This window comes from Lutjanus erythropterus, chromosome 2 (genome assembly GCF_056507025.1).
Source record: "Lutjanus erythropterus isolate fLutEry1 chromosome 2, fLutEry1.hap2, whole genome shotgun sequence".
Lineage (NCBI taxonomy): Eukaryota > Metazoa > Chordata > Actinopteri > Lutjaniformes > Lutjanidae > Lutjanus > Lutjanus erythropterus.
The window spans coordinates 34,440,134-34,693,892 of record NC_139318.1 but is presented as its reverse complement, the minus strand read 5'-3'; the positions used below and the strand labels follow the sequence as shown (position 1 = coordinate 34,693,892).

The 253,759-nt window shown below is 39.0% G+C and overlaps 1 protein-coding gene across 2 annotated transcripts; it reads right to left on the bottom strand.

Annotated features, from left to right (window-relative positions):
• Window positions 1-14,117: 14,117 nt before the first annotated feature.
• Window positions 14,118-247,761, bottom strand: asic1b (acid-sensing (proton-gated) ion channel 1b). 2 transcript variants are annotated; one of them, XM_084737987.1, is made up of 11 exons: window positions 246,364-247,761; window positions 235,110-235,305; window positions 53,186-53,336; window positions 42,947-43,074; window positions 32,300-32,450; window positions 29,156-29,212; window positions 28,453-28,606; window positions 23,523-23,614; window positions 20,801-20,880; window positions 16,579-16,680; window positions 14,118-14,685 (listed from the first exon to the last, which is right to left on the bottom strand). In XM_084737987.1, exons 1-11 carry the CDS (start codon window positions 246,723-246,725, stop codon window positions 14,590-14,592), a joined length of 1,569 nt encoding a protein of 522 aa, XP_084594113.1. In that variant the 5' UTR covers window positions 246,726-247,761; the 3' UTR covers window positions 14,118-14,589. The 2 variants fall into 2 exon arrangements, with proteins under 2 accessions (XP_084594113.1, XP_084594102.1); XM_084737976.1 differs by lacking the exons at window positions 235,110-235,305; window positions 246,364-247,761 and adding an exon at window positions 66,259-67,304.
• Window positions 247,762-253,759: the final 5,998 nt, after the last annotated feature.

Sequence of the window (253,759 nt, the reverse complement as noted above, 5' to 3'; positions counted from 1 at the left end):
TCTGAAATCAAAAACACACATTTTTCCTCTGGCCTGTAGTGCTCTTTATCCATGTACACTGTTCTGGTATGAATTGCAGACTTACAGAGGCAGTAGATATATCCTCCTTTTCTCCAATACAACTGGACTACATTAAACTTAGCTTGTGGTGCTCAAAGTGCCAAAAAAAAACTCAGCAGCAATGTCTCTTTCTAGAAACTATGACCCAGCTATGAAGAATTCATTGATCAGTGACGACTGCATCCCCACACAGAAGAAGGCATTCATTGACTCACGGACAAGAGGCTGTTGTTCTTCCTGCAACCAGTGATGTCACAATGATGTAGAGCGGGTGTTAGGGATGAACTACAGGCTGTTTGAGCTTAGAGTTCTATTCTCCATTGCTGGGCGGCAAGGGGCATGCTAAATTAGTATTTTTGTCATCTAATGCTATGTTCTGGCCAGCAAAGTAACAGCTAGAGGGTAGGTTGGTGATAACACTGCAGTGTAAGCATAGGAGTCTCAAGCTCGCCTGCAATGCATCCTGGCACATGTAGGCACTGCTGCACAGCTCTGTGAGCAGGAAAACAAAGTCAGAATAGCACACACTGAGGAATTTCTTGCTTCAATTAACCATTAATTTACCATCAACACTAACTGGACATCAGTAACAATGATGTAAACAAAAAGTGCTGAATTTTCCCTTTAACATATAGAATGGGGCTGAATGCAGAAAAAAACATGTCAAAAATCATATCAAAATTTATTTGACCTGCTGAGATATGACCCATAATTTTAGTGTGATTTTGATGAGGTTTAACAACCATCTCTGTGGACCACGATGCTTCATTCATAACAGCATGTTGTGATCAGTGTGTGAAATCACCACACTATAGAAGATTTGTGTGGCCATGATGTCGAAGCAGGAAAAAGTCTACTATTATTCAGACTGGACAGGGTAACGTTGGGTCTGCTGTTTGTTTTTTTGTTTCTGTCTTTAAATGGTGCAAAAACAAAACAAAACATTACAATAGGGGCTTACAGATACAAAAATAATTGAGACAGGGATAAAATACACAAGGACAGACAATTACAAAAAATAAAAAATAAAAATAAATAAATAAACTTTACATGACACACATAAGTGGCCATATAATTGTAATAATGATGACATTCTGCAATTACTTTCTGTTTTGTGTGTAATAAAAAGCATAATAATAAGAAGAATAAGAATACATAGAATTAACATAAAAATAAGAATAAAATGTTATAATTAATGCAAAGTAAGACGAAAAATAAAACCCACTAGAAATAAGATAACATGAGATTGGTCATGGATTTATTAGATTGCATCTTCACTTGGATAAAACACACCTGATATGGAAAATAGAGTGCGTCTTTCTGTGGTATAGGATCAACCACAACAACTTCTGCTAAAAGAAAGTAGTTCCTGAAACTGCTCACAACACGGTCTGTGGATTATCTTGAATAACTGGACATGATTTTTGGACAGAGACGCTGGCTTTGATTTTTTAAAATGTAATTTTTTTTGTGCTTTGAGCGCCACAAGTCGAGTGCCATTTAGTTCCATTGTACTGGAAAAAAGACAGACATCCCTACAGCTGATATCTCCAGAAGTCACACACACACACACACACACACACACACACACACACACACACACACACACACACGCACACACACACACACACACACACACACACACACACACACACACAAAAAAAAAAACTAGATGGTTAAATAGAATTACAAGCCCCCAGAAATTTTTGCCGTTGAGGCTTCCTGAGGTTCTCTAGTGTCAAACACAAGACTGTTCATATTTTGCACCTTTATCAAAAAGTTGGCAGTTTTTGATAATATTTAGATGAATTATTCAGCCCTAATTTGGAGATTTTATTTTATTTTTGGTTTCATAATAGCTGACTTGAATGCCAAGTCACATGTGCTCCTTAACATTTTCTTTCATCACAATAGGAGTTTATAAATGAGTAAATCAGCTCCGCTCTTGATTATTAGCCGATCTAAATCACGACTGCAGCACCTCCAAAGTGAAGTTTTAGATCACGACCTTCTTTGACTCCATCATTATTATCATTGTTTCATCTGCAGAGAGACTCAGACAGAGGGCTGTTGAACCTCTGAAGTGTTTTCTGTATTAGCAAGTAAACAAGTGAAGTGACTGGGGTCCTGCAAGTCAGCCACAGAATCAAACACTTTCTTGTTTCCTAACTTTGATGTCATTACACTTCCTCCCAATTAGTATGGAGCTACAACAGTACAAAACATGGCATCCCATCTGTTTGCATAGCCTGTTTGTGTTTGATCTGTAGATCTGTGTTAGTGCATGCGAGGGAGGGTGGGGGGGGGATATATTATGGCTTTTTGGAACAAGTTGTAGCACAATACTCATTTATGGAAAAAAAAAAAGAGATTGATTTGCTGCATTGTGCTTCAAATCTCTGGAGAGGATTTTATATCCTGTGGGTGTGCAAGATGGCACTTGATTAGGTTGATCCTCTGCAGGCCTCCTGACAGCAGCTGGCTTATGAAACAAATGAAAGGGTTCATACTTTAAACAAATTAAAGGACAAATCAGACGGACCAAAGTCTGAAATCTAATACAGCGTCAGTTCAGTGCTGAGAAACTTGACTTGCGCTGTAATTATTAATCCTCTTAACGAGCTGAATGTAAAGTGGAGCCCAGAGGAGCCGGCCGCAGCCTTATCTATGACAAACGGCTGAGCATCCTAATTGCACTGAGAGATGTGACAGGATAAATTTATAGCAGAAACGTGACTCATCTGACATGCTGGCAGGAAGGAGAGCACAGAGACAGGCTGGAGTGTCAGTTCTGCTTTAGAAATTAATAGTGTAATATTAATACAGTATAGAGCCAGCACATATATATATACAGGCTATGAGCCAGCAATATAAAGTAACACACATTAAATATCTCTGGGTCAATATATGGGTTAATTTTACTCAGTATTCATGAGCAGGAAATCACCCAAGACAAAGGTATTTCCTGACCCAGAGTTAGTGTTATTTTTGCTATATTACTGTTGTGCTGTGGTCGAGGACGTATATAGATCTTTCACCTAAATGTAATAATACCACGGTGTAGAATAGCGGTGCCAGGAAACTGACAGTAACCATGGTATTTTAAAAAATGAAATACTGACATCATGTTAATACAGTACTGAATCCATGATAATATCATGTAAATAATCCAGCGCCTCTTAAACCTGATAGCTCTACTTTTCACTAAACAAAATGCATAATGTTGCAGATTCTCGCTCCACCTTCCTACACTCATAATTTGAGTGTAATTCATTTGCCAAAAAAGAGATACAAAGATGATTAAAGATGAAATTTTCTATACATATCCCGATAATGTTGTTAATGTGCATTCTTTTACAACAATTGTGTAGCAAAAATCTGTTATCATGACAGCCCTAGTGTAGAACAACAAGTTAAAGTCCTGCAGTTAAAAATGTACTTAAGCAAAAGTGAAAATATATTTCTTTTTTTTTTCTTTTACTATTCTTTTTATTGTGGTTTTCAGAGTTAAATTTACAGCTGAAAATGGGGGAGAATGTATTTCTGGGGCAGATGTAAAGAAAACAAAACATTTGATAATAAATAAATTAAACAGATAGACATGAAAACTCAAATTAAGCAAATCAATTTTTTTTACAGGTTATTTGTTATACATATATAACGTATTATTAAGACATGATAAATAGACAATTAAACAGAAATAACATCAGTAGAAGGAGAGAACAAAAAGTAGGAATAAGGAAAGTTTTGATAGATGATGGAAAGTAATAAATGCACTGCTTTTGGCTTATTTTTGCCTTGTGAGGCAGCTGGATTTGCGCGATCATGAGATCATGAGATCATGAGATCATGAGATCATCAGATCATTGGATCACGTGGGAATCCATTTTGCCAGACTCCAAGCTATCCGTTTGTTTTTGCACCAGAGGTGGTAAGACCCTAACAACGTCCTCTTACAGACTACTGGCAGCCAGCGTGGTTTCATGTGTGCCAACAGCGAGAACTGTCCATGGAAACAACTTGTCTTGAACAAACAATGGTTACTGAGATACTGTGATAACATCATCTATATTAGAAATGGAGAGGATTTCTTCATTGAAAGAAGGATAAAGACTGGCACTTTAAACCGGCGATAAGAGATGGTCTTGCTCCAGATGAAACTGAGCTACAGTTTGGTTTGCTTCTAGTGTGAAAACATTTTCTGGATGGTTCAGACTTTAAGACCAGTTACAGGAAATTACAACAGGATATCATCAGAGCCAGAAGAAGAAGAAAGCACATGTGGACAAGAGACCAGATGTTTAATTGACATCTGGTCATTTGGTACTGCTGGTTGTAGTGCCATAATGTTATCATATATTAATAATATTATGGCGACAATATGAATTGGTTCATTAATCTCTCTCCATAAACGGCCACTGAAGTCTGGCTACCTGTTGAATTGTAAACACGCTGACATCAGACGCACGCTCGTCTACAAACCAATCACTGTCAAATATAGGGAGATGCAGCAAACATCAGTGATGACAACAGGATGAAGTTATGACATGTAAAGTTCTTTAGTGTGCCTGGAAAATTACAATGTGAAACTAAAACTAACCAGACCAAATGTAAACAGTGACTCAAAAAATGAACCTTGGTTCAGACTTCAGATGTGAAAGCACCCTTAATCTACTCCAGCTTTTTTTTTTTAAACTTTATGTAACCATTTGGGTCAAAATAACCCTATTTTTGTCAAATATAAAATCCAACAGTAAATAAATAACTTCTGTCGCTGGGTCAAAACAACTCTTTGGTACTGGGTCAAGTTAATCCAGTGTTGTATTAGTGACACAGTATATTAACACAAGACCAGTGATTTTCAGTGTGTGTGTGTGATCGTCTAGTCACTGGAAAATAACAAAACCCTGAGCAGCGCGTTAAGAAATTGTAAAACAAGAGTGTAATCTCCTTGTTGGTGTAGATGATAAGAAGTGATAATAGGATTAGGAGGAAATTACCTCTGATATATAAAAAGATGTTGAGCGTGAGTGCATGCTCAGTGGCAGCAGGATCCGGCATGATTAAACTGACAGATGTGGGAGAAAACATGCGCACAACAAGTCTCATTAAAATATTACAACTAGCATTACAAGTTCCCCGTGTGACAACAGCCCCCTCATCACATGCAGCTGCCCGAGGCGATTAGCTGAGGGTGTTGGAGCTATTTAAGAAGGGCACAGGCCTGGTTTTGGGATGGATTCCATTACTGGAGCATCTCTCTCTCTGATTTCGTCCACACAGATTGGCTGCATGTCAACCAACAAGGTGAAAGCAAGGAGGGAGCAGTCATCTCTGATCTTTTTTATCGAAGAGCTGAAAATGAGGGCACTTAATGATTTAACCTCGCACAGGGAGGAAAGACTTCTGGATATGCAGACAACATGGGAACAATTAAACTCTGCTCTAATAGGCAGTAGGGAACGGCCGCAGGGATGAATTATTGATAATCTCAACAACAAAGTGTCTCTGGCCTCTTTGTGATTTCACCCAAATCCTCTCGCAAGACTTGATAATCCAATTATAAATCCTCTTGTAGAATTGCTAAAACAATCCATTAAAAGGCTCAAAATTACAGGAACCTCTCTTCCATGTTGCCCACTTTGGCAGAATCCTCTGTTCTCTGCAGGAGGCAAACTGTTTGTTAATACCAGGCGGCAAAGTTCTGACATTAAGGCTGGGCTGCACAAACAGGGATTCATTCTGAAACGTGATTAAATCATGGCTTAATTTTAAATATGTTGCTTTAAACATAGCTTTTGCCTCTAAACCTGGATTACAGTTAATTCTGTGGCACCGAACGCCTGAACTCGAACTTAAAATGTGATCCAGTATTGGCTTAAAAACTTACTGTGAAGAGGTTTAACTTCTAAAAAAAACCTTCCTTTTTGAGATGGATTTAGCAAAATAATTAATTTCGTAAAGTTCAGAGACAAACTCAACTCAGCTGAGTTTTATGCTGCGTCTCTTCTTTCTTTCACTCCAGTTAATCCATTAAAACTGTCTGCCAGTTGCTGCCAGCCATCTTTCTTCCTTAACGTCCTAAAGTTTTGTTAACTTTTTAGCTAGCTAGCAAACAATGTAGTGAGAGCAATTGATTGATTAAATTTATTCTTATTCTTTTTCTTTTATACCAGGACAGAAACCAACAGCACACAAATAACAATAATACCAACAGTGCTCTACGATGGTCTTTTATGAAACCGCACTAAGGGTGTCAAATATTGAAGATTAGAATATTGATAGTTTTGGACAAGTCCAGAACATGTGCATATAATCAGCAGGAGATTGTTTGCATCTGTTGCAGTTATCAGTCCTGTCCGGCTAAATCTTAGCTAATCTTGTTTTGGTGAAATGCACTCTCTGTAGAATCTTACACTGCAATAGACTGTGTCTCGCACAAATAGAGGAGGTATGGACAAGATTTAATATTTCAAGTCTGGGAGGACAAAATACTCACATTTCAGTTATTTATTTGGCTCACGGAGTGTTTGTGATTTATCTAAGACAAACGCTCTGATGAAGGCTTTGTGCCGAAACACGTAAGCGTTTGTTTTTTGTGATGTGAGCCAAATCAATAACTGAAATGTAAATATTTTGTCCTCCCAGACTTGAGATGTGCTACCTTTTTTGATTTTTTGGAGTTGTTCACTGGATTTTCGGTTTAGCACTCCAATGAGAATCCCATTGTTGAAGCACAACCTCCTTCTCTGAAGATTTAATATTTGTCACCACTGCTTGTCGGACAGGGTAATCCCACGGTCCTGGTCCAACATGCCCCTTAGGAAATTTAGGTTTGATGGAATTTACTTTGCACACAGTGTTTCATGTGGAGAAACTGCAACAAGTGAGTATTTGCAAGATTAAATTTTGATGATAAGTCTGCAAACACATCTTTATAATACAGGTCGTAGATGGTCAGCAAACCCTTGTCTGACCTGGTCTGAAAAACTGGATCTGACCAGATGGTAAGAATAAATGGTTTTGAAAAACTGGGGTCTGACCAGGCCTGATGATGCAAGTAGACCAAAATGTCTCCTAAACTGACTCTAGATTTTTAAGGAGTTGGTTACAGTTGTGTTTTGTGCAAATTGTCCAATTGAAAGAGGGAGCTGGGAGCAGACCACCGACCAGAGGCAGAGGTTTTTAGGATGATGATTTCATCTGGGCCCACTGTGGTTGTTCGCCTGATGTCAAATTAGTATTCCAAAAGAGAAGTTTGTAAATATTACAAGCTCAGTAGTACTGGTGGAAGTTGGGTAATCCCAGGCCTCTTTTAGACTTGGGGAGTTGAATGACTGCTTTCCTGATATGAGCTTATTTATTGCACCACAAAAATGAATTTATCAACTGGTCCAGTGAAGAGAAAAAAAAAAAGAAATATTGGTACATGTTGAAAAACATATAGAACCTGGAGTTTGCATAATAAACTTGAATTTAAACAGATTAGTCTCTAATTGTGCAACAGAGCTCTGCTTAATTTTAAACCTAGATTCACTCATTTTACACCTAGTTTTGCAAAACTCTGATAAAAGCTAATCTTAGATTAAATCATTTTTTGTCTGTGTTATATAATCAGTGACAGGAAAATAGTTTCATACAGTAATCTAAAGGAACAGTACAACATGAATGATGCCTCTGTCTTGCTTTCGCAACAAATACATTCCATTATTAGATCTAAAATGCATTAAGGGATGCCTATAGCAACAGAGGAGGGTATAGATGATAAGTTACAGGATGTTGTTGCCAGGAAACGATGGGGTTCTTGCATAAACCTGTGAGCCTCTCTGCAGCTATGAGAAACCAATACAACTTTGCTGGGACATATGGAGGTCACCTTTCCGCAGCCAATTCGCAAAAAATGTGGAATTCTTCAGCTATATCAAAATGTGTCCGATATGGGATCATTCAAATGAAAATCTTGCGTAGGGATTATATTACACCAGTAAAATGTAATAAAATGAATGATATGCTCACAGATAAATGCTGGTTGATGTTCCTCAGTGTCCTATACTGTGCATACCAGGGGACAAAACAGATGGGTTATCTGTGAGGAAAATGAGATGTGTAACATTGTGTTGTCTTGCTGCTAAATGGAAAATTGTTATGAATGTGAAGACAAGAACTGCAACCTTTTTTAGCTTGAGCAGCTGGTTGAAAAACTGTAGAAATTTAATAGAGATGGATGAACTGCTGCCACATTAAGTCACTTTGATCTCGTCTAGAGAGTTAATTTATTTGAATTCCTTACCTGTGTGTATGAGGGTGTATGTTATGATGAGCAGAAACATGAATACTTTCACTTTAAGACTAGTTGCACGAACAAAAATGACTTAAACCTACGATTCGTTCTAGCAAAAAAAGGAGTTTAGTTTTAAAATTAAGCAAAGCTCTGTTGCACAATTTAATTTGAAACTGAATAATATTTAATCAGAATAGGGATGCATCCTTACCCAAATTAAAATTGGTGAAAAAATAAGACATTTAAGTGTGGTTGGAACCCATTATATATATTTTATAGTATAAAAGAGGTGGAAAGAAACCGTTAACTTAAGGCCGCTCTGTATTCCTTAATGTTAGACTATTTGCTAGCTAGCATTAAAGTAAAAATGTTATATTTGCTAGGTAGCCAAAAAGTTATTTAGCCTGATTAATCTACTCTTTGTTGCTCAGCAGAGAAACTCTAATTTCTCCCCTTCAGTTTATCCCTTATCTTTCTTCCAAGAACTTGATTATTTAATTTTAAGATAACTTAAGAGTTTGGTGCAACATACTTTAAAATTAAACAACAATTTAGTCTGGTTTATTAACCCCCCATCCACCGCATGTTGTTCTACATTTTTGTGTGTCAGTTTTGTATATATTGTGTGTATTTGCACGTAATGTAACGTGTAAAATGTCTGGTGTCAATTTTGGGAAATGAAAGGAAAATATGAATTTAAAAAAAAAACTGTCAGCAATTAAAGGCAGAAGACTGCAGGAAATCCTTCATAATGCAGAATTTTTGGAGAAATATTCAGGTTGTGTGAACTCCCGCTGGTATTACCACCTCCAACACCCCCCCCACCTGCTTTACCCCAGAGCCTGATCAGGATGCAGAAAGCATCTCCTGCAGGATTTCTGTCACCGGCAGGCAGCAGCTCTCCTCCTGTACTCTGACCCTCCGCCGCAATCTGCTGTCGCTCAGACAAAGACACAAATGCAAACAGGAAATGAACAGAATCGTCTTTTATTTCTTGATTAATTTGTCTTCTTGGCAGGTACAACAGAAAATAATAAAACCATCAGGGGGCAAAATCATGTGTCAGACATTCAGAACAGGAGAGAAAAAAAATAAAAACTCTTCATCAGATGTTGGGAGCCAGTTCCCGGGAGCTTTAACACTTGTATATTAATGTGTGGTTACCAGCTGAGGTTTCTCCTCTGAATAATAAAAAATAAATGCACACATGCTCACATTTGATGAACAATGTTGATGTTTGGTTTCCCGCTAAAAGAAACCATGAAAAAAAGATAAGGCAAAAGTAAACTTCCTGTCCTGAAGTGACCCTTAACGTCCGGTACACTCTTAGAAATAAAGGTGCTAACTAGAACCGTAAAGGGTACTTCAGCTTGTTCTCATAGGAGAACGCTTTTTGGTTCCTGTTAGAACACTTTATAAAAGTTCCACTCAGAACCCTCTCAGAGAGTTCTACCAAGGGCCCAACATAAACACCTGGAACCATTTGTGAAAGGTTTCCCCCAGAACTCTGTATGAGAGGTTCTACAGAGAACCCGTCTATGATGTAATGGATTTTTTCAAGGACATACTGAGGGGGTTCTACTGAGAACTCTTCAATATTTCAATGGTTTAATTTAGAACCCAAAAAAGAGGTTACCAAGAACCTTTTTATATTCTAAGGGTTTAATGTAGCACCCACCCAGGGGTTCTACTGAGAATGTTCTTATATTCCAAGGGTTTCATCTAGCGCACATGCAGGAGGTCCTATTAAGAACCTGTCCCTATTCCAAGGATTTAATCTAGAACCCACCAAGGGGTTTCTACCGAGGACAGTATCTATATTCTAAGGATTTTGTCAAGGGGGTTCTTCAAGCATTTCAACGATACTCGAAGAACTCCTTCTTCTAAAAAAGGGTTCTTTGGATGAAACTGATTCTTTATGGAACCCTTAGTCTTATAAAGAACGCGTGACAAACTTTTTCTTCATATAAAGTGTTCTTCAGAAGCAAATGGTTCTGGGTAGAACCTCAGCCCTTCAGGCAGAACTCTTATTTCTAAGAGTGTAGCAGTGGACTGCTGGTGCGCAGCTGAACATGATTTCCAGTCAGACCGTGTTTAAGGTTCATATAAGCAGCCTCCAATATTCACAGTCATGCATCACCAGGCTGCTTTTCTAATATAAGTGTGGCAGTTGGCAGCACCAGATGTACAGTAGAATAAGAGAGGAGCTGTCCACGATGTGCGGCTGCTGGCTGACTGACAATCTTGATAAAACTTGTGTTGGCTGCGCAGGATATTTCTCATCCATCCTTTTGTCATACAGCAGCTGAAACTGTAATTACATTTCAAGAGTACGGAGCTCCAAAAACACCAGTGTTGTGGCTGGCAGCTGTTAAAACTGCAGCTTAAATGAACGGCTGAAGTAGATAAGTAACATCTATTTTAACACCAGCCTTCCCCCGCCCCCGAGACCCTGCGTATAATGCTGATTTAATTCCAAGAAAGTGTCGTATGAAGCAAAACACAAGATAACACGTCGATTAGAGAAAATAGAGATAGCAAAAAACGGCTTAGATGAAGTGCAGAATTCTTAATGAGATTTTCTGAGAGCTACTCGTGATTACAAAATGAACATTTGCACAGTATCTGGAGTTGAAAAATACATTGCTTTGCCTCTGTTTACCTATTCAACCAAACAGACAAACAAATAAAGGCTTCATGAGAGGGATTTCACTGATAAGAATAAAACCTCAGAGGAATATCAATTTCCAAAAATGATATTTACATTTTATTTATGCTTTGATAACTAAATAGACCAGCCTTTTATCACCTGGGAGATGGAGACAGGATTATCAGGCAATATCGAGTTTGTTTTATATGAAAGAAAAAGAAAAAGAAAATTGAAAAACAGTCGGATCAACACGATATTAATAATATGACAATATATCAAGAAGAATAGTACGTTGTCTTTTACATCACCTCTACATACTGGCGGTATTGTGCTTTGATAAGACTTTTGCAACTAGAACACAGATACAGAAAGAATTAACAGCCCCACAAAACTCCAAGGATTTCAGCAATCAACTCTCCAGGAAAAAAAAAAAAAAGATTCACCCCACCTCCTCCTCCACCTCCCGCAGTTAAGATAAGACTAAATGAAGTCGAATGAAGTCTCCTTGACTCATCACACACAAGTAGTACAAAAAACAAACAAAAAAACAAAAACAAAAACAAACAAAAGGAACATATGAGAAATGAAATTAGGTGCAGCTCATTTGTACAATCAACAAACACACACTTTATCTGCTCGGGCACTAATGTTGACACCCATGAACACATGTGAGCCCACACACACACACACACACACACACACACACACACACACGCTGCATAGCTACACACATAAACAGAAGTATATGGGATGTATCATCTTCCTTTTCCTGTATATCATTGAGGCAAACTTGGTAATTATAATATTTATATATATACTGTATATATATAAAAAAACAAAATTGGTAACACTTAATATGAAGACCACAACTACGTGTGATATGGGGCATTCATAGTTAATTATAATGCATTCATAATGCTTTATGACTGCACTCATAAAGACACACATACACTCTGATGCACCACATCAACAGTCAAAAAATAAAGATGTGATTTATAATTAGGGCCGGGTTTTGGTACTCAATATCTTGAAGGTATCAACTGAATAACCCAGTTACACAAGTAGTATCGAAACTTCTCCAGTCAAACTTGCAGCCAATCACAGCAAGTGTTGTTTGATTCAGTCTGATGTGTGATTGGTCCACTACTACAGCGGCTACAATCTCTACAGTCGGTGGTGTGGTGAAGAGGAGCGCAGACAGAGTTGTCTGTTTTAATAAGACTGGTATCAAATGAAGTACTCTTTTGGTATTGGTATCACTTTAAGGGTATTGGCATTAGCACTAGTATTGTATTTCTTATACTGAACTTATAATGATAATAAATTATAAGTTCAAGTGTCTTCAAGGTGCTCTTGATTAGTTATAAACTAGAGGTTTATCAAAAGTTTTTTAAAACAAGTAGCTGTGTAAGCAGGTCATTATTGTGAAAACGCCTTCAAGAAGTTCTGCATTATCCTGTTGGAGTTTATTTCACAGTAACGACCTGTTCCCTGTACATTATTCCTTGCATGGCTACCTATAGTCACCTGTACACACCTTAACAATCAGCTATAGTAAGGACTCATAGTATGCTATAATAGTCCACGCAGTATCATGAGGTATCATTGTGTGTGTTCAGTGTAGTATATATTGATGCATCTATAATAACGCTTCATCATAACACCTGAGTATAACTATTACAGCTGTTGTTGATAGTTTGTTAGAGCACCTCAACTCATTTCTTTCATCCCATAGTGAAAATAAAGCTCGACAAAATCTACTTTAGCTGTTCAGGGTGGCTGGATTCCTGGTTCAATAAGGTGATAATGTGAAATGATCAGACTGTGGAATGGTTTGCTTAATGAGTCAGGGTCAATAAGAAGGTTTTTCTTTGGGGTAAACTGCACATTTGTCCATGAGCTAAAGAGACTCACACTATTTTAGAAGCTTCACTTACAATACATGTGTAACAATAATTTATTATGCAGCAAAAACGCAATTAGAAGAAAGTTACTTGTTCGATTTGCAAAATGGATAAAAAATATTCTGGTAAGACCAAACTTACGAACACATATTCAAAACAAGCCTGATTATGGCCTTGAATCTCAGGTTAAAGCAAACTTAACAAGAAGTCAAAGTTCTTGAGTTGCACAGCTGTGAACAGGAACCCTTCATCTGAACCTTGAATTTAGCAGATTTAAAAACATCCAGGAGGACAAGTTGTTGTTTTTTTCTGTATTGTTTTTATTATTTTGAGAATGAAATGGTTGCTTTGTTTAAATGCTTATAAATCGGCTACCTTAACATCGGGATGGTTTAGTTTTTTTTAGTGTTACTTGTAATTTATGTTGTTACTTTCTGGTCTGTTTTTCTACATAATGTCTTATAAGATTGTTTGGGCTGGGCTCATTATTTTTGCATGATGCAATAATAAACAATCAAATCAATGTACTTCACTTTAATTACACATATATGAGGATGATACTGGACTGTAATAGCATGCTTTAAGTCCTTACTACAGCAGTGCTTATAGGTGAGTTAAGGTCATCATAATGCATTATAAGCTCCATCAGTCAACCTCTAGTTAATAACTAGTCAAAAGCATCCATAAAACCTTTGACCTTTGATTTTAAATCACATCTATGATGTTTTATGATTGTTGATATAGTGCATCAGAAAGCTTTACGTGTGTTTATGAGTATAGTCATAAAGTATTATAAATGCATTACCGTACACTATGAATGTCCCCCTAATGCACCACAGATGTAGTCATCGTAGAAAGAGTCACCAAAAAAAAAAAAAAAAAAAAAAAAAAATCAAAATTAGAAATGAAATGAAAAACATGCACTGGACAAATACAAGCATGCATTTACATGATGAGACCTGAAATCATCACCAGTACATTTCAGATGGTAGACGATGCACCTCTACCACCACCACAACCCCCCGAAAACGTCCCTGCAAACCCAACTACACTCGAACATAGATACATTCTCATACAAACGACACAGAGTCCAGCTGTTGTTTTATGGAGCGCTGCAACAGTTACGGATGTTGCTACATGTACAGTGGAGTAAGCAGTATGTAGGATATCTGTCCCACTAGCTGTCCGATGTTTGTGTGAAACCCTTGTGTGTGTGTGTGTGTGTGTGTGTGTTGCTGTGTTATATAAAGGCATGGGGGCTTTTTTTCTGATCTGCTGTCTATGAGTGAGATAACTGTACATTTTCCCTTGTTTATTTTTACATTTTTTTTTGTCTTTTGAAAGAGAAAGAGGTCCATGTTGGCAAGGTTTCTCCATGAGCATCCGTTGCGGCAGTATTCCAGAGGAAAAACACAGAGATTGAAGAGTTTAGAGTGCTGCATGAAATGTTCTCCGGAAAAACTAACAGATATTTTTTTTATATTTGGGATTTCCTCTCCACTTTTCCTCGAGTGAAAGTTCTTTCACCGCATTTGTTGTATTTGATTTGTCTGCTTTGCTCCATTTCTATGTAAAAAGTGCCTCTGTTAAGACTTCATATCAGTTCCTCACACTCCCTCTGTTGGATAGTTCTTGTTGTATGGTTGGCTTTGGTTGCATAACACGCACTTCGATGCTTCTTCACCCGGGTCCGCTCAGCAAGTGAAGTCTTCAAAGTTGGCCTGGCCCGGGTGGTGAGGTAGCATGTTGCCGGGATATGTTGATGGTGTACGCAGGTTCTCACAAGGAGCCTGAGAGAGAAATGAGGACAGAAAGATAAACAGAGAAAGGAAGATAAAGACAGAGGAGAGGAATGATCAGCAGGAGAGGAAGTATTGTAAAGCCCAAACAAATATTCAGGACTGTCAAAATACCATAAAATTATGTTATGTTATTCTTATTATTATGTTAAAGGAGAAATCTGTAACCTTTTCGCTTCTAGCCTCTTGGAGCCATAGATGATACACTGTGTTAAATAGGCTGAAATCCTATTTAATACTCAATCTATGGTTGATCTATGGCTCCCTCCTCTGCAGACACAAAGAGATTTGGGAAGATTTTCCTGCAGGAGTGCAGGATGAACACAACGTTGTAATCTAACAATAACAAGTGACGACGAGTCCTACACTGTAAGGTGATCAGCTGTTTACAACTGTCAGTTGTCTGTTGAGGTAAAGCGAAGCCCGTTATCCTGAAAACAAAAGCTCACTGCTCTGAAGATACATACTCAGTATGAGTTCAGTGACTGCCTGACTTCTGCCTGGATTCAGCCTGGAAAAGTTAACTTTTTTTCCTTTTTTATGTATGCATGTATTTATAAGTATGTACGCATAAGAGATAATAGGGATGAGGGATTATCCTGTTTATTACATGGTTACTTATCCCTCCAAAATCAATGATTTGATACAAATGTTAATTTAAACATTATTTTATGGATTTAAAAATGTTTTTATTGTTCCTCCAGAGTCTGTGATCAGAACTGTGTCCATAGCAACAGTCTGTTCTTCATAGCAACGGTGTGCTATACAGAAATAACAGGATTTCGAACGCTGTAACTGACCAATTAGGATTGAGTATTTAACAAAGCCATGTAATAAATATGTATATGTATATGCAACTGTGTATATACATATGTACATCAAGTGTATGTACATCATCCCTGTGATATGACTTCCTTTTTTCTCACTAAATTCTTTCTTTTTTAATTTTCTATTATTATGATAATTACTATTATTATATTGTCATAATTATTATTATCATTATTATACTATGAAACATTGTGAATTACATCAGCCTTTATGAAAGGTTGTTTATACAAATAAATTTTGAGTGATTGCAGATGTAAATGGATGTAATTTTTTTTTTTATAAAACTCAAATTTTAAACTATTACTTATATTTTAAAGTTGAATCTGCTCAAAATGATATGCATGTTTTAATGGTATGCATATGTTTTGTGTGCAAGCGGTTTATAATAAACTTTTATGTCGAATGAGCAAATTGTGATTTAGCACCCAGAGTAAAACAGAAAATACAACACATGTGAGAAAACCTTCAAGTCATAATCATACTCTCAGAAAAAACATGACATGAGCAACAAGCTGGGCCAGGAGGCGAGAGGAAATCGTTTCCTAAGAAAAAAAAAATGCTGAAAATAATAAAGGCGGATGGGAAAGACTGCAGAGTAAGTCAGGAGAGCAGATCAGGGGAGGAGCACATCTTTCTCTTTTTCTCTGCCTGGGCGCAGACTTACAATTAAAGTGAACTGGCTTCATTTACACTTGGAAATAAGTGAGCTGTCACACCTTCCAAAGCTCTAATTCCAGCCTGTCCCTGCTGGTCCTGTCCCCCAGCTTTGATTAAATTCCAGCCACTTTCCACTCTCCTACTCTCTCAATTTTCTCTCCCTCTCATCCCGATCACTCTCTTCGCTCCCTTTCATGTCTCTCAAGTCTTTCCCTCCCTGGCTTCCTCCATCTTTATCTCTTCACCCTCTTGTTTACTCTTCACCACTGCTGCCGCTGCTGTGTCGTCCTCCTTCACTCCGGCTGCAGTTGAGACAGTGAAGACAAAGAAGCAGAGTGTCCTCCCTGTCAAAGAAATGCCATGTGACACAATGAAAGTACTTAGCAGCAGCCTACTGACATGGCGTTTCACATCATCCAGGCTCAGCACAGCTCCCCGGTCATTGTTGTTGCGGCCTTTGTGTTTCTTCTTCACGCATCGGCATAGCTTGTACTTGATCACCTGAAAGCAGACGAGGACACCCATTAATGACCTTTTGGGATCAAAACACAATGGGCCTCATGCAAGAACCACTCACACTAACAGATTTGTTCTTAAGTGATTTGTGCAAGTGATTTAGGAAAATGTCGCGTTGACCAATTTTCTTGTATTTTTAGTTTTCTTCCAGACACAAACAATTTATGAGTAGTCCAAACCCGTTGTACAGTCATGTGCAGTTACTCTGCTGCTGTCAGGTTATGCAAACCAAAAAAAATCCACTAATGTCAGCAAATTTCATCACTTTGAAGAAATCTTTAGCTTGAAAGCTCTAAATTACGCTTTTTACAGACTGAAAAAGCAAAACACACAAGACATCAAGGATTGTTACGAGCAAATCGCAGACCATGGAGGTATTTCATTAATGTGGATACAGGAAAAGCCTGGCTTATTTTGATAAGTCTGGTTAATTTAAGTGAGAGATCCGTTCCATGACTGTGGCCTATAGGAATCGCTGTTCAGTAACCATGGTAACTGATACCATTGAACTAGGCTGTTCTGTGGCAGGTGGCAACTATCAAGCTTAATTCAGCCATGTGTCGAAGAATTTCCACTGGGTGGAAACAGAACCGCACACTTATGTCCGTGTGGAAATACAAATTCAGACCCTTTTCTATTTGATCAAACATCAGTTTCAATGTTTACTTTAGTTCCAAAGAGTGTATTCATTAAAAAAACAAAAAAAAAAAAAAAAAAAAACAGCGGGTTATAAGCTTAAAAAAAACTTAACTTTAACTTAACTTTAAAAGCTTAGCATTTATAGTTTAAGAAAAAAATCATTTTGCTCAAGCAATGAAGACAAAAAAACCCCCCATTAAAGTAGTCTAAACCACAGCCGTCTGCTGTGTTTAAACTTATACCTCTCAGTTTCCTCTTAATTTCACCAATCCAGAGTCTGACTTTCAATGCCAGTGAGCAGATGACACTTGTAAATTGAGCAAACATAAGAGATTATGGAGTTGCTAATATCAATATGAAGTTACTGACTCATATTCTGCAGCAAGATATATATTTACATAACCTTTGCAGAATGCAGACATTTATTAACAAATGCCTATAAAATATGAGTAGACTTGTGTAACTTTTTTAAAAAAAATTTTGCCACAGAAGTGCAGCTAAAAGATGCAGAGGAAGAGGAGGAATGAGAGAGTGAGGATGACATTAAGGTCGAGCCTCAAGTTGGAATCAACCCCATGCTGCTGCTGAGGTTTCAGGATATGGGGCAGATGGTCTGGAACAAGGTGGGGCAAACCTGGATCATATTACCTTGGCATTCAGTTTGTGTGAGTTTTTTTTGCCAACCTCTCTCCCTCGCTTTGTTAACTGCAGCAGTATTGACATTTTTTCATGATGAACCCCTCATATTGTTCATTTAGCATAATCTGCAGAGTTTGGTTCACTGCTGAGAAAACAACTCTCTTTTTTCCCATCTTTCTGTGACACAGTATCCTCTTTCTGACGTTCGACTTTGCACGCTCACAGTACAAGCTTGTTCAAGTCTGGCTTGAGTTAGCTTTGACAAGGTCAGACTAAATTATGTTAGTGGAATGGCTTAAGCCTTGAGTGGAAGTTGCAGTTAATTCAAACTGGGCTTTTTCACTTTCATTATTAGCCTTGGAAGAATACTTGTATGTGATAAAGAAAAAACAAAGAAACAACAACAACATGGTGTACAGACATACATGTTACATCACTACATCACTTCATACAGATCTGTGCTTAGATAGGTCACATGGATCAGGGAGGACACAGCTAAGGCAGAGCAACAAAATACCAGGAGAGAGTGACAGGAATTCACAGCGGTACAGGAGGGACACTAGTCCACACTGCAGCGCCCCCTGCATACTAGATCTGCTGTGCGATCTGGGAGTCGGTTTAGAAAAGGCACCGAACGAAACATGAAGAGGCAGCATTCAATTTTTATGCACCACATAAAAACACAGTGGAACAAACTCCCAGGGAAGTGCAGGTCTGCTACGGCTCTCAGTTCTTTTAAATCAAGGCTGAAGACTCCTCTGTTTGCTTCTGCATTCCATTAAACCAAATCTGAGGCTTTTGATGAGTGTCTTAAACTGCACTGTAACTTTTACTTTCCCTCTTTCATCTATTTAACTCTTTTAATTGTGTTGAAGTGTCTTTTTATATTGCTTTTATGTTCCTGTTACACTTTGTCTTGATGTCTTATGTTTATTGTAAAGAACTCTGAATTGCCTGGTTGTTAAAATGTGCTTTCCCACAATTTACCCGAAACCCTCTCATTCTCCTTCAGAACTGAGCTCATGTGCTGCATCATCAAAGCTTTAAATATTTCACCATACCCCTGATCAACAGCTGGAAGTCTGATTGTATGAAGGGACTGGGGTGTCCACTGCAATCTGTGAGGGATCCTGCACTGACTGACTGAACTCTGGATTCTTCCTACTGACTCCACTGTATTGGACCATGCCTCCTCTGCAGATCCAGTTCCCAGGTCCCTCTCCTATACGCTTTAAATTCTGTTCATGTTGAATGTATTGAGGGACTGTAATTTTCCACAGAAGTGGGATATAAAATTTTTACTGCAGTAAAACTGTAACAAAAATGAATCAATAGCTGAAGGTATTGGCTGAGTTTCAGGAAAATTCAGATTGTTAATGAGGTGTCTAACCCGAAGAAAGACATATAAATGTTTAGTCGGTTTGCCATATTTAGCTTTGAGTTGTTCATATGATAATTTTTCAGCTTCAATCAAATCACAACAATCCTAACACTGTGACATTCTTACCCAATCCAGGGGGAAAGGCTTTGTTTTGTACACACTTCATAATTATGTTGACATTATCCTTTTTCACTCTTCATTTTGAATTAAAACATAACTCTGAATTTATCCACACAGCTTAATGATAATGATATGGTTTATCAAGTCCAGATAAATGTCCTCTGTTGCAACATTACCTATAACTATTATGGCATGTATTTTTCGTCCCCTCCTTCCGTTGCAGTCATTGATTAGTTTGCCGTGGCAAGGCGTTTTTTTGTTTTCATTCATTTTCATATTGAACCATTTCTTCTTAATTTCAGTGGCAGTAAAAGCCTTAACAGCAATAACAGCACTCGTTTTTTTCCCGTTCCTCGGCTTCATCAGGTCCCTTAATTTCACTGCTAACACTGTTAAAATTGCAGACTTTCATTTATGGATCTCTGAGAGCAGAACTTCAACCTCTGAACTCATAAAGTTCTTCTTTTTACTTGTTGGTGCCATTTTCATGAATGAACACTTCCTGACAGAGGGGGCAGGAAGCGCTGCTTTAAATGGTACAATTGGTGCATTAATTTAGCTAATTTACAAGTCTAACGCACATGCACTCAAATACGCACATGCAGATCATTTACACAGTTATCTGAGGTTATGGGTGATTGCTGAATCTGGTGTGGCATGTTCGCACAAACCCACCGAACAAAAACATGTACAAGAAATTTAAGATAAGATTACGTAAATGTTCTTGAATGAGGACAAATACTCAGAAAAAAAATCTCTTCTTGTTTTGCCTTTTGTCAAGCCCACACACTTTGGACTTTGAAGGATCAGGCGAATTGAAATTCAAATGAGATTGATTTTATGTATCTATAAATGTTTCTCCATCGATCTTGCATATGAGCAGGTGCTGCTTTTCATTCTCACACACATACATCTAAAATGAAGGACTAAACAGACACACAAAGAGCCTTTCCACGCTGCTGTTAGGAGGGGACACATAGAGGAAGCATGCAACCCAGAGTTACTCTAATGAGAACGGACAGAGACATCCTGACTAATCTAAAATATAATACATCCAAAATGTTAATGTATTCAGCGTCGCTGCTGCTGAAACGCTTGTGAGAGAAGAAGCTGCAGGACCGCTAGGGACAGAGCATTCGTCATGCTCGCTAAAACACGTCCTCATGTGGATGGTAACATTGTGTAAAAAACTCCATTTTGTCATCAAGTAATTCCATAATACTGGAGCAGTACACATTTGCATAAACAATACATTAAATGGGGTGTTTTATCTAAGTGAGAGGCTCCCGATAATGATGGGAGTCGTTTTAAAAAGAGATATTTTACCTCATATAGATAGTCGAAGAGTTCCAGAATAGTGAGGATGCTGGCGCCGATGAAGAGACCCATCTGACCTCCAATATCACCTACGAAGACAAATAAAGGAAATTGAAGGAAGGATCTACAACTCTAATTTCATTGTATAACCTTGTGTTGTATAATGATAATAAATCCCTGAAAAATTACCTTGAAGGGATAGTTGAGATTTTTTGAAGTATGAGGGTTGTATGAGGTTTTAATCTGTAGTCAGTGTGTTTCCTACAGTACCTGTTGGTCAGCACAACCCCAGTTTGGAGAAGCAGCAGATTAGGGCTGTTGCAGTAATCACAGTTTTGAATTGTGACATGCCAACCACAGGGGATGGTAAGCAACTACTGTGAACCAAACCACTATGTTCATGTTTTTTGCACTTCAATACGTGTTAAATGAATTAATGCTTCACCTGTCTGTCACTAAACGTCAAACTCAAAAGCTCTAAGTTTTGCCATGTTTTATGTTCTTTTACATCGTGGATTCCCCTGTTGAACTCCATGTTAGCATGATGCTTACTACCACAGGCCATGGCCATGTTGGACAAATGTTGTAATATTGAAGGACAAAGTCAAGAGAAACTGTGTGAACTTTAAGCCTGATTTGAAGTCAACTAAATAACTAGAGCAGGTGGTCAGACTGTTTTTCCAAGTTTACAATGTGACCTGAGCTGCATTAGTTTTGTTTTAGTACAGAAGCTGGCTGATTCTGCTCTGTGATCCTCCCGCCTGTGTGTATGCGGTGTGTTTGTGTCGCTGCTGTATGTAAATTCACTTGATAGACAGGCCCTGAAGGTAACAATACAGCTATGTGTGAATAAGAAATGGTCGAACTGCAGGAATTTATTTGCAACATTATGTAACTATGATGAGCACCCAGCAGCTAGCGTACACAGATGCTGGGCAATAAAGTGAGATCCACAGATCATGGTACACTTAACATTACTGCACCAAATTACTTCATTTATCATAAATGACAGGGACAGGGTCAGCAGCAAAATGTATTTTAGCCAAACAGCCAAACAGCCTAACAAAAATCTATTTTAGTTTAAGTGTACGCTATATTTAGAATATTTTCACCCCTTTACCTTCAGACCATCTTTTCTGAAAACTGCTGTTATACACTATAGGCCTAATATCACTCTCTCCAAAGCCACCAAACTTTTTTTTGGCAAAACAGTAATTTGTTGCAGTTAAACGGCTGCCTTGGTGGGTTTGTTAGTTTGAGTTATTGTGTGACTTTGGAGTTTTAAAGGGATAGTTGCGTTCAGGCATCGAAAATGACTGGGAGAACACATTTTCTCTCTTTTTTTTTTTCTAACTTAAAAAATAAAAAATAAAAAAGACAACATTTATTAGGCTACTATGTATGACCTATCACAACAGGCCATTTTATGTTTTCAATAAATTTTGAGTCCAACAACGTAAAGACTAATGCAACCAGTTCATCCAAACAAGATGTATCTCCTTAAACAGAATTAAAATGTCAGGACTCTGAATGAATCTATGTGGCTACACAACTCACTGTAAAAAGAAATATGACTGTATATTTCATTTTCCCATGATTTCAGCAATACACCTGTGTGCTGCTTGTAATAAATACAAACTGTAGCAAATAAATAATAAGATATCTTGGTACTGAAAATGTTTTTGAAGAACATTTAAAACATGTCAGTCAACTAGAGAGCAAGATATCAGTACTATTAAGGCTCTGCCAAAATGTCTTTGGCCCATTCAAAATTGAAATCCTGGCACCATGCCTGGCTCAGCGAAGGTTAGTTTGGATTCACCAAAGTCACACGAGAACACAAACAAACTAACAGACTGAGGCGGCGGTAGACCTTAAACTCCCGTGTTCTACGTGTGTGTGTGTGTGTGTGTGTGTGTTTTTGTGTACATGAAATCATCAGCACCCACTGAGGAAAGCCCAGGGCTGAAATGGGTCTGTTGTTTTGCTGCTGTGCTACAATGAAAGAATTAAATGTTATGAGTGAGCGCTGATGATTTCATGACTTTTTTTTTGGATCGTCAACCGTCATATCTTAGAGACACTGGAGTTGAGCCTGCCAGTTGTTTTCTTTTGTTACTGTAAAATGATTGTTTTTACCAAAGGAGTTTGGCTGGTTGGGAAACAAAGATAGTCGCCTTATATAACAGTGGTTTCCCAAAGAAAAAGGCTGTGACAGTAAGGTAAAGTAGTGAAAATATTCTAAATGTAGTGTACGCTAAAAGCGATTTGTTTAGGAGGCTGAAATACACAATATGTTTTGCTGCTGACCCTGTCCACAGCAGCACGTTACTTATCTTCCTACATGATACTCCAGCTGCAGGTAGTACACTGACTCTAGATAAGTACCTCATGCAACCCCACTTGGATAATTTAAAACTGTCCTTTTAATGCAAAACAGAGAGGGATGTCATATCTGTGCATTCACACGAGACAGTTTTGACATATACTTTTCATCTTTATTACGGTCTGAAAGGTGAAAAATGTAACAGAAAACGTAGATGCTTGCAACAAACTGTAGTTGAGAAGTCACGATGGATTAAAGAGACAGGTTTGTGTCTTCTGGGATCAGAGCACCTATTATAAAAATGCAAGCCCCTGCGTTACTGTCACTTTGGATAAAAAGCATCTGTCATGTTGAATTCTGCATATTATCTATTCCCAAGCAAACACTTGACAGCCACTTCCTTACCCAGAAGGCCTGCCAATTCGTAGGCTTTCTTTTGTTCAATGGTTTCGTAGTTCAGCGCCTCAAAGTAGATATCCAGCACCAGAATGTTATCACTGTAAACAGAGAGAGAAGCACGCAGTCTTAAGGCACATATTCAAATGTCTTGGTCTATATTTCAGTCAATTTTTTTTTTTTTTTTTTTATCAGAGTGTCCTCAGGCGAGAGAAGATGACTGGTGAGCGTACCACTTCCTGCAGATAACAGAGCACATGTGTCAAGTTGAGCAAATAACCTGCCATCACTAACTAAATTCCCCTAGGTGGCTGTGGTCATTGAGGAAAACAAGGGAAGTGATGACAGCTGTTTGATTTCATACTGTGTTAATGTCGAAAACTCTTGACTTCAGCAGAAAGAAAAAAGAATGGGGATTAGTTTAAAGGCCCAGGGCGAGGCAGACTATTATTTTGATTCCTGAATATCCTCTCTGTGGGACGAATCAGACTTCACACCCCGCTGGAGTTGAGATCAAAACCGCTACTTGACTTTGTAGTTTCTTTTTCTCTGGACTTGGTGCACTGTTTTATTACTGAAATTTAAGTCCAGACAAGTGATGATCTGTCAGTCTTAAAAGGAACTCTGGTGAAGCCGAGGGCTGAGTTCAAACAGCTAAATGCAAATTACATCTGATAATGCAGAGACGGAGATGTACTAATGCAAAATGAACACACAACATCTGCTCGTTGCTGTGGGAGACATACTTCCAGCTCCTGCAGTTTGACTGCACTAACTTTATTAAAAGCACATAATACACTCCTTGTAAACACCATGAAGAACAATCATAATGCACTTAATTCCTCGCCTGGTGAGATAATCTCGTTCCAAACCTTTTTTGTCAGATGCACATCCGCAGCCCTGCCAGATGAGCTTTAGCACAGCTTCACAGAACCTGTTTCACAGCAGAAATTTTAGCTTATCATTTTGGATATCGTTAAAATATCCAATACTATTACCTATAAAATAAAAAAGGGTGACAATTCTGACTTTGTGTATTCTGACCGTGGTACCCGTAACTGCACTGGGTAATATTGTAAACCCTGTCAGAAAGTTATAGTTTACAGTACCATGGTGACTTAAATATCTATTTGTAAAAGACAAAGACTTTGCAAAAATGTTTATTTTTCCTTATAGCCGATTTCCATAATTCTGAAGAGAACCACAGTTTTCTAGCAACCTCAGCTGGGAAAACAAAGGAAAGAATTTATTAAATGAAGAGTTGAGCATTTGTCAACCTGACAGGTATGATTCAGCATCACACTGAATATGGATATTATCCCCTGGAACGTCCTCAATCATGGAATTTAATATTCCCTTCACTAGACTCATGATAGCTTGCTTTATCTTGAGACAACCCACCAGTTGCTACTGTTAATTTAAATATGGGGAAGTGGCCCGAGAAATATTGTCAAGTTTTATTTGTCACTCTGGCTGGTTTGTAAATACATGAGTAGAAGTAGGATGAGTGCAATACATTTTTAAAAATAGGTTGAGAGAGACAGTCAGCTGGTAGGCTCTGCTGCCTCGTCTTTCTCGCCACTTAAAATACTATTTCACTTTGCACTTTCTGTCTGTCTGCTTAGTGCCTTCAGCAGTTTGTTTATTCATCACTTTTAGCTAACCACATCTACTATTTATTGGTTACTATAAGCTTAATATTTCTGCTATATATCAATTACTTTCAGCTAAGTAGCTCAGTATGTTTAGCTATGAATTTCAAGGTATTACAGTTAACTCAGTATGTGGAGACTTTGTATATATTGTTTTATTTTGTTTTGTTTTCTTTTCTTTCTTACTTTTTTTTTTATAATCAATTGAGCTTCTCTGCAGTCTTTCCACGTACACCCCCTGGCAGCTGCAGAAGTAGTTGCCCCCAGGGGCACTAGTACCCCTGGTTGGGAATCACCGATCGAGGTGTTTTTTTTTTTTTTTATCTTGTTATTACTGACATTCCTCAGTGTTTTCTCCTGATTTGTAGGCACACCTGTGCAAGGTGTCAGCCTGCAGCTTGAATTATGCTTCCTTGCTGTCAGGTGTTCTCATTGCTCAGTGAATAACCTGCAGTACATGTGATCGGAGCTGCTGTCTCTCCCTCTGTCTGTGTTTGTGGCTTCCAGTTGAAAGACAGTCCACTGTAACAGACTTCAGTTTCACACCAGTAAGCCCTGCACAGAGAACACTCCCAGCTAATGCTCATCACACTGCTTGGAAATATGGCCAGTCACAAAAAGAACAAGATGGGCTCACATTTATCCACAGGGAATTAAAGAAAAATTCGGAAGGGAGAAGTGAAAGGTTTTTGTACCACTCTGACTACATATGGTGTAATTATCTTGTCCTCAACAGCTCCGCCGGGAATGATAGATAAAAGATTCAACTATTATTGCACCCTCTCCTCATTTCCTTGAACTACTTTTGATCTATTCAGTAGTTTTGGCAAAGAAACACTTAATATTGGCCGATTAATCAAGTTAAGCTCTGACTGGAAGCTCCTTATTCTATTTCCTCACCTCAATAAAAAAAAAAAAACAGGTGAAATTGTTACAGCAGCTATTGTGCTGCCTTGTATTACAAGATTTCTTGTGCAGCTATAACAATGTTAATTGTGCATGTAAGTGCTTTTATCCATAATGGAAAACACAAGGTTTTACTCTACAAGACCGCAAGATACATTTGAAACTTATCAGCATCAACTGTAAGACAGTGCAGTGCAGCATTAGTCCATTACATGATGGAGCCACAACATGTTACACTTTGTAGCCTGGGGAGATTTGCTGTAGCTATTTTTTTTTCTCTAATTTCAACTACCAAGACAAAGCTGGAAGAAACAAAACATTCCCATTCTCTGGGAGTTGCTCAAACACGTAGGAAATAATGAACAAACGCAAAAGACAAAAGAAACTAAACTAAACCTGTGAGACATGATGAAGGTCAAGGTCATAATGTTATTTTTTTTTCCTGATATTTCTTTGTATAAACCATAACATGGAGAATGTATTCAAAATCAAATACAAAATGATAAAAATTATGTTCAGTACACTGAGACGTGTTCCACTATTGTGCATTTTTATCTTTCTCTGAGACAGACAGGGGTCAGTTTGACATCAGGAAACAGTACCAAGGTGACTTTCTTGGAAAACTGGAGCTGCTGCTGTATGGCTAACCGAGCTAACTTGCTAACGCCAGCTACAGTGAAAAATAGATAGTGGTTAGCCTACTTTAGCAGTAAGTAATCTCGCTACCTGGCCATCAGGTAAATCTGTAAACAACCTTGGTACTGTACTCTGTCATCAAACTGATACTACTTACTTAACCTTTGACAAATCCTAAATGTATCACTGTACTTGAGATCAAGGAAAATATTCATGACATAATTATAAGGCAAGTTTTAACAGCCAGTGTCAAAACCAACCACATGACAGAATAATGTAATGTAAAAACATAAAACCGTTAATCATTATTTTAAGTTTGATAATGTCAAATTGTCAAGATATTTTTGTCTTGGTTAATGTTTAGTTGCCATAACAAAGCAGTTTGCTATGACAAATAAAGAGCAGTTTCATGGTAGAACTATTTTTTCTGCAGTAAAATCTGCCAGAAGTACTTTCTTCCTACATGAAACTACTCACAAGAAGGTCTGTGGATTATCTTGAGTAAATGGGTCATGATTTCTGGAAAGAGACACTGGTTTTGAATTTTTGGCACGTTAAGCACCACGAGCCGAGTGCCATCTAGTTCCATTATATTGGTGAGAAGGCAGACATCTCGACGGCTGATATCTACAAAACTCAGTCACTCACACCAAAACCATCTAGATGGGTAAATAACTCTGCAGATAAGAGGAAAATATGTGTTTTTGATTTTGGGATGAACTGTAAGATTAAAAAAAAAACCAAAAAAACAAAAAAAACCCCCACAAAAATCTATTATTGTTCCCAGGATATGATGTAGGTCCATCTTGAAAATTACAGGGTGGAAATACTTCTTCCTTTTTCACTGGAGTTGGCAAACCTTAATGTAAATGTTCATGTTAACACACATATGTTTTATAGTGTCCATGTAAACAGTCAAGTTGGAATTTCTAATAATCAAATCGAAAAAATATTGTCCACATAAACATGGTTAATGTCATCTCTTGTGCACACTCCTTCAAATAAAGTGTTATTTTAATATCTAATTACAGTTTGCTTGGAATCATCAAGTTGGACATGACAGTATCATATCATCACAATACATTTCCACAGAAAGGTGATTAATAATGACTGATTTCCTGAATTATCCTCCAGACCTAGAAAAGGTTATATGTGTCTTGTTTATTATTGCATCACTTGAGCTTCATTGTGCACAACGATGCATGTGCTGAGTTTGACAGTAGAAGGCTGTTTTCACATTCATCTGCTGAACAGGGAAAGTTTCTCTCTCCTCACCTTGAATCAGAGTTTAGGAAAAGTACAGATGACTGTGATTTTGTAGTATCACAACTGCAGCTTACACAGGTGTGATGTGAAACTTGCAACTTCCAGGTGAGATACACAGAGAATGTTACTTTTTCCATGAATAAAACTAAAATATATTTGCATATTCATGGTTTCTGGAGTTTTAAACAAAGGAGATGGAGTAGATATGCTTTTAAGAATATTTAACAAGGCACAAATTATTATTCAAATCAGAGCAAAGAGTATTTTCTTCTTACAACATGTCCACAGGGCTCTTTAATCACAACTCCTGAACGACAGGTATAATTTTCATTTATGTGTAGCAGCTTAGCAGCCAGCAGCACAAGGCTGGTTACACTGAACATCACCAAGGTGATAATGTGTGAAACTGAATAAACTGACGCAGTGCTGAAAAATCCATGCTCATCCTTGGACAAATAGAACATCAGAATGAGACTTACGCTATGTACTGCTCTGTCTTGTTGAATTTCTTGGCGAGGTACTTTGCTGACGCTTTGCTGGGTATCTTGACAAAGGACATCTCTTTGCCGTAGCGCGTCAGATTGCACGGCGTCTCGCACACACAGTAGTCATTGTCTCTCTCGACAAGGAAGTCTGAAAAATAAAGTAGACAGACAGGGAGACAGAGAGGGGTGATGGGGAGATTGAAAGAGAGAAGACACAGGGATAGACAGATGCATCATCACCCCAGGATGACAAACAAAATGCCAGCGGAGTGAAAACCGTCAAAGCAGTCTTGTGAAAAGAAGCCGCTGGGAGACACCCCAGAGACCCTTATGAGAAATACAAAAGATATAAGACGCACAGCGACAGAGTCAGAGAGACAGCAGCAGCCAGAGGCCGACACGTGAGCCTGCGCCATCAAAGAACCAGAGATTGCAAGTCAATAAGGAAACAAGCAGCAGACATGAAAGACCTGAAAGGTATCAGTTGATGGAGAAACAGGGGAGTGTGAAAAGGAGAGCCTTGGTGCCGGGCATGAGGTTTACTATTTGAGAACGGCTACCATCAGGCTGAAGGAACACTATTATCTGTTATCAGCTTGGATCAGGAGCTTTGAACGGCGGGATATACACAGAGAACAGTGTGTACACGCATGCACACACATGCACACGCACACAGCATGCTGGGTTATCTCCTTACCCAAGGCAGGATCTGCACACTCCTTGTACTGCTCCGGGGTGCAGTATGGGGCATCTCCTAAGGACAGACAGGCAGAGGAAACACAATGTTCTCAGGCGCAACAAAAAGAAGGAGATGGTTCCTAGGAAGCACAAAGGATGACGAGATCGATGCCTATCATTAATTTTTTCTTACTGTCATTACACTTCTAGAGATAAAGGTGCTAACTAGAACGATAAAGGGTTCTTCAGGTCGCCCCTGGAGAACCCTACATGGTTCGTAGTAGAGCCTTTCAGTAAGGTTCCAACTGAAACCCTTTCAGGGTTTTACCTAGAACCCAAAGTAAAGGGATTCACCTAGAGTACTCTGAAAAGGTTCACTCAGAACCCCCATGAGAGGTTCTAACGAGACCCCTTTTATGGCGTAATGGTTCCACCCAGAACCATCTCTGGGGATCTTTTTTATATTCCAATGGTTTTATCTAGAACACATTCAGGGGGTTCTACCAAGAACCCTTTTATATCCTGAGGGTTTTATTTAGAAAACGCTCACAGGAGTCTACCGAGAACTTTTTATATTTATGCAGGTTTTATCTAGAACCCACCCAGTGAACTCTACTGATAACCTTTTAATATTTCAAGGATTTTATCTAAAAGACACTTGGGGCTTTTACAGATAACCTTTTTGTGTTATTGTATGAAGAACACGCTCTTCTAAGATTAAGGACACTTGAACTCTTTCTTCCAAAAAAAAGGTTCTTTGGATGATAAGGGTTCTTAATGGAACCTTCAATCTTACAATGAACCCTTAACAAACCCTTTCCTCAAAACAGGGTTCTTCAGAAGACAATGGTTCTGGGTAGAACCCTTCTGAAAACATTATTTTCCAAGAGTGTGCCGTCCTTACCACGGCACGCAAAATTTGATCTCATCTCATAATTGATATCATCAACTTTTGTGCATTCGCTGCCTCTCAGCACCACTCTCAGTCTCTGTCACACTTGTCTCTGTCACCCTCTCCATCTTTCTCTTCATGGCAGTAGAGCCACCCCTCTCCGTCTCTCTTGGGGAAAAAAGACATGTCCTAGATGTAGTGGAAATTATTTCCCAGCTGCAATTATTCACTGCATTTCAGTTCATACTCTTTAAAAAAATCACTCTAATGACAGAGAGATAGGAGAGATGAATAGCAGCTGAGCAAATTCTACAGGGCAGAGGTTTTTAACTGGGGAGTTCTCTGTAGACTCACATTAATCAACTGAACAATCACTATAAGATAGCAGCTAATCCTGATTATCACAAAGACAGATTGGCTGGATCTCTTAATATGCAAACACAGAGCTGAAAGTGACCCTGATTGAAGAGAGAGACATTAATTATTATTGGGCAGGTGAGTGTGGGTTAACGGAGGCCAAATCCAAATGTTTTCTTTGTGCCAAACTCCTTTTCAATTTGCCGTCTGAGATGCCACACAGTGATTAAATGTAGGAGGTAGACAGCAAATGCCAGCTGTAATCACTGCACAAACAAAGTGAAAATAGTTGAGTTTTCCAATTCACTGGAGTGTGAAAGTATCTGATTTTCTGCAATCGCTGGCAAAAAGCAGTTTGTTCCTTCAGGATTGTTTTTGTCACCACTATTTCCAATCGGAGCACTTCCAACCAAAACTGACACTGGAACATCTATATCTTCATAAGTAATTGTGTGTAGGTATTTGCTTCTAGCAATGAGATACACCTCTGGGGCTGTGATACAGAAACTTAAATCTTACATGCACAATATGTAGATGCTGCCGCTAGCTGTCTCTCTCACATTAAAACAATAACAAAAGATGCAGTTTGATGACGTTAAGTGATCATGGGAGTTGCTAACCCTAACCCTTTGCATTTGAACATTACTGGAAATATTTGGGATTATGTAAGAACACAACACAAAAAAATCTAACAGAGACATTTTAATTTTTCATTTTAAGACCAGATTTTCCCAATTTGGTATTACAGAAGCAAATTCTGTCTAATCTTATTTTGTCCTGTCTTATCTCAGGAAATCCTAAATACTCAATCCAACATCACTTATCAACTTTCATGTCTGTTACCTAGCGACCAACACTGCATTTCTCATTTCTCATCCTGCCGAATTAAACAACTTTGAAACCACTGTTTTTTTTTAACATTTAAACATACTGACACACACACTGAAACATAATAAAATGGAGCAAAAACAATGACAGGCATGTAACTTCAAGACAGACGAGTTAGAAGTTTTGGTAACATCTGTAAATAAGCCCAATGCTATTTTAACACAGTGGGCTAAGTCTTCACTGCATCCAGCATCCATTGAGTGAAAACAATAAAAGAGCAGGCATATGGATTAAACACTACAGTTAGCTACTGTTAACGAACACTATTGTTAGCTACTATTAGCAATATTATCAACTAATATTAGTTACTGTTAGCTAACACCACTGTTAGCTAGTTAATAAGTTAGCTACTACCCCAGTTGTAAAAGTGACAGACAGGACAGCTACTGTTTATCCTAAAGTTGGTAGAGTAATAAGAAAGAAATAAGGATGCTTGTGTAATACACATTTCTTATCTTAAGTTAGGATACAAACATTGTCTTAGGAACACTGCATCTGTAATGGCTATCCTCCGTCAAGGTTTGGGGTTTTAGTTAAGTTTCCTTTTTTTTTATTTGACATTCCTGCCTTCCCTCCTGTTTCTGTTGCTTTATTTTTTTCTCTGCTTTTTTAGATTACTGATTAGTTTCACCTGTTCCTCTTTAGTCTCCCTGTGTATTTACTCTGCATGTTTCCCTCCTTTCTTTGCCAGTTCTTTTTTATCCTTTGTGTCAAGCATCCTAGTGTTTCCTTTTGGTCTTAGACTTTCTTAGGGATTTTTGTGGAGTATCTTGTCTGCCTGTTGTGACCTGTGCCTGCCCGACCATCTGTAAGCCTTTTTGTATTTTTAGCATGTTTATTAAAACTTTTGAACTTTACCAGCTCTGCCTCCAGTTTGTATTTCAAGTCCATTCTCTTGTATCTACTCCACTTGACATTTGTGACATTTTCCTAAATCAGGTACTAACCTAATTGCCATGGTTACCAAACAGTTAAGATAGGATCTCTGTGTTAGGAAGTTTCTGTAATGCAGATCCTGGTTCCTACCAGGCATGTGGACCATCCTGCAGTTGCAGTTCTCCACCAGGTATCGTGTCTCACAGTCGATCCGGCAGGCTGTGATGCTGTAAGTGCTGAAGAAGTCTGAGTCCATCGGCGTGGCCTTGCAGTCCCCCCACGGCGGAGGCAAATACGTCAGCTGAGAGGGAGAAACAACAGCGCAGAACCACTTTAACTACAGGGAACACTGTCGGCTGAACATCCTCTGGTAATGCAGTCATCTGACCTTGTCCTTTCTTGTCAATATGGTGATAAACTTGTTACTCTGTCTATATGAGAAGACTTTGCACATTTATTGAATTTGGCACAGAAGATGAATCTTTTTCTTACTCCATGGTGAATACATGCTCATGGCGGTACTTACTGTGGGAGCTTCTCTCCTACGCTTCTCCTATTCCTATTCTCCCTCTGTGCTTTCATTGTACTGCCTACTCTTCATGCTGGAACTGAATAGTATCAGCTGTGTAGTACAGCTGTGATGCTGTAAGTTACACTCTAAACAGCTCTGCTGCAGGACAAACTGTGGTCCCTCCTGTTCCACTTGTTTTGATCCACTCTTGTGCAACCTGTGCTATAAAATATCCACTTTATGCAGACATTATACAATGCTGGCCTTTGTTTTGACGACCAAGTAAAGAAGGTTGTTCAGGAATGATTTTTTTTTTCAACTTTTAAAAATTGGATCCCTGTTATCCTTTGAGGATTTACACAACGTTGTCCATGCTTTTATTTTTTTTTTCCCTTATAGATTTTTGTAATTCCATCCACACAGGTATTACTCAGATTCTGCTGCTAGGATTATTACTGGTGCAAGAAAACAAGATCATATAACTCCAATTCTTTCCTTCCTGCACAGGCTTCTTCTTCATTTTTGCATTAATTTTACATTTTTTATTGTTGGTCTTCAAAGCCTTAGCGTCAACCTCCAGTCATGTTTTAAACAATATAAAATGCTCTGCAATACGTAATAAATCGTGTGGTTTTTTTTGTCACCATTCTTCCCTGGCCTCCATCATCAGGGCTTCTGAGCATTATATGAATCACAAAGGAAAGAAAATAAATGCTTAAGGTACTTTATTTATATCAATATATATATATATATATCAATATATATATATATATATATATATATATATATATATATATATATATATATATATATATATATATATATATATATATATGTATATATATATATATATATATAATTTATTATCATTATACAACACAGGGTTGTATAATGAAAAGAAAGTTTTAGTCCCTGTATGTGACTCACACACACAACAAAGAATTAATACAACAATTATATTTAAAAGAATATATGCAGTGTGATGGCTGAACAATCTGTCCATAAAGTAACATCACAATCCTTTTCATTACAATCACAATCTATAATCTAAATTGTACGTCATGTCACAGTTGGCAGAGTCACTGTGGTTACTCCCAGTGAGTGGCAAAAAGACTTCTGAGTGGCAGTGGCAGCTTTCATCTTGAATGCCATTAAAACACACACACACGTACAAATATTCTTCAGCAAGATGTTAAAAAAAGAGAAGCAAATGGGCCGCTGCAATTCCACTCAGAGAATTGTGTTGGCAGTATACAATGCAAGAGGGATTATTAAATAAATAGGGTCAATGGATTTTGTTGAACTGGATATTTACAAACATACGTGACTGTAATTTTAAAAGCTGTACAGTGTTTAATTCACAGAAACAACTAGAACGGGAAACCCGATTCCTGGCAAAATGTCAAGTCCAGCTCATGACTCAGTTGCATTATTCACAACATGCCAAGAAAGAGCCATATTAAGTAATACGTCCGATCAGCCAAGCCATGTCCTTGGCTACATCACTTGATTGTTTTGTTCATGTAGTGCAGATCAGTTTGTCAGTGAGGTCACACTCGTCAGGTGAATGTCTTATCTTGGCACTAATTTATCGTGCTCACTAACAGAGATTTCAACAAATTTGTGAACAAAGATGAAATAAACCTTTTTCTGTCTTAGATGTTTTACTTCAATTCATGAAAAATACAAAAGTGCTGCATTTATGTTTTTGTTGAGTGTAGGTTGCAGAAGCCTTCGATCTAAAATAGTCAGATTTCCCACCCCTAAGTGGGACAGATAGAAATATATATTACCTCCTGCTCCAAAACAACCCCCAATTAATCTTGCTTATACTTGAGGTTACATCATACTGTTGCAGAAAAAGTAAACTTAAATCACTCCAGCAGAGAGCTACAGTTCTGCAATCTGCATATCATATTAAAATATTATCAGTATTCATTTACATTTCAGCTGCCTTTGAAAAGAAGGGCAGAACTTTGATAAATTAAATGAAGTAGCAAATAAAACAGCCCCTGTGTGTTTCCGTCTCATCAGTTCAAACAGTGCATCACTGAGTGCTCACACAGCAATAAATTAAAGGCCACTGTTACGATTTAGGGACTTGCATTTTACAATTTGTACCGGCGTGCAAGAGGCAGCCACCTGTGTTGCATAGTGGATTTGGTTACTAATAACCCACGGCAATGTTCAACATGCACATACAGTATTCACACACATACAGTCCAGCACAGTGAAGAAAACCAGATAGCTGTGATTAAAGACTTGACCTGCAGACTAGAATGATTTCATGTCAAGGACATTTCACAAAGTCAAACCGAGCATAAAGACCATTACAGCTAGACAAAATGTCAATCAGTGATAGGTGATTGTGTATTAATTCACACCATCACAAGAGCTAAAACCTACATGAATGGATAATGGTTCTCTTATGTTCTTTCAATTTCTCTGCATTTTCAAAAGCTCTATTCATGGCAACAAACCTCTGAAAAACCTTCATTCTGCAAGTGTGGACAAAAGTGAATCATGGCGTGAGAAAGAGATTTCAGGACACGTTAGTGATGCTGTTAATAGATTTTGGGGGGCCAACACAGACACCAATATCAGGGAGTTTTATTTATATAGTATATATATGTGTGTGTGTGTGTGTGTGTGTGTCGATGTATCAACCAGTATTAATTATTTATATTAGGGCTGGGCAATGTGGCTTATAAATAATAATACATACCACACATTCTCAAATACTGCAAATATGTGATGATCTTATAGAATTAGGGCCAGCAAATATAGATAAAATCAAATACACAATATTTTTGAATGACTCGGTATTGATATTGCGACAAAATTACACACAATGCGATCAGTAATGTGGATATAATGACTAAGTGGGTAACAGTAAATAATAGAACAGCTAGAACAGTCTGGTAAGACCAGAAAAAATGACATCATTTTACTGTGATGAAGAAAAGACACCATTTATGCCATATATATGTATTTATACATGTATGTATGTCTGTATATATAAAGTCCATTTTTGTGACTAAACCTAACTGCTGACACTCTTCATTGGTAATGTTGTTTTTAGAGTAATTGAAGATCAACCTGTAGGTATGAGGATGTGTTGGATATAATGGACATGTGCCAAATGGGTGAGGGCGGAGAAAAAAATACTGCTTTTGATTTTGATTATTGAAATTGAATGCTCATTTTGATCGATTTTTCATGTAATATTGAAGTCCTTACAGCCCTGTAAGACTGTGATCTCAGTTCCATGTTTATTAAATAATTGAGCGAGAGAGAGCAAACAAAAAGGGTAGAAAAAAAAGAGGAAAGGGGAGAATCAGAAAGACTCAGTGGACAGCAAAAGAGGAGGATGAACACAAGCTGGGAGAAGAAACATTTTGAGGTTTCTGCTATTCATGTTAAGTAGGGCAAAATTGCAGATTTTCTTTTGTGGGATCATGGTGAGTGACAGCTTGGCCAGCTGAAAAGACCCCAACCATTTTACACTACAGGACTGCTGAAGCAGGGAGTTGAATGACTGTGAGCAAACTGCATTAGATTAATGAAGAGTGAGCCTGCCAGCCAATGAAATAAATAAATAAATGGAGGGAGAAAGAGTGAGAGAGAGAGAGAGGGGAATCATATTAAAAAGACAGGAACTGTATTAGATGAATTGTAATGACTGTTGGAGAGGAAAAAAGTCAGGGAGCTAGTGAGAAATGGAGAAAAACAAAGAGGGACAGTTTCCTGCAGACGCGACATTGGCAGCATGCAAAATCCTGCTGCAGCCCGCCGACACTGGAACGCCCTCACTAGTGGGGTTGGACGTGGAAGGACTGAGATCACCCTAAAATCCATCCCTTTCTCTCCTCCATTCATTATGCATGGTTCTGTAGCATATTAGGGCTCAGAGTATATGATTTGTCTGGCTGTATGCTCGCCATCACACCCGCAGAATTATTCACACTTCACTGGAATAACTTACACACACTTCATTTCACTGAGAAAGACAGACTTCCACAGAACAGACTGGGGAAAGTTCATGTTTTTATAAAAATGTTAAAGGGATTGTTCAGATCATTTTAAGCAGGGCTGTATGAGGTATCGATAGTCAGTGTATTACCTACAAAAGATGGTGCACCCTGTTTGGACAAGCAGAGAGAAGTATCAGCATGGAAGCTAATCAATAAACTGCAGTGGACAGGGTCAGAAGCAAAATGTATTTTCAAAAAAATCTATATCAGTTTAAATGTACACTACACTTAGAATATTTTAACCACTTTAACTTGCTGTCAGACCGCCTTTAACAGTGGGAAACCACCATTACAAAAGTTAAACATTACTCTCTCGTGCTCAACCAGACTCCATTGGCAAAAAAAGTAATTTTACCTTGCAGTACTCAGGAATTGCTGGTTTACCTCTGCCTCGATCTGTTTGTGATTATGTTACTGTGCGACTTTTAACCTTTTAAAACACCAAGGTCACACAATAAAACAAAGTAACAGATCAAGGCAGCAGTAGACAAGGATCTCCTGTGTTCTGTGTGCGTTCTGCGAAGTAAAATTATCAATTTTGCCAATGGAGTCGGGGCGGCTTGGAAAGAGGAACATTTGGCTCATCAGAAAAGCCTGTCTGACAGCAAGGTAAATCATTGAAAAATATTCTAAATTTAGCACACACTTGTCACAGTCTTGAGGTCTTGGTTATTTACTTCCTGTTTTATTCTGGTAAAGTCTCCCCTCAAGTATTTTTGTTGTCTATACGTCCTGTCTTTGTCCGTTTTCCCGATCTTTTGATATCTGACTGTTTGCATCTGTCCTTGATTGTTTCCACTTGCCGCTGGTCAGCCCTCCAGTGTATTTAGTTGTGTGTATCTTCCCTCCAAAGTTGTCAGTTCATCTTCCTTTGTACGCTGAGCATCCTAGTGTTCACTTGTACACCTTTTTGGATCTGTTCCTAATGTTTTTCCCTCTGTGTTTTATGGCTTGTTACCTGTTTTTGACTTTTGGATTTGTAACTTTTGGACTTTTCTCTGGCTTGATGCCTCCTGCTATATCTAAGTGTAAACCCATTTTGTTTATTAAGTGTAATAATAATTAATAATAATTAATTTTAAATTATAAGCAGCTACAGCTCTGCCTCTCTACCGCTACTGCTTGGCAAACTCTGATAACACTTAAACTAAGAACAGGTACCTCATACAACCCCACTTCAAATAAAATGAACAATTGCTTTCAGGCCCCAATTATCAGACCTGAACAAGGTCTCCAAGGTCTCCAAGGGACCCACAATCATGAACAGTATCCTCGATTGCACTGTGGGTTTGGTAAATATAAAGGGAATGTCTTCACACTTAAGGCTCAGCTGTCAATTGTCAGCAGACCAAACAGCTTCAGCAAGCAGCATCTTTACAACTATTACATTATTGATGTGACAGACTTTTTGCCTTCTGTGTGAAATTCAGGATTGATTCGCAGCCAAAATTATGTTTTTAACCTCCTTTGTGTGAAATCAGAAAAGCATTCGTCCTTCAAAACACAGCATCATGCTGATAGTGCAGTGCTTACAGTGTGGGACGCCTCATTTCAACAAAGGCCTTGAACAGAGCCAGTGACAAATATGTTACTCTGCTGCGTGGCTCAATCACTGAGGCGTAGTGTGACCTGACCACTGTGAATACTCAGATTCAGGAAACATTTTGCAAGTATAAGACGGATTTTTCCTTTACTTGAGTAGAAGTACAAATACAACAATAGTAAAATACCCCCTTACAAGTCAGAAAATAGACTGATTATTACATATTACATTATTAGATTGTCTGCACTGATGCAGCTGTGAAAGTTACAATTTACTGTTGTAGCTCTTCGAGGTGGAACTAATTTTGGCTAATTTATACACCATTCATACACCATAATTTAGTCCAGTGCTGTCCAACTCATGGCTTTGGCACCTTCCAAAGGGTCCCAATATAATTCTCAGGGGTCACGGGATTACTTTTGAGGACAGGAGGCATAAAGAAAGAAAGTTCTTCTGCATGAATTGAGATTGAGGAACCTTGTGACTGCTGGCATGTGGTCTTACCCTTTAATGATTTCTTGTGATCATAATTCACTCGCAGATATTTCCTAAGACTGGTCCAATGCTCTAACTCAATGTGTTGTTTGAAATTGGTTACTGATGTGACATTCAAACTTGTTTTTTTTTTTTTTTTCAGATCTGGCTGCAGATCTACATAAAAATGTGACATTTTGTCTGTTGGAATCTGGACGGATTTGATCATAAAGCTCTTTCAAATATTAATATGAACTGGCTTCAGCAGTCCTGGAAGCTGGATCTGATTTGCAGGTGCCAAAAACACAACGCAAGTTGCAAATGGATATGTTCATTCAACAAAATTCACCAAAAGCATAAGTTTGTTAAATGAACACACTCACGCACAACACTGATTAAACTAGGGCTGCAACTTTTATGAAATTAATTAAATTTGATTAATAGTTGTTTGAATGTGTTTGTGAAAAATCAGTGTTTCCCAAAGCCCAAGATGAAATCCTCAAATGTCTTGTTTTTATCACAGCCCAAAGATATTCAGTTTACTGTCTGAGAAGAGTAAACAAACCAAAAATATTCACATTTAACAAGCTGAAATCAGATAATTTTGACCTTTGCCTTAAAAAAATTACTCAAACCAATGAATCCATTATCAAAATAGTTGGTGATAATTTAATATTCAATTAACTGATTAATTGTTGCAGCTCTAGATTAAGCCTTTCTTTAATCATTGCTTTTTGTGAAATATCAGATCATTTTATCTCTTTAGACCTCAAACAGTTCAGAGAGGATATCACCTTTGGTGGAACTGCTAACAAGTTGTAGACACAGTGTTTTTTTGTGAGGGGTCACAAGCCAACAATGCATTGTGTTTTATAAATTCATCATCTTAGTCTTACAGGTAACCAGTACCTACATCTATGAGACAAACATGGAGTAGAAAGTACAACATTTGACTTTGTAAAGTAGTAAAATAGGTATAAACAAGCAAATGTTCGGTTCATGGATAAATTCTTAAACCTGCAGTGCAGAACGTTTGTCTCCCCCCCTCTGGCAGTGAGAGTGTTTACACAAACACTACTAACACGTGCTCATGATATGACGTATGGCTACAGGTGAGCTCGCTGTCATCTCCCCAGCTCCCCGCAGTGCTCTTGTCAAACGTTCCCATGCAAACATTGGCAGATAATTATATTAATCCATTATTTTGTAAATGTAATAGCTACATAGCCAACATAGTCCGTCTGTCAGTCCATCCTCTACAAAATTTTTAGCCATCTTTGTCCTCTGTGTGGAACACTCTCTTTTTTTAAAAAAAAAAAAAAAAAAATGTAATCCTTCCTTTGAATGCTGAGTTTTCTTTTTTATCCAGGGTCACAGATTTTTCTTGGACATTTCTCAGGTTATCTGGCCATGCTCCTTGTTGCTGTAGCCTACTCGGTTGCTACAGTTGCTCCGTCCCTCAGCTTTGGCAAACCAATCATTGCTGGTTGGTGCAATACACATCACTGTGTGACAGAATGTGAATGTCACCAAAGACACCAGACTTTAAAAACTCTGGCAGTCTGAAAAGAGATTTGCATGGCTGTGATAGCCTTAATCGGCATTGTGTAAACTCGTTTGGCAAGGGCTTGGATGTAACAAATGTTCATTTATATGTAAAAGTTCTGCACTCCAGCTTTAAATGATAACTGGTTTGCAGTCAGCACCATTTTGCTGTTTGTGTACAGTAAATCCACTGTGTGTTCAGTTCACTCTGTGACCTCTGTGACAACCATGCAGCCTGGGTGACTGGACCTGAATGTTAAAATCCATGTAGAGCAGGGAATTGGGTGACATTTCTCATTGGTTTCAGCATTAGCCTCCTTTTCAGATTACAGGAAGTCATTAGATTCAATATTCATATAAAATATAACTTAATGGAGCTTTAAATACATTCAGAGTGTGTCCCATTTCCCCTGACATCATTAAACCCACAGAGGGTTTCTGATAAGCTCGCTAAGTGAACAGCTTGTGCTCACTGTTTAAATTTCACATGATTGAAATAGTGACTGGCCAGTGAAAGTTCAGCAAAGCTCCCAGTCTGTTGCGGAGTGATGGGGGGCAGGTGAGGGCAGAGCCATCAGGAGTGCCTCAGAGGGACCAGAGAGATCTTCCAGATGGTTGTGGATCAAGGGGAGTGAGAAGTAGAGAGTGAGTGCTGCTGGGAAACAGGCCAAGGTTTGATCACCCCTTGCAGGGTCACCTGGGTCACGCAGGATGTCTGAGGCTGAAAGCCCTAAAACACTCCCAGTAATCCCAGTATGAAGTACATCATTAATGACAGCCAGTCTAAGAGTTTTTGTACAGTTGTATGTTCACACTATAAACCAATAGCAAAGCCAGATGGTCTAAAGCAGGCTGTATTAACTCAGCAATGACAATGAAACAAAAATAAAACAACAAAAGAGCAAAATCACATTGGTATCTGGTATCACACTGGAAACCTCAGCATGAATCCAGTAAGTCCATGAGTTCACACCTGGAATTACAAGCGTCTGAGAGTGACCACTTGTAATTGGATCTCAATTTCCCACTATTTGTGTAAGAAAAACATATAGCTACATCATTCCATTTGCAAAGAGATCAAGAGATAATTTAATGTATAACATTTGCCGAATTTACAAGAAGACCTCTTTAACAAAGTTTATAAAGTTTCTCGTAACTCAACAACTCACAATTGGGATACTTTATAGGAAGTCTGGGGACTTTCTCCACGAGCAACAAAGAAGGAGCTTTTATTGGTTAACATAAGACATAAGACATAAGACAAACTGACCCAATGTTTATTTTACACGGAAAGAAAAAACTTAATATATTAAATTGAATGACGAGTTGAAAAGAAGGCACAAATGATTTAGAATTTGCTGTAGCTGTTTCACCCCCCACACATTGCCACATAAACAACAAAATACTCAAAATGACGTCAAAATCTCTAGGTGGACTAAGACCTAACTCAAAGGCTATGAGAAAGTTTTGCTGAATAATACATAATATAATCTATATTTATTATTATGCAGATGAGACACAACTTTATGTAACCATAAAATCAGGAACCACCAGCGGTCTGACATTATCAAAGAAGAGAAATCAGAAATAAGTTTGGGTCATTAAACACATTATACATCTAATAACTTGGATCCCTCCATTAAGCCAGAAATTTAAGCGTTGTCTTTAATTCAAAGTTTTGATTATCATGTTAATGAGGTAGTTCAGTTCAGTTTTTACCACTCAGGGTTGTTTCAAAAATTGGATCATTTTTACCATTCTCTGAAGTACGGTTGTCAAACATATTGATACTTCAATACCTTTTGCGATATCACATGATTAAAATGTTACAGTCTTCTTTAATTTTAATATGGGAAGTCCCAAAGCTATAAAAAATGAATTAAGTGCTAATTCAAGAACTCAGTTCAGTTCAGTCTTTATTATCCTGCCTGAAACTAGGCTTGGAGCAAAACCGGTGTTCAGTGACTTTTTCTGCAGGTTGTTAAGAAAAATGCCTATATCCTATTTTGTGTATGTCGGGGACATTTTTCTTTTTGTCTTGGTATTGAAAGAGGTATTGAGTATCTGTTTTTAACATTAGCATTCTATCAGCGTTTAAAACTACTGTGACAACTACTCTGAAGTTTTATTCATTACTTTTAAATCGTACCATGCTCCAGCATACATTTATGGGCTTTTGTGCTCTTGAACTCAGATCTTACAACAAAACTCTGCGAGCAGTCCCCCGACCCAGACTTACAACTAAAGAAGACTGTGTATCTGCCGGCAGGGCACCAAAACTCTGAAACACCATTCTTGTTGAAATTCATCTTGCTACCTCAGTAACTTCCTTCAAATCCCTTCCAAAAACATTGGATTTCACATTCAACTTTTTACTTTGCATTGTATCAATCATCTTTTCTATATTAATGGCTGTGTTTTTTGTTTGTGTGTGTGTGTTTTTATGAAGCACTTTGTGACATTGTTTTGGAAAAAGCATTACAAATAAAGGTTATTCTCATTATCATAATGGAGTGGCTCATTATATGTCTGCATCCTTTTGACAGTGCAAGAAAAAAAATTGATTTACTGACAACCACAAAACTGAATTAAAAGACCAATATTAAGTTGCAATTTCTCTCCTGATAAAGTGCTGAGATATATTTTTGTGTTTTCTGTGTTTGATTTCTGTTAGCTTTCCCAAGACGTACCCGTTGTTCCTGACAGGAGACAAAGGTCTGAAACCCCGGCGCCACTCCAAAGCCCAGCTGGTCTATGAACGGCGGCTCATCCTGGGTGTGGATCTGAACTTTGATCCCTGCTTCAAACGACGTCTCGTCTGTTGACGACAAGAGGTTAGGACATTTACAACAGGGATGATGATTTGTATGCAAACATTGGTCTGCATGATACATCCAGCAGCAGCAGTTGTTGTTACTAATGAAATGTAGAAAAGGCCTTGCAGCAGTGGACTTTTCAGACAGTGAGTGAAAAACAAGCCAAAGACAAAATCTAAAAACCAAAATATACACATGAGAAATAGCTTGCAGTCGTATTTGAGCTTGAAAGAAGAAGTCGTGGGGAGTAGTTGCTTATTCATTAGGTTTACTGATAGGTTGACAAACACACTGTGATCTGTGAGGAGTTAACAATAGCCGGATGAGGAGTGAAAGGATAGAGAAGATGGACTTCCTAAGTAGGGCAGCTGATGACAATACGTGCCCCACAGGAGTCTTATTTACTGCAGGGGGGTGACTGAAAGTGAATGGATAAATTAATAAATAAATGATGAGGAGGATAAAAGGAAAATCGATACAGCTGACAGCTTCCTATTCTATAGCACTCTGCTGTATAGATTTTAAATGAAGCAGATGGCCTCTTTTGATTCTGGGATCGGAGGAACATCATGATGACATGGTGACTCAAACACACACTTGTGCAAACACAGTTCTATCACACATGCAGAGACCTGGTGCTGCTTATCATGGTGATGGCAGGCTGGATTCAAGAGATTTAGGTCCTTTGAGCGCTGGCTCGGGGATAAAGTAGGATGTCTGTTTCCTGCCGCTTTTCCTCCCTGCTTGTCACTCGGCATCGCCTTCTAAGTGCTGGGCCTTCTCACTATTTTCAATTAAAGAGCTCAGGGATGCGGCTGGAATTTACCAAGAAAGCTTCGACAAAGAGCGACAGACTTTAACTGTTACACATTGCTCTTCTGAGACGGGATACAAAGCCATTTCCTGCTGCTGCCAAGACAAACGCTCGCGGCTTAGTGCATCACATATACATAAGCAGCGCCCAAGCTCCTGCTCGCAAACGCGCGTGTCATCTTTAAGTCATGGCCATCTGTCATCCAATTGGAACAATGATACGTGGACTGAACCTTGGAATGAAAGGGAAAGTTGATCATACTTGAAACTGTACAAGGATGCTCAGCTGGCCTCAGAGTTATTGCATTATCAGTGCTTTGTTGTGAAAGAAGTTCAAGTATGTAACAATTACTTAGTAAATTTCTTTACAAAAATAGTTGCTGTAACCCGGAGATGCTATGGTTTAAAGATTATCAAGACTGTGGAGAATCTCGTATTATACCTTATAAAAATATATCATCACACCTGCCCACTCACATTTTCTTTGATTTCTCTTTTTTAATTTCATGATCATGCTGAGCTCTCTCAGTATTATTATGTGACGACAGTGACTCACTGGTTGCCACTGCTGCTTCATGGCATGAAGGGTAGGAAGCACCCAGCAGAGTTGTTCCTGTGAGGAACTGGTATGGGTATTGAGAACTAATAACCAGTACTAAATTGGCACAAATTCCTGATTGGTCAGTGCCAAAATATCGATAAGCTCCTACAATGCTTATTGTTATTTATGTAATGTTACATAAACAGCTGACAGGGCAAAATGTTCAATGTTGAAGTGCGAACTTCACTAAATTGGATGAAAATGGAACTAACTGCAATAACTCACAAACTCATCTACAATTTAAAGCTACTACAAGGGACTTTCATCTTGTGTTGATTTTGGAGGCTCCTGTGGACAAAAGAGGTAGTTTTTCCCACCATAATAACCACAAAATATATAGTCAAAAATAAAATGAAATGAAAGAAAAATCTGGTTAAACTGTTTAATGTACTACTCGCTGTAACTTTGACAGGGAAAATGTAATCACATAGTCATCTAATTTCACTGAGAATCCAACCTTGTGGCAGCCATTATGAATAATTGAATAGAAATGGCCAATCTTTTCACTGCTGATCTCCTTTGCTCGTCTAGGTTTTACAGAGGCATCAGTATTAAATTGAGACTGTTTCATAATCAGTTAAAATCTCCTTGTAGTAGCTTTAACTTTTCAGTTTGTACTGCAAAAAAAGATAAATAAATAACTGCTGAATCTTTTCACATCTTTTCAAGACATGTCTTTTTTCACAGCAGCTCCGTCGGTCAGTCATCGTTCCTCAAAAATTCCCCAACCTTTGGCAGCCACAATTTTCACCCTAGATGACTGAAATCTGGCATTGAGGTCAGGTGTGTGTGTGTGTATCTGTGAAGGTGTGTGTCTTCACGCCAATTAGCCAAAAACGGGGCGTGGCAATGGGAGTGGCCTATCACAAAAAGGAGTTCCAAATGGATTTACAAACTACCACAAGATTTTGTGGAAACGTTCATGAGCTAAAAGACAGCTGATTAGCTGTTTATGGCAGCTGGCTAAAGTTGGGCATGCCAGTGGGCATGGTCAATAATAAAAAGGCCTACAACTTCTAAATAGAGTTACGTATGACCACTCTTATAAAAGTTAGTTATTTAGTTGTACACTCTTGTGGGAGGCATCAGTGCATTCAGCAGAATACTGTTTTTGACTTGTGACTTATGCCCCACATCTTTACTTTAACCATGCCCCCTTGCTAACTCAAACTGATTGTTTCAGACACTTGTGTCACTCATCATTGGACTAAGCAGAGTTCATTTTTCATTGGTGATTCATTGGTGGTCTGTCATAGAGCCTTATGGGAGGCATCACTGGATTTTTTATGAGTTTAGTTTATGTTTCAGCTGGAGCGACACAATGCCACCCCTTATACAGAGGTCAAGTGTGTGTATCTGTATTAATATCTCTATCAATGAATTTGTAATGATACCCATCCCCGTGTGGATTTCATGTTCTCTGTGTGTCTGCCTGGTTTGCTCCTGTTTCCTCCCACAGTCCAGAGACATGCAGATCAGGTGAGGTAAAAACTCTAAACTGGCTGTTAGACTGACACGTTCATGGACTGGCATCCCAGGAGATACCTTATCAGCTGTGCATACTCCCTGTTCTTTGCTCAAACCATGTTAAAACTAATTTCTATGCATAGAATGTGATTTATCAACGTCTTCTTGCGCTTCGTAATGTGAATGTAGAAACTCTACTGACCAAGAATAACAACAATCCCTTAATGGCACACAGGTGTAATCTTAGACGCACAAACCCAAACTCTGGTGTCAATCAGCAACATGGTGGCAGATTAACCCCAGTAGACTCAGTTTCTCTCTTTATCTTTGAAATGAGCCTGAGCGTTTAATGAACTATTTTCAGATCAACTGTATCAATCAATGAGGAAAAAGTTAGGTAAACTACAGTTCTTGTAGATATTTTTGCATGTATTTACTTCGTACTGTATTTTGTTTGTATTTAGAAAACAAAGTAAAAAGAGAAATTATGTCTTTACGTCTACATTCCATCTACTTTCTCTACTACTGCTACCTATAACGTGACATAAGAGACACAGAAGGTCTGCTAAAAATAAAAAATCTGCAGTAATAACTAACAATTTGGGTACCATTGACTTTCATATGTTTTATCCAAAGCCTCATTCACACAGGAGTAGTATTACTGCAGACCTCTAGAAACGTGTAATAATTGTGGATCTGTGATCTTAATCCTGTGAAAATCTGCCACGTCTGTAACTTGTAAAGTATTAGCATCTCTGTGGTTTAGGGCTGTATTTATTCTTCTTAACATCTGTTTTCTGCTGTCAGACAACTGGACAAGCAGAGAATCGGCTATACTGACATTTAAAATGAGTGACGATGACAGAGAAGGTTAGGAGCGACACAAGGCTGTCACATTCAAGAACAGCCACAAAGCATCTGTTACATGATCTAAACGAGCTGCAAATGTGTATTTATGCAGAAAGTCGGCAAAACAACTCTAAACTATATTATTAATGTGGCAGCTGAAGAACAGATGCTCCGCTTTTGAAACATCGATGTTACACAGAGCCTTGACATCATATTAGGGGAATAATGTCAGTAAATTACAGTCTGTTAAAAACAGACTCTGCATATCCCTTGCAAATGTACCATGCAGCACACAGATGTGGGGGAGTAATTTCTAAATCTTGTGAGGTCCCATGGTAATATTAGTCCTGTGCGAGTAGGACGTACGCCAGGTATATTTCCTGTCATGCTGAAACTGTGAAAAACATTTAAAAGCAAACTGAGATCAAAATGCCTATTTTGCATGCTGCAAGTCTTTGTCTGTCACCTGTTTAAATACTGTATGTTTACTTATTTATCTGTGGGTAAACCACTTGTGTAGGTGTCAAATAAATATCAGGTAAGCATACTTTTCATATACAGCTGTGATAATCTCAGGGTCTCAGCCACGAGATGTTAACCGAGAGAAAGTTAGATGTTTACAGCGTAACAAAACAGGCACATCATTTTGTTTTCACTTTGGTGGTAGGCAGACCTTGACGAATTGTGCACGCCATGTCACTCGTGGCCTTACCACTTTCACTCATAAAAACCACCTGTAAAGCAACCAATTCAGTGCGTAAATAATGTAAACCTTGTAGCACGCAATGTAACATTAATAATCCATAGAAAAACACAGAAAAAGTGACATATGTCCAAAAATCCTTTGTAGCAGCAGCTACGTGAAGTCTGTTAGGACCTTCCGAGGGAAGCGTTGACCATATATGGCATTCCCAGCGTGTTTCTGCATGTAAATGAGCCTGTACGTGCAGAAGGAGATGGATGAATAGGTGTGTCTGATCATTGTTCACTGTGTGCAGTTGTGCGTGTACATGTTTGATAAATACCAATGTTCTTGTTCTTACAGACAGTTCCACTGCACACATTTGAACTTGCACGCTTTGATAAATGAGGCCCCAGGTGTTTGAACTGGCACATTATGCATTGCAGGCATCGAGCCAGATTAAACAAGTAGGGAATAAAGGCTGTTATAATAGGGCTAATCAATGGCCAATCTGCATCATTTCGGTATTAATACGTTTGGAAAAACAATCAAAGGCTGATATTCAAGGAATCTGAGATTGATATTATTCCTGACTTTAAAACAGTAGTGTCTCGTTTCATTAACTCCCACTGCTTTGTATCAGTTTCACTATAAGGCTTTCAACAGGTGATATTGAGCGTGGCCAGCATAATAAATTGAAAACTGCGAACCAATCACCTTGATAAAACAAAAACAAAACACACATTTGTTACGCCAACAAAGTTCAGTACAAAAAGTGACTCCTGACAACAATATAAACCATCATGAAATAATACAAAAATAATTTGAATACAGGTTTCCTACACATTTTCTGTTTCAGAATTCAATACGTTATTAGACTTCTCATTAGACTTTTCAGACCACATTTGACATCTGAGTACAAAGAGCTAGATGTTTATTATGTGATTTACTGCTTTTAAAATCCAGCTGTTGTTAACATATGTGTTACATTCTGATTATCTATGCAATTATGTTACCAAACACGGCAGCGTAATGGCATACATAATGACAACATAATGGCACACATAATGGTAACATAATAGACTGAGTGGCATAATGAGTGTTCAGTCCACACTTTTATGCAGAAACTTGGGTTATGTGTCACTGTCAAACATCAAAACAGGAAGTAAACTAGCCAGTGCTAGCCATATTCATATTATTTATACATGTTTTATTTCCCCTTAAAGGTACAGTGCATAAGATTTAGGTGGATTTATTGACAGAATGAAGCACAAAAAAGGAACAAAATATTCATAACTATGTTTTCATTAATGTATATTCACCTATAAATGAGGACTGTTGGGTTGTGTTACCTCAGAAAGAGCTGTTTATATCTACATCCACAGTTGTTTCTAGAGTAGCCCACAGCAGACAATGGATATGGACTTTCACCTTTTCTAGCCACAGGGCTTGGAAAGGGAGGGTGAGACAAGATGTTTGCAATCTTAAAGCTCACTGCTGTATGCCACTAAATCCTACAGACTGAATTGAAAGTATGCTTAAAGGACCAGTCTGGAGGATTTAGTGGCACCTAGTGGTAAGCTTGCAGATTGCATTGTCACCTTATTTACTCCCTCCTAAGGCAGCTGCAAAACTCACAAAAAAACGCGACAGGTCGTAACTAAAGTCAGTGTTTGGTTTGTCCGTCCTGGGTTACTGTAGAAACATTGCTGTGCAAGATGGCTGCCTCCATGGAAGAAGCAGATCTAAATGGCTCATTCAAACATACTTATGAAATTTACACTAAATCTCTGCTATATTCTGCAAATAAATTCCTCCAAATCCTTAATATTAAATGTTAAATCTTTTAATATTTGGTTATTTGTGATGTTATGTAAAGATTTAATTAATTAATAAAATTAATTTGGTTACAGATGTCTGGTTTTGGGCACTGGGGCAGAGCTGTATTGCAGGCCGTAACATACAGGTATAGAGGTGGCTCTGCATAGGAGTGAGTGTTCAGTTGCACGCCATACTTTGTGTGCTGCTTTCAATGACATCAAGCTTGCTCTGGCCTGTGCTCTTTCACACAGTGGTACACTGGTGGTACTTGGCTGTGCTGGCTACCTGCTCCAAATGCAGTGAAAAACACTCTACTTCAGGGCTGCACAATTAATCAAACTATTATTAAAATCGCAAAATGGCCAAACGCAATGTCCAAATTGCAAAAGCTGCAATTTTTTGATAACGGTAAAAATGTGTGAGAAAACAGCATTATAATGAAGTACTGCAGTGCTGCAGAGAGGGTCTGGCCTACAAATCTTGTTTTCCAGATGTAAGAAAATAAGTTTGGTGAATACAGACCTAAACCAAATGTCACATCATCATGATTTTAATAGCTTTTTGCAGTGAAAATGAAAATTGTGAAGCAAAAGTGATAATCCCACTAATTATGAATCATATCACAGTCACAATATCCGTCAAAACAATTGTAATGTGATTTTTCTTTCCAGCATTGTGCAGCCCTACTCCGCTTGTATGACAACTTATTTTTAGAAATTCTGAATTTTATATTTTACATAGTCTGGATTTTTTTTTCCATTCTCTCTTTTCTTTTTCCAGACCTGAAAAATGACTTTATTCAACGTCCATACTTTTCTATACTCTGTAGGAACCTGGTGAATAATGAAAAGTGTTTGAATAAAGTTTTTGACTGTGTATGTAGTTACTGTATCCTTATGTCTCCACTACATTCCCTCCTGTAAAAGTCTTTAATCATTTAATAATCTTACATAAAGAGAACATTATATATTAATATTATTAAATCATTTAGGCCTTGAGTAGATGGAGCTTTATATTTAAATATTACAGTCACATCACACAGCGTTCTGCTCCATGTTTAATGATGATGGTGAACACACTGTTTCTGTGACCATAGTGAACTGTCTTTTTGCATTCATTGCCTGGTGCATATCAAATATTGATGCAAACACACAGCAACATATGCAGCTGCATTAAAATTAGAGTTTCAGGGTCTCCCGGAGCAGCACAGAGACTCAACTGTGCTGACGAGGGGTCGACGCCGAATGAAAGAGCCCGTAGCCTCCATTGATTTTATATCTGGCGAATGGTCGTGCTCTCGTTTGATTTATGCAGACGTGAAGCCTAACTGACAAGTGATACGATTATATTACAATGAAATCAAATTTTCCCAATCAATATCCATCTGTCTTTATTCACATTCGTCGATAATATTCCTTTTACACGGCGGGTGCTTTTCATATGATCACAGGGTGCATTTTTCAGGATGATCACTCATAATTAATGAAAGTGCAGAGTACAGTTCAGAGGATTTCATATTTCAGGTGCATAACTGAGCATAAATCTTCTGCAGATAAAACTAATTTTAAGCTATTTGGTCTAAAGCAGGGGTGTCAAACCTATTTATTTATTTACTTTTTTATTTTTTTATTTAGTTCTTGGGCCAAATACAGCCCATTCTGATCTGAAGTAGGCAGGACCATTAAAACCATTACATACTAGCATAAATATGAACACCTCCAAGTATTTTCCCTTCTTTTTGTGTAAATAAGTACAAATATATTGTGAGGAAGTTGACAATTAATGAACTATTTATTTATTGGGGCACATCAATTCTGCAGCCTTCAGCTTGTCTTCATAAACTCACCCTACAAGTAAGCTATTGCTTTGATGCTGACGCTGTTTCATAGGACTACAACTAATAATTATTTTCATTGTCGATTAATCTGTTGATTAGCGTCTCGATTAATTAATTAATCCTGTCCTGTATGTCTGTGTCCCCCACATGTTTGCAACAATTTTTCAAGTATCTCCTGTAATGATTATTTTCATTAGTGATCAATCTGGCAGTCATTTTCTCCAACAATCAATTAGTTGATTGGTCCATAAAATGTCAGAAAATGTTGATCAGTGTTTTCAAAAGCCCACAGCGTCCTCAAATGTCTCATTTTGTCCTCAACTCTAATATGTTCAGTTTACTGTCAAAGAGGACGAGAAAAATGACTCAAACTGATTAATCTGTTATCAAAATAGTTTCTGATTAAATTAATAATCAATTAATAGTCAATAAAATTTATGACTTAATGGCTTTTTTGTGGGCAGAGCTTAAGTGGACGCAAAACTTTTCCAAACACATTAACTAACACTAGCTAGCAAGTTTTGTTGGCTTGTTTCCTTGAATATATACGGTCACTGACACTCCAGGGACCGTGAGAATTACTTGGAAAGGTTAACTTTAACCAGCGGGAGCAGGCTGGCTGACCCTTACACACTCACTCAATGGATGGACTTTCTTCAATTGCCAAAGGACTGGGGACTGGCTGAGTCCATCACTGGTTGTACTTTTAGGCAATTTTTGTTAAATTTAATGGTCTGCACAGTGACAGGCGCTGCTCCACGCTGCTCTGTCCCAGGACACTGCTGTTGGCTGGACGATGGTACACTGTGACAGGAGGACGAGAGCGAGGAAAACAGCCTGTAGAGCCAGACTATTTTCACATCTAACACAGAGAATTAAAGATTTATTTCAACCAACCCAGAGTTGGTGATTGTTAGAGCGTGAAAAGACTGACTAAGAAAGTTTTGGTGAGTTTTATTTTGTTTCTGTTTGTTGAATTTAAATGACATTTGTTCTCCAGAGTTAACAAGGCAATTGAAGCCCATTTGGTAAAAGAGAAAAACTTGAATTCAGAAAGTGATTGATGGTATTTTTCTGTTTAATAATGAAAATATGTGTGAGAATATTTCCTTTCTTCACATTTCCTAAGTTCAGTTTGTTTATTTTTGTTTGTTTTTCTTTTTTTTTTTTTTGACTGGCAGCGGCAGCTTGTATGAAATTAACTTTGAGCCATTTCTACTTCGATTCTGACACGCATCAACACAGCAAGATGACATTTTAGCTTAATTAAGTGGCCTATTACTCTGTGTTTGCCTTCAGTTTTTTTCTTTGTTTTGCCTCCAGCTAACACGATGACATAATCATGATATCAGCCCAAAAAGGATCTATAAGGGAGCGACTGTAGGTTACACAGCTGCATCGCTAATCTTGAACAGTGAGATGCTGTGTGAAGAAACAGGAACTTGATCATTTTTCTTAGAAAAACTGACACTCTGTGTCCACTTTTCTCCTTCATGACAGACATTTTCCACTGGTGCTCATGCATGACCAGTGGCCTTTGATTAATAATAGCATATCCAGTGTAAGTCCTGTTACTCATATTACGAGAGCACAAACCCAGAATAGTACTGCATTTTATTGAAAAAATCTTAATGATTCTTAATTAATGATTCTATGCATTTTTCACACAATGCAAACCCATCCAGTGGGCCAGATTGGACCCTTTTAGAAGGCTCAGTTTGGCTCACAGGCCATTTGACACCCCTGGTCTTAAGTCTGCACATGTGCATACACTAAATAGATGTATAGATTTCACAATTACACCAAAGTGCTTGCAATGAGTGGAATACAGCTTAGACAAGTCTCCATCTGAGGTAAGGAAATTACGTAAAGGGGAATCCCTGAGATAGATTTCTTAGACAAGTGGCTGCTTTGGTGTTTAGTTGATTAAAAAAAAGTCTGTGCTTAAGGGCAAACATACACACACAATCTTGTTGTTTTAGCTGAGGTCTTCAGAACAGGTAATGGGATGTTTGCTGTGATGTATCCTCCAGGGAAGCTTACCAGTCTCTCCCCATACAGGCAAGTATTCATCCTGCTGGATATCCAGCATCAGCTCCAGGCCGTTGCCCATCCCACCCTTCATCGTCACCAGGAGGGGTCGTCCATCTTGGCCCGAGTTAAAGGTGTAGCACTTCCCATAGCGTGTGAATATCTGCAATGCACAAAGTGACAACCACGGGGGATTTAGTGAAACGTGGACAGAACAAGATGACAGCAAAGAGTCTGTCCTGACCCAAAAGTAACATCCCAGTTTGCAGCTCTGTGTGTTTAATCCTTGCGGTGCCGAGCGGGAGATTGTTTCAAAAGCGGCTGAGAAGCACCTACAGTAACCTGTTCTTGTTACGCTGTCAGTCACAGACCTCAGAGGTCTTTGTGTTGAGATGCTGTTGACAAACGGAGCTCTCACCCCTCTCAGTGCTGCATGATACAGTATGTGCTTGAGTGAATATGACATTTTATTTCAGAGTGGGATACCCTGTGACTGAGAAATCTCACACACACCGACAATGACTGCGGGCATCAAAGCAAATAAGGTACTGAAGTTCTTTTCAATCAGATAAAACCTGCAGAGAATATAATGATTTTAAATATTGTAGGAAGTGATGACTGCCATTAGAGCTGAAACAATTATTCAAATAATCAATGAGGCAGTTGACAGAAAATTAAACAGCTACGATTTTGATAAGTGATTAAAAATGTAATTTACTGGTTCCAGCTTCTTAAATGTGAGGATTTTCTTGGGTCAGAAAAAACAAACAATATGGATACATCGCCTTTGGCTACAGGAAATTAAAAATTGTTTTACTATTTTGTGACATTTTTATGGAACAAATATTGATCAGTGAATCAAGAAAATAATTAATTATAAAAAATCTATTGATCATGAACATAATGTTTTGTTGCAGGCCTAATTATCAAATCTAGGGATGCAAATAAAATTGCATTACACTTCATGATTAAATCTGCCAAATTTTCAAAATTATTGTCTGGTCTTAAGAAAGTGTTGTGTACGCCCACCACACACCAAAATTGACATGTATGAATTAGGGCTTCAACTGACAGTTATTTTCATTATTGATTAATCTGCCAGTTATCTTCACAATTAATTGGATAATTGTTTAGTTTAATTTTAAATGTGAAAAATGCTCGTCATGATTTCTCAGAGCCCAAAGTCCATTCATACCATCTTTTGTCCAAAACTAAAAGACCTTATATTAACCATCATACACGACAAAGAAAAGCAGCAAATTCTTATATTTTAGAAGCTGAAAGCAGTAAATGTTTGGTATTTTTGCTTGAAAAATGACTGAAACAATCAGTTATCAGTTATCAAAATAGTTGGCAATTAATTTTCTTTTGATTGACTAGACCTAATTGATTAATCGATTAATCTTTGCAGCTCTGATGTAAATGAGTTGGTTTGTTCATGTTCATGGGGATTACATGTTTTCAGTCTGTCGTTACTTTCACACACAGGCCAAAACACAACAGGACCTAGTGAGGTGGCACCTCTCCGTGCTACCAGTCCACAATTCGAACTGACTGGTTCATGCTGAACATGAACCAGCCACCCAACAGTTCCCAAACCAGGTCCTTACAGTCTGAGCTCCTGACAGTGCAAAGAAACTGGAATTTTTGCCTTTTTTTTTTTTTTTTTTGCATAAAATTGACTAATTGTTCAAATATCAAATGACAACTAAGTGCACTACAGCCAAATATATTGATATTATGACAGCTATATTGTTTCTTTTTTCTTTTTTAGCTTTGTAGGGATGTTTGTCGAAAGTGTTTGATAACCAAATTTGAGCGATCATTGCTATATTAGCTGATATACTGATATCGGAATTTTTTTGCTCTCTAATATCGCTATTGGCCCCAAAAATCCAGTAGCGGTCAGGCTCAAGAGTGCACTCTCCCAACTGGATTTGAGAAAAAAGAGGGCAGATCAAGTGAGCTCAACATGCTGCAGCTCCACTTTTATCTCCACAGTATGACACAAATGTGAAAATGCAACTTGGCATTCGACACTAAACATGGCGCAGTCTCTTCAAATCCAAACTATACCTGCCCTCAGATTACGCTTCTGGAGAAATGTGTTCTGTCTTATTAGGTCGTCAGCCATAAACTGTACAGTGGCATCTTCTGGAAATCTACTACAGAGCGCAGCATGGAACGGTGACCTATTGGCAAAGACTTGACTGGCAGTGAACTAATGGATGTGTAATCGAATCATAGACATTAGGAAATGGAAAGCCATGGCCGGGATCCAAAATAAAACGTTCTTCTACTTTGTTGTCGAGCCCCATGATTGCGAGGCCTGTATCAAAGCATCCTTGCTCACAATTAACTTATTATTAACCTTCCAACATTTTGACATTCGTGTAGGAAATGGCAAAAGGAAGTGGAGGAGTCATTGTGGAGAAGAAATTATAAAAAAGGAGCAGAAAAGTAATGACAGAATTAAGTCTGCTTCTCTCTTTGTCTAAATTCTTTCTTTGCAACATATAATAGAGATTGTAAGAAAACAGGACAAATAAGTACAACACAACACAGATATGTTGTACAAAAGCCTTTTTTTGCTGAGGCTGCCTAATAATGTTGGAGCTGTATTTCTTTTGAATGCACTGTGAGGACCTTGGGAACACAGAGGGAGGCGGTTATTACACGGGTGACTTCTGAGTCAGACATTAGCACTTTATGACAAATTACTCAAATGTCACAAACACCAGATGCACAGAGCTGAAAATACTGCAGCCATGTTTCAGTCTCACAAAGGAAAAGTTAGCTTAATGTGAATCCTGTTCAGTGAAGTGTGTGAGAGAAGGAGAAGAAGAATGGAGCGCAGATCACGATGGATTGCCTCCCACAGGGCGCGGCCATGGAGGAGCTTTTAAGGCACAAAGTGGTGAAATGTAATAAAAAGCCTTCCGATATTTGGAGACAATAAGAGATGTGACCTTTCAAGTGCATAAGTGGCCAAACTGAGTCAAAAGCAGTTCCGGCAACCAGCCCCCTCCTGTGTGCCGTGACTCCGGAGCAGGATACAGACATCAATAAAATGCCCCTGAAATCCATCTCAGTCGAGGAGTCACCGCTTTCCATAATCAGATCAATGTTTATCATTACTCTTTGGAATATAAGGCACAGAAATCTAATTATATCTTGGCACCACCTGCATCAGAAGCACCAACTCGAATGGGTAAAACCACAGAGGAAAAAGGTGAGAACCAATGTTGATTTCAAGTTGAAAGCTGGTTAATATGTTATATAACATCTACCTTTTCAACCATCTAAAATAAGGTTACAACATCAACATGTCACAAAATTAACATGTGTCTAAACATTTTAATAGTTTTTTTGATTCCAGGTTGAAGCAGAGACGGTGTTGGCTTATTTGAAGCCATGTCTCCAAAGACATATTTCACTAGGAAGTGAAATCTGGTCTATCTGGTTTAACTTTTCATATAAAATGTCATAAAAACAAACTATGTGCTGCCAACAAGAAGCTTCCAGGACATCCTAATGGGAGAAGTTCTTAATGTGTGGCCTCCTGAAAAGAGATTTTTAATCTTAGTGCGACTCTCCCTGGTCAAATAAAGGTTAAACAAAATGTAAAATAAAGAAATTGTGCTTCTTGCTGTAGCCAATTTGCAAGTACTTTGACATACTGGTTACAGCTTTTACCACTCTTTGTATTCATGGTGCTCTTAAATTGTATTATGCATGACTTATTTAACAGTTTGTGTGCTTGATTTTATACTTATTGCAGATTTGTGTGTCTGATTTTATGCTTCTGCGTCTGATGTTATTGCTGTTATGTTCGACACATTTCAGGATTCACTGCTTAAACTATGTTTTGTGCTGTTGTACCGTGCCTTGTCGAACTTAATTAAATGATAATGAAACTGAATTTCAGGCTGAGAATGGATGTAATTGGGGACAGGGGAGTGGGAGTGTCATTTCAGGAGGATTAAAATGTATGGAATAATTAATACTCTAACCCTGATTATTTATTATGAATATTATGAAAATCAGTTACAGATTCTGAGAGTGACATGTAGCACAGTCTCCTCTTTGTGTTAACAAGATGCAGTAGCTGTTATGCACAGGTGACAGGTGTGTTACAGTCATTCTAAATGTCCTTTCAGAAGATAAGATTGTCAGTAAGCTGCAGAAGCTTACAAACACATTTTCAGACATTTGTATTACAAATTCCTGTCACGGTGGAGGCTGAACTCTTTGTCATCTGGGTTAAAACAGGTCGAATGACATCAATAATCTGTTAGTTATGATAACTCAATCAGTGAACGAGATAAGTGAAAACACATCAGAAATACTACACAGGTCATTTTTTAGTAACAAAAAGCAGGAATTATAGCCTACATAAGAAATTTGGCCAGAATATTTTTTCAGATTCATATGTTGCTCATATTGTCTATGAGGGTTGGAAAGAATGAAAAGACTAATACATAGCTTTACATGTTTTTCTGCTGAGTTTGAATGAACTGTACTCTTGTAATGTAAATGAATTTTTCAGGATGTCTGGTCACAAAAGAAGTGTAATGAACAGGGAGATTTGGTAGATGAGTGGGTTAAAAAAAGGTTAAAAGCAGATCTTTGATCCAGGCAGCTGGACTTTGTGGGTGGCATTTTTTCTGGCTTTCAACTGAGAAATATAGTGAGGCTCCACACTGATGATGGGCTACTATTGGCATGCTTTAGTGAATTGAAAATATTATTGTTGCAAATCTGGTTAAATATGGCCTAACTGTGAATGTTCATTCAACATCTTCAAATAGTGCATGAAAAAAACACATTTCTTCACTTTTGAACCAATTCTGAATGTCTTTTTTTTTTATGGAAAATGCTCAATGGGTCCAGACAAGCGAGCCACATTTTACTTACAAATCTAAAACTGACCAATTTATGAGGACAATTTCTGTCTAAGGCTTTATCCATTTACAGCTTACCAGGACTGATTCCACAGGAGACACGTTTCAACATTCAGAAGCAAAGCTGCTCACAATGAAAAGCGTTTGGCAGATACACATCAAGAAAACAGTGATAAGATTGTTCATGTCTGTGTGGCAGCGTGCGCGCCTGTTTCTCAGCGTGCACGCACACATTCGTACGAGAGTATGAATGAGCATGCTTACATGGGAGAGTGCGTATACTGTATGTGTGCATGTGTGCAGCCACCCTTGCTTGCCATCTGTGTGTGTGTGTGTTGATAATGTGGTGATTGACTACAGGAGGGCCTGTAGTCAGAGTTGCTGTGGTAACCAGGAGATTGTGCTGGCTGCATTGAGTGAAGAGCAGCAGCAGCAGTGGGTGCTTGCGTGGTGACCTTGGGGAGTCAGGATCTTCATTGTGTTCTGTACCTTTGAGGTTTGTGCTCAGTCTCAACACACATCTTCACGTCTGTCTATCCAACAGCCTGTCTGTCTTCAATTCAATGCTGTTTGCAGTGTTTGTGCGGCGTAAAATTTCCCAAATATATCCAAACAACTCAGCAGGAGCGCTGAGTTATTTCTGAAAAATGCAACCTTTTACCAGAGGCAGAAATCCCCCCTCAAAAACAAAACATTAAAGAAAAACTCTAAACTCATTAATTCTAAATGAAGTGGAGCGATCAGGGCAGTATTAAAGAGTGACAGCAAACATGTGACTTGTTGCTGATGTCCTTGTTACACAAACACACTCTTAGAAAAAAAAAAGATGCCAACTAGAACCATAACAGGTTCTTCAGCTTGTCCCCTGAGAAAAAACATTTTTGGTTCCAAGTGGAAACTTTCATAACCCTCTCTCTGGGGGTTCTATCCAAAACATTTCCACATTCAGGCTGATAACAAGAACCCACCCAGGGGTCTATCAAGAACCTTTTCATATTCCAAGGGCATTATCTAGAACACATTCAGGGGGTTCTACTGAGAACCTTTTTATATTCTAAGGGTTTTGTCTAGATCCCACCCAGGGGGTTTTATCTAGAACCCACTCAGGGGTTCTACCGAGAACCTTTTTATATTCCATGGGTTTTATCTAGAGCCCTAAAACCCACCCAGGATGTTCTACTGGCCATCCCTTTATATTATGGTACAAAGAACCCTTGATAAAAGAGTTCTTCGAATATTTCAACAATAATTTACAAACTCTTTCTTCCAAAAATCGATGGAACCCTAAATCGTTTTTTCAAAAAAAGAGTTTTTCAGAAGTAGATGTTCTAGGTAGAACCGCAGCCCTTTTGGAACCCATATATCTAAGATTGTACATTAAGCACTGGGATGCTTTTCTGAAGAGATAAATGTCCTGCTCAACACTGAGCTCTATTCGGAACACTGCATTTAAAATGAGAACCTGCATCTTCTGAACTCGTAAACACAGAAATTAAATATTCAAATCGACCCCACCTATGGAGAGAAGCACTGAGACATCACCCTCTGCCGTTCTTGCAGGGTGTAGAAATGTCACCATCTCTCTCTTGGATAAATAATTCACAGACAGACAGCCCAAGACTGTTGAGATGGCCCTCGGCTATCCTTCACATGACAATGTGACAAGGATGCACAAGCTGTTCCCTAAAGTTGCCAGGGAACCACTTTCCCCCCCTCTCCATCAGAGCTGAGCACAGAGGTGCAATGTGTTATGACAGTTACAAAAAACACACACCTATGAAAGATTGTCTTGGTGTGTACTTGGCACTGAATCGACTCAGATGAAAATGGGATTTGCTGGTATTCTCACTGTGTTAAATGTAATTTATGGTCAACAAATGCAACAATTAATGAGTGGATAATGAAGTGTGGCAGTTTACCTTTCCGATGTAAGCACTCTCAGTTATTGTACTTCATCTGTATGTGGAGGGAGCGCTGCACAATGCACAACATCAGAAGAAAAAATATACCAGAGATTTGAATCAAAACCAGCCTCAATAAAAACTGAACATTGCTGTGAGCTTATCAAATCCCATCTCATCTCGAGGAACATTTAGTTGTCGTTTTGTGGCTTTCAGGCATATCACACATTTCTAATCAGCAGATGAGAATCCAGAAAAGCTACAAAATACCTTTTGAGTACCGTTTGAAATGTTTTTTCAACCTCAGTTTTCAAGGTCAAGAATGAACTCTGAACTTAAATTTTTAAATATCTGGAAATCTGCCTTGAAATAGTAGAAAGGAATATATGGTATCAAAGTTTTGTTTTCTCATTAAGCATCCACAAAACTATGATTGAAAATAAACATTCATAACTATTTTAAAACCTGGTTTAAAAATAGCTAATTTTGCTGTTTAGACCATTTATCGAGTCTGTGCAGGCATGGTAGATCATTTTTTGATTGACACCTCCCTCAGAAGTACCAGCATGGAAGCTAAGTAATATACTGCTGTGGACCGCTGTGGACAGAAGCAGCAGAAAATCACATTTTCTTAAAAAAGGCCCACCTGAAAAAATCAATATCAGGTTAAGTGTATGCTATATTTAGAATATTTTCACAGCTTTACTTGGCTGTCAGCCTTCTCGGATGGGGAACTGAGGCTGCCATGTGTGCTCCCATCGAAGCCACCAAACTTCTTTGACAAAATCAGTCATTTTATTTCACAGAACACCGGAGTTGCTGGTTAGTTTGTTTGCGTCATTGTGACTTTGGTGTTTTAACACATTCCTCCAGATGCTGCTGTTATTTCCTGCAGATTGCAGCAGCAGTAGATCGGAAAATGTTGTGTTCTTCAAGGTGAGACTACAGTTTCTGTCAAAGCAGTCTGGACAGATATCACGGCTTCAGTTCCCACATTGTTGCACTGGTTCAGATTCAAGTGGCAGATTAAACTGGAGCAGAGAAATCTTCTTGCTGGGTAGGACAACTGTCTCAACATTTGCCGTGTCACGCAAATACATCTGGCAACTCACTTGCCTGATTGTGGTAAATGTGGAAATTTTCCTGCTTTTCTTCATTTATTACCAAATATCTTTGGATTTTAGAATGACAAAACAAGACATTTAAAGACATCACCTTGGGTTTTGAAACAGTGACGAATATTTTTCACTATTTTCTGACATTTTGTAGACATTGCAGCCCAAGATTAAACATGACAATTAATTTTAGTCTTTGTTGCTATTTGATAACTGGTGATAAAGGAAACAGAACAGGGGCAAACCCAATGTCAGGAAAGTGTACAAAAACTTAACAGACAGTACTTCATATTTGGATTTAATAAATTTAATATTAATAAAAAATGTTAGTTTACTTTTTTGATACTTTTTAGGTGCTTACTGCACACAAGACCAGACATCGCATGGTTGGAAGACTACTGTGGATTTGGGTTTCCAGTGGCTTTAATGTAATGAGGATAAGAAGTCCTAGAGGTGCTCAGAATCATGAAATCATTATCATGTTGGCAGCTGAGCAAACTCATTCTGCTGATGAGGACCGTGTGATACTGCCAAAAGCCAGAAAAACTACTAAATGGACCTTGAAGTGAATGTGTTTTGAAACCACTACAAATGTAATGTTTATCACAGGGCATTACATTGCAGAGGATTACTCTGTCCATCCAGGGACCAAAACAGGCGCCAGCCACCAGCCAAATGTAAAACATTCAAGTGGAGGGTAGATTTGCTTCACTCACCAGCCAAAAAAAAACAATGGTTCTTTGTTGAATAGTAAAATTTGAACGTTCACTTGCGATTTGGCTGGTGGACAAAAACGTTATTACACGCTGTGTCCACCTGTTGTACTGCACAGGCATCCAAAATGCCTCTGACAAGTTGTCGTAAAGCAGGTGTGAGTTAAACGGGTAGGTAGAGAGAGCTGAAAGGATACTTTTCCAGTCAGAGAGAATCAAATGCATCATACCTGTTGAATAAAATGTGTATGGACTAATGATGCTACTGCTGGTAGATAAAAAAGTATAGTGTATTTTTGCATTTAAGATTGTTCAATCTGCACTGATCAATATGTGTAATGTGAAAGCCGTCACTTATGGTTATGACCTCTGCAGTTCTCCTCGGCTCTGCTGAGGTTTTAGTGTCTTTCAGCTCATAATTTTGGTTTTGCGGCTGGCAACTTTACTGTTTTAGGTTTTAGTTCCATCACAGAGCTCTCATCAGAATCACTTTCAGACAAAGCAGACAGCTGTCGCTCTGATAAATTTACTATATACTTCCTGCCCAGCACCAAGACTAGCTGGTGAACATCTAGCATTTAGCAGCTAAAGAGTCACATATTTACCTTAAATGGATAGTCTGGATTATTTCAAGTGGGGTTAGATGAGGTAGTTATCGATAGTCATTACCTACAGTAGATGGTGGTCAGAACGCCCCGTTTAGAGAAGCAGCAGGAGTATTGTGTAGGAGGATAAGCAAAGTACTGCAATGGACAGGGTCATATAGCTACCTAAAAATCAAAATCAGCTCAAGTGTACGCTGTATTTAGAATATTTTCACTGTTCTACCTTGTTGACAGATGGTGGAAAACTGCTATTATATAAGCCAAATATTACGCTCACCAAACAAAGCAGACTCCATTAGCAAAATCAGTAATGTTGCCTTACAGAATGTGGGAGTTGCTGATCTACCGTTGCCTCAATCGGTTTGTTTGTTTGTGTTATTGTGTGACATCCACAATAACAGTAACACAATAACACAAACAAACTGACAGATTGAGGCAGCCGTAGACCAGAAAGTCCTGTGTTCTGCCAGGTAAAATGACTGCTTTTGCCAGTGGAGTCTGGTTGAGCAAGAGGGAGTGATATTCAGCTTGTATAACGGTGGTTTCCTGTCAGAAAAGGCTGGCATGGTAAAGCAGTGGAAATATTCTAAATATAGCGTACACTAAAACTGATACAGATTTTTTTTAGCTGGGTCTTCTTTTAATGAGGCTAAAATATGTTTTACTTCTGACTCTGTCTAACGTAGTAAATTGCTTAGCTTCAGTGCTTTTACTTTTCTCTGCTTCTCCAAACTGTTGGCGTCTCAACCTCCATCTACTGTACGTAATAAACTGACTATGGATAAGTATGTCATGTAACCCCACTCTGAATAATTTTCCCTTGAAGAGCTAGAGGAGAGAGCTAGAGTAACATTAGCAGGCAATAAAATGTTAATGTACAGCTTGTAGTGCCGCCCCCAAAAGGACAAAACAATTATTCAATTAAATCAATTATTATAGGTCGAAGCAAATTGGCAAATTCACAAGTCTAGATGAAGGTTGCAATACTTCACGCTCACTGTTCATGTTCTATATGATTAAAACTTAATCTGTTATTACACAATATTGTAGCCATTCTGTAAAAATTAAAACTGCTGCAGTTTTGAATGCCTGGTCAATTTCTTTTATCAGATAAAACAAAAGCACAACTAAATACCGAGCCCACAAACCCACAGTTGTTTGTAGAGGCTTTACCAAAGCTTAAGAGTTTTGAAGTGGACTTTTGTCCAAACATTTCACCCACGACTCTACAAAAAAAAGCACCCTTTACATTGATTATCCAGACAGGAAATATGGAGAGTAAATACACCATCAGTTTGATTTCCCAGTAAGATTTAGGCAAATTGGTTGGAAAGCTGTCAATCAATACGGTTCACAGGAGGGAAAGGGGTTGTCTGCATGTTCTCGGATGGATTTTGTAACTGAAATCAATGTCTGGGACCCACGAGTGAGGAAAGGCCTGCCTGATGAAAATTAAGCATGTGTGTTGTTAAAGCACGGATGAAGAAGGTTGGAGCGGCTGCATGGAGGGAAGGATGAATTGATTAGCCCAGTGGACCAAATTTATGGAGCTGCGAGAGAGACCCAGCAACATGGGGGGGCTCCTGGACACAAAAGTCAATAACATCCTGAAACCTATTGTATGTAGACAAGCTCGTCTTCCTCCTCCACACCTCACTTCTCAAGTGTGACTGATTCTATTGGTCTGACTCATGCCCACGGCTCGTCTTGCCTGTCCTGAGGCCAAACCGGGCAACATCGATTATCTATGCACTAGCACATATCCCCAAAACTCAGACCTCGGCATTATGTTTATCTCTGAAATAGGTTGCTGTTGCCTGGTCACCCTTTAAAAGACATGAAACGCTCCTAAAGATACTGGTAGGAGGAAATGTGTTTGACTGTGATAACTTGTTCTGTGGTTCCAGATTTAAATTTGTGAAGAAATAAAAGCATCTGTTTGATGCATTATTTGGGGGATACGGTTTGATGACACAGAGACTGAGGGCTGCCACCGAGGCAAGCAGTTTCAAATGATAAATTTCCCTCAAAACATGAAAAATAACCCTCAGTCATGCCTGCTACAAACAGCAAAAAAACTCCTGATTCCTCAGCATCAAACTGTGTTTCAAACACCAGAAGAAATCCACTTAACTGAAAACAAATTTGGGTAATGAGGTGGGAGAGAGAGGAGCGTTTGGCTTTCACATTGTTCTCCAGGCGATGATGGAGTGCAATCAATGGGGCTACAGTTTACCAATGAGGCCAACGCTAACTGTTTTCCATCACAGTGTCAGTGACTCTGTGTTGTAAAGCGTTGCTAAATGAATCAAAAGTCTTCATTAGGTGCATATGGGTCTCCTGTGAGCATAAGATTGCACACACATTGATCCAGCAGTGACTGACGGCAGAGGAGGGACCCCTTCAGACCAGATGGTGAACGTGGAAGACTGCTCAGTTTTTGCAAATCATCTCAGACGACATTATTCAACTTTTGATATTGTTTGGTGTGAAATTTACAACCATAATTTTCTATGTCTGTGGGTGAAATAGTGTGACAGAAAGAGAGAGGGACTAAATGTGATGGAGTGAGAAGAACAGATGCCATGTTGTAATAAATTTTAAATGCAAATATCACACCGACACCAGCGTTGTAAAGCCAGACAATTTAGGAAAACTGCAAGAATATTTCAGCAATATTATGGGGAGAAGCTCCAACTGACAGTTTTTTTTCATTACTGATTAATCTGTCGATCGTTTTCTCAATTGATCAGTTAGTTCTTGCCCAAAAAATAATGAAAATGTTGTTCACTGTTTTCCAAATCCCAAGACTAAGTCCTCAAATGTCTTGTTTTGCACACAAACCAAACATATTCAGTCTACCGTCACAGAGGACCAAAGAAACAAGAACACATGTGAGAAGCTGAAGCCTTTGTCATGTGTCTAAAAAAATTCTTAAAACAATGAATTGATTATCAAAATCAATGGCAATTATTTTAATAGTTGACAACTAATTGATTATCGACTAATCGATGCAGTTCTACGAAACACTTAGTCTTGTTAATGAATCTGTGATCTATATCACTGTTGTACAGTCAGTCAGTTTAGGAAAACTACCAGAATAATATGGCAATACTATGGAGCAGGGCTGCAGCTAATGATTATTTGCATTACTGATTAATCTGTTGATCATTTTATCGATTAAGTGATTGGTGGTTTGGCCCATAAAATGTCAAAAAAATTGTGCAGTGTTCAATTCCACAGATTAAGGTGACACTTGTCTTGCTTTTCCCACAACCTAAAGACATTCAGTTCACTTAAGAAGAAGGTGAAATGAATGTGGACATTTTGTCTTGAAAAACGACTTTATCAAAACAGTTGGCCGTTAATCTAATAGCTGACAACTAATCAATCGATCAACTAATTGTTGCAGATCTGTTACGGAGATATACTGTGATCTGAAATCCAGTTTCGCGAGATAATCCACCGTAAACTCAGTCTGAAGTGGAACACAACATCAGTCCATATAGAAATATCATAGCGATATTTATATGGTGAGAAGCTGCGAGCAGAGAGAGCGAGTTAATTGAACTAGTGAGGCGCATTACGGGGCACCAGTGCAGAGGAATTCTCCTTATGTATAGCCTGATGACTGCATGTGTTCAAAGCAAATTAATTACAAAGCGAGTTTATATCCATCCGCGCAACACACAGAAGATGCTGACAGGTAATTACTAACACTTCACCTCCTGACTCAGACTAATAATTGAAAAAGCTGGATCCGTCCAGCTCTAACAGCTGCACCAACCTGTTGGGAGGGGGTGTGGGGGAGTTAAAACAAAGACCTGAACTTTAGTGACACACTCACGGTGCTGAAATTGCGCGGGCCGCACAGCTCTCCCTGGTAGCGGCAGTACAGCAGCATCTCCTCCAGCTGGTGTCCCAGCCGGTCAAGCAGCTGCCTCATGGACGGCTGGGACTCCCGCGGAGGAGGGAGAAAGTGGTTAAAGTCCAAAATCCGAGACAGCGGGGACCAGGGCGGCTCTCCTCCTGCGCTCCCTCCTGCACCGTCCACCCTCAGAGGGGTGAGCGCCTCCCTGGCAGCGGGAGACACCTGCCAGTTCCTCCCAAAAAGTCCCAGCCACCTCCCCGCGCTGAATATGTCCGTCTTCTTCATGCGCCGCGGCAGCAGCAGGTTCTGGTTGCAGATGGTGACGGCGGGGAAGACGAGCCGCTTGGCGTACACCATGTGCGCCTTGGTGTAGACGGGCGAGGAGAGCAGGTAGCGCACTCTGTTAGAGGACCAGGTGAAGAGCAGAGCCAGAGCCGCCAGGAAAGCCAGCAGCCACGCAACTCTCCGCGGGTACGAGCCGCTGATGAAGATGTGCCTCAAGCCATGCAGGGTGGTGTGTTTCAAGAAGAGCCTCCCGGCTTCGGCGAGGGAGCCCGGTCTCTGTTTAGATCCAGAGGAGTCGCACTGGCACATTTTGGAGGAAGGCTGCCTGTGCGCGCTTTCAACATCGGTCCCGTTGTGGTCCCAGCGCCTGAGCCTGAAGTCGCCTCTGCCTCTGCGCTCTCAGATGGCTGCTGCTCGTCTGAGACTTTGGAGAGGAAGAAAGAGAGGGAGGGAGTGAAGCGCACACAGCTCCTCTCAGGCTCTGAGCAGCAGCTTGTGGCGGTGATGGGGGAGTATTTTGTCAGGCGCACAGCGCTCCCTGAGCCTGTCCGGGGGGGAAGAGAAGTTACTCGGAATGATTTAATGCGCCGCTGTGCAGCAACAGGAGTCCAGGGGATTATTTCATCAAAATTACAAGCAGTTAGTCTCTGAAAATCTGTGGACATACTCCAGAGACACTGGATTTAGTTACGCGGTCATATTGTAATTACATGTTCCTTCTGTTTGCCTCTCTATCTTCATCCTCACTTTTTCCATCTCTCTTCACCCCTCATACACTCAGAATATCCCCTGCGCTGCTTGCTGAATGAAATCAGAAGCTACAGCAACATTTTTAATTCCTTTTCAGGGACGTTTCTAGAGAGGTCAGGGCTGGGGGCGGGGGGGGGGATCGTAGCATAATGGTGCACACCATTGTCAACGTGCCCCAACTGTTTGACAAGTATGGTTAAATATGTATTATTTTCTTTTGTTTGGAGCCTATTTTAAAATTTTAAAAGTTTAATTTACTTAATGGACCATTTTACTACACAGGAATGTATGATGAGATGCTAGTTGTAGTTCCCTTAATGCTACTCATGTAAAACAATAACCATACAAAACAATATGTACAGCAAATGGATGAATAAATAATAAATCGTGGAAATAAAACTGTTTTTCATGGGGGAATTTAGGAGTCTTGCAGCCTGGGGAAAGAAGTACCAGTATTATTTCTTTTGGAAGACCTCAAGGGACAGTCCACCCCCAAATCAAAAATATATATTTTGATCCCTGGCCTGTAGGGCTATTTATCCATGTTATCAGCCTTCTCTCAGATATGATGGGAATAAATGGCACTGCACTTATGGTACTCAAAACACAAAGACAAACAAAAAACATTTTTTTAAAAAAGGAATAAATAGCACTGCAGGCCAGGTGAAAAATATGTATTTTTGATTTTTGGGGTGATTTGTACATCTATTTTCTATTATCAAATAAAAGCTTCAAACACAGGAATGCTATTCCAAGATGCCACACCTGCATAATTCAGTGCCTCACTTGGGCGACCCCAGTCAAGAAAGTCTGGAGATGCCTCTGCTCCACACACACACACACACACACACACACACACACACACACACACACACACACACACAGAAGAAAGAGAGAAAAAAATATGAAGGATAGTCAATGGCGAGAGACAAATATTTTATTTTTATATATGTTCCTTGTCATGTTATCTGGCCTGAAATGTTTTATACAGATACTCCTGGTGCTTTTATCAGCTGGAAAGAGAAAGACCAAGCAAGAATTGTTTTTTGTGTGACTACATCCTGGGATGAAAACACACAGGCGTTGTAGCTTCAGCAGCTAATGTTAGCTTTTGGAGTGAGAAAGTCATAACTTACGCAACCATTGGGTGTGTAGTCTTTTCTAATTTTGGATCTTCACAGTCTGATACTTCAACAGTTAAATAAACTGCAGCTTTCTTTGCTTGTAAAATTATCTTTTAAATTGACAAACGTGTAATTTGTGACACAGTTCAAACAGGAGGAAAAAAATACTTTACTATGTTTTTTATTTTTTTCCGAAGCAGGTTCCCATGGTGGTCCATCACAAGGGGAGGGACTTTGCCTTTGCTTCAAGTCAGGAAAGTCAGCCTTTGTTATAAAACTGGTGAAATACAAGACTGAGAAGATATGAAATTAGAAAGACTACATACTCAGAAGTTGTGATGTCACAGAACAGTGGGTTTTGCTCATTCTTTCAGTTCCTGGCTGATAAAGGGACAAGGAGTTGCTGGAGAAAACACTTCAGGTGCGTTAAAAGGGGCAGCGATGTTGGTGTTGACGACTTATTTTGTGCAAGACGAGAGATGTAGTTCACACAAAATCAGCCTAAACTATGACAAACCCATGACAGATTGCAACTTTCTTGTCTTGTAAAATTATCTTTTAACTAACAAACATGTTTGTAATTTGGGACACAACTCAAATAATGATGATCAAAAAAATGATTTGTCTCTCGCCATTGACTACAGTTCATATTTTTTTCTAAAGTTAGGTCCCACGCGGCAGACAGGAAGGGGCATGACTTCGCGTCTCTATATCGTCAGTGCTGCTTGCTGAATGAAATCATTGGCCTCAGAAGCTACAGAACATTTGTCTTCCTTTTCAAGCTTGTCACGCACACACACACCTATAGGCTCACACACACCAAACACCACACACATGCTCGGTAATCCCTCCTGGTTTACAATTTGTATTCTTCCTCAAAATTGAGGACTACACCATAGAAGGTAATGCTGTAGAGAGTGTAGCCTCTTTCATTACTGTTTCACCAGCTGAATTCTAAATATTGCTGGAGAAAAATGCTCACGTTTTGAGTGCTTAACATTTTGGTGACACTCAGGTGTGAGCAAACTGGTTGACATTCCCGACTGTCAATCCTCTGATGTGTTTCAGAGGAAGATGTGAAATGTTAGGGAGAAAACAAAAAGGTCAAGATGCCGGTGCTTAATTAATGCAAATCGTGTTGCACGTCTTTAAAGCTTCTCCCGAAGTCTTGAGGAGCCCAACTCAGATTTAATGGGTTTTTTGACCCTGTGGTGCCCCAGTTTGGCTGTGATGAGGAGTAACCTGTTTCAGGCAGGCAACAGAGGGCTTGAATGCACCATTGACAAAGCGTTTTGCGAACACCATCTCTCTCTCGGGGGTGGGGGGGGGGGGGGGCTGGTTAAGTGGTGGTTCATGCTTGGTTGATCATCATCACACAGTGTTCCAATCCAGAGTGAAAGCTGGATACCATGCAGGCCTGATTCTCACTCTCTGCTCCTACTTTTGGGCACTGTGTGTATGTGTGTTTCTGTAGTTTATTGCGTGACTGAGGTAAAAGAGGTGAGAAGGTAATGGTGTGAATGAGAGGAGAAAGAGAGCACGAATGAGGTTCACTTAGCGAATCAATTTTTCTTGTCTTGTCTCTCTCCCCTTTAAAGGAACAATCTGGTTTCTTGAGAATCGCTGAGATCTTGAAACAGTGACATCGCAAAAACATCACACAGGTTGAAAAAAAGCCAACAGTTTAGCAAGATTATATAAACCACTTTGTACGCAAAATGTTGGTAATAATCTCTCACGGCACCTTGAAAACTGTGCATGCACAGTCTGTAAAGTGCTTAGATGGTAAAATGTGATGGACTTCTCGTCCTTCTCTTCTCTTTTAAATGAATTGGGCGAACGAGAAGATGAGGCTGGATTACCAACCAGGCAAACAGGGAAAATCTGGGCAAATATCTGCAGCTGAGCAGTAGCAAGCCTTCTTAAGTGCTGACCTTGTATATAACCTCCTCTGCCAGCATAAAAACTGTTTCTATTATGAGACAATGGGAGTCGAAGGTATAAAGAGACCAATAGAATAAACTGTGCAAATTAATTGTCCAGTTAGCCATGGCGCTAATGAGCTTGCTAACGGTCAGGAGAGCTTTATATTCCCTCCTCAATAATTTTTTATTGAACTGAACTCAAATGATGTACAGTGGTCAACAAAATGCTATGTTAACACAAACGGGAAGAAACAGAGAGAATCTCAGGGAGCTACTGTTAGCTCACTGGTGGTTCACCAACTGGCCCTCTAAGTATAGTCACTATGTCACCGAGCTGATCTTGAGGTCACTGCTTTGTCCCAATGTTTTAAACTGTTCTCAGTTTTGTGCTTTTATACAGTAAATTGCATATTCCTAAGGTGATTTATGTTCAATCAAATTACCACACACTGGGGCCAGTTAGTATTCCAGCATAGAAAAACTGCAAATATTGCCCTGAGAGGTAAGTCATTAGTTTAATTATGCACTGGGGCACACCGGTTGGTTAATCCAGCCGTGCCTGGAGATTCATTTAAAACCTGTCTGAACGTCTGACTGCTTGTGTTTCTTGCTCTGTCAGACTTCTTGCTGCAAATACAAGAAAAAAACATGACAACCCCCCTCCTAAAAAATAAGATCCAAGATGTCATAAAATTCTACTTTAATATCTATGTATATATTTATAAGTGTCTATCAGTTATGTAAACTAGAACATACTGTCTGCACATGGCAACTAGGGCTGACAACATCTGATCGGTTGGTCAGTTGGTTGGTCGATATGCCCTCCAAATTCAGACCTGAGGTACTTTATTTTTGAGTTTCAATTCGGCTGCAGATCACTACATCTGCCCCTCGGACTCACAGCACAGAAGAGCTGAGTGGATTAAGTTTATTTTTGATGACAATGCATGTGTGGATTTTACTCCACCGACTGCTTTCTTAACGAGGGCTAGAAAGGGTTTAAGCTCAATGTTCGATCGATACTGACTGGCTGTGATCTGACTTCAAACTTGAAAGTTTTGCCATGTTTTATGTTGTTTTAGTGTTTGTTTTGTAAGGTATCCTGTTGTACTGAAGTTGTAATATTGAGGGGAGGTCAAGAGAAACTGTGTGAACACACGCCTCATTTGAAGCCAACTAAATAACAAGAGTAGTCAGTTGGATGCAGGTAGCTCTTTATTATGTTGCTTTTTGTGGAAGTCTATACTGTAAAACTACCTTAGCCCAGCTAATGTTAACTTTATTATCATACGGAAACTAGATCTGCTCTGTGATCCGTGTTGTTACGTGTGCATTGGTGTTGCCCCTGTATGTAAATTCACTTGATAGACATGCCATGAAGGCAATAATCTAGCTACGAGTAATAAAAAAATGGTCAAACTGCAGGAATTTGTGTGCTTGACAGTGTTGTCTAACTTTGATTAGTGCCCATTTAGGCTACCAGGTCGAGTGCGGTCAGAGAACTGTGGCTAATTTAGTTAATCAAAAGATAATATGCAGATTAGTTTCCCTGACTGACCAACTATTTGTTGTGGAGTAGGTAAAGTCTCAGCTGATCAAGATTTTCTTTCTTTAGTTAACTCTAGCCTTAATGGCTTTGCTTGGTGTGACTAAGGTTGAGAAAAAAAATGTGGTTATAGCAAATAAATTATGGCTAAAATCAGTCAACTTTACTTGATTATAGTTGGGGACGGATTGTGGGAGCAAACATTAATTACAGGTCTGTAATGGGACGCTAACTCTGTTCTCCTGCAGGACTATCGTATGCTCATCCACCAGCCTGATCTCCACACTCCTACTTTTCTGTCTCGGTACATAAAGGTCACACTACTTCCTACATGGGTGCAGTTCTGGGATACTGTGCTGCCTTTTTGTCCAGCTGATACCTCTCCCACCCACAGACTACGTGATAGCACACACAGGGTGTATGTGATAGGACAGTCAAGCACTACTAGGAGCAGAATGAGATCAGGCAACCATCAGCAGTTTAATCTCTCTCCCCATGTTTCTAGGCTGATGGAGGATGCAACCTCCTTACTCACGCTTTACACTCTCATCCTCTCACCGATGATGTACTGTAACACACGTCATAATGTCCCTTCTGAGGACAATCAAGTCTCCTACTCGGGTGATTACTCATGTTTTAATGAGTGAGGGTGTCATGGGGAATGGCTGCTCAACTGTGGGCCCATGATGGCTTCACACTGAGAAACCATAATCACACATAGCAATTGTGTTTCATGTACAGAACGCAGCATACCTGTGAACATCACAGTAAGAAAGTGAGAGAACATGTGACACAAAGAAAAGTTTCATCTTTTTTTTCTGATCCATTACAAAAAGGAGACCAAAACTGGGTTCACAGGGTTAAAGATCTGGTTCCTGAATCGAACCAATGTGAGGATGATACATTGGTTCAGTTTTCTAGAACCAAATTTCCTAGAAACTGTAAACACAAGCTCTGTGGTGAAAATCGTTCGCTTACTGGTCTTACAGTCGCTGTGTTAAGACACAACAATCGGCCCAATTTTTACCTGGATACTGTACATCATGAAGCACTGTCAGGTAGGGCTGAGGCGATTCTGAAGCATAATCAACATCATCAGTTACGTAAATAAGCCAATTTGCACAGCCTGCGTCATGCCTTACAAAGAACTGCTGCTGCTTTTTACCCAGAGAAAAAGTTGCAGCTAACAAACCTCATCCCCGATGCAACAGTAAGCTCAACAAATTGGAAATGGGTTATAACACAGTAGATCTTCTCTGCATGAACCCTTGCAGTGAAAGCAACGGAGAACTTCGTCAAGCAGCAGCAGCAGTGAGACAGCAGTGTCCTGCTTACTTCTTGTCTCCACCCAAGCCTGATATATTAGGATTATCAACAGATGGAACATATTTCTGTTAGTAGAAGTCACTTAAAATTTTCTTAATGTTTCTTCATTTACCCCCATGCATAATTTATGCACCACAGCTGTTAATATAACACTACCCCATGTGTCATCTAATGTTGATATTTGGCTGTTTTATATTTTTTTCTGTTTACTTAAATGGCCATATATGAGTGAGAAAGTGGCCACAACTAAAGTTACAGACTGTTGTTACATTCTGAATTTAAGGTCCAGTGTTTTTCTCTTTAGGCATCTGATAAATAGGGTGCATTAAATTAAATTTATCTGTCTATTTTTCAGGATTACGATGGAATAAAATTTTGAAAAAATGAGACAAGTTTTCAGTATTTATTTTGGCTAACTTAACTGTTGTATTAATCAAGTCATGAAAATATTTTTAGAATAATCAATAAAAATAAGTCATTAGATTAGTCAGCTACTAGAAAGATAATTGTTAGATTCATTGTTTATAAAATAAATGTTAGGTGCTGCCCAACTGTCAGATTTTGTTCAGTGATTTGAAACATATATCAGCAGGCTTTAGAGGACAACATCTCCTAAGACGGTGGTTATTGAATTATTTAATAATGCAGACATTTCTCACTTTGCTGTGAGTCCAGGTTTGTTCTCTGCCAGTCAAGATTTTAGTTGCAAATGCATTACTAGTTCACCAGTCACCAAAACAAGAAGAGAAAAAATATTTTAACCAATGAAATGACACATACAATGCTACACATACAGTGTTCACACCAACGCAAACGCTCTGCGGATCAGTTCAACCAAACCAAACAAGGCATAAACATTTGTTGTGGGTGTCCATTATTTTTAATTTATTACAATAAATTAAAAAAGTTGGTGGATGATGCATCAAAATTCACCACAGATCGATGTTGACACTTTTGGCATTTAGCAGCATTTGTTCCAGCCCGTTTCCCGTTCAGTCAGCTCATCAAGAGTTAGACATATCGGAGGAGTGGCCCTGTGCAACAAGCTAATCCGTCTGGGTGAAGGGATAATGATATACTGCCTTGACAGAGAAACACAATCCCATAGCAAGTGTAACAACAACAGAATAACAAATGCATGCTGCTCTGAAAACTCCGGTAAAAGAGTGTCACTAATGAACACATTATGAAAGCAAACCGGGATATTCGTGAGGGGACCTTGGGCATCTATCTTCAGTCTGCTAATACCTAAGCATCTGAGGCGTAAATAAAGATTGTGTTTGACTGACCGGCCCCTAAAATAAACTGTGAATCTACTAATGGATAGAGGGGACACACTGTTTCAAACACACCTTTGACTGATTCGTTCAAGAGTGAATAAAGGGCAATAAAAAAGAAATCCCATAAAAAAAGTTGTTTCCTTGATTACTACTTGGCAGAAAAATGCAGACTTTGGGTAAAAGACTATTGATTTTTCAATGTTGTGTATACTCCCACAGCAGAACTTTTGAGTCTATAAAATGCTGCTTACTTATTTCTTCAAAGATGAAACAGTTCAGGCATCTCAAGAACCGGTGCCTTGAAAGGAAATATAGATACATATGGCGCTACTATAATCATAGAATCACAGCCCAATCTTCATTTTAGAATGTGAATCTGTCTCTTGCAAAGTCATTCCAATAATGTTATTGAGACAAATCTTTGAGCCGTTAAACATAAAGCTGATGGCCTCTTTCATTAACACACTGTCAGTGTGCAGGGTAAATTCATGGACACATTTTGGCGTTCAGACCTGTCAGCAGCATCACAAGGAAACAAAAAGGGATGTAATTACGGAAACATTCTCAGTCCACAAATGTCAGTATCCATTGCAAACTGATGTCATGAATTTCCATCGCAGGCTATTAAACACCACAGAGTATTAGTTGCTTGATGGGTGGGAACTCATGTGAATAAGAGTAATCAGTTGATAGCTGTTTTTTCAGTGGATTTTGGCTTTGACAGTTCCTCTAAATGAGAAAAAGACTTCCATTTCAATCAGTGGAGCCAGTCAGGCAGTGAATGCTTAAGAGCCGACTGAGGGTGAATGAAAAAGCACCGACAAGCACCGAAATTTAATGGCTGCCACTTGACGTCATATCTTATCAGTCATTTGAGAAAGCCAACGAGGATTACACCTTTTGGCATGCTGTGCGTGCCATGCTCAGGGCAGAATTACATGCTGTATTTGATCTTTTTCAACTGTCAAATTCAGTATTCAAACGCGTGGAAATTTGAAGTTGACACATATCACAGACCTACCTGCTGGATAGATCTGACCTTTGATTTATTTGTATATATACAGTAGCTACACACATATCTCCTATACATGTTCTTTTTTGTGTTTTTGCTTATTTATTTCCTTTTCTGTTTTTTCACAAGACTATTTTCCCCCCTTTCAAAGGTCTTCAGGTATACATGTACACATGCACAATCGAGTAGATGTGTTGGGAATAATATATTGATAAATAATATATATAGTCATGTACTTGTAGTCCTCATACAGAGGCTTTCTGTTTTGCACATGCATGTACGCCCACATATGTAAAAAGGTTACTTTGGAGTGTTTGTTTTTCTGCAGAGACTGTATTTTAATACTGTTGGTGTAGTACGTGTGTGTCCATATGTATATTACTGGCGGTGCCTTGATGCATCTATGTATCTATGTATATTTGTATTCAAATAACTCTGCATGTGAATAAATCTGTGTATTCTGGGATAGTATATATATATCTATATATAAGCTATTTTTTACTATTCTTGGGTTTTGGAAATTGGGTTGTGGAGTTGGACGATTTGGGAAATGGATAAGGGAAAGAATGTGCAGTTGAGGATATATCATGATGTAATACAGTCCATCAATGAGCTTATGTGGTATATTCAAGTTAACTGTACTCATGTTAAAACCCAATAAAGAAATAACTGCATAAAACTAGAATTATCACCTTGTACTTGTGTGCTTATGATCTTTGACCTTTTAGATATAAAATATCATCGTCTGGTCATTTTATCCTGTTAGACGTTTGTGTGAAATTTTGTCATAGCTATCCTTGCCCATGTATGTGTGTATGTGGGAGTGTGAGTTAGTGTGTGCGTGTATGCATGATGACTGGACCTACACCTTGTCCGCAGTGAGTCTCTATTACCACTGGACTATTTTTTTAAAAGACATGTATGCGTTTATGTTTTTAATGGCCAGCCATCCCAGTCTTGTGAACATGATATCTAAGGAACGCCTTGAAGGAATTTCTTCAAAGTTCGCACACATGTCCACTAGGACCAAAATAGGAGCTGAGTACATTCTGGTGGTCAGAGGTCAAAGGTCAAGGTCACTGTGACCTCGTGTCCATTCCATTCTTATGAAAGCAATATCTCACAAATGATTTGAGGGAATTTTTTCAAGCTTGACACAAATGTTCACTTGAGACCAAAATGCACTAAAAGTGATAATGAAGCTCCTATGGTGCACTGCAGGCTGCAATTCCAACAGCACAGAACCAGGAGTATTTTAGGAAAAGGTCACTATGTATATAAATCTATTTAAAAAATTAAATATTGTCCTCTAAGGGGAAAAATCACCTGTTTTTCAGGTCAGTCTATGAAAACTAGATAGTGTGCGATATTCACATTTTTGTATTATGACAGCCAGGATAATTTACATCAGTGTCACTGAGGCGGTTTATGATGTGATGTGTTTTTTAATTCCAAGTCAGATTTGTGTACTTTGACATACTTACAGACTCCACGCTGACTAATCATAATTGCAAGGGAAGAGAGAAAGGCAGCAGAGAAGAGGGAGGAGGAGCATGTATGTGAAGTATCAATATGGTATAAAAACTTTTTTGATGATGAATCCTGATGTTACTGTACAGTTCTGTGGTTTGTACACTGCAGACTGGAGTCTCTCAGTGACAGACAGACACTCGTCTCCTCCACGAAACATCTGTCACTGCACCACATTATTGTAAACCAGATGTTGTCTCTCCCTCTTCATCTCCTCGGTGTATGTTGATGTTAAAGTTTGCTATCTGCTGTAGTGCAAAACACACACATCCTCACACACCACAGAACTGTACAGTTACATTATGATTCATGATCATAAAACGTTTTCATATCATGCTGACACATCTATCACATGCTTTCTCCCTGTCCCTCACTAGAACCATACATGTACAGTATTAACTTCCATTTTGGCTAAAAATACACTTAATTCTTATTAAAGTCCTTGTTTCAGCTCGGGACAACTTATGTAGGGGTCATATTAATGTTGGCAGAACATTTGCAAATCTCTGCTGGCAGTCGTGTTGGCATTGCAGTAGGTGCATCACCATCTGTTGCCTGACAGTTCTGCACTCTAGTGCTCTTTTCTAGTTAGTGTTCGAATTGTTGAGTTATAGCCAAAAAACACGTTTTGTGAGGTCACAGTGACCTTTGACCTCCAAATTCTAATCATTGAGCCCAAGTGGACATTTGGGTCAGATGTAATGAAATTCCGTCACAGCCTTACTGAGATATCGAGTTCACATGAGGTCACAGTGACCTTTGACCAGCAAAATTGAACCTGCTCATCCAGTCCAAGTTGACGTCAAAACGCTCTCAAGATATTGCGTTCCTGTGACTGGGATGGAAGGGCGGGTGGAAGGCTGTTGCAGAGGCATAAAGAGCTGCTAGATGAGTCTGTGGAACGGGATTACAGCTACTGAGATCATAAATCAGTGGATTTCATTAATAATTTACCTGAAAAGGGTGTGACATGAATCTCCTCTCTGTTGTACGAGGATGCTGAGGGGTAAATACGGTCCTCATTGCTGTGTGTGTCTGACTGCATGCGCTGATGGTAGGGGTTTGTTTGTGAGAGCTCTGGGATGTCGAGGCACTCTGCAGTTAATCAAACTGTCATTCTGGGTCCGGATCGGGTGGGGCTGGCTAGGCTGGACCTTGACATGTGTAGAGTCAAACTACATGACACCAGGCGAACACTCAACACTCTCCTAACTTCTCTCCTCACCACTATCTCATAAATCCTACAAACTCTACCCCTATCATTACCTCCTTTCGCTGTGTTTACCCTCAATACTTACAGTACAGTCCCCCTGTCTGTCTCTCTGGCTGGGCAAAAACACAATACACCTCCCCTCTTTCTGCCAATTCTCTGCTGTGTGTCTGTTTTTTAAGTCAGCCCTCCTCTCACACACACACACACACCTTTGTTCTCTACTCTGCCTCCCTCTTTCCTTCTCTCTCTCTCTCTCTCTGTGATCTCCGTATTCTCTCTGCTTCTCTTGGTTGCTGCTGTCTCTTCCCTGTCACCCGCTGGGAATGTTTGGCGCCAAAGCATCCACAAGGGAACAGGCAAAGAGAGATGGAGGGAGGGAGGGAGGTGGCGAAGGACCGAGCACAGGAAGAGAAACGAGGTGGAGGCACGGGGAGCAGCAGCAGCAGACAGGGTCCTGTAGCTGCGGGGGCTCACAGAGGAGCAGGTGGTGATTTACACCGACAATTTTGAGGATAATTGTGAACATGATCTGCTGCGAGGGACGCAAGTGTCACAAAGGCCACTTTCCCAAACGCCTCTTAATCTCCTGGCCTATAAAGTCGAATTAAATACTGCGTCAGGTAAGTGCTGCTCTACTGTAAAAACAATGTGAGCGGGGAGAGTCAGTGAAAAAAAGCTTGTGAGCACAGAGAGTTTCAGGTGGTGGCACTGAAAGAAAGCTGAATACTGTGTCACGTTGTCAGCAGCAAAGTTATTAAGAGCTACACTGTATAAATGCTGTGAATACATGTCCTTGTTATTTTTTTTAAACTATAATAATTCACTCCAACTGCTCTGTATACATAATAGTCCAAATGTATGAACAACTACAACTTGCTTAACTGTTGCAATTAACATACGGCCTTTTAATAATTAAATATTTGCAATGCAGTATTCTTATTTTATGCTACTGAATTGGCAAAACTCTAAGAATTTTTATTTTATACCAGCCCGTTTTTTGGTGAAAGCAGCCCCTCTTTTCACCAAAAAACGGGTCTGGAACATGGGCAAAGTACCTGGATGTGCTGCTTTCATCTATACCACAGAATAAAATTCAGGATATCTCGGCCTCTGGTACTATTTTGACCATTAAAAAAAAATAAACGGAAGTGCAAAATGTGTGGAGCACCCCAAAACTTTATAGCTTATACAATAAAATAATAAACAGAGTTTGATTTATTGTTATTATTCCTAAAGTTGTTATCAATCCCTCACATTTTATTAGATATGTAATATGATATTCAATGAAGTTTTTTAAATATTAATGTTTATTCTTAAGGCCTGATGCTAGAAATGCAGTTGCAGAGACTTTTCCTCCCTGACTAGAGTGAAACAAAAACAGACCAGCATATTTTTGGCTCAAAAAATGGTCATATTCGACTACAAAACCTATTGGACATGGGTGCGCTCAGCATAAAAATACTAAAATTAGTACAAGTCTTAAAAAGCCCATGTTGACCCATTTTACAGTGATTGTGTATTAGAGGAGCTATAGGGTGGTTTTAGGCACAGTGTGAAGCCTTTGAGCTTTTTGAAAACTAGCGTGTAAAGCACTGCCATGGGAATCATATTGCTGCGTTGCAGACCCCTCAGAAAATAAACTACAGTAGAACAGATGTTTAAGATCTGTGAATAGCTGGCATGAATTCAGCGGATAAGACGCTCTGTTAACCTAACTTCACTGTGCTCTGGAAGGGATGGTCTCAAAAGCCTCTTTTTTCATGGCGTGAAGGACTGAGTGTGGCAGCACCACCATGTATGACATCAAAGCATTAATCTGAAAATGGATTCAGGAGTCTTACTGTATAAGTACTGAGGCTACATGGAGCAGATTTATATTTACAGCCCAGGGGCCAGTAAGAGTATCCCTGCCTGCACGGGGGAAACACAGGATGACACAGCTAATTCATCTTGGCAGCATCATGACAGCTGGGCTGGGGAGAGTTTGGGAAAGGGGAAATGGTTCTGATGAATGACTTTCAGAGTACGGCCGCTAGCTATAGCAAACAGTCTCCCAAGTCCCCGCAGGCCTGATGCCTCCTATTTGCCGCTGAGGGAGAAATGAATGAATGGCCCTTTGTGAAATAAATGGTCCCTTTCTGTTTGACATTTACAAATGAATCCTTCTTGTAAAACTAAATCCATCCATTTGTTTTATTAGTGGAGGTGAACTTCTTCTGCTGGTACTCAAAACTGTGCAGCTGTCATAATCCCACACAGCAGTGGTGATTTAAGAAATTCATAAAGGTGGGAGCCAAGGCTGTTTTGAAAGGGTCTAAGGATGTGTACAGTTATGCATTTGAGCTACATCGCTCAAAAAATCAAAAAAGATTTAAAGGATACATGATACCAATCTCAGGTCTGTGCAAGAAATATGGAGCAGAAGTCAAATGTTTTATTGGCAGAGTTCATTGCTGGAGCTATTTTTGTTGAACAACAGCCAGGTGCAGTGACTGTGTGTCTTCCTGATGTCTTGCTGTCACAATGAGGTTGTCAAGTCACGTCAAGTCTGATTTTATTTCAAGTAAAATTAGGAATGCCAATTTGCCTCAGAGGGGTTTATAACCCGTATAATGTACGACACCCTGTGTCCTCAGACCTGTGATTACCAGATTTGACACCCATACCAAACCTGTGCAGCACTCAGCACAGAGCTAAAGCGTTGTTTGTACAGTTATACCTCCAACAAGTAAAATCATGAGTTGCACAAGTGAGATACAATTTGTTACTGAATGTGCTTGTAGGTGTGTGGCAGAGCTAGACGGCTCTACACGCTCACTCACAAGTTGTGTAGGGCCCCGCCTCCTCCTCCTGTCAAAGTGGGTGTCAGTGTTTACAACTTTGATGAGAGGATGAAGCAGAACTACCTTTCTGGTTACAAAGAGAGAAAGAAAAGACCATTCGTAAACTGCGGTAACCGTAATCAGATAAACCTTGATGTCAGTGGTAACGATAACGTTGATGTGCATCTCTTTCTTGTCATTTTGCAGGGCAGGTCATCTCTCGGTCTGTCTGTGTCTTACTCGCTTGTCAGCCACTTCCAGGGCTGTTTTGTGGCTTTTTGCCTGATAAGATGAGAGTGAAACACAACTATTCATTATCGCAAACAGTGTTTATAAACTGAAACTGGGAAAACATAACCGTGTCGCATGTTCCGAGCAGGAACCTCTGTGGGGACCAGTCCAGACAACAAATGGGCATGATGGCACTCTTCAAAGGGGCACATAATTTTAAAATAAGACAATCAATATCTACTATAGTCTGTCAGTCGAGGTTTAGTTACAACTCTGGACTAATACAAGAGCTAAAGCAGTGGATTGACATTGACCACTGATTAAATATTGAATTAAAAATGTTGATTAGCTCAGCATACTGGGCAATATGGAAGCACATCTGTCAGTCACTATTTTGACACATGAAGCTGCAGCCATAGCCTGTAGGGTTATGTTTACATCATAAAGCCAAAGCTAATTCTATAATATTGTGAGGACTTAACTAAAAAACAGGCAGCAGAGTCAAAACTCAGTTATATTTCATTATTTTCTACATTTTATATTTTCTACAATTTCTTCTTTATGTTTATGTTAATATTTACATATCTTAGGATTGTATATAAAATATTCTATTCAGTAGATATTGTTTGTTTATACCTAAGTCTGTTCAGTATAGAGCTACTTCTTCTTAGACCGACAAGTGGAGCAAACTCTTTTAAAGGAGGACTGTAGAGGGAGCACTGGGGTGCCAAGTGTGACGGTATGACAATGGCACTGCCTCTGAACTTTAGAGGAATCCAGACTAGCTGTTTCATACTTCCTCCTGCCTTAATGCTAAGCTAAGCTACAGACATCCTGGCTCCAGCCGTGCACTTTAAGGTAGAATCAGCAGAACTTGTCTGAGCTGTTCCTAAACGCATCAGGGTGTCAATTATCAGCATTTTTTGTTGGTGAAAAATCCTGATCAAGGAAAAAAAACGAGGTAAAAAAAAAAAAAAGAAGAAGAAATACAGGCAGAGGACAGGTTCTCTGCAGATACAGACAACACCACACACTTCTACAGGGTCATAAGTGATGAGTGAAAGGGATTATGCTATAGGAGCTACTCATTCTTTGCTTAAGGAAAATGTTGCAGATTATACCTTCAACACACCCAGACATGAGATTAATATTATAACCAGACTACCTATAACAATAACGATATTTTCCAGTAAAAAAAGATTTAAAAAACATAGGCTGATATATATTTTTTTACACAAATACACAACATACAAAAATACTGACAAAATCTCCTAAATTTTAAATTAAATGATTGTGAAATATAAACTTTGTAGCATGTACGGTGCAGAAACAATGTGACTGTGACATATCTTTGGTATTTTTTGCTACCCAGTGGCTGACATACTCACAATGCAAATTTATATCTGATATGCTGAGAGAAGACAAAATATTAGACGCACCAATTATCAGTCTGGTTTTTCTCATGTCACTCTTGAGAGAAAAGCTAATTGGTACTTGGTATTGGTACATTTCTAAAATGTTAAAATATTCTCTTAATAATTTCAGCAGAGGGACAGTGATGAAATGAAGTGGAAATCCATAGACTATTGAAAGCTCAAATAAATAATATTCAATTCCTTTTGAAATCCTAAACTTCAAATACAGAAAAGCCACCTCAAATTAAGAATTTTGGGTTCACTTTTCAGATATCAGGGTAATGGCCGTCCCTCTGGCTTCGCCATTTATGTACACTTACATTCATAAGACCAAACACTGTATTCAGGATTGCGCACATTCAAAACATCAAACTCAAATGTTAACAGTATGAACAAAGTTCCCCTCTTTTTTTCTGAAAATCCATATTCTTTCAATCCTGTTTGTTTAAAAAAATAAATAAATAAACGCCTCAAGCTCCACCTCTCCTCTCCCTGCGAGACAAGCTGTATCATAAAAGTCTTACCCTTTCAAATATTACATCGAGTTTGCTTTTGATTTTGAATTCTGAATAAGAATGATCAAGAACCCTTCATCCAGTGCAGATCTTCGGGAGAAATCCTGTCACGTCCTATTAATTTCAGTCTTTACCCAGCTCAAGGGTAGCTTACAATCACAGGCTTAGAATCTGATATTAACCCGCGTGTTCTGACAGATGGAGGGCAACGAAACAACAACACATCTTCGATTTATTGCCTGGACGTAGAGCTTTTATACAAGCTACTTCACCAAAATTTATATCTGTGCAAATTCTGTTTGTTCTCCTTGTCCAGAAACTTATTCTGCACCAAATAAGCTGGCAGCTTGTTAAACTGCTGGTGGCAAGAAGTCAAAGTATGCAGGTGCACCTTATGTCAGGGGGGAGATGTCAGAAATGCAGCGAAAGCGGTGCTAACGAAGGAGGGTCGATGGTAGTCCAACTGGCTGACAACTCCGTCGGAAAACAGACACGCATACACGCACAACACCCACATACAGACACACACACACACACACATGCAAGAGAAGATCAGACTGCAGGGAGGATGAAACAGACCGAAGCCAGCTGCACGGTGGGTTGCACCTAAATGGATCTTTCATTTTGATTTCATTTTGGTCTGCAGTGTAATGGTCCCTCTGGAGATACATTTACTGAAAGCAATATGATGGCTGATGTCTTCAATGAGTGTGTATGTGTGTGTGTGTGCTTGCATGTGGGTGTGTTAAGACTCAGTGGCTAATTGCTGGCATGATTTATTTGCTTTTTTCCTCCTAATAACTCCTGGCCCGCACAATGATGTCCTGATATAAACCTGTGAACAGGGAGGTGGGGGTTTGAATGGAGAGGGCACTCCTCCTCCCCACTGATGTCTGTAATTCTTTCACCGTATGCTACTTAGGCCCACGTTATTGGTGTTAAGATTTGCATCAGCCGAGCTTATTAGGTTGCTGAGCTGAATAATATAATCAGCCCCTCCTCCCGCACTGCCCAAAGGCAACAGTACTAGAGCCGCTGAGATTGACTCTGAGATTCTGGGATGAAACAACAACCGCTCAATCAATAGACCTTCAACTAACATTAGCTCAGTCCCGGTCTGTTTACAATTTTGAGCTCATTTACATTTAAGGCAGTTTGCCACTGCTCTTATCCAGAGTGCCTCACGGTGACTGAGCAGATATGTGTTCAGAGTATAAAATAACAATGTTCTGAGAGGATGGTGTTTGCACTGGTGGTTATGAATGAAACCTGTGATCTTTCAGTGTGCGACACTGAGCAGCCTCTTGAACCCCATGACACTCGCTCCAGCTCAACTTTAAAACTGCATTATATTATAGGATCAGATTTTTTCAAGTCTCTTTTTTGGCATTTGGCATTTGTAAAAGATGGGGGACAAAAGTCTTGTTTCCATACAAAAGTGCATTCTTAAGTTCGGCCAAAGTTAATACAAAGTTTTGCTTGACTTTGCCAAATCAAGTGTGTATCTACTGCAGATAAAGCTTTTTCTAATACTTTTATTCTTTTCATTTTAGTATGAACATAGAACAGTTTTCCCCAGTATTTGTTTCCATACTCCTTTTGTAGACGTTGAGTGAAAATCATTTTCTCCACTGAACAAATAGATTTGATTATATTGATAAGAAGGGCAATTGTATTAGGATTCCTCTGGAGACGGCATTTTGTAATTGTGTTCTTACTTTCAGCGATAAAAATCTTCAAAAAGGTATGTGTCACTTTTACTGAAACCTTTAGGAATATTTCCAGGGTACAAAAAGGTAGGAGTGAGATTTCAGGTCCAGAATCCCTGAGACTAAATGGCCCGCTCTTTCACAAAAAGGCTTAACATATAGACTAGAACAAAAAAATGTCTATGATCCGGCGAAACTGATCCACGTTCCCTCCGGCAGGATTGCTAAGACCCACTTGAATTGGATTTCTGGTGTGGTTAGAAAGAATCGGTCAGATTTTTCCAGCAGAAATCTCTCCAAAAAAAAGGAGTTAATGCTGGTACACTGTGTTTCTCATACTTGAAGCCATGTATCCTCTGATATTATTATGTTAGTTTTCTTATCTAGCGCTGCCTTATGTAATTGGTTGAATATTTATTTCTTGAGGTAAAACCCTTGTATGTTGTGTATGTTGCCTTCAGTGTTTTTTGTATTATAAGCATCAAAAGATACAGTCTTCTTAAAAAATGTATGTTTTCTCTGACAGTGTTTCACAACAAAGGTATAAATTAAGTACAAAGAATCATTACAAATAAAGCTATTCAGCACAGCAGTATAAATCAGGGTTCAGTGATTACTCAGCCCTGCACAAATTGTTTTATTCAGTCATTAAATAACAACAAAGAGTAAAGTTTATATTCACATTTAATCTAGGGCTGAAATGTGTACAAAATATCAGATAATAGTGAAAGAAGTCCATTCCAGTTTTTCCAGAACATAAAGTTTGACTTGGACTTTACTTGCCCAGGGCAAGCAGGCAATCCTTACTGTTGACCCCTGATAAATTAGTTACAATTAGCCTAATCTTTATATATCTTTAGCAATACTTAAGTGATGCATATACAGTGCATTGTTAATTATAAGCCAGTAATATAATTATATAATGGGTCATGTGGTATGATGAGCACTTTTACTACATTTTTAAGTGTACTGTGATGCTAACACTCACATACTTTTAAAGAATTTAGTGGCATCTAACAGCAAGCTTGCTGATTTTAAACAATTCGCCTCACCTTCCGCTTCCTAGCATGTAGGAGAGCCTACAGTGGCTGTGAAACTCACAAAAAAAAACAAAAAACAAAAGGCTGCAGCCAGTGTTTGGTTTGTCCATTCTGCGCTACTGTGGAAACATGGCAGTGCAACATGGCGACCTCCATAGAAGAGGATATCTGTAGATATAAACAGTTTTTTAGAAGGTAACGAAAACACAACAGTTCTTATTTACAGATGATTATACACTAATAAAAACATAAATACCTTAAGAGGTTTTCACAAAAGGGACCTGGGCACAGATCTGAGTGCTCTTGACCCCAAAGTCCGGTTCGTTTGATAAGTGTGAACCATGCTCCAGCGTACTGTGCTCGGGCATGGTTTGTTGATCGTGCCTGAGTCCGTTCAAAAAGGTAGTCTGAAGCACGGTGTGTGTGTGCTCAGGCACAGTCCACATTGGGTGTGAAAACAACTGCACCAAATCCCGGAAATTGGCCCGTCTCATTCTCTAAGCCACAGTTGTACTCTGGCATGGTACAAATCAATCGTACCTAGTGTGAAAACACCCTAAATCTGACACTTGACCTCTAAGTAGAGATTTGAATGCATGACTTTTATATGTAACAGAGTACTGCTGCACTGTGGAAATAATACTGTTAAAGTGGTCAATACTTCTTCCAGCACTGCCTAAAAATGATTTATGTGTTTTTACATTTGGCATGGCTTCCAATCCATATAATCACTGATCAACACAAAATTTTCATCATAGGAATGTTACAGAGAAACAGTCAACCACTGAAAGGAGTGTTACTGATTAAACTGATATTCAATAAGAATTGACAGGCATTTTTATACTTAATTTTTTTTTTCTACATTTACAGCAGTTGTGTTTACATTCACAGCAGTTTAAAGCTGTTGACACACCTCTTGTAATTTTGCACAGTGTTGTAATGTTTGTGCAGCAGTTAAGTTTACATTCACATCAGTTTTAACTGCTTAACTTGTAACGTCTTAATATTTTTTTTTTTTGCACTTTCCTGGTAATTCTGCATGATCTTACGCTGTCTGTGATCATCTTTAGGTCTGGTGTGTAATGCCGTGGAACCAACTGGGACCGACCAAAACATTTTCACATGGTTGCACATGTGCTCTTTATGTAGTCCTGTGTGGGTTTATGTATGTTTATGTAGTCTTGTGTAGGTCCGTATATTCTTAGTTTGTTCTGTGATTGAATGAGGGATTACCAAGGCCGTCCACACTGAACAAACCTCATCTTTTGTGTTGTTTTATGTAGCACCACAACCTTGGATGAGCGTTGTTTTGTTTCACTCTGTACTAGCTGTGCATGGCTGAAATGACAAAGACAGTCTACACTCTAACATGAAGTATACAGACAAAAACTGATACCCATTGTTTCCATCTTTCTCCCTGTATTGCTTTCTCTCTCTCTCACACGCACTCACAGATAAATGCGTATACAAATATACCCGGACACACATGTCTCGGGTGAGATGAGGTGTCCTGCTGATTCTACACTCTGCAGCAAAGAGCCACGCATATCCTTATGGGGTCCTGCTGACCACGATAGATGCAGTCATCTATGAAACTCTGGAGAGGAGAGGCAGCAAACACCACTTCGCCCACAAACACATACTAGCCTTTAGGCATCCTCCCCCACCACACACACACACACACCTCACACACTACTACACTTCTCTTAAATATCTATTTTCAGTAGGATTCCATGTACTTGAACTACAACGAGATTTTATTGCCAAGCACGAACAGTCAGTAAGGTATAATTATTCTAATAAAGAGATTGTTACAGCTCTAAAGGTCTGTCTGCACACATCCAAGCATGTGGACACACTCACAGAGGACGGGTTTGGGAGAGACACTCACACAGAGAGACATAAAAGTCCAGTGCTTTTAAAAGGACACCACCTTTCTCCTTACAGCTCCTCTGACATCCATTCTGTCATTTGGATTTTATTTCATCTCTGATATAAAGTACAAGGGGGACAATCCTGTAGGAAGCCATTAAGGCCTTCTCATCAGCCTAATTAGCTAGTAGTAAGTGGCTATTGGCCTCATATAGGACACTTGTCATATGTCTTATTCATATATAATTGCTCCAACTAGGCTGCAGTATCCTTCATTTTCACATCATTAGCCGTCATTTATCTTTGTCGGAGACTGAAGTGAAAGTTCTCTCCTTTCATTTATGCCACTTAAATGATTAATTAGCATTTGTGTTATGAAGTGTTGGCTCAGACTGAAGAGGGGTAGCAATGTATCTCTGCCATTTAAAATGACCAAGGCTTTATATCCCATTGGACTCTCATCTTAACAGAGAGTGAGAGCTGCTCCAGCTCTTGTCACATGCGTCCACAGAAGACTGATGAGGAATTTAATTAACACGGCTGCATTCAGAAAAACACAGATCCATCACTTGGATAGAAAAAGAGACAGAGACAGCACACAGTCAACCTCATGCAGCAACATTCGGTTAAATTGCTCTCATATTTACTCTTAATTTTTTTGCTAAGAGAAAAAAAATATGGTACATGGAGAGCTTGATATTTTCTCAAGTGGGACACAAAAATTGAAAAACACTGCTCCAGTACATGGCAAGAATAGGAAAGATGCCACCAAACAAGGCTGTAGAAAGAACTTAAACAGTAGAGAAACTGACATATTGTGATTCTGTAACAGCCATGTTAGCAGTTTTTACTGAGATTACTGAGATGAGAGAGTGAAAGAGTTAAAAAAAAAAATATATCAGTTTTAATGTGTTTGATCAATAACTGGTGGTAGAGTAAATTATATCAAAAGTTTTTTGCTGTTTTTAACCAGCTGATTGAAGCTTAAATTAAAAGATTCTTTTTATGCTTTTATTCGAGATATTTAGTTCACAGTATTATCTATTCATGTATTTAGTTATATTTTTGACTTGTCAGCTAACCATTTATTACAGGCATGTCCAAACTGTTCCATAAAGGGCCGAGTGGCTGCAGGTTTTTGATCCAACCAGTCTACAGCACACCTGATTCGACTAATCAGCTGTTTGAAGACTGAAATCAGGTGATTAAATGAGTCGAGCCTGGTGTGCTCCGGCTTGGTAGGAATGAAAACCTGCAGCCACTTGGCCCTTTATGAAACAGTTTGGACATGCCTGATTTATTACATTATGTCAATTTATACACTCTACAAACATCTTGAAATTATTTGTTTTGTCCTCCAGCCAACAGTCTGAACCCCCTAAACGACTGAATTTAAGACATATAAGAAGTAAGAGCAGCACATTTGTGGAGAAGAGATGTAGAAGACCCCTCCCCCACCACCATGATCACAGAAAAAGCAAGCGACTGAGATGAAACACTGAATATTTGTTATTTGTACATACCTATAGACATCTGAATTCTAATAACAAATATTTAAATATGTTTTAAACTGGAGTTCCAATTAGGACCATAAACAATTAGTGGAAACAAGATGTTTTTCTTTTTTCTTGGTGAGAATGCTCTCGACAACTCATAAAATTTTCTATTACCTAAGAGAGAAACAAAAACAAGAAAACATTGGTGAATCCCAGAGATCAGTGGGTGATAAAATAAGAACAAATCGTAGCTCTGAACAAAAATAAGTGAAACTTTGCTCGTAAATGCATGAGACCAAGTGCCATAGTGTCTCTGCTACTGGACTGGAGTCCCCCGTGTACAGAGACAGTGCGGAATCAGAAGAGAGAGACGGAGAGACGGAGAGAAAAGAGGCAGAGAGAATGAGTGAAGGATGTGTTTCTGCCAAGGCCGACCACACTGAACAAACCTCAGCTCATGTTTGATTTTGTAATATTTATTTTTTAATCCTCACAACACACAAATCGAGTTTAATCCCTCAGGAAAACAGCTCTTTTTTTTTTTTTTTTTTTTTTTTAAATGCAACCACTGTTGTTTCCACTGGCAGCATGAAGCTCTAACTGGATACTGGTCACTGCAGCTCTGATGTTGCACTGTGGTGGGAATCAAAGGCTTCTTTAGAGATGGAATTAAGTATATTTCTGAGTGATTTCTTTTAAAGAAAAGGGAAAATAAAAACAGCATGCAGCATGTGTCAGTGCCAAGAAGTCCATGAAAGCCAGTTTAAGCTCTGAGATAATTGTAAAACAGTGCCCCCTTGTGATCGCTGTTTGATACAAGCACATGCCAGCAAAAAGGGGAATTATACATGCTGGCAAGCAAAATGAATCGCTGGAAAGCCTTCAACAAAGTAGATGAGTATCAGAGGTACCAATTTCACTACTTAGATCATCATTCTGTTTATATGGAGATTAAGAGCAGAGAAGCCCTCTTGTTATGCATTAGATATAATGTTATTTATTGTAAGCGAATGCATTTATGCTCTGCACTCAAATTTATAATTAAATGTAATTGTGATAAGCTATAACAATGCATAAAAGAGGGCACCTCTGAACTTCTCTTCTGAAAAAAACAGCTAATAATGGCCAAGAAGTTGAGAGAAAGTCACAGACAGCTATCTGAATTTCAGTGTTACCATAAATATTTAATGGCCCTGGGCTGTCGCCTCTCAGAGGGGAGGAGGGACTTCAGCAGTGCAAGCTTTTTCTAACTTCGAGGCTGTAATGGCCACTTTCTGACCGAGCCTATACTAAATCAAGCTCATTTCCATAACCTGAAATTTGAAATCCTTTATTTAGGTTCACTTTGCTCACATGGGGTCAGCTGTAGCAGGGGAACACAAGCGACACATTAGGCGGTGTTTGCAGCTCAGCACAGATGTGAGTATTTCAACAATGCCTCTGTGCTGCTCTGCTCGTATCACCAGATGGATCTGAACTTCAAACCGACTAATGAAAGCGCAAGAATCAAACATAGATCAAGCTCCAAAGAAAGCATTTGGCTTCCACAATGGAAAATAAAATAAATCACAAAATGACTATGTATTACAAACAGAGGCAGGGAAATCAATTTCCATCTGAAGAAGTGACAGTTTAATTAGCGTAATTGCACAAGGTGTTGAGTAACTGTTGCTCCACAAGTGACAAGAACAAATTGAGTTCAGCGTTGGCAGTGCGAGATTCAGTTCGTCTTTGTTCTGTGTTGGTGAAACACACATTATGATCTACTGCGCTCTTTTCTTTTTTTTTTAGGATAATTTACTAACATCTAATTTATCATGGCATACGCTTTAAGATAATTACATTACACTTTCCCTGATACAATCTCTTCCCGATGGCTGGTTAAAAGAAGTGCTGAACCGTAACAAGTATTTACAGCCCCGAGCCAGATGGCGAGGCCAGCTCTGGCATTTTATTTTCTCTTTCTCTGAAACTATTCCCCTCACAGTCTGTCTGTCTGTTAGAGCCCGGGGTGTACAGACTGATGCTCTTGAGGAGACAGGAGAAGGGCGTAACCAGAGCCACTGGCTGGATTCTGTTGACAATGCTGAGCTCGGGAGAAAAGCAAGCTGTAGCTAATGGGCTGAGGACGGAGCAGGAAGAAGGGATTTGGATCACTGCTCTGAGGGGGGCTCACATTCTGCTCCAGGACAGAACTGCTGCAACCTGAACCGTCTATCTATCTGCAGGGCTTCGCTATTGACCCGGCAGCCCTGAGCCACAGAGCTTCGTCGCAGCATGCATACATACACAGACAGAAACAGTCAGACATACTTTCACATGCACAAACAGCAGACAGACAGACATGGTGGACAGAGAGACAGACAGGGGAGGAATAGGATAGAAAGCCCCAGAGACTGAGAGAGCCAGAAAGCAATCAATCAGCTCACCTCTCTTTCCCGCCACTTCCCAATACACCAACAATAGAGTCTGCGGGCCATTAGTGGCTCTTTAGCAGATATAATAAACAGGCACTAGCAGGAATTCAGTGTTCTCCGCACTGGGACCAGTCGCACTGCCAATTACCACATTACGCAAAATAAATACACTGTATTGATTTGCTGTTCAGAAGAAAAGTGTAACAGAAATACATAATGCATCCTGTTAAGTGAGTTAGCCTGCTCTGTAGATATAACCAGGTCCTTTCCTACATGCCACAGGGGAGCAGCTAACTTGTTAGCAATAATGCTGGTCTCTCTTTTTTGCCTTTTTATTACATTTGTTTTCTCTTTTACTGGTAATTTCATTTCCCCTCAGCATGCCTCATCTGTATCTACTTCAATCTGTGATTTCCCAGAATGCCTTTTGAGTACTCCCAAGGAAAAGGCTTAATCTAATTGCTTTTAATCAATAAACTGGTATATTGGGAGTTAAGATGGTCAAAAGTATCGATACTTCAATATGTTTTCAATACCATATGTTTATATATGTCTGAAATTTGTCTTGCAACAAAACCAGACAGTGTTCAGTGTTTTTTTGTTTTTTTTTTGTGTACGAGCACTATGTGCAGGTTGTTGATTTAAAAAAAAAAAGTCCTATGTTGTGTGTTATTCTTTTCTTTTTGCAGGGGTATTGAAAGAGATAACAAGTATTGTTTTTTATACTAGTATTATACAAAAGTTGATGATCTACTTGAAAAGCAAGTAATTTGATTGGACAAGAGACATTCTGTGCTGATATATAGAGAGTATTACAGCACCGGGACCTTCAGCTACATCAATCACTTTGCTTTACAGATTTTTCTAACGATTGTTATATTATTGTTATAACAGGTAGAGACAGGATGAAAATGAGATGTCTTGTACAGTGATGATTCAGGGCTTATTACTGTGGAATTGCTATCACACATTTTAATCTGACACAGTACACGGAGTAAGAACAGCAGTATTAACAGCTTTGGACCTGTTAATCAGGGAAAATACCTGCACTGATGTGCACACCTATGTTCATGGTTATGAAATGATTCACATAAGACTTATACAGATCCATTCTAAGATTGTTTCCTGAACAGATTTCACAACAGTAGTGTAGTCTTTTTAATCATGCTAAAATCAAATCCCTGCTATCATAAAATCCTGTGATTGGTTCGTTGTGGTGTGAACCAAACACCAACCGACTACAGTCGTGAGGCAGATTTATGGATCCATCTGGACAACTAACCTCTACTGTGGTAACACGTAGACCTACACAAAGTAGCTAGCAAACTAACGTTAGTGTGCAGAAAAATGTTTATGTGTTGCTCAGCAACAGTCCAGTCCTCGTCCTGTTGCTGACATATTGGTGATAGCGGACCCAAATACATGATAAAATCAACAAAGAAGTCATAATCTGTTGTCACTTATTATTGCTAACTAACAAATGTCGCTTGTTGGACTGTTGCATAAAAGCAATATCAGACTCGAGGTTGTGCTGTTGGACTGAACATCAGCATGGCTGTGATTCAGTCGTAGACAGAAGGCCGCAGGCTGAGTGACAAAGATAATCACAGCAGTCCTTCTCATCTGACATTGCTTTATTGTATCCAAGTTTAAAATTCTGGCATTGTGACAGACAGCTCTAATTGGGGGTATAAGTATGTTAAGCTAGTTAACACTCCTGGCACGGCTCCCTGTGCTCAAAATAAAATATACTGTGTGGTTGCATTGCATCTGCCTACTACAGGTAAAAAAAAAGCACTACCATTCTTCAAAGCATCCAAAAATACCCTTCATCTTTGATTTTGAAATGTAACACCACACATGATGGTAACATTACTAAAAATGCCTCAGCATGTAATCACGTAATCAGCGATGACCCTGTTATCTGCACAAATAAAAAACAAAACAAAACACCAAACCGTTTATATCATCAAACAATACAATGGGCACAGGATGAATCCTAAGTAGCTGTTTCTAAGCAGTGGTTCTGAGTCTTTGAGGAGAGGCTTTCCTTAAATAGCTGGTTGTCAAATCTGCTCTTGAATGTTTTCAGTGCAACACAGAACACATTCTATATTTGCTTTGGATATTTGCTTTGGAAACAGAGCCGCACAACAGTGAGAAAGCGCTGGTTTATAATTGCTGCATGAGCTGAAGGAACAATCAATGATTATATCAGTGGGAAGCTGTTACGCCGAAGGGTTCAAGTTAAATTGACAACGGCTAATTAGTCCTATTAGACCTGACAAAGAAATGATTACCTGTCGGGTCTTTAGCTTCACTGCAGTGACAACTACACCTGAAACCTGCAGGCATGCACACAGCATTTGTTTCACACTGTTTAACTCTTTAAAAAGATCTTAAACATGGATACTGTCAGGTAATAGACTTAAAAACTTCGATATGGTGAGTTGAACTGTCCTTTTTGACCATCTGCACTCATTTTGTCACTCCACCGTTGCCGATGATCTTACCGAAGCACATGCCTCTTAAATGACTTGTTGTTCGTGTGTGATGCACAGCACACTCCATTATCAAGGGATATGACAAGCTGTTTATGAGCCAGGGCGTATTCGTTATATGCATTTATGGTAGTTTGCCTTTAAGTGAAACATTCTATTGAACAATTTCTTATTGCTATTGATCAGGTGTCTATTGCCAATACATATCATTGTTTTACTGCCCATGCAGGCCTAGCCTAAAGCACAACTGAATCAATGTGGTGAGAGTGATGTGGGAGAAACAGGGGAAAACATGTTTCACAACACGTTCTAGCCCTATAACCTATTCTGTAATTATGATGGACCACTTGAAGATAATTGGGTGTCTAAGGGCACTGTTACCACTGATTTAAATGCAAGAATTTGTCACAGCTTCACCAAGGTGTGCAAAATGACTGTGATCTAAGGAGCACCCCATCTAATTCAAAGTAAGACATTATGAAAGCAAGAATGAGTTTTGAAGTGCTCGGTGGCAGTAACGTCTGTCATTGAATAAAGCCTGGTCACTGGCGCGCTCTGATGCTAATAAAACGGCAGACTGCACTGCAGTCACAGTACTTTGTCTTTTAAAAAGCACATCAACAGAGGATGACAGCTGGCCCTATTTCACCTCAAGGACAATAGCCACATACCCCAGTTTTTTCATTTGTGATACTGATGGCCGACCTGTGCATTTTTCGATTTCTGCCTGAGTGAGGCACTGAAACTGGACTAAAAAGATGTAGAAAAGATCTATAGGCTGCTGTCAAAGCAACAATGCGGTAATATAGTTCTGCTGCCTTTTTGTACCATGTGTCAACACACACAGTGCTTGGCCTCACAGTGATGGTGCATTTGTAAACTCAGAAATTGTGTTCAAGAGTATTCCCTTAAGCCAAAAAAGACCTCAGTGTTGCTATGGTGGAAACACTATTTTTAATCTTCAAAATGTTCTTTTTGTTCTTTTCAGTAGACTGCCCCTATGAATGACTTATAAACAGCTTATACATATGATTAATTAGCTTCTAAACACTTCTAAATCATTAGTAACACATTAGTAACACAACACGTCAGATAAAAAGGGCAACAGTGTCATTTTCCTTAGCAAATAGTCCCACATTCATCTGTATGGTTAAGCCTCAGATCTCATTACTTAGCTTACTTTGTCTTCTCCATCAGCAGCATTTATACCCGTCAGCTTCATCACATATTTGTCGATAAGTTACTGGCATTTAGCCACCATTGGCATATCTGAAGAGATTCATACACTCAGGCTTTGGCAATTTTGTTTACCTTGAGATTTTCTGCTTGTGATCTGCAGCCTTCCTTATTATTATCACAGCTGTTTATATGACACAAGTCATTAACAGATGATGTATTTTCTGTATTTTACATTTTACAATAAGTCTTCCTTTAGCCAATTAAAAATGTTAGTAACTAATTAAGGAGATTAATTAGTAGTAAGAAGTGGCAACTGTGCTCTAACTTGTTTATAATTGTTTATTAATGATTTGTAAAGTGGTTAGAGCCTAATTAATAACATCATTATAAACTATTATAATGGTAGTTATATTGTAGCCTATTCTTCACTGCAGGATCATTAATGTCATCCTGCTTGCACAGACTGTACTGTGTAAATAAAGAGACTAATGTTAAAGGCAGAATCAGTGGAATTTGTCCAAGCTATTTGTAAATGCACCAAAAAGATAGCTGTTTGCTGCATCTCATTCCCAGGACGTCAAATATCGGTGTTTTGAGTTGGTAAAGTGTCTCAAGCACAGCAAAATATGAACAGCAGCAAATAAGAAACATCCATACAGGACAGGTCTCTGCAGATATAGTCACCACCAAACACTCTTAGTGGGTCATAAATTATGATTGAAAGGGATTATGTTTGTATGAGTCTTTACATTGTTATTTTCAGGAAAATGTTGCATATAATGCCTTTAATGAAATTCCCTCCAACTGAAGTTTTACCCTGGTGTGATTAAAAATATTCACAGCTCTTCTTTACATTTACTCGCTCTCACCTCCACCTTTTTCTCACTCAAAACCTTCATTTCACGTTGCCCCATCACGTTCCCCACAGTCAGAATCCCATGTTTTGGTTGACAGGATGCAGCTTTCTACTTCAAAAGGTCCCAAAAGCATAATGTCAGAGTTACTTTGAGTGTTGATGCTGTGAAATCCCTGATGAAAAATCACCTGTTACGACAGGCTTTTAATGTTTAATGTCATGTCACCATGTTTTCCTCTGCCTCTTAATCATCCCTGTGACATGTGAATAAGTTATTTTATGACAATGTTTTATGAAAAGTACATTTATATTTCAGTAGTTGACTCATGACATTGATTTTAATTATTATTTCATACCTGTAATCACAATTTTCCAGAGCCCAAGTTGAAATGTTCAGATTCTTTCCTAAATTTACTGTCAATGAAGACTTAAAAAAAACAAAAAGACCTGCAACAAGTGACTTTTTTGTGCTCTTTCTTAAAAGATTACTTAAATTATTAAATGTACAATATGTAGATTCTGCCGCTAGAGGTCTCTCTCACATTAAAAGAATAACAAAAGACGTAGTTCTGAAGTTGCATGGGATCACTGGAGTTGATGTCTTCAGCAATAGAAATCATGTTAATAGACGAGGTAATGTATTAACTTTTATTCACATTATGTTTAGTCACTCTCTGATGTATTCTGTGTTTTTCTGGAAGTCATAGCAACTAGCAGCTGGTAGGAAACCTTGAATAATGTTGAATAAAAAAATAAAAAGATATGTCTACATTTTTATGCATTTTAATGCAAAAATGTTATATATTATAGCTTTAACGGATTGTCAAAAAAGTTAATAATTTAGACTATAAATTCCTGTCTCTTGTAATGTTAACATTTATAATAGCCCTCATTAATAAATGGTAAATTAGTAGTTAATTAAACTTAGTTAATAGTTATTTTACTGTTAAACAATGGAATCACTTTAAATACACTATTGTGTTGTTGCCAAAATGGCAAAAGCATCTCAAACAATGTCAATTATAGCATTATATCACAGTGCAGTATCAATATTCCGATGTGCTCCTATTCCTTTACTGCTGAGTCTATTTCCTGTTTTTATACTTGCTCTTGTTTACATTATTACTTTATTTAGTATTTTCTCTTGTTTATATCACTTCTATTTTTAATATTTCCTCTTGTTTAGATTGTTCCTATTTTTATATTTCCTCTTGTTTGTATGCTTTGCTGCAATTTCCCTGTTGTGGGACTAATACAGGATTATCTTATTGTACTTTATATGATTTTATCTTATCTCAATACTAATAATTAGTAAATATTACTATTATTATTAAATATTATAGTGTAACCCTTGTAACAACATCTTCCACTCCTGGTAATCTAATTTTGCTACTGCTAACATTGTAATAATAGGTGATAAAAATAAAATGTCCATTAACGAAGCATCATGTTATCTGCTTGGTCTAAATGAGAATAGTGTGTCATGTACATGCATTTACACAGTGATGTAATTGCAGCTCATGTAACTTTAGTACATCCATTAGCAGTCTGCACATGACCATTTATAACCGTGCAAAGGTCAAGCAAATCAATAGACCAATAGCTGGATATTGTCAACACTTCTTGGTAATTCAGTATTCCCCTCATGTGCTGTCTGATGTACAAACTCGAGGGAACACGGCGGGGCAGCAGACACCAGACCAAGAAATACCAGAAATTCAGGGAATGTGTGTCTAGCAAAGGGCTGCCCTTTAAGTTTCCTCCGGGCAACACATGCATTCCTTTAGTGTTTCTTTAATTCAATAACAACAGCTGGATGCCAAGTATGCCACTTTAAGTAATGGAACCTGCTTTTATTATGTCTGCTCTTTTTTTTAAATTTACAATGGGACTTTGATTAAAGCAGACCTGCTGACTTTAGAAAAACATTTTTTTATTTACAGCATTGACTTGGGATTGAAAGTAACTGAATTACCTCACAGCAATAAATAAACTCTTTCTTCCCCATCAGTGATTTTCTACAAAGTCCATATCAGTGAGGACTTTTTTTTTACTCTGGCAATAAGGATGAGTTTTTAGTTTCTGTGGATGTCCTCATTTTGTCAATAGTTTTTGAAGAAGAATCAGTCATGTTATCATTAATAATTTGTTGGTATTTCTTGTATTATGGTGCTACGGTTTGTGTCTTGTATTGCTCTGTCTGTATTTTCTTGTTGAGTTCTGGGTTTTTAATGTGCATTTTCATTGTTGAGTTTGTGTTTGTACTATCCCTTGTGTATTTGTTGTTTTATAGGCTATGTATTTTTAAGGTCTACCCAAGGATGGGCATTGCAAATTAGCTTAGGCTATAAATGCTGTGGTGTGTGACATTGGTTTATGCTACATATTTGTCCTATACAGGGTTCATACACCTTCTCCAAAGTCAAATTCAAGCACTTTTCAAGCATTTTCAAGCTTTTCCATCATCTTAGCTGCAGTAAATTATATATTTACCTACATTAATATATTTGCAAAATTATTATTTCATTTCTTCATCACATTACATCAGATGTTATTGCGATGTAAACAACCAAGGCGAAAGCAATTAGGCTCTCTCTCAACTTTTATTTCTTTCTCTAAAAATCAAACTATTCAGTCAGATAGAGATTTATTATTAAAGTAGTGCCATTGCAATTTCATGCAATTTCACGCAGTTTATCCAAAATCCAAGCACTTTTCAAACCATGAAAACACTATATTAAAATTCAAGTGTTTCTGAAGGATTTCCAGCAACCGTAAGAACCCTGTCTATACTTGGGGGTCTCAAAGTCTTTCATGTCAAGGACCCTGACCCCAAATTAGGGACCTGATTATTTGCAAACAATAACTGCAGGGCTCTGTAGTCTGGCATGGAGACAGTCGATGTATTATTTTCAATGCACTGTGTCCTGACTGTGTCTGTGCATTCCTGTTTTGATTTTGTTTTGTTTTTATTAATCAATCAATTTATTCATTCATTTTAACATACTGTCATTGGCTAACTCATCTGTCAAATCTGTGACTGACTGTAAACCTGTCAGTGTTAATCAATTAATAAATAAATGAAATAAAATTTAAAAAGGGGCTGCCAATAGATACACATTAGACCACGGACTAGGGCTGGTTATCAGTACTTGACTGAAATAACATAGTACCGAGTAGTATCAAAACCTCTCCAGTCAAATGATACTTTCAATCCTTTTTGTACCCAGATCTAGAAAAAAATGCCTATTTATATGTTTTGCATGCTGCCAGTCACCACAAGCGTTCTTCATAAAGACGAAGCTTGGCAAAAAAGTATCAAATGAAGTACTTGATTGGTATTGGTACCACTTTAACAATACTGGTATTATATATTTTTTTAAACAATACCCAGCCCTACTAAGGATGCCCACTTTGAGAGGATTCTGTCGCAAGGAATCTGGGGGTCCTCTACAATCCACCCAAAGTCCCGTGTTGGTACCCAGACCCCAGACTGAAAACCATTGTCTTGTATAAATGAACATTAACCTACATTAATCACAATGAACCCAAACAGAAGCTATTCCTTGATGGAATCCAGCAGCCTCCTCTCCTTTTTGGCCACAGTTCAATTTTAGATGTCCATATACAATATTACTAATCAATCAAACCTATCAAGTCTACCGCACCCATATAAAATACCTCTTAAACATATGAGGTGCCAACTAGCACTGGTGATTGCCAATTTAACGTCTGCCGGTTCCCAGAAAGATCAGACATTTTTCGAGACATATTTCTCGGCATGGGGTCTCGGTGTGAACTTACCTCTCTGAAGTTCTCTGGGCCACACTCTTTGCCTCTGAAGTTACACTCCAGCAGCATGTCCTCGATGCGGTGGCGAGTGCGGTTGTAAAACTCATCCAGGCTGAAGCGAGAGCCTGGCAGGCGGTCCGGATCTTGGGCGAGCGGAAACCCCGGTGCCATGCCTTCTTCGAAGCCCAGCAGAGGGCCCATGAAAATCAAGTCGTTGTAGCTCATCTGAGACTTCCGAACAAAGTTGTAGTTACACATGGTGACGGCTGGAAATGTCATGTTATTAGCCATTTTTTCATCCAGCATGGTGATGCGATCATATTGGAGATAGTATATGACCCGGTCGGCTACCTGGAACAAGAAAGCAGAGAGGGCCGTGGTGAAGACCACCGCCCACAAACCCTGTCGAATGCCAAATTTCTTGTCCTCCACGAACACGTGGTTGGCGCCATGGAGTGAGCAACCGCTGAAGAAAGTGGCCAGGTCGTCCACCTCACTGATGTTGTCATCCTCGTCATTGTAATCGCCCCCCTGACTGCACCCATCCAGGTAGTCCTGTGAGTCCCCGTCACCGTAACCCTTCTTCACCCGCTTGTAGTGGTCGTCAAAACCGTCTTTGCCATATCCTCTGCCTGGCTCGTCGTCGGCAGAAAAAGAGATGGTGCACATGATCCGGACTGGCATGATGGCAGGATGAACGAGTCAATAATGCTTATAAATAGGAACCGAAGGCAGAAGTTCAGTCCTGAAACAATCGGAGAATCCAAAATCCTGAAGCAATGAAATAATTCAAGAACTGAAATGGTGGTTTAAAGTAAGTTTAAAATCTGGCTACTGATGCACAACTATTAAAATAATCCTGTAATTCAGGATGTAGGCATCCAAAAAGTCTTAATTCTGTTACAAACTATTGTATATTGGCCCTTAAAGTTAGCTGTCCATCAAAATACTGACCCAGTCAAACACATACGGTCCAAAACAAGGTCATAACATCATCTGAAGCGAGCACGAGCTGGAAAGCAAACCACACACTCTGCTCCCCCGCCATTCACGTCTACGCTGAGTTGAACTGAGATACCTTGCCTGGGTTTGTCCTTGTGCCTCGGAGGGCAGATCCATCCCTTAGAGCAATTTCCAAAGAGAGAAGAAGAGGCAGAAGAAGAAGAAGAAGAAGAAGAAAAGGAGTAGGAGGAGGAGGAGGGAGAGGAGGAGGAGGGGAAAGAAGGTGAGCCCATGAGGACCATAGGACACTGAATACTCCCGCAGGGCCCAGCTACAGGTCACCGTGCCGGGGCAGAGTTTCACCATTTACAGGAAAAAACGAAGGCTTGACGCAGTGGAGGAGAGGAAATGTAAGAGAACAGGAGCCAATGCATGATTGCAAAAGCACTAAATAGGCTGTTTATTTCTGCTGATTTTACCGTTCAGTGTGACCTCACCCCTCCCCCGAAAAGACAATGATCTCAGCACAGTTGTGTAATCAAATGCAAATAATACTTAGGTGTTATTGAAACGACTACAGATGAGCAAAAGATTCATGCACAGAAATATGCAATTCAACCTTACATGCAACGGCTTTATTGCAAGACCTGCTCTCACAATGAGTTTTGAAGTACAGTGAACAACACACCAAATGAGATGTCAACTTTTAGTAGATTCAGAGAGAGTAAGTATCAAAGTCAGCTCTTTTAAATCAGGATTTAAAGCATTATTGTTTACTGCAGCTTTCCAATGAAGTAGATACATACCATATAATCAGTAATCTGTTTTTATATTTGTTTGCTTTTTGTTTTCTTTTTATTGCCATTTAAATCCAATTTCTTTTATGTTTAAAGCAACTACATGAAGTTTTAAATTGCTTATGAAATGGTCTCAATTTATTCCTAATGCCTCTATATGATCTTCATAAGCAAATGAGACCATCAGCAAGAAGATTTGTTATTTTTATACAGTTGTTCTTAAAGCCTGCCACTGGGACAGAGTCTCCTTATAATCAGATGGAAAAATCAGTGTTTACAGTTTTCCTAAGCAAAGTTACATAAGTAGTACATCAGCCAATATTCTGATTTTTATTTTTGACGTTATATATTGTGGTTATATCAGTGGACACACTACCTCTTTTGTCCACAGGGGCCTCCAACGTCAACAAAATATGAAATTTCCTTGTAGGGGCTTTAACTATTCATCTGTTTGCTTTTGCTTTTTGTTTTTATGCTCTTTTAAATGTAATTTTAATGTTTTCTCATTGTTTTATGTAGAATTGATCTTTATGCTCCTGTAAAGCGCTTTGAATTGCCCCGTATCTGAATGACCCTATATAAATAAACTTGCCTTGCTAAAGTGACAGTTCAGTATTATTTGAAGTGCGGTCATATGAGGTATTTATCGATAGTCAGTGCATTAACAACATATTTTAGCCCCTTAAAAAAGGTCCACTTCACAAAAAGTCAATATCAGTTTTGGCATTTTCACCACTACACTTTGCTGCCAGACAGCCTTTTCTGACGGGAAACCACCAGTATATCAGCATATCAAATTTCGCTCTCTCAGGCTCAACCAATAACACACAAGAACACAAACTGACCGAGGCAGTGGTAGTCAAGCAACTCCTGTTGTTTGAAAGGTACAATGACTGATTTCGTTCATGGAGTTTAGTTGAATGAGAAAGCGACGTTTGGCTTCCATAAATTCTGTCCGATGGCAAAGTAAAGCTGTGAAAATATATATATCTAATTCTATCTAATATAGAGTACACTTAAAGTGATGTAGCTTCTGTGTGGGTTCTCCTCTCTGCTTCTTCAAACTGGAGACCACCAGTTAATACATCAACCATGTATAAGTACCTCATACAACCCCACTTCAAATAATCCAAACTATCCCTTTAAGTTCACGTGTGATACCTAATCAAGAAATAAGCCATAACAGAGCAGCTACCAAGGAGAACAGTCATGCAATTTAATCAAGACCTCCGTTTGTTCATTGTTATTTCAACCTAATGGCTCATTTTACAAACAGATCTCCTTCAAATTACAAACCCTCCACATAGCTGCAAGCAGTTCTGTGGAAAGCAGATTAACTGAAACCAAATATGTACAAGTAGTGGAGAGAAAAAAGAAAAACATCTTAAATGGATCCTCTTATTATTGAATATGGGGTATAAATGCAGATTCCCAGAGGTGGTGTTGGTTGTGATATGAAAAGGAAATGTAAGAGACCGATCCATCTGTATTGATCCACCTCCATTAGACTGCTGAGATTATTTTCAGAACATGATGGAGCCAGAAAGTGAAACGTTAGACACGTTTAAAGGAGATGACAGCACTCTTTACAATAAAAACCTACAGCTAATGATACCACAGGAACACCTATAAGAAACAGCCACATTAAACCCGTAAAACCAATATAAAACACATTACCCACTGTGTTGAGCTTTTAAACCGTAACAACTCGCCATGCTGCGTGTTTTCATCAGGGGGAAAGTCTAATATCAAGTGAGAGGGTGAGAAAGGCAGCAGACTTGGTCAATATGTGTTTAGCTGCAGCTGTGAAGATTATCCATCACTGGATAAAAAAAACTGCTGATGATAACAGGAGCAAACAAAAGAGAGTTGTGGCTTGGCCTTGATCTGGTGCTATCTTGGAGCCTGCTTAACAACAGCGCCTGATAGCCTCTGGTTCTTGAATATGTATTAGTGATCACTAGATAGCTTCCGGCATCCGGCCTGACCTAACAAGAAGGTCACAGAGCTCCCTCAGCTGCAGCCCCTAAGCCTTCTGAGAGGAACTACTGCATGAATATTCACATACACAAACATCTTGGATTTGGCATGAAATGACAAGTTGTGAAACTGCAGTGGAGGAAATTAAACAGTGCAAAGCAGTGCAGTGACCCTCTGAGTAAAATCAGATGGTCAGGTCCATGTACTTTGTGCCAAAACATCTTAATTATCTTGTCAGAGCAGATTTATTGATGTTGACAAGGTTGCAATAAATCGGTTTGTTTTGACATCTATACGAGATCAATCCAAATCCAAACATGATTGCTCCATTCTTCCCCATTTGTCGCTCCTTCTATGCTTTTTCATCCTCATCCCTTCCCTTGTCATTATTCATTACTTTCAAATATGATGATCGCTCTGCCTCATCATGAATATTGATATCCACTAGGGGGCAGCAGCAGCACATCTAATCCTGCAGTCCCTCCTAGGGTCTTAAACTGCTATGACAAAGCATCAAATGACTTGAAAACCAATATATTGAGAAAGTAAAGATGCCAACTATGATTACAGAAGCACTTTCTATCTGTCTTTTGTGTCCTACACTACTGACTTCTACATAAATATTGTTTATATTGACTATGTGTCAAACTAGGCTAACTGATGATAATTTTACTATTGATTAATCAGCCAATCATTCCAGGATTCATTGATTTATTGTTTTGTCTGTGAAACAGGGCTGCAACTTAAGATTCTCTTTCTTTTTCTTGATTTATCAATTGGTTGTTTGAGCCACAGAAAATGGCGAAAAATCACTGTTTCTCAAAGACCAGGGTGATGTCCTCAGATGTCTTGTTTTGTCCACAATCCAAAAAATATTCAGTTTACTGTCATAAAGGAGTAAATAAACCAGAAAATATTCAGACTTAAGAGGATGGAAAAAGAGAATTTTGACTTATTTTTCCTGAAAGATGACTCAAAACGATTAATCTATTAAAAAACAGTTGGAGATTAATTTAATAGTTGATTAATAAATGAGAATTTGATTAAGCTCTCTGATAAAATGTAAACAAAATGTAAAAAATGCTCATCAAAATTTCCCAGAGCCCAAAGTGATGTCTTTAAATTGCTTCTTTTGTCCAACAGTCTAAAACCCAAAGACTCTTTGTTTACTGAAGAAAAGAAAAGCAGCACATCCTCACATCTAGGAAGCTGGAACCAGCAAATATTTGACATTTTTGCTTGAAAAATGACTGAAACGATTATCAAAATAGTTGGCAACTAATTGCTTAATTGACTACAGCTCTACGTCAAACAGAATCATTGCTTCTTTAGTAAACATGATATTTTCATGTTAACAAGCTGCCACTGGAAAACACCCACATTAAACTTGATAAAGCAGCTTTTTAACTCTAGAAAAAGGGTGAGAAAAGCTATAAATGAGAGACAATTAAACAACTAGTAATTTTATAGACTCACAAAAGCTTTGGGCTTTTAAATCAACAGTAAATTTTCCTAAAAAAAACATTTTGAACTAGAAATGTGAATTCACTCCCATGAAATTACCCAGAATGAATTAAAAAGCTCCAGCACTTACTTCTTGGTAAATCATCCTGAAAGGTTTGCCCTAGTGGCCCGGTGGCTTAAGGCACTGACCATTAACGGGTCTCCACTTCAAATCCAGCTGCAGCCATTTGTTGCATGTTTTTCCCTATTTCTTTCTCCCTTCATTTCCTGCCATTTCTCTTCTATTAACTTCCTAAAAATGGCCTAAAATATCTCCCAAAGGGGAAAAGAAACACCATCTTGAAGAGACTGTACTGGTGCTTTCAGCTTTCAGGAAAAAAAAAAAATTGCTTGTCTCCACAGATGAAGCCTGAACTTGTGGAGAAAACGAGAAATAAATATATATATATATATATATGTATAACAAGAAATATAACAATGTAACAATGTTCTGGGGCTACATTTTCACATTAGGTCAAAAGGTGGCAGTGTTGTGATGTGAGTGTCCATGGTCACGGCTAGAGCATACAGCCGTGGGGCTAGGATTTCAACAAGGCCATGCGTTTCGCCATGGTCAGAGCGAGAAGAGCGCAGGGCAGATGAGAGGAGAGGTTTAACGCTCCCTTTCAAGTCCCTCTCACTAGCTCACAGCTAGGATCGACCTGGCGTTGCCATGGATACATCCTGGCCGTCAGCGAGAGAGGATGCACAAAGCCCATTACTCAGAACACGCATATAGTCACACATGCACACACGCGCACACACACACAGGGACACACGCAAACACCAAGAAACAGCAAAAACATGGACACATTATGGCTTTGGTGGAGCTTTCTCTTTCTCCTACACACACACACACACACACACACACACAGACACACACACACACACACACACACACACACACACACACAGGACTGACTGGTCACCTGAGGCTTCTGCATAATTTATGCATACCTAATAATTCTGATTTGAGAAAAGATTTGAAGTGAGCAGAAGAAGAAGCAGAGTCGAGATGACAAAATAAAGATATCAAAAAAAAGAGCTGACACACAATGATATTACTTGCTCAGAGGCAGTGTTCAATCAATAGTCTAGCATTCATATTCTTAGGTTATTGTGGGATTCGATGGATTCGGCCTGCACAGAATAAAAACAAAGAGCGAGTAAACAAGCGCTGAGCTCAGTCCATTCCCAGAAGATGCCGTGGAAGAATGAGGCAGAGGCCAAAGGCAGCGATGCTGTTCTCCACAACACAATATTCTATCCTCACCTTTCAACAGGGGCCACTGCTATCTGATACAAGCACTGTTATACCCTCCCTGCTGGGAGGGAATAATATGGAGAGAACAATGACCTATTTTTTTTTAAGTGAGTTGCTGTGGCCAAACAAGCCATTTCTCATTTAAAGCAGTGCAGAGGCGATAGACAACCTCATGACTGGTCCTATCATGTGGTTTACAAAAAAGGTTTTGACATACTAGTCTCAGGAGGGCAGCTCTTCAGCTTCAGCTCTATGCTGGTGCACCAACAACCGGCTACAACATACCTATAGCCAGCAGGTGATTTGTTGATGTTTAACAGCGGGATGGCCCAAAGGGAGCATTCCCCTGCCTCCACACCACCAACCAACACACACATACCCTCCACACCTCCCAAAGGACAGTTTACTATAATTTCTTCAGTCACGTGACCTGCTCCACTCCCAGGTTACAGGAATATTATAAGAATAGTACAGGCAGCAGTCTGTCTCTATGACCCTACTTGTCATTTTGATCATGACTATTCTGCAGAGCAAACTGTATAGGTACAGTACAGCATAGATGTACATATGTACAGTATATAATTAAGAGAATAAAATAGATCCAGGACAAAAGTGACCAAGAGAAAGAGGCACAATTAACCCTGTGCTAAGCCTTGTCCTCCGTAGTTACTGTTGCTATGCCCGTCGTCTTTCTTGCACTGCACTTATCCAGTTTACAGTGATAACGGTAGCAGATCTAGGCTTGAAACTGGCAGTCAGAGAAGTAAACAAAAGCAGCTTCTTCATTTCTAGCTGACAACCATGGATTTTGTTTGCTAAAAGCTAATGCTAATGCTTAAAGTCTTTGTGGGTCTGCAAGATGCAAAGTTACTTAACAGCTGCATACATGATATAACATTAATGGCTAAATCTACATCCTAGCTAACAATTGTCACACTGAGACATGTATATGTATACCACAGACAACAAATACACTCTTTAATCAAAGCTTGAGAGGCCTGTGGCGCCTAGTTATGGTTGTGAAGGGACAATTACAAATCCTCCTGCTCCTTCAGCACCACAGACAGCGTCATGGATTTATCAATACACAGCTCATTCAGGTTACTGATATTTCAGAGCCATGGCTGGGCCATAGATTCTAACTTGCACAAACCTCAGTCAGAAAAAGGAACAATGAGTTAGGCAGACTAGACTAACATATTCAACTAAATGAGCCCTTTGCTTCTGGACCCTCTCTGTAGAGGAGGGAGGGATAGCAGGTTAATAAAGGGGGTTGCATTTTGGTCATTTTGCTAACAGGGCTGATTGAATCTGACCTGAAACCAGCTACTGCCTATAATGAGACAAGAAAAAAGAAGTTAAATAGAGACATTTGAGTCTTGTATCATGTTTTGCTGTCTCCTGTCAAGTGAAAAGCTTCAGCTTGACTGCCTGCCTGCAGGAAAGGCTTAATCACTTAGAAGAAATTCATATCTCTTGTAAACATTAGTGAGAGTGACAAGTTCATGAGAACTTGTGTTAAATGACATTTGAAGTGAGTGAATAAATAGTCAGCACCAAACACTTTTTTTTCTGTAAAACCTGTCAGTTTCTACACCTCTTTCCATTACACTTTTTCCTAATTAATCATTAATCTTGGGTGTTGTGTAACACTAAAACACAAATATCTCAGGTCTGTTTGTGTTGGCGCTGCTACACGTGTCTTACATGAATGTTTGGTGTCATGTAGTCGTTTCAAGCTTCAGGGTTTTTCACACCGAGTGACAACATAAAAATGGCAGAAACACCGGTGTGATGCAGCTATCAAAGGTATAATAAAAGTCAGAATACACATGCTAAAAGCACTAACTGACAAGCAAAGCTCACCATGTGCTCTATGAGATATATGAGGAAAACACAGAGGCAGTCGACCACCTCCTATAAACGTGACCTTGTCTAATAGCAGCAGATTCAGGGACAATGATAAAATGACAGACTCACTGCGGTAGATTCACAGTCATGTGTGTTGGCTGGTAAGCTTACATCAGATAATGGAGAAGTGCTGCTTTTCTATCTGCTGTGTGATTTGGTTGTGAATTCAAAATGAAGACTTCTCAGCTGAATGCCAATCTCAGACTCACATAACCATCAAGTATTTGAAAGTCGATTTAGAATCAGAAAATAACAACTTGCCTGAATATCTGAATTGTTTTTAAGCAGCATGCCTCCACCCATCAAGATGGTAAAAAACAGAATAGATGGACATAAGATCTGTAGGTTTTGGGACATTTTAAATATTCTCATGCTTGGATTTGTTATTGTCTGTTAATGGAGCAAGAGAATGGTTGGAGCTGAAGACAGCTTAACAATTAGCAATGGGTTATACTCAAATAAAACTGGTTTGTGCCATGAGCTGTTGGACTACATTGGAAATCAAGTGTATATAGCTTTTTTGAACGGCCACACTTGAAAAAAATGTTGTCTTAAGGACACATGGATGATTTAATATTACAAAGCTCTGACATACTTTGACTTTTATACAGCATTTTGCCTAAGAATCCAAATGAAATGCTTTGACATAATCTGTTGAATCAAATATTATGATAGCCCATAATAATACAATAACTTCTTTATTGGAATAATAAATAATATAGATTTACCATTACTGACTGATAATTTGCAGGCCTGATATTTATCATGCATACCATACATGCATACTAATGAAATGATCGGATACAGGGCAACTTTATTCTCCCTCTTTCACCATATTCACATATAATTTTGCCAACCATTTTAAGTCGCTGTAATATGCAGAAAAAATGAACAGAAATGCTAAAAAACATTTTCATCTGTATCTCAGCTCTTGCTTTTTAAATGGCTCTTACCTTGCTCCCTTGTGTTTTCTTTTGTTATTTTGTTTATGTTTTTAATATCTTTTTTCCCTGATTTTCAGCATAATGATTGCTCTACTGTATGCTGTTTGTATTTGGCTGTGCTGCAGCATCATTTTCACCACTGCTGACTGAATTCTACCCTTCAGTTTGTATATTTTTCCCCGTCTTGTTTTGCATATTGTCCTTTTGCTAAATAAAGTTTATGTATATACATAAATGCTTGAAGAAATTGGTAAAATGATTATCAAAATTGATGCTGATTCATTTGCAGTTGATCAATTAAACAATTAATTGACCAATTTGTTCAGCCCTACTCTCTCAACAGTCAACACTTGGGTCAGTTTTTTTAGAGCAGGCATCCATTAGCCAATAGAGAAACAGCAGCTTAAGACACTTGTCAACGAGAACTAAGATTCACTCAGTACTTGTAGCGTTCTGGTTGCTCAGCTGACTGATGTGTATATCATAGAACTGTGATGTCCAAGGTTGACTCAGAGCTGCCAATTTTATTCCCACTCTACCAGTTTGTTGTTTCTTTCCAATTTAATTTATTATCTTAAAAGGGCTAAAATGCCATTAAAAGTCCTGAGAACAAAACATGACTCATCACTGAGAATTACTCACGGCCTGACATTGGTCAGCGGCAAACATAATGTCAAGCAGAACGTGGCTGGTTCATTTATAAAAGCCAACAGCCGTGGGGTAGAAACTGCTCCCTGAAGCAGCTGGTTCATGTCACTGCCTGTTTAACACCGCAGAGCAGATCTCGCTTTCGACACACTGACACTGCCAACTGAAGTCTTCAAAGAAAGATCTCTTCCACAGCGGAGGGCTCCTTTCGTCTTCAGGTTGCTGCCCACTTTCACCCACTGCAGTGCCTCGGCCAATGCAGCAGCGAGGCCAACTGCAGACGACACGGGAAACACAGAGGGTGGTGCTCAGTGGACAGTAGGATGATCTTTGGAATTCAGGGATCCTTTATCTGCCACATGCATTTAGATAGCAAGTAAAACATGCAGTGTTCTGTTTCTGTGCACGAAAAATCCAAAGAACAACAATGTAAACAGTAAATAGAGAAAATAAGATAAAATAGAGATAGAGACAGAGCAAGACAACACTATATATACAGGTACATATAAATCTTAAATTCAGATAAAAAAAAAAAGATACATACAAATCTGACCTGTTTTTAGAAACTATTTACAGTCAAAATGATCTAGTGAGCATTAAAAGTGACAGTGCTGGGGACAAAACAGTTTGTGCATGAATCTCAAGGGTGTCCATGTGGTTATCTATTTTTTAACACCTTCATACCTTCATGATATTTTACTGGTGGTATTATGGCGGTATTATGGGGGTATTATGGGGGTATTGGGTTGTGTAAAATGGTTCAACTCCACTCACTGCTCACCTTTACCTCTGCTCAGTGCACATTCACTGTCACTCTCTGTCACCATGGACAGTTTCATGTTTCAAGACTTTCCATGTGTTTATATTTCAAGAGTGTCTGTGTGTTTTTATTTCAAGAGTGTCTATGTATTTTTATTTCAACAATATTTCAAGATATATTTAATTTCTTAAGGGATATTTGTGATGTGGACTGAAGTCAAAGACTCTGACAAATATTTGTTCACACGAGAGAGGAAGCCACAGGATGTACGTGACTCTGCTGCATATCAAGTGATGTTGATATTTATGACACGCTTGAAATTTGCACTATGTGGTGATGGGTATCTAATGATGAAATGCAGCTGGCGGCGGTCAGGCTGCCAAGTGCTTTTAGCACAAAAACAAGACTAGACTGAAAAAGAGATAAAGACAGAGCGATGTTGTTAAGGTCAGTGCAATTAGCATTACATTAGGTTGGAGATGGACGCCAGATGGGATTTATAGCAGAAGAAAACTGTTGAAATCAATGGAGATATCATGTGCCTGCTTTGGAAATCAATGGAATCCATGGAAACACCAGCCTGATCGGGATCAGAGTCAGGAACATCACAGCCTCTTCACATCTCTGCTTCTGATTGACATGTCAGATGTGAACAGAGCCGGGTCAGAAGGCAACGATGGCCACTGTTTGATCGGCTCTCTGTCCTGCTGCATTACACAGCGGTACCATCTCCCCTCTGAATGCGATTATCACTTAGTCCAACCCATTACCTCCACGGTGAGGTCCCCTCCGTCTCCTGTCTTCGTTTTTCACCTATTTCAAATCAGCCTTGACTCGGTCCATCTCTCTGTTTGATTCACTCTGACTTTATCTCTTACAAGTTCTCTCCACTCACTACCTTCCCCTCCTCTCTCTCTATTTCCATTACTAAGATGAGTACCAGTGGGGAAGCAGGCTGCCTTTTAACACAAGAGCCGAGAGGGACACAGTTATCAAGCTGAATGGTTTAAATATGTCACTTGGTGGCATTTTCATAAAGCCAATTCATAAGGGCAGGCCTGAAGTCAGACAGCTTGGGGATCTCAGCACTAATATTCAGTGATTACTGAGTCTGCTTTCAGGACCTCCATCTGCATCATTTCATACATACCAATAAACTAAGCAAACTCCCTCGATATGCATGCATATATTCAGCATAAACCCTTTAAATGGACAATAAGGCCTATTTTTGCGGGTTTTAACAGTCGTCTTGCATATGTATTATAATGCAAGGCTATGCTGAGGTGGTGGTTTGAAAGGCCAAGGTCTTTTCTCTAGTTCAGGCATAATGTGTTTTTGTCTGTGTCTTGTCATTATTTCTGTCTGACACCAATGCAAATAACACACAGGGATTACGTGACAGTCATGACATTTGCTGCCTTTTGCAAGATAAGGCCAAATTATTACATTTTTCTATACTTTTCAAACTCTGTCAAAGTGATGTTATGCATTCAGCAAGAAATTCTCGTCTCAGTGTATCATTTTCATTATGGCTGCTGAACAAATGTCATTAATTTTGCACCGCTCTAAAATAAGACTTGAGTTGCTCGAAACTCAGCGTGGATTGTACTCAACTTTCCCTCTAGTCACACAGCATGAGCACTCTGGTTTTCCCTCAGATTTAAAGAAAGTGCCCCTGACTGAAGTTCCCCCTTGCAAAAAAAAACAGCTTGGAGTTAGCAGGCTTGGTATGTTTTTTTCTTCAAAATTGAAATCTGAAGCTCCATCCACATAATTTCTTTCTAATAAATTAGCAAAAACTTCAGGCCAAACTTTGTTACATGAAGATTTACAGTTTTACAACATAGTAAAATGGGTGTACATTCAACAAAAATATAAATGCATGAGTTAAATTGAGAGGTCTAAGAAGAAGAGAAAGGCATACATTTATACACACACGCCCCAACTGGACTTATAAACATGCATTGGAGAGATGTCAGAGCAAGAAGACTGCAGTTAGGGGTTTGCTCAAGGACACCTCAGCAGTGCTTCGAGGTGAGCTGGAACCTCTCCAGCTACCAGTCCACTCTCTGTACTTTGGTCTGTATTCCAGTTTCCAGACTTTTTCTGTGCAAACAGAAGCTTTGTTCCCCTCAAATTGTGACACGTGTCATAATCACACTGATTAACAACAGTGTAAAACAATATGTGCTTTGTCTATTAAGGTAGAAAAGTGCTATATAAGAGGGATAAAAAATGAGACGGACAGAGAAAATTCTTCTAGCTAATAACGTATCATCTCTGGTTATAAGAGATGTTGCCACAGGAGTTAACTGAACAGCGTGCAGATTAGTTTTGAGTAACTGGACGAATACATCAGCTGTGATTTGCTGAGTCCATCGCCGGTTGTATTTTTAGGGCAACTTTTGTATTTATAAAAATTTTTATTTTGCTAATATAAGAATGAGAGCTGCTGCTCACCGATGCGCTCTTACAGCACAGCACACACTCAGTGTACGGTTCAATGCACCCACAGGACGAGAGCACTGAACCAGAGGACGAGTGAGAAGAAAACAGCTTGTTTTCACATCTAACACAGTGACATAAAGGATTTATTTCAACAAAACCAGAGTTGGTGATTGTTGGAACAGTGGAAAGATTAACAAAGATGATTTTGGTAAGTTTCTTTTTTTTTCTTATTTTTTTTGAATGAAGTGTGTTTTACAATGAGTTAACAAGGTGTCTTAGTTTGGTAATAGGGAAAAATTTTGATGTAGAAAGTGTTCGGCTATATTTTGATGTTAAAAGAAATATGTTTAAGAATGTTTCCTTTCTTGACACTGTGAGTTTATTTTGTCTATTAAATGAATGTACATAGGATACACAACAAAGTGAACTTACTGCTCTGAGAAATTTAGGAAGACAGGCAGGAACTGCTGTTCGATGAGCTGATGGTGGCTGATTGGGAAAATGTTTACACATAACTAAAGCTAGTGCAGATTCTTTTTTTGTTCAGCCTGTCACTACCTGCAGGGTAGCTAGCTACCAGCTATCTGCTGATATCACACTAACGTCATGAAAGACAAACAGCGGAAGCAGATAAATATGGGCCTTTTTTGGGGCTTTTTTTTTTTTGCTGAAACTGACTATTAAACTGAATGTCTGTGCTTTATTTAGTTGGAACATCTAGTCCACGGCTGAGTGATATAATGATAACAACCCTGCAGGTGGAGTAGTTCTTTATTATTTTTGAAGGCATAAAAAATATGAAATTTCCATGATGTTCTAGTCGTCCTGCATTTTTCAAATTAAAAGAAATATCAGGCATTGTCCCTCAGATTGAAAAAAAAAAAATTCAGCTGTTAAAATGATCGTGCCGTGATGAGTCAGAACTTGGCAGTCGCCAACTCACACCGGCACTCAGTCTAATCACTTATGAGGTGGAAACACACATCGCTGCTGCACCCGAGGCCAGAGGGCTAACAAGGCAGGACGTTGTGGCTGCAGCCTGCGGGACACATCAGTGCGGAGTTGTATACACACATGTCAGGGCACGGTTGGAAGCAATGTGAAAAAGCACAGTCAGTGTCAATCTGTTTCTTTTTTTCTGCTCCTCTGTCCTTCAGACACACGCTCAAACACATGCCCACATATGCTGCAGTGTGGACATCTACTCCATCACTGCCACAGAATGTGCGGGACACTTTCAGGTGGCAAACAAACATTTTCTCTTGTCCCACTGCCATTCTTCAACAGATGATGGACGCCCAACTGAGGCCAGATTCGCCAGGCTCACGACAGCCAAACACACATGAATGTCCAATTGAAAAGCACCTTTCCCTGCTCCCACTTCAGTGTTCAGTGATGCTTCTACCACCAAGAAGCCCTCGGGAGAGCAGGGGGAAGGGAAGGGAAAGGAAAGGAGAAGAGAGAAGGAGAAAGGAGCGAGTAAAGAAGAGGTGGTAAAAGAGACTAGAGGGAGCAAAAAAAAGGGTGAGAGAGAGGGAGGGTGGGAGCCAGATGCCTGGGCTGGGATCTATTTGTCATGTCAGATAATATGACAAGCGCTCCAAGGGGGAGTTTATAACTAGATTATTGAGAGTACCTCGATTTATTTGCAGGACTAAGAGAGCCAACACTCATGGGAGCCTGACGCGCTCATCACTTTTTAAAACAAAATTAGATTTTGTTCATTTGCTAACCCGATTATATTGTATCTTTGAGTGAAACTAAAAATTTGTCAGAGACGTGGATAGTTTGGATAATTGGGGAAACATCAGCCACGGTTGTTGATCTCCCCAATTTCTCTGAGAGGGGCTGCTTTAACAGCCTGAGTCCTGAAGGCTTGTATAATGCATGCTTTCAGTCCTCCAGCTATCCATCCATCCGTCCATTGCTGTGATCACTAATCAGTCTGCTACATTTTATTCACTTGCATTACAGCATTTACTGTGGTTAATACATGCTGCCAGGTCTTGAATTCCCACCCAAGGCAAATCAATTCCCATCCCACGGTGGAGCAGTTGGGTGGAAGGTTCAAGTCACACTTCAGTCAGCAAAACCTCTGTGTCCAATAACTTCATAATGAGTCTGTCCCCCAGCGGCTGTTTGTTCCTTTAAAATGTAAGAAACAGGCCCAAGTTGGACACAAAACGGCGTCGTAAAAAAGAAGTGTGGCTGCTGAATCACAAGAAAGTGATTTCTGTTCCCTTCTGCATTCACACCAAAACAGAAATGAGAGATGAGGTCAAGAGAGAACAAAAAGAAAACAGGGAAAAAAAAGAGTTCTGTCCTCACAGTTACCTTCAGCTGTCAGGGTGTCTGTTATTAACAGAACGATGAGTCATGTTGTCAGCGTGTGGACCTGGCCGTCACTCTCCAAAATGAAACTGAAGTCACATTCAAAGCTTGTTTTTTAATCCAAACTGTGATGCAGACATGCAACTAACAGGGATGGATATCATTCAAAAATTTCTGCTACCGGTGCCCAGCGACGATTCTGGACCAATTTTACTGGGGGGTCCAGCTGGGGCCAGATATCAGAGGGGTACATTTGACCCATGACAAAAGAGACAAAGAAAGTTGTTCATTTATATCTCAGTATATAAAGTATTAGTGCACATAAAAAGAACATAAATCACTGTGATTGGTTTGTTTCTGTAACAGCATTTGTTTTTGTAACAGACAAAAGCATATTTAGCCTATTTGTTGCTGCAATAAAGTAATAAAGTGGTAATTTTGTTATAACTGTAGACTCTCGTGGGGCACAGAACGGTCCAAACACAGTGTTACAGGGGCACTGGCCCCTGCTGCCTCACACAGAACTGCCCCTGCTGGTGACGGCACTGAAATCTTGGCTTCAGTAATTATACTTTTTTCGATACTGGGTCCTTTTCAACAAAAGGAAAATATCATTATGGTATAATTGTTCACTTTAAAGGAAGAACCTGCTGGTAGAAAAACAAAATGATTCTTGTCTGTGGTTGTAAAGCAGTGTTCTTCCAGCATGCAGGCATGTGTAACAGTAGAATCCACGCCAATCACCACCATTTTTACACGCATTTAGAGAAGCATGCTGTGAAATTAGACATCAAATCAAACACACTGCATTTTTAGATACTCAGTAGTATTGAAGCAACCAGCAACTATTAATTACTTTCATGACTGATTGATCTGTTCATCATTTTCTAATCGGTTTAGTGTTTGGTCTATAAAATGTCAGAAAATGGTGAAAAATGTTCATCACTGTTTCCCAAAGACAAGGTGACATCCTCAAATGTCTTGTTTTGTTCACAACCAAAGGATATTCAGTTCACTGTCACGGAAGACTAACAAAACCAGAAAATATTCCCATATGAGAAGCTGAAATCATAAAATTTGGATATGTTTTCTTTAAAAAAACAAACAAACAAACAAAAACTATTCACAGATTATCAACAAAGGAAATCAGTTTAATAGTTGAAAAAGTTGCTGCAACTCTACTGTGATGAAAAACTGTTCTTTTATGGAGTTCCTGAGAAGGTCTTGAAAATTAATGCAATGTTTAATACTTTACATTTACCTCCTCAGCGTCTAATGAGTTTAGATGTAAAAAGATTAGAGAGCCATCAACTAGGATCTGGACAGGCCTTGACAGGGGGCTCACTATATGAGATTTACCATTTCCTCATCCCAAATAAGGGCCCGGCTGCTGATGAGAAGGGGGCAAAATCAATACGCCCTCCTCGTTTCCCATGCTCAGTTGGAGCACGAGGCACTAAAAGAGGGTCAATGATTTAGCGCATCTCGAGCTGAAGGAAATTAATAAACATGAGAGAGCCAGGCTGTGCTGTGGCGTTCACAACAGAGAGGTGAGAAGGATGGGAAAAGTTAATTCAAGCCTGCTAAGATAGGTAGCACGGAGAAATGGAAGGTCACTTCTATTTCGTTATGGCAGAGTACACAGTTCTGCCAGTTCTCTTTTAGTTTCGCTCTCTTACCGTATCACTCTCTGCCTCTCCACTGGGAAAGTTGTAAATATCATTATGGGAGGTGGCAAAAGTACTGGCAGACTTTACTCAAGTAAGAAGTACAGAAACTAGAAGTACAGGATAAAAAAAGACTGGTAAAACTTGAAGTACTGATTCAACTTCTCTGCTCAGGTAAAAGTTAAAAAGTGAAGGCACTGAAATGTATTCAAAATTCAAAAGTAAAATTCACCCTTGGAAGGACATTTTTACTGACTGTTTCTGGGCAAACCCAACTCAATCTCACATCATATGAATTCAATTTGAAGACAATCAAAGCATTTCACCATGCAACCAGCTCCAAATAAAATAAATAAAATAAAATAATAAACTGAAAATAATGAACATTAACTTTGCTCCAATGTGCAAATCGGTTTTAACTGTCAGCAGTGAGGCAGTAGCTGGTTCTCAAAGTTTTCTGAATCAAGGTGTGCCATTTTGGGTCTAAAAATGAGTTCTGCAGTGCAAAAAACCCTCTCACAGGCAGCTGACAGATTCACTAAATGCCTTTTTTCCACAGCAGAGTCTCCTTCTCTGTCTGTCTTCTATGTCTTGTTACATCTGCTGTGCTCATGTGTGATATTCCCTCATGGATACACTTAGGAATCGTCATGTGTTATTGTCCAATCTATTTCAGCTGAAATGAGTCCTGATGTGGGCAGGGCGGCGCGCAATGAAACTCAAGTAACAAGGAGTTGAAAGTACAGATATTGTGATAAAAATGTCGGGAGGAAAGGCAAAAAGTTGTCAAAAAACATAGTAAAGTACAAGTAAAGTACAGATACATTTTGATAAAATGTTCATAGGTACAGTAACAAAGTACTTGTACTACCGAATACTGATCATTACACGTTCTTTGGCCTGACTGATACTGGATGTTGCTGATGCCGATAACAATATTAGGGAGGGCAAAAATTCTGATATTTATATATTGGCTAATATTGAAATGATCCCTCAAGGGTGGCTATCAAACACTTGGACAAAAGTATGTAATGAAGGCAAGATATTTTACAGTTTAACGATAAGCTTTACTGTCCAAAATGATACCAGGGCTCTGAAATCAGTAAATACGAATTGATAAAAAGCATCAAATATACATAAAACGCTTCCTAAAAAACTAAATACCAGACAACATAAACAGGGAAACTGACAGAGACTGTTATACTGTTGAAAAGACCAATTAAATATGTTACTGTTACTGCTGATAAAAGAGAACAAGTTTACATGGTAATATCACTGCTGCTGAAATGAATAATATTTATTGTGATTAATTATTTCTTGCACTACCACAAGAAATCTTTGCCTAAATGATTGGTCTATAAACTATAATTTATTAATTTGAACTACACCCTTCCTCTGCACTATTTACAGTATGCTTATGCATGTTTATGTTATGCTCATATTTTCTCAAGTCTTTACATTTTATGTCTCATATTTATGTCTTGCACTGTTAAGTGTTTTTTTTTTTTTGCCTGTTTAACTGTTGCACCATAGACTCCTGAAAAACTGCATTTCAACCCAAATATATACTTGAATATGGATGGGTTGACATCCAAGTGACTCTCAGAGTATAACTGTGATAAGCAAATATCAGCCAAACAATATATCAGTCAGGCCTCTAATTCTTTTGCATGAATAATTTTCTTTTATGCTGCATTTCTCATGTACAAGTACGTGGCTGTAATTCAAATATCTATCCAAATATTCAGCTATCACATTTGTAGATTTACTAACTTGCAGCCTCTTGAAGCACATGTGCAGAAGCAGGAAAATAATGATATGTTCGGCTTTACATGGGAGGGAGGGAACACAATCAAATCAGTGCATTAGAAATAGCAGTACTTGCAGAGTAAACCCACACATGGTGTCTACATCAACAAGAAGCAGTCATTAAACTATGTCTCGAGGAGGTGCAGTGACAGCTTCAAGTAGTTTGGTATTATACCACCATGCCCAATTTACAAACCAGATGATATTTGCATCAGAGGCTGAGAAATTCCTCGGTGAAAACACAGCTTAGGGAAGAAAAGCATCTTCTGTTATCAGACTGATAAGGACAGCGCTACTCGCATCTTCGCTATTTTTTTTCCGCTAGTTTTTCTTCCGCCTCTAGAGTAAGCTCCTTATACAGTGTGTTTTTCTCCCACTGAATAATGGATCTGAGAGCCTAAAATTGGCCATATGCCTACACTTTATTTCACTGATTTTCACTGATTCAGGGCTTACGTAGCTTTGCGTCTACCCCACCAAAGTCTACATTAATAAAAGTATTTTTAAGTATTTACTAACAGTTTGTTACTTATGTAAGGAAATGAACTCATTGCCCTCTTCCTCTTTAAGTAACTTTAAGACACCTATGGGAGTAAAATCCTGCCCATAAGGAACGGTGCCTCAGTCCTCTTTGATAAATGCTGCAGGCAGCTACCTGGCTAGATGATTTAAATTCAAAGAGAAAAAAGAGGCTGTACTGTACAGGGAGTCTCGCTTCATTAGGGCTCTGTGTGCTGAGAGAGCTGGATGTTATATAGAGAAGCTAGCTGCAGCTGGCTGAAATATAAAGTGCCCCAAATGAAAACCCAGGCATGTTTTCCATCAGGCGGGGTAAAGCTGGTGCTAACCAGGAACTTTCAAGTGAATGACTCTGGGAAGCTACTTTGATGTAGTTGACAAGGAGCCAGTAATGAGGAGGTTGACTTTGCTCTCACTGGAGCCCCCCTCCCTAAACCTCCTCTCTTTCAATCAAATGATTGCGAGTCAGTATGCTAATACTGCACGTCTGTCCATTTGTTGATTCTCCTCGTCTCCCCTGCAGATCACCAACTGCCACCGTTTCAAAACACACTCATGGTCACAACAATAAACCACCACAAAAATGACAATTACCAACATAAACCAACATTATAACTGAACAAACACACTCACAAAAAACTTTGTAAAAGTAAAATTTGCATTTTTGAACATAAAATAGCAAATTTAACAGTCTCTCAGCAATGCATCAGCACTTTCTGCAGCACATGTGAATGTGACAGCTAAAAATCTTACAGCGCCCCACTATGGTCGGACACCATTACACAAGTCCAAGGCTCTGGACCATGATTTGACCATTTCAAAGTCCCACCCCTTTTCGCTTTGTGCGCCAATGACAGTTTAGCAAGCTTGGTACCTCGGTCAACATCATACTGTTTCCCGTACTTAGATATACTATGTTAGGCTCATCTATGTTGAAAAGAAAACAAAATTTTGGAGATGGTTACATGATGTTGCTGGGGGACCTGTAAAAGACACAGAGAGGAAAAGTCACACCCCTTCCAGCAGACCACCATGGGACCGGACTTCAGAAAAAATATGATCTGTAGGTAAGGGTGAGACAAATATTAATTTGATACCATTTGAAGTATGCCTCAAATTACACATTATGTTTGTCAGTTTAAAAGATGATTTTACATGTTGCAGTTTGTCGTTATGGTATTGGACTGTGAACATACGTGACTAGAAAGACTACACAACATGACTTTCTCCCTCCAAGAGCACAAACATTTGCTACTGAAGCTACGATGCCTGTGTGTTGTTTTGGGATGCAGTCACACAAGTCCTGCTTGTGCTTTTGCTTCCCAGCTGATAAAAGAACCAGGAGCTGCTGGGTAGAACACTTCTGGTAAGACAACCTTACAAGGGACAGCGATGTTGGTTGATGACGAACATATTGTGCATATTGTGTGAGATGTAGTTCACTGAGCGGTTTCACACAAAACCAAACTATGACAAACCTACCACAAACTGCAACATTTTTATCTTCTACAATTATATTTTAAATTGTCAAACATCATATGTAATACATGACACAATTCAAACATGAACAGAAACTGTATGTGTCTCTCCACAGACCACTGTTCATATTTTTTCCAAAGTAAAGTCCCAAGGGCATGACTTCACTTCTTTATTCAAATTTCACATCTTAAGTTAGCTAATAATAATAATAATAATAATAATAATAATAATAATAATAATACTAATGATCACTGTGGGAAGCTACTTTGATATAGTTGCCAAAGACCAGTAATGAGGAGATTGACTTTTCTCTCAGTGGAACCCAAATCCCTAAACCTCTTCTATTTCAAGCAAATGATTGGAAGTCAGTATGCTAATACCGTTCGTCTGTCCATTTGTTGATACTGCTCGTCTCCCCCGCAGAACACCAACTGCCACTGTTTGAACTAGGGGGTCACATTAGCCTCCCGCTTATGACCGAATCCCTGCACCAGCTGGGAGAGTCTGTGCAGCGAAAGTAAATAAGACATGGTCTGAGCTAACACATAAAATCCTGCAAAGTACTGTACTTGACCCTGCTCTTGAGCCAGGCACTTAACCCTGAGCTGCTTCAGCTGAGCTGCCGACAGTCAGGCTGCATCCGCTCTTTCTTTATCAGCGTTGCCATGACAGTGCGTAACTCTTCTTGCATCTTTCACCATTTTGGCAGCCCATGGCAATTCGACTGAGTCAGCTCCAGCAGCAAAAACAATGAGGCAAAAACAGCACAATTGATTTTAGTTGAGATGCCTTTAAATCAAAAGTAGAAAGAACATGCACTGTAGCTGAAATGTGTTGGAAACAAGTGGGAGAGGCACATAGTGTAAGAAAACAGATTGTGATGTTTTTGTTACAGCTGCTCCCTACTTCTGTTTTTTTTTTCCTTTTCTTTTTTTTCTTTGCTGTCAGTTTGTTTGGTATCAGATATGGGTCACATCCTGGAATAGATACAATCAGTCATCCACAAAAAAAAGCAAATATGAGCAGCAATTCAGAACTACAGTGTGAATGCAGCCTTCGTGATAAAGGGAACACTGTGCTGTTAGCTCGGATTGCAATCATGTCCGTAAATATTGTAATCAATGTTCAACAACAGCCAGTTAGAAATACTCACCAGCTGAAAGAGACAATTTATCGCTAATGAGAGCAAATTGAACCACCACTCTTAGATGAAAAGGGGTATGAAAGCCTCTGGTCTTTGCTGTTTAATAGTGCTTCTGACAGAGATCAAATGAAACAACAGACACCTAAAAAGCAAAACTTCTCTTTGCTTGCCTAAAAGTGGTGTCGTGAGAGGAAGCGAAAGACTGTGATTAAACAGGCACAAAGTAATTGATATTCCTCGCAGGACCCAAGGGCTCTGCCAAAAGAGAGAGGGGGAAGACGGAGAAGAGGGGGAAAAACGGAAATGTATTACTCAACGTCAGTAATGACCATAAACATATAAATCACAGGGCACTGAGGCTGAGGCTGGGAAAATGAATCAGGCACCGCTATGAGGGGGAAGGTTGAAGGGAGCGCATGAGGGATGAAGGAAGGGATGGAGGAGCGGAAGAAGTGAGGAAATAAGGGGAAGCTCACAGGCTCAAACAACACTGCACTGCAGGGTGTCTTTGGGTGTTATATCACCACTCACTTATAATAACCGAAACGTCTCAGCAGAGGATTTCTTTTGATAACCACTGCTTGATGCATGATACATTAAACACAGACTTAATTTTTACTGAAACATGCAACAATAAAATGCTATATTAATCTAGCTAGCTATTAATCTTTCATTTTGACCATCACTGCAGCTCATTTAAGGATTCATTAGTGGTAAAAACATTTAAGCATGATGTGACTAATCTTGTACATCATTATCAAATAGGAACGAGCAGCTGGACAGTTCTCCCCTACAGATGCCAATGAAGCCAATCAGCTGACCAGCAGCAAATCAATCATGATTACCTTGCTTAAAAAAAAAAGATCAATGGAGTTAATGACCGGTGTGACTTTGTCTTGATCCACATGAGAAAATGAAGACACATGTACACGCAGGGCACCGCTCTTACACAGCACCTCTGCTGTTCTGTCAGTGTTCATGTCTACAGCATGACTGATTGAATACAGAAAAGCAAAAACTCATGATTATTTTTTATTTTTACTTAATCTGAGAAGTATTTTCTTGATTAGTTGTTATTGCCTCAGCAAGGTGTAAGCATAAGCCTTGTATGCTGAAGAATCTCTTGTGGTCACAGTGAATCGCAATCTTTGAAAAACCTTGAAAAACATGCTACTAACAATTGCTAGGCTAAAAACAAGAACCCTGGTCTGTTGCAGGATACAATTTCAGCCTTTGTTGTGGCTCAAAAACTGACATCCATAGTAAAGTTTTGTTTTATCTTTAACTGGCGCACCTGCAGATTAATATACCTGATATATTATGATCCATTAAAGTTAGGCACAATACGAGATGAATAAATGTTGTACCTCGCTGACCGCTATGCATCTGTGTTGTTGCCATATCGGAGCAATCAAGGTCTGATGATGACAGACTTTACTGTCCTAAATCAGCTATAACTTGCTTCATCCTGAAACAATTTTCATGAAATTTGGTCTGTTATGTTCTGGTCTATTTAAAATTGAACATGATAGCGGTTACTTGTTAGAATTAAATTCATTTTCTGCGGGGCGATCTAATCAGCTTGAGGCCAAATATTAACCTTCTGAATAGCTACAGCTTCCACCGGGACATGCACGCTCTGACCTATGAACAGGCAATGTCAGGTTATTCAGAATTTGAGCTTTTGTGAATATTTCTGAAAATGCAGATTTCTATATCTATCACATTGTTGTAAAGCCACGAGGTTAATGTTCTAAATAAATAACAAAATGTTCTAAATAAATAATGTATAAATGATGTATTTTGTATTTAATTTATTCATTCTGTTTATTGTCCCTTATTAAGTTTATACAGTTAGGTGAACCCAGGATGCTTGGTTACAATACCATCACACTATTCTATGCATCTTAAAGAAAACTGAGACTATACCATAATAAAAAAGCTTGCAAATCTTTGCTGGCATTGTAGAAGATGCTTCACTGTCTTTTGCGTGGCAGAAATATGCACTCTACAGTGTGCATGCTTCTTGTTTTTATTGTGTTCTGTCCTCAGAAATATAATAAAAGTTTTTTTTTGTTTTTTTTAAATGACTAGCTAAATTGGTGATTTCAAGGATTCACTGATTTCTAAAATATTTAAAAGCTGTCATTTTTTGTTTTGTGATTGTGATCAGTGTGACTTTGCCTTTCATTTGATGGTGACATTCAAAATCATGCTGGCAACATCGTAACTGAAAGTTTGTAGCTCTTCGAGGAATAATTTGGTGGGCACAGTTGCCTTTCTTCATTTGTAGGTATCTGATGACAAGTGTTGTTTCTTGAATAATGATGATGTGAAGATGATGAAGAAACATCCGCTGACACCGACTTGATTATACAATAAGAAGTTTTTTACAAAAAAGTTCAGCATCAATCAGGCACCATGGTTTGCCTGTGAGAGGATCTCTGCCCACAAGTCATGTAACGTGGCTTGTATACATTTGGGTGTCCTTTGTTCCCCAAAACAACCCCACACATATGGTATACATTAGGGGGACCCCTGTCTAAGTCAAAACATGAAGAAGGCCTCTCGAAACCGAGAGGCACCACATTCTTAACACTCCCTTGAGATTTGAGCTAGAGACCTTTTTCACTTTAACAAAGCAAAATCATATGGAGTAGAACTTCAGACACCACACAAGCTTTGTTCTTATGTTATAAATACTGAAAATCTCCTCCTACCATTCAGTATATAGGCATTATTATTCATTAAGCAGTGGTTCATTTTGTCCAAAAGATCCGTACATACAAGATGTATCCAATCTGTCTGAAATGCTTCTAATCAATTCTGAGTTCTCAGGAGGGCAGGAACATCTGCTGAGATAATACCATAGCAGCAGCATAAGAAATGAGAAACCAGCACGGCATTAACCACGAGCGGATCTGTGGGAGAGCAATGAAACAGTGCTGGCAGCAGAACAACTGGACAGAGACAACAACTCATGATATGTATGTTACCACAAGAAGCAAATATGTAGTTTAGTGAGAGACACGGTGATCTCTGGCGTCTCAGTGGAGAGTAAACCCTCAGGGAGGAGCTGCCATGGTCCAAAACTGCCAAGAGTGTGACGGAAAAAGTCTGCTTCCGGCTTGAAGGACTCGTTCGAGAGCTGATGTGACAAGTGGCCAACAAACAGACTTGTGGAAGCAGCAGGTTTTTTTGCAGCAGCGTAACAGGGAGAGAACAAAACAGTGTGCAGCTTGAACAAACATGGACCAACTTATTTCAAAGGCTGCGTCAGATATACTGTGTGCTGCAGTGAGTATTGAAATGTCATGTGTGAAGGTAGCACTGCATTTTAATAGGCTGCTAAACCAGCTCACAGACATGCCTCCATTTATCTGCTGTAAAGCTTATAACATGTGTGGGCAACACTGGCCTTTAGCACTGCTACATGTAACTACTTAACTACATTTAACAGAAGCAGTCGAGTAGTGTAAATTCAAAATCATGCACCTTTGATGACGTTATTATAAGGTTCAAGAACAAGATCACATCTATTTCTCTCATAAACCCAATCACCTGTGCCTCTCTAATTCAACCACTTTTGCATACAAGGTGGTAAGGTAATTTATTATCATTACAGCACAACACGAGGTTGTGTGTCTAACGCTTCTCTCCTGTATGTCTCCGGGTTAATGCCTCCGGAATTAAGTAATTCTTCTTTTCTTCTATTATAGTAACCACTGGGTAACCACTCACCAAGATGTGCCCACACCCTGAGTCTGCACCCCCAGGTTCCTACTAAGTGGTGACACAGGAGTGGATTTCCGCTCATGTCAGATCCCACTCCAACAAAAATACTCCTCCTTCCATCCCAATCCCAAAACAAAACGCAAAAAACCCTCCTATTCTGCCCCAATCCCAGAAGAATCCTCCTCCTCACCTACCATCCCGTTCCCACGCACTGGTCAGCTGGATGCAATCAGCCAGAGTAGAGAGGAGAAAATAAAAAAGACAACAGAATGACTAGTTATCATCAGAATTTAAAAAAAGTCTTTATTCATATTAGAACTGCATATTTATAAATAAAAAACTGACCTATTGTTAATGATTCATGCTCATGTTGACTAACCCTATCCCTAACCCTGTCCTTTCCCAGCCTCGATGAATAGTAAAATTGACTCCCATCCTATGGCAGTTGGAAAAATTGTTCGTACCTGCTCCGGCACACAACCACAAATCTGTTCATCCTTCTGCTGAACCCCAATCATTGCTCCCTACATGACCCTTATCCTACCCTTCCTCTCACTAATCCCAATGAACGATCTTCCATGCCACACAAAAGGTGTGGTCTTTCTTAGTGAACCAGTACTAAGCCGAAGCCACAATGTCTGTTCCACTAGCTTCTGCAGCTCAGTGAAGGCATTTCCGTCAGACAGCTCACGTTTAAAATGTTTGGAAGATACAGTAGTTAAGAGTTTGGCGTCTAGACTCTGATCTCATCGCTTCCTGCAGATTATGTTTACACAGAGATATTGAGGAGTGTTGAGCACATATCTAAAACCCCCTGTTGGAGCCTGCAGGTACATGTGGGGGCTTAAAGAACAGGCAGTTATACTGATCCAGGGCAGCAGTGGCACTGACAAACAGAGGGAGAGCTGGGTGATGTTTAAGCAGATCGCCAGGTTCTGAGGGTGTGCTTGTTTTATTTCTATGGATTGTGACTCTCTAAACCAACATGTTATGACCAACATGTCTTCATCAGGGTCACTGTAAGCGTCTGTGTTTTGCTACACTTTTCATGTGGATGTCCAGTCAGTGTTGGTGGTAAATGTAGTCAGTTCCTCAGTGTATGCTATATTGACTAAGGAAACTGAGTTTTCATGCTCTCCGAGCCATGCAGCAGTGCCTACATGTACCAGGATGCATTGCTGGCAAGCTTGTGACTCCCACAATCACGTTGCTGTGTATCACCACAAAAGCCTATAGCTGCTACATTGGCCAAAATACAGTGGTAGGTGGCAAAAATACTCATGCAGGACATCCCCTGGCTACCCAAAGTTAAAAACTACAAATCAAAGCTGAAAAAACCTGTAGTCCTTCCTCTGGCCCAGTGACATTACTGTGACATCACTGGATGCAGGGAGACAACTGATTTGTTTGTAGCATACACTGATGAATTTATTGCTTCAATTGACTACATTTACCAACAACAATGACTGGACATCCACATGAAAGGAGCCATATTTTCCCAACAGATGTTTCTTGATTTGAAATAGCTTCAGTATTTTAAGCTGCTTTTTCTGAATGCCTTGTGGCATGGTTGTAAACTATTTCTAATGAAGTGAAGCTTAAAGCTTCATTAGTACAGTTTCAACACTGTTTGTTGGATGGTTTTTGTGTTGAACAGATCTAAAGTTTACTCAGCTGGATCATGATTTAATCTAAACGGTGACCCAGAAAAGTTAGCTGACACATCAGAGACATCGAGAGGCTACAGTAGCTTTGTTCAAAATGTTAATAGAGTTACAGTAAATCTTACTTGCATCTTTGGATTAACCAGTAATCCCACCTAGAATTAAATCAATAAAGGAGAGCATACAAGAGAAAGGGCAGGAGGGAACAGTGGTGAGGTGCAGAGAAAATAAAGTGCAGGTTTTTTAGTTAGTTTCTTTAGAGTTACTGCTTACAATTTGACCTTGATTTTAATCTTGAAGGCAACCTTTAAGGCTTGTTTTTGTCTCAGACGCTAACCTAATTTTGGCTTGGCTTTATCTAACACATTTTTCCTGTCAAGTCTCTTACCTCTGCCAGAGGCCAGTGTTACTAATATACCACAAAAAGACCAGGCACAAATATTAAATAGATTATCTTCATTTGTTCTTTGTTTGTTGTCACTTGTTTGTATGCCAGATTCTGCAACTTTTTCACAAAATTAGCCCACTGTTTTGGCTTTAGTCTCAAAGGAGTTGACCAATTCTGCTTTTATAAACAAAACTCATTTCTTTGCCACCGGGTAGAGGGCAAGCAGGAATAAAACATTCTAGACACGATAGTAAAAAATATGACAGTTTTTCACTACACTGACACCATAATTTTATGTGGCCTTGATATATTGGACCTGACAGCAAATCAGGGTTGAGCTGTAAGTATATTTTTCCAGCACGCCTTCAACAATTTCAGCCAGAGTGCAGCTCTTCCTTGACGAAATCTTTTGAAGAAATTCTCCTTGAGGAAACTCTTATTCTTTCATTTTTGGTTCTCTTGTGAACCCTTATCCATTTTGCTCTGTATTTTTCTCTTCATGCTCTCATTCAACCATTTGATATTTTTCCTCTTTCTTCCAGTTCTTCCATCTCCTTCCTAGCATCAGCCTTCACAGCTGTACCTTCTCTTTCATTTCCTTTCCCCTCCACCTACTCTTTCCTCTCTTTTCTTCTGCACTCCTTCCCCTGTTTTGAACCACACCCCAAGGGACGAAGCTGTCCAATCTGATTGAGAACCGGCCATTCACGGCAGTTTTTTCTTGCAGAGATTGTGATTAGATCTGTTTTTTTTCTCCCATCTCTTGCAGTTGTTGTTTTTAATAGAAAGAACCCTGTGGCAAAACTTCCTCATTAGGCGTCCTGTGGAGTAGCGCAGCAGAACTATACCTGCACCAATACGTCTCCATTTAGCCCTCTCCCTGCCTGCGAGCCTCACAGCTAACCCATTGCTCTGTCTCACCTCGCTAACCACAGGTACTGATACACATCAATATTTTGTGCACTGGCTCTAGCTTGCAAATTTATATATAAACACACCAGGTGCATAAATTTATGAACTTGACATTCTGAACATGATTGAACAGCAGCTTTCCAGTGAGCACAGCCCAGCTAATCCAGATATCTGTGCAGCTCCTTGACAGCGACATGAGCAGGATATTAATCAGGACGTATAGATGTACCAAGCAGAATACCTTATGGCTCACCGTAGAACAAGATAAACTTAATCCATGTTCACACTTTGAGCAACATGATCGTCACCAAATCAATAAAAGCCCTTTCCTTTGTAGCAGCATGACTAGAGAAACTCAGCAGAAGTGAGGGAACAGTTTTCAGCTGAGACATGACCTATTCATGATAATCTGTAGATTAGTTTATTGTTTTCTAATAGACGTTTTCTAACAGATGTGATTAAACTTAAGCTAACGTTATAGTGTTATGTACAAAATGGAGATGAAGTTGATTACAGGCAATAAAATAATCTCAGTTTCCTAAAATGTTTATCTGAGAGTCTTAAAAAAAGATCCCTGAGCCACAAAAGGTCTTCAAGGAAACTCTTTGTCCATGTTGGTAACCTGAGCCAGAAATCAGAAATGTCTTGGCAGTAAAAAGCGATATTCTATAAACAGATTTTTTTGTCCAGAGGTTTCTGTGAATACATAGCCTGGCAACGAGACAAATCTGTGATTTCATGTTTCTTTTGCTCTGGCAGATATGTCTGGCCATAGTCCCATTCAGAGAGATTTCCATCCATCCCGAATCTCTCTGGACCAGTCACAGTTATTTATTTAATATGAGGTGGGTTTAAAATAATGACTGATAGAGGAGAGTAACATGTTAGTAATGTCACACTTTTCATGTGAAATGCACCGCAGTCAGGAAACTCAGATAAAACCGTCAAAGTAGGCAGTGCTGATGGGATACCAGTCAAGATTCTGTTACAGCATTATCTATTTCTTGCCTAATATGTTTTCAGAAACATGTTTTAGTTTACTGTTTTGCTGCAATTTGAGGACATTTATCACAAGCTAATTTTTTCTGCTTGAAAAAGCAGGCATTGGCTGGAGGTTGGCAGAGGCATGGTGGTATGCACTGCATGGAAATCAAAAGTGAACTGAGATTCCAGACTCATTTGAATTTTGAGAATTAGTCTGTTGATGCCAGGTTTGTGAATCCAATGTATATCCAGTGACTTTAAATACACAACATGACAGGACAACACTGTGCTTTTCTGACCAAGTAGTGTGCATCAGAAACAGATGTAATCATCTGACTGGACAAGCCAGTTTAGAATATCTTTTACCATCTAGACCTTAGACACTTCTCTGCAAATCTACTGTAAATTACAGAGCTATTACTGGATGGAACTCTTTACCAAATCACGTCATTAAAACAAACGCCAGAGTCGCTTTTAAGGAAGCATTAAAAGAGTACTTAGCACAATTAACTGCATCAACAAACACCAGATGTTTTATGTTGTTTGTAGTGTCTAATGATTTGAAAATGGACCTTTTAAGTAAAGTGTTGTTGCTGAATGTATATAATGTATATGTTTTGTAAATTTGTGATATCTGTGTTGGAGACCAGCTGACATCAAAGCTTTAGCTAATGGGGATCCTAATAAACTCATGTACAACCATACAAAGGACAATTATACAGTCAGATTCAGTATAAGTCTCTTCAACCCATCCTGTTATTACAAGCAGGGGGCAGGCATTTGTACAGTGCCTGGGGACCAACTCCAGTTCTAAGCCAGCACCTTGCTCAGGAGAACTGAACTCACATACATGTTTTGATGGTGGAGAACAAGCAAACTCCACACAAAGAGGCCCAAACTGGGATTCAGACCAACGAGGAGAAAGTGCTAACCATCGCCCCACCACGTTGCCCCAAAAGGGCACATTCCTGGATTTTATTTTCTTTAAAAATAAAAAATATACTGTATAATTTAATCCATACCTTTTATGTGGGAAAACTAATTCTCTACATTTGCACTTTTTACACAACTTTTTTCCTCTGAAGTTTAACATAGTAAAGTGTACAGTAACAATCAGCAGGCACTGAATATATTGAACTTGACAACAAATCAAGATGGGGCTCTAAGCATATTTTTCTACCAGACCTTTACCAATTTCAGCCAGAGTGCAGTTTTTTCCTAAGGAAATCTTTTGAACAAATTCTCCTGTCATTTGTTTGGTTTTACACATTAAACCGTTTGGTGACGAGCTACAGGCACTTTGTGCTCTTTCAAAGAAACATCACACCTCCATTATACATTATGACATAAAGTTTTTTTTTTTTTTTTGTTTCCTATTCCCCTCTACAACACATTGAGTTACCTAACAGGAGTGACCTCCAGGCCCCTGTGGCCACACACTCCTGACACAGGAGTGTGATTCATCTTGTCTTTATTTTGTAACACAGGATTTGATGTGTTACTTTGAGGCATGCCTGTTTCTGACTCATTTAGTTCACTGGTTCAACAATGAGCAGCCCTTCCCCCGTAAGCCGGACTTTGTTCGAACTGTAATACATTTCAGAGTTACAAATAATGTTTTATTAATTTGTGGGATTTCCCAGTTGAGTTTCTATTCTTTCGTGCATTAACCTTATTATGCAGCTAATGAACTAAAAATCAACTTCCAAATGAACCTCCAGAGCATCGTGCTGGAATAAAACACTGATTCATTCCTACCTTTGCATTGCTGTAATAATGGCTGTTACATTGGATGCCGACAGATTCTCCAGATTGCTTTAGAAGTGTATGGAAATGAGCCTCTGTGCTACTTTACTTTACTCTGTCTTTGATGTGTGATATCACAAACGGCTCTGCTCGTGTTTTATTACAGTTGGCACACAGAAAGAGAGCAGAGGGGTGGGGGTGATGAGGGAAGATCTCTGATGAAGTCTTCCTTGGGTTGCTGAGCACAGTGTAACCTATCTGATGAGCATTATGCATTTATGCCTTCTTTTATGTGTTCTCAGGAGGGAGAATTGTAGTTCATCATGCATGCATTATGGTAGAGCACAAAAATCCACCTTTTCAGGGGGAAATAAGTGACATTCAACTATGTAAAAAACTAATTGGCCTTAACCACTTTTCTTCAAACCAGAATAGACAAGAAGTCGTGGACATGAACGAAAGTTTCCAGTTGGATGCCAGCTTTTCATGCCCACCCATTGCATCAATGACAGATGTCTGTAGAAACGCTGTCTGATTTTGAAAAGACAGACTTACTGTTCAGTGAAGGCCAATTAAACAGCGAAGAGTGATGCCCCCCTGCCTGGCCGGTGTACTACACCACTCGTCCTGAAGTGCTTCACGTTGCATGTCCTTATCGACTAAATGCTCAGAGCCACCAGACTGACTCGGCATGCCAGAGAGTATTTCATATTTTGAAAAAAAAGAGGAAAAAAAAAAAGTAAATGCTGATCCAGCATGTGCCCTTGGTAACAAAACCTCCTGGGGAGATAGCATCGGAGTGAGAGAGGGAGGGAGGGAGACGAGGGAGGGAAAGAAATCAGGAAAGAGTGAGTGGAAGAGGAAGGAGGTCAGAGAGAAATACACAAAATATTGAAAATATCCATCCATAAATGTAAGTTAAAGGGATAGATCGGATTTAAAGTTGGGTCATGTGATATACTTATCAATACTCAGTGTATTTCCTTCATAGATGATAGCATATTCCTAGTTAGAAGAAGCAGAGAGGAGTACCTGCAAGGAAGCCAAACAATATATAGCTGTGGTCAGGATCAGTAACAAAGTTTTTTTTAGCCACTTAATAAAGGTCCACCTAAAAAATCTATATCAGTTTAAATGTACTCCATATTTAGAAAATGTTCACTGCTCAAGCCTTTTCCGACTGAAAACCACCATTATATAAGCCAAACAGCACTTTCTGCAGACCAGCCAAACTCCATAGGCAAAAAAAATAAGCAAAAACAGAGTTATTGGCCTATTGGTGCCTCAATTTGTCACTTTGTTTGTGTTATTGTGTGACTTACAATAGATTGGATTCACCAAAATTACACAAAAACACAAACAAACTTAAAGACCAAAGCAGCACTGGACCAACAACTTCTGTGATCTTTGGCATAAAATTAGTGATTTTGCCTATGGAGTTTGGTTTGGTTGGAAAGAGCAATATTTAGCTTTAATAACACTGGTTACTATGGGTGTAACAATTCACTCATGCATCCGACACATCGGACTTTAATGTGTAAGATGAGCGCATCGGTTCAGACGGCCTGTATCCTTCCTCTCCCGTGTCTCCTCTTCATTTGCTCTAAACAGACTGCACTGAAAACAGCGACAGAAGTGACATTATACCATGTCACGCTACCAAACTTTCGTAATGCGCAAGTGTAGAATAAGTTTGGGTTTTATAAGATGAGAACCACTGGTGAAAATCCTTTATGCAAAACACGTCTGACAGCAGAGAACAGAGACACGAGTCTGACCCACAGAGACGTCATGTCACTGTGAGAGCAGGTAACACAGAGCATCACTGTTCCTCCACACTAATCAAAACCACAGCACTCTTCATATGAAACAGAGTAGAATATCATCTTACTGCAAAGTACTAATATTTTAAACAGTTTTAAAGTTTGTTCACAGATTCTCATTTAGGCTACAGGATCACATTTACATATGAGACTCAATAAGATGTTAACACCGCTGTAATGTCTCCTTCTCTCTGCCTCTCCTGTTACTACATTTAGTAAAACTATCAGGATTTCTTTTTGCAACTAAAAGCACACTACATATGTTGAAATGTAAAGATTCACACATTGCATTGTCTTTTCTTGCATCATATCGTATCATATCGTGACAGAGCTGAATCGTATTGAACCGAATTGATCGCTATTTAAAAATTTATAAGATATATCGTATCGTTGAACAAGTATCAAGATACGTATCGAGTCCGTCTCAGCCAGTGAGATACACACCCCTAGTGGTTACCTATCAGAAAACGCTGTCTGACAGCAAAGTAAAGCCGCAAAAATATTCTAAATACAGCATACACTTACCCATAGCAGTACATTGCTTGGCTTACTTGCCTGTGCCCCCTCTGCTTCTCCTAACTGGCCTCTACTGTAGGTAACACAGTGACTATCAATAAGTACACATCGCTTTAAGTCAACAGCTTCACTAATTCTGACATGAGCAGAAAATAGGCCGATGTAGCTCATTATGTTGCTCATAATTTGCATTCTTTTGTGTTTGTTTTACTTGTGTTAAACAGTCACTTTTAACTGGGGAAAATATAACTCATTTCTTGTGTATGTGTAGACAAATATACAACCTCAGGAGTATTCCTGTGAGCTGAAGGAAGGCTCAATCCCTTTTGCTTGTATAAGCTTCTCTAAAGCCCCAAACCTCCTATTTGGGCAGCTGCATTCTGTGCGTGAAAATGGCTTAGAGTCCTGTCAGGCTTGTAGGTTATGCAAACCACGGCGCAGAATTATCTCTCTAAACACGGTGAGTTGGAAATTCATTACCTTGACCGTCGTGCTTCTTAACAGCAACTTCACAACTCAATTTAAGAATACAATGGTGAGGAAATGTTGTGATTTAAATAGGAAATCTCACATGGGAGCAGGGGTAGACAGGAGGAAACGACTTGGTTACTGACTTTACATAAAAAAATTGTCAGAGAATCATTAATGTTATGCGACAGAACAGAAAAGGAGAAAAGCAGATCCCTATTGAGTGAACATCATGTTCACCCAACAGCATGTTAATATATAAGGAAACACTGTCTCTCAGTTATTTACATGGTGAATTATTTCCATATAGAAAAGTTAGAGTTATGGCATAACTTTCTCTCACCTTTGACTCACCAAGAGACACAGAGTACCGTACTGCAGCCTTTTTACCCTGTAAATTTGGCTATCTGGACATGTGGACTCCGGATAATATGACTAAAAAAAATCACATTTACTTGCCTTTATATACATTTTATCTCACTACTTCTGTATTATCTCTGAAATAGCTTTGCAAAGCAGTAACAATAACTGAGACAAATAAGCCTTCATTAAATGTTAGATTTGCACACAGCAGCACAAACAAATTTGTTTGTTAAATAAAGTGAAAATTGATTATGTTCAAAAAATGTTTAGACAACATCCAGTTAAAATGTGAACACAAAATCCAAATAAAAATTCCATTTTTTTTCTTAACTTAAATGCGAATATGCCATTTCAGCTGGCTCACATGAAACAAAAGACATAATTTAATAACAACATGAAGTAGCATGGGATCATGTCACCATTGCCGATTAAAATCAACTTCCCTCCTCCCTCTCTGATGTATCCCATGTTTCCCCTGCAAGTTATAGCAACAGGCAACCAAACAAACATGCTGTTACCCTGACTAAAATGATTTCTCTGGGTTTGAACATGGTTGGAAACTTTTGAGATAACGAAAGTACAAAACTCAACAAAAGATATAACAAAGGTCTAGTAGTTACGTATTTCAATGTGGAAATGTTATTGTACAAAAAGAAGAACTCAAATAGTTATACATTTAAAAAAACATTAAGTCAAATGTCAAATATGTTCACTACATCTGATCTGTGTTCTGCTAAGGCAAAAAAAGAGTTTTCTTTTAACTGACACACTTGGTGAATTTTCCCGATTCCTTTCACCAGGACTCAACAATAAAGATTGCCCGCTTTGCCGTGGCAACTAAAAAAACATTTCACGCAGGTAAATCTGGCAACTCACTTGCCTGACTGGGCAAGTGGTAAAAAAAAAATCACCTTGGACTAATGTGAAATTTTACAGGCCTAGATGTTGATGAAAGATTAAACATTTACTAGTCTTTGTTGTTATTTAATAACTGCAATTAAAACAGTTTGTACAGGGGCAAGTAGAAATTGACTAGGGCAACTAGATTTCTGACACACTTGCCTGACTGGGCAAGTAAAAAACACGTTAACGTTGAACCCTCTTATTTTCAAAATGAAATCAAGCACAACTTACTGTCATACACAAGCAAGTAGCAGAGTTACAACAGACATGAATTTTGTTTGTTCATGTTTTTCATTCATATTTTGTTTATTTCATGAATCACCTCTTGCCTCTACAGACATTCTAGCATACTGTAGCAACCTCCAGTATCCAGTATATGGATGGATAAACCATGGGCTTTTGCTCCTGTTTCCAACCAATAGTGTTGTCATTTTTGTGCTGCAGCCTACCCAAAACTTAATCATAGCATTGTCACATCATAAACCAGAATTCATTTTCAAGTGATTTGTAAATGACAAGTGATGACTAAACATAAGAATATCTAAATCAATCATCTCCAAAAAAAATTATCTTAACTAAAAATTATATTAATTAATATTAATTATATTAACTAAAAATTTGATAACAACACCACAATGTGGCCTGAATTCAACAGATGTGACAGACACTCAGAGGTACCAGACCACTTCTCTGTTATCTTCACACACAATCTTACCCTGTCCATGGTGTGTCTGTTGGTATTTGTGCACAAATCCCTCTGTGTATGTGTGCATGAATATTTGTGTGTGTCTGAGTGTGTGTTACTTGTCGCTCCTTTCAAAGCATGTGAAGCAGCCAGGGAGTGGGAGCTGTGACATGGGATAAAAGCGAGCGAGCATATGAAAGGAGGAGGAGCAGAGATGGCGGTTGATTCTGTGGGCGGCTTGTGCTGCACGGTGATACAGAGGGAGTGACAAACAGACTCAGACGGAGGCTGACACCATGCTCCAGCATATGGTGCTCTATCACACTGTCAGAATGTGACGCCAGTAAAAATACATAGGTGCAGCACAAGGAGCTGCTGCTGTGACTTTTCCTCTTTGTACCTGATCAAAGAGCTGTCACACACATCAGCTTGTACAAGGAGAGAAAAGGTGGGGTTATTGTAAATTAATGACAGCTACGGTGCTACGGTGTCATTAGTGCATAACCTGCATATTCAACAAGTTTCAGTGAGTGCAATACACAGCTGTAGGCTGCTGAAAAATCTATCCAGATAGTGAAGTTTCATATCGGTAGTTATTGATAATTATCAATCACCTAGCTTGTAACTGATGACATGTTGTGTACTCAGAAGAGTGGAAGCAGCTGAGGTTTTGAGAGAAGCTGTTGTATTATCAGTCTTGCTTGGGATGCTATTCCTGCAGTTTACACACAACACTGCACTGATGGTTGTTGATCCATCTGTCCATTTTCTTCCACTTATCAGTGGTTGGGTCACGGTGACAGTAGGCCGAGCATGTTCCTCTCCTCTGCAATGCTTTCCTGCTCTTCCACCTCAGCTGGCTCCTTTCAACATGAAGGAGCAGCGGTTCTACTCCGAGCTCCCTCCATTACGAAGGAGCCCCTCACCCTCTGACCGCTGTTGTCCGACTTAAAAAAAAAACACTCATGCTGTTAGTTGTATCACATCTAACTGCACACTGTTTCTCACATGTCGACAGGGCAACCGAAAAACACACCTGCAAAATGATTGGCTGTTCATGTGTCACTGTAACCCCTAGGGATATGATAGGCTGTCTGTGAGCCAGGGAGAGTGCACTGCACACAAGGGGCTTGTCTGTTAAACCATTGGCTGTTTGTGTGTCACTCGTAGCATGCTCCTTTATCAAGGGATATGACAGGGCGTTTATGAGCGGGGCTTAGTCGTTTTGTGCTTTAATGGCAGTTTGCATTCAATGCATGTAACTACTTTCTTATTGCTACTGATGATGTGCATATCGCCAATAATTATCACTATTGCTTTACTGCACAGGCCTTGGGTGTACTGTGGCTTATGTAAAACATAAGATGAGAAGTTTTTGCATTTGTCAGATTTCACAGCTCTTTAATAAGTTCTTGGCCCATTAATGAGCAAAACCAAAAGACTTCTTCTTCAATAGTTTGAAGCTAAGTGTCGGGTTAGCAGAATGAAAAGGTCAAAATGTACTTTCTGGTGGACCTAAAGGGTAGCTACGTGTGTTTGCGTGTAATAGGAAGAAGAAGGCAGCAAAAAAAAAAAAAGAAAAAAAAAAGCAAATTAGACATAAAAACAGAAAGAAACCAAAAAAGGAAAAAGTGGTTTAGAGACACAAATGGCACACATGATTGTATGGCCTGCAAAAACAGTTTTTAAAATGCTTAAAGTAACCTTATTCCCTAAGCTTGATGCTAACACGTAATGGGAATTATCATTGACAGAAAGTAGCATAGCGAATGCTGTCATATTAATAAACAATCCATTTTGTTTCACATGCTTAACATGACATGACATGTGTGCTCATATTTAGAGACAAATATTTCCTCTGATCTTTGGAAATTAACTAACAGCTGATGACTTCACATTGCTAACTCAACCTGTTTCTCTGGCTTCAACACTTCACACTGACCAGCTTTGGGACTCCCTAAAAATTTGGTATTGAATTTTTTTGGTATCTGTGTCTGATGCATTTTCTCATAGACTCACATGTGGGTCATTTCGGCACTTTTTGGATAAGCTTAACTATAACCTAAAAAGTTGTTTATTAACCCAGTCTTTCCGCTAACCCCAAGATCAAACAGACCTCATGCCCAATTGTAATTTCAAACAGAGAAGATTTTTTTTTTTTGCAAGTTTACATAGATACACTTTAGTCTTAGTACTGCTGGCACAGCTGCAACTGTCACTAGACTTCCCTGTATATTATAGTAGCATAATGCATAATGTTATTCATAGATATTTGTTATTCATAGCATTTAACTGGAAATGTGTACAACTAAATAGTACTAAAATAAATTGATCTTGGACTAAATCATATTCAAGAAACATCTACTCAGATGAAGGATCTGTATTCTGACATCAATGTAAGGGTGATTTTAGAATACTTATGGGGGACTCTTTGAATAGGAACTACCCCCTGGGGAGTTCCCTAAGAACTACACACCTTCAGAGACTTTTCTGTTTGCATTCACATGGCCAGTAGGAACCTTAAAATGACGTAACCTGGTCGGCGGTTGGTAAAGCAATGTCTCTTCTGTGCGACATATAACAACAACCATTACTATGACAGCAAATAAACTAGGTGGAGGATGCTGTGATCGGAGCTGTGTGTTGTGAGTTTTAGGGTTATGACAGAGTTTGAAAGAAGACGTGTGAGGTTAGATTAGGTGGTTGAAGGAGCGAAAAGATGGAGAGCAAAAAGGCCAAAACTCATTTGGCAGTTGGCAGCAATTTGTAGTCTTCATATACACAAATAGTATATTCTGTACGCCTTCATATTTGACATGCATTAAATAAACTGATCTGTGTGTACTCTGGGCACAGGTTGAGACACTCATGAACTTGCCAAAGTGTGTACTGCTACGTCCTGCACAACCACACCCATCTGGATAAAATACCAAGTTTTTAGAGAGTCCTGACCACCTCACTACAGCCACCTCAAAGAGTAAAATTTTCTAGTAGCTTTAAAAATAATATTACCAATTCTGCTGCTGAAATAAAAGACTGACTGACTGATGAATTGTTTGTTTTGTGAATAGGACTCATTATATAGTCTCAAGTGTATGTGTATGATTCTACTTTTTGTGTTGCGTTGTGACTTCAATGTTAAAAAATGGTAATAAATCATGACATCGAATCACAATATATTGAATTGGCAACTAACAGTTGTGGTGGTGTCATACTGGTAGATAAGCAGGTCGTCCCAGCCCTGCTGCAAAGGTGTGTTTGTCTGTCTGGATTACAAAGACAGCTAGTCTCTGTAATTTGCGGGGCGCCGCAGAGGAGATCTGTGAAATGAGCAGTTGTACCATCCGGTCATGCAGCAGCCCACCACCTCCAGTCTGGCCGGTGACTGAGCCCTGTCTCCCAGTCAGCCGTGATTGAAGGCCGCTGTGGCAGATCTGCTGCTAAAGGTCATTGTACTCATCAACTGCCCACTGCCTCCCAGTTTGATGGAGTGCAGTCTAAAGATCAAATGTCTGGCTGTTAGACCAGCTGTTCCAACCTGCACAGCCTCGTTGTGCTCATTGTGCTGAAAATGCTACCTGAAAGGCGCTCAGATTGGTCTGAGTTGTTTGCTGTTATTCGGTGAGGCAATGAAAGTGTTGATGTATCATATGAAAGATTGAAGTTGTTTCTAAAAAGAATCGGTTCAGCTGAGGAGAAATGTGACGGTTTGTCTGTGAGAAGAAGGGTGCTGTTTGCAAGATTATACTCCCAACACATTCTACCAGGGATGATTGGTAAGTAATAGCTTCCAGTTAAAGTGTCCAGTAGGAGATGCTTTGGTGGACTGAACACCAAAGTATGTCCTCCATCATTTAATTTTTAATCTAATAGACAAAGGAGCTTTAGAGGGATAGAGAGGAAAAAAAGAGTGCAGAGGAGGAGGAGACAGGAGAGGCAGAGGGAAGCAAATGCCAACAGGTCAGTAGTGGACAGCCTCGGGCTGAGAGCCACAGACGCAGAGCTCATTAAAAACAGACTGACTTTTCTGAGCAGGAGGACAATATGGAGCGAGAGAAACCCAATGGCACTGGTGTTTTCTGTGAGCAAGAAGGATAGTAAGGGAAACAGACAAAACAACAACCGAGAGAAGAAGACAAATGGAGAATGTGGAGCAGAGACACAGAGGCGAAAGGAAACACAGCAGGATAAATACGATTTCCTTCCTCTTAAGTGGAAGAGGAAGGACAAAGGAATGACAAGAGGAAGGAAGGAGAAACTTTTTATTATATGAATCAGTGAGACCACAAGAGTGAGTGAGTGTGTTTCTCTGTCCAGATTCGGTCTCACTACTGAGCTACAGCAGAAAACTATGGGGACATGTGCTTGTGGATTCTGCCAGAGGTGGCAACAATACACACATTTTTTACTCATATAGAAGTACACCTGCACTGAAGTACACACAAAGGGCAGCAAGATCTGCTGCTCTTATTAGATTAATGTTAAAAAGACTCTATTAGAAGTAGAAGCACTGATTAAATGTCTATACTCAAGTAGAAGTGAAAAAGTACAGGCTTGAAAATGCACTTAAAGCATAAAAGTAAACAGTATCCCTCTGAAGGACATTTCTACCTGCTGGTCCTGTGCAAAACTAACTGAACCTCACCCTTTCTCCATAGTCAAAGTCCCCTTTCCTGTTTCATCTTGTTAAGTCTTTTACATACTTTTTCATCTTGTTATGTTTTTCTCATCATGTTACTTTTTTTTTGACTTGTTATGTCATTCTAGTCTTGTTACATAATTTTTTGTCATCTCACGTCTTGCTCATCTGGTAACTTAATTATTAATTGTTATGTTCTTTTTTCTCCATTTTCGTCTTGTTATGTCTGTCGTGCATGACATGCACGGATCGTCTTTCCTATGTGTTATTGTTCCATCCATTTAGGTTGAAATCGATCTTGTTGTTGAGAAGGCGGTACCTCAAATTCCCCTCAAATGCATTAAAACTAAAATAACAAGTCTATTTTGAAAATGTATGAAGTAGAAAGTACAGGCATTTGTGCTAAAATATAGCGAGTAAAGCTAAAAAGCAGGCAAAAAAATAAATACTCAAAGTACAGATACTGAAAGTTTAAGTACTGTAACAAAGTATTTGTACTTATTTGTTACTTCTCACCTCTGGGTTCTGGCAACAAGCAGCATGATCTGTAGTCGCTCCTTTCTCCCCTGGTCTTTTTTTAATTAGCTGAGTGGAAAAGCATTTTTACAATCTATACCAAAAATAGAAATAATGTGAAAATGTTTCCTCCATGACACATTTTATAGGGCCACAAAACTAAACCTAAAAGGGTCTACAAAAAACAAAGCCAAAAATAATTCTTCCGCAAAGATAATTCTGTCACAACAGTCATGCGTCAGTCCAAATAAAGGAAAAAAAAAAATCTCCACAAAACCCACAGATATTCACTTCTTCTTCAGATGTGTTCTCTGTGCCTCTTGTATGGGTTTCAGCACGTCTGAAGGTGTCTGTGTGGATACAGACAAGCATACAAGATGGAGTTAGCAGCCTGTCAGACATCCAGGTGAGCCTGTCAGGCCTGTAGATATGTTGAAGGTTAAGACTGTGATTAGAGTGGGAAGATGACTCCTTGCCCTTTGGTCCTCTGCCTCTCTATTGATTGCAACACCCTTTGAGTCACAATTGTTTAAATGAGGCTTCTTTGCTCAGTCACACGTGTGTAGGGTGTCTGAAGACAGCACACACACACACACACACACACACACACACACACATACACAATGTGCACGTCCACATCCCAGGGGTCTCCTTAGTTTTCTCGTGACGTCTGTGTGTTGGAGCAGAGCGCCTAAATATAGAAGATGAAATAACTGAATGTCATCGCTTTCCCGGCAGACCATCACTCTAATTGTGTGTTTTCTCTTCTGTCATTTATTATTGTGTGGTGGAGCTCAACTGCTCCTAATGAGAATCGGGACAAATATTGCTTTTATCTCACACCAGTCGGCGTGGGGAAATTTCTCAATAATGACAACTCACTTAGATAATGAGATGAGCATGAGAGACATAATTACTGTGGGAGACGGGAAAGAGTCCAAGCCCTCTGATATTCTCCATTTACTGTAATGAAGTACAATGAAAGAATTTAGAGAGTGAAAATGTGAGATAAAGAAAAGATGATTTCTTTTTCCTTACATTCCATGTTTTATGTAGTTTTTCTAGAATAACAACAAAATTAATGTTGCTTGTGAGTTTGAAAACTATAATGTCTGATGAAAGTCTCACATCATGTTCATTCTGAAAGTGACACATCAGTGATGCGTAAGTGCTATAGAAGCATCCATCCGTCCAATCCACACCGACTCCGGACTCCATTACAGCTGTCAGAGCCAGCTGTCCTGTCTGCTGCTCAGCTCCTGAGATTCAGCTGGCAGACTGTCCACATACCATACAATAATACTGTAAAATAACTTATTCTGTGGTTTTCTCTTTCCATCATTTTTCTTCTTAAAGTTATACATATACGTACTCTAGATATACTGATACCAGTGCAGGTTGCACAGTGGTCTATGTATAAACAAATGGAACGATGCAATACAGATTTACAATATTGTTTCTTTTTTATTTTCACTGATTAAAATGGGTTAGAATTCAGTGGCTCATAATTTGGTTTTACAATTTAATTTCAATAAAGTTGTTTTGGAGCGGGCAGTAATGTTAAAACTGACAGTAGAGGCCTGTAAAGCAGGTGATTCAAAAAGCTAATCTTTAAGCCCCAATGAGAAGTCTACAGAAGGCAAACAGGAGCTGTGACATTAATGGACCAATATACTTTTAAAATGAAAGAATTTCTCCTCTGAGAAATGGAAAAGTAAAAGATTACTAATTCTTCATAAATATTGTCATCTGAATTCCTCTTTAGTGGAGCCTGATCCCAGGTGAAAATAACACTTAGTTAAATAAATGCCACTTTCTGTTGAAGCAGTCCGGACCCTGTGGAATCAACCAGGTAATTTTTTTTAATTATTATTTTTTCTGGCTTTTTTGTGGATAGTACAGATGAAGATAGACAGGAAGGAGGGAGAGAGTGAGGGGATGATGTACAGCACAGGGCCATGGAGTGCACGCCCTACCCAACCAAACCCTTAACCCAAAGTACATTTGTGGGTTTTGTTTGAAATGTGACTGGAGTTCAAAGCCTTAAAGGACCAGTGTTGAGTATTTAGTAGCATCTAGCGATGAAGGGTGGCGATCAAAAACATATTTTCATATTTTCATTATCAATTAATTTGTTGATAATTTCTTGAATAAAAAAAACAATTACCCAAAGATTTGTAATTTACTGTCACAGAGGACTAAAACAAACATTTGAGAGACTGAAATCAATTAATCAAAACAATTAATTGACTAATCAATTCAAAAAAGTTTGTGATTCATTTAATAGTTGGCAAGTAAACAATTACATTACATTAAATTTCTATCATATTTTGCCAATATCTCAGTTTGAGACACAAGTGGATTTATTGGCAGATTATGGTTTGTAATATTTTTAGTAAACCAACAGAGGATTTGTTTATGGATAATTTGCTAAATGATCAAAACGTTAGGGGTTAGATGACTTAAACTCAGTGTACATTCACAACTAAAGCTTTATGTGAGACAAAAATACACAAATACATTAATGAAATTGAATTTACAAAGCCATACATAAACATAACCTTGTTTCACAACTCTCAGTAAGTGTGAAACTGGGTGCATTGAAGACATAAGAGCTGTCAATTAAAAAAAAAAAAAAAAAAAAACTGCAAAGAGGAAGTGTAATTTAACAGATTGAGCTGTATCGGAGTGTTTCACAAACAAGACCATAGATAGATGTCATTAGGTGTGCCCATCAAGCATGGCTGTGGCTATTTATAGCTCCAGTGTCATCATTAATTCATCACATGTATCTGGAAATCGTAAGCGGCAATGATCAGTTTACAGTGCTCTATATATCAAAAGAGACTTAACAAAGTTCATCACAATAGAGGATAAAATTGCAAACTCACAAACACATGGAGATAAATTAAAACCTCCAGCGTACATTTAGGGAAAGATAAAACTGATCTGACAAAAGTAATTATTCATTCAAAGTTAAGTTTAAAAAGGCAGCTTTGGGATTTCACAGACTACACTGTGCAAAGTACAAAAATAACCAGAGAAATTTACCAGACACAAAGCCTGTCTGTATATTTGCATAAATTTCATATGAGCACAAACACTTAGTAAACCAACAGAGGATTTGTTTTGTTTTTCACACTCAACCCTGCGCATAAACATACATAATATTCCCACATTTACTGGGATTTCTGAAAGCTACCAGCAGGTGACTAAATGGAGGTTAAGAGGTCAATTATATTGTAGCTAACACATGTATTTGAACAACACTTCACACACAGAGATGTGACCATCAAAATAATCCCCTCTGATACAAATATCAGATATACCTGATAAAATGTGAAACTTAAAAGATATTTGACAAGATGTGCTGCAGCAGTGTAAGTGGGACCACTGCAGTAAACATGGTGTCCTTGATGGTTTCCGTTTATCGTATGGAACATGTACACCATCACATCGCCGAAGATGTGCTTTTAGAGGGAAAGAGATGTGAACTGAAATGCTCTTGAGAGGCTGTGTCAGGCTGAAAGATCATATTAATTGGAAATTTTCCACAAACCATCACTTAAATGACATGTCCATGTAATCTCATAACATCACACACGTCCTTCAAATATCCACGGAATATGCCAGCACCAGGCTCAGCAATATACACTGATAATGCCGTGGAAGCGCATCATTAAGGGTAACTGTAATTCAGCACATTAAATTAGCTAATACACCATCCCAATCAGTGAAACACTAGTTTCATTTCATGTCAAATGAAAGGGATTTTATGGTGTAGTGGTGCCATTACATGAGCTAATGTAGATGACAAGTTCAGTACGGGGTAGAAATCCAATCCCCGATTTAAACGGCTGAATACATTTCATTTTGGGAAAAAGCAACTATCAGTTGCACATTAGTCTCGTTCATACTTCAGCTATAGCATCATCATCTAAAATTTAGATGAACACACTTCTTCATCTTTACTTGCTTCTTAGCTGTGAGTCAAACACACCAGCTGTCTGAGTGTGACAATTTTGTCACTAGAGTTTACAGAATAAAAATACTGAGTATTTCATTTGTTTGAATTGTCAGCCAATTGTAATATACATCTTGATTTGTTTCCTGAATTTATCAATGAAAGCGGTCGACTGGCTGTGACAGAATGGAGGCTTGTTGTTATGCCCATCTACTGTCCTTGCACTCCGGTATGAGCTAGAGGAAGTATTTAAATTTGCACTGCTTACATGAGGAGAATGAATAGAGCTGAAAGAATTCTTGGTCTATTGAAAGATAATTAACAAGCAACATTCTTGATAATCTGTTAATGCTTTATTTTATTTTTCATGTAGAAATGTCTATTCAGGCTCCAGCTTCTCAAATGTGAGGATTTGCTCCTGTTCTCTCTATAATATGGGTTTTGGAGTGCTGGTGGTACAAACACTGACTGAAGATGTCACTTTGTACTACAGAAAGCTGTGCTAGGTATTTTACTCAGCAGACGAGTTGATTATGATAATAATATTCAACAGTTGCTTGCAGTTGGTGATTTGTTAGTTTTGAAGGGGGGGGGGGGGTGGCCCTAACCATAACATAAAAACTATATCTGTATATCTGTAGTTGTGTCTCCCCTACAATATTCTGTTACAAAGGTGGCTTGGTGTGGTGGTGTATTTTTCAGCAACACACAGATGCTACTGAGCGATCATAGAAATTTTATAGTAACACTACAGGCAGCAGCGTATCTGTATGATCATCTCACTCTTCCACCACTACACATTTCTATTTGTCACTTTGATCATGAAGGTGACACGACTCTATAGAATATACAGGCTACAATATAGCACAGAATTGACTGAGCTGACAGAATGGCAGGACTGAGAGAAAAAGGCGCAATTACAAATCCGTCTGCTACTTCAGCACTACAGACAGCGCCATAGATTCACTAATACACAGCACTGTTGGACTACTGATATTTCATAGCCATGGTTGGGACCATATATTATAACTTGCACAAACCTTAGCCAGATAAAGAATCAACGAGGCAGACAGACTAGACTAATATTTAACTAAACAACCCTGTTGTCTCGCTGCAGCTACAGGATGAAGAGGGGGGTGGCAGGTTAACAACAGGGAGGGATTTTGGTCATTTTGCTAATAAGAGGGATGCCATTGCCACTCATTCCTCCTGAACTTGCCTTCTGCCTGCAGACATAATGCAGAATATAATGCTAAAGAGTGGTTGGTTTCATATACCTTTAATACTCAAAGAAAAAAAGAAACAGTTTACTGATAACGTGACTGCTAAGACACTTGAAACCTGTATGACTGTGCCACTGCAATTAATGCCAACTGTTAATACGAGCTGTTTATGATATTGACAAAACAACGGGTTTAAGGTTTTTCTCAAACAACATTCTGTATTTTATCTAAGTATTGAAGTAATTGCAAACTATTTTGCTAATCGATTAATCATTTTGAACTTCTTCTATGACAGTAAATGGAATATACCTGGGTCACCATTTGCATTTTATGGATCAAACAGTTAATCCATTAGTTGAGAAAATGGTTGACGGATAAATCAGTAGTGAAAATAATCATTAGTTGCATCCCTAACATACAGTAGATAGCTTAGTAGTAGTCATCAGTCACAAACATATTTAATATTGGGCAGCAATAAACAGGTTTTTACTCTCTTATCTAACTCTTTAACTCTTTAATGTATTGAAATTAGAGGCTAAACAATGCGTAGGCCTGTGAAATTCTAGCTACATGACCCCTGTGATATTACGGCTTAGCACTCAGAGTTGTTATTAGCACAAAGTGTTAGCATTGCCAGTACATCCATACTGTCTAGACAGCCCATTAGGGTAAAATTTCTCAGTAATTACAATATACAGTAATGTATGTGTCTTTCCTACACTCAGCATGGAGCCAGGAAATAAGTTGTTGGGTGGCGGTAAAAGGTCAGGAGGTGTAACCACTGTTCAATTGGCCAGACATATGCAACAAACTGGGACAGCTGAGAGTGAAACTCCCTACAACAACATTGATAAGTAGGCCTTTACTACTCTGGGAATGCTGGAGGTGATAAAGTGATGTTATGACCTTAAAGTAACTTAAAACCTGCAAAAATCTGCTGGCCTCTAGTTGTTCAGGTTGTCATCTTGCTGCAGTGACATTAAAGTGTGTAGTGCAGTGTACTGTAAGTGTACAGCACACTCAGCTGTTAGCAGCACACTTGTGTGTGACAAGGACAGTTTAACGGTGTCAGCTTGCTGTTAATATACTCTTTAAAGAGATAAATACATGTACTTTTCACTAATGGATTTAGCTTTTTTAGTTTTAAAGTGTACTCTGCTCCTTAAACAGCGGACAAAGCACCTTTAGGTTAGTGTTATCAACAATTTAGCATACATCTTCACTGCTTTATCCCTTTTCACCTTGAGTATTGTCATTAGTTCTGTGATGTTAATCTTTACAGCAAACTTCAATTCATGCAAAGTACTTGCTTTTCAATAAATTCCCCAACCATTAAGCAAAATTAATGTAGTCACTGTGAGCCAACAGCACTATACATTTTCATAATAGGGAAAAAATATCTTGGGAGTTGAGGCAAAGCAAAAACCCTTGCGATGAAATGCCTTTCTCAAGTAATTAAATTTATCTTAAGGTAAGCTGGTGCAACAAATCAAACAGCATTACTCGCCGGCTATTAAATTAAAATTAAGTTTTGCTCTAAATCTTATTCATGCATGGTATCAACACCTGTGTCTCTCTTCAGTTTTCAATTATCTTAAAAAACAGAATGTCTCATTCATCAGTGGAGGTGACACTATTAATCATATCCCGACTCTGTGAGAAATGACAAACCTGTTTTTCATCGAGGAGTTGGGAGGTTTTATTTGATGAATTAAGATGCATATAATCAGTTTAGTTTCTTGCTTGAATTGTAAATCACTGTCCTGATCCGACAGTGACCTTTCCAATGGAAAGACAGATCACACTGACACGGCTGAGTATGGATAACCTATAATGCAAACAGGTAAAAAATAATCTTGTTTATTTCAATAATGAATTGATTTAATTATTAATACAATAACAAGCAACTTTACTTTTTTGGAAACTTTTTATGAAACTCACAAAAACTAAAATTTTGAATAATTTGCATTTGATGCTGTCCATTCAACATCAGAGCCTGAATGTTCCAGGGGAAACTGTGGTTATTCAGAAGGTTCATGTTTTCGGATAGAGCTGATTAAATTGCCCCGAGGAAGTGAATAAAATTAAATTCACTATGATGTTCAGTTTGTCAAGTTATAACAAATAAAAAAAAAAAAAAAACTGGTTCAGATTTAAGCAAGTTACAGTCAATTTTGTAGTGAAATCTGCATCTGTCAATATGCATTATATTGTTTATTAGCAGATCTTGAACTGGTGGTGAGTGGGCACATTTCTATCTATGTGGAGTTATTCATTGGATGAGTGAAAACACAGAGAGACCATGAATGTCTGTACAAAACTTAACTGCAATCCATAGCTATTATCCATAGCTATTTCAACCATATTTTATTCTGGACCAAAGTGGTGGCTGACATTGGGAAAAAAAAGTGACAAATATGATCTAATATTAGATCAAAATATTTTTTTTACTCAGTACATTCACGTCCTTGACCTGCCATAGCATGAACTAATATACATCCATACATACCCTGCCCCCTTTTGGGTATTAAATATCAAGAAACTTGAGTAACGCTGCATAAAACAGAGCACAAGAACAAAGGCTCTTGTCTCCCATCATCAGTAGCCTAGCCAGTAGGGAAACGACCTCCTGTTGAGATTTTTTTTAAACTTTCAGCTGAGCTGAGCTGACAGACTGTGGCTGTGAATGTGGTAAGTCATCTGGTGTCTGCCTCGCTGCTGCAACTCCAAGGTGTGTGACAGATATTGTTTTAGTTCAAAGCTGCGATGCGCTACATTGTCAATCATACCTACAACACTGTAGTACCTGCAGTACACTCTCAGTGATTTCAGTAATCGTTGAGGACAATTTCTTAAGGGAGTGGGTGGCGAACTGCTGTCTGTATCTTCAGTACATGAATAAGAGAGAGAGAGAGATACAGAAAGAGGGATTACACAGCTCAAAGTATCAAAAAGATTTTCTAAGGCACTGTATATTGAAATGCACAGCAGCCTACTGTTTGAGAGTGGGAGTTCCAGGCATCTTTCCAGGGGGGGGATTCAGACTCCTGATACTATATGACAGGGAGGCAGGGAATTTTACCGCTACACTATACTCCTGCATAAAGTTTATGTACTGTGCAAGATGCTGACAAATATCTTGAATATTCTGTATTTACATCATGTCATGGCACAAAGGTCAAGACTACCTGGAAAAACAGAAGCAGATTATCGTGAAGTCATGCAGTATTTTCCACTGAAAATTAATGCTAAATTTGAGTGTAAAGTCAACACTAACTGTTGTGTTGCAAGTTAGCTTAACACTAAACTCTGTTTAGCAACACCATCTATAGTGACTGGTGTTGTCAAGATACCAATTTTTAAACTTTGATAAATTCTAGTATGAAAAACAATACTCAATATCTCAGTTTAATGGTTCTGATCAATCAGGAATCGGTACCAATTAAGACTAATCCTCTGGATTCCAACCCTAATCACATAAAACTATAAACTAGAAGAGTGCAGGTCTCTGCCAGGCAACCTGGAAACAGTGTTCAAATGTAACCCCTTTATAAAGACAAACATTTTGATTAGTAACTGTAATTTATGTATAGTCAAAATTACATTTATTTCATAATTTTATTGCATTTCACTACTGCCCAACATTGCTAGTAGGTAACCCTAGCAGTTGTTGATCATTTGCGGCCCTTACCAGCCAGTTAAGAGGCATGAGGAGTCTGCAATCTGTACAGGATATATCAAAATTTCTCAAAAATTGTGAAGCACCGCAACCTCAAGACGTCCTTGAGCATAGAGTCATAAATGTATGAGAGATTAACTGCGAACAAGCTCGGGCCCCACTGGTCAAGCACACACACAGACACTTACAACCCACTGCACGATCTCCATGTCCAAAAGTATTCCCTCTAAAGATTGTACTGAAGATGAACACCACAAAACGAGCAGCAGGAGCATCCCCATCTCAAGTGAAAGCCCCACAATACAAAGCACGCATGTCAGTATCATCATAAATATGAAATGATGTCGCCTGTTAAAAGCCAAGTGTGGATACTGAGGAGAAACTGAATTTAGGAATAAAATAGCTGATCCAACAGCCTGCTGGATCACCCTGTGTGCTGCAACCAACTCGACTCTGGTTATTCCTTTAATCCATCCACTCAGCCCCTGTCAGCGTCTGAGTGTGAACCCAGTGTGATCTACTGCCGGGTCCCCATGTCCAGCAGTATTAGTGCAGTATCAGTGATATATGAGGGCTAAGAAGGGGCAGCCGGAGTGGAGGGGTCAGAGAACAACACGTCAGAACACGACCGTAACAGCAGTGCGCTCTGACTGATTGGCTGGCTGACAACACCTACTGCATTAAGTACTGATATAAAAATCATACTGAGTGCGATGTGGAGTGACAGGGACTGTCAGTGACAATGGGACTCCCTGGATTTAATACAAATATTTTTAGTAAATCATAACATAAAGGTAAGGGGACAGACAACATTCTTAGGGAAGGTGAATGAACAAAATCTCACTCATCATTTAATTACAAACCTTTTTTTGTACCACGTATACATTCCTAATTCTCTTCTGCTTTACTCCCCAAAGTAAGTAATTACCCACCTCCACTGTTTTCAAAGTGTCGTCTATAAATCATAGCCCATTATTTGTTCTTTGATGTAAACTATCATCATGCCTGGCAGGAGGACAGCGCATGAATGTACCATCTACGAGAGATGCCTCTTTTGGCCTCCAACAGAATAGTTATTTCTCAAATGTAGGTTGCATATTGTGGATTTGAAAAAGGAAAAAGAAACACTACTGCTTCTCTGCTAATTACATTATGGCAAACTGCCCAAATCAGTGCTATGAATAACTTAGCTCAGCACTGGCTCTGCATCTTCTTTTTGAATCTTTTCAGTGTGTTAAATAGGTGAATGCACAGGGCTTGTTGGTATAATGAGTACAGCAGCTACGGACAGTAGCTCTGGATATGTATTTATGCCTTAATTATAATAGTGGAAACAAGATTACAAATTTGTACATTGAGAACATGTTAGGAGTAGAATTAATGAATGCTTTTACTTTTGTCTGTTTTTGCTTCTTGACTTTGGAGCAGCTGCCTACAAGCCAAATAAGTGCATATTTTTAGAAAGCACCTTTAAAGCCATTTTTGTGTTTTTTCATGATCTGAACTTTATATTTTGTGGTTCATATTGTACATCTTTTGTGCATGTTTTTATACATTCTCGTCTCTCTCATCTATTTCTCTCTTTAGTTTCATCGTTCTATAAAATATTTTAAAATGGCTGTTTTGAAAAGCACTAGTCTATATAAATAAGGTTTACCTGCTAACTTACTTTTCAGACCTTATTTCACATTCATTAAATTCCACTAGTGTAGGTTATAATCTGCAATCTTCTGTTGTTGGCAGTAAATATCTCCACTGAGGAAAATTGGAGGTAATTGCCTTGCTCAAGGGCAACTATGCACTAACTGCTTGAAAGAGCATTAGTCATTCACTTTTAATGTCCAGATTTTCTTGCAGTGCAGGCATTTAAAACAACCCCTTTAACCTTCAAATAACTTCTATTGTAAAGCATCTATGATTTTTTTTTATTCTTCTATATTTTAAACTCACTGAATGTGATGGTGAATTGCTATTAAATGCAAAAGTAAGTAAATGCATCCCTGTGAAACCAACATGTTGGTCCCAGTTGAGGAGCTTGGTAACTCTTCATCTAGGAGAAGTAAGGAAGGACACACCAGCCAGACTTTTACAGATGTGTCGTTATATCATTATTGAAAAAACTGAAGAGCTATTATTGTTGCTCTCTTGCTGGCCTTTTCACAAACAAATAAAGATCATCGGTCCCCATCGACAACTCCATTTCATAAGGTCAACCTTGGCTTGGCTTTGAAATGTGCGCCACTTCAGATTAATACACTCTAAATTCAAATGTGAGTGGTTCCCTTCAGCAACAGCACAATATCATTTACTCTATCTGAACATCACAGGGACTGAAGCTGTTTATGAGTGTAAAATGTTTTGAAATGTATTCAAACTGAGGACTAAAGGTTGATCAAAACACGTCTCTATTCAAATTCTAAAACTGTAATTATTTTAGTCTGACAGTTGGATTTGTGTGCCAAAAATAGACAAAGGCATTTATCTGAATGCATATATGCCTAAACTGTTTTTTTTACAAAATCAACCTGTGTTAATGTTCATTGCACCTACTGAAAGTGTCTAGAAAGTCACACAAATTACATACAGCCATCTGTGGCACCTACATGGAAAAAAAAAATCGCTATACGGGATAAATGTCATGAAAATGCTCAACAGGTCTTGCAAATGCAAATGCAAATGGTCAGATGCCTAAATGAACAAATGGACGACATTTCTGATGCAGATTTAGTTAGCAAGTGGTAAAACAACACTGCAATGTAAAACAATTACAAATAAATTATTCAAGGAAATACATAGGATTAGCTTTTGTATTTAATCAACTTCTGGGGCAACTTGCTGGCTAAAACTAGCTGCCTGTTTATCAGCAGTAATAACAATTGTTTAATACTTATTGTTTCATATATAACATGATTCTATTTCAACAGAGGTAAAGAAGTATTTCAAAAACATTTCTTGAACAGCTTTTGATTGCAAGAGTTTCCAATTGTTTTCATGTTGAGGACCATCACAAAAGACACACATTAGACAATAGGTCTCCTGTTTGAGAGGATTTTGTCAAAACAAATCTCCTCTGAGTCATTTTTCAGGTTAAGTCTTAAGTCAATCACTTATCAAACTAGGATTACTATAAATTACAAACAATCAAATCAGCCAATCCAATTTCTTTTCTTGTTATTCCAACTTCAAAAAAATGGGATAAAAGTTAAAGTACACTTTCCTATTTTTTGCTGCAGACTCCTTACAACATCACAGCTGTATTACATTAACAAAAAGACCATTGTACAGGAAGGAAATGTCTAAAGGTGTGTTCAGACAGAAGGTGACTCGGATTTTTAGAGTGGACCCAATTAAGTATGTCAATGGAAAAAAGTGAGTAGGCGTGGTTTGAGGCAAATTTGCAAGAGGCAGTGCAAACTGAGGTGAAGATACATGTGCACGCGTTGAAAATGTTGCAATATTCACATGTATCCCGGGGCTTTAGAAATTGTCTTTATAAATGTGCAGAGATAAAAAGGAAAAAGGGGGAGAGACTTGGGAGAATTAGCCAAAAAAAAAGTGGAGTTCCTGTTGAGTTCTGAGCTCAGTAAGAGTCTGAGTGTGTGCCGGTGTGTACACTGCTACAGCTGAAGCAGTTGGTACTTTTGTTGTTTGTGGGGAATAAACACAGACTGTTCAAATAGTCAAATAACGCAAGACAGAAATTTGCTTTGCTTTGCATCTGAACATTTCTTAAAAGGTAACTTGCAGCTTAAAATTCTGTTAGAACTCTCTCTCCCACTATTTTTAAAAAAATGCAACAGAGGTGGAGGAATGGCATTGTGGTGTATGCAGTGTGTGACACAGGGGAGACAGAGTGACCACTGCTCAGTGTAGCATGGACGTCATAGGGCTCGTAGTCAGAGCTAACCAGTCATGAGCAGCCACTGTCAGACTCTGTTTCTCCTCTGGAAAGACAGGGAGTCTGCTGGAGCATCGACAGTCACTACAAGCCCATTCATGTTCCTTGAGTCACTGTGGGGGTACCAGTGCTGCAGCTGTAGCTGTGATGTGGGCCCACAGCTCTACTATGAGAGGCTCTGTGGGGGAGTGTCAGTATGTAGCTGTAGCCATGCTGTTTATCGCACTTAATGTTACTGTTTGTCAGCCCTAAATATCTTGTTAAGCTCTGAATACAGATACCGGTGGGCCCATGTGTTGGGTTTACTGCCACTGCAGAGAAATTAATCTAGTTCATGTACGGTGTTGTTTTCCTGCCAGTGCTTGTGAAGGCTTGCTAATACTAACACAGCAACTACAACTACAGCCAGAGTTATGCTTTTTATACTTTGGTGTGGCAGCTGCTACTACAGTTGGGGGATTCAACATATACTGAACACAATATAAACGCAACACTTATTTTTCTTCCATTTTTCATGAGTTGAACTGTAAAATATCTGAGCCTCTCATTGGCTCAGCCTGATATTCTTATCCTAGCCCTATAATCAGTCACCTTTCATGCCTAAACCAAAACACCCAACCAATGAAAGTAAGACTTACAGCCAATCAGAGTAGGAGGGGTCATGATTTTACCCGCCTGGGGAAGAATAGTGTGGTATCTGTAGGCGTATGTGAAGTAGCCACAGTTCAGTGCCTAATAAATGTCTATCTTGGCAAAGGAGAGGTGCTCACAAACAACGCATTTATATTCCCATTTAGATCTTTTACTTCAACTCATGAAAAATAGGAGCAAAAACAAGCAAGCTTATTTTGAGCAGCATTTTTTATACACTGTACTGTCTTAACATCATACACCTACAAGAACTTATTTGATAATGCGTACAGCTCAAAAAGAGTTCCTCTTTTAAAGAGCTGAGGAGATTAGAAAATGCTCTTCACATAAACTGTCAGCTAACATTCCTTTATACATTCCAAAACATTGGACAATTTACAACACTAACAATGTATTCTTCTATTATGTTTCCACCACTTTGTTTTGTTGAGTGTGCTACCGTATAAGACAGAAGGGCTGTTGGAGTGTGGGTGGGCATAGAAAAGGGAAAAAAAAAATCCATAATGGCACTCTGGAGGGAAGTTTTCTTTACATTTACTGTACCCTATCAAGTAACATGCAGTATTCTAGTTTTCTTAATTATGTGATTTTCATGCAAACTGTTCTCTCATTTGGCTGTAATTAAAAGCAGATATGCAATTATGATGTTGAAAATAAGAAAACAAATGGAATAAAGTTTTTAGTTTCATTCTTAACATTTTTTTTTACCAGTGTTCTTACACATTTGAGGCCTCTGTTGTGTGGGCGGCCATATAATATTCCGTTTCCTATAACCTGGTTCCTCACCTGTTCATTTATCTGGTTCTTTCCTCCCAGCAAGATCAGAGCAGTGCCAGAAGCTGTGGGTCCACCACCATCTGCCACACACAGGCTGGCAGGACTAAGGGCATTTTGCTTGAGTGTATGTGTGTGTCAGTGTGTTGGTGTGTTAAGGCCACCTCTGCTGTGAGTAATGAAACGGATGCAAAGTGTTGCTTCAATGACTTGTTTGTATTTATGCACTGTATGTGCTTTCCAGTTGGTATTAGAGAGGGAACTTGGGATGATGCAACACAGAGAGACAGTGTATAAAGCGTGTGTTTCTCTCTGTGTGTCTTTGTGTGTGTATGAAATCGAGAAGGGGGGGAGGGAGTGGGAGAGGAGGCAGGCAGTGTGATGCTACCGCTGTGGCAGATTGATGTGAAAAGCAGCAGAGCATCACTGCCTCTGCACAGGGTAAACAATGATGAGAGAACAGCTAATGAAAGCCCGCGTGTGTCTAACACACCACATACATGTATGTCCATGCATGACAACATGTGTGAGTCTGTCAGGGTGTAAGGGGGGATGGTAGATTCAGATGAAGCACTGGTATCATCTTTCTTCACCATCTGTACCCCTGTGCTTATTTTCTTTCCTTTATCTACATGATCTTTCATTCTCCACTGCCAAAGTTTCATCACTCCCTTCATCTGTTCACCCGCTATCATTCACATTTACTGAGAAAAGTAAGAGTGGTCAAATTTCTCTATTAGGACATGTAATTTTATATTACAACATTCATATATATGTACATTGTATGGAAAATCGATTAAGAAACTAACTAGCCGCATTAATCCAGCAAATTAACACATGAAGGAGATATAATTCTTCAGTACAAAAATCATACTGCCATAAAATAGTCCTGCTTATTGATTTTCAACATGGTGTCAGTCAAATCAGAATTAGCCATTAAATATAAAGATTTGACAGTTTGTTCCCTTTTTTCAGTTCAGTGTTACACTACAGTCCTGTTTTAGCCTACATGAGTCTCACGGTTTAGACTTCCTCATGTTTCAATGCCTTTCTTCACCATCTGTGATGTGAAAAACATCATGTCCACACAGTTCTGCTCACAGTTCAGGTATAAAAGCCCAGTGCACCACAGCACACACATCATTCCTGTTCAGCACACTGACATATGTAAAGATATGACAAAAAAGTGAAGTCAAAAAACGTCTATCGCCCATGGCAGGTAATTATAGAATAAGTCATAAATCCTGTGGTCATTTTTCTTATAAAAAGCGGGTTTCAGGTCATGACAGCTGCTCTGCTTGTGTTTGAGTCAGCTGGCCGTATGGGTGGGGCCTCAATACTGCGGCACCAACAGTGGTCATTACTGCACAAACGTTCATCCATAGGCTTCTATCACAGTTACTTCTGTGGTTGGTGGTGATTTTGAGACTGTGGTTGTAAAGTTTACAGCCCACTATGGTTAGTAAAACAAATAATTTTTTTTGCAAGAGCACCTGCTAATATGAAATTATATTCATGGTTCCCCTTATTTATGATTCCCATTGAAATGTTATCCCTGCCCCCTGCATTTTGGAAGCTTCTATCCGTTTTATCCATTGAGATAAATAAAAGATGGACACCTTGTCTTCACTTCCTCCCTATGTACAAACTGAACTCAAAATATCCTGGACACCAGCTATCTTGCACTGGTGACGTCATTTGGAGCCAGAGTCTGTGCAGTGAGACCGTTTTCATCCTACTTTGATGTTTTAGTTTGGCCCATGTCCTTTCTATTAACATTGAGGAGGCAGGATTTATGACGTGTACTGCAGCCCGTCACCAGGGGGTGATCGAGATACTTTGTCTTCATTTTTAGGGAGCTCTTATGATGTCCATTTATATCCATAAAGTCTTTGGTTTTCCACTGTTATTGTAATGCACACTGACTGACAAAAATAAACTGTTCAACTTGAAGAATCTCAGTCAAATGAGGAGTCTGACTGATGATTTGATTCATGAACTTTCAGGGGGTAGTCCTAACTGTTGTTATCTTTGTTGCTAAATGTACGGTTAACTGTGATATATGGAAAATCATGACACTACACCATAAGATAAGTACTACGTGGAAGCATTTTGAATTCAACATCATAGATGGAAACATAAAGGTGAGGCTTCTTGCTGCCCTTAAAAAAAAAAAAAACCACAACTGCCTGCAGTAACACAACCGTGACAACAAATCTGGCTGACAAGAACCATGACTGGTTGACTCTCTGTTTGAGTAACCTGATTTACTTCATGCCTGTATGGCCTTATAGTAACTGGCTTACCAAAATGGCTCTCTCTCTGGTGGCTGGCTGTAGCACCAGGCTGCATTGCTTTACAGATGAAATCAGAGTAAGCTGAGCCAGGCTGATCTGTGACCAAAGTGCCAAAGTGTGATTCTGTGTGATAAGAGTCTGCATATGTCTGTGTTTCTAAGATAAAACTGTTCATGTTTTTTCTCATTTCCTTACATGAGAAAGCTTTCTGAGTAATGCTTTTTTCTACCAGGAAAAAAAGGGGGAAATGTCTTGTTAAGAAGTGCTCTCTAAACATTGGGAAAGCAACAAATAAATTCAGAAGAAATCTAGATTAATGGGCCAACTGAAGGATAAGGGAATGTGTATGGAGCTCCAGCTAAATGGCCTGCCTGGATCTCGCCAGACTGAATCAAACTTAGAAATAAATTGCGTTAAGGAGGCAGTCTGAAGTGGGAGCACTATCCTCTCCTCTACTCTCGTATCACTCAGATAGTCATTGCTACTCCAAACATGTCTCAGGTTCTTCCTCCAAAGCTGTTGCCAGCACAGACTTTTTCATGGCAAAAAAAAAACATGATTTGAAGACACTTGCCAATGTCCTCCATAAATAACCACCTGAGCCACACAGCTGCCACTCATTCATTTGAGGACATTCATATGTGAGGTGAGCCAAATGTCCCTCCACCACAGCCATTTGGCATTATTCATGATGACATTTCAATTAAAATAAGTGCAATAAGTGAAGGTGGATGAGGGAATGAGTGGTATAACATGAATGGAGAGACTAATAAATATACCCATGAATACAGCTCAATGGCTTTAAGTGATGTTCTGCCTTACGGAGAGTGGGAGTCAGAGGATTTTGAGTGTTTTCAGGTGAAACGAAATAAATATGGAGCACCACTTCCACCCCTTCTGTAATGCATTTATGTATATACTTGCACACTCATACCGCCACGTGCCTTAAGATATGATACCTTCTCTTCTAAGGCTTTTTTTTCATTCTACAGAGGCTCCAGAAACAAGTAGGGCAATCAGCCCATGCGAAAGCAGTCGACAGCTTTGCTGAGTCCAGATTTTTGCCAACATGAGCTTTCAAAGCGCTTGTTACAGTAAAGAGTGTTTCTTCCCTTTGATGAAAAGACTTTGCTTTGTGAAACTGCTTGTTTGCTTTAAATGTGACGTTAACTTTTATCCACATCCATCCTCGGATGCTAGAAAGATAGAAATAGACATATCACTGACTGAAAATGTGAACAAAAAGACCAGGATGCAACCTTGGATTGTTATAAGAATGCAAAACACCTCCTTTGAAGGATGTTTCTTTTTCTTGACGGATGAAAGCTTTCTACATCAATAGAGATACCAGTGATGATGGGGACACTTACATAATCTGAACTTGTTTGAGTCACATTAACCTACTACAGATGGTCACATTAACCTACTATAGATGGGTTTTGTATTTGAGACAGACTTAAGATAACTTGTTTTTTATCTTCACAAAGAGACTACCAACAAACCATGATCTCTTGACTTTGGCTTTCAGTGAATACAACATTTGCCAAAAAATTTGACTTGTGAGAGATTTATTCTTCAACTATATTCTAAAAGAAAACAAGACTTAAAGTCTGCAGCCATGCTTGCAGTTCTGTGAGGCTGTACTTACAGCATAATGGTTTCAGCGAAATGTTTAAGTCAGCAAGCTCACATGTTCACAATAACAGTATTAACATGTTGATGTCAAGCAGATATGTTTACCACGTTTACCATTTATTTTAGGTTGCTGGCTAAGCAAACATTTGATAATTAACACTAAACACAAACTACAGCTGAGCATGTCAGTTTTTCAAGTATTTGGAAAAAAAACAAAACAAAAAAAAAAACTGATGTTGGCCCTAGATGAAAGGTCGGGGGATAAAAGTTTTCACTCTCATCTATTCTTGAGAGACCATAACTGTGCACCACATTTTACAGCAATTCCTCCAATAGTTGTTGAGGTATTTCAGCCAGGACCAATGAGTGGACCAACCAACCGACAGTCCAACGCTGTCATCCCCAGAGCCTAAAAAACAGCAACTTTAACATAGCATTTTCTGTGGTATGTTTCCAGCTGAGGATTACTCTACACAGCTGTTGAAAAATAGGTGATGATGGTCAGTATGAAGTAGGGTCACATTGTTCATGACATATTGTTAAAAAAATCATAACTTGATAATGGCAATATTACTACTTGTTGACAGAATGACATCACACTGTCACACACAGTCACAACAAGCATGGCTGCTACCAGCTCCACAGTGGAGGAGTTAGTTCCCAAAAAAGGGAGGCGACTTCAGTAGTGTGGACATGGTCTGGTTACAAAACGGGGGACCATGAAACAAACTAATTTCACCACCACAAGCAATGGCACCCAGTTCAGCTCAAGGAGAGCCAAAAATCCCATGAGGAATGCTCAACAGTTATTTGAGTTCTAAATCAAAGATGTTTTTTTATATATTGTCATATCATCAAGAATATTATTATCCTGGAAATACCCTGATATTATTTTAGGGACATGTTGCCCACTCGTAGTATCAAGGCAGGTTTGAGTGACATTTATGCTCAACTATTCCTTTTAAAAATTTTAAGCAATAGCAGTTTTTACCTGAATATCCTCCTTACCAGCCTTTGCAAGTGACTGACCACAGATGTTCAGACACAGGGTCACTTGCCTTGTTAGCAAGTGAAATTGAAACCCAGAACCTCAAGCATCAATCTGCACCGATGTTTAGTAAGTATGCCAGTGATGTTTTGAGTGTTACTCACTGGTTTCTCTACATTCTGCTCATTTGATATGTCAGCCTCCTGATCTCTGTTGCACTGTTGCCATAGCACCAATGCTACAAGCTGCTAAAAGCTGATGAGAGAATGGTTACGTTCACGCTGGAGCTAAATAAGGTTGGTCCTTCACGTGGGAGTGTTACTTTCACTCACAGGTCAGAGTGATGACCATGTTCCAAAATCAAAAGCAGGGTGGCCTGGTAGCTCACTTGGTAGAGCTTGCACCCCAGATAGTAAGGCTGAGTCCTCTGCAGAGGCCTTGGTTTGATTCCAAGTCGTGTCCAGTTGTATCTCCAGCTGCACTATTGAATAAAAGCACAAACAAAGAGCCTGAAATATTCAAGACAGTCCTATGAACCAACTAAAATGAGTGCTGTCTGTATGCTGTGAGACTCAACTCGACTTGACACCTGAAGGCATACTAAGGAGACCTGATTCGGTGACAGAGTAATATTGAAAAATGCTGCACTGAACGTATTGTGTGTTTTGGAGTGCTTCAAAATTGTCATGAATAATTAATAACATAACGGAGATGCGTGCAACAAGCTTCTGCTGTCACCAGAATAAACAAGACTCTGAATGAGAGAACCCTTTCATTAAATGATCAATTACTCTACATGAATCAGTGGATCAATGGTTTCATTTAACTCAGTGAAAATATTCTTATCAAATCACTTATGCAGGCTATAATTCCGGGTTTTAGTTTTTAAAATATGTGTGTTAATGTGTTTTCACTTGTGTATTGCACTGGGTAGGTTATCACAAGTAACAGACTGTTGGTGTCATTCGACCTGTTTTAAATCCGATGATGGGGAGCCACCACCGGGGGAGGAATTTATGATAAAAATATCTAAAAATGAGAATGTAGGCCCCTACAGCTTAATGACAATCTTAGCTGCTGAAAAGACTTTTAAAATGGCTGTAACAAACCTGTCACCTGTGTATAATGGTTCATGCTTCTTGTAAAAACAGCCAGCTCGCTGTGTCTTATCCTCTTTTCAGAATCTGTAATGGATCTTTGTAATATCAATAAGCAATTATTTAAATTAGTGTCTGATTTTACTTTGACTTTACTTTAACATTTTAATCCTTCTGACATGACATGCCCACTCTCAACTCCCCTGTCTCCACTTTCAGTGACTAAAACTGGTATTGTGCTCACTGCCAGCTATTTCCCTGGTTTGAAAGACAACTGAGCCGACCAGAGCTTTATAATTGTGAATAAGAATGGGGACATCATTGTCCTGCGGTGCCAAAGCCAGATTTTCTTCCAAACTTAAATGACATGTTTTTGTTAGTCAACTTAAGGAAATAACAACTTTCAAATGAACATATTCCTTTGATTGATGTGACAAATGCTCAGTGAACAGCTCCCAGCAACTGCCATTTGTAACACATAAATGCACTCAAAATGATGCCAGTAGGCGGCCATTTTTTGTCAGCCAACCTTGATGGACAACATGAATATGAAATAAGATCAAATAATGATATGATGACAAAATTAGAGATGTACATCATAACTGTGTACAGTTGTATTTTTCTTTTTAATAAGGAAAATAAGTGTACGTATACTTTGTTTTTTTATTAGATGTAGCAAATGTAAAGTACTTGCGAACACACAGCTCTTTCTAAATATCGTCCAACCCCTCATCACCAATCCCAGTCAGCTTTGTGGTCTGCTGTGCTAACCGGTTGGTGTCAGTTTATCACAGCCAAAAGATGGATAAACCCACTGTTCCTGTTGCTCAAGTGATCAAAATGACTCAAACAGCTGTTCTAAAGCAGCTCAAGTCTAACTCTTTAGTTTGTATTGAAAGATACACCATCTATGTTCTTATTCAGAAATATTTTTCTTTTAACCTGGTTTTACCTAGTGCTCCTTACGCTCTGGTATAACACAAATAGACCTTGTTACACAAAATGTTTTGACCTTCACTGTAACTGTCTCAGTCCCTTAGGTTTACTTGAGGCTAAAACCTTGCCTCCTTGAGTATTACCAACTCACACTTTAGGTGATTCAAAGAAACCTTTTCGCCTCAAGAGGTGTATGCAGTTAATGGCCCGAAACAACCTTTACGTACAAACACATGAGTAATCGCTGATGTTGTTGTTGTAGACATTTACACAAGCAGTATCAGCTCTTGTTTACCCAAAAGCCACCAACAGCTCAGTAGGTGTGCTGATAGGTCTATCATGTTCCTGAGGTCATGACGGACTGCTGGAGGGAGGTTTGTAAGTTTAAAAAGGTCACAGACGCAGCTGGGAAGAATAAAAGCAGTATGCCTGGAACAGCAGCACACTGCCACACTCGATAAAGCAGACACACAAACACACAAACGCTCACACATACACAGAGACAATTTATAGCACACATATCTATAATTCAAGGCAGCCAGTAATGGCAGACTGTCTTCTGTTTGGGAAACTTTCATCAAATTATCAAAACTCACGTTTATATTGCCATGTCACTGAAACTAAAGGTTGTGCTGACGATTAACGATAGATGATTTTTAGACAAAGAAGTGACACCCCTATGTGATGAAGTTATTGGGGCCTTAATGTTTTGCATTTGTTTTCTGTCAGTTTTTTTTTAAATATGACAAAGTCTTTTATCATTGGTTTGCTTCTCAGTGACACATGTGCCCACCATGGTCAGACACTTACTATGAGCCCAGTAAGTTGGCTGCCACTTTCTCAGTATCAGACAGGGGAGTGTCTGTAAGGCTGTGATGAATCATAATCTCAGCAGGATGGGTCTCCCTTGCCTCTGTAACTGTTCATCACTCTGACCAACAGCAATGACTGTATGAAGAAACAAGTAACCATACATCACTCCTGGCAGCCTACTCTATCTTTTCTAGCATCTTAGCTGGATCATGTTTGTGTATCTTCAAGGTGCACCATATTTTGATGCTGTCTCTTCTTCAGATTATTCAGATATAACCTTATCTCTTGCAGAACAAAGATTGGTATGTCTGCCCCTGAGAAAATGTCCTTAGAGCTTGGAAAAAAGTCTATAAAAACAGACTGATCCTATTTTGCCAGTAATTTGCAAAAGAGAAACCGCAGCAAAAACAGGTGGCAAATAGAAAAGCATGATATGAAAGACTGGCAACAGGTAACCTTTATTCACAGAACCTCACAGTACCTTGTCGGACTGTCTGGGATTTTAAAATTCTTGGAGGAGGACAAGATGTATGATGAATCAGAAGTGAAGAGTTGGCTTACTCGGTGGCTCTGTAGAACTCATAAACAGTGTCAGTCTGGAGGGCCTGCATCACGGGGAGAGGAGCTGAACAGACTGAAATGGTTTACTCTAATTAAACAGCAAACCACAGTGTCTGTGTAAGGGAATTTCTTTTGCAGCTGGAGCCCTTCCATGGCTGAGTATTGTCTGCTGCTTCTGCATGGTCTCTGCACCATTCAACAAGTTCGAACACATTTAAAAAGGTTACACAGGTTGGTCTTGTGTTGGGAGGGATGCCATTTTACCTTGTGAGGCAGCTGGATTCATGAAATCACGTGAGAATCCATCTTGCCAAGCTTCAAATTATCCATTTCTGTCCACCCTAAAAGTGGTGCAGCCAATCAGTATCCTAGGAGGGATTACTGGCAGCTACAGGTACAATTTTAGACATGACAACAGCGAGAGGTGTCCATGGAAACAACTCGTCTCAAACAATGGCGGTTCCTGAAGAGTTTAGCATAGATACTGTGATAGCATCAGTTATGTTAGAACTGGAGAGTATTTCTTCATTGAAAGAAGAGCAAAGAACAGCACTGAAGGCTTTTTCTCGATGGAGAACATGTTTTTGCTCTTCTCTTGACTGGCTTTGGCAAGAGTTTGATCTGATTGATTGAACTTAGCCTGTGTTAGACATGATAGACAGATGGTTCAACCAATCACCTGCCAAGTTTTTTTGAGTGCGCCCTTTTTCAAACAGTTTCGAAGGACAACTTCCCAGATGGTTCTGTGTGACAAACCATCTGTCATGTCAGGTTAGATGGCATTCCCCTTTTTAGTAAAATGACCAAAATGCACCCCCCTTGTTAATGCTAGCCCCCCCTCTCCATCCCCTATTAGCAGAAAGATAACATTTTTAGTCTAGTCGGCCTGACTCATTGATTCTTTAGCTTACTGAGGTTTCTGCAACTTAGAATCTATGGCCCTGACAATGGTTATGAAATATTAGTGGCCTAATGGGCCATTCAGATAAATCAGGTTTGCAGCTCACCAAGTGGCACAAAGTGTATTGTGCAAAGTTTTGCTCAACGCAGAGTAAACCCATTGTGGTGCCAGTCGCTGGGAATCATGGGTTTCAGAGCACAGTGGTGCTGTTGCATTGTGTCTGAAAGGCCTATTACTATGCTGTGCGCTAACTGCATGGCACCATCCTTGGTGCTGAACTGGCAAATACATTTGTATTTTTGGATCTATAATATTCTGTAAATCAGAGGTTTTCAAAGTGGGACGTTCCTCAGGGGCGGCTCAAAACGGTTTCAGGGGAGGCTGAGTGAATGGAATAAAGTACTTCTGTTATTACATCAATTATCAAAAGAAGATCACATAGATTGCGCTAAATGTGTGTGATTTCTTCAGAGACACTGCGGCTTTGAGGACTGTTTTGACGCTTTCTCTGAGTCAGAAATTATAAATCTATTCAGACAGATTTTTGAGAGTTTGTGGGATCAAATGATCCCATAGAAATGCAGGATTGAGCGACACGAAGCAGGTAAACAAAAGGGGTGGGGCGCCTTTTTCCAAACTTCAGGCCCATGGTCTCAGATTTTAAAAATCCCCTGCTCTAAACTATAAACTATAAATGCCAATTCGACACTATTTTGCACCCCATACTGTGTACTCTAGGGTCACCTTCATGATCAAAGTGACAAATAGCAGTATGAAGTCAGGATCATAGAGACACACTGCTGTCTGTATATTCCTATAGCATTTCTATAAAATGCATTTCCAGATCCATAGAGGTTAACCCTTACCCTAACCCTGACACTGAGCAATCATCCTGTTAAAGATTAACAAATCAATCTACTGTAACTACAGAGCATTGTTACAAGTGAGATAAACACATAAAACAACCTAACATTAAAAATCTAAAATAGACATAAATTTGGCAGCTACTACTGCAGCTTCTGTAGATAGCAAAACGTCACTCATATTTTGCCGTTATCAGTATCCTGTTGCCAGTGATCCGTTCATATTCCCACTTGAGCAACTTCTATGAAAATACGTCCTCTTGTACTGCTGTAAGGTGCTTTGGATACAAATTCTCTCCAGGCTGGTACACTTTTCTCAAGCCTCATCCTCACCTTGCCTTCCACTATACATGCAACACCAGACGTGCATGTACTTAATTGTTTGTTGAACTTCAGATAATTAACACTGAGCACAGACCTCAGGGTTGCCTAACAAACCAGTTAAAATAGGGTGAATAGTACCTTTGAGGCACAAGCCTCGATTAAAAAGCTACATTTGTATTCAGAACAACGGTTTCATTCAGTCTAATGGAAGAATGCAATCGAGAGTGAGAGGACAGAAAAACAAACACTACGAAAAACACAAATTTATCTCCCAAGAAAATTCTATGAAGCACAGCCAGGAGGGATGTTGCTCCCAAAAACCTGTCTTCCTCCCTCGAGTCCCCTCTTCCAACATAATGAGGCGCCCAGTGAACACCGCCTCCAAACCAAGCATTCTGGGAAATACGCCCACACAGAGGGGGCTCATAGGTCAATTCACTTACAGAGCTGAACCACCCTGAGCATATCCAGCAGAGGTGAGCCAGAGACACATGGATGCATGTCTTTAAATGACTGCCTGCAGGGGGACATGAAACCAAAAACAAGCCAAGCTGAGATGCAAGTGGAACATGTGGAGAACAGATGGGCAGGGGGAACTTAGGCTGCATAATATTTCAAGTGTGCATCTATGCTCACACAAATACATACACCGCCACAGAGCTTTCAGTGTCTGTCCGTATAAATGTTGCAGACCTCAAAGCAGCTTTCTCTCAACTTCTGGGAACAGAGGCTGCTGACGAAAACAAGCGAAGGACCCTGCAAAATGAGCTAATCAAAGCTTGCTCTTGCCAAGATCCTCATCCAGTTTGCCCCCTCAATCTTCTCTAGAGTGAATGTTAATTTTGTTGGTTATATTTACTTACATTTTTCCAAAAACAAGAGGTAATTTTAAGAAAAACTGCAATGGAATCTTTTGACAGTACAATAAATATAAAAATAAAAAAATAAAAACAAGATGAAAATGTTAAGGAGGGAAAAGTTGTGTTGTTGGGAGGTTAGATGCTCACAATTGGATAGCACTTGCTGCAAGTCTCATCAACTGTACAGAAATGTTAATGTTTGGGAGAAAAAGAAGAGTATGTCATATTTGATGTCATCGGAAACAAGACCTTTCGTAAACTGTGCGGAGTGAAAATCATTGGTAAAAACACAACTAAGTGACTAAGTAATTAAAAGATTGATTGAGACACTTGCAAATTAACATCTAGTATCCCCCACTTCCCCCTGCTCTTTTATTTGTAGTTCAGCACCTCACTTTTTTACTTACCTATTCCTCGACTTTCCTTTGCACCACACTGTTCTCCTTCTTTATTCACTCTCTTCTCCGCTCCTCTCCTTTCCAGTCTCTCTTAAGTTCTCCGCAGAGAGCAGATCATTCATTACTTTGGCAGGAAACAATCTACCAAAGGCCTTATCTAATGAATCTACCAGAGGGATACTCACTCACTAACACACTCACATGCTTACAGACACACATTCGCACACAGCAAATGGATGCCAGAAAATCAGCTGGAATTAGCTCATCAAAATCATATTTCTCTTGATTAAAGCAACGCTCCCCTGATCGGTTTGTTCACCACGCCTCTTCCAATTAAAACATGAGCCCGTTTCACTGTTATGAAGGCAGATTGTGAGCATAGCAGATATGGTTCTCATGAAGTCTCTCATAAAACTTTCAAAAAAAGAAGTAATTGCCCTCTCTTTCCCCCCCGTCTTTCCCCTCTCTCTCAAGATTTACAACGCCATCAATGTATGACAGCACTTTTTCTCTTGAAATGTCAGTTTGGGCTTGGTTGATACAGAGTTTCACGGTATTCAAAATGGCACAAGACATAGTGGGTTCTTAATCAAATGTTACAGAAAAGCAATTCTCTCCAAGGTGACCTGCGTTGCTTTGCACCAAGTCACAGTAATGAGCATTTTAAAGCCAAAGCAGAGACAGGTAACCCTCGTTTCTTATCCTCAGCTTGGTATCCATCACTAACACAGCATTCATCTTAGTCTGGAAAGAAAGAAAGCAAGACAGAAACCAGTCTTTGCAAATAAAGTGCCACAAATACCTAATTAAAGTGTATACCCTGAGCAGCGTGAAATAACGCAAGCATCTAATCTCAAATCACATTTTGTAATCTTCCTCTCCAGTTGACAGAAAACTCACCAAAACTCTCATATTGGAACGAGCCCGAGGTTGTTTACCGAGTAAACACAGACACACAGAGAATCTGATGTCATAAAGAATAATAGTCATTAGTTAGCCAAGAAATAACCTAATCACACTGAGCTGCCTTCAAGCCTGTTTTGATGAATACAACACCGATGCTAAACCGCTGTGGCGACGCCAATGCAATAATCATCGGGGAGCTCTTTCCCAGATAGCAGACGAACATGACCTGGAATCTTTGCGATCCATTTGTCTTTCCTGCCTCTCTCTTGCTCACTGCTGAATCCTTATTGAATAAATGTTAAGGCAACCTAGGCACAGATGACACATTGCAGTCTACAAAGCAGGGCCTTAATTGAAGCCTATTTATCACTTAGGATAGCTGTGTTGCCAATGTGGGGGATGAGAGGGAGGGCTGGAGGGAAGCAAACCACCAAAACTGAGGCCAAAGCAGCACAGAATGAAACAGGGGTGGATGCTATAATAACAGAGTTTTATTGTTGTTGTTGCAAGCATAGGCTTTAATAATGATAATTGTTTCAATAATGATGATAAATTATAGCCTACTATTCATTGCATATTTGTTTACTATGTGATTATTCTGTGTAAGAAGCACTGAAAAATAAAACTGGGAGGAGGTGGATGTACTGGACTACTATTTTTCCCTTTCAATTTCAATATTTCACGTTAATGAAGGGATAGCTGGGATTATTTGGGGGGGGGGGGGGCATGAGGAAGTTATCAATAGTCAGTGTTTGCTACATTAGATGGTGGTTGGTAGGAATAACAGTAGAAGCTGTAGTGGGCAATGGTTCAGCGAGAAAAATGAATATCAGTTTATGTGTACGGTGTATTTAGAATATTTTCTTTGCTTTACTTTGCCATCAGAGAGCTTCTCTAAAGAGAAAACGTTATCTAAGCCAAATAGCTTTCTCTCCAAACCAACAAAACCACCTAGTTTAAATCATTCATTGGATCTCTATCTCTATGTTACTGTATGATTTCAGTGAATCTGAACTAACCTAAGTCACACAAACATAGTAACCGATTTAGGCAGTGGTGGACCAGCAACTCCTGGTGCACTCGGTGTAAATTCCAATCGCAATGTCAGACGTAGTTAAGTCCAGCCTAAGAGTTATGACATTTTTTACGCCCAGCTGGTGCACTCAGCTCCAGGTGGTTTTCCATCAGAGAAGGCTGTTTGACAGTAAAGTAGTAAAATTATACCACATTTAGCAAGTGGCTAAAATATCATTAAATATCATATATCATATATAAAATATTGTTGTTCATTGCTTAGCCTCCGTGCTAGTACTCCTCCCAAAACTAAACTGGGATCATGTCGACCACTGTCCTCTGTACAGTAGATAATACACTGACTATTGATACATAGCTCATAGAACCCTACATCAAATAACCCAAGCAATCTCTTTAAATTTTGATAAGACATGGTAAAAAGATACACCTCAGCAGTAACAGGCACTATAGATCAAGATATCTGGGGTCAAAACGCTGAAACATATTGGTTTTTTACTGGCCCAGAGGAGGACTTACGGTAGAGTCAATGTCTGTCACATAAATATATTGTGTAATGCTGCCATATAATATCACATGTTATGGTTGTAATTCTTTCTTTGTACACATGAGCGTTCTGTGAGGATGTTGATTCCAACACAGGCAATGAGTTCTGAGGAACAGCAAAACAATGAAGTATCTGGTAAACGTGAGGGTTGCTCAGAAATGGCCACACAAGGAAACATCTGGGTTGAATCAAGGACACATACATGCACACACACACGCATGTTTCAGCTGTTTATTTGTCAAATAAATTGCTCCTCTTGTGTACCAAGTTTTTTCTCTGCCTCATCTCCATATCGACTCTCAGTTGCCATGACAGACTGAATCACGTAGTACATAAAATACATTAGGGAACACAGTATGTTAATATTTGTTTGTACTGCATATGTATTCCAGTTATGGAGTAAGCATGTTCTATGTCCACACCATGTATATATGGGCCTGTGGGTGAGTTTTCCTGTGTCTGTATGTGTGCATGTATGTATTCTGCTGGAGTATGCCTCGTGACATCGACCTGGAGTGTAATTAATCAGGCTTGCCAGGTAGCACATCAATCATGGCTGTCTGTGACATACTACAGAGAAACATACACACACACTCACTCACACAGGAATACACACACACACACACACACATGCTAACACACTAACACTACCAGAGGGGATGAAGCACTATATCTCGGGCATACTGGCCAGCACCTCCCAGTAGGTTTCTAAGAACAGAACAGAACAGCAGACAGACTGCTTCATGGCCAGCGAGCCCAGACACTGAGTTACTGCCAGTCCAACAAGCACTGCTAGTACAAACAGGCATTACAGGACTTACAAGGTACATCGCAAGATGCAACATCTGTCTTGCTCCTCGTGGATTTTAAATTTTAGGGAAATTATTATTTTTTCTACTTTGTCTAAAATTCTCAGGTGAAAAAAACACAGAAGGCAATTATTAGCAGTGGTGTAATGGACTCCAGTGCACACTACTTACTAGTTATGAAACATACACGCACACACACATACCATTAGATGTACGTGTATTTTACCAATGATGTGTTGGAATTTAAAGTCAATTGTGTTGCTGAGGCTACTGTATTGTGAAAGAAGAGAGGTCAAAGAGAAAGCTATCAGAAGCACACAGAGCGATCTGATGGTCAAAAAGCTGAAATGTGAAAACAAGCAACAGTGCATGAGAGCAGGGCAGCTGTCCATTTCACTGTGGTGCTGAAATGACTGTTGACTTTTACAAAAGGCTTATTTTGGTGCTGTAACCTCACGAGTGCACTCCTATTTGAAATGAAAACAAGCCGTGATAGTAAATTGAAGCCTATAGCACACGGCGAGACAGATAAAAGCTGCAATATTGAACAAAAAACATCACAATCTCTCAAAAACTGCATAAACCTGACCAAATGATGATTTTACTGCACAACAAACAGCCTTGTTTCTGCCATACATCCTATTATAGATGCATTACCTATATCCATGAAAGTCACTTGTTGTCCATTCAGCTAAAATCACCTTAATATCCTCTTATTATTCATAACAAGACTAACAGTGTACCCCCAAACCAGTGCTAGGTGCCTTCATAATTCTCAACAACTCTGACTTTTAGAAACTGTTTTAATTCCCTTATTTTAAGTGAAATAAAAACCATCAACAGATAATCTTAAAAGATAAATCTGATGTTTCTTACAGTGAACAAATTCCATTAAAGGATCAAAACTGCATTAGTCAGTCTCGCAATACTTACTGACTTCCCGAGCCTGTTTGTTCCATACAGCTTCCCATTTGTTTCAAGTGAACCTTTACTGTAAAAACAGGTACACAAATATTTCATTTCATTTCTAAAAAAAAAAAAAGGAAAGTAATTTTCAAACAGCTGGGCACTGTAGTTTTTAGCAAACATGACTCAAACAAATAGTATATTTGTTAGGGACTAGTTTCAGCTGTGGAATAATACACATTTAGTGTGCTGTTGTTTACAGGACAGTGTGTGGGAAAGGCACAACGGTCAAATAATAAACTGCAGGTACTGGGAACATATCAGGCTGAAAAGAAGATTAAAGCCGGTTTTTAACGGTACAAAAGAAAAACAAGGCTATCATTTGGACAAATATTTCAGTTATTACTGACAAAGAGAAAGAATTGACTTTGTTAGTCGCAAAAATATTTATATAATGGGCAAAAATCAGGCACCTTTGAATTAAGGCAACATACCTGTTACTTGACATGAAATCAATGCAACTGTAATGTGCAGGACTGAATGGTCGGGGTGCCTGCAGAAACAGGCAGGAACACACACACTTCCAGAGCGAGCTGTAACAGTTAGAAATCCAGCAGGAGCGAGCAGAAGTGGCATTAAGAAAACTATCCCACACAGGGCTTAAAACTACCTGTGTCCATGTTCATTGTAATGGAATAAGCTGTCAGCGCAAGGATATGGCTTTCTGATGTTTTTATAATACTTTTTGGACCACAATGGAGGTCTATGACACAAACTATATCAGGCTTTGTCTGATTCATTGTTAGTATTGGTCTTTTTATGGTGTTTGTTGTCAGTAAGAAAAAGATTAAAATATCACCAACCTTAAACAGCAAGTTTGGTGTCAATCTCAAATCTATGAGATCCCTCACGGCATGATAATAAGATAGCATTTTGAAAAATGCACAAAAGCTCTACAACAAGTTTTCAGACGGTGCCCAAAATCAGGCCCCATGTGGTTAATACATTTCCACCATCATGAGGAATGATGTTTAAGAAGAATAACTGTGCCATGTTTTGTTACCCAGTGAGAGAATGTGTAAGACGGAGAATGGGAAAAGGCAGAGAGACAGATTACTGCTGAGTGTGTTGTCACTGGACCTTGTTTGTATGTGTGAGTGTGAGACAGAGATAGAAGGAGAAAGTGTGATGAAAACAAAGAGAGAGGAGGGGAAGATGTATGTAGAGGGAAATCCGAGAGAGTAAAGGAAGAAGCAGACAAACAGTCCAGAGACAGTCCAGCACCGAGCCATATGGCAGTGATGGAGACAATACCCACCAGTGGGCCGCCACGCAGCCAGTATACGGTGGCTGGAGGCATGCAGGCCAGCCAGCCCCGAGCTGCCAGTGAAAGGAACCATTGGACTTTATGTGTTGTTTATGTGGATGTTTCTCAGTGCAAGTGGCAAAACTAAACAGTGGGACTATAGTAAATCCCTGGCAAAGCTGACAATAAAGGAGAAAGCAACCTAATGGTAGTTGGGCTTAATGTACTGTCTTTCTCATTCATGATCAGAGTTTGGAAGCAATGATAGTTAACGCGTTAGGGACATAAGGTTGTGAGTGGAGGGCTTTTGATGCAAACTAGAACTGGACAATACAAATATTTTGCGATTTTAATAATATGCCTCCGAAGAAGGAATGACAGCCGCTGCGCTGGTACAGAATTCAGCAGCACAGCACATACCCACTGAGCCAAGGAATGAGTGGGAGAAAAACAGAATATTTTTCCATCTAACATGTTAAATTAAAAGATTTCTTTTGACCAAACCAGAGCTGGTGATTGTTGGAGCAGTGGAAAGGGTAATCAAGATGGTTTTGGTGCTATTAATTTTGTTCTGTCAAGTTTAAATGAAGTGTGTTTAACCATGAGTTAACCAAGGTTTTATTCAGTAAAAGAGAAAACTTGAATTTAGTAGGTGTGCTGTTACATTTCTTTGTTTGACAAGAAAAAAATAGGGATAAAAATATTTCCTTTCCTGATATAAAAAACTTATATAAATATTTAAGAAATATATCAACAATTGCTGGCCGATGGACTGACGGTTATCTTTTCTTTTTATGTTTTTTCTTTCTCTTTTTTTTTTTTTTTTTACATATTATTTTTTTTTTACATCATCCAACAAACAAACTAAACTAACAGATTTGGACATTTGAGTTTGAGTCAGCACTGTTTTGTTTCCATAATGCATTGTGTGCTTTCTGTTGTTTTTTTTGTTTTTTTTTTGCACATAAGCAGTATGCCTTACCTTTGACAGACGGGGGAACCACTCTCCCAGAGGGGAAGCTGTTATTATGCACAGCAACTGTGTGTGCACTGGGAGTGTAAGTAACTGAAGGTGTGTCTAACAAGGCACCACTGACAAAGATCATGCCTGCTCAGTTAATTCAACTTTATCTACACAGCCCATATTCAGTTACAGGCACTAACCGGTCTTCAATGGGCTTCACAAACAACATTTGGACAATTAAGGCTGGAAATATACTTGCCTTTAACTACATGTTTGCATACACACCCCTACACATCCCTATGCTTCATGGCTGCCTCACGTATCCTGTGTCTATTTGGAGCGATGGTTGTACGCGTCCTCAGAAACACTATGCATCCGCGAACGCAAACGCATGATTAAACAGCAAGTACATCTCCAGCCTAATTGTAACTAAGGGGTTCAACCCCAGATCAGGGTGGGAAATTAGCATGAACCAGTCAAATGCTGGTAAAATATGAAAGCAACTGGTAGGTTTCTTACACAAAATTTTTATTTACCATTTAGTTGCTAGTGAATCTGAACATTTATCTGTCAGAAGCTGGAAGATTTTAATAATTTCCCAACCTAATCATACAGTTTATCAAAGGAGAAATCTGTAATATATTTATTGGCATAAATCCTAAGGAAATATGCTAACAATTTGGTTGCCCTTTTCAAATTTCTATCCCAGCCATTTTTTAAATGCCTGTTTCACATTAATTACAGTTCAAATTAATGCAGAATGACACAACTGACAGTTATAAACAGCTGATCAACTGAACTCGTCGTTGCTTGTTATTGTCAAATTATAATGTTGTTGGGGTCCCATGTTCCAGAAGAACAGAAGATTCCCTTGACTGTTAGTGTACACAACATACAACGTCAACCACATCTACCAACAAAAGTATAGCATGTGATTTCGGGAAAACATTTTGCTTCAGAGTTGAGCTAGGACATCAAGTTAAAGCAAATAATGTCAAAGAGGGACAACTTGCCTGGGAGGTTTGCTGTGAACAAATTGAGTTACAGTAATCACCAGGGTGATTAGAGAATAGAACCCGTAATGTGATAATCATTGCACCTGACTTTGTTCAAGTCATGAACAGGAAAAAGAACTGTGAAAAGGAGGTAATGAATAAATGTGCTTTCTACTGCTGCAGTCACTCCGCTGCATGTTTTCACTTACTGACTGACAAATTCAGTAAAAACACTACTGACTTGACTGACGTCTTGCCGACTCTCTGCACCTGTCAAGGCGAGACAACTTATAACTTTATCATTCTTTTTATTAGATGGATTTTGGTGGCCTCGGGTGATTCCCTGTATAAATCCACCCAGCTTCAACTTGAAGTCTAATCAGCCAGAATAACTCCAAACACGTGTGTGGGCATGCAGGGCCTTTAAAGTCCAAATTTGCTGGTCTTCCTGGTGAATCAATAAAGACCCTCCTTGGAGGTTTGCTTAAGCAGAGCCACTGGCATCCTGACATATTACTCCACAGCTAACAGAGTCTGGGGACAAGATTGGTGTTTCACAATAACCCAGTAGTGGATTGTCAATAGACCTACTGCAGAGTAACAGGGAACTGACTTTATATATTTTAGAAGTGCAATGTCTTGTAGCGTTTTCCTTTTCCAACTCGTAGAACTACACATATCCCCAAGCATGGCACTGTGATTATCAGGTGGTAACCATTAGCGGAATAAAAGTAGTAGTTTCTGAACACTACTTAGTGTCCAGAAATGATGCACTGATCTGAAAGCTGGATTTCTATTTGTGTTCATACTTACCTTACAGAAGAGATTAGGTATTGGCCTCCTGTGACCAATTCAATACATTTTCTTTGTCTTAAAGTTGTTATAAAATTGTAACACAATTTTACAAATCCTCTAAAAGAATTAATTTTACATTTGTATATGGTTGATTTTATTACAAAGACGAGTGACTGTGCACTTGCGTCTCTTACAGGCTAAGAGAACAATAGCTATAGGATGGAAAAAATCAAGTATGGTCCAATATATGTATATGGTCCACCATAGGTATATGGTATATGAACATCTTTACATCTTGACTCTTGTTTAGATACAGCCTCACACCTTTATGTTACCTGGCAAATACAAATATGATCAAAGTCAGGTCCACACAATGAGATATGCAGATTTTAAAATGAGAAAGATAAACAATTGTATCTCCTTTATAGTCTGTATCGACTAGTAACCAAAGTTTTGGAATCAAAATCAATTCCAGGGAGATAAAGATGGACTGTTGCATCTCGTATGCAAATGAAGGGATGAGGAGGGATGCAGCAAGATGGATATAAATAGAGAACTTTGCTCTAAGCAGTGCAAATGAAGACAAAAATGTGTTTTAAGTAGTCTGCTTCTGTGAGAAATTCATCTGATCAAATGAAGGAATGATTACACAAAACATAATTCACCAAAGAAAACTGTGATGTTCGTAGTAAAGCCTTTAAGATGTGTAAGAAATGAACACTGAAGTGTATCTAACCCAGTTCACCAGAACAGTTTTACTTCTTGTTTTTTAGATAAAGTGAAAATATGCATCAGTATATGCTACCCCTTCCTTTACTCTGTTTACACCTAACCATAACCTCCACGTCAACTGCAGTGGGCATCGCTTCGGGAAACGCTATCGGACAAGTGAATACTTTGACACAACTCAGAATGGCTTTCCATTTCATCAGAGCCTAGCTCAGTGAAATGATCAATGCGACTTTGGAAAAAAAGAAGAAAGAAGCTTGCTCAGTGAAGAGATATACGGAAATTGTCACAATTTTATATTAAATAATATATAATACGTATATCATAGTAATAACATAGTTTGGGTAAGATTAGCCTAGAGAGAGAGGCAAAGTCCCCCCCTTACATCAGAAAAAATATGAATAGTGGTCAGTGGTGAGAGACAAATATGTTTTTTTTACCCATATCTGTTTGTACTGCGAATGACATATAATGTTTGTTGATTTAGAAAGTAATTTTTCAAGTCAAGTAACTTGTTTTGTTTCTCCACAAGCTAGAAAGAGCTTCTGAAGCTATGATGCCTGTGTGTTTTTATACCCAGATGTCGTCACACAGGTAACAGGTCTTGCCTGTTCTTCTGCTTCTCCTGATAAAAGGACCAGGAGTCGCAGGATAAAACACTTCATCTAAGATAACTTTACAAGGTACAGCAATCTTGGTATTGGTGGTGTTCAAACAAAATAAAAAGAAAATTAAATCTCGCCATTAACTACCATTCATTTTTTTTTTTTTAAAGTAACACCACATGGGGCCCACTGGAGGAGGAGGGACTTCACCTCTCTATACCTTCAGAGAAACAAATAATTACAGCAGGGGTTGGCCTTGGAGTGAAGGAGGGAGTAACATTACAAGAAAACATTTGGAAAGAAACAGTGAATTTGTTAATTAATTTAGTTTATAATGGAGACAGCAAAAATCATGTTCACTGACAAATCGATGAAAGTGAGGTTTTTAGGGAACTGGCCTAAATGCACATGGTGTCATTATTCTATAGCCATTACACTGTGAAGTCAGTTTTATAATGATAAGTTCTATAACAAAAGTTGTCTATTTCCACTTGAAAGGATCAAACCAAACTATACCAGTATGCAAATGAGAATTACAAAACTAAAAGTGAAACAACATTTGAATTGCTCTGAGGAAGGTTTTTCCAGCAGATGATTGTAACAGCTGTAACTATGAGCACCTTTCATTGTTTATTCTCTCGGTGTATCTGTTTTTTTTTTTAACACATAGTATGTTAGGCATCTGGTGTGCACGTATTCAGTTCACGCTCCACAGATAAGCACACACACTCGAGGATGCACACACATACACACAGATAGAAATTGTGAGACACCCACAAGCACAGATAAACAAACATCAGAACACAAACACAACAGGGGACACGTCCAAACAAGATACAGTACATCGATACTAACGTGCACACACACATACACACACACAGAAAGAGATGCCCTTCACGTAGGACCTCAGCAGGTGGAACACCCCCCCACGTCTGCCACCAGTCCTTCTGCAGTATTCTGTCTGGTCCCAGCCCATCCGATTTCCTCGCTCTGCCCCCTTGTCTGTCTTCCTACTGTCTTGTCTGATTCCTCTTTCAACCCCTCCGTGTCTTTCCTTCTCCTCACCTCCCTCTCTCCCTTCTATCTCTATGTCTAAATCGGTCTGTGCGCCTGTCTGCTTGCTCTCCTCCAAGCCCTCCGCACACAGTCAATGTTTGGGAAATATGGTCCCAGTGTTTTACTGTATTTGACAGCTGCCATGATCCCAGCCCTCTTGGGACCAAGCTGATTTTAACAACATCGCAAGTACTAATAGATATAACTGAAAAGATTAGCCAGTTGTTAGATTAGAAACTGTGACCCTAATTGAGATGCAAAAGATTCCATAGGACGACAGACTGACTGTGTGTGTGTGTGTGTGTGTGTGTGTGTGTGTGTGTGTGTGTGTCATCCTTGCTCTCCATCTGTCTGTTTTAGTCCCTCTCCCCTTTCTGTCTGCCTCCCATCTCCGCAGTCATTAGTTGTTTCTTTCCCAGCCCACCTAACCTTATTTTCTTACTTCTCTGTCTATCCTCCTGCCTCTCTGGCTAAATAGCTGTCATTTCTGTCTGTCTGTCTGTCTGTTGATCTGTCTGTCAGTGTTGCTCACTGTACGGCCCCGGCTGTACATAAGGCCATTAGTCCTTCAACATGTTTTCTTGGTCAAAAGTCATCTACCTCATCATCAGACTTAAAAGCTCCTGTAGCACAAAGAGAGGTGGAAAGACACACACAAACATGACAGTCTGGGAGAGAAGTGATACCGTTGTCACACACATACGCATCAAAGGCAGTGAAACCACTGTAAAACAAGCCTGATTGGTGTCTATAAACTCGACACTCTTAGAAATGAGGATTCCAAAGGGGTTCTGAAGGCTGAGGTTCTACCCAGAACCATTTGCTTCATCCTTTTTTAAATAAAGTTTTTATTCATTAAAAAATGTGACTGTTTCCCCAAACACCGATTAAACACCATGTCCACAATATACAATACGTGGGATTCAATGCTTTTTGACTCATCTGCAGAACATGGTTCTTCATAGAACCCTCAGAAGAGTGTTACAGGCGAAACCCTTGGAATGTGGTTCTCAGTAGAACTTTGAGGGTGGATTCTAGGTGAAACCCTTGGAACATACGAATAGTGCTCAGTAGAGCCCCGTGGGTGGGTTCCAGATAAAATCCCTGGAGTACAGAAGGATTTTCCATAAACTGCCCTGGTGGGTTCTAGATGAAACCTTGGAATACAATAGGGTTTCCGATGAAACCCATGGAATATGACAGGGTTCTTAGTAGAACTCATGGGTAGGTTCTATGTGAAACCCCTGGAATATAAAATGGTTCTCAGTAGAACCCCTTAGTGGATTCCAGGTGAAACCTTGGAATAGAAAACGGTTTTCCGAACAGGTTCCGAACCCCTCTGAACTCCTGGTTGGACTCTAGATGAGACCCTCGGAATGTAAGAGGGTTCATGGTAGAACCTTGTAAGTACCCCATAGGTAGAAAGGTTCTGATTAGAACACCCAGAGAGGATTCTGGGTGGAATTACTACAGTAAGGGTTCTCTGCAGGACTTATCATAGAGCGTTTGGGATGGAAGGTGTAAATTGGGTCTTAGGTAGAACCCTCTGAAAGGGTTCACAGTGAAACCTTTACAAAAGGTTCTACCAGAAACCAAAAAGGGTACTCCTATGGAGAGAAGCCGAGGAACCCTATATGGTTCTAGTTAGCACCTTTTTCTCTACGTGTGATGGGGTTCTGAAGTCATATTCAGTTGCTGTTGTTATCAGTGCTTCAGACCCAGATTGTCTGACTGTTGGTTGGCTGATAAACGGTTTGCGATATTCTGAAACAACAGAGCAAGAAAATGTTCCCTGCCTCAGAAACACAAACTGATAACAAAGACAGAGTTGTAGTGGATGCCACAGAGGAGCTGAAAGAAACAGCATTTTTAAATTGATAACACTGGTTATAGTTTTGGGGGAGATTATCCACTGATCACAAATGATAAATACAGCGTTGCTTATGACTGCTTGCAAAATCATCCAATGATCAATATCATTATAATAAATATGCTGTTGCTTTGGACAGTTGGCATGCAAAGCCGGGCACAGATTTTTGCTTTATTGAGCTGGAAATGAGCCAGTCTTCAACATGCACACTGATGAGAGAGATCTAATCAGAAAGGGTTTCAAGTCTCTATGTATTACTTTAATATTTGTAATTGCTTTCACAGCAGACACGACACCCTCAAAGCACTTTGAGAAAACAGAATTCTCAATCAGAAGCTGTTATTTTATGGCCAGTTTTAGTACTAGCTGATGTAGCCTTGACCACCCGTAGAGCACTACTTTTTCGTTCTCTCTCAGTTTTGTATATCACTGAAAGTGTGTTGGTCCAGTCCAGTTTTTAGCAAGACTAGTCATTTTAAGCACTGGCCCAACAGGCCGCCAATCCAAGTTGGTGGCCAAAGAACATTTTTGGTGGTCCACTTGTAAACTTATCAAAAAATAAACAGAAAAGGCAATTTAACACAGACTTGCTTAACTGTGACACTTTTCCCATTAATTATTATATGGTGTTTATTGAAGGCATTGTTTCTGATGAAAAACAAGCTAGTTTTCTTTGTTACCTACAGAACTGGTGGCATTACGTTCTTAGCTGTGTTATATTCTTGACACTTAAACTGCTTTCATTCACTCTTATAATTTTGTTGCCATTTACCTTTTTCTTAGCCTTTTCTGTTCTGGTTCCTCTGTATGGATCACAGTCGTAGTTTCAGTGGGTTTTAGTAAACTCATACTAAAGTATCCCCGACATATCCGTAGCTAACCGATGATGAATACCGTTTGTTAACAAGTTAGATTTAAGACTTTATAAGGCAAATTTAAGACCATTATGTTAAGTTAGTGCAGAGTGGGAGCCATGCTGGTTTCGTTTTGCAGTTGTTATAGCATGATCTGTAAAAATTTCCCCTAAAACACATTTAGAAGTGAGACTGAAGTTAACATAACTTAATAAAAGCAACTTTAACTTCACAATCCAATCAAGACCTATCCCATTCATATTTAAGACATTTTAAGGCCTCAAATTCAGATTGATTATTGGATTTTAGACTTTTTAAAGACCCACAGAAACCCTGTTAAATATGTTTATGGAACTAAAATTCTGTGTTGCCGAAAGCTTGCAATACAGTGGACACAGAGGGCAACCAACATGGAATACCGGTGGCCACAAAGTAACTTTTTGTGTCTTTGGACCATTTGGCCATGGTAAATGCTGAACCTTGCAATGCCAGGTTCTGCAAATATTACAGGAAGGAGCAATGATGTGACACTTTACATTATGCCAAAGGCTTAACTCTGACAATTACAGCCACATATGATGAATATTATTATATTTAAGTGTTTATTTTTTATGTCAACATATTGAGTCATATTGAATGTTAATACATCCATTAGTTTTAGGATTTCTTGAACAAAAAATATATGTAGGTCAGGTTTTTGGAAAAGAACTGGGAAGCGTTAACCTTCCATCGAACCTTCTGGTTCTCTCTTCTTCACCTTGATGTTGTCTTTCCCTTGTTTGTCAAGTTCCCCTTTCTTCATGGTGCTGTCTTGCCGTCTTCCCTCCTCTCTCCTCTTGTCTTTACTTCCATCCTTTCCTTGTCATTTCATTTCATCACTGCCCCCCTCCCTGTCCACCTAATCTCATCCGCTCTCTCCCTCCTTCCTTCCATCTCTCTCCCTCGGCTGTCTTTCAACTCCATTTTTCTGTGACAGTGAATGAGAGATGGGGGTCAGCTTGTTGATGCTGGTGTCAGTGAAATCTTATCGGCTCGTGGCAGCTTTGGAAACAGAACTTGCAGCAGAACACCTGTAATAGTCCCTCTCCACCTCTCTCAAGACCACATTTGGCTACATCTCTTAATACTGCTCTTTACTGAATGTACTGTTTTTCTCCGTTCCTCTTTGCCTTTATGATTTTTCATTGCTAATAATTTTGACATATACTCTTTACAGTTATTGTGTGTAAATCTACATATTGCAACAGCTCTGAAGCACTTCCAAAATACTTCGAAAAATAAAACTACCAAAATATCTTATATATTATTATATCTCAAAATATGTCACATACATTGCAAGGCTTCACAAGCCCATTCTGCTACAGATTTTGCACATCTGCCATATTTATCTAAATAGCACAACAAAAGAGCAGGTTTCAGCTCTTCCAGTGTGTATGGAAATGAGGCTTTCAGAGTTTCTTGCAGCAGTGGATCAAAGTAAAGGCCTTATGGGAAATCACTCACAATCTACAACTCAAGAACCAAAGATTCTCTTTGCAACAGGAAACAACAGCGCTCCTACTTTTCAGTAATGCTGCTACAAGTGATGATTACCTATAATGCCTAAAGGCCACTCACAAACCATATGTCCCCGCTGTGTGTAGGAGTGTGCATCTGACATTTGAAGACTATCACTAGTATTCCAGCAACAGACATTTCAAGACGACAATTAGCGCATGTTGTGTGGAAAATCTTCCACCAAGCATTTTATCCTCCACTTTACTTTCAGTGAGATTTGACTTGTTTCTTTGGATGCATTCAGTGGCAACTTTATTGGATACTTTTTGAATATTAGAGCTGTGATGATAGCCATGTAGCTCAGATAGTTGTTTCTACTGTGGGGTTGAGCTCATAACTGTCATCACAACAAATTTTATTTTGAAGGGTCAACTTCACATTGAGGCTCAATATAGTAATACATCTACGGATCAGTAACATCATACACAAGTCAGAAACACACTTTCTAACTGATCGAAAGAGTCAATCTTAGGAATCTTGGGAGTCCCAGTGGGTGCTAACAACAACAACAACAACAACAACAACAACAACAACAACAACAACAACAACAACAACAACTGTTTTCAAGATGGAAAAACAGATAAATGACTACAAAAGACACTTGGTGTTGGATCAGTCATTATGTATTTATTTTACCACATCTCCAAAACAGATACTGCAGTTCAAGACTAGATTACAAAGCTTCTTAGAGGGATACAATCATTACCTTAATGTTAGCCTTTCCTGCTCAGCTTACTTTGGGACTCACCCTCTTGAGTTTTCCAGCAGTTTAGAAATAACAGACACAAATTTTCTTGGTCTTGAGAAGTTGCAGCATTTATTAACTGACAAGCTGTAACCTGTTCTGTACATTTACTGCCAGACTAACAACTTACTGCTAAGTTTAAGTTTCTACTCCACTTTTTGTCACTCAGTCTGCTGCTCCCTCACTTGCATGCCACACACACTAATGCACTGCCCTGTTCCTTAAGGGAGCTATACCACACTTATGACAATATACTATAATAATGTCAAATATAAAGTAATTATTAAGGCAGTTACAGTAAAACGTCATCCCACGGGATAATGTTGCCTTGTCACAGCAGCAAGAAATATCCAATGCTGTGACAGCCCTGTAAAATCCTGAAGTCCAGATTCAATAAGGCGTTAGAAACACTGCAGAGATTCTGGCTCATTTTGACATGATCGTCTCATGCAGTTGTTGCAGATTTTGTCAGCTCATGCAACAACTATATTCAGGCTGTTAAATATGGCTGTGGCATATGAACAATCCCCAGTTGGTATGACCTGTTGTGTGCCAGAAAAATATTACCACCACCTGGTGTGGTGTTCTGCCGCTTTAGTCTTCCACTAAGGTTCAAGATTTTGCACCTCCAGAGATTCTGTTGTGCATACTACTGCTGTAACATGAGGCTTTTTTTGAGTTACTGTTGCCTTTTGAAGCAGCCTGGTCTGAACCATTATGAAGGTATAACTGCTGCTCACAAGAGTTTTTCATTTGGTTTGTTTTTTTGCACAGTTCTTTGTAACTTATAGCAGATTCTGAGGTTGCTGTTACATCTATAGTTTGAAAAAAGGACAAAAATGATAGATTACTAATATCATGGAGGTATAGTTACTGTGTGACTACTATGTTTCACTACACAGAGTAGGACACAAGAACACCATACACCTTTTTTATGGAAAATGAAAAAAACCCTGCACCCACATGTTGACGTGTATAAGTGTTACCATGGTTACCAGATGATATTGCAGAAATATACAGCATTGCTGCTTTTTATATGTCAGGAATTTCCCTGCCTATCTTACAGAAAAGCAAACCGCCTTTGTGAAAAATTCTAACAAAAAATGCGTAGGCTTATTTTTTAATGCCAAAACGATTGTGCCTTTTATCAGCAACTCCTATGATACACTATGCATGGCACTTGAGTGTGGAGGAAAGAGGGGTCACAATCACAGTGTCTCCAAGATTAAAGTAAGTGAAGTTAGCTCAAGTTACAGAAGTATATTGGACTGGATATCAAACCTCAGTAGTCCACTTTTGTGTGCCAGTCATTTTAGAAAGCAGAAAGTTATGCCAGTAAAGTTAGTTTTGAGTAGGGCTGCATAATTAATCAAAATATTATCAAAACTGCAATATGGCCAAGTGCAATATCCAAATTGTAGAAGCTGTAATTTGACAAAGGAACAGCAACAAAACAGCATTATAATGAAGTACTGTAGTGCTGCAGAGATACCCTGACTAACAAATCTTGTTCTTCACATGTAAGATAACGTGTTTGGTACAGACTCAAACAAATATCACATCACCATGATTTGAATATTTTTTTTTACAGTGAAAACGAAAGTTGTGATGCAAATGATCATTCCAGAATGATAATTATTTGTAAATCAAAGCACAATAAAAATAGCTGTCAAAATAGTCACAATATGAGTTTTGAGTTGAATATTTGACAAACATTTACTCCAGATCCAGCAACATCTCCTTTCCCTGTTTGGCAGTAAGAGGACAGTTAGCTCACCTCTAAGACCTCGATCTTAACCACAAGGGCTTCGCTTACGGACCATCAATAAGGTCACATTTAAATGATAAAAAAACTATTTTCAATACCTTAGAGCTGACTTGCCTACATTAGTGAAAATTATACTAAAAGATTATATCACATTCTTAATGTAATTCATTTATTTTCCATAAATATTTGAATTGAAATTCTTTGCAGTTTTTTTCAATAGCTTCCATTGACTCCAAGTAAATACATTATTGTATTACTTAACTGGACAGATATGATATCTGTTCACTGATCACATCAGAAAACTACTCTCCTTCATCCTTCTCTTGTCGACTTTTTCCATCATGGTCTGTGTTATACCAAAAAATAGCGCCAAGAGATTGAAATGTGCACAGGAAGGATGTCCAATCTGCAGCTGAGTATTTTTTTTATGTTGATTCTTTGCTGAAGTAAAAACTGTAATTTTGTAAATCTCTGTTTTTATCTTTTTTTCATTTTAGTACAAAAGTTTCACTTAAGAGCACAGAAGTGTAAAAAGTACACACACAATCTGTGTATACCACATGCTATGCATGCTCTTCAGCCTTTGCAATCTTTGTCACAATTTATTTTGTTCTGTTCATGTTAACCTTTTTTCAGCTTTCTTGTCTATATGTATTTCGGTTTAAGTACACTGAGAGCAGCAAAAATTCCTTGCTGATCAATACTTGGCCAATGAGGCTGAATCTGATTCTAATTATTAACTGATGATAAGTAGATAGATTCAATAGCTTATCTTTTAAAGTCATATTAAAATTCCATAACAAAAAGCCCATGGTTGTTTCCATTTTATTTTCATACCACAAGCAAGTTCAGTTGACAGTATTCACACCGAGCAAAACCAACTAAAACAAACATTCAAATGCAAAAATGTTTGTTTGGACTGCACCAAGCAATGTTGCTGAGATGCTGCCGCTGATTTGCATTAAGGTACAGGTGTAAAGGGGTATCTAACAGAAAAACTACAGAGTGTATGTAATTGATTTTCAAGTGAAAAATCCAATTATTTTCTTGTCCACCTGTTCAGGGAGGTCAGGGGTCACAAAAACATCCCTGGAGCTTTAAAGGACTCTTGCAAAGGACACATCAAGACATATGCGTCTCATCAAAGGAACTTGAACTCACAGCGACACAGCACTGTTTACAGTAAAGATTTCTATTAAAAATGGATAAACTCTATCTCTTGATGTGGCCGACAGCCCGAGCGTCATGGCTCCTCTGAGAGCGGAGCTGAACAGGTTCAAATGGGCCCGCTGCTGCTCTGTTCTGTTATGACACTGATACATTGTAATGGTGATACTTTCAAGCCATTACCCTTTTATCCTGTCTGTCTGCTTGCCGGACATTCTTTATCAAAATACTCCCTTGTTCTCAATCGCTCTTTAAACATTCTCGCTGTTGCTCTTCTGCTTTTCGGCTTCCCTTTCTCCTCTCTTTTGGACATCTCTCCAGAGACATGAGACAGACTGTAATGGAATTTTTCTATCGTCAATCTACAGGGGGTGATGCATGGCTCCAATTTCCCCGGCTGGAGCCACCTGAGCGGCTGAATCACTGTTGGGTCCAGCAGTGGTGCAGGGATGGCCTTGAGACCCAAGAGAGACAGAAAGAGAGATGGTGAGAGGAAGGAGAAGAAGTAAAGAGGAAAATAGGGTCGGGTATTATTTGGATATTAATGATTCTGATTCCAGTTCTGATTCTGCTTATCAATTCTGGTTCTTGACTCTGATTGTTTTGTAAGAAAGTACCCATACCTTTGAGTATTGCAATATTGTGTTTTGTGATACTGTATCATTTTCAAAACATTGTATTGTGATATCTTGACAAAGATTCATGTTAGTGGTTCTTTTTGTATTGTGACTCCTGACTCCCTGAATCTTAGATAGCAGTATTGTTATACTGTATATCTTCACTGTTCTGACTGCATAAAAAATTAACCTTTTTTTTAACTCAAATTCTATGTATATAGTGAAATATAGTGAAAATGAACAAATTGAGGAGGGGCACCTTTTTCAAGGTTTGTCTGACTGGATGCCCACAGTTTTAGACTTTGAAAAACCCTGCCACAGAGTAAAGGAATAGCATTTGAGAAGGAGAGAGATGGAACGTAATGAAAGGAAGAGATTTTGAAGGAAATAGAAAGAAAAAGACTGGCTGCATGCACTGTGCACTCTCACTAGCTCACATGAACATAAAGACAGAAAAACACAGAAGCAGGTAGAGACCATTTTTTCTCATCAAGTGTAACCGACAAATGTTGTCTATTACCAGCCCCGCTGAGCCACTGGCACATTGAGTTTCTACCGCTCACTGTTCCTCACACTCTGTTTTCCTCGGGCTTAACAATCACCTCCCTCTACCCAAGAACTTGTTTTCACCACCAGGCATGAGAAAAGGTCCCAAATTTAATGGACCAGTGGCGGGTGAGCCAAGATCAACGGTAAATTGGACACAGAACCCAACAATAACAAAACAACTCTTTAAAGAGTGAGAGAGGAGAGGAGCAAGAAGGTGAAGTAAATGAAAGATCAGCCACCTGTGGATTACTATTCCCTCTTTACTAACAGAAACCCTTTATTAGTCTGTCAGTATGACTGATTGACCAGCCTCGCTGAGAAGCCTGTACCCCACTGTACTGCAAACAACAGTTAACAATGCACAGAGCGCCAAGGAGTCTAGCTGGTGCTCTCCACCAGGAATGGTCATATACAAGCGAGTCACTTCTGAAGGGCATACTCTGACAGAGGCAATGTGTTCAAATTGTTTATCTCTTTATCCGTTTTCTCCTCCTTCTCCTCTCCTCTGTTGAAGTTTGTTTCAGCATCCAGGTTTGGCCGTCGGGTCATCGTGACTGGCTTCAAAAGAGCAAGTCCTTCAAAGAAAAAAAACAACTCGCACAAGGCAACATCTGGAAGCTATAAATGACACAGAGAAGGATTGAGGTTCAGAAGGAAGCTAAACAGTATGATTTTGTTTGCAGTAGTGCTGAAGAGAAATAGAGGTGTAGTTTTTTTTTCATGAACAGAAAGCGCCTGAGGAGGAGAGGCACAGAGAGAGGAGGGAGACAGAGGAAGGAGAAAGAGCGTATCTGTAAGGAGAGTAACAAGCCCTAGGAAAACAAGGTGGAAATTATTCATGAATTAAACTGACACAAACTTAACTGGGACATTCAGGATTTCAAATAACCAATCCATTATGTATAGGGTTGTTGGAAAGACACCTCCCAGGATGGTGGTGGCGGCTCTACACACACAGCACAAATTGAAATGAAACTCCCTGCAGTAAAACATAGTGGACCATTGTTTCCTCACTCTGATGCATCTATCAAACAAGAAGGAACATCCTGTGTTTTCTGTTGGAGAGGGCCTACAGGACAATTACATTTGGTAGGAAGATGTCCTTCTTCATTTTCCCAGCATCAATTTATTATACCCGAGGTGAAGCGAGGTAGTCTGTCTGCCTATTGCCAGACATTCAAGGGGAAAGTAAAAGGGACACGTTATACTGATAACTTTGTCTGAGTAGTCAGGTCGTCTGCTAAAAAAATAAGGAGGGAAGTGTTTCTTTTGAAAACCATTTCTTCAAATATATTAGTTTTTTTAAAATTATTTCACTCTCCTCTGATGTCTCTTGTCCTGGTTAATATTTCTCTCCAGGCCCGAGAACACTTTGCATGTCTTATGCATGCTAACAAGAACAGAGGGAAAGATTATAACCAGAGTGCATCCCTGTTAAAAGTGACTTCATTTTCCTTCTGGATTGTGATGTAATGATCTGATCAAGAGAACAACATTGTTCATCTACAGAGTGCTGCAGGGTTAGCACTTAGCATCAGTCTGATTCCCTCCACACAAAGCCAATGGGAATTTTTCTATTGGATTTTGGATTAGAAAATACACTCTGTGGCAACAAAGTTTATGATACATGTCTTGTTCAGCAACATAATCTTAATTTTTATGATTTTTGAAGTATATATATATACACACACATAATTGGCAGAGGTTAAAAGCTAATATCAGACTATGAACAAACTACACCATAGTTGTGTGACTTTGTCACTCCAAATAAGTAACTAGTGTTCGTTGTGATGATGTTTTATGTCCACTTGTTAGCAACTGCCTTTTTTAAGACACATACAAGTTTCACAATTCATGAGTGGGGTATTTACTGATGTATTTTATAGGGCTGGTAATTGTTAAGAGCCTCACGATTCGATTCGATTTCGATTCTTTAGGTTTCCATTCGATTTCGATTCGATTCGATATTGATTTAAATTCTTCAATATCGATTCAGTAAGAAGTAGAAATACACAAATAATTAAGAGTACCTGTTGGCAATTTTTAAATATTTATTTTCATGCCCATAACACATGTGGTACGTTACTTCACATCTTTGGGCAATAAAACATCTGAAAATAAAACATTAGCAGCACCATAATAGCTCACTTGTGCATATAAACCTCTGTCTTCACCTCTGTGTACAGCTTCGGGATGGCGACCTCTGTCATGTGTTTTCATGTTGGTATAGCGTATCGTGGTTCAAGTGTGTGTACAATCTTCTTAAAACCTTCATTTTCCACGACACTGTACGGTCGAAGGTCCTTGCAAATGAAGATGGCAACAGACTCTGTTATCTTCTGTGCGCGGACAGAGCTTGGCGGTAGTTGCAGACATATTGTTGTTGTTTGGTCGCCTGCAGCCTCCGTCCTTAAAACGCGAATCACACGAAGATGTTGCGCACAGCGCCCCCAATGGCCAGGAGGTGAATCGATTCAGAGGGTTTGCTTAATCGATATTGAATTAGGAGGCGGATAATTTCGATGCATCGATTTTTCGATATTTTTACCCACCCCTAGTATTTTATGTCGTAAAACAAAACACGAAAATCTCTTAAGCTTGTATTACCTACAGGCTTTTTTTTCATGTATGCAACCAAACCTATTCAAAAGACACACTGACTTTGAGATGAGAGAACCAGAGGTGATGTTATGCTAACTCATTTATGCTTTTAAAGACTCATTCTTGCAGCACTGTATGTCTTCCAAAACTGTTACAAATGGCCTTTAATGGCCTTTTTTTTGTTTAGTTAAGGTTTGGTTGGGTTTAAGCAACATAAACGTCTTGGTTAGGGAATAATTGTGGTGCTGGATTCAGACTACATATTTTTTGTCTGTTGGACTGTAGCTGATTAGGACCTCATGAAGTCAAAAATCTTTGCTGAGACATGACACTACACCCCAACCAATCATAGCTTCCTGTCTCTCACAAGGTGCATGATGTCATCCGGAAGAAGGTGCCAGAAACAGGAATTTTTTTTTTTTTAAAAAAGGTGTGTTTGAAAACCCTAAAAACGAAAGAGAAAATGATAGTGGCCGTTCCTCTTTGTCACAGTTTACTAAGCAGCACCAACATTACTCATCTTTGCTTCACCATGTTAATAGCACAGAGGACTCTTCACGCTCCTGTTGGTCAATGTTTGGAACACATGATGGAATTTGACATCGGAGGGAAATAAAACTTTAACACACAGGTCTTTTTAAGTGGATGTAGTGAGACCTCCATAATGCAGCATTTGTACACTATATTACACTACAAGATTAAACAATCAATTTTTGCACCACATTTATTCATATTCGTGACGGGTTGGGCTATTCTCACACTGATATCATGTAGTCTGAATGTGTCATTAAAAGAAACCAATGCTGACTGTCGGCAGGAGAGTTGGATTTGTATGCTCAACCACTGACCTCGACCTCCTCCCTGAGATTTTTTTTTTTTATACTTTAACTGTGTCACACTACTTTGCACAATAGTCATTGTTCACACAACAAACTGTGTATTAGTGAAACATAAACATCTTGTCATTTTTTTGATGACAACTGTCTTGGTAGGGCTGGATGTCATTTAAAAAAAATATATGATACTAGTACCAAAACCAGTACCTGGAAAGTAATACTGATACCAACAGAGTACCTCATTTGATAGCTTTTTCTTTCTGCTTCATTCGATACCCATCCCATAAGTGGATGCATTCCTAAAATAATCATTTTGCATTTTATGCCTCTGTTTTTATCAGATGCCACACTGAACTGCTATCTCCATCAAATGCACTGCATTGGACTTCATCACACCACAGACTGTATGGGTTGTAGCTGTTGCAGTAGTGGGCCAATGACACACAGCTTGCAGTGACTGACAGCAGGCAAAACCATACCCTGTATTTTTTTTTTTCTAGATCTGTGTACAAAACCAGTCTAATTCAAGTATTGTTTGACAGGAGAGATTTCAATACTACTTTTTGCTGGGTTACTTACAACTATACATTAAAGGTATTTAATACCAATACCTAGCCCAAGTCTTCTGAGCACAGACAACTACAGACAACTCCCTTCAATTTTAAATTATTATGTGTTTGCACACATGTTGCCCTGAGTAACAAATTAAACTGAAAAAACAAGCAAACATGTGACTTTATTAAAGCAAGGGAGCAGGTCCTGAAAATGCCAGCACTATACAAAAGAGTCTTGGGAGATGGCTGTCCATTCAGGAGGGGAAAACAACACTCAGTCTGTATCAAATCCCTCAATTAGACACTTCAATCTTTTAAAGATGTTACATTTCTGTAAAGAAGATGAAGAAGCTGATGTGTGACCCTGTGTTTGTCTCATGATTATTCTCCAGATATCTCTTCAGGGGATCAGAGCCACTGTCTGGGACCAGAGTTGGTTGATGGACAGACACTTTGGCAAAATGGAAAAAAAATGCATACATTTTCAGATCTTTTTTCTACAGTTTAGTTGTTCTCTTCATCCACACACCCACACACACACACACACACACACACAAACAGTTTCCTCTGTCTCGTCCACCACTCACCTTGACTGATAGACGCACAAGATAAAGCAGAGGCGGAAAACAAAACAGATATTGTAATTTATTCTATTCCTTCACTCTTTCCTATTGTCTGTATTCTAATGTCTGTTCACATCTCAGTTAAAGAAGTAAACGGGAACCTGTTGGAGACCACCCACCTGCATATTTTATCTAAGTGATCCTCCTTGCTCCGTCCAGGTGTTGTTTATTCATGCCCTCTTCAGTCTGGCATAGAAAGGCAAGGACTCATTTACATAGAAATATCAAAATCTAGCGTGCTGGAGTGCTGACATGCATTTACACACATTCACACACAAAAACACACAAGCAGTGAGAGTCACAAACCCTCAGTCTGCAGTTCCACAAAGTGAGAAACAATCTCCTGGGTTATCAAGCGTAAATAAATGAATTGAGAAGAAGATCATCACATCTTTTTTTTGGCTGCAATAACAATGAAACACATAAAGAGAGCTACCTTGAAAATAATGGTGGGAGTTAATTACCCCTGCCCCCTCCCAAAGAAAAATAAAAAAAAATGTGGACGTATTAGAGCAATGAGGCTGTTATTGCTTTTCCTCTTTCTCTAATTGAAAACAGTTCAGTCTGCAGAGCCAAAAATGTGGCACTATTACACACTAAAAATTCGCTTTTCCCCTCTCACTATTTCTCCATATAAACATATTTAAAGGTATAACAAAATGCACTGATAGTGATACCTGATGTGCCTCAATTGACACACATCAATTGATACTGCAGCCATCAGATTTAAAATGCCAACAACACAGAACCAGCAGTATTTTGTGAAAAATTCACTATTTATATTTATTTGTTTAGCAATAGTATATTTCTTTAATAAAATAAAAAACAAAAATCCTTACCTTTTTCGGGTCAGTCTATAAAATGACTAATTGGTTTGTGATATTCATGTTTTTTGTATTAAGGCAGTCAGGATAACTTGGTTAACAATTTAGAACAGTTTGAGTAGACTGCACACTAAAAAAACACAGCAAACTTAAGCACTGAAATACACCAAAGAGATAAAGAAGGAGAGACAGAGAGAAAGTTTTTATATCATGTCACATCAATGCCTCTGTCCATATCAACACACTCCTTCTCTTTCTCTCCCTCTCTTGCTCTCTGCTGCAGCCCCTTCCCCTTTTCTGAACCTGGTTTTACAAGGCAGTTTGAGATGCCACTCTTGGTGCACATTCACACATTAAAAACAACTGGTGTACCTCAAAACATTTCATTGCATTTAGGCTTTAAGTCCTCAAAATATATATAATCAATTATGGTCAGCTGAGATGGTTGTTGAATGGTTGTTCTTGTCTTGTTTATTAGTAAAGCAAAACAGTTCATTTTTAATTTGAACACTTTTAAGAGCCCCTCCCTACTAGATGTCCTACCAAAATATATTTATTTGACCAAGAATACAAACAAAACAAAAATATATTTCTAGTTTGTTTCAAGATTTCCAGTCATTTTATGAGAAACACATGTTCACCTTGCATTTGTGATTGCACAGCAGGTGTGAAATGTCTTGAGTTGGCTAAAAATGAACAGTCAAGGTGGAGGGTGTTTACAGTTACACAGGAGGTTACTATGATTATGAGTCATGACTGGTTGAATGTGCAACAACGGTGCAGTTTAAGTTTGATTTATTATCTTTAGCTTACATTGTTAACATTATTCATTCAATTGTTTCTGTCATGTTTATATTTGTTATATTTTGTATCATTTATTATTTATCATTTCACTGCCTGAAATCACAAATGTTGAAGACCATTTCAAAAATGTTTTTCCATCTGACCCATTATGTTCCCACCACTTTTCAACACAAAGTGATGCTCTTGGGTGGAGGTACAGTAAGGTAAAGACAGTTTCATAAATCAGCTTGCAGGAGGGTTTAACAGAAGTACAAACCACCCCAGGCTTACGTTGACCACATACCTGTACAAATACACACACTCTCACAGAGTTGGTGGCCATCTGGCCAACTGATAGTTCGCCTGGTTATATTCCCCAGCTCCAGTGTTGAGCACCTCCCCCTCTTTTGCATCACCCTTTCAAGTTTTAATAAGATAACTTTCACAATTTTCCCCGCTCGCATCATTTATTTATTTATTTTTTTATATTTAATCTTCGCCGTCGAGACACTAGTTCAGTCTGTCAAGTGAGACAGAGTGAAGGAGAAAAAAAGAGAGAGGGGCTCAGTGATCCCTGTCCGGTGCAATCTTCTGCACTTTAATGAAGTCCAATCTGTGAACACACTGTGGTCGCGTACCCTAAGGCGATCATCGCCTGTCTGCGACACAGAGGAACACATAATAAGCGAATAGCTGCACTAGTGGATGGATTGAGAGAGCCCGATGCCTTTGAAACGTTCTGACTGTAGGGACATGAAAGCGAGTCGACGTGTTTCATATTCTTTTGTGTGATCAAACACAGTCTCTCTTTAAAGGTGAGAACTCTCTGAGTCGAACACAAACCAAGACAGGTAGTTAATCACAATCTCAAGGTTCATCTGCTTTAGTTGAATGATGTCAATCACTGTATTTTCTCTAACGCAAAAGCATATGCATAACATTTTCTCAAACCACTGAAGGCCTGCTGCTTTACTCTGCAGTGTCCTCAGCACTTCAAGGGCTCTATCTAACGCTAATCTAAAGCGCAAGTGAAAAGTGCAAGGCGCAGTGGATTTAATTTATTCAAGGTGTGTCCAAATCCACTTTTGCCGTCAAAGCGGGATATACCTATCAGGTGTGCCCAAGTGCCCTCATTAATTCACAGACGAGTTTAGGCCAACCAATCAGAAAGTCAGCTCTCATCACCTTTAAGAGGCAGGTGCACCAGCAGCACAAGCGGTAGCAACATGATGGCAGATTTACCAGGAGGAAACAAAGAGAAAAGATTTTCACAGTGAGGAGACGGATCTCCTGGTTAGAGAAGTGAAAGCATGGGAGCGCACAATATATAGAGACAGCAGGACGTCTCCAAAGCAGGTTCATGTGTAAATACTTTATTTCACATTAAAGCTTGCAAAAAACAATACAATAAATGAACCGCAAATGTCACGCAGATATGTATGTTATAATGTTATGTTTTACACTGAAGCACCTTGAAATTGTGTTGTATTTTATAATTAATTATTATAATCATCATCATTATTATGCAACACTGCTGGCTGAGGAGCCGGGGAGAGAGATGGTGCGGTAGAGAGGGGAGGCGAACCAATCCAGTCTAGCCGCAAAGCTGCCTGGCTCAGCTGGTCCACCTGGGCTGGGTGGAGGAGCAGTTGCCCGCCTGTCCATGCTACTCCTTCCTCTCCTCTCCCACATAATCCTCATCTCCTCCTCCCATCTTTGCTCCTCTGTCCCACTGCGAAACAATCAGAAAGAGTTTCTGAATTTTGAAGTGCGCAAAATTACGCGTGGATATATCCAACACATCTCTGACAAAAGCACACATAACGTTTTTTAGCATTATAATTATAAAATAATTTATTTTTCCTTATTAATGAGTTTATCTTTAAAGACACACGCACGCATAGCTATTTAACATTAATGAAAGGTGTTCTGTGATTGTGGAGACGTGCGCGCCTCAGCCAAGTTCGAGACACACGCACGCTTTTAACTTCAATATTTACACTTTATTGATGATAGAAAATATGTTCAAATGGCACTTTACTAATCCACACTCCCTTGTGAGGAAAAAAAATTAACATAAATGAAGGTGTTTTGTGATTGTGAAGACGCGTGTGTGTTTCGGCCAAACACACCCGGTGCTATCTTGTGCTGAAAGACCACAGACTTTGCACTTTGACCAGGTTTTAGCTGGTCTAAAGCACAAGTGGTTTTTACTCCAATGCCCTGAGCACAAGGTAGAAAAGGTGCTGGTTTTGCCCTCATGTTTAGACCTCCCGCCCACAGCCGCACAGACCAGGCGCAAGTGCATTTGCTATATTGCAGAGATGGCAAAAATGGCACTAGTGTAAGATAGTGAAACCACTTACGCCAGCAGTGCAACGGCTTTGCGCCGGGCGTAAGCTAGGGCCCCGAGAGTTGCTGCTGGAGCCTGTCATAGAAAACAAGTTCATCTCAGACAACTGCATCTCTGAAATCAGTGAGGGAGCAATGATTAATTTGCAGCCTTTGCACGTTGAATTATGCTGATTTGGCTGCACTCATCTCCAGAAAGAAAAAAGAGTTTCATCACTCAGACTATATATGAAAATACTCAAGCCAAGATTCAAAACAACCTACCATACCTATCATTATCACTCCTCAAAGTAGTGAAGCCAAAATCATTTTCTGTTAACAATTTCAAATTCACATCCCCTCAATATAGCAGCTAATTGAATCGGTTTTGAAAAAAATATCCCCTTACTCACAACACAGATCACAGACTGAAGACTTAAAAGTTCCCTAAATTTCTCCGTATCACTTTAAAATGGATGGATTAATGAAAGGGTCTTCATACCCAGGGGCCCAAGGTGTCAGGTACCCCTGGACCAGAGTGTTTGTTGGAAGTGACCAACAGACACATTAACATTTCTTTGCTAAAGTCAATATACAACTACAAAGAGTCATAAAATGAAAATAGAGACACAAAAGTACTACATAGAAGCATAAAACTACCACAAGAAGACAAAATGTTACCATGAGGAGATACAAAAGGACCACAAAGGTGTTTACATGATTGCGCCCAGAGGGCCTTAATCTCATATTCCATCCTTATACCTTACTTGTGTATAATAGTATCAAGTTATACTGATGAGCTATATTCCTTATGTTGTCTTCTCTCTCTTGCAACATCAATACAGGCTTCGATCAATTTAATGTGCTACTTTCTATTGATATGTGAGTGGACTATTCACCATTAGGGTTGATAGGTTGATTTTGCTCTGCAAAATATAGCAAAAACTAATTCAAACATCACCAATTCAAATACTATACTGATAAATATTGTGACAAATAACAATCCTGATGTTTTTTCCAAGCTTTATAAACAAAGGTTGCCAACTTGCTGTGTAAGCATTAAAATGAGAAAACTTTTCAATTTCACCTGTGAAACAGACATTTCATTTAATAGACTATAGGTATTCTTACTTCATCATCATACAGATAGTTCAGAGGTGATTCATTCTAAACTTCTCCTAAAATGTTCATAAATATTGTTAGCATTTAGGATAGAGTAGTTTTTGTAGTCACTTGTAATTCACTTGATGACCTATAGCTGTAAATACATGAAGCAATGACTAACCTGTCATAAAAGCATTGTTAAATTTATGAACGAATTTTCAAGGTAAATGTGCTCAGAAAAAATGACATTGGATAATTTCCCTGATCCTTTAAACCTTGATAGACTAATTGGGGCTCAGCTCTTGTCAGATCCTTCTGTACTTAACCAAAGGATACATCCAATGTACAACTTATGTCAAATAAATGAAAAAGCCCTTTAAGCTATGACATGTCTTTTTAATTATTTCCACATTTCCTTTCACATGCAGCCATCAATCTTCAAAGACACTTGAAGGCCTCAACTGTTATGACATTCCGATCCTTACTTAGTCCAATCTAAACAGTGGATTGTTTCAGATTCTCAATATTAGGATGGGAGGAAGAGGAAAGGGAAATGTGTTAAAACTCAACAACATTATAGGCCCAATCTTATGCTGATCTAAAGCGCAGGTTGAAAATACAAGGCACAAAGGATTTATTTAATGCAAGGTATGATCTGTTGAGATTTATTAGTCCTTATTGAGAATGATTGGGGGGGGACAGGGGACTTAACATAAATGAAGGTAATTTGACCCAGCCTAAGGCACAAATGGTTTTGACTCCATTGTGCCGAACATAAGACAGCAAATGCACCTGGTCACACAAGTTCATTTGCTATCTTGCAGAAGTGGCAAAAATAGCGACTGTGCTGGTGTAAAAAAGCCAAGCCACCCGCACCAGCAGTGCATCTGCTTTGCACCGGCTGTAAAATAGGGCCCTACAGATAGATGTAAGATAAATGCTCTCTGAGATTTTATGATGTTGACATGCTGTGGACCTTTCTTGTTGTACACTCCGAAAAACATCTGCTTCAGTTACTCATTTCCAACATTTCCCACAATGCCTTTTAACAATCTCCAGAGGACATGCTTCAGTTTTTTAGATTCAGTGAAGTGAGGTGAGAAGAGCAGTGATGGCAGAGTAACAGCAACAACAGTTTTCATAGTCAAGAAAAAGTGAGAGGCACACGCCTTTGCACATATCACATTTCATGCATTATCAATGCGTTATGAACTGCTGAGACTTCTGTCAGTGGAGGTATTACTGATATACGGACCCTAGGGAAAGGAGATCAAGCAGAACTCGGTACTTGGAACTCTCCCAAACTTTTGTCAGGAACTTAAATTACACAGTGTGGCTACAACACTTCAGTGTTGTGATTTCACAGTGCTTGTTGGAAAAATTAAAGTAAACACAATAAGATTTATTCAAGTTCAAGTTATTTAAGTTATACCGTTCTTATAATAACTTTAAAAACATGTTTTATTTTCATCAGATGTTCCTCAATTTCTAAAAGTAACAAACAGTTGTTGCTGTTTCCTGCTGCTAGTGTAATCATAGTATCTGTACACATTTTAAATGTTTGGTTTATTGGTAGTAAGTTACTTTACTAATTTTGTGTTTCTTATTAAGCTGTGCAGTTTACTGTGTGCATGATATAGTTCAGTATAATAACTACACTACATTATTATGGACTTGCAGAATTTTGTTTACTGTTACAAATAGTATTGCATATGATAATTATTTAATTAGAATTTACAGCACTTTAACTAGTATTTTAATTACACATTTAGATATGTAGTATGTCTGTAAGTTTCTTCTTTGTGTCCCTTGTGCCGAAGAGCTAATGAGTTCCTACCTGCCAGGTAGGTAGAGGTTAAGCATCAGCAAATTCCTTGAGCTCTACGTTGCGTTGGTTCTTTAGATGTTTGCTTGTGTTGAGTGGCTATTTTTTTCGTGACATGGTGTCGGGTGTGGAGTACTGGAGTAGTTTCATGAGTACGATTACGAGTACGTGAGGACAGTATCAGACCAATACCAGCTGCTGGTAACCGTATTCGTGCATCCCTAATACCATGTTTTCAATGCGATTCTGTACAAAAACAGCTGACAGCTTACACAGATTTCACCTGCCAACTGAAATGATATCTGTTCCCCCATTAAAAAGACAATACACAAAGCCACCAGAATAGCTGGTGTCAATATTTGCCATCTGTTGAAGGAGACTGGTCAATATTTGTCGTGCATTGATAAAATTAAATTAAGAATAAATTAGCATGAGCATACACACCTGTGTGTTTGTGCTGAAGCAGCACAGCAACATCTCTGTATGTTCAGAAATGCTTGTCAAGTTGAAAAGCCCACACCAATACAAACAGTTGGGGGAATGTGTACGGGTGGGTTTGTGTCTGAATGAATGCAAAAAGAGCATCTTCAGAGTGAGTACAGTAGGCATCAACTGAGTGATATATTGACAAACTACAAAGACAGAAGAAGACAGATTGACACACAAACACACACATGTCCACAAGCATCCATCTATGCAGCAACAGTATCATGCATGAGAAATTATTCTGAGCAACTAAAATATAATAAGATGTAATATAATGTTTTATTTCTATATGAACCATCCTTACAGTGAGGATGAACTGAAATCTTCACATCTATAACCATTCGATAGAGTGAAAGGCTCCCTTTAAGTGTCTCCTTTGTTCAACAAAATAACACTCCACACTCAGCTCTCACACACGTTACCTCTTGGAAAAATGGACAAATGCAAACCTTGCTCTCATTGTGTCTTGTCTTTGGCACTTCTCCACGTTCAGTAAGTGTGATACCTACCCTCTAACTACTAACTCTTTTGCGTTGTCCGACTCTCACTGCACCAACTATGCACAAAGAAAAAGATGTGAAAGCATATGAGATTTGATGTAATGCCCCTCTGCCTTTATCATTGCAGAGTAGAAAAGAAGGTGCAGCGTAAGATGAAGAGAATAAAAAGAATAAAAAGAGAAAAGAGGCGAGATGTAATGTCAGGTTGGGGAAGAAAGGGGAATGATGACAACTGTGGCAGAGAAGCAGGGTGGAGAAGGGAAGAGTTGAGAGACAAGGCTAACCACAGCTTCAGCACAGGCGGTGGCAGCAGCTCCTTGGCATTTCTCTAGTGTCCTCTCTGCTGCCTTGAGGCCTTAAAAGCATGCAGGGATATGTCCCTTGCACTCAACTAGAGGAAGTCATTTGCCACTTTCCCTGCAATAACAGGTCAGTTCAATTACCTTCACCAAAAGCCATCTATCTAGGTTGAAAATTGCATGCCATAATTAAATGAAAAAATATTGAAATTACAATTCAGACAAGAGGAAAAGCTGTTGGTTCCAGAGTTCATCTTTGTATAATACACAAGAAAAGTGCTACAAATTACATGGTAGGTGGACATATTTTAAAATTAATGGTTTAAGAAAATAGCAAGGGAAAAAGCTTTGGTGATCAGTTGTATAAAACTCACACTGAAATGACAATACTTTGCCAAAACCAAATATGAATATAAATTCTTGGAAATACAGAACCATGATTTGGAGACAAAAACAGTGACTCTTTCTGGTTACAGATGTTGAGCCTTTTACTCCTCCAATCAGAGGCATCTATTATTACATTACTCTCCAGTCATCAGTCCCTGTGTCATTATATATAGTGCAAAACATCAGGACATTAATGCCACCTAACCAACCAGCAAGAAAAATGCCACCGAGCAGGTTTTGAAGAGGTTCAGAGTGGATTCACTCACTGCTCAAAATAAGCTGCACAAGACAGACTGATACATGTTGTGTGTGTGTGTGTGTGTGTGTGTGTGTGTGTGTGTGTGTGTGTGTGTGTGTGTGTGTGTGTGTGTGTGTGTGACATATTTATTTACATGAACAAGGCCTCTCATCACACTTCCCTGATGAAAGACAAGTGATGAGATGAGGATTTTCTTTCTACTTTTTATACATGTAAATGGTCACTTGTATAACTGATGACAAGATGTTCCTTTTGTTCTTTTTTACCGTTTTGAGTGGCAAGACAGTAAATTCATGCTAAGGCAAGACGCAGCCATCATTTTTTTTCTAACAGAAACCATGTTAAAGGACCAGAGTGTAGGATTTAGTGGCATTTAGCAATTACAGTAGATTACAACCAGCTTTCCCCTTCCGAGCTACTGTACAAACATGACAGTTCAACATGGCAGCCTCCATGGAAGAGAGACCTCTGTAGACATAAATGGCTCATTCTAAGGTAATGAAAATACAATAACTCTTATTTTCGAGTGATTATACACTAATGAAAACATACTTAAGAACATTATATTCCATTTCTGCCATATTCTACTCATAGATCCCCCCAAATGTTACACACTGCACCTTAAACTGAGTAATCACTGCAAAGTATTAGCAGTGCTCTTTGCAAGTGTTGTTGCTGAAATGAGCACCAAGGTGTTTTCAAGATCAGTGGTGACAATTTGCTTGGGAGAACTTTTTGTTTAAGCCAAAGGCCTCATTTTAAACACTAATGCAGTGCCTGCTCATGGCATGGCTGTTTAACGTGTGCCTGTTCAGAAGGCGCACCAGTCAACTGCTTGGCTCCTCGTGTGGCTGTTTGCAGCGTTTTTGAGAAGCACCCATCTCATTGACTTCACATTTGACACTTCACTCCCTTGGACCTACAGAATCCAGGAAAAAAAGAAAAATTTACTTCAGAGACTTAATAGTCAGAAGTAATAAACCTAAATGCAAAATTTGTTGTTACACTGACACCATCTGGCCAAATTGCACCAGATTTGACTACGCACTCCATTGGGTCTGCAGCTGGACATCCACCAAGTATGAAGTAGGTGGATATAAATACAGACAGACAGACGTAAATTCCTTCCTTCATAGTTTCTTTCTTTACACTTCCTTCACAGGTGCTACTACAGCGCCACCTATTGGCCAAATGGCACTCCACTAAATGTGGTTGCAACAGCATAAAAGCTTTCAGGGAATATGAGTTTTTGTAAACCCTGCCCACTGCATTTGAGCAAACTTTGAGGGCCACCTTTGACAAAACTGTATGGAATATCAAAAACAGGGATGTAGGAAAAAAGTCTTCCAAGACTTCCAGGACATACAGTTCAGAAGTTACAGGCCAAAATTTATAATTTATTCTTCTAGTGCCACTATGTGGCGAAACGGCCCAAAATTTGACTCTGCACTCCATTGTGTCCTCAGCAATACACCTGGCAAGTGTGAGGTAGATTGAATGGATGGTCCTCGAGACATGCTAAAACTTTCCTCCTTTATAGTCAGCTATCGGCCTTATGAAATTTGAAATGATGAAACTAACCATTTGTTCCTAAAAATACTGCAACAGGCATATAATCATTCATTACGGTTTATGTATAGCCATAAATATTTATGTATGAAAATAAACTCAGTTTTGTAGTTCTGGCACTTGTTTCTTATCTCCATAAACAAAAATTTGCTCATCATGCAATACATAAATGTGATGGCTGAGCACTTTTACAGCAAAGAAACAGTAATCACCTTTGGGCTACAATTTTTTGCTGTAAATATATACACTTCCATAAAATCAACAGCAAATATTACTATTAGTCAAGTTTAGGAAAAGATAGGAAAATATCCCCATTACCAAACATGTAGTGCATGAAAATTAGTTTAACAGCAGATGACTTTTAACATGCATGTGAGATAACACAGTCTTCACTTTGGGTAAATATCACAAAGTTATTCAATCTCAAAGAGTAGGAATGTGTGGGAGGGATGTGTTTCTCATGCTGACCTCTGAGAGTTTGCTGACACAACCCTCAGAGGGTGAATACCAAGTGAGCTTGCTGCAGGCAAAACTCTATAGGTCCATGTCCTCCAAAGCCCATTTCCAGCCTCCTCTACCCCCTGCTTCCTTCCCCTGCCACTCCCGTTCACTGTAACACAAAGACAGCAGGGTTTTAGCCCCTGAGATATGGCCCCGTCGTCAAACAGCAGCCAACTGACCATAATGCTGCGTTTCTTATTGCCTGCTTTACCATCTTAAGTGGCTCAGTCAATGTGTCTGGCTCTGCTCCAGAACCCTAACGTGAAGCGCAGACATGGCACAAGCCACAAGTAACCTCTTAATGCTGATCCCTGTCCTGTGCTGTTGTGTCTTGTGGTGTTTCTCGGTGCAGGGTGGGGATGTGACAGTGGCTGAGAGCTGATGAGGGGGGACATCCACAGCATCCCCTCAGGGCTCAGGCTGCAGCTTTATCTTTGCCTAAGGCAGCTGAGAGGATGTACTCGAGCAGCCAAATGAAATAAATCACTGGATATTGGCTTTGGCTTTACAGACGTGACCGGGGCTGAGCACAAGCGTGCCCGTCTGAAAAGGTCACTGGTGCAAATGCTGTGGCCGGGGGGCCTAACACGTTTCAGAGGTCTGCACAGCTTGTCCTCCTACAACTCTGAAGACCTAGGGATCAAAAGGCCACAGTTGCATCACAGTTTACTAGCACTGCATGATGTGAGTATCCATTTGAGTGTACATGTGAATAGATGAATGGGAATGTGTGTATCTGAGAGGTACTCCCAGCAGCGTGGGTGTAAACTAACAGTTTCAGACAGGAATTAGAGCATATTTTTCAGAAACATGAGCCAAGACATATCACCATCTTCTTTCTGTCATAATAATGCACAGAAAACTGAAACATGTGACAAAACTGAACAAAAGGTGCATTACAGCAGCCCCTCAGAGACACAACAAGGAAAAAAGGGTGAAGGTTCAGTTTAGTTCAGTCTGCAGGAGGAAATCACAAATCCACAGTAAAGCCGGATCAAGTGGCTTCGCCTGAATTCTTCCTCAAATGTGTTCTTTTCTCAGAGGGTCAAAACTTTCTTTCAGACTAACACAAGTTTAAGAATTAGAAGTAGGTTTAAGTCATCCTGAAGGCCAAATTATCAACTCTTAACACCCGACCAGTGGTGGCTGCAGGCTAACAGGCAGAACATTTTCGTAACCTGACAAGTGGCGGGGCAATGAATTGCCTTGACTGAAACTGACCACAGAGCAAGGATGTCTGGATGGGATGTTAAATGCACCACAACGTAACACTTGAGACTGCAAAGAGTGTGTAAGAGGAAAAGAAAAAGACAGTCTTAACCCCCTTCCTTCTTCCCTTCACCAAGCTCAAGATGACCTGAGAGCATGTCATTATGTTTTCTGTGGTTAAAGTAGGTAATTATTATGTGAATCACATTAAAAGATATTGCGATGCAGGCAAAAACTCAGTTATACAACCTCAAAGAAGCAGCAGAGAGTGTGTGCCAGGAGAGGAGAGGAGAGGAGAGGAGAGGAGAGGAGAGGAGAGGAGAGGAGAGGAGAGGAGAGGAGAGGAGAGGAGAGGAGGATGCAAGGTGCAAGAGGCGAAAAGGAAACAGGAGGAGAAGAAGATGACCCTCGGACCCTGCAACTATCTCTTTTGCATCTCAATCACGCAGTTACATGAATATCAAAGCAGAGCTTTAGATGGACAACAAGACGAAACTAGAGATAGACAGAGGGAGGTCTCTGAGGTAGTGAGGCGGGAGAGAAAGAAAATAATTGCAGATGCATCTTTTTCCAAAGCTCTAGGGAGAGGTAGATGAGCAACCTTCTGACTGCTTTGCCAAATCAATGTAAATGTGACTGACAATCAACCAGTTTTTGTGGGCTGCCTGAGAACAGGTTCATCAAATAAACTTTTGATCTACTGCACATACGATTGGGTACTGAACTTGGTATTTATTTTGGGAACCAGCTGAATAATGTTGGTACTACCAAATACCGAATCTGCGCTAAATTTCAGTACCCAGTAACTTATCTGGGTTACAGAGTAAAACTCAAAAGAAAAAGCAACATTACCCCTGCAGCTTGTTCAAGTCACAAAGAGTCAGGACAATGATGAGCCAAAAGCAGTCGCAATTGTGGTTAAACTTTTCAAAACTCAATGCAGGCAATGCTTTCTGGAATATCAGTAATGGGAAGTTGGCAAAGGCAACACGTTTAACCAGAGGACACACATGGAATATCTAAAAGCAGACACGTCTACCATGTTTAATAGCCTGAAAGCCAAATCCCCACAGCAGCCACAGCTAACGTTAGCAGACCTGTAACCAGCACCGAAGTTGAACCCCTTCATAGAGGAAACTTGAGTCTTCAGGTGAATTAATTGGTTTGTTGGATAGGTTATTGTAGGAGATAATTTGGCTTTTTTTTACTGTCTTGGCTGATGTTGGCTTAGCATTTTAACTAGCATTAGTCAACATTTTGTCCAAAATTCCTTACAAACTTGCTATTTAGCTACAACAGTATGTGTAACTCATGAATATGTCTGAAACCTTGGTGTGAAATGAACAGTACATGAATTGCATAGTATTTACTTGAGGGATGTAAGAAAAATACTGAGTATTGCAATATGTTTTGTGATACTGTATGGATTCTCAAAACACTGGATATTCTGATACATGCAAAGACTAATGACAGTCGTTCATTTTGTGTTGTGTTCAAACCCATGGCCACTAAATATCAGAGTTCTTATGTAGGTTCCCTGCTCTGACTGCATAAAAACTTTTTCACTCAAATGTTATGCATATGATGGTGTGTTCTTTATACTATGACAGCTTTCCTAAAATTAGATTAAAAAAATAGCAACAACTTGCTTACAGTATTACAATATATCGCAATATACTGAATCCTAACCCCTGTATCATGATGCAAACCAATACAAACTTGATCTAGTATTTACAGGGAAATACTGCAGTATGTAAGCACTGTGATAGTGACAACAACAGCAGCGTAACAGGAAGGACACACATAACAGCAAATCCCTGGTGACAGACTGACAAGCCGGAGGTCGTGGATGAGTTTTGGAGAGGAGAGGGAGGTAGGATGGGAAGGATTATTTCATGTGAGACGCTCTAAATAAATAATAAAATTTCATAAATGAATAAGTCTGGACTTTTTACAATTTAAATTACATTCTTTTAATGCAGAGAGAGTACAGTACTGAAAAAGGTATCATTCAGTACTGGTACCAGTATCAACTCAAACGTGAATGGTACTCAACTGTAATTGGATGTTCAGTTTATGATGTCCGTTTTTTCTTATTTTGTAGCAAAACCATTATTTTTATGCAATTACACGCATTCACACCAAGGAGTTTTCTACCACAACAACAACAGTGTGCTGGTGGGTAGCTCTGCTGGATGAATTAAGTTTAGTGCCCTGCTCTAAGGCATCTCAGTGGTAGTTGATCAGTTAATGGTGTGTGTGCTAAGTGTGTTCTCTCGCCTCCCTAGGAGTTTCTCAGTCAGACTAAGGATATCACCAGTGACCACAAGCTTATTATCTTCACCTCTTGGCTACTGCTGCCTCATTATTTTTGTTAGAGAATGAAAATCCTCATTGAAACCAACAGACCTCTCCTCAGAGAGCCTTTTAGGCAAGCTCATCTGAAGTAAAATATCAATGACTGAATGTTGGAATGCATATAGAAAGATGAAAATCCACTTAGACCAATGATAACAGCATTAAATTAGTGTTGGTGTGGGAGAGATGTCATTTAAGTCCACCTTTCTCCACTCAGTCGTCCTTGCATGACCCATCATCCCTTTAATAGTAAAACCAGCCTCATCATTCTCTGTTTTTGAAAGAAAAGGATGAATAAAAACGAGAGCAGAGGACCAGTAAATATTCTCATAAATGAGATTTGATTTTGCTCTCCCCTCCTTCATTCTTCTCTGTTAATTAACATTAACTTCTTCTCCCTTTTCTTCCCATTCCTATCTCACAGTCTCAGCTCCTTCTGGCCCGTGTGACACAAAAGGACACCATAAAAAGTCCGGAGTGTTCGCACCAGTGCGCCCGAAGATCATATCGGGCCACACCATAAAGAAAGGTGCCAGCACCAGGCTGTCGCTCTCGTAGCACCACAGCCCAATGCAATTATCAGTCAGCAGTGATAATAGAACTCATAGGGAGGTGTAATGGCTTTTAGATTTGCACCTCATCATCATCATCCCAGCCAGGGTACTGGCAAGCCAACTGCATTACCATAAACCACTGAATGTATATACAGTATATGTACCTCCAACTACGAGAATATTGTTTTTCTCTTGTCTTTGGCATTTTCAGTCGTAGATTGCTTTTTTGACACACAGTTGCATTGCCATACATACAGAACAGTTGCAGCTCACTGTGTCTTACACACACACACACACACACACACACACACACACACACACACACACACACAAGCAAATTATCTGTCTCTGTCTCTCTAATCCATACATAGTGTGATATAATCATCCAGTTTGAATGCATAGGCTTTAGTGTGTTGGGTTGATAAATGCTGAAAATATGGAAAATAAATTGTACTGTGCACAAGATGATGTGGCACACAAATCTGACCTTGGAGCGGAGTGTAGAATTAGCACATTCTAACAATGGGCTTATTGTTTGGCCTGTGTTCATTATTTGTTCATTTGCAACACAGTGTATTAACTGTAATGTGGAAAACTGAGGAGAAGCTATTTGTCCAAGTGAAAATCATAATCCCTCCTTTCTTTTGAGGGATTATGATTTATGTCTGTCCTGTCTTTCCTTTCAGTTTCACCATGTGATGGAAATTATGCAGACAAATTGCATGTAAACCATGACCAAATGATGCTTTCATGTCCATTCAAAATCTTTTCAAAAATGAAATAGGTGATGTGTCACACAACTCCCTCTAAAAAAAGAAAAAAAGAAAACATGTTTATATCATCACTTTATATTACCGTTCTAACAAACAACACAATGCATTTGAACAACTGAGAATTTTCCTTCTCCCAAGTCTAAGAAGAACAAAGGGTAATATTACTGTACATTACTGATCATTCAATACTTCCTCTGTCTTTGTTTTGGTACACTAATGGTGCTAAAATTGATGGGACAGCAATGAAAAACACTGTAAATGTAGTCATAACACCAACACAAAACAGTTTTCCATAATGATCTCCTGTGAGTAAGCATGTCTGCAACAAATGCAAAGAATAAAAAAAAGAGACAGAAAATGTAATTCAGTAAAAAAAAAAAAAAAAAATTAATGTTAGATTAAACTAGAAAGTGCATTTTTTACAGAAATGAACATGACTGCTGAGAGCTGCGAGTTGTTGCTTCAGAAGCTGTGAAAAGAAGGAGCAGCTGAAGGAGTACGATCTATAGAAAGACTGGGAGTGTTACAACTACTGTATATTTTTAGAACAAAAAAAGAAGGAAGAGCGGGGGGGCTATAGACTGAAAAGGGGATGAAAAGGAAGAAGAATATGAATGGCCAGGGAAAAGAGGAATGGAAGTTAAGAGTCAGGAGAGAGCAAAGAATGAAGAGAAGTAGAAAAGAATGGGTGGACAAGTGATGCTTAACAAAAACAAAGGAAGATAAGAAAAAAGGGCAAAGAGGAAAGAAAAAAGGTATAAGAGAAAGGAATGCATGAAGGCAATAAAGAGACAGCAAAGATGACTACTACAAGCACTACTAATAGTGTGATGTAAAAAAGCTGTGTAGTTGTAGCAAGGAGGTGTTGGTGGATATATACATTTTCATGGTCACATTTCAAGTAAGTGTTGTCACTGATTTAATAGTACTTGCAGTGGCATGCATGGCAGCATTCACAGAAGCAATAGTAACAGGAACATTACTATGTGTAGGAGTGACACGGGTGGGAGTGGGAGTGTATGAAACAGTATTTTGAGGTGTGTTCAGATTGAATGAAAGACAAACGTGGTACAAAGTAGATTTGACTTAGACAGTGTGAAGTGACACCTGAGTTGAAAATATTTAAACTCCACTTTACTACTGCAAATACAGAGGCAAATCTCTGGGGTTCTGGTGGGTTTGAAGCATTTTTTGAATATGTGAAGAGGGAGTGTTCAAGCTAACATTTGGTGTAATGTTGCTTTTTAGGCAAGTATGATATAGCAGTTATTTTGATTTTATTGCACTTTCAAATTTAAATAAATATAGCACAGCTTTCACTTATATGTTGTGCTACAGTCCTACTAAAGAAATACGTGCATCAAGACTGACTCTTAGTCACAGTACATCTCCTTGAAGAAAAAACTTGTAAAATGTTGTACCAAAACCTTTTCACCTAAATTAACAGAGCATGGCTCTCACTTTTATGTTGTGCTCCAGTATATTCATACCACAATGCGCTGTACAGCATCTCCGTTATGGATGTCTGAGTTGGCACTGAACAAGGACGGAGATTCAGTGAGGTTAACGTTAGTGACGTTATTCTTCTTGGCCTTCATGCATTCATTGTACTGCAGTTTGTGGTGTTTTTTAGGTGGTTGAACAAGTTAGTTGTGTTGCTTTGCGAGGCAGACTCTCCTCTCACGCACCCTTTGCATATGATTTATTCTTGTTTAACATCACTTGCCCTAAACCCAAAATACTTACAAACAGTAGATGAGGAACTAGCTCTTTGCCTCCTGCCCCAGACATCTGACTTTTGTTTTTCCCAACTGCTCTCTGTTGTATATTACTCTTCTAACCTGGACTGCAGCCACAATATGCAGGAAAATTTGCACAGGCTGCTGTTGTAGGGTGGCTGGCCGTTAGTTTAGGAATAGCTGATTTGGTTTGTAGCAGAGTTTTCTGTGAGCAGAGCATGCATTGTATCATCTTTGATCATGGTCTTCTAATTGTGGGAAGCCAAAATCATGATTGATATTAATATTCTATTAATTGTGCAGTGCTAGTCTTGAAAACACTGAAATGGATTATTCAAAAAACACAAGTTTTCAAAAGGCTAAAATAAAGAGTGGGGACATGTTTTAAGAGTACAATATACAAGGATTCAGAAAGAGTTAAACCCAGTTTGTTTGAACCTTCCACTCACAGACTTCCATTATTAAAATAAAGGAGGGAATATAATAATAAAAACTGATTTATCTGAGTTATCACAAAATCACCAAAAATGAATTGAATTCTTTTCTTTAATAACTGGCCCACCCCACATCACCTTTAACACCAACCAACCATGCAGCATGTCAGTGGTCCCAAGGGCAAAAACACGCTGGCTTTAAGTGTGACTGAACACTTTCATTACACTGAGAAACATTAGGAGCCTGTACACCCAGAAGACAACCTGCAACTGTGTAACTGATGTCAACTGACCCTGGAATGGTCCACAGCCATAATGAAGGGTATTTCTGCGTGTGTGGCTAGATGGCAAAGCCTCCCTAACCCTCCCCCTCATCTGGGAAATACAAAAATATTGAACACATGGCAGGTTCATGTAAAGACTTGGTAAACCATGTTACAAAGTCCTTCCTTCCACTAAGTCTGAGAACGTATACAGTATGTGCTGCAGCTGCACAGCTAAATATACAAACAGAGTAAGCTCCTCGTTGTATCTCAGCTGGAGAGGCTGGATTGTAATTACAGGAATGTGGGATAAACCTGGCCCCGGATGGCTAAAGATGCAAAGCTCTTGACTCAAGGACCAGTGAAGGAGCAAGCAACCCGGTGGGGAGGTCTGACGGCTAAGCTTTAGTTTTAGGCATGTATAGTACAACTGTTTGTGGGTGTGAATACTTCAGTGTGCAATTTTGCTCTATAAAAAAGTGTGACAATTCTATAGTCAGACTATTAAAAATGTGCAACCCATTTCAGTTCAAAGCATGTACTTATAGGTAAACATACATGAGTAAGGTCTTATGAGTTATAAGATAAGTTTTGTTAGGAGAGGACAAAGGTCAAGATTGCCAGTGCTTTAGGTAGCTTTGCTTAAAACAAGAACCTATACTTTGCTCATGTATATCATGGTGGTAGACTTGGTAAAAACTCCTCAGCTCTACTGTATAAAATTATGACTACTTCTGAGCGGTTGAATAGGCCTTATTCTTTTTGTTTGGATTTTCTGGCAGTTTTTAGATTTTGCAGCTTTTTTAACTTATAGATTCTTTGACTTTGACTGGTTTCTTTAATCTTTTTATTTTCTACTCCCCTACCTCAAAGTACTTTGCTTTTGGATATAGGCTTGGTAAACTTTTTGCACTCTGGTAAATAAAACTCAGTATATCACTTGATCTATTCAAAGACAGATGATTCTCAGGACCTTTCATCCCCTTAACCCAAGCTTCCTTTACAACACTTTAAGGCCACTTGTTTTCTAACAATTGTCTAAAATGTTAGAAATGCTAATCATTGTCCCTCAAGAGAGGGACTAGTGGTAGAGATGTTAGGACTCTCTCCTCTGGTCCTCTGTCAGGTACCGAAACTGTTAAGGATGAGAGAGACCTTGTGACACATTTTGTGTTAGTTAGAGACACTAGAGTAGACACTCATTCTCACTAACGCCAGTGCATAACTCCTTCAATAAACTGATAACTTAGCAGCTAACAGGGAGGTAATGCAGTGGTCATTTAGGGCTTTTCCATACTTTTAGGTACATTGAGTCAAACTGTGCCACGTTGATTTGCATTTCCATAGCCAGTTTTAATGCACCAATCTATGCCAAGTCATGCCCAAGGTGGACCATCTCCAGAGTCCAGCTGAAGCACATCCAACCTCCAAGCGGGTTGTGGTGATGTCTTGCTGACTACGGCCAATCCGTCACGACCGCCCTTCTCCTCCTCAAACAACCATGTGTAACTCAACTCTGTGCAGGAGACCAGAGAGAAATGATTAATTATTTATTTATTAATGTATTTGTTTGTATACTGTGTATGTTGAGTGGTAATTGTTGGGAGATGTATCACTAATGGTTTCACAAATTACTTTTTGCTCTCTGCTCCACATTGAATTTTGAATTTTAGTGGCCACATGTCTTACATTTTATGCTTGTTGATTTTTCCAACAACTTTCACACTTTGTTTTGAACTAGGTAATGAAATAAAATCTGAATTTTAAAGGTTTAACCAAAATCCACTTCATATTTCTTTCAGCCCTGCTTGATGTAATTTTAGTGTGTTTTAATGTATTACATGCTTACTGTTGCTCAAAAATAATCTTTCTTATTTTAAATCAATATTGTCCATCACATCACAAACAAAAGAACATTCTGCAGAATTCCACAGATTTTCATTCTAGATCACCACTGAAAACTATAATTATAATCATTTTAACTATAAATATACTATAAATATGATCAATACTTTTGAGCAGGTAGCCCTGTTCTAATGGAAATGTGAATCCCTGCTGTGCTGGGTTGACACACTGAGTCAAACCAAATGAAGCCAAGCCAGTACGTGTATGGAAGAACAGCTTTAGAAACTTGAGCCACTTGGCAGTACTTAAAAAGCACCAAACCAATAGGAACAGAACCTCATTGGACCCTGAACAAGGTTGAGTGCCCAGATTGCATTAGATTTTTGAGTCCAGAAGATCCAGTCAACATTGTTATTGATATTACTAAATTAAATAGATTACACTGATCTTGCTGTCATATTTCCACACCCTTTGCAAATACAGGGGTTCAGGTACACACAAAAACACACTCTAATGTGTTTGACTGTCAGATTTTTTGCACTGACCTATTGGGAAACCTATTTCCTTCAGCTAAGTGAGAGACAATAACATGTAAACCACACGAAGAATGCTATTATTAGGATGGATGACTGCACTCTTCAGCCCCAGAAACTTCATTACCTGCTCAAACACAACATGATTAACAACAACAGAGGAACAGGGTTCAATAAAACGTAACGCAAACCACTTTTTCAAAGCTGCAATTTGCCATCCATATAACCACTCATCAGCTGCACAAGTTCAATACACAGGAAAGAGAAACATTGCATTGGCTCCATTCCAGATCTAGTGTTAATTAGTCAACCTCTAAATGCTCCATTCCTTTTCATCCACCGTGTTTTGCTTCTACCGGATGAGCTGCTTAATTGCCTATTATGGTGTCTTTGCAGAGAAGTCGGGACTCATATTTTCCCCAAGTGTATCGGGTGAAGTGCTATTGATGTGTGCGTTGGGTGTGAGAGTGCTGGATCACATTTTCACTACCTGACGCTCAATAATTCCAGCAGACAGTGAGATATTAATGACACCCATGTGTACCATGCTGTCTAACATGCTATCCTCAGTCAGGACACAAGTAAGAATGTGTGGTGATGCAGAGATGCCCCCTTGTAGTGTCTGTCTTAGCATGAGACAGGAGCTAAAATATTTGTGATTCTTCTTCTTGTGTATCAATACAAGGGCAGTAAGAGCTTGAGTGGGAAGATGGTTTGTATTAAACCAAGTAGTTAATGAGACAATCCTGCTACTCAGTGCTGGTGTTTTAAAGGATCTGGTGTACAGCCAAAATATTAAGGCGGAAAAGTATCTGCTCTTAGTAATTAAGTGTAGTGTTGGAGCACAAATAAGGGAACACAATTCAATAAAGTATGCATATCATCTGAAGCCAAAGAAGGAAATTCAATCACATTTCCCTCCGCTGTCTGACAGATCCATTCATTTTCCCCCACTTAGTTTTCAGTGTCCCACCAACACTGCTTATTGCTCAAAAAGCATTACTAAGTTTTCTAAAATTGTGCACACAGAAAAGCCTGTCACATCCAGTAGCTCCGTCTTAAAAGCCCAAACAGTGATAAGAGCAATGTGCCAAAACCGCTCTGTGCTTCAGAACAACAATAGAAAACTATTTGCATAGCTAATACATTTGGTAAAGGTAATGCTGCATGCATTATTATATAAACAACTATGGGATTTTTCTTATTTTACTTATCTACAAAACATTTTTCATTTGATTTTCCCTGCAATATAACGTTTATTTACTAATGTTTTTATGGTAATGATTAGGTTACTGAAAGCACTTGGTTAAATACTGAAACTGTGTCAACGCATCCCACCTCACCATTTATTGCTAAGATCAGACTAAACAATATTATATTATATATGATAATGGCACAACCACTAAGGAACTCCTTCACTAAGGAAAAGGAACAAAAAAGTGTCTGGTGCAACAGTTGCTCATATTATCCCATGGAGCTTGTTAATGTGGAAGACAATCAATGCAGCACCTAGGACATGTCACAATGGTCCAAAAAAAAGACTAGCATGTTTAAATTCCTCTTTTGCCTTTTCTTGCCTAGTTTGAAGACTTCTATGCCGAATTTCATGACAGTGACCTGAAGGACCACAAAGTGTTTTTGAAGCGCCACTCCAGTGTATTTTGGCAGTTCAATATTTCATATTTTTTCAATTCCTGTCAATATTGATTAACCACACTGTTCACCAAATATTTTTGACAAATAATTTAAGCTGGAACTATGATCACTTGTGTTAGAGTGACTGCTGTCACCATCCATGCTAATATCCTTGCTACTGGTCTCCATGCTAATGATATGGACCAGTCCAGTTGATAGAGTAATGGATTATGTCAGACTATTAACCACAACCCCATTCTCTGTTTGAGAAAGAACGTTATCCTAAAATCATCACTTAACACTGGCTGTTGTGGGGCTCTAAAGTACTTTAATTGCCTCCATGAGCTGTGTGTCAGCCACCGCTGCAGCTCCAGCTGCTGACCATGATGATAAGCGGACCAAATCAATGGCCAACCTGACCCTTTCACTTTACGCAGTCTCTTTAGTATCTGTGCCTAACATCTCCCCTTCTACACCCCTCTGCAACTCTTGCCTCACAATTGAAAACCTCGTGCTTAATCTGACACACATCTCTACAGACAAAAAATATTGTGTATTCTGTTCCATATTGACGTTTTCAACACCTTTCCCTTATAGTGTAACCCAAACAATACTTGGAACATGGGAGGCAAACCCCAGTTTTGGGATGTCAGAGTTTGTTCTATACGCCCATCCATCAACCCTGACCTCCTTACAACATTTTCAAACAAAATTTTGTCAGTGAATGTTATGCAGAACAAAAGAAGGTCTTCTCCGATACATGTATTGCCAGTACAAATTTACATGAGATAAAGTTAGTCACAATTTTTCTTGGTACTAAGGCTTGGCACTATGGACAAAATCCAATATTCCAATATTTTTTGATCAAATATCAAAATAATTATTGCAGCAACATTGTATGGATGACTATTGTTGCTTTCATAAAATATTAATAGAGGGAGAATTTTGATAAAAAATCATCAGTGATGTGGATAAAATGACTAAGTGGCTAAAGGGAAATAAAATAATGGAACACACATAACTCAGCCTTTAAAACCAAGAAAAGGAAACACTTTTGCCGCATCATGATATAATGATCAGTGCAATATCAATGTATTGCCCAGCCCTACTTGGTATACCAAACGGAGAACAACAATAGTTACTGTATGTGCATCTAGCTCTGGACCTCTGCTCTCTTTTAACAACACAGCTACATCTCGTTTCAATCATCCTCTCTGCTCAGACTCTTTTTCACTGGAGCTTCTCAGCTGCTCCCAACAGAATTCCCGCTTATTCTTTGTCTTCCTCCCCTGTGTCCTGTCAGATATGTGTCATCTCTTGTGGAGAAAAGCATCATGCCTCTCCGCCATTGTTTATCTCATTTCATTATACTCCCTCTTCAAAGTCAGATCAAAGATGACCTGAAGTACGCAGATGTTATTTATCAAATGAAGTGAAAATGCCTGCATTGTTTTTATGGCTGTAGACATCTGAGATTCTCCCAGTAGCCAGCTTGTAAAATCATCCATTGCACAGTCAATGTGACCACAGGGCAGAGCAGCTATACTGTGTTTCTTTTATATCTTTTCCCCTAATGCCTTTCTGACTTATGAAAGCACTTTGAATTGCTTTGTTGATGAAAGGTGCTATACAAATAAACTGTCTTGCCTTGATGTAAATTGAATGCAATTCATGTTTGAGACAAATCTTTCATGTCTTACAGTTGACTATTCCATAGAGGATTGTGTGTTAACATTTGTAAGGTATTACACCTTCGTAATTATCATTTTATGCTGTGCAAGATAATCGCTACATTGCGTCTGATGATGTCGAGTATACTAAATGTTGAATAAGGTGCTTGGAGCTTTTAGAAGTACTGAACACCCAGGAGAAGCTATTGATTTAGGTTACCTCTGAATTTTCTTACAACAATGCTCAAAGCCACACAGGTGATGATTGTATACTTAAAAACTCATCCAGGTGTAAAGTGCCACAAGTGTATTTACTTTGCAAATGTTTCATTCTAGGCAGAACTTTCTAAAAGAGTTCCGTGAAGAAACTTTATAAAAAGTTCTACCAGGAACCAAAAAAAAGACAAGTCGAAGAGCCCTTTATGGTTATAGTTTGCAATACAATACAATAGAACATCTGTCAGCCTTTATCGTAATCTGAAAATGTGTTTGTCTGGTAGCACAGTAAAATGGGCTTGATAATTCAGGGAAAAAGCACATAATTTGTGATAAACTGTAAAATGGTTGGCGTTAAATTGGTTCATTTGGGATTAGAACCACAGAGTCCGTGATGTGTTGAACCTCTGCTATGCCCACTGAGCAAAAACTCAAAGAAATTAAGTTCTCAGGCCCATAGAGCCTTTGTTTCTGTGTCACGTGTAGCAGAAAGCATCCCTGCCCTGAACATAACAGTTTCCATTGTGGGTGACATAGTTCTCTAATTAATTCAGCAGTGAGCAAAACACGATGCATTTTATGGAAATATCCACTGCTTTCATAACAATCAGATGAGCTGTTTTTTTGTGACTGCACCGCTTCAAAAAAATGATAGGTATAACATGAAAAATTAAAATTAGATTTCCATTTGAGCCCTTACTTGAGGCAAAAATATGCGCTTTAAAATGGTCTAAGGGTGATGACATCCTGTCATCACTGATGACATTCTTAATACAAATGATAAAACCTTTTCGTCATCTTCTATCCATCAACTTGTCTCTTCCTCTCAATTCCCATCTTCCTCTGTACTACCAGCATTTTACTGTTGGCCACTGAGCAAGTTTTGGATCTGCTGTCTTACTCACAAGCACTTTAACAGTAGATGTTAAGATAGCAGGGGTTGTTTAACATTCATTTCCTTTACCCAAATTTTCCCAAATGGTTGGTAAGCCAATCTTCTGCTTACCGGCCCACTTTTCTAACCTTCAGTCCACCGCCCCGTGGTTAATACCTTGCAAAGACAGAACAGACAACAGGAAGCGAGTAGTGCGGTTTATATATTCCACAGCAGTGTTAGTGAAATAACAAAGCTTCTGTTCCCTCAGCTAATAATGACTACCGAGACACTGACTCATACAGCAACCCATGAATGATACATGCATCTAACACACGTCACCTTGTATTTCACTACGGTTGATGATTCATTCAGTTCCACTGGTGTTTCCTAATGGCTTAAGCCAATACAACCACAAGCAGGCGAAGAGCTCCTATGTAGTTCAGACATTAATTTATTTGAACACTGAGAATAGCGACTAATGTACTGGAGGCTCCATCGTACTGTTTTTAACTTTAAGCAAGAGAAACATAATACGCACATATCATGCACATGGTCACCCTATGCAATATTGATGCGAGTGAACAGAGGGAGGGAATAATATCAGGAATAATACCAGGAAATGGATCCTATTCCTAGTGACAGGCAAGGGCAGGTTGATGACAAAGTGGACTTACCAAGCACTGCCAGTTGCCATGTTTGCCATTGTTCCTCTCTGCCTCGTGGCTGCCCGCCTCATTACCCAAACGGTTCATTAAGACCTGTTTAACTGCGAAAAAATGATGCCTTTTTGGTATCCCGCATTTTAATATATGACACTAATGGGCAAGCAGATCCACTTGGACCAAAAGACAGGCAGTAATTGTAATGTGGGTCCAGACTGTGATGGTGCATAGTAATAGCTGTTTATTGCTGCTCTCTTCACTCCTGCTAAATGCGTGAGGTCTTTCTCTTTGAGAAAATCTGAGGCACACTTCAGGTTAGAGTGCACTGACCTGTGGCTCTCATACTGAAAGCTTTTGGGATATGCATACATGTAATCATGCATATGAATGCACACATATTGTATATTCACACGCTCACACTAAGAGTTACTCAAGCATGCACTCTCAGGGTGAGCGATATGGTGCAGGTATCACATCAATGATTTTTAGGCAGAACAATTCTTGAGATGGCCTTTTTTTCAATTTGTTATTTGCATGCCATTAAACACAACAACCAAAGTGATGTTTCTATGGCACTCAGTTTGCACTATGTACAGCCAATCTAGCCCTACAGCTCAGGATAAATAAATATAATACAAGTTGGAAAAAATTAGACCAAAAAGGCCAAACTATTATGCATAGAAGAATTCAGTATTACAAGCACCAGCTTGACATAGTTATGACCTGAATGCAACTTCTCAACACAAATAACAATCTTCTTTAAGGAAACTGGATGCCTTAGTACATCACATCTGACTCATCATGACTTATGACCCCATATGTAGGATTTGAAATTCACCAACTTTTTGTGATATCCACCATGAGGGCAGTAGTGTCCAAAACTCAAACCACATCCATACTTTATTGCTTGCATTTAATCCATTTCAGGGACCAAAACATACATATATTATCTGATATTAAAAATCAGATTACGTGCAAAATGTGTGTAGAAATAATGTCCACTATATTTTGGATCTTTCTTTTATAGTACATTACATTGCAATTAATGTGATTAATCTTATTCTTTAGGATCCATTAATCCGTAGCTGATTAATCCTTATCCTATTTTGAATACATCAACATCTTTAGCTACCACACCATCAGCATACTGGTGTAAATATACAGAGAAACTGAATGTGCAGAATACTCCCTAACAATCTACAGTATAAAGGAAGATTTTAATTGTTCTTGATTTATAACTGTCCCATAACACACCTTTAATGCACACACATACATCACATGGAGACCTGTGTGCACAACAAGACAGACACACACACACACACACACACACACACACACACACACACACACACACACACACACACACTTACGGAAATTCAACCAGATACATACAGGCACACATTCCCATGCTCACACATACAGGTATGAAGACAAAAATCCGCCTTTTTCTTCGATACTCCAACCATTCTTTCCAGCCTCCAGTCGCTTGAGCATAATCTGCGGGATGAAGTCATGCACAACGGTGTTAAGTGGGAGCTTTTTATTTCTTTGACACATGAAGTTAAGCTCTGCTCCCTGACTAAACTAGGCTTTGAACCAGAAAACTAAGGCTGTCTACATTTTGTGTCTCAAGGAAAAGACACTGTGAGACCCAGACATGACAAGAGCAGGACTATCAAAAAATAAATAAAAAAGCCGGTCCTCCCTCTTATAGCCTGCTGGTCAAAGTGATTATTCTAACTGTGACTCTGTGCAATGCTTTGAAATAGAAAACTGAGGCTTTTGTGTCAGTGTAGTAAAAGCGAAGTGTTGAAACTAATGCCAGTGGGCAGGCTGGTTTTGAGAACCTCCGGCTGATAACTATCTAGGAAATGTTGCATAAACAAAAGACCAGTAAATTCAAATTGTTTTACCCCACTTACACTGACCTGTATAAATACTGCATAATATATAAACCTATTGTTGAATCCAAAAAGCTTATTCTCTTAATTTTTTTTTTACCCAAAGGAGTTTTCCTCTTTTCTAGCTGACACACACTGACAGTTTGAATCATAATAATACACAACTAGCTGTTGTTTACTTGTATGTGTGTCTTTTGGGGCTACAGTTGCACTTGGAGTGCAACAGGCTCCAATAAACAGAGGATCCTACATGAATCATGTTTTATGATGCCAGTGTCACGTAAATCTTGCATTAATCAGACATGACAGATACTGCCAAACTATGTTCTTTTTTTGGATCTACTTGGGATGTGACTGCTAATATTACACTGTATGCATGCTAAGGCTGTGGATCATTATTTCTATTACAATACCAATACCAATTCCCTTAAAATAACACCAGTACCAATTGAGTACTTTCACAAACTCTGTCTACCAACTCTGTCAATTACATTACACTCAACTTCTCCACCACAGACTGTATGAGCTGGTAGCTGCTAGCTGTCACTATTGTAGTGGGCCAATCACATGTTGCATTAAATCACAGTATCACTTATGATGATTGGCTGCAAGGAAAACAATAGTCATTTCTTCTAGATCTGCACCAAATGGATTGAATACAGGTATCATTTGACTGTAAAAGTTTTGATACATCTAGGTACTGGGTTATTTCGGTTGATACCTTAAAGGCTTTCAGTACCGATACCCACCCTTAATGCATACAGAGACATGTTATATCAGGGCTGAAACTAACAATAACTGTATTTTCATGACTGAATAATCTGCTGATTACTTCCTGATTAATTGATTAATTGTTTAGTCAATGAAATGTTGAAAAAATGTGAATTGTGTGATCTCAAATTGCTTCTTTTGTCCAAATAATGGTCCAAAACCCAAAGATTCTTCATTAACATCATCATAAATAACAAAGGAAAGCAGCAAATCCTTACGTGTACAAGCAGGAACCAGAAAATATTTGCTTGAAAAATGACTGAGATGATTACTCAGTTATCAAAATAGTTGGTGACTGACTTTCTTTCCATCGATTAATTGTTCAATCAACTAATCATTGCAGCTCAATTTTATATACAATCAAATGGTTAAAAGGAGTGGTCTTTTACATTTAAACATAGTCACTGGATTGCAAAACTAAAGAATGGAGTAAACAAGTCAATATCCCATGTTTGTGATGTCCCTATTCTGAACAGTACCAAGACCAGACATGACTGGCTACATCTGTAAAAACATTTCTACTTTGATCAACATCAAATGGCAGAGGAGTAATGCAGCTTTTTTCAAATTGGAAGTTTTGACCTTACATTAGAGTGGCATTATCAGTTATTTATATTATTTAAATCGAACGTTAAATAACAAACACCAAAAAAAAAACACTTTTTCAGAACACTTAAGTGTGTGTGCATCATTTGTGGGACCTTTTTGTCAGGGCAACAAATTGGTCTGTTTAAACCAGTCACAAAGTTTAAATGAGATGTCCCTGTGAAAATGCTAGAAATGCTAAAAAGTCAACGAATGGCTAGTTGTTGTGACCAAAACAAATCACAAGGCCTTTCACAATTAAACAAATACCTAAAATTTTACAATGATAAAGAAAAGGGCACAAGAAAATTAGGCCAGTACAGCTGGTTATTTGGCTTTTTATGCTTACAAAGACACAGGGGTCAGACAAACTGGCAACAGCATCTATGACTAAGCCCAAAGAAACAGACCCCAAGGTTGCATGAGTGGAGTGAGCCACTTGTCGGATCCTGTCTCTGCTGTTTAGGTAATGTATCAGGTTACTCCACTACAGCCTTCCTTCCTCCTTTCATAAACTATAATCTCAGTATGCATCTGCCCAGCTGTTTGCTCCCTGAGTAAGCAGGCGCATAAACTCAGTGACAGAATAAGGGTGCAGAGGCCGTATTTTAGCTGTGTCCACTCTGCTGCCACCTCCCAACTCCTGATTTGTAACAAAGTCCTGGCACATCCATTGTAACTGACAGTCTGGCATTAGGACAAAATTACTTCCCATATTAAAAGAGAAATGCTGCAGTGGCGGCAGTTGCAGCATTACATAAACACCTTTTCCTTGCCTGTATGACACATACAGCCTCTAGAATATTAGTGCCTAGATTTAAGGACAACACGTGTACAAATAATATTAAACATCAAACACAAATTCCAAAACATAGATACATATATTACTCACTTAAACACACACAAAAACAGCAGGAGAGGCAGACTTGCCCCAGTTTAACCTGAGAAACAGCAACTTTTTTGCACAGCCTTAAGAGATAAAAAGACCACAAACTTTGCTTTTGGGAGGTTTAACCAACAAAGTTGCAGGTCAGCATCTTACTGTATAGCAGAAGCTCTTGAATCTGGATATTTAATTTGGAGCTTTTACAGATTGTGACCTGTTCACATGCACACACACACACACACACACAAATCCACGAACACACATTAAATACTGAATAGAGCCATAAATTAGATGGACTGCATGAATATGCTGCCTGCACCTTTCTGAGGTCTGCACACACTGAACTGGGCTGGTGTGAACTGTACACTCAGCAATCTGTAAGTGATTTCTGATGCTTTTAAATTCCCTCACCAACCCGCACTGCTGGGAGAAAAAAAATCCATCGCAAGGGAATAGTGAGATAAAGAGACTGCGAACTGAGGAAACATTAAAAGATAATGACTGACAGTTGTCTTCAGCGAGGAGGAAAAGAGTTAGGAAAGAAGAAATGTAGGATGCATCATCAGGGTTACAGAGTTCAGAAATTATGTATTTCAATACACAACACTGTTAATTAAACAATAAAAAGTGACATTCAGACAGCTTACAGATGAGGATGAGAAAAAGAGAACTGCTTGCAAGCAGGGATCCTGCAGGCAAAGGCTGAATATTGAATCACTGCTGGAAGGCATGTAGGTTTAAAGTGGTGGATCTCTGATCTGGCAGCGTCACGCCTCTGTCCAGCTACCACTCACTGAAGAACTGAGCCAGTGTCTTTACTCAGGACACCCTGCACTTTAAATGATCCAATTCCAATTATGGAAGTCTTTTTTGATTTGAACACTAGGCCCTGCAGTGACCCCCTGGTTCTAAACACACCGTTACTCTACAAGATCCGCTAAATCAAAGTCAAACACAAAATTAGCTTTAATGTTTGATGTTGCTCCATTTTAATCAGTGATACTTGAACAAATGATATTTAAATCCAGTACAAGAAAAACAACAACACTGAGGTAAAAAATCTAAATCAGTGGTGTTCTATAAGCTGATTGCAAGTAATGATTGTCTTCACTGTCGATTAATCTCTTGATTACTTTCTCAATTAATTGTTTGGACTATAAAATGTCAGAAAATGGTTAAAAATGTCAATCAGTGTGTCCAAAAGCCCAATATGATGTTGTCAATGTATTTTGTTGCCCATATCATGAATATATTCAGTTCATTGTCATGGAAGAGTAAGAAACCAGGAAATATTCATATTTAAGAAGCTATGATCAGAGAATTTTGACTCTTTAAAAAAAATATTATTCAAACCAATTAATCAATTGTTAAAATAGTTGCCCATTAATTTAATAATTGATTTAAAATTGCTTAATCAATTAATCATTGCAGCTCTAGTGAGTATAATTTGAAGCAGAACGGATGACTATTATTGACTGTTTAGCAATTATTTTATTTGCCTGTATGGGAAAGGACACATCCTATTACCAAACTTTTCAATGCAGCAGAAAAGTGTTGACAGAAACACTGAAAGTTTTGATTTTGAGAAAATATTTTAAAGTTGCTTTGAAAAAGAGCCTCAAAGAACTTTATCTACAGGCAAAAATATTCAATTTAAGTGGATTGCTTTGTACATTTAATACCATTTTGTCCCATTTCTCAAGAATTTCTGAATCTTGTCTGTTCTTGAAACTTATTTCCTTTTATCTTCAGGCAAAGGGTGGATTTAAATGTATTGCTTTACAAATAAGAAACAACCTTTGTCCTATTTCTAGAGCTTTCAAGGTCGCCTCTTGAAACTTGTCTTTTGCCCTGAGACAGACATTGATGAATGAGACACAAATATTCCCAATTCCCCATTTTCACAAGGTTGCAACTCTGTAACTTTATATGAAAATACTGAGAAGAAATGCAATAAACAACGGATGAGCTGTTGCCTTCAGGCTCCGGTTGGTGAACAGATGATGACAAGGACACACAGAGGTTGATTGAGCCTTGAGTGACAATTCTCTATTTTCATCAGGAAAGAATGCAAAGCATCTTTTATTAATTCAGTCGACAACTGTTGACTGACTGACTGACTGACTGACTGACTGACTGACTGGCTGACTGACTAACTGGGGCAGCTATGATGTGTGAGTGCAGGTGCTGTGAACACATCAAAACCAGATCATCATATCACATCTGAGTGAGGCAATCACACATGTATTCAACAAAGACTATCAAAACAATGAAAGATAAGGACTTATCAGTATGGGGCACTTTGTTCTGAATCTATGCATGGCTGCTCCATCACCTTCCCTGTCCCCTTTTCTACTTCAGCGCAGATGGGTTTTTGTAAATGAATGCTTTGTTCTCTGAAATATGCCTCTTGATTTTTATGCACATACATTTACATCAAGGCTCTTATGCCTTCTATAAGTTAAAGAGACAATAAGTTGATTACTTCCTGTTTATCACCTGCAATCAATTCCTTACATGTACACAAGAACACATGATTGTAGAAACACAATTTAAAACGCATCATATGCCAACAGTCTTCTTGTCAATTCGGCATCAATATAATCCATAACGACAAACTGTTTTACAAGCTAAACTTTACATTTTGGCCTCTCTAGGTTAGCTGCATTATTTTAAGGGGAGAAGATGATGGGTATGAGAAGCCCTAAACTATTTCAAAAATTAAGATTTGTCTCTAAAATATGTTCTGGTTGGTGGACCAGATATATAATGATTCATGACATGACTGTAAGTACGTTTGTAGTTACCTAACACTGTGCAGAAATATCCTAGTAAACTTCAAAATATGTGTATATTAGGCTTAAACTCTGCAGTATTTAGCTGTTTGTGTCACATTAAGTTAATTGTTACTAATGTTAGCTACCAGGCTAGCTTTTAATGTGTACATTAAACATGGAAGTGAGAGACTTGCCCTAATGTTTATGTCTCATGTGATGACGGAGACCATGGAAAATATGCTGCGCATACAGTTTTAAATGAGGAAATCCAAAACTTTCTTTTAAGGCCACAACAGCCAGTGCAAAACAGATCTTACAGGTTCATTCATTTTCATTATACAAACTCACAACTCTGTACCAACCCAGGTGCGCTCAACCACTTTTAGGTCTATTTACAAGATTACCCTAACATAAATAAAAGAGCAAGACTTAAACAAATGCAGCATAGCCACTGGCTTCATGTAAGTACCTGCTTACATGCTGAGAGCATCGATGTATTAGGAATGAAAAACATTTTAAAAATATTTATCATGAAGGAAGCCATTTGTTTTTGTAACCTGTAACAAGAACACAGACAGCTATTCATTAGCTGTTCTTACATTGAAGCCCCGCTGAATAAAAAACACTGAAGTCAAAAGGAAGTTGACAGGGTATTTTTAAAGTAGTGGATGTACCTATGAGACGAGGAAAAGAAAAAAATAATCAAGACAATGGTGGGTGAGATGAAAACACCGTGTCCCTTGGGGGACCGAGTGGTGTTCCAGCTTCTTTTATCACTCCATCTATCCCCTGATGCTGGAGCAGAAGATGACAGAGTATGTACCCTGTCGTCTGTGAAATAAAAAATATGTTTTTGACCTGTCTGTCGCTCACCTTCCCAAGTGTCATATTTAATAATACAGTTAAGATAAAAGTGACATCATGCAATCATGGGAAACAGCGCAACCTCTTACTTGTAGTCATCAATCAGCTGCTGTAATTATCAGAATCAACTTTAAATGCCAAAACCATTAATCACGTTTTCCAGTAATTTATCTTTAATGAATTCAAAGGTGTTAATGAACTACAGACAAGAAAAAACATCCCAAATGTAATGCACCAAGGCATATATAGCAAGTTTCCTATAAAAATTACCAAATTACAAAAAAGAGGAGGAAAAAAAAGTCAGCCTAGCTAATATGACTCTGGATGGTAATTAGCTGACTAATGCAGCAGTGTGCCACCTGCCAGTGCCATGTGAATAATCACTAAGACTGGCTGCAGAAGCCAAACCATACATCCGCTGTTTGTGCAGCAGAGTGGAGCGAACTGAGAGCCTTACACACTGTGTGCATGCAGGGAGGGCCTCAGCACAGAGAGCTCAGACTAGCCTGCTTCTCATTCAGCTAGTGCGCTGCTGGTCTCCCTCAGCGTCTATCAATCCCCACCTCTTTCCTCCTTCCTTCTGTTCCCATAGGCCGCCCGGCACCACTAACCCAGAGCCAAACAGAGACTCCCCCGCTGGCACACACTGGCGTTCTTATTTCAGGACGGTTTCCTGCCCCTACAATTTCTTTCCTCTCTTCTCTCACTCCAAAGCCTCGTGCAGCCATCCGTTGCCTCTGATCTCAACCAGTGTTTATAATTGATTCTTTAAGGGATAACTTCTTTCCCTCTCACTCTTTCCCCCATTGTGTTTCTCCCCCGCCCAATTCATTATTAAAAGTCATTTTTGTAAGGGTAAGAGCAGTGACAGGGTCACATGGAATAAATGGATTCTCAGATCTCTCCTGAATTTGCCTTCATCTGTGTTTTCCTCCGCTTTTCACTCTAAGTCTGCCCTGCACCTCACACATCTAGAAACTATCTCGCCAAAAACTTTTCTTTCATTCTGCAATTCAAAAGAGGTCAGGTGAAATGAAAGGTGCCTTTTTGTGTATGGGTGCAGGAGGGCAATTTTAGTTTTTGCAAAAGCCCTGTGGCAGGAATTCTAGGCCTAGTAACACTGCCCCTTCCCTGCTGAAAAAGCCAATATAAATTAGGCTATGTTACTGTCAAACCACCCAGGGTGGCGTTTGCTCTTGTGCATGTTTTCTCTGTCAAATTTTCTTTTTAAAAAGTAGACAATAATTATTATGAGTTAAAGTGACTTGCCACTTCATAGCAGGGGAGGAACACTGCATAAATTCATTGTTTGTACATCGATTTTGGAGTCACAGTTTAGTACATATTTGGTACAGGAGGGAAAAACAAAATTGTAGAAAATAACAGTAACAATAATTGTGTCATTTACTTTGAAAAATATAAATATTCAAGAGTGGTTCATTGGTCGTAACTCTTACTGTAACAATAAATGTACTCAAACACTGCCCTATTGTCAATGGTAAAAAAACAAAAAACAAATATTAAATGAGTACATAATAACTAAGTAATACTCCAACTCCAATCTGTTGATAATTCTTGAATTTCTGTTTGTTTACAGAGCAACACAACAGACTGACTAACAAGCAGATTTGAAGGCACACAGTTGCAGAGTCAAGCACTTTGACCAGATGCTTAAATCCTGTATTCTTTAGACTAAGTCTGCTCACATATCCGCAGTGATAAACACTCCTATACCAGTAGTTATTGCTGTGGTCTGAATCTTCAGTGAGAGGCAGCTTGAATGCTGTGGGGAGAAGGACTCTCCTCCACTCTGTTTTAGTCTCATTCCTCTAATCGACACATTCAGGTGATGCAGCTGTAAATGACGTGTTTCCAGAGACAAAGCCTACTACAACCGAACAGTGCCAGCACACAGTTTGACACTAATCCTTGTCCACTTTCACTTTAACCACAAGCAGCAACATTACATGTGAACTGTCAAAACATCTTTGGAAAAACTCATGTTCTAAAATTTCAGTTTTGCTTTTGAGAATAGCAAATATAAATAGAATGGTATTAAAGATTCATTACATAAATTATGTAAAAACCAACGTATGTCAACATATGTATTTCCATTTTACTTAAACTATGTATGCTTATTACACGTGTTTTTGTATGTTTTAATCATTAAAACAAAATCACAAATAAGCTGCTAATGTAAGTACAAGTCAAGTACACACACGTGATGAACAGAAGAAAAATTTTTTGCAAGACTGATCTTCAGTGTATCTGTCACAATTATCACTAACATACCAGCAAAGTGGCTGATTGCACGGTTTCCCACCAACCTGAGTCACGTTAACACAATGTAAAAACTAGTTAGCTATGTAAGAAATAAGTTATAAGCTACAAAAACTAAATAAATGGTTGAAATGTATTTAAAAAGAAAAGGAGAGAGAGAGAGACGGTATAGCAAGCCATATATTTAGTAATTCTGGTAACAATATGTTGCGGAAGATAATAAAACATTTTTAACAATATATAATTTTAGATATGTAATAGTGTCCAGTTTAAAAATAATTCAAAAGAACACACCACGCTGAAGATTATGGGGTTCTTGAGCTTATCTGATACGGCTATGGCACTACATCACACTAAAAAGCTTTGTGACCAGAGCATGTTCAGTGTCAAATATCTGATTCAGCATCATGGTTGGTTGAATAAATATTTTGAATAAACACATCGCAAAATTACCTCACAATTCAACTTCTAATTTGACATGCCAGGTGATGAGAGTAAAAGACACGAGTGTGTCAGAGCCCCTGGCCTCGTTATGCTCAAAGAGAAGGCATTTTTTTCATTAGGGATGCATCCATTACTCAGTAACAACCTAATTGATCCATGTCTTTGAGTTCTACAGTAATAGCAAATTGATTGATTTATCCTCAAGAGGGAAAGTGGTGGGAATTGTTCGGCCAAAAAGAACGGCAGAATCATCGGCTTTGAGCAGATGGATGAGACTTGAATAGCAATGAGGGAAAAAGGGTGGAACAAAGGTGAGCTGTGTCAAAAACAGTTGATGAGGAATGGGAGATTAAAGAACGTTTGAATGTCTGATATTACAAATGGCAGCTACCTCAAAAGACTTGCAGCCTCAACAGTCATCACACTTAATAGCTAATATAATTAAATTAGATAACATCAGGAGTTAAGCAAAGAAATGAGATGCCTCAAGCTGGCCCCGGCTCAAAGCCTACACAGGGCTACCAACATCCTTCAGCCATCATACAGCAATGTCCTGTAAATGCATAAGAGGGGATTGCAGACTGAAATGAAATGAAACACCTCCTTACTTCTCTACAATTCATACAGATTGGCAGGATGATCCATTACAGTAACCAATGATTTTATTAACTTACAAATGTGAAGAGATAATTATATTTAAGAATTTAAGACTTCAGAAAATCCCAACCTATCCTTCAGACTGAGTCAAAGGGTGTTTGTGAAATGTGATCCATGTGCATGTCTCTGAAAGGCTTTCTCTATTGATCACATCTCATTAGCGACACTTCTCTGTACCACCAAGGGTAGACTCTGATGGTCAATGGACAGCTGAAATGGAGCCAATAGCTCAATAGAATGATCATGGTAATTATGCAAGAGTCTGGGTTACACAAAGGTGGGGGGTGGAGGGTGATGGTGGTGGGCTTTGTCAGAGACCTGAGAGGGAAACTATATGGGCTGATGGAAACTGCAGAGAAACAAATAAAAAGTCACGTATGATATGGCAATAATTTAAAGTTGAAGTTTGGCTGCTCATGGTAAAGTCTAAATTTAATACTGATGCTTCTATTCAACCTTGATAAGCAAACAAGAAGTGAGAAGACTTTTTCTATATTGTTATTCTTACTGTTTGACATCAGGTCAGATTCTTCTTGAAATCAGGCAACAGATTGGAAGACGTGTGAATGTAAGTGTGAATGGTTGTTTGTATCTATGTAATGGCCCCGTGTTGAACTGGTGACCTGTACCAGGTGTTCCCCACCACCCTCCACAACTAATTTAACAGTCATATTACATCACAAATATTTCAATCAAGATGTCTACTCTACTGTATTAAATTACCTGCAAGGCAGGCTAACATTAAGGCTAATTCAGACACAACTGGCTGTTGCAGCAATTAGCCACAGGGTTGCATGGCGGTGTGCAGGGGTACTTATTTGTGCTTAGAATAAGTGCTGTGAAACAATCTGAAAATAACATCTTATTTCTCTGATTCACAGGCTGTCTTGCCACCCTTTTCTCTTTCAGTTTCTACTTTGCTCAGACATTGCTGCACTATTTCTCACTCTTTTACTACTTCTCAAACAAATGAACACAAATGGAAGCTTCTTGGTATCACTATTTTGCAGCATAAACTGCAAACCAGACCCAAATGTCAAAGCTTGGTACATGAAATAAACCTAGTGAGGACGCAACTGGGAGATTATAATCGTTTGGTCCATGAACTCTGGCTGTATAGCACCTGGCTTCAGAGATATTTCAGCCTGACTGCAAAGCAGTCTGATCAGCTTACATGATTGGCCACCACAGCATGATATCAGGTTGTGTTTCTCCAAAAGTTGTTCAGAGTTGTCGCTCCCACTGTAACCCAAATGAATAAGAAGGCATTTTCACTCCAATGCCTGATTTGCCCTGAATAAAGTAATGTCACAGGAAAAATGCAATGTTGTTGGCTATTGAAGGGGGTTTCAGGGAACTTCTGTTCTGCTGTTTTTTAGCTATTATATAGATTTGCTGTAAAGAGATCACAGCCAAACACTTTTGAAGTGTTTTATCAGTCAGTTTTGTCAGTTAATTTTTTCTCAAGTTAATTAAATTTAAAAGGTATTAAAATAACATTAACATGAACTAACACTGCTAGAATTGTAACTAAATAATTAAAATAGCACTTAAATGCTAAAAAAAATAAAAGCAGAGGATGTCCACAGTTGTTGATTTCCACAGTTGACTGGCAACTCTACATCCTTGTGGATATAGCAAGACAAATCATGCGGTTAACAAAGAAAGCAGAATATCAAAGGAACTACTGGAGTAGCAATCAAGTGCATGGCCTGTGCAGTGGAACTGCACAGGTAATAAAGTGAAGTGGCCATTAACATGAACATGGAGAAAACTAGTGTAATCATGACGATGACTCTGCAAGCTAAGCTGAGATCTTGTCTAAATACCACTATGACCTATAACATTTTTATGTCCCTCTATGCATTTGGATACACTCTGACATTTTGTGTTTTAACAAAAATATAAGTGGAAAGCAGAGACCTGTTGAGCTGCCATCCTTCATTGTGTTTGGGCAAACAATTGGGCAGCTGGAAAAGGGAGATACAGTGCAGCTCTGCAGTCTCTGAGAGGTTAAATGAGCACAAACCTGCGTGTCTACTGATAGTACTTCTATTGCTGCGACTGCACTGGCAGCTGCTGTTTTGTGTCTTTGTGCCTCTCTGCAGCACTTGACCATTATGTTCAGTTTCATCCCATGGACTTTGTTGTTACGTGGGCCTCAGTCTCGAAGTCTATCCATCTCTCATTCTGTCTTTCTTTCTTGTTTTATTTTCTCTCTCATGTGCTGTCTCTCTCCCTGTTACGCTCTCTGCCAAGGCCCCTTAGCATCAGTTTTAAGTCTTGCAAAGTTATAAGTCTGTCAGAGTTTTCCCCAGTGATTGTAGTCAGACGTGGGTGTCTTCAAGTGTTCAAAATGGAATAACTCAGAGGTTGAGACATCAATCCCCTATCAACATATTATCTGCAGACGGTTCCTTAGGGATGCACTAAGATAGACTGTGTACCCAACAATTTTCTTCTTAAACTGATTCTGTACATTTATGATCCATGTGTCAATGTATGTGTCTGTTTAATTAAACACAAGGTCATAAAAAAAATCAAATTAGAGTCTTTGTATTTCACTCACTGTCTATTGTTTTCTTATTATCTCCCGCAGCTATGGTTCAGAAGCTGTAGGCCACCTATTAATATTAATTGAGGGTAATTTTTCTATCCTGCTGTTCTTTAATATCAGCTGAGCCCAAAGACGTAAGCCCAACCTTCTGCATCCCTAATTAGCAAAGTCTTTCCAAGGAGAAAGAAGAGGCAGGAACACAATGAGTCAGAGATAGACGACGTTACTAATCTGTAATAGTTTGAGCAATAATGCCTGAAAATTGATTATATGGCATTGTGCCCTGTTTGGTATAGGGGCCAGTGACCATTAAAGGACCAGCGTGTAGGATTAAGTAGCATTTGAGGTGAGCTTGCAGAATGCATTCACCCTCCCCTTCCAAAAGTTGCACAAAATGCAAAAAGCCATATGTAAAGCCAGTGTTTGGTCTTTTTTAGGCTACTTCAGCAGCTAGTGCTGGGTCAATACTCTTATCTACTCATTCAATATCACAATACTTGGATACAGATTCGATATGTATTGCAGTTGTTAAGTACTTAGATTTTCCAAATATTGTGATTTGATATTGTGATTTATGGAGATTTTCTTCTTTCTTCCTTTTGACCCTTTGAGGTTGCTGCAGCTCTTCACATTGTTAAAGCCAGAGTAGCAGACTGAGGCAACAATGTGAAATCAGCAGCTATTAGATCATGTCGTTAGTTAAATTAGTATTACCATGTTCAAGACACTAATTTCATTAGTGTATTAATGGGAATTTGCATTATGGGTTAGCATTGTGTTTTTATAAAGAAAAGGAATTGTACAAAAATGTATAGCTAGTGGGTCATTATGGTGAAATAAACCCCAACAGAGTGTTCGAGGATCCAGAAGCAAAACCTTCACCATAGATTAAGCAGTTTATTATATGGCTACTTACTGAAAAGTTCATAATTTGCTACCAAATATTGATTTAATATGATATTATTATTTTCACTATGTCGTCCACAATCTATTATCCAAACTGCATCCGTAGCAACAGTCTACTATTCAGAAATAACAGACTGTGGAATGCCTTGATTGATTTATCAAACTCGATTACCAAAGCTGTATAATAAAACCATGACAATCTTAAAAATTGGACCTTTAAAAGATTAAAATATCGCCCTGACACATACTGTACTTCTGATTCAATAACGGTGGACTCAACACCTGAGCATGAAAACAATGTGAAATCAATTCTGACACAGCAGAACCTTGAAGCGTCCAAGTCCTTTCATCCATCAATTAGATAGTGTTACATTGCGGATTCTTGTCATCTCATCTGAGACAACCTGCATTAAGTGTTCCTGTTGCTGCGGTCTGACTGTTTTATTTTCTATCTTTATCAGACCACTGATAAAATGATGCGATGCAACTGGACGCCCTGATGCCATATGTAGCGGAGAGCATTTGTTTCTGGCTATCTTCCACAGCCAGGGAGCAGCGAGCGAGGCATGCTGCCGATGCCGGGGGTAAACAAGCAGAAGCTGCCGACAGTGTTAATCACAGTTTTACTGCTTCCATGCTCTGGGGTTTGGAGGCAGAGGCTGGTGGGAGTCTTCATCGTACTTTTTTTCCCCTTTTTCTATCGCACTGAAGATTCTTTCCACACCATTAGTGCTCTCTGCTGAGCTGTTCTATCCAGGTCCACCACTGGTCTAATACAGTAGGGCCCTGCGAACCATCTGCCATAAGCACAACTAACTACAGTAAATGTGGACACATCAGCACATTAGAGGAGCTGCACCATGTGGGCACTGTGGCAGCCACTGCTGTACTACATGGTTTTACGGGATATTGGGGGAGGGGGCAGGAGTGTTCCACCTCAAAGGACCACTGAAGGACATAAGGTGTAAGAGTGACACAGTGAGCCAGAAAAGCCTTTTTCTGACTTCTTTCAGTCACACTCTCTGCCTACAGACATGCATCTAATTTATCAAACTGGTGCACTGATCTGGAAGAGCTGCATGCTTATTGTCTGAAAGACACCGGTAATGTGATCTCTTTCAGTATTCATGTGTGCTTATTGGAGGATTAGTCAAATAAAGAAGGGAGATTGGATTTTTGTGGTTAACTATACACTTTGCTGGACTTAAAAAGGTAAAGTACAGATAACTGAAAACTCTACTACAAAATATTTGTACTTTGTTACTTCCCACCTCTGAGTTTATGCCATAGGCTGTGGTGGGGATAAATTCCTTCACAAATGCAAGGAAATACAGGATTAGCACTAAATGGTGGGCAGAGGAGCTGCACTGGGTTAGTTCAAAAGCAAAACGTAGTATTTTCTCAGACACAAATGTGCATTGATCTTCTAATAAATACACAGAAGAGGAGATATTCAGTGACCTGTGACAAATGGACTCTTTATGGGACATTTACAAATGTGTAGTAGTTTGCAATTACCACAGGATTCTCAAGAGACTTCGGCCTTATCAATACAGTGCCATCATCACTATACACAATCTGGATTTGCTCCCCTAATAAGCTGCCACTATTGCAATGTATAACATTTTTTGTGATAATTTCTTTTGAATTTTGTTATGTTTATAAGAAAAAAACAGCAATCTCTGTGTTGGTTTGGGGATTTTTTAAAGCTATTTTATAATACAAATTCAGCATCACTGAATTTAGCATTTTAATTCATGGACTGGTGGTGGATTGTTTTCATTTAAACAATGTTTCACACACAACGATGCAACAGCAAGGTGCTCCCCCTCGCTGTTGTAATTATAGTAAATCCTGCCTTACTTACTCAGACAATTAAATAACACAGACATAAGGAAAATGAAATAATTCATTTAAAAATGATTCATCAGAATCAAAGGGATCTTGTCATTTGAAATGGTCACTCATAGTGATAAACACATAAAGAAATATCAGCCAACACTGCAGCTCTGTTTCATTATATTGCATTACAGCCCAAACATTTACTGTTTCTTTGAGAGCCCCCGCACTTATCAACCCTATTTCCAGCAGCAGTAAACAGCCGTTGTCAGCAAACAAGCTCTGCTAAACACACTGTACACTACCTGCCAGCACCGAACCACAGACAGACGAAGTCAGATGGTGAAAAGTGCAAAAGATCCAGCAAATTAAATAGAAAGAAAAGCAAAATGTGCATTCAATTCCAAGCAAAGTGTTCTTCTGTGAGTGTATTAAAACGTCAATAGTGCAGTCACCGTCTCCATAAATATAAACAGGTGTTTTGGCTGTTATTAGATAGACATGACGAAATTGTACGGTAACTGATGGCAATCATAGCCACACTATCAGGACCAGCTAGCTTAGTGTTAACTGCTGCTGTATCTGATGAATCCATACACTGTACAGCAGATACAGCATAAAGGTCACACAAGTTCCAGGTAATAACTGGATGTCTGTAACCACCAAATAGATGAGAAAAACAAACACACACCAGGAAATCTCCCAGAGTGACATATTTTTTAACTTCTTACTCATAAAGCAAGTGTTACGGCACTGGCCCAGAGTTCAGCAAATGACCAAGTGTCGACCTTTGTGTGTAACACCACACTATAATGTACATTTGGCCTGTGAGTCAGTCACAATGTACACAAACGGTTCTCAGTCCCATCCTGAGGGGCAACAGACGGATCTGAACTGATGGAGCCTCACATACTGAACTGAGGATAAAAATCAGACTGTACAATTCACTGCCTTTTATACCCCGCCATGTCATTTCCCTACAGCAAACTTCAGCGATGATTGCTCAACAGAGGTGATATTATATAGACGTTATAATAAACTATATCAACGGTGACCTTGTATCACAAATATGCTCATCTGACCCTCATCTTGGCAGGCCTCGGCCAGCCCTGCAGACGACATTTAACTATTGACATGCCTGACTCACCACTTTGAAGTCTTCAGCACTGCACTCCGTGCCTCGGTAGTAGCAGGAGAGCAGCATGTCCTTGATGTCGTGGCCCGTTCGGTCGTAGAATTCACGCATGTTGAAGGGGCGAGGCTTATAGTTGTCAAAGTCAGCTCTCTCCTTCAGGATCTGCAGGACATTTTCCTCCACCAGGTGTGGGTCCCGGATCTCATACCTAGATATGGAGATTCTGGATTTAGTTGATGTGGACATTAGGGTTCACCTTTATAAATACCCCCAGATGCACGAATAAACCACCTTTGTTTAACAAAGCAAACATGCTCTGTTTCCCAGTTACACCAGTAAAAATGCCACAATCAACGGGATTCCACTCAATGGAGGGGAATGGGATGGGTTTTAAATGAGTCACTCCTCAGTGCCCCTCTGTCTTGTCTTTTCACTGCAACTCTGCATCAAGATTTAGAGAATTATTACTTTAAAAGTAACAGCGACAGTAAAACTTTATTTTAATTAGTGACGAACCATGGGGGTGATCAGTATGGATGACAGGCCAGTTTTTTTCTGTTGCTTCACTGTGCTGTATATATGGATTAAGGGAATCATAAGAAAAGGCATTTCTGAAAAGACTTCAAAGCTTCAAAATTAATACTCAGATATGAAAAGCAAAAAACAAAGTAGACAGACATGAAAAAAGAAAAACTACTTTTCATTTTTCTATTTTACAAATATAGTCATCATCAAACACAAAACCTTAACCTACCCATGAAAGAGTAAAAAATAGATATGATTTCAAGGAATTCCTTGAGACAGCAGAGCAAGACAACTCCAGCTGTACCCCACTTCCATTTTTAAAATGTGCATTTAAAGAGTTTGGCAGGCAGACAAGCATTTTTTGGCAGGACAATAGGGATTAACATGTAAAAAATTAATAGAGAAACAGCAAAAGAAAGAGCATATTCACCCTGTAACTGAATGAAAAGTACAGTACATGTGTGCGTGCCAGCCAGCTCCCCCAGACCTGCAGTTAGCAAGCTCTCACAATATTATCATGGGAAACTGGCAGCCTAGCTGTGGCACACTAGCCACCACAGGTGTCACAGAGTGGGAGAACATGCCTCATTATTTACAGGATGGGAGTGTTTCTTTTCACACAGTCATGTTAATCAATCTGCAAAATAATTAGGAAGCGTGGTGGCAGATCATTTTCACATAGTAAATATAACCATGTTCATCACGCTGTTATTCAGGTTGTATATAGACTATTTAGCATTTAAATCACAGCAAAACACTTCACGTAGCATCTGCTGCAATTTTAGTGTAAAAGGTGATCAGATGCATCACGTACGGCAGCATACACTCTCATTCTCTCTTGTTCAGTGTCTCTTTTCTCCAAACAAACACATAAAACATGATGATTCGTCTGCATATATCAAGACACATCACACTGAAACTCAACTGCAACATCCATACTCACAGACGGAAAACACTGGGGAAGTCATTTATGACACGCTTCTGCTTGACAACCACCATCAACCTCCAGCACCCGCTCACAGTCATTCACAGACACAAATTAACCTCAATTAACTAGTGTGGCCCTGCTCGCAGAAAAGACAGCCCATTGATGACCCCTGCTGAGCGATGGGCCATCAGTGGTACAAGCATCCAAATTATGAAGCGCTAAGATTAAGCACTACTGACATACACTTATGAGTATAATTTGTTTGGACACACAGAGTCCATCAGAGTGAATAGCACAGTAAAGGCTTTTTGAATTAACTGAACAGCAAGGTAGTCACATTTCTTTCAAATTACAGCAGTAAGGTATTGGGTCTTGATGTAAAGTTGTGATTTTGTGTGTAAGAAGAGAGAGCATCAGCCATCTTACAATAGGGTTCATGTATTGTGTTATTGTAATAATTTTGGACAGCTCAATTTACATTTGCAAACATGAATAAGTCTGTCCCAGAGCTGGAGAAACCAGAATTAGAACTGAAAACCATGAGAGACGGGGAGAGACAAAGGCATACCCTTCTCCTCTGACAATAAATCTGTGAACGACTTCGTGGACGTTGACAGCGGAGTTATTTCTCATGGATATGGGCACTATTTCAAACCATAATTGGCGGTAAATCTTAATGGATTTTTTTTTAATTCCACAAGGTCAAGCTTTGTCTGTGCTCGCGAACAAGATTTTGTCCCTTGATGATGGGAATAATGTAAGTTGATCCATGAATAAAAAATGAAATATTACATTATTTCTTTTGTGAGCACTGCCTTAATATTCAACGGGCAATGTGTTTTCAACTCGCGTCCCAACCAAATTACAAGAAATGTAATATGTTCCTCTGCAGCTACAGCCTTGTTTACCTGCTACAAACAGAATGAAATAAAATATTCACCATGTGAGACAGTATGTGCTGTAATTTGAAATGAGGACTGCTCCTCTCTACTGCACTTGTAACACTGATGAGAAATGGGAATCTATCATGCTTCATGTTGGAAGTGGAGTTAAAAGATGGAGTCAACTGCTGTGTCTTCGAAGATTGGGTCTATTGTCCAAAAGTTGAATTGAATGCCACACAATGCTGTTGTCAAATACAACACGGTGTGCAACATCAAAGATAAGATGTGGTATCTCAGGCCACCTGATTGCTTATATTACAGATATATCTCCATTTAATTACTGTGACAATTTATTTAATAACTCCTCCAATATAAAAAACTTGACAGGTAATATCACACCTACTAAACTGGAACAATCAGTGCATAAAATATAAGTATGCAAGGTTAATATGTCTGCCTGTAACTTTGTTCACAATTCAAAGCAAATTCCTAAAAACTCTTGCTGGTTATCATGTGTTTCAAAGTGCTCTAGTTTTCATTAAGAGTAACAGCTGTCTCCTTTTTCTTTCTAATGAAAATAATATAAGAAGAATTAGCTTTAAGCAGCAGTTACTACAAAAGCACATCAGAATAAAGACAGTGTGAATGACTACGTTTGTCATAAATTAAATAGATGATAAACCCAAGAACATGTATTTATTACTTGGTACTTTGCCCTTAATACATCTGGCTGTTGTTGAAACTATATCAAAGTAAATTAAGATTATATATGCATTTGTGTGTGAATGTGTGAATAGATTATGCACTGTAAATGTGTGATCTGGCTAGCTTTACTGTATTAATTAGCTCGTCTTAAAAGAAGTTCATTAACAAGAGACATGCGTGGGTTTTAGAATGACAGCAGCAATGAGCAGAACTGTCATTCAGAATATATATAATACACATACATACATCATATACATTAAAGTTCCTTCTGGACAATAAAGTCTATCTTACATATCTTACATATCTTATTATATTATATTAAGCATTTTATATGAGGGAAAAATACATAATGAATGTAAATTTCAATCAATTAAGTCACCATATTGCTTTTTATAAGTTACAGTTGAAGTCACTTCACAGAACATGTTTCCAGTTCCCACAATAGGGGGGGATTTTTTTGGGTGATTTTTTATTTTGCTAATTTAATGAATGAAAGCAGAATGAGAGTCACCCGAGAGGATGAGTGAAAGGAAAAGCATTATGTAGAGCCAGAATATTTTCACATTTAACTCAATGAATTAAGGATTTATTTTGATCAAACCAGAGTTGGTGATTATTATAACAATGGAAAGAATGACCAAAGCAACTCTGGTGAGTTTTATTTTGTTTTTCTGTCAAGTTTGAATGAAGGTTTAGTTTGCATATTTTTTGGACATACTGAACATACATGTCATACTTAATGCAGCAAAGTCAGCACATATCTCCCAGCTGAAACTCCAGGAGTAGACACACGCGTGTGCAAATATATTGGTTGCTGGGCTGATGGTAGCTGTTACTACTAGAAGACAACAAAAGATAAAATAGTAATTGCAGTGAGTTAAGCACAGCTGATTTACTTGATATTACCAGTGGAGGCATTATGTTTGGAAAAGGTTTATCTGAGGCTGGTCAGGTCAAATCACACAGGCTAGTTATTGCCTGACAAAGTTTGATAAAAGCACGACTCAAAACTAGTTCAGTATCATGGCCCACACTGGGACTATATCACTACACTGTCGTGCTTTATTGTTATACGAAGATACACCCTGTTGTGGTATATTCTGAACTTAATTGAATTGTATCCTGAGCCTCTGTCTTATAAGCAACACGACGAAGCTGCCAGGAGAGCACTTAAGACGGCATGCTCAGATCCCCAAGTCAGGAGGCTTTAGTTGAAGCGCATACAATCACAATAATATGGGTAGATTTTTAATATTGCCCTGCCACTGCTCCCTAAAGCAATCACAGCAAACTCACTACGTAAGGGCGGGGGAGACTAAATTGGATTATGGGCCACAAGCACTTTAATTTTCTTGCGGGGACTAAAACGAATGAAGGAGCATCTGCATCACTTTGCCACCTCAGGAGAGGAGTGAGTAAATACAACAACTACTGATTTTCAGAGTGAACTCTGACAGCAAGACGGTGGTCGAAAAACTGCAGGCTATTCACTCAGGACTTCACGCCCTCAGTAAAAAAAAAAAAAAAAGAAAAGGGAAATAACCTAACAAAAAGTCTCCCTCCATACCAGATCATTCCCCCATTGTATTAAGTTAATACCACAGGCTGTGTCTGTGTGACACAACAATGAACACATCTTGATATAATCTCAGGTAATTATCCAATTAGCGCTAATTGAACTCATATACTAACGAGGATCGGATTGTTTGTGCAGTGTCCTTGAAAATGAATAACCACAATGAGTCCTGGTAGCAGAGTTTTGATAAACACATCTTTATGATGGTGCACCTATGACACAGTTATTATGCCACTTTGGACAAGATCATAGAAATATAAACAGGGGCCACAGAGAGGTGAAACGAATCCAAACAAATAAATAATTCAGTGAAATGCAATCACACAAAACAAATCAAAGACGCAAAACACAGTTAGAGCTGCAGCCATTAATCAATTATTCGATTCTGAATAGAATGTTAAATTAATCGCTAACTATTTTGATAACTGATTAGTAGGTTTGAGTAATTTTTAAAGAAAAAAATGTCAAAATTCTTTGATTCCAGCTTCTTAAATGTGAAAATGTTGTGGTTTATTTAAACCTTTATTACTGTAAATTGAATATCTTTAGGTTGTAAGCAAAACAAAAGATTTGAGGACATCATATTGGGCTTTTAGATACAGTAATAACATGCCACACTGTCTGTATGGATCACATTTGATCTTTTTAAAACTTGACTTAATACTAAACTGCCTACTTATGTCTCTCCAGTGACAGTCTTCCTCTCTCTGCTAAACTATCACAGTATAAAAGCAAATGAACCCCATTTTTAAAAAATCAGCTTTAGAAGCAAATCTTTGATTTAGTATTTTCTGTATGATGATCTGGCCTCCCTACATCCTCTCCCAAGCACTTTTTACACCAGATAAATCCTGATTGGGACCTGTGATCTTGCTAAGACAGATAACACAGTCAAAGTTATCGAGTCACATTTCGTGGCACCACTTATGTGAATTTATTCATGTTTGCAAGCTCAGGAAACATGTTAAAGGTTGATAACTGTGTAAGCAGAAGACTCGCTTCTCTGACTTCCATGAGCTGATCCAACACTTTTTGGCAGCACACACCATATAACCTACACCCCTTCCAAAATGACCTTTCTTTTGTTAATTATCATATAATTGCCTTTGCGACATAATAAAAATAAAATTGAGCAATTTACTTGTAATGTTCTGCACTGCCAAGTGTGACTACAAATTGCAAAAACACAATGAGAAAGTGATTGATTTTTTTTGGTACAGAAACTGCTGGCGTGGACTAGGTGAAGTTACTAGTAGCTCAACTATAAACTTCAGAACATTGAAGACAGCCTGGCGTCACTGCAAGAGTAGATACTGCCGGCTGCTTCCTCCAGAGACAGTGATGGACACGCACTCACAGCCACATGACACTTTGTTTTTCTTTTGCCATTTTCTAACAAAACCCACAGCATGTTGCCTGGTATCAAGAAGTTTACCACTGAAATGTTTTCTACCCAATCAATGTTTCACTTAAAAGCAGGGTCTGCAGGACACCCTCAGAACTTTTTTATTTACAAGTTAGATTCCAGTTGTTTCTAATTCCTTTCGTTTCTCTCCAAAGTCCTTATCAGACAGTACTTTTTCTAGCTCTGTGATAGTGAAAGACTGATTAATCAGGCCAATTATCTGGCATACTGAGGTAATCTGTATTGCCAATGTCTGTGTGACTCTGGGGACGATGAAGGCACGGTGGGTTCAGTCGGGGACAGGGGGCGTGCAGCAGTTGAGGAGCAAGTCTACATATAAATATATATATTTCTAAGTATACGTCATCCTTCATGTTGATATGTCAACAAATATTTTTTTGTGGAGCTGAAATAAATTGCTGGTTGCTCCAGCACATTCAGGGTCATTGCTTTTTTGCCAGTAGTATTTAACAGGTGGCTTGCTTTGTGAACCAAAAATACATATCTAAATAATTAAACTGATACAATAAACATGCAATGACTAGTCAACTAAGGACTTAAACTGAAGACTACTGGTCAAGTAGGGCAATCTTAAGCTGAGGAAAACTGTAATTATGAGTAGATAAATCAGCCTGTTTGTATCCATGACAGCAAACTTATCCACCATTTTGTCTGGTGTAGTCTGAATATTATGCAGTTAGCTATATACTGAAACATAATGGTCAATTATTCCAAGTGTACACACTTATGAGCCACAATTAGAGACATGACAATTAATCGATTAAGTGATTATTACTTGATTATTATTATTAAGCTGAATATTTTTGGATTATGCGCAGCCCTAGCCATGACCTGGATCGTTCTGTAACTTCATAAACAAGAGACTCAAACATACCCTCCACTTCAGAAACCACCAGTCAAAGTGCAGAGAGTGAGGTTACTAAACTTAACATTAGCCATGCTACAATTGCTGCTATAGGTAAGCGCAAACAAGAGAAGACCGGAAAATATTCAATGCATTGAGTCCATGGCCTGAAAAACAATGAAGACCTCCTGAACTACATTGTAGGGTGTATTGAATAATGGAACTATACATGACTTTTTTTGTTTTGATCTCATATATGTATATATATCAGCATCAGCCATTGAAAACTCATATCGGCCTACCACTACTCAGTGGTACAGAGGACTGCCAGAGTAGGATAAAGTTTGCCTTGTCATCTTTTAAGAAAACATCACCAACCTCTGAGTGGGCAAGAAGTAGGGGATGTCTCCCCCAAGGCCAAAGCGGAACAGAGGGTGCAAAAAACAGTGAGAAAGATGAGACAGTGTTAATCAGCGGGACAACTCTGTAGCTTAACAAACAGCACTAATTACACAGGGATAAAGACTTGTTCATCACACAGCTTACGAGACACAAGTTAATTGCCTCTGCTCGCAGTCCCCTTCCTCCATCTCAAATCAGCTCGTTCCAAAGTCACTTGGAGCAAAGTGCCACTGCTTTCATTTTCCTGTTTTCCTTTCTCCCAGTCAGCTCAGTCAGTGCCCTAAATGTTTTTCAGGTGCATCTTACTTGTTACAGGAAATCTGGCTGAACCTGCACTAATAAATCAAAGAGGTGGAAGCATATGTTGATATTTTAATGGTCTGCTATTACAGCTGACAGTACAAACATGCAGAAACAAATCTACATAGCATGTAGCCACATGGGTTGAAATCTATACCACACAAAGCACTAGAACTACTGCCCCAAGCAATGGAAGCTATTGCTTTCCTGCAAGGTTATCACCTGGAATATGGAAGCATATACAGTAGAGGTCACAGAGCAACGATAGTCAGTATGAAAACAAGGAATTGGATTTATGTCATTCTAGCATGTACCACAGAGGTACTCTCCCACTGTGCCTTTGGCTGCTGAGCTGTGTAGATCAATAAGCTAAAAATACACTAACTAATGTATTCCAGGTGGTATTGTGATATGTTTGCATGTTGTAGATGTTTTATTTTTGCAGTAACCCATGCCTATGTCTGTGAATTTTACTGCTAGAGCTGTGAATACAAAGTCAAGGACGGTTCATCTGTATTGTACTGGCAAACGTGATCAGAATAATCTGCGTGGCATAGAAAAGTGAAGAAATTTTAAAGTCAAAAGTTTCAACAGTCAACGGTGAGCTTGTCATGGCTGCCAAAAGACTAAATGATCAAAGCAAAGCAGAAAGCAACAAGTGTAAAGGGAGGGGACGGCAGTTGTGAATCACACACACACGTCTCTTCACACTTTGTCAGCAGGGGATTTAGAAATCTACTCGTCTGCTTATCCAATATTGAGATATTCATATCACGTGAGCTGTAAAATGATGAGGCAGAGAGTTGCACCAGCGGCATTTTCTCCTTCATCATTTTATATTAACCACTTAGAAACAGCTCATCCATTATCTGTTACCTGGGGGATTCACATGATCTGTGTTATAAATGTGTTCTTTTGCATTTTTTTAATCAAGTGTGTGATGTTAGGGGTACATTTCATGTTTTCGCATCTGATTTCATAAATACAGCAGCTTATGTGCAGTGTGGATTTCAGAAGACATGAGCTATAATGTCACTACATTATTAAATAACCAACTATGCCTTTTCCCTGCTTTTTAGAACACCTTTCATCTGTAGTCTTTTTTTCTTCTTTTTTTTTTTTACCTCAGGCTAAGGTCAGTCCAAGTTCATATGCACCGTGAGCCTTAAAAGGCTTTGCATGCTTTGCCCATGTTGTTCGCACATTGCCCAGTGGCCTAACAGCGACAACCAGTGAGACAGGTGTTAAAACACTGCTTTGCACTTCCATGTGACATATAATATTTCACCTGAGACAATTCAGACATCATACCAAAACTACAGCTGAATTCCACAAGGCTACTGAAAACCAAAAGGAAATTGCACATTAGTTCAAAGTTCACTAGAGCCTTGTAGATTTAAACTGCAAGGCCTAACAAGTAAAGCATCAGCACTTTTCCCTTCATCTGAAGTGTGAGTTTTGGAATTTAGTCAGTGGATTCAGGGATTTAGTGATTTAATGGTTCTTAATTCATTTTATTGGAATAAAGAATAGCTCAGTCTCATGAAAAATGCAGCAGAATGTACCCATTTTTTTTTTAAATGTACAATTTCAGACAAATATTTTTCAGTCTTGTTACTGTTATCTAATATTGTGCAGTGGACACAATCAAATCCTGAATCAACAACTAGTAAATCCTTACAGATGGGTTTCCCTGAGGCAGAATCTTATCATCCAAGCAGCCAGCATGACTGTTCAGGAGTCTGTGTGCTGAATACTGGTTTGTTTTTGCCTACATCAGTGATGTTCAACTTGCAGCCAGTAGGCCAAATCTGGACCCTAATAGTGTGTAGAGTGGCCCTCCAAGTTTCTGATTCTAATTCACAAAATAAACTGATTCACATTGTTTATCCCAAGAAGAAGGGATAGATATGAAAGTTTTGTATGATGGGATAAATTAGGCTCTAATACAGAGAGGGTTGATATTTGTGTGATGGCCTCTTAGGCTGTGCAAAGTGCAGTAGGACCAGAGCCATGCAGGGGAAGACAATTAGCTGAAGAAGACTAAAAGTTTCTTAAAACTTAGTGTAGTTCTGGGGCCCCTATAGCTCAGTTGGTAGAGCGTGTGCACCATGTATTGAGGCTGTCAGTCCTCTGCAGCAGCTGCTGGTTCAATTCCCACCTGCAGCCCATTTGCTGCGTGTCGTCCCCTCTCTTTCCACCCACTTTCCTGTCATATCTTCTGCTGTCCTGTTACAATAAAGGCAAAAGCCCAAAAAATAATCTTTAAAAAAAAATGAGTATAGTTCTGAATCATAAATGTGCATTTCATACTAAAAGACCTTAAGTATGCTATTCGTTCTGTCCCTAGAAGGGAAATTTTAAACGTTTCTGAATCATTCCAACATTTCAGTAATGATGATAGAAGATGTTCCAACTATCTTTAAGCTCTTTCAAATGTTACCAACGCATTTACAACTAAAGCACATTTGCGGTTATTAGGTGCAGTAAACTATCTGGTTTATCTTTCAGTCCTTGCACCAAGTTAATTTAGCTAGTTAGTTAAAGTTTAAAACAAATCATTTCAAAGGAAGATGAATTATGGGCCTTTAAATTTTTATTCATTTTATCCGATAAATAACATTTATTAAATGCCTCCTGGCCTCATGTCAGTTTGCAAAAGTGGCCCCAAGGCAAAGCGAGTTGAGTATCCCTGACCTACATGACCATAATAGAATACACTGACTGCTGTGAGATGGAACAGTGAATGGCAAATATCAGGACATGTTGGCTATAAAAGTACTTCAGGTTGCAACTAAAGTTTATTTTCCTTGCTGATTATTTTATTGATTAATTGATTACTTGCTTGGTCTGTAAAGTGTCAGAAACTGGTGAACAATGTCGGCCAGTGGTCCCCAAGATGATGTCCTCAAACATCTTGTTTTGTCCACAACCCAAAGATATTATAGATATAGATAGTTTAATGTCATAGGGGAGTAAAGAAATCTGAAAATATTCACATTTAAGCAGCTGGAATCAGAGAATTGTTACCTTTTTTGGATATATTACAGCTTGATATTAGTCTATCAAATATCGGTTTACATCCCAATTCGGTTTATATCAATATCGGCATATGTCATCCAATATGTGCCTATATGAAAACTTGTTTGCTCCATTTGTGTTTTTTATTTCTAGTTATTTATAATTATTATACATTTATATAAGAACAATGTACTCTTTCACTGTTCTGAATCATTTTGGACAATAAAGTTTATAGTAAAACTTTGAAATATCCTGTCTCCATTACATATCTTTGTAACAAGTGTTAATCGCTTTTGAGGGATCATTGCAAATGTGTTTGTGTATGTCCATATTCTATATTTATATTCTCTATAAAGAATATTAGCACATATATCAATATTGGTTTTTTTGCTCCCTAATATCGGTACCACAATCTGTTTTTGTTTTTTTCATAAAAATGTAGTCAAACCAGTTTATCTATTATAAAAAGCTAGTGATTGATTTAATGGTTGACAACTAATGGGTTAATCAATTAATGTTGCAGCTCTAAAAGCATTTGATCATTGGCAGGCTTGCCCCTGACATCATCCATACCAACAGGTAGACCTACTGTAGGCAACAGGCAGCTTTTAAGGCACATGTAAAGTAAATGAGAACCATACACGCGTACACACACCTGCCGTTGAGCAAGGCAAGGAGCTCCCCTGCGTGGTACAGGTCGTTGCGCGTCACCCGGCTGAAGCGGAAGGAGTTGAGGTTGCAGAAGGTGACTGAGGGGAACACCATCGTCGGAGCAGCCACCTCGTCCAGCTTGGTGACATGGGGGTACTGGAAGTAGAACTGCACCCGGTCCACACACACCATCACCAGCACCCCAACGGAGCCCAGGAAAAACAAAATCCACAGGCTGCGCTTGATACACATCCGCTCATAAGTGAACATGTGCGAGATGCCGTGCAGCGTGGATCTGCTGGCGAAAACTTCAATGGGAGCCGGCTGCTTGTAGTCCATGTCCTCCGAGTCCGCTTTGAGATCCATTATGTCCCCGGGATGAGTTGAGATGGATGAAGGGAAGGGGGTTGCAAACAGGAGGAAAGTGGCTTTATAGATAAGTAGATGCTTTCTTAATGGTAAGGAGGTTAGTGTCTGCAAGTTCACGCCCTTCTACGCATGTATTTCTCATGCAGTCTGTGTGAGATGTTGCGTCACTGACAACCGGCAAAACAGCATTAACATTCAGAGCATTTTACCCCAGATGTTTTCCAAATACCCCCGTCCTCACATGAAAACACTTGGAGAAAGTGTAGAAGATGAAAGCATGTGTTGTACCTCGGCTGGGGTCACAGTTCCATAATAAATAGCCCGGTGTGGAGCGCGCATGGATAGATGCCAACACTGTCCTCCTCTTCTGCACACTTCTTCTGTAATATTATCACCGAGTTGATGTTTGGCTTCCAAGCTTAGAACAGAAAGCAAAAAAAAAGAGAAGAGCAGGGCAGGTCTGCAAAAGAAAAAAAAAAACACAGATCACGGTCGAGAAGGGAGTAAACAAACGGACAAATCACCTCGGCGAGGAAATTAGAAAATCAAAGCGGTGGTAGATTCTCCTCTCTCGGCGTGTGTGTGTGAGGCAGAGAGTAGACTGGCAACATGGCTTTCCCTGCTGTTCATATGCAATCCCAAACACGTGCGGAATAACAAATAGCCACTGTTTTCTCGCTCGTTAGCGTTTTTAAAGGCAGCAGTCGTCGGGGCGTCCTGGGTTCTCCACAGCCAGCATAAACAGCTGCATCACAGACACGGAGGAGCTGCTGGGTCTGTCAGGTAGCTGCTGCCTCGGTGCGCCTCTGCTCGCCTGCTCGCATCCATTCTCTCCTCCGAGCTGCCTCCACAACAATGCGGGGATAATTACTCCGCTGTTATTTGGATTTCCGCTGGTTTATCCTTGAATAAATGAGAGTGTTAGGGGGGAAAAAAGAGGTGTACCTGTGGGGAGAAAAAAAGGCAATTGCCGCCAGTAATTCTCAGCCTTATGAATTCAGGGGGAAACCAGCTTGCGGTTTGCCCGGATCAATTAAATTCGCCCCGAACAGGAGAGAGCAAGGATAGGACCGCATGTGTTTTATACCGGGTGACGAAGTCCAACGTCGGCGTGTCACTTCAGCAATGCCTGTAGTTTACCCAGAAGAGAGCCACCGTTACACTGAGCCTACAATTTCAGCAATGACGAGACAATATGACTCAAAAATTAGTCATTACCTGAAACAGCCCGTTTACTCACTCCTGTTTGACTGGCAGTCCTCTGAGCTAGCTTAACTTCACATGATGGAAAACGCGCTAGCATCAAGTTTTCCTTTCCACTGTTTAAAGTTATTATGTTTATGTTATAAATCAAAACTGTTACCTTAACATCGACGGGAGAGGCGTTCTGAGTTAATTTAATTGTTTGTTTGTTTGTTTTTTAAGTGAATTAGCTCAGGTGAGTGCCAAGCCCACCGAATTCCAACGGTTAACGGAAAAGTAACGTCATCATCAGGAGTAGTGTAGCGTATGGTGGCCCTTGAGGGCAAAACAGTACAATATTACAGAAGACAATGGTGTTCTGTGTTATAAAGCTTCACCCAGAGGAAATTTTGTTTATATTTAGATTTATTTATTTTCACCACAGCCATTTTGACATGATATAGTAGCATAAACACAGGTGTTACCAGCAATACTAATTAAGGTTCTGTTATATTCAGGTCAGCCAGAGTCAGGGTTCTGCTTTTGTGCCTGTTGGCTCAATATAAAGGCTCTAAATCTAACACAGCCTTAATTAGAATCATTGGTAATGCCTTATGTTTTTCCTACTCTTTCATATTAAGATAGCTACTGTGAAGATGTCTAATTCAGCCAGACCATGCTGACCCTTTAAGTGAGTTAATTACAGCCTGTTTACAAACTCATCTTGTTGTCCTTTAAAGTAACAGCTGATATAATGATAAACATGTTTAAAGATTTTTCATTTAAGCTTGTTTAACATCAGAGTTTATTTTTCCCCAAGTGTTTTTAATACATAAATCAAAACTGTGACAACTTTCCATCATGTCATTTACAGGAGATGTAATGATAAACTGAATTAATTTACCTGTTTTTAAAGGTAAACTAGGTTGGATACTACCGTGAAGGACAAAACAATACAATATTTCAGAAGACAAAGGAACAAACCAATGAACCCAACAGCTTTACTGTAGGAACTTTAACTAAAATATGGAGTTTCATGTTGTAAAGATTTACCCAAAAGCAATACTGAATGTTGTATTTTGTGTGTTCAGTCAAAACATAAAAATGCATCACCAACCTATCTACTCATTTGTCTTGTTGTTTTTTGAGATAAAATACTATCTGATAAAATGATATATTAAAGCAGCCAAGCTAGTTTTACATCAAGGTTTACACTGTCCTTCTATTTTTATTATACAAATCAAAATGGTAACAAGTTACCTTTTGAGTGAATGTACCTGCAGGGATTTTAAAGGTAAATCAGCTCAGCTACTACCTAACTAACGTTAAGTGAGTGCCAGCCAATATCCAACAGTTAAGATATAATGAAAAGGTACAGTTAATGTCAGCCGCAAACAAGCCCTCATCTTATATGACATTTAAATGTTGTTTTATATGTTGGCATTTCATTTGTGGTAGTTTACTAGCTGAGTAGCAATAAAGCTAGATAATGATACTACAATAGCTGCTTTCCCTGACCAATATCAGTGACATTTTATAATTTGCATCTATCTGAGGGGCATTTTAGGCAAACACTCGTACTACTGAGACTCATGTTGTATCTCTGTGGTGCAACTGCTTTTTCAGTAATGCATAAATTGCATCTTGTTAATAATTTATATTGTGACCAGGCTAAGTTTGAACTTACACACAGCTGACCTGTTCTCGCCTACGGCACCAAATCGGCTGGAGCCGGCCTTGATAATATTACAGAAGACAAAATAACAGACCAGAAAACACGACAAACTTACTCCAAGAATAGTTTTGTGTTATAAAGTTTTCCCCAGACACAATATTGTATTGAATCTACTATTTCAGCCAGATCATATAGTGTTAATTGTTTTTAGTTGCCACCTACCCGTTAACTTACTCCACTTGTCATCTTTTGGATGAAATACTCTCTGAAAAAATGATAAAACATGTTAATCCAAGCTAGTTTTACATCAAGGTTTACTTTGTCCTTCTATTTTTATTACATAATTAAAAACAGTGACTTTACTATTTATAGGAGATGTACAGGGAATTAATTTACCTGTTTTTTAAGGTAAATTAGCTCAGCTACTGGCTCAGTGAGTGCCAACCGAATTTCACAAGATGAAAAGGAAAAGTAATGGAAAAGGCAAAACAGTATTTCAGAAGACAAATGAACAAACAAGAAAACACAGACTTACTATGAAGGTTAATATGATGATTGTGATATAAAACTTTACCCAGAAGCAACAGTACAATTGTAGCCAGACCATACATGATTGGAAAGTTAATGGACCTTTTTCACAGCAGCCATGTTAACATGAAATATAAGAGTAAAAACAGGTGTTACCGATGATGATAATTAAGGTCCCATCCATTTAGTATAGCAGAGCTTTTGCAGTGAACCAGCAAGCACAACAGACCAAATCATCGGCCGAAAATCCCTAAATCACGAACAGTTTAAGGGCAACAACATGTTCATTGTTTTCTTTGTTCATGATATTCTATCAGCTACATCTCTTTCACATCACTTTAATGAAAATACTTTTACAAATAACACAACTTTCACTGCCTGACAATGACAGCTTGAGTTGTCTTGATGTGCGCACACTCTTGCCCCTCTTCTGAAGCTTGAGTTTACCCAAAACTAGCAGTTAATCCGACCAGTGTTGAGATGTCACCGTTGGGTGGATTATCAAAGACACGAGAAAGCAACCACAGTACACATGCGATACACAGTACCTCACAAACAACAGACCACTGCTTCCAAGAAATTTTGCTAAAAATATGGATTTAGGTTTGTACCATAAAACTTAAACCACAAGCTAAAATAAAATTCACGTTTTACATATTACACAGCATTTTAACATATTTCTGCACTCACAAAAGCCTCCTGAATTTGTTAATTGTTTTATAATGTCAACAAATATGCATTTACATTTTGCATAACTTGTCAAATTAATTTGTGGGACTTCCTTAGAGCAAGATTAACACGTATTTTCATGAATATAATTTTCTCTGCTGAGGTCTTAGAAATCCTACCTCTAGTTAAAAGAAGATTTACATTCTCTAGAATTCAGTTGACAAAGATGTTTGTGCATTTACACATGACTTGGCACACAGATTTATTTGTATTCAGAGCTGGTGCTGAAGAGGTTGAAACATGGCTTTTGAGTGTGTTTGTGTGTAATTTTCAAGTGGAAAAGCTTGAAAAGCTCAGATATATCTAGTTGCTCATCAACACAGTGCACCGTCTCGGGGTAAATTCAAAATAGTAAACACTGAGTCAGTGTAGTGACAGATTCTCTGAAGGCAGGAATGAAAAAGAAAAAGCTACAGCAGAGTTGAAGTTAATTTTTGCCGTAAAAGCAAGGTAGTGCAGATCTTGAGCTGAGGGGCACTTGGACAGCTTGAAGCCGACGCGTCCCATTAGGACACAGACACATTCTAATTTGATAAAAGTTTCCAAAAATGGCAAAGGAACACATGAAAGACTTACGGCTCACAGGAAGTGTAATTAAGAGACAACAACAACCCAAAAAAGATCAATAAAAAGATAAGTATGCATTACCATTGCATTAAATATGTATCGGAAACATTAGATATTTGCCATTTAAAAGATGTAGCAATGTATCATTATAGTTACAAGCACTCATAAATACTCATAATGCCTCATAACAATAATTATAACTCATAAGTGCAAGTATCTTAATAATTACTAATAATTATTAATAATTGCTGGTCCTTGAATTGCATTTTTCCCCCAGTCATAGTGTATTGTAATGCTCATAATTGCAATACATATAACCATCTTATAGAGCATTATAATCATTGTCATAATGCAATGTAATAAGATTTTAACATATAATAACTATATTTTGGGGGGATGTTATGACTCGTTAAACAAAATAAAATTTTGATTCATTTTTTAAATTAGATTTTTTTTTCCTCACTGAAACCCATTAATGGTATATGCAGTTATGGGTGATGCAAGTCTTGAATAATCCTGCTGATTACATGCTGATCATTTATGAAAAAAAAAAAAAAAAAAAAAATCATTTAACACAAAATATGGATTTAAAAATGATTTTATTGCCCCTCCAGAGCCTATCATCAGAACTGCGTCCATAGCAACAGTCTGTTCTTCATAGCAACAGCCTGCTATACAGAAATAACAGACTGCAATGACTGCAATTGACCAGTCAGAATCAAGCATTAAACAAAACTGTGTCACAAATCATTAAAGTCCATTATAGAGAGGGCATCATAGAAAGCGTTATCAAAGAGAGTTTTGCAAGTTCCCGATGAAATAACGCTCCTGGTTCCTTACCCATCTTTCAGCCATTCAAAGCAGGTACTGATACGCACACATTTGCTTTACAACATTAATTTGTTAACATTAATACATATACATTAATATGTAAACACACCGTATAGACATGCGTGTTTGGACATCTGCAATATTATATATTTGTAACTGCACATGTGATGTATGCACATACACACACATGCACATGCACATCCAGGCATGTTAACACATACATGTATATACACAGTTGTACACAGGCTCACACAAATCCCTGAACAAATCTGTTTTCTCCCTTGACCAATTTTCTGTAGTTGACTGAATGGAACATCCAAATATGTCAGCATGAGTGAGTGAGCCAAACACAGGCAATAAGGCAGATGTGTCGCAACACTGCCACTGCCAAATCTGTCATAGAAACCGTATTGCCAAGAGGCGAGGGGAGCTCACCCATGAAATTGTTCATAATTCGTCCATAATTGCCATTTGCCATAGTATTGACTGTGACAATGTGGCATCTTATATTGATCAGCAGTGCTGGGAAGATGAGCCATCCTCCGTTCCGGTGAGCTGATGTGAATTCTGGGTAGGCACTGTGCGGCAGTGACACACATGGATTTGATATTACAGTAGATATTAAATTACTCAGGTACATTTTGATATCAGGTGGTGGAATGTATGCAAACCCAAATTTAGCTTTTATCATGGTTGCCTGTTAGGAGCACAATGATGCCTGAGTAGCTCTATTTACATTATTCTGAAGAATATCATAGTGTAATGCTCCTCAGAGATATACCTGCATGAATTGGTCTCTCTGACAAAGTCGTTTTTCAGTGCTGCTCTCTTTGTAGGCTGCTCTTTGGTTCAGCTCTGCCTAGACTTTCCTGCTGTCCAGGCTGTCTTGTGAATATATTTCCATCCACTTGCACCATAAAAGTGGGTCTTTACCTTTACAAAGGACAGTTTGAAAGCTCAGAAGTTGAAAAGAAACGCCAGATTTACTGACAGCAACTCTGGTATTCCATGAATTGAGAATTACTTAATTATACAGATTATCAAGTAAAAGGTAGGGTAAAAAATACAACCATGGTCATCACACTTAAGAGCAGTTATCTTTATGCTTCAGTCAGAGCAGCTTCACATTGTGTATTTTATCACAGTTATCAGGTATTATGCATTGAGTCTGATATTCTTTTTCTAAGGTGCCTTATTTGCATCTTTAGAAGCACAATACATGATCAAATGGTGAAGGGATAGATTGATGTGAGGTTGTGTGAGGGAAGCATACTCAAGAGTATTACCTACAGTGGATGGTGGTCTACACGCTTCAAGTTTGGAGAATCAGAGAGGTGTACCAGTATGGAAGCTACGCAATGTACTGATGTGGACAGGGTCAGGAGCAAAACATGTATCAGCCACCCTAAAAAAAGCCCACCACAGAAAATCAATATCACTTGAAGTGTATGCTGTATTTTCACCTCTTAACCTTGTCATCAGACAGCCCTTTGTGAAAGGAAATCACCATTACATGAGC

Bases quoted from the DNA above. Each gene is read 5' to 3' on its own strand.
- asic1b (XM_084737976.1), bottom strand. From the start codon at position 66,876: ATGTGCCAGTGCGACTCCTCTGGATCTAAACAGAGACCGGGCTCCCTC. The intron at 43,075-53,185 runs GTAAGCTTCCCT...TGTCGTCAACAG, and splicing joins GCCTGTATGGGGAGAGACTG to ACGAGACGTCGTTTGAAGCA. The intron at 23,615-28,452 runs GTAAGTCTCATT...CTCTGTTTACAG, and splicing joins AAGACAGAGCAGTACATAGC to TGATAACATTCTGGTGCTGG.